This window comes from Lissotriton helveticus, chromosome 8, assembly GCF_964261635.1.
Source record: "Lissotriton helveticus chromosome 8, aLisHel1.1, whole genome shotgun sequence".
NCBI lineage: Eukaryota > Metazoa > Chordata > Amphibia > Caudata > Salamandridae > Lissotriton > Lissotriton helveticus.
The window spans coordinates 1,572,129,203-1,572,417,560 of record NC_136069.1 but is presented as its reverse complement, the minus strand read 5'-3'; the positions used below and the strand labels follow the sequence as shown (position 1 = coordinate 1,572,417,560).

At 45.7% G+C, this 288,358-nt stretch overlaps 2 protein-coding genes, 1 long non-coding RNA gene and 1 other non-coding gene across 4 annotated transcripts; 2 read left to right on the top strand and 2 right to left on the bottom strand.

Moving 5' to 3' along the window:
- Window positions 1-35,595: 35,595 nt before the first annotated feature.
- On the bottom strand, window positions 35,596-42,157 carry LIPT2 (lipoyl(octanoyl) transferase 2). Its single transcript, XM_078658580.1, has 2 exons — window positions 41,684-42,157; window positions 35,596-36,210 (listed from the first exon to the last, which is right to left on the bottom strand). Exons 1-2 carry the CDS (start codon window positions 42,138-42,140, stop codon window positions 35,978-35,980), a joined length of 690 nt encoding a protein of 229 aa, XP_078514706.1. The 5' UTR covers window positions 42,141-42,157; the 3' UTR covers window positions 35,596-35,977.
- Window positions 42,158-97,566: 55,409 nt separating this feature from the next.
- Window positions 97,567-118,409, top strand: LOC144772064 (uncharacterized). Its single transcript, XR_013599627.1, has 3 exons — window positions 97,567-97,719; window positions 109,263-109,377; window positions 118,167-118,409. It is a non-coding gene; the product is annotated as an uncharacterized LOC144772064 (long non-coding RNA).
- Window positions 118,410-159,366: 40,957 nt separating this feature from the next.
- LOC144774659 (small Cajal body-specific RNA 2) lies at window positions 159,367-159,745 on the bottom strand. The gene has a single exon (XR_013600421.1).
- Window positions 159,746-160,259: 514 nt separating this feature from the next.
- On the top strand, window positions 160,260-263,100 carry POLD3 (DNA polymerase delta 3, accessory subunit). Its single transcript, XM_078658579.1, has 12 exons — window positions 160,260-160,457; window positions 171,415-171,470; window positions 172,428-172,530; window positions 181,201-181,240; window positions 181,752-181,884; window positions 184,937-185,186; window positions 191,584-191,656; window positions 201,685-201,895; window positions 218,465-218,568; window positions 230,725-230,822; window positions 253,689-253,767; window positions 262,052-263,100. The coding sequence occupies exons 1-12, from the start codon at window positions 160,401-160,403 to the stop codon at window positions 262,243-262,245; spliced, it is 1,398 nt and encodes a 465-aa protein (XP_078514705.1). The 5' UTR covers window positions 160,260-160,400; the 3' UTR covers window positions 262,246-263,100.
- Window positions 263,101-288,358: the final 25,258 nt, after the last annotated feature.

The window sequence follows — 288,358 nt, the reverse complement described above, 5'->3', positions numbered from 1 at the left end:
TCCTGCTCCTACAGTTATAATAAAAAACATAACATACAGTACAAAAATGGAAACAATATTTTTAAAAGTTAGCAACATATAATAAATATATATAAAACAATGATATACATTACAACTATATTAACCACAATGATACATACTGTAAGACTCTCACTCCTTATGTAACTTACTTTGTTCTACTGTAAAGCGCTCTGACACCTTTGGGTAAAGTTTGCGCTATATAAAAGTGCATTAAATAAATAAATGCATGTTAAAGTGGTAACACCCAGACAGAACCATCCAAACACAAGTTAAACTGCAAGAAATGGGAAATCACAGTGCTAAATTGAATTTACCAAGTGGAATTCCACACAAGATTCAGAATTCCTTAAAACTTAGCACACATTTACCACCTGCTCTGAGCAGGTGCCACACTTTGCAGGTAAGTGGCAAGGTGGTGGAGAGAAAGAAACATACCAGCTGTCACTGAGGAGCATTAGCTGATAAAATTGGGTCCGTTATTTTCACACCGGAGAACCCAGGCTCTAGTACAGTATGCAACCTACATGTACTGTAGAATCTTGTGCCAGTCTCCGTTTTGTATGTAACCTCCCCGCCTATGCTTTAAATGACCAGTATTTGTAAATCACAAACAATTACCCTGAGGTATCAAGGCGTGGGTGCCATCGGGAACATTAAGCGAGCTATTGCCCAGAGTCACATGATGCTGGGCGGGAAACATCCTTTACAATGCAACTTTTACCATGCAGTGCCTTTAGGACGCAACTTTTACAACGCAAACCATTACAACGCATTGCGCTGGGTGGCGCTCTAGGATAGGGAATAGGTTTAATTTACTGTCCAACACCTTCCCTACTATCCACGGGGACTGGAGTTGGAATAGTAAATTAAACTATTCACTATCCAGCGCCCCAAAGCACTATGCGTTGTAATGGTATGCGTTGTAAAAACCGCGTTGTAAAAGCATGCGATGTAAAAGCATGCATTGTAATGTCATACATCCTGCTGGGCTGATCTTCTGCTGGCGCCGAGGTCGAACCCTGAGCCTCCGGGGTCCGGAGTAAGTCGCCCTGGCCGCTGCGCCACACCTCTTCCACAACCCACGCAATCCTTTCGACTGTTTATTGTTGACACCGTGAGGCACACGACAACTGATAAACTGCAGCCCCTGTTCAGGAATATTTTGTTGAAGCTGTACATATGTGTGCAATTCAAAGAGATATGTGTGTACAGCTTGTTTGTCCTTGCACCACTAAAGGCACGCATTGTGTTTAGACAGACTCGGGCACCCGTCACTTCCTGTCTGGACGAATGCTAATTGCACGAGGGTAGCATTGACGTGTTTACCCAGAACTGACCTCATTCTAAATACACTGTACAATAAGTGCTCCAACTACACTAATTGCCACGCCTGATCTCATCTCGTGCTGGTGTATGTCAGAGAATGTCTCTCATTGTTCAAAGATGCTCATTTTTCGTACCACAGGAGCGTCTTATTTCTAATCCTCCTATTGTGCAGAAGTTAAAACCCCGGAAGTATTCTGCACTGACGTGTTTCAGTCAGATGCTCGTGTTTTTAATTAATAGTCCATTGAAATCAAAGCCACAGAAAACAGAGCAGAGGGTTTCCAGATGAACTTTGGCGAGGCGATGCTGCAGGCAGGCAGGGAGGGAAGCCTGCCTGGGTGTGTCTGCATTTCTGCCAGTGTATCTGTGAGCTTGTTTGTGTCTGCAGCGGAGGCAAGGGGTGAGCACTGAAACAATTCCACCTAGAACAATCCAAGTCACATATCATAAGTTTCTTTGACTGAGAAGACATTCTCACGGACGATACCATATGAGAGGTGGGTGTTAAATAAAAGCTTTCTGCTGCTGCCTGCCAAAGGTTCAGCCAACAATCAGAGGCCGTGTGAGGAGGTCTCCAGCAGGTGTGAACCATATATATCTATAGCTTCTCATAATCTGCACGTGCATGGTCTCAAATCCTGCCCACCTTCTACCCCTTGCTCTGCCCTCCCCCTCCTTGATAAGTCAGGCATGCCTGTCCTCTGTTTCTCTAAGGTGGAGGGGATCACCATATCACACATGATATGTAGCATGACATAAATATTGTATCCACTGTATCAGCTACCATAACATTGGCAGGGTAAATAGATGTGGACTCAGCGGCGTAGCGTGGGTCGCCAGCGCCCGGGGCATGGCAAGCCCCTTCCACTTTTCTTTTTAATTTTGCGCCCCTAAGAATTTTTGCGGCCAGGGCAACCGCTTCTGTGGCTCCTCCTATGCTACGCCAATGTGTGGATTTAGAAATTATAAAATGATACTTACCTTGATGATGTAGTAGACAGTGTAGTGAATTTAATATTGTTCACCTCGATATAATGACACCCAACTCTAATCAGGGCCTCATTTGCAATCGTTAACAACCAGGGCCGGATTGGCCATAGCAGGCATCGGTGTTTTCCCGGGAGGCTGGAAGGGTACGGGCTGGTTTTGCAGTTGTGGGTGCGGATGTTTTGTTATTGTGGTCAGGTTTTGCAGCGGTGCTGCAATATTGGCCCCCAGTACCAAAAGGAGCAGTGCTTAACACTGCTACCAGTCAATCCACCCCCCCGTTGTGCCCCCCGCCCCTATCCTTGGGGCTGGCACTACAAAATTGCCTAGGCTGCTTAGGGTTCCCAGTTCGACCCTGTTAAAAAAAAAATCCCTGAAAGGGAAAGTCTACTTCATACATGCACCACTGCCCCAAAGACAGGTAATCTAAATGAAGCACCACTCTTATTCCTCTGATGGAAGATGACCCACGTGTAGGTGTGTCAGTTGTAGAAGCGTAACCTCTTTGGTTTCAATACACCTGGTCTTCAACCTTACTTTGTGCCCAGCTTCATCTGTTTCACTTCATCAGCTAGTTCTGCAGTAACGTGTTTAAGAGGAGAAGGATTGTCACTTCCATCCCGCTGGGCAATGAACGTCCACCTGACTTCTCAAAGTATAGGGTAGTTCAGCAAGGATTGTTGGATAACTGATCACTTGGAAATTCTTCCAATTATTCTTCAGCTGGAACAAGCACCTGGGTTGTATTACCTTAGCAAACAGTACACATATGGGGTCTCCACTCCGTCTTCTAAACACTTTAGGTATGAGGAATGAACAGAATCATCTAAAGGAAAGGTCATTATGAAATTCTGGCCATAGCACTATGATATAAGTATACAGTTCTCTGTTTATTGAAGAATAACAAACTCTAACTAAAACTAATTTCTGCAATGCCTCTAACCGTTAGATATATCTTGGTATGGACAACATTGGCATTGGGTCATATGTGGGTAAACTCTTGCATTTAAACACTAAGGGCCTGATTAAAAAAGGTATCATAAACTTTTGAGTATTTTCATATCTTGGAGTAGGTTTACCATTTTCGATATTCACAAACTGTACAATAAACAGTACTCCTACAAAAGTATAGTGTTAGACCTGTCAGTCTTAGGGTGGTCTTCCCCAAACCTTTTGCCTTATTTCTCCTGATTTTGCTGAATTCGTTTTTACTGGGTACACTACTCCTCTTACGTCCCCTAAGCCAACCTTTGAGGCTTTTTCCCCACTATCCCAACAGGCCATGAAAGAACTTATGAACACTATTAAGTCAGGATCACCTTTGGATCCATGTCCCCCATTCATCCTCAAACCATTATTCAATCTGATTGCCCCGGTGCTCACTAACATCTGTAATGCCATGTTTCGGACAGGGGACTACCCCTCAATTTGTTAAAAAGCCACTGTAAAACCTCTCTTAAAAAAATCGACCCTAAATCCATCAGAGCCTAAAAGCTATCGCCCTATTGCCTCGCTCCCCTATCCATCAAAAATGTTTGAAAAGGCAATGAACTTACAGCTGTCGAACTATATTGATCAGAACGATCTGCTGGATGACACCCAGTTTGGGTTCAGGAAGGGCCACGGGACCGAGACTGCTCTGATAAAGGCAGCAGAGGAGGTCAGGATAATCATGGACCAGGGTGGTGCAGCGGTCCTAATACTGTTGGATTTGTCTGCAGCCTTCGACACGGTCGATCATACCATCTTGATCGATCGTGTCGCTGCAATAGGCATTCAGGGCAAAGCCAAAGCACTCCTGGCATCCTTCCTGGCTGATAGAGAGCAGTCTGTGAAGATGGGGAGTTATTACTCTCCTGATTTCACTTTGCCTTGTGGAGTTCCCCAAGGCTCCTCGCTAAGTCTGACACTTTTTAACATCTACGTGTCGGACTTGGCGAGGGTGATCAAGTCATTTGGTATTGGACTGACCTCATACGCTGATGACACCCAGCTGGTCCTGGCGATCCACAAAAATGGAGGAGCAGTGGCCGTTAACTTCCAGGAGGGTATGAGAGCCATCAGTACCTGGATGGATCAGAATTGTCTAGAGTTAAATTCTGACATGGTATTTGGTGAGCTGACCCCGTCTTGGTCCCCAGTTTGGTGGCCTTCGGAGTTAGGAATCCCTCCATCACCAGTATCCAAAGTTAGGAATCTGGGGGTTCTATTCGACAACAAGCTAGCTTTTGTCAGCCATGCCAACGCAGTGGTCTCAGCCTCCTTTTTTACCCTAAGAATGGTAAAGAAATTGCTTCCATTTCTTCCCCCAAATGCAGGCAAGACCCTAATGACCACTTTGGTATTGTCTAAGGTGAACTATTGTAATGGCCTATTGTTGAACGCGCAGGAGCAAGTTTTGAACAAACTACAGCTTGTTCAAAATGCTGCCGCAAGGATTCTAACCGGCACACTGAAGTATTCATCTATTTCTCCCATCATTCGTCAACTACATTGGTTGCCGGTTAGAAGCCGTACGAAGTTTAAGGCCTTGTGTATCACATATAAGGCATTGAACAACATTGGACCAGAATTTTTAAAAAAGGCTATTTGTGTTTACACGCCTAGTCGAACATTACGTTCATCTGTAGCCCAACAGCTTCAAATCCCACGTACAAAAAAAGCCACATGGGGAGACAAACGCTTTGTGGTTGCCGCTTCTAAACTGTGGAACCTGCTCCCTCCCTACATTAAACTTAGCCCATCACTGCTAACATTCCGAAAGCATCTTAAAACCTGGCTTTTTAATCAGTAAACTCCCAATAGGAACCATTTTGCAATCTGTAAGCTCTAGCGCCGAGACACCGGAAGGTATTTGTGCGCTATAGAAATTTTATAAATAAATACTCTGCAGAATTTACCGTTGTTAACGAGTACTAAACTGCTTGTTCTCTCTCCTTTAAACATGGTGAAATTGGCTTACACCCATTTGGTGCATTTAAATTACTTGTAGTAAAGTGGTACTATGTGTACCCACAGCCTATAGATTAAATGCTTCAAGTGGGCCTGCAGCCCTCAATGTGCCACCCACTTAATTATCCCTTTAAACATGCCTCATGTGTGTGAAGTTTGAAACTGCCATTTCAACCTTACAAAATAAACCTTTTGCCAGGTCTAAACATTCCTTTTTAATACATATAAATCATCCCTAGGGTAGGGCTTATCAGCCTATAGGGCTGGGTGCAGTGTATTGAAAAGGTTGGACATGTACTGTTTTTCAATACTACAAGGCTAACTTTTCACATAGGATAACATGGGGTTTCCTTATTACATTTATTAAGTGGTAACTTTCAATTGGGAGCAAGCAGGATGTTGAGTTTGGTCTCTAAGAATTGTAATTTAAAACCTTCTATATTGGTAGAGTTGGATTTCAAGTCACAATTCTGACAATGTCCCAACCATTTGGTGTCTGCAAACTGTATCCTGGGGCACAAGGCTAGGAGCAGCTGGCAGTTGTGTATTACTCCCAGACAGTGAGACAAAGGGGGAATAGGTGTTGGCAGCATGGGCCTTCTTTACTTGCTAGGGGGATGGAGCTGTTGTGTATTACACTTACACATCACAAAGCCTCTGCCTCAGCACACTCACAAAGGTTTGACACTAGTCTTTTGTGCCCACAAGCAAGCTGGAAACAGGGCAGGGAGACAATACATTCCTAACACCTTTTTAGGTGGAGGACTAGAAAATTCTCCTACATCAAACTGGCATGAAGGATAAATAGGGGACTCATAGACCAACTCTCCAGTACCCCTCTGAACCTGTGGAAGACTCTGAAGATCTGCTTCAAGAAGGACTGCTGCCCTCTCACTCTACCCCCCTGCTGCCTGAGTGAGAACTTTGGACTTGCACCTTCAAACCAGGACCACCAAAGTGACTCCAATGGTTAGTTGGCTGGCGTCCTGATCAAAGCCTCAGAGACAGAAACAACCCCAACTATCTTGAACATAGCACCTGGACTCTGCCTGCTATAAGCCCTGCCCCCCCAAAGTGGTGCCACCCCCTTCCTGAAGATGCTCTTCCAGCTCCTAGAAGAACCAATGCAGCGCAATACATTGCCTTGCGGCTCTGCAGCAAAACTGCCACTGCCCAACGCATCCCCAATGTAGGATCTTGGATCTCCACGGAACCACCACTGTGTGACACATCCTTGATGCAAGAGCTCGCATCACAGCCCTGCAGAACCGCGCCCCTGCATGACGCATCCTAGACACAAGTCCTCGCATCACAGCTCCTCAGAATCACCTCTGCACGACACATCCTCGATGCAAGACCTCACAGCAATTGCTGCGCACCGCACCCTTGACATAGGATCTCGCATTGCTCTGTGACCAGGATTTAAGGTACTTTGTTCAGCAGGTCTAACTTGGTCCCTGTATCTGGCCCACGCTTCGTCACGGTTGGCCTGAATTTGTGACTTTGTCTTGGTCCAGTACAACCAGATAATAACTGTTTTGTTTCCCCAAACTTTCTTTATTTGATCTTATAACTATTATTTGCTGTGATTTCACCTCTGAGGCGGAAGCCGGAGGTACTCTGTGCTCCCTTGCACGCTGGGATATTTTAAAAGGTGATTTAGTAAAGAATCATATTTTTTCTTAAAATTGTGTATAATATTTTAAATAGATCGTTTTTATCCCTGAATCGACCTCGAGACGAGATTACATCGCCGAGGCCCTTTACATCCCTTCAAGCCGCTTTTCCAGGCGCTGGGAACCCCTGACCATCACTTTAGGCGCCATTTTAGATTGGGAAGGCGGGCCGGATTGCTCGGCGCCCCTCCCACTCCCCTTGGATATTTAAGGGTGAGGCATTGCTACTAACAGTGATTTTGCTGTGATTTCACCTCTGAGGCGGAAGCCGGAGGTACTCTGTGCTCCCTTGCACGCTGGGATATTTTAAAAGGTGATTTAGTAAAGAATCATATTTTTTCTTAAAATTGTGTATAATATTTTAAATAGATCGTTTTTATCCCTGAATCGACCTCGAGACGAGATTACATCGCCGAGGCCCTTCACATCCCTTCAAGCCGCTTTTCCAGGCGCTGGGAACCCCTGAGCATCACTTTAGGTGCCATTTTAGATTGGGAAGGCGGGCCGGATTGCTCGGCGCCCCTCCCACTCCCCTTGGATATTTAAGGGCGAGGCATTGCTACTAACAGTGATTTTGCTGTGATTTCACCTCTGAGGCGGAAGCCGGAGGTACTCTGTGCTCCCTTGCACGCTGGGATATTTTAAAAGGTGATTTAGTAAAGAATCATATTTTTTCTTAAAATTGTGTATAATATTTTAAATAGATCGTTTTTATCCCTGAATCGACCTTGAGACGAGATTACATCGCCGAGGCCCTTTACATCCCTTCAAGCCGCTTTTCCAGGCGCTGGGAACCCCTGAGCATCACTTTAGGCGCCATTTTAGATTGGGAAGGCGGGCCGGATTGCTCGGCGCCCCTCCCACCCCCCCACGCCCCCTCCTTTCTCCCATGCCCCATTTACCATGGATATAAGAAAGGGACTTACCCGACCGCGCAGCGGGCGGGCGCAGCGGGCGCGCCAGCGGCGCGCCAAAGGCGCGCCAAAGGCAAGCCCGTCTGCGCCCGTCTGCGCCTGGCCCGGGCCTAGGGCCATCCCCCCTGGCTCTCACCCACTACCACCAGGAGGTTACTACTCCTCCCTCCAGCTTCGACAGCTACGTCCCCCGATCCTTCAGGCGTGCACAATCTCAAACCCCTATTCCTTGCCTTCTAGTGCGGTCTCATGCTGCGGGGGCTGTAAAACACCTATACCTTCCGCCCATAAAATCCCCCTCGGCAACATGAAAAGTAATATGAAAGCGTACAATATTGCCCTCTCTAATGTCCGTTCAGCAGTTAAACATCGTCAGGACATCCATGAGCTGCTCAATGACTACAATATTGACCTACTTTTCATAACCGAAACCTGGATGGACGAAGCGTCCAGTCCTGATGTAGTGATTGCTTTACCTAGCGGGTATGTTATACACAGACTGGACAGACAACTGAAGAAAAAAGGTGGTGGCATAGCTATCATCGCACGGGATACTCTTTCTGTCAGGACTAAAATGATCACCCGATCCTCCTGTGAAGCCCTAGAATTTGCCATTAATCTGTCCCCAACTTATACATTTAAAGGCATCCTTCTATACCGCCCTCCGGGGCCCAGGAATGAATTCATTTCAGATTTTAGATCTCTATTGGAAGTATTTGCCCTCGAAAAATCTCTCACGATCTTAGGCGATTTTAACTTTCATTTTGATTTGCCTGAAAATCCAGATACGGCTACTCTTTTAGCAGATATGACCACTTTCGGCCTTTACCCTCTGGTCATGTCTCCCACGCATGATGGGGGCCACTCCCTGGATGGCATATTCACTAATACAGGGGGTATACAAGTCACCCAAATACTTCCTCTGACATGGACTGACCACCATCTTATTCTGGCTTCACTGTCAGCACAGGACTCTCCCAATGGCAAATTGGGTACCAACCCCCGTCAACCTTATTTGGCATGGGACGACATAGACATCTCTAGGTTACAAGCAAACCTCACTGATACTACCCCGCTATTATCCACTAATCCTAACATCGCAATGTCCCAATACCATGAATGGGTAAGCTCGGCAGCCTCGGAACTGGTTCAGACCAAACAACGATCCCGTAACAGATCTGCCCCGTCAGCGCCATGATACTCTGCTGAGCTGCGCAGCCAGAAGCAACTGTGTAGGAACTGTGAGAGGCACTGGCGGAAAGATTATACTGATGAAGCCAAAACTAAGTATAAAGATGCAATGGCCAAATACAAAATTTTAATCTGTGAGGCAAAGAAAAAATATTACTGTGAAAAAATAGAACTAGCTAAAAATTCCAGTAAACTTTTGTTTGAAACCACCAAACAGTTAGCTGGGTTTTCTTCTGATTTGACCCCTCCCCCTTCCCAATCGCTTTGTAATGACCTTGCAAATTTTTTCTTTACCAAAGTTGAGGACATTTACAGTGTCTTCGCTAATAATGCAATCACTCGCCACACTTTTTCCCCGTCACATAATGGCCCTAACTTTTTGCAGTTCATAGAAGTAGATATTCCTCAGGTACGAAATATCATATCATCCATCAAATCAGGCTCTGCATCGGACCCATGTCCCCTGAAAACCCTACGCCCGATTATTGAAACTGTTCTTCCGTCCATAACCACGATCTGCAATTCTGTGTTCAGCACGGGTATCTACCCAGAGTTTCTAAAAAGGACACTTGTAAAACCCCTCCTCAAAAAACCCAACCTAGACAAGGATGATCCTAAAAGTTATCGTCCTATCGCTAGTTTGCCTCTCCTAGCGAAAGTAGTTGAAAAATTTATGAATTTTCAACTATCCTCCTTTGTCGAGGAAAATAGGTTACTGGACGAATCACAGTTTGGCTTTCGCCAATTCCACGGAACAGAGACGGCCTTGGTTAAAGCAGCGGACGATATTAGATCTATCCGGGATGAAGGAGGCACAGCAGTTCTTATTCTGCTGGCCCTATCTGCAGCATTCGACACGGTCGACCATGTCACCTTGGTCGACCGTGTCGGTGGCTTGGGCATCCAAGGGAACGCCAGAGGACTCATCGCCTCATTTCTAGCGGGGAGGTCTCAGGTGGTTACCATCGGACCGTTCAAATCACCTTCTTTGTCACTGCCATGCGGAGTTCCCCAAGGCTCATCCCTTAGTCCGACTTTATTTAACATTTATGTGTCGGACCTTGCCAGAGTCATCAAGGCACATGGGATGAGCCTTACCTCCTACGCAGATGACACGCAGTTGGTCCTAGCAGTCAAAAACGATGGGCCTAAGATTGCCAGTAATTTCAATCAGGGCATGCAGGCAATTGGGAGCTGGATGGCTGCCAATTGCCTGAAATTAAATTCCGACAAATCGGAAGTTGTCATTTTTGGCAAATTATCCCCGGAATGGCCCTCACCCTGGTGGCCTTTATCCATGGGCCAGCCCCCGGCACCGACCGATAAGGTGAGGAACTTGGGGGTGGTGTTCGACAATCGCCTGAATTTCCTACCTCATGCAAACCAGATCTCCTCCTCTGCTTTTCATAAATTACGGATCATAAAAAAAATCTTACCATTCCTACCTGAAAATGCTGGTAAAACCCTGGTCACGTACCTGGTTCTATCCACCTTGGACTACTGTAACGCTTTGTTCTTGGGCGCCCAAGAGAAGGTGCTTCAAAAAATGCAGATCATTCAGAATGCTGCCGCTAGGTTACTTGGGCGCATTCCAAAATACCAGTCAGTGTCAACCACCATAAGACAGCTGCATTGGCTGCCGGTGAGAAAGAGGATCAAATTCAAGTCCCTATGCCTGGTATATAAAGCATTACACAATATAGGGCCTGCTTTCTTGACCCAAAATCTCATCCCTTACCACCCTGCTAGAACGTTGCGTTCATCTTCTTTACAGGAACTACTGGTACCTCGCACAAAATCGGTAGCGTGGGGTGACAGAAGATTCCTGGTAGCCGCCCCGAAATTGTGGAATACTGTCGACTGACCATTAAAAAGAGTACCTCTCTCTGGATGTTTCGCAAACAGCTCAAGACCTGGCTCTTTAAACAATAATACTTCAGTCTCCTTGGTGGTTATACACTGCAGAAATCTCAGCGCCGAGATGCCCGAGGGCCTTCGTTCGCGCTTTATAAGTGTTTTAATAAATAAATAAATAAATAAATAAATAAATAACTTGATGTACACACTTTCTGATGGCAGTAGATACTAAGCTCATATTATCATATTATACAGACACAGATTTAGCAGGTAAGTAGGCACTATAGATACAGCACCAATCACCACTACAGACTTCAAAGGGTACAGCATACCATTACTGGGCACATGAATGCAGGATGTATAAAGGTTCAAGGGGGCGATAGTCTGGGAGGTAGATCAGTGCACATGCCAAAACCTTCAACAGGTCTAAGTCTTTAGACAGCTTACAGTCAGTTCAAACCAATGTCATCCTTATTTCCTCGGTGGTCGTCTACTCCGTCACATTCTGTATCCAGCCGCGGGTCTCATGCAGCCAGTAAATCACAACTTTGTGCTTTTCTTGCAATAATGTGAGGTGCAGGAATTTCCTCTAAATTCTGTATTTAGTTTTTATGCCATTAATACCCAGTAGGCATGCCAATGAGGTCATTGGTTAGGTTAGTGACATATATTCTAATTGACGGGCCACCACTGCCCACCAATATGCTGCAATTTGTAGCCAGTCCCATACCAGGTGATAACAAGTGACTTCTAGCGCACCACACTTAGGGCATTGGCTAGAAACTTCAGAGTTCAGGTTGTGCAGCATAGCCGGTGTCATGTATGTGCGATGTATGAAGGTGAAGTGAAGACCTGGTATTGCTTGAGACCCCTTTAATAGGCAACAGGGCTTGCCCTGATTGCATACCTATAAATACCTGGTCACAGTCCATTTCACATTTCATGCATGTGTGCAACATGGATTTGCGTTTACCGCACTTGATAGCCAGGTATAGAGTCGTGATAACCCCATGTCTGTGGTCTGCCTGAACCAACAGCTCCCCTAAAGTTCACTCATTACACCTCCTAATGATACTGTATTTCAGGAATTGCCCCTGTGAAAGCTGGAAGTGTGTCTGGGTAGTATCAAAGGTGAGCACTGCGCCTATCTCCCATATGTCTGCCAATGTGCGCCCCCCCCCCCTTTTCCATTCGGTTGTATCCATAATGTTTTCCAGGTGGGCAAACTGCGGAATTTAGCATATGGGCAGGACCGCCGCATATGGAATGGTACCCCCCACCTCCCTTGGTCCCTTCAACACAAGAGTACTGTTTACTGTATCAACTGGGGTGTTCCCCATAGCACTCATGGCAATGCAAGGAGCTTCCCATTGAGGCAGCCATCATCTGCGTAGCTATGTAATAGTGGTCAATCCGCACTATTTGCGGCCTCAAACCAGATAGCTACAAATTGTAACTGCACCGGGAGGTAGTATGCCTCCATGCCCACAGACCCCCTTTTCGTACATGCAGACTAAGGTGGCCATTTTGACCCTGCTTTTTTTCTTATCCCATATGAGCGTGCTAATGAGGAAGCTGAGTTTTAGAATGTATGCCCAAGGTATCGTATAGAGAATACATAGAAAAAAGTAAAGACATCTAGGCAATACTGTCATTTTAGGTCGAGCTTCGATCGACCTTTTATATCCCTTCTGTGAGGTTTGGCAAACTCACAGATTGCCATTGGTTACTATCTGTGGCACTCAGAAATGCTGGCTTCTTATTGGTGCATTTCTCTAAAAGTCCCTCCTTTGTGTGATTAAATCTCTTTCCAGCAAATTCACTGAGAGAACATTTTGGTTGGCCATCACGCTGTACAGCTGTGATGTCCCTTCCTCCTCACTCTCCAATTGGGTGCCTTCCTGTCACATGACATTGTGAAAACCTACCAGCGATGATGTTTGTTGATGTGCATTTCCCCCACTGCACTGTTGGTTATGTTGCATTGAGTACTGCTGCGGTTTGTTGTTTCTTCCCCATCGACTGTTTCTTTCTATTTAAGTGAATTATTAAACAAGCCATATTTTGTATGGAAGTCTTTAATTAGGACACGCCTGAAAGATGCCAGCATCAAGTACTAAGTGCCTTACTTAGCTCTGGTGAGCTTGTCAAGATGGTGCAGTTATACACCAGCACTCTGCCCGGTTGCCACTTGGAATAAAATGAGAAAGGTCAGCTTCAGGGTTCAAGGCAGATCACTTGCATAATGAGTAACTAAGATGCATGTGGGAGCATAATTAATAGGCCCACACTCGTATCCAGCTCTCAAAAGAGGATGGAAGCAGATGGTTCCAAATTTAAAAAAAGACACCCACCACCACGTCTATCACGCATCCACCCTGCAAAAACACAGAAATGAAAAATGGATTATGGTACCACTCCATAGGTACACCATCTTGCTCACCTCCCCATCTCCCCACCTCCTTGTTGGAGCATGCCCAACTTAATCGCCTTCCAGACATCTAGAGCCTTCATGTAAATGGCATCATCTGTCTTTGTTTACCATGGCCTTTTATGCTGCATTTCATTAATGGCTAAGTCAGACAAGGTTCATCGGGAGCCTTTTGACTCCCACCCACATGGACTGCCATGTGACTGGCACTGCTGAGGGATCAGCCCTAGCATTTCTGGCAAAGGCTGGGAGACTGGTGTCAGAACGGTCCAGCAGGCAACCCTCAGCTGTGCTAATTTCAGATGTGTGCTATGTTTTACAATCAGAGAATAAGTAAAAGTGGTCCTTAAGAGCCACAAAACACTAGCTTTTTATGTCTCTCGAGTCTAAACTCCTCACAACTAAATAATTTTATTTAGTGAAACATTTGATATTACCCATACATGAACGGGCTGAGGTTATTAAACTTGTTGTAATCTATGTATTGGGAATTACCTTTCCTCTTTCCCCCTTTCAGTCTCTTCCTTTTACTATACCCTTCCCCCCTTATCCCTCTTGGTACCTACCGCTCTTTAGAACCTTCATGTGGAGCTCACAGTAGAATGTTCTGTGAGCTTCAACAACAGTTGATGCTTGAGGATCTTAGTCTAATAAGTGCAGATCCCCTGTATGTTGGAGTCTTCATTATTTTAACAATTTGGCGACAAGGATGGGCTTGGTTCCCTTCTGTGAGGAACCATTACAGTAAATTATCTCTGTATGGTTCCTTTCCTTCACTGATGGGCTCATCTTTAACTGAAGAACATTTCTTTTGAACGTTGGTTCCCTGCTGTTAGGATCCATTACAGTCATTTGGTCAATTATCTCTGTATGGTGTTTTTCTTTGGGTGATGGCCACAGCTTCAACTGCAGAACATTTGTTTCCTACCATGAGGAACTATTACACCTTGTTATCTCTCATTTGCCATTCTGCAGTTGAATTTGCCTTTATTATATATTTATTTATTTGTTTTTTCTTCTTTTTCTATTCCATTGCTTGCCTTGATTACTATTTTCCAGTTCTTATTCTTATATTTCCATTTTGATCACTCTCATCTCTTTTCTTTTCTTTCTGTATCTATTCTTCCATGTATTTAATATCTTCTCAGTTATCATTTGGACATTATCACTCTTATCCTACATTATAACACATTATACAAAATGGTAATGTGGAGGAATGGATATCTACCTACTAACCATAGGGTACATCAAATTGCCCTATCAATGGTACATTGTCCCATCTAGCTTTTTTAAGTGCACCAAAAACCACATAGCACTATAATTTCCTTGTTGGAATGATTCTTCATTGCATTTTGTAGAAAAAATGTTTACACATATATGTACATACAATCATATGTATATAATTACCTAAACCCCAGTTTTTTAGTATCAGTGTTCGCACCCTCATTAATGGCAATACACTGCAAGGTAATCCTGTGTACACATGAGTTCTCCCTACACATCCTCAAACATTTTATACATGTGCATCTCCACTTAAATACAATTATTAATCTTGATTTTTGGTGGATTCCTCCAAGCGTAAACTGTAAACTGTTGACGCGTTTCAGCCCCTATTCCTTCCGGGCCTCATCAGGGCAACGGGAAAGGAAACAACAGTGCCTCTCACAGGCGTTATGTCTCTGGTGTATGGTCCCTTGTTAAAGGCAGTACTTTCAAGGGGAATGTAACTCACACAAGATGAAGTCCAGTGCACTATGTTATTAAAAATCCGAACCTTCTCATTCTATGATGGGCACCACCACATTTGAAGCAGTTATCTCCTCCACGCACTAGGAATTACATGCCCTCAACGTCTTCCCATGGGTACCGTACAGTTTCTGTAAGCCTGTCCGAAAACCTCCTGTCAGTTCAGTGGCCGAGCCACGCTAACCTAATATTATCCTTCATTATGGCATAGTTTGCAATGTCTCAGCCTCCTTCATTTTTTAATGAAGCAGGGGAGCCACTTATTCCATGGAAAAGATTGGTGAGTCTTTTTGAGTGTTACTTAATTGCAATTGGGGGTGATAGATTTTCCTCTGTACGTAAACAACACACCCTCTTACATAAGTTAGGTAAACATGCTAGATACATTTTTGAAAATCTTCCTGATGCAATAATAGATGGTCAAGAAATTAGTGAGGATGCTCAAGGTGACCTACAACTCAATGTATACCAAAATAACCATAAGAAATTGGAAATTCAGGTTAGGGAAAAGATTAATATGGTGTTAGAATGACATACATTATTTTCCAGATCACTAGGGAGAAAAAAAAAAAGAGTGTATAACTTTATTGTAGTTTTGAGGGGGTTAGCCTCTACTTGTGAATTTTGGTTCTTTGACTGAATCCCTTATTAGGGATCAATTGGTTAGCTGTACCAGTGATAAAAGATTCAAGAAAGTTATTAGCTGATGTTCCAGATTTAAAACAAGCTATAGACATTGCGAAAAGCATCGATCACACTGCATTTTGCATGAACGAAATGAAAGATGCTGTAGATGTTAAGCAGGTTAAGGAAAAAGGAGTGTATAAGGTGTCTGCAAAAGACGATAAGAGCAAATTAGTCACAACAGATATTCTGAAGCAAAAAACAGAAGGTAGTAAATTCAAATGTTTCAATTTGGCTAATAGTATCAAATGTCTCGCCAGAAGTGTAATATGTAGGAAATGTAGCAAGCATGAGCACTTTGCCAAAGTATTCAGAGATGTGAGAAGCAATGTTACACACATGGTTAGTAATGAAGCCATTCAGAATGAAAATATTATCTTTCAAATTACAGATAACAAGGAAATCTCTGGAAACAGTTATCCCAATCACAATATTCTTTTAGATGATGTTCCCTATACAGTGGTAGCCGACTCCTGTTACCCTTATACCTTGATCAATGAGTGTTCTTTTATGGACAATTTGAAGAGCAAGGGCTACACATTACTGACTCCTGATATCAACATGGGCGGTTACAACAATGATCCTATAAACTTGGTTGGCATGGTACTCGGGCATATTGGTTTCAAGGATAGATCCCCTCTGGGGAAAGTTTATATTACATAAAATGGCTCCAATCTGTTAAAGTGGAACACGAAAAGGTTTTAGGAATCAAATTGGATTCTAATGCACCTGAACCTGTATATTTAGTTGAGAGATCTGTTGTTGGTATGGAAGTATGGAAAATGTTCCCAGAGGTGGTCTCCAACAAGTTAGGTATACCAAAAGGTTTCCTTCACAAAATAAAAATTTAAAAACAACACAAACCTGCTGTACATAAAGCCGGATCGATTTCTTTGTTGTTGAGGGACCCCCTTAAAAAAGAGTTGGACAAGCTGGAGGCTAGTGGTGTGATTGAAAGAATTGAGAGTTCTGAATGGTTAGCTCCCATTGTGATAGCATCCAAAGAGGGAGGGAAGAGTACTTGGTTGTGTGTTGACCTTAGAGATCTCAATGCCAACATTTAGGTGGATAGACGTCCCCTCACCAATATCAACGAAATGCTTAGTGTTATACAGGGAGCAAAGTATTTCAGCGTCCTGGACCTTTCATCGGCTTACCACCAAGTAGCTCTCCATTGCGACTTCAAAGCTCTCACCTCCTTCATAACTCCTTTCGGTGCATATCAATTTTGTAGGATTCCGATTGGTTTAGCGTCTGCCACGGCAGTATTCCAGTGAGTTACGCACTCATATTGCAAGGGACTGACAAGGTGTTATGCTTTCAAGACGATATCCTAATGTATGGGAAGTCAAAAGATGAAAACAACAAAGTGCTAGAGAATGTCCTTAAAAAATTAAGCAAGGTTCGATTTACCACACAGAAAGACAGATGTAAAATAGGAGTTCAGTCGGTTGTGTATCTTGGTCACACCATCTCTGGTGAAGGAATAAGCCCAAAAATGAGTTTAGTAGACTCAGTCAAGTTGGCTCCCGCACCTTCTAACAAAGATCTTTTCTGGGCCTGGTAGAATACATGTCTAAATATTTCAAAAACGTTTCTGATCATGTGCAATCACTTAGGGCATTACTGAAAAAGTACCCCTTTTGAATGGAGCTCCCAATGTCAAAATTATTTTACACACATCAAACAAGCAATCACGGAAGCACCTCTTTTAGGTATGTTTGATCCTAATATCAAAACCAACCTAACTACAGATGCCAGTATGAAAGGGTTAGGAGACTCTCTCTCTCATGTAGTTGATGGCCAGGAAAGAGTGATTGCTTTTGCATCCTGGACCTTAAAGGCGCCAGAATGTAACTACTCCACAATGGAAAAAGAGGCACTTGCTTGTTATTGGGCAATAAATCACTTCAAATTCTTTTTGTGGGGGATTACATTTACCTTAAGAACGGATCACAAACCAATACTTCCTATGTTCTCTGCTAAATGCTTTTGAAAAGGCCACTCCCTGAATTTCTACGTATGTGTTAGGATTACAAGGATTTAACTATACTATAATATTTGTACCTGGTAACAAGAATCAAGTTGCAGATTGTCTATCCAGACTTCATATTACTAACGAGGATTCCTAGATTAACCCTCCTGAAGAAGTCATTCTTTCAATTGACAGACCAGCAATTAGTAAAGAAGAATGGGAGAAATGTGTACAAGATGACACGGAACCTGGCAACTCTTAAAGATAGGATCAGTAATGGGGGGGGCCAAGAATCTTAATGATCTACCTGAAAATCTCAGGCCTTACTGGATTGTGAGGGACGTGTTGTCTATCACTGATGATCATATTTATAGATGCAATAGAATTGTTCCACACAAAGGCATGTATGAATGCATCATTGAGATAGCTCATGAGGACCTTCCTGGTAGGAACATGATTAAAACTAAAATAAGAAACGACTATTGGTTTCCTAATATGGACTCCATGTTGGAGAAAATTGTGAAGGATTGTCTAGCATGTGGCTCCAGTGACAAGACCAAAGTCACTCGTAAGGCTGCACTTCTTCCGATATCTGCACCTTCAAAACCCTGGGAGAAGCTGGGTCTTGACATCATATGCCCTTTAAACCTGCTTAATTACTCCCAAAGATTTATGTTTGTGCTAATTGATTACCATTCTCAGTGGATTTCTACTAAATTAGTCACTGCCATCACTACAGCTTCAGTTATTGAGTTTCTTAATGACATGTTTTCTAAAGAAGGCAAACCTAGCACGTTGGTCACTGCTAATGGTGTTCAATTCACTTCCGACGACACAGTTTCTGGGTAAATTGTCAATTACTCATCTCAAATCCCTCCTCTATTGTCCCAAGGCGAATGGGTTGGTAGAAAGAGCCAACAGGAGAGAGAGATTTCGTGTTGGGCTTCCTTTTATAACTGTCAGTCACGGGGTAATGGTCTGCCTCCTCTTCTACCAGTGGCTGATGTTTACTCCTCAGGCTGTATCCTGTCTCTTCCCTGGGGTGTTTATAATGTTCTGACTGTGCCTGATCCACTTTTAGCACTTCCTCTACCACAGCCACCAGATCATCCAGCCTTGTGGGGCCGGTTGATGTACTTTTCCTGCACTATTCTGAGGATTGTGGGTTTATTAGTACTTGTGTGACTCCCCTTTGCCTCTTCCAGTTTTACAGGGTCACACAGCTTAGCAACCGCCTTAGCAGCGTGTGCACAAAATTCAGTTCTAGCAGCCTTTCTATCTCGCCTTGTTCTCACAACAAATCCTTGCCCACTCCCCCTTTCCTTTACTCGATAACCTCTCTGATCGGCTACACCAACAACCACTATCCCATTCTCCAGACAATATTCACAATTTTCTCTTGGTGCACTTATCAGACAAGGAGCCTTACCTCTAAGTGGTATCCTCGCTGCGGCTTTCCTGGCGCCCGAGCACGCCGTGACTGCCACTGCCCACACTCCGCCCGGTAGATGACTGGTCCTCTGATGGGGTATTCCCTTGTCCACCGCCCTTGCTCCCGCCCCTACCAGGCTCATTTGGGACTCTTGTGCCCGTTTCACACTGCTCCACACTGCTCTCGTCGGTGAACTTTACTTTCTCCTGCTGGGTCACGCCGTGTTTCTCCGACCTCCAAGCTTGTGCCATGCGCGTTGGCTCGCCTTCTCCTGACCCCGCCACAGACCTCTAGGCTCTGCCTCTGTACTCGCGGCTCCTCTTCCCGATGCAGTTCGACCAGACCCGATCGTCGCATACGTTTCATTACTCAGTTTCCCGATGTTTTTTATCCAGGTATTAAGATCGTTTTGAGTGCTTCATAGTTTATATTTAGAATCTTGGCATTTCCTGCTCTCTGCGATCTTTATGTTGGAGATTTCAGCTACAAGAGCACGGAGCTCACGCCCGAGATCTTATCCGGCCACCATCTTTTCCCCCATCTCCATAAATGTCCTTTGCCTCAAGCAGTCCCAAAGAGCACGAAAAAAAAAGAAAAGGCACACAACTGTAACCAAAGCACAGGCTCCATTGTCTAGAGCTAGCCATGCGAAGCTGAAGACTCTAGAGTCCACGAAGCAGAAAATAACCCCATCCTTAAGGTCATACTTTACAGTGCAAGAAAAAATGGAGCGCCACCTAGAGAAGGACTCGAATATGGGCCAGCCAGAAACAAGTAGGGTTGACGTGAGGGAAGAAGTGCCAATGGGAAATAACAGTTTTTCTCCCTTGATGGTATCAGATCAACAGGACCAGGCAGATTGTGAAAGCATTCACCCCCATGCCAGTATGGAAAAAATGATGGGCACTCTGATGAGTGAAATGAAGGCGAACTTTGCAATTTCTGAGAAAAACCATAGTAAGATTCAGGAAGCATGCGAGGTACTTGACCAAAAAATAAACATGCTCATGGAAAGAGTCACTTCGGTAGAACAGGAAATAGTGGTGATAAACAAAAAGGTGGATGAAAATAGGAAAGAAATTGATGTGCTTAAAAAAACGGATAATGAGATAAGAGACCGGTTGGAATCCATGGAAAACCAGGCTTGGAAGAACAACTTGAGAATTTTAAACATTCCTGAAAATTTTGAAGGGGAGGATGTTAAAAGCTTTGTGGTAAACTTGCTTGAAGAATCTATTCCCTGGGTGAAATCAGTAGATCTCGCTGAAGACATCCAAAGAGTTCACCGTGACCCCTACGGGAAAAACATAGCCAGAAAAAATCCTAGAAAATCCTCATTAACTTCAAAATGTACACACTCAAAGAGAGGATCTTAAGTAAGGGTTTAAAAGCAGGGTCATTCTCAAAAGGGAACTGGTCATGGAGAATTAGGTCAGACATCTCGAAATCAACGCAAGACAGACAATGGCAGCTTGGTCAATACATGCAACAATTGAAAACACTAGGAGCAACGGTGCAAATGCGTTTCCCAGCAGCACTGAGAATAATGTGGGAAAATAAAATGTATAACATCAGAGACCCAAAGGAGGTAGAGCGTTTCAGAGATCGCATAAAGACTGAACCAGACAAATAAGCAAAAATAAAGATAAATAAGGATGTAGCTAACTTTCTTAAAAAAAAACAAAAAAAAACAGTAGAAGAGTAAGGAGCTCGAATTGAGGGCAAAGAAAATGCCCCAAAGAAAATGGAAGGAGGCTTTTCCCAAGGAGGGAAAAAGGGGAGAAGGCAGCACGAAAAACTTTGTAAAAATAAAAAATAAAAGCACAAGGTGGGGAGCGAAATAGGGAAAAAATAAATAAAAATGTCCCAAGCAAGCAATATGAGGTTAAGGGAAACTGGTCCATACATGTAAGAACTAGAAGAGGGTACAAAAAAGGGAAGTGTGCACAAAAAATACGGAGTAAATGGCAGTTAACATTATGACGTGGAAGGTAAATGGGCTACGGATAAGGAAACGTAAGGCAAAGATTATGGAAAATCTGAAAATAATAGATTGTGAAATAATGATATTGCAGGAGACGCACCTACTGAAGGGTGAATGGGAGAAGATCCTGAAAAGTCAGAGATGAATAGAGTCAAGTGTATGCACGAATCAAGACTGTACGGTGAAAGGGGTGGCAATTCTGTTCAAGAAGTCTCTGGGAGGAAGGGTTGAAGCCATAGAAGTAGACAAGAAAGGAAGGTGGGTTATAGTCAATGTGAGGATAAAAAATAACCTCTACAAAATCGTTGGGTATTATGGTCCAAATCTAGATGACCCAGAGCCACTCCAGAAAGTCTACACGCAACTTTTATCAGCTAGGGAACCCATAATAATGGGAGGGGATTTCAATATTATACTTGACCCCAAGAGGGATAGGTTCCCAACTAAGCACGGCCCAAATCTACCTAAAATGAGGGAGTGGGTAACCCTCTGCATTAAGGACCTAGGACTTATGAATATATGGAGGGAATTAGGCGATGAGACAAATAAATTCACCTTGCAAAACAAAAGATTGGGACACGCTTCAAGAATAGACTATTTTTTTATAGACGCAGGATTATTCAATTCTACGCAGACAGTAGAGCATTTACCAGCACATCTGTCAGACCATTCTGCTGTGGTGCTGCATCTCAAGCTAAATTGCGCTGGCACTAATCCCAGATGGACAGTAAATAGAGCCATATTTCAAGACATGATCTGCATTGGAAAGTTATCAGATGAGAAGGAAGACTTCTTCCGCATGAACAATGAAGGAACCACAAAGCAGATCGCATTGGAGGCCTATAAGGCCGTCATCAGGGGGAAAATAATTAGCCTCTCGGCACACAAAAATAAAGTAAAAAGAATCAAGATTTGTGAGTTAGAAAGAGATATTGCTCTGCTAGAGACAGAGCTAGCCACAAACAACCTTACTCCACAAGTGAAGATTGACATTGAGGAAAAGAGGATGATGAAAAAAATGGAGTTGGCCGATACTCTCGAACAAATAGTTAAGGAAAAATGGGAGGCCAGCAAACTATATCCCACTATGAATATGGTAAAGGTTGTGGGAAGCTGCTAGCGTGGAAATTGAAGACGGATACAACCCGCAACAGGATACTCAGAATACAGAAGGAAGACCAACAGTACACCACAGAGGAGGCAGAAATTAGAAAAGAATTTGAGAAGTGTTTCAATAATTTATATACTGAAGAAACGATGGCCACCAAAGAGCAGATTGAAGCATTCATGGGGGAAGTCCCTATACCAAAACTTTCACAGGAGCAAATGGCGGAATTAAATCAGACTATCAGCAAAGAAGAAGTACTAGAGACCCTGAAGGGACTTAAAAAAAAGCAAGGCAGCAGGCCCAGACGCTCTTCCAAATGAGCTATATATCCATCTACGTGAAGTATTGGCCTTGCCATTGACGGCCCTCCTAAATGAAGTTTTCAAAGAGAAAGGATCCATTCCAGCTTCATGGAATGAAGCAATTATCTGTCTTATACTGTTGTAAATCAATCTAGGACCCTAGTGTAATTTTCCTGATTCATGCCCTTATATAGGTATAGTTTATTCGATCCTTATATAGGCATAGAAATCATCTCCATATTTAGTCTGAGCCTATGCAGCCCAAATACGGCATGGCTACTTCCCCTAGGTTCCAAGAATCTACAACGATTTCTTAGAGAAACCCACCTTCAGCAGCTCGGGACTTCCCCTTGCCTCATGCTAATTTATCTAGGAAATCAAGGGAGATTTCTAGGGATTGAGTCCCTAAATGACGTTATTAAGTCCAATCACACGTCAAACTCGGCACCTTCATAGTATAAATATGCCCAGATTTTCCCAGACAAACACACGGTGGTTTGGAGCAGATCGACTTACTACTGGCCCGACGCCCTGCAGCAGCAAGTGCCGAAGGAAGCCAACCCTCCAGCTGACGCACTGAGAGACGCTGTCTTTTCTCCAGCTGAGAAATCCAGCTCCAGTGTTTCCGGTTTACCCTTGCGGGTTGCTGGGAAATCGAGTTCCGAGAGAGAGATACAAGACCTCCTTCATTCTAAACCAAAGGTACGGAGCTGATTAAACTCTTAGAGAATTCCTTATCAGACTCTTGGCAGAGAATTACTAAACTTAAGCTACTCCTTACTTACTCCCTCCCTCGTACTAGACTTAGGTTAGGTACACCGGGGTAGGCGTATTTTAGAAGCACCTGTTGAGTACTTTTAGCCATCTTTTATCATTGTATGTATTTTATACGTTTTAAGCAACTTATGGCTTAGAAACCATATCATGCTTTTACAGTACTACTTTATAATACTGTTCGTATTATACGCCCTGTACTTTATAACCAGTATTACGATTGTAGCAGTACATTTCTTATGCTTGAGAGATAAGACTGTTCAATAAATACCTTTATTGAAAATGCCCTTCTTTTCCTTTTCTCAGCAACTCTGGTGAAACGAAGCATGCACGAATGAATGAGTGAAATAACTATCTATTGTTTGCACGACTCTAGAGATACGTTTCATTCTGGGGAAACAAAGTTGTCATGTTATATGGTTGTCAGAAACTAATCCCTTCTTGTTTATTCGAGAAAGTTTCTAGTGACCTCTGAGCTAGCTGGCACTCACAATTAAGTTTAATAGACTCGGTAGAGACCTAGTTGACCTCAGTCCTACGTCTAATCTACAGGGTTTATTATTCCAATGCGCAGAGCCTATTGGGAATATAGGAACTACACTACAATACTGAAACCTTGAAAGAGCTCTTCAAGATGCGAATCATATAGGCCAATCTCGCTCCTGCACACAGACTACAAGGTATATTCACAAATCTTAACCAAAAGATTAGGAAAGGTGGTGGGGACCGTAGTGCATACAGATCAAAAATGCTTCATCAAAGGTAGGCACATACAGGAACTTACTCAAGAACTCATTAGCGCAATTGATCTAGCTACACATTTTAAAACACCCTTGTCAATTTTAACTCTGGATGCTGCCTAAGCCTTCGATAGAGTGAGCTAGCCTTTCTTAAATGCAACCCTTGCTAAATTCAATTTAGGGGAGACCTTTTTGAGTGCAATCAAACAAATCTATGCAAGTCCCTCAGCTAAGGTCTTAGGAAATGACTCACTAACAGAAGAAATAATGATACAAAGAGGCACAAGGCAGGGATGCTCCCTATCTCCTCTACTATTCTATCTATATATAGAGCCTCTAGCAGTTACTGAGGGAAGCAAAGGAAATAGTACCATTACGCACCAAGGGTGGGAAAAAAAGGTCGCTTTGTTTGCAGACGATCTGATGGTGTTTACCAGCAATCTTGAGGTATCCCTGCCACCAGTTGAAGAAAAAGTGAGATCATATAGGAGAATATCAGGATATCAAGCGAACCAATCAAAGACAGACATTCTCCAATGGAATACCGTATCCCAAGATCCTAGAGTACAAAACAAAATAAAATATTTGGGTATAGAACTTACAACGGATATAGAGGAGATTACAACCCTAAATTTTGAGAGAATTCATAAAGAAGTAAAACAACTGCTCAAAGCCTGGGGGGGTCTGCCGCTGTCGTTCATGGGAAGATCGAACATAATTAAGATGGCTATTCTTCCAAAATGTACCTATCTTTTTAGTACTATCCCGCTGGAATTCAAAGAGGATAAGCTAAAGAGACTACAGGGAGAACTAAGCAGCTTCATTTAGAACGCGAAGGGAGTCAGGATAGCCTGGAGGAAGATAAGGAAAAATAAGGCAAAAGGGGGTATTGCTAGCCCTGATATACTACAATACTGTAGAGCCTTCCAGTTTAAGTACACCAGGTCAATGCTAGGAGACTTTTAACTACGCTCAGAGCACCTACGAGCGAAAGTTAGCAAGGAAGGAAGTCATTATATGTAAAAGTTCAGACACCCAAAGTACTTCAAGAATATAATATTGAAAACGCTGAAGGCAGCAGCCTTGCTTTGGTATAAAATGAGAAGATCTTTCAAAATCCCATATTACAGCAAATATGCACCAATTTGGGAATTTCGGAGGTTCATGCTGCCATTTTATTGAGGGGCCCTTCTGCTGGGGGCTGCGTGAACGCTCTTCACCCCGACTCCTTTGTGCGGGCTGGGGAGACCCGCTGACGGAGTCACCGCTACAATAAGGTGAGCCTGCCCGCTCCGAGGGTCCGCCAGCTGCGGCCTGGGCGGAGCGCTGCGTCCTGTGAGACTTGCTCACGTCTGGATCCCTGGGCCTGCTGTCAGGAGGCTGGAGTGCCGGGGGCCTGCGCTCGCAGATTACGGAGGCACTGCTTGGGGCACTGAGGTCTGTACGTTGCAAGACTGCCGCCGGTGCTGGGACTGATGACAGGGGAGTAAGTCGGCGCATCTTTGGGGTCTGGTGTGGGCTGTCTGCGAGGGGCTTGCTGTGCAGAGCTCCGCGGCCCTGTCCCGCCGAGAGAGGACGAGACCCCGGACGTCCTGGTGATTGGCTTTGGCAGTACAGATGGGGGCGGCTCCTGGCTGCGATGCGCTTTAGTAATTGATCAGTGTCAGCTTTGCAGATTAGACGCTGGCATTGCGGGCTACAAAACTACTCCTTTCCCCCGTCTTCTACATCACCTACCTCTGATTCCCTCCGAACGGCACGGAGTGGTGGATGCCTGCACTGCGAGGACGTATTTCTTTCTATAGAAGCCCCGTCCTTTTCAGACTGGGGGCGTGTTTTTCTTTCTCCCCTCTTCTCCATTGGCTAGAATGTAAACAACAACAACATTCCAGCCAATGGAGAAGAATGAGAAAGAACGTTAAGAAACACGCCCCTAAATCCAAAAAAGACGGGCTTAGCTGGGAAAAATGACATCACTGAAACTTCTTCTCCAATGGCTGGCTGCCGTTTAGGAAGCCAGCCAATAGAGAAGAGGGGCGGGTTTAACCTCGCTACTAAGAAACATAAAATCTCACCAGCGAGACTGCGCATGCGCGCAGCCCACGCTAGCCGAGACCTAAAAAGGCAAAATCTGCTTAAAAACTGGATCAATTTGCTTTTTCATGTATTGGTTACATCGGGCGAACCAGGCAGCCTTAAAGGTTCCATGAGCCCAAGAGTTCAAAGTGATGTAGGAAGTCTTTTCCACAATGCCTGGAATTCTAGTTGGGACCAGCCAATTCTTCTTGCTACGATGTACAGAGATTGTGGTATATTTTGATGGTAGAAGTGTCCCGGAGTATTTGAAAACAGTTGTCCAAATACTGGAATCCACTGACAGTTGGTGACATGCTGCACCTCCAAAGGGGGCTCCAGGAGTTGTATCCGAGTAAAGAATCTGGCTATCACTGCAAAGGAGAGGCAAGCACAGTAAATTCCTTCCACTCACTGCCAGGACTCACCATGCCAGTTCTGTTACTTCTGGTTGTAGGGATCTTGCAGTAGTTCAATCAGTGGTGGGGTCTCAGCAGTGACTGTCTGGGAAATATATATATTTTTTCTATTAGCGGGGGTGAACTGGGATAGACTAGGAAATCCACTGTGGCACGTAGCTGCTTTATGGCACCTATAGAGACCTAGAATATAGGGGAGGTCAGTAGGCACACAAACACATTAGAATTGCACTGGCGTCCTTCCTGATGAAAGTTAGCAGAGGTTCTCATTCACTGTTGTATCACTCATCCAATCTAAGATAGCAGATTTTCACTTCCAGAATGTGAACAGACAGCATAAGTGGGGATGAATTCTGCTCCTCAGTGCCGGACACCTGTTTGCCTTCTTTGTTACGCTGGTCTTATTTGAGCACATTCTTCCTTGCTTCAGTTTTGGTTTATTTGTGCTCCTTCAGATCCAACCCACCATGGCTTCCCTTACTAAAGAGCTGTTCGATTTCACTTTTGCTGTCTTTATTAGGTCCCACTCACACTATTCGGTACCTAATCAATCAGCATGAATGCGAGGCATCACTTAAGCTTGCATGTAGGGAGTTGCTGGTTTTACTTTCTAGACTATTCAATGACATCTGCATGTCTACATACATATATATCAAACACAAAATGTGATGGGAGTAATGCTTGTTTATAATTTGTCTAACCACTGGAAATCACTCAGGCTGATATCCCAACCAATCGCTATTTTGCTTATCATGCCATCTTTTTAGACCCAGCCATATTCAAATCAGCCTTGACACTGCTCCTCATAAAAATCCTGCCCGAACTGACAGCCCAGGTACTTCCTGAAACGGAATACAAGTAACCTAGGATTGGTTTCGCCCCTAGAAGGGCTCGTCAGCTAAGTATAGCTTGGTTCCAGTGGCACAGTGAGCACGGACCCAGGTCTGGGCATACCCATGCCACTTAGAGCCGTACTTGAAGCACACAAAAGGTGATGGAAGGAATGCTTGCAATTTGTCTAACCCCTGGCAAACGCTCAAGGTAGCACCCCCAACCCATTGTTCTTTTGCCCAGCATGCCACCTGTTTGTACCCAGCCAAATGCAAATCAGCTTTGGCCCTGCTCCTCATGGAACAATCCAGCATGAACTGCCAGGTCAGCCCCTCACTGAACTGGAACACAAGCAACCTAGAATCGGTTTCGCCCTTATAATAACGAATAGGAAAGGGGAGGAATGTTTGCAATTTGTCTATCCAGTGGCAATCGCCCGGGGTAGCATTCTAATCCACTGTTCTTTTGTTCACCATGCCACATCAGTTTGGACCCAGCCATTTGCAAATACGCCTTGACCCTACCCCTGATCGAGTGCAAGTGGTTAGACAAATTACAAGCATTCCTCCCATCACCTTTTGTGTGTTTCATATAAAAATATTACCCGTGAATTGACTTAGGGTGGTGAAAATGGTACCACATAAAGCAGAGATCCAGTGTTCTCCTTCTTTACCGGTTTCCCTTGAGGTTGGTCTAAAGTACTTCCTCTAGCAAGAAGGTAGGTTACTGGCAGACAAACCTTGACTATGACAACTCTCTCTATCCCCTGCAGTCGGTGTTTAGATGCAGGCATGAGACAGAAACCACCCTTTTCAGTTTCTGGGACAGAGGTCTGAGATTTCTGGATAAGCATGCGGGCTGGCTTTTTGTTATGCTGGTTTTGCCCAGAGCCTTCTATATGGCCGACTACACTCTAGTCTGAGAAGATTGGCATTTTTTAGCACAAGGAGATACTGCCACTCTAAAATCGTTCGAGCTAATCTTGCAGGATCAGGCACAGCAAGTTACCCTGGGCCCCTTGCACTCTTGGAAAATCCCCCTCTGTGTGGTGTCCCATGTGCATCCAGCTTTTTTAATGTGTACTTTGCATACCAAATATCCTTCGAGAGGAGGTCAATATTCAATCCTACGTGGACGATACATAAGTATATATCAAATGGTTACAAGGTACAGCCCCTGTGATCAAACTACGGAAACTCTTGAAAGAAGGGGAGGTACTGATGCATGCAGCTGCTTCCAACTTAGCATTGCGAAAACAAATCATTCTATTCAGGACCAAGGGTCTTTCAACCTTAACTTCACTCTCCTTTCTCTCCATCAAAATTAAAAACCTTAGTTTCCATTTTAATGCCATGTCCTTAGATATGAAAATTATTCAAGTGGTAGAAAGCTGCTTCCATAAACTATGCACATTTAGACCTATCTTCTCTTTCTCTTATTAGATAACCACTAAGCTATAGATATTGAACTTGTTGTAAATTCATATATAGATTATTTTACCAAGTGGCGGTCTCGGTGCTGGTCAAATCAAGTACTCCCATCAAGCCATAAATACAGCTGTTTATGTAATCTCAGGTCTTGGGTGAATGAAGCATATAACCCAAGACAGCCGTGTTCTACACTGCCTACCAGAGACAGACATTTATATAAATTAGGCAGCACTGTATCTTCTAATCAAAAACCCAAGGAGCCAGGACCAACAGCTGTTGTGGTTCCTCGGGTAAAGCTTAAAAGCGGGGGACAGAGCCTTTTCAATTTAAGGTCCAATCCTTTGTAAACATAGTCTCATATTCTGTCAGACACTCATAAATCTCTCAAGACATGCCTGGCTTATGTGACAAGATAGCCCATAACAAGAAACCCAGGTAAAGTGCGCATTACAACAGCCATAAGTGATTGATATCTTTGGTTTTCATTACATTTTCTTGATTACCCTATCTTCCTTTCTTACCTAGGAATGGGGAGCAGAGGGTAAGGAAACCTTCCCAAACCTCCTTGCTAAGAGTTGCACCTATGCCCTCGGGTCTCCTATCTCCTTGTTTTCAGATACATTTTTATTATATCAACATGAATAATACATTTATTACTCATTGCTAGTACCATAAACGAAATATGAACTGTCGGTTCCAGCAGAAGCATGAAGTGAAATATGTGATGCATGCGCATACCAGAACCTGCATCAACCAGAGCGGCAGTCTATGGTTTCTCTTCACGGATTTCCTCACCCTGGCCTTTAGGGTCTGGCGCACTGCAGGGCATGTTATGATAAGACCAGGGGCGTAACACAGCCCCCCCCCCCCGTGGTGCGATGGGGGGGGCCTCAGCACAGTGCTTAGGCCTGAGCGCTCCGTATTAAATCCAGAGTGGGGTTCCCTCTGCGTACGTTGCTGGGGGCCCCTTAAACTTTCGTTATGCCACTGGATATGCCAACACTGTAGGCTTAAGTCCTGCGGTGTAAGGGTCTACACACCAATCAGCCTGTCACCTAACCCGTTTCCAACTCATCACAGATAGGAAATGGTGGGATGAAAATAAACAGGCTTAAATCTGCAAGCTCAAGCTTCTTGAGGCAGGAATGAGCTGTGTAGCTGCCTCGAGAGTAAATGGAACACCATTAGCTCAAAAAGGACCTGCGCAGGCAGTGAGCTAAGTAACAAAATGTTTCATATGTGTGCATGTCGCTGCTGGCGTCTAAGAGAAAGCATGTGTGGGAATGTGTCCGCATTTGTGTGTGAAGATGTGAGTGCACAAGTGAATGACAGGGAGGGACTGTGACTATGAGTGTGTCAGAGTGAGAAAGAATGAGTGAGCTAATGTAAGAGTGAGTGCATGTGAGAGCGAGTGACCGTAAGAATGAGTTCAAGAAAGGGTGTGAGAAAATGAGTACAGGTGTGAATGAGATTCAGTGACAATGAATTAGTCAGGGTGAGTGGAAAGTAATTTGACTGCAAGTGACAATGAATGAGTGAGGATAGTGAGAATGGGAGTTAGTGAGTGAATGTGAACGAACATAAAAGTAAGTCTGATTATGCGAATGAGGGAGTATGTTGAAAATTAGTGGGAACCTGGTGTGCTTGAGAGTCAGTCTACCAATGAGCATGGCATACTGAAGGTGGCTTACAAAGACACCAATGGAAAAACAAGGACATTAGCATATTGGATTTAATTCCTAGCAGAACTACATTTGACAAAATTACGGCACTGACATACTAGAGGTAATACTTGGATATGGGACACCCATTTTAAAATTACACCACTGGCATATTGGAGGCCATCCCTGACATATCAGACACCTGTGGCAAAACACTGGCACAACAGAAATAATTCTTGGCATATGGGGCACCCATAAAAAAAATGCTATAGGTAATTCTTGATACGTGGGGCCGCTGTGCAAAAAGCTGGTGCTGGCACTCTGGAAGTAGTGCTTGGAATATGGGAGAGTTAGACATGACAAAATGCTGGTCCTTATATTAGGTAATTTTGTATGAGTGTCATCCATGGTATATGTGAATATGAATAGCAAAACTCTGGTACTGGCATGTTGTTTGTAACTTTTGGAATAAGATGGCACCCACGGCATTTGGGGCCACCAGTCACAAAATGCTTCCCAAGGCACAATGAAGGAAATTTCTGACAGAACTGTGTGCCAATAGCATGTTCTGAACAAGCATTTGCAATGCAATAGGTCTCGCAGTTACACAAGTTTGAGCTATTGACATTGTAAACGACAATGCCTTTTATTTATGTTTTTGTTTTTGAAACAAAATTATAAAAATCATTGTTATTTACAATGCCAATAGCTTAAACTCGCGTGGCAAAAGAAATGCAATAATTTGCTAGAGTTTAAGCTATTGGTATTGTAAATGATACTGCCTTTTATTTATGCTTTAAAACAAACATTTAAATAAAACGCATTGTCATTTACAATGCCAATAGCTGGAACTCTCACAAATGCGAGACCTATTGCATTGCAAAGGACCCACTTGTCCCCAGTTATAAGTATTTACATTTGGCAAAAATAGTAACAGCAGATTTCAGTTAAGGCCCAGTGGTGAAATAAGCTGGTGATGCTTTCACACCTTACCCGATTCACAGGCTCCCTTCTGCGTCTAGAGGATGGCGGGCAGCCCTTGTTGCAGTGCCTTGCGGGTCTCCACCTTCATTTGCCACACCTCTTGGCACTTTGTGCTCTATCTGCGAGCCAATAGCCGCGGGCAGCCTCTTGGCGCTGCATGAGTTAGGGCAGCCTCTTGGCGCTGAGTGAGTTAGGGCAGCCTCTTGGCGCTGCGTGAGTTAGGGCAGCCTCTTGGCACTGCGCGAGTTAGGGCAGCCTCTTGGCGCTGCGCGAGTTAGGGCAGCCTCTTGGCGCTGCGCGAGTTAGGGCAGCCTCTTGGCGCTGCGCGATTTAGGGCAGCCTCTTGGCGCTGCGCGAGTTAGGGCAGCCTCTTGGCGCTGCTCGAGTTAGGGCAGCCTCTTGGCGCTGCGCGAGTTAGGGCAGCCTCTTGGCGCTGCGTGAGTTAGGGCAGCCTCTTGGCGCTGCGTGAGTTAGGGCAGCCTCTTGGCGCTGCGTGAGGTAGGGCAACCTCTTGGTGCTCTCGGAGGTCAGGCAGTCACGACTGCACGCCGCCCTCAGGCCAGTGCAGGCACTGAGGTGTACACCTGACTAGTAGTGACGTCAGAATCTTCTTATATAGTGCCTACTACCTCTTTACACTCGTTTCAAAACACTATGCAGAAACAGCACTAGAGAAGCAGCACTCAAATAAGTAACATCTATACAATTAATACGGGCAAACATGGCCATGTGCAAAGACATAGGAGACACGAAAATGGCCGTTATCCGGTAACAATTTGCTCATGGATGAAAAGTCTATCCAAACGATTCAATAAAAAGGGAGAAGCTTAGCTATTTGCAAATTTATTAACACAGCGTTGACAGTAGTTAGGCTCAACGTTATTTGTCACTAAATCATTATCAGTATGTAGGCAACAACCAGCAAAGAAAGGGTGAAACATGACAAAAACAGACGAGGGTAATCCTGTGGCCTAACGGCTAGAGCGGTCGACCTCGACGCAGGGGACCTGGGCTTGAGTATCGACAGGGACGCTCTATATCCTGGGATTCTGGGCAAATCACTTATTCTACCTGTGCAAACAAAACGATCAAAATGAATGTGTCCGTCTGTAAAGCAAGTGGTGCTCTTGTAAAGCTCTCCGAAACCTTCAGGTCAAATTGCCGCTATTGAAAACAACATTCACACCTTTAAGCATAATTTAGCAAAGTTTCTATATTAGGGCAGCAAGCTGACCTTTCACACCAGTAATGGAAGAGACAAATTAAAAGTGAAAAAATAAAACGTATGACTGTGCAAAAAAGTTGGAAAAAATGCAAGTTTACATGTCAGAGTAAAAACAGCCGTACTGAGGAAGCATTGCTTAATTGAAGAGCTTCCTGGCTAATATGGTTTGACTTAAAACAATACAGAATTTTGAATGGTGTTGAATTACGCGCAGCAACCAATTTCCTTAGGATAAGGGTAAGTAAAGAAAATTATGCATTGTTATGTCGTGGAACAATAAGGATGCCAAGGGGATTTATTTACCTACAAACGAGAGCTGACTGAATATGCTGGGTAAAAACAAACCCAGTGTCGATAAAAATGGAGGAAAAATCTCAAACATGTATTTGTTTCAGGAAAAACGTGACTTCACAATTGAATGGCCATCACTACATTTACGGCCAACCAACGATCTGTTTGTCTAGACACATGTGGAAAATCTGGAAGGATCCACTAGCCCAGAACATATACATTCCCACCTTGTAGGGAGCCCCGGACGTCGCCTATCACACAGACAACATCTCGGACGTCACCACTCGGAGAGGTCTGCGAACACTCCACCACAGACACCCCTCACGGGTGAGACCGCTCCCATGCGAATTCAGTCACAAAGGCGCCCACCTCACACAAATCCCACCTCCCTGCCACAAACATTCTGAGGTTCTGAATACAACACCCATATGCCCGTCTCTCAGACACACAAGCCTCATATATTCCTCCGAACTCTCTGAAGGTTTTGCGAACAGTAAAAAGAAAAACAAGGTGGGTGCTACTAGCGACCTGTAGCTCGACCTAAAAAAACATTATATAGCGCGGACTTTACCTGTGCTCCGACGCTGTGCTCGTCAACAGGGTGACTCAAAACGAAACCGACAGCGAACTGTGAGAGGCCTCTTCTGAACCCCATCGGCTAAGTAAACATGCAGTAAGTCGGGTTTTTAAATGAAATAAACTGCATCTGTTCACTACAGAACACATGCTGGTCTCTTATTTTATTGCTGTGAAGAAGTTAGTCAGCTGTTACCGTGGTCTAGCTACATTGAAAGTTCCACTGCATTGTATACAAAGGCCAGTCCGATAGACTTTGCTCACTTCAGGGAAAGATCAATCTCTAATCGGGGGTTTTCTTGCCAGTGTTTACATGCGTTGCATGTAAGACGAGCTGTCTCAGTGGAGCCGACAGCGGGGGGAGAGGGAGGGAAAGTGAAAGACGCTGGATGTGCGCGCTGGTTAACACCAGCCTCCGGTACAGGAGATGTGCACGCGAACGGAGTGCACATCTCCTGTCCGCGCGTGCCACCTCCTGTCTACCTTCAGCACCAAAGTGGCAACAAGAAAAACATTGGCAGCCGCAAAAAAAAAAAAAGAGCATCGCGCAGGGAGGGAAAGCGGCGGGAGCGAGGGAGGGTTTGTGGGACGTCCAGCAGGAGTGAGAACCAGAGAGACAGGAGATTGGGAACGCGCGCGCGCGGCCGGCTCCGATCGCTTTCCAGAGCGTGCGCGCGCCAGTCTCTGTCTCCTGGGAAGCAGACTCCACAGCTATAGTATCGCGCCTGCGTGATGCATATGGCTTCGCCATATGCGTCGCAGGCGCGAGACCTAAAAAACTAACACACCACGAAAGGGTGTAAGTATAATATTTAATGGCTCCTCTTTCAAAGCCCATGGCTTTTGAGCAAATTTATATGAATATTGTACTTTAAAATGCATTACTTGGCCCCATTTTTTCATTTCTAGCCCTCCACCCCACCATCAAATACATCTCCTACCTACCCAAACCTGATCTTGCGGCCACCCCGACTTCAACAATGCTGATAACTCCTTAGTGCTCCTGCACATCAATAGATGCGACAGTATCACTTGCCCTGTTCAAAATGATCCTGGATGTGGATTGCCTCATTTGCCACAGGCCCAAGAAATCCCATCCATATCCTACTCTTGTGAACGCATCACTGCCTACAACTTACCACACAGACAAATAATTTGAAAATTGATTTACTATTTTCAATGTAATCACTTTCAATACCCCTCTTCTGGAACAAATACAATTCCAAGATGAAGATTGTGAATGGCGGGTTCTTGTGCCACACGAAGAACCTGGAACTTCCATGCCTCTCACATCAGTCTCTCTCTGAATCTCCTTGTTTTGATGAGCTGCAAAACGTGGTTTTTTTTAAAAACCTTTTTCAGCTAACTTTTAATCTTATGTATTGCCTTCCTATCTTTGCTACTTGTCCAGGTCATGTACACCCCTCCACACTTATATTACTACACTTTACCGTTTATCCCATGCTGTCTAATGTTAACTCACATTTACTTATCTGATATAGCTCTAGACTACTAAATTCACTAGCTGGTGAATTCACTTCATTGGCTGCTTCCAATTGTCCAGCACCGCCCTTCTATCCCCACTCTTAACAAAGGCTACTGCTAGTTTCACGAAACAAACAGCTACCATGGAATATGCCTTCCAATGTTATACACATTTCCTCTGGGGTTATTAAATGCTGAGCTACTTGCCAAAACCCCTACTTTAATAATAATGATTACCTGAATTGAAAGTACGTACAAAATCCAAGGCAAAAGTGTTTCCATTATTTCTTCAGGTATTGATGTATACCATAGACAGAACATCAGAGTACACTGCAAGGTATATAGAAAAGTAAGACTGCAAATTCTAAGGATGTCATTACCTAATAGGTTATCCTTGAATCTCTCATGCAACGATTTTAAATTAAATTGTAATTTTTAAGCACAGGTGTAAAATTATCATAGATGTACTTCACCTAAAAAAAAAAAAAAAAACGAAAAAGCACAAACACGGACACTCAAATTGCTAAACTAAAATAACTCACTTTATTTAGTACCATTTAGTGGCATTGTGTCTTCATTTGGTACTAGCTATGTGCATTCAGTTATGAACTGTAACCAGTATTTCAAGCACTCATGTGCAATAATTTGGAGCTGCACTGATACAGTGGATATAGAAATGACATTTATGTTACAATGTGTTTCACCTGTCTTCATTCAATAATGTGAAGATATACCTCAGAAAACTGCTCTGAAAAGTACATAATTAAAACAATAATTTGAAATATTCAATCCAATCATAATGACGATTTTCAGCTGTTTTCAGTTCATTTTCTTCAATCACAGATGGTCTTCTCTGACATATCCCAGATACAACTTGCAATTTCTGAACAAGGTTAAGTGATTCAAGGATTACTGTCTTCTGAGAAAGTCAGAGTGCAGTTTAGCTGTTCTTGAAAGGCTTCCAGGAAGGGGGCGGTGGCCTCCTCTACTGTGACGTCCCGGTGGAGCTCATGGCTCAGAGAGGTGACACCTTTGCCTACAATCCCACAAGGAATGATGTGCTCAAACCATGTCAAGTCGGTTTTGCAGTTCAGGGCCAGTCCATGTGAAGTTATGTATCTCCCACAATGAATACCTGAAAAAGAATAGTATAAATCAGCCCCGATGTCGGATTTAATAAAAAGGCAGGCATACAAGAATGCTACAGGCAGCCACACAGATTACAGAAAGGCACTATACTAAGGCTAATAGAACAATAGCATTGGTTCATAGTTGAAAAATATCAAAGTAAACATGCATGTCTGTAAACACATAAAGCCCAATTCCAATTGCTGAGTCTGGCTCAGACTTCTGTTTGCATGTCTCAGGGAACTAAAGCTTGGGTGCAATCTGTACACACCAGGGTTATGGCCCCGTTGATAGCCTCAAACTGGGAAGGTACATGGGTATACAGCATGGGCTGCAGTCTGTGCCTTCGGTATTCGGGGTGGTGGTGGGATGTGGTTGCACATTTTGTGGCCGGGCGATTGCGGCTAGTACCATAGTGTATACAATGCACCCCGCTGTAGTGGAGTGGGGATTGCAGAAGCTCAAACTCACCCCAAGGAGAAATGGCTATGACAGGGATTAATATATATATATTTTTTTTCAAAACTTTATTCGTGAATGTATATTCAGGGCATATGCGTACATTATTAAGTATTGAACATTTAATACATCATGTTTTTCCAGTTTACTCCCAGTCTGTAAATAAAACGGGCCAGATCACTTGAACCAGGTCGTCCACATCCAGTTACATACACAATATCAGGGTCTTCTGTTATTAACAGGACATATCCCAAACCCACCCATTCCCTCGCCAACTGACCCACCCCCACCCACCCACCAAACCCGGGTGTCAATAAACTCTCAACTGTTCCGTCTCCGCTCCACGGTGATGACCACTCTCATTCCAGAATAATCGATATAAGCCTAACTAAACCCGTCCGTTCCATCCCAGTGTCCATTATACTCAGCCTTCCTCCCTCAGGGTGTAATGTGCTGTCATTCGCTTTGGGGCAGTGGCTGGTCTAATCTGTCTAATCCCAGTATCATAACCTCCCAATCCTGTGCCATGGGAGTTTTCCGCCTCCCATCCTCCTCCTCTTTTCTAAGGGCAATACATTCTGCTCGGCCCCACCTCACTACCTCCGCCTTCCATGTCTCTACCCTGGGCGCTCTTGGGGATTTCCACCTCATCGTAATCGTCCTGATCGCCAAGAGGAGGGCAAAGTCTACAAATCTTAGCTTGGTTTTTAACGGTTTGGGACGTGGGCGAGCTCCCACTAAACAATATAAGGCGCTCTCCTTCACTTGTATCTGTGAAACCTCCCTTATTGTTTGGCATACCTCCTTCCAGTAACTGCCCAGCTGTGGGCATGTCCAAAGCATATGTAGGAGGCCCGCCTCATCCACCCTGCATCGCGGGCAATGATGGGGGGCATCTGGAAACATCCGGTGAATTCTCTCCGGGGTAAGATATGCCCTATGGAGTATCATGGCTTGGATGAATTTAAATTTCACATTCCGGGAGACCCTTTTGGGGTGTTCCAGGACCACCCGCCAAGTTGCGTCTGTGATTTCCTCCCCAGTATCTTGTGACCAGATCTCGCGTAATGTGGTAAGGGACAGTGCCGCATGAGTTCTAATCCCTGTATACAGCCAGCGGACTAAGTGATCCCCTACCCCCATGTAGTGCATCAGATGTAACACGGATTAATATGTTACTGCTGTATTTCATGGACATAAACAGAAACAGACTGAGGTTTGCCTGTTGAAGTCTTCTGTGTGACCTGAGTGCAGGTCTCCAGAGAACTTCAAGCCCCTCAACTAATTACCAACGACAGTTGAGCGCCAACTAGTTGCACACTACTGTCTATTTCACTTCTCTGGTCCCAAGAGGGCAGAACAGGTGGAAGCAACATCTGGTGCCCCTTTTCCTCTATTGGAAGTATTTGTTGATTACAGAAAATGAAACAAGCTATTAAATAGCTCACCTAGTGTGCGCGCTGGGGGTTAAAGCTGAAAGGACAAGCCTTATAGTTCATTTATCACGTTACATCCAGAAAAGCCTAGCATATTTCAATAAGTGCCCACATGAATCGAGATGATAGTTCAGCAAACTGCAGTTCCACTTCCAAGACCACAAAAAGTGTTGCAGACCTGGCCCTCTCAGAAACTCCATGTGGCCCTTCTAGACGCCCTCGCTGTGTCCCATGGGTCCCTACCCCGCCTGATGGTACTGTCCCACTGGCATCTGGAGCTGAGCGGGTTTTCAGGCTGTCCCATGACCGTGCCACAACTCAGGATGGCATCTTCACTCAGCCCATTACCTCCAGCCCTGACATCTACTTTTAAGGATGACCCCTTAATACTTTTGTAATGTACCCTCCTTGATTACAGAGAAGTAAGTAGGACCGAGTACTGGTTCAGGCAACAGCACTCAACAGCTCCCTGCCTACCAAAACATGCATTCTATAGGAAAAGATCAGTAGAGTAGCCCGTTGGGACCGTCTCTACCTTGTTAATGGTGGAGCAGCAATTCGTAAGAAGAGCAGGGCTTTCAGACTTTCCCTACAGAATGCTTTGATGAGCAGGAACCGTTAAACATTGTTCAGTCATAACTTCTCTGAAATCAAGAGGCTGCACTAAAAAAGTATTAATGGGTCGGGGAGTGGGGCATACATGAAAAGCAGATGTCAGAGCTGGAGGTGATGAGCTGAGTGCTGTAAAATACACTGACCACCGCTCTAGAAGAGAACAGTGTAACACCCTGACCATATAATTACCTCACCCCTCTCCCCCCACCCCTGACGTGGTGTTATTTCACCTAACTGGTCTACTTTTTATGAGCTAACCCGTACAAACATGCACAAATGATCTTGCAATCATTAGCACATTACTGAGATGTATTGAATTTATCAATGATGGTTAGTAAGAGGTCTGTTAATAAGTATTGAGAAACAAGGGCCAAGTTTATTCCTATTTATTAAGGTTTTTCAATGCCATTCTGCAACTTTTACAGATTTTCACTGGGCTTTTGCAGGCTGAACAAAGACTAGACTGCTATTGCCACAGATTGTATGCTTTATTTCTGCCACATACAGAGTTAAAGGCGAAACATTTCATTAAGGACTTCACTGAAACCTTTCACTGAGCCATTTTCAAAACTTGGTAATGTTACGAGCCCATTGCTGGTCTTACATTCAGTAATATAAATAAGTGGAACACCTCCAGATAGGGTTGTGATAAGATTCAACAGAAAATCTCACCACATATAGGGCAGCAGACGGTTTATAGGAATGACCTCTTCAGAGATAAAGGTTGCCAAGCCAAGCAGGGATCAAGGTTACCTCGGACAACATGTGGAGCTCGGAATTTCAGTTCTGCTGCTTTCACTATGCTAGGTGTACATATTATTTACAGGTGTTTTTTACTATAATTCTTTACGCTTACGTTAGAGCTTAAACGCAGACCATTCAAGTGAAAATATGCCTAAAGTGGAGCCTTTGCACATGTCCCAGTGAAAGTGTGGGATCGATTGATTATTTTGTTAACCTATTTAATTGTCTTCAAAGGAGTGTTGTAAACGTCCCTAAAACGAGTTGTTAAATGAGGGGAAGCCAGTACTGCCGCCATAAAGAAACAAGTGCCTTCTCTTTCTTTACAACTTGTGCAATGGAAAACATCTCAGAGGAATTTTAATCCATGTACTTTGATGGATTGCATGTATGTGGAACACATATTCATTCCTTTTTGTCCCATTAAACACTAAATTGTCTCATTTGCAAGGAATTATTTTACAGTTTCAGACTTTTTTTACCCATCATGTATGTATTTTCATAATCCCCTTTATTTATTATTCTTTGTGTCGGATTCTCCTGAAAGAATCCGACACAAAGCAGTGCTCTTGGTGTTAAACTGCAGTCAGTGGTACAGGCTAGAGGCTGCATTGCACAATGTATTAACCTGGGCTAAAATCCCAGCTTTCCCACGAGACCAAAAAACGCTCTTCTAGTAATTTATTCTAACCCTGGGTGGTGAACTCCACTCCGCTTGCGGTTTTTGCAGAGTTTTCTGCACTCCGCGTTATGAGTGTGATCGCGGAGTTCCGAAAAACTCTGCTTCGCGTTGCAGTGCAGAGTTTTTTTCCTTGCTCACATTTGTCAACGTCAAGTTGGTGACCATGAGCGAGGAAAATCAACCTCCCGGAGAGTTTTTCCTCGCCCTGACTCTGAACAATGGCCCATGTCAATGACTAGTAATAAGCTCGGAAAGGCAGCAAAACAAAAGATGTCCTTCACAACGCTGCTTTCTTTAGTAACCTGTTTAGCTTTGCAAATGTTAATAGAGAACATCGTAAAACTTGCAGTGCAGACGTTCTGAACGAGCAGGTGGCCGCCTACTTGTACCAGTCAAATAGAATCAATTTAGACATTAGACTCACTGGGAGTCTTACCTGTAGTACGAAGTAGTACGTACAGGGTGCTCCTTTCCTGTAATAAGCCTATTTTGTAGTTCTCACCTAATGGCAAATAAGGTAACAAAGGCATGTGGAGAACGCAATTTACGCAGGATCAAACAATTTGGTCCAGTAGTAGAATCGAGATTACAACGACGCAGACTTCTATTTTCCAAGCCCTGTAATTTCCTCTGTACCACATTTAAGTGAGTAGACAGAGATTTGGCACTAAATGGCACTTAATGCAAGCATGTATCGAACCGGACTGCAATACTTCCAATCTATGCAAAAACTGAAGGAAGGGAGTATATTAAAAATGTTAAAACGTGATCGTCCAAGACCACACCATTTGGTTGCATGGAGCCAGGATTAAAACGTGCATATACTGGTTCAAGATTCCTAACTCGCATACCACACCACTCTTTATTTATAACTAGCATCCACACGTTTTTATGTCATGTCATATACAATTCTTCATGTCATCTGTATCAGAAGCCACGCTTACTTTTCTTCTGATCTCAATCATATTTAATGTTGTGTGAAATTTTGCGGCATCCTTGTGGAACCAAAGGTACTTGATGTTATTATCTGATGTCACCAGTATGCTACTTATTTAATTTGAAAAATAACACGTCCTTTTGGTTAAAGAATGATAGCAAGTCTGCCAACAAAGTTGTAATGGGACAGCATTATGCTCATTCTTCTGACTGGCACATAGCGCTTGCAAGAATAGTGCGTGCCGTTGCTCGTCGAGAAACACCAGTACTTAGCTAAATTATATTACTATGCGGCCCCTAGCCACTTTTGGCACAGTGGGGGTTTGTTTTTCTTAACGGGACATTAAACATAAGACTATTTTAATGCATAATATTTTATCTATATACACACTAGTCTCTATAGGTAATAAGAATTGCGTTCTCTCTGTGATTTCCATTAACGATCAAGGAGAAGTATCAAACCAATTTTGTATGCAAATATACATTTTACGGTTCTGTCCATCATGAGGTTTAAAGACTACTTTCTGTTACAATGCTTCCTAATATTTTTTTTCCAATTAAAATTCCCCCACAAGCATTTCCAGCTTCGTGCTCGTTGCCGCTGCTCTCACCGATGGCGCAGACCTTCTTGTCCCGCACCCAGACGCCGGTGTGCGGGGAGCGCTGCGCCTCGAGGCCCAGTCGACGGCAGAGGTCGATGATTACGCCCTCCAGCTGGGACACGTACCAGCGGAGGCCCCCGCTCCGGCGGAAGCGCCGCAGGTCCAGCACCGGGTAGCACACCAGCTGCCCGGGCCCGTGGAAGGTGATGAGGCCGCCGCGGTCCGTGCGGTGGAAGGCGGCGCCCAGGGAGCGCAGCCGCTGCTCCTCGGAAGGCGGATAGGGAGCCTGCCGGAGGCCCACTGTGTACACGGGCGGGTGCTGGCATAAGAGCAGGGTGTCCGCCGCGCCCTCCTGCTCCCGGTGCCGCTGCACACAGCTCTGCTGCGCCCGCAGGCCCTGCTCATAGCTCAGCAGCCCCAGGCGGAGCACCCGCACCACCGGCCGCACCACCGGCCGCCCCAGCATGGCAGCCAGAGACCGCCATGGACAGAGACGAGGGACTACGAGTTTGACTCATGGACATAGAAAACAGACAAAGTATAACCTGACAATCGTTTGTGATTGCACTTCAATTGAACGACTAGCGGCTGTTTCAACGAACATCTAGAGCGCCAACTTACTTTTCAGTTTTTGCAGTTACTTATGTGCAGTTACTGGGCCCCATGATGCTACTAACTTTACAATCCTACTGTTTGCTAGGCAACAAATAGCTATCCAAGTGAAAGTAAATCAACTAGCATTTATATCATAAAATAGTACTTTAGTGATACGGTTGGTACGGTTCGATAAAAATGGGGAAATAAAAAAGCTGGTATTTTTTACTTTGAAATATATGTTAGCAGGATTTGTATGTAACATCACATGCAAGAAAAACAACTTTAATAGTGATTTTGCGCAGCTTTTGATATATCTTAAGGATTACAAAAACAAACAGTGGCAGAACTGCCAAATTAAAAAAGAATATACAACGTTTTACATAAATAGCTTTGCCAAGCAGAGACGAACTGGCACAGCAGGCAGTCGGGCATTGGCCAATGGCCTGGTGTCTCAGTGCCTAGTGCCGATATCGACAACCACCCGCCCCCGCTTACCAGTAATTGATCACGCTGCACAAAATAATTAGTCCACACTAATTTTGTTGGAAAACAGTTTTGCTGCAGGTTTATTTCATACAAGAAGTATGCCAACGTGGTGGTGAACTTATGGGCGATTCAAGGGCAGGCAGCGGTGACTAACCTAATCTGCCCTGCCCGCCTGATGAGCCGAACTGCACCATGGCCAACCCAATCAGTGCACCTATTTATGTGGGAATTATCCCCTTACATACCATTGACCACGATTCCATAACTTTACTCATGCCTTTCAGGGGCGGAGCATTGCAAGGCCAGCCCCCGGTTGATCAGGCTTACAACTACCCGAAGGACTAGTGGGGCACCAAAGTTTTCTTCCATGGTCCTGCCGTAAAGATTCCTGGTGTTCGGCATAAGGCACCACTCTGTGCTACTGAAAGGGTACCCCTTTGTACCAATCAGGCTCCGGATCGCCCTGTAACTCCGCTTGCAACACAAATTTATACATTAATACTTTCAATTTGTTTGCCCACCGGCACGCAAGGTAAGCACTTGGGAGGGTGACAGCGTGACAAGCAGGGAACAAAGAGGCTGGGCAATGGGTGTGGGCAGGTATAAATACCTGTCCCCAGCCCATGGCGCACCAGAAATGACGGCGCAAGTGTGTCAGACATAGGCGGGACTCCCGTGGGAAGAGGGTCCCCGCAGCTGGTCCGTGGGGCTGTGCCTAATGTGGCACTAAGGGGGCCCGCCCTCTTACAAGGCCCACTGCATGCGTCGCGGGCAGACGCATAGTGCCGATATCTGCAATGCCCCGCTTAGCAGTAATTGGTCACACTGTACAAAATAATCAGTCCCCACAAATTTTGTTGGAAAACAGTTTTGCTGCAGGTTTATTTCACAGAAGAAGTATTCCAACGTGGTGGGTTAACTTACGGACGATAAAAGGGCAGGCAGCGGTGACTAACCCAATCTTTCCTGCCCACCTGATGAGCCAAACTGCAACAAAGCCAACCCAATCGGTGCACCCATTTATGTGGGGATTATCCCCTTACATACTATGGACCACCAGTCCATAACTTTACTTGCGCCTTTTAGGGTGGAGCATTGCAAGCTCAGCCCCTGGTTGCTCAGGCTTACAACCGCTCAAAGTACGAGCGGGGCACCAATGTTTTTATCCAGGGTCCTGCCGTAAAGACTCCTGGGGTTTGGAATAAGGCACCACTCTGTGATGCTCCTGAAAGGGTACCCTTTTGTACCAATCAGCCTCCGGATCGCCCTGTAACTCCGCCAATGATAAGGATGTGGCCACCGTCATATCCGGGGCCCCTCCATGGCCTGCTTCAAAAGCACCTGCAACCTGCTGTTAGTGCTTCTAGGTAGACCATTACCCTATCTACCTCTGACAGGTGTGTCCCGTCCCTATCGTGGTACCATGTGGTATTACACTAAAAAGAGCAAATCCAAAGGGGATGATGGACGGAGTGTTGAACATTGCAAGTACTCACCCCCAGTCAACTGATCTGGGTTTAATCCATCATCATTCTTTAGCTCACTACGCCACCTCAGTTCAGACATGGCCATATGCAAATCAGTCTGACCCTGTGCCTCATGGGAACAGTCCAGCCTGAACTGCCAAGCCATGTCTTCCCTGGACGGGAAACAAGCATCCTGCGACCAGTTTCTGGCTAATCAGCCGTCATCAGCCAGGCTAGCATGATGATGGATTAACCCCTTCGCAGCTGGGGGGATTCCCCCGCTGTGCTGGGGGGTGGGCACCTACAGCGACCCCATGCTCATGACGAGGTCAGCTCGTCATGAGCCACGGCGCTCCGGTGCTCATGAGCTGAGCTCGTCATGACCGCGCCCGTTCCCATGGAACGTTCAGCACAGCAGGGGAATCAGCCCAGCGTGCGAGCATTCCAAGTAACGGGCACGGTCATGACGAGCTGAGCTCGTCATGAGCATCCAAGAGGTTAAACCCAGATCAGTTGACTGGGGGTGAGTGCTTGCAATGTTCAACACTCCGTCCATCATCCTCTTTTGTTTTGCTTTGTTCGCCCTAAGTTGGCATGGTATGCCCAGACGTGGGTCCCTTGCTCATTTTGCCACTGGATGCAGCGAGTGCAAAGTAAATAGTTTTATTTATTTATTTACTTACTTTACTCCTTGCCATCGTATGTCCAACACCACAACCCCCCTCACCCTGCCCCTCCCCTGCCTCGCCCCACTGCCCCGCAGCACTACATCTGCGAGCCACCGCTGACAGGTTGGTTCATCCGGTGATTCAATGTTTGTGTTTATTTATACCTCATAGTTCATTGTAATTTAACTTAGTAATCCTAGTTCTGATAGATAGACAAACACACAAGTACATACAACACTATTCTATATGACTTGCACCAGTCTTCCTGTTCAGAAGCTCACAGTCAGATTTTTTAAAACTGGTAATCCACCAGAATCCAGTGTTGTGTGCTGCAGACAATATTACTAATAGTGTATAGATACAAGGGCAACTAAGTAGTCCAAAGAGATTTAAAAAAAAATGTTGGTACCAAGACTTCACAGGAGCTGTCAAATGATATTTCTTCTTCAATTAATCCAATGAGATGTATACTATCTTTAACATAGGTCCTAGTCAATGGGCCAAAGTCCTTTTGGCAAAAAATCAATAAATTAGCCCAGGAGTACTACAATGAAGACACAATTTGATAGTATGTATCTACTAGGCAAGTGGGTGGTGTCTTCATGGACATTTGACAGTGTGTAGATAACAGCTGTTTCATGTGTTTATTTAATTAAGTACTTGTGTTTATTTAATTAAGTAAACACCACTTATTTTCACTTAAGTAATCCTCTTCTTTAACAGATACAGTTAATGTTTTATTGTCGTTTGAATATCTGTCAAGGGATTGCTATTATGTTAGATAAAGAGTTGTGTGTTACTCTTTTCCGATGTATTTACTAACTGTGAGCCACAGTATACCAGTTCCAATGGGCTTTTATTTTAAGACCCTCCCAAATAGTTTCTGTGAGAGGTTGTTGCAGTACCTGTGGTTCTCCATTTGTGATGTTGGACTTACTCCAGCTCAGAGATGGAGTACATTTATGTCTGTTTTAGTTTTTTTTGGCTGTATTAATTATAGAAGTGCAGTATGCGAATAGCAATCAGATTCGTCTTTCGTGGGTGGGTGCATGTACCTCTCTAAAACCCTCCTTAACTCTCCTTAAACCCCATCATACACCTCCTACACCCCACCCCCCTTTAGGGCCTATTCATGATGTTGGGCAGAGGAGACATTGTCTCGTCAAGGGGTCAACCGACACCCGGTTGGCAGTCCCGACCGGCTAATTAGGATGCGATCGGTCGCACTCCTATACCTATTCCGACTGGAATGCATACTCCCATTGTAAAACTGCGCAGGGCAGTTCATCCCTGCACCCCTTCGCTGGCACTTCAAGGTGCCTGCCATAAAGTGCAGGGATTAACAGGGGTTCACAATGGGTGCCCACTCGGTCTTAAATCGGAGGCCACGCACCAAAGGGGGCCCTTCTGGGGCCCCCCTGAGTTGAGTTCCGATAGCCTTTCTATGTCGGAAAGGCCGGCACAGAAATGCTGCCTCCATCCAACATCGTAATCACTCGGGCGGAAAGAGCCGCCCCTGGGATTACTGAAAGTACCTACTTTAATTTAGAAAATCACTACAGTCGAATAAAATATTAACAGCTTTACCACGGTCAAATGTTAAAATATTTATTATAACGCTGAGTGTTCACATTCCCAGCAAAGTGTTACTTTATCGCCAAAATAGCTGCTGCTGGCCACCAAGTGCCAATAGCTCTCAGACATGCAACCCTGGTAACCTCCCCGCCAGATTCTTTTGCATTCTCTTTGAGCTGCAGACACGGCCAGGAGAGTGATCAGCACTGCGGTCCAAGTGCCCTTACCTATCTGGTGTATGTATGTTCTCACTGTGTCCTTGGTGTCCGCATGTCCCCAGGCTTCCCTTGGGTACAAGGTACCTCCTCCATGATAGGCAGACCGCGATCCAGTGCGGAGAGTTTGCAGTCGGCTTGCCACCCTACACTTGGAGAGACTGATTATTAAGCACAAGGAAGCGTATGACATCACGGAATCCAGACTTTACGGCTACTTCACTCCTGGGTGCCAAGGGCTCCGGCGGGGCACCCCCTGCCTCCCTGCAGTGCCTTGTTGCCAGGTGTACTGGGCTGCACAACGCTGGGAGATGATCGTGCAGATAACACTTTGGAGGCCTCGTTCCCCTTCTGGAGCCATTAAACAGCTGCTTATCCCTCAACACTTCCGCAAACGGTTCGGGAGAAGAACCACAATTGATACGAACTTGAATCAGGACCCCTGATGAAGGGTCGTCACACCAACCCGAAATGCATTGGGTTGCGGATTCAACATGATTGAATGTTTATGGAACTGATTTATCATTCACTGCTATGACTAAGGAATGGAGATCAATAATAAATAATTAATGAAAAGAATTAAGATTTATCATTATTTAACAGGATTTATTGAGTGTTCAACGTCGGATTACAATTTGGAGGAAAGCAACTCTCTGTTGCCAAAGTTGTGCTCCTGCTAGTGAGAAGGTGCTCCTCTCTAAGTCTTGTATATAGTACTGCATCTGGTGTCTAGGGACCTGGATGCACACAATATCAAAATAACTTTCGATTTAATATGTGATTATCTCCCCAATCTGTGAGTGCGCACAGGCAACATTGTTGCATTAACCTTCAACTTTGTCAACCAATGGGCCAAAAACTGCATGCAGTGCCCACCTTGTAACGTGGCACATCACATGGCAAATCTTTTGCGTAGTGCACTTTTGTCAGGTCATTTGTGATGAATATGTTAATTGATACCAAAGTGCAATTCATTCTGTTCTATAATTCACCCGTAGATTTGGGGGCAGTCTTAAAACTGCTTATCTTTCCTACATTAATTGCCCAAAAATATAAATATGGAGTTTTTCAAAAACCACCTGGTAAAGGGTGGAAATCTAACTCTCATCGGGTGTTGTTCTGCAGTGGTGCAAACTAAGGCCTCAGGCCCACCTGTCTTTACACTGCTCAAGGGCAAATACCCAATTAAATCCTCCAGATAATTATCCTTTTAGGGCCCTTCATCCGACATGTATGTTAGTACAATGCACTGCTTTTAAAGCTTTAAATTGTGTGTTTTTAGGATACAGAGACAAGCCCTCAAACTTGCTTTAACCATTTAAGTGCACTGCTCACACTTACTCTGCCATTCATTTCCTTGCTTACATTTATCACTGTATCGCTTCCTGCCTTTCCAGCTGCTGGGACGGGGTTGGCAGCCCATCAGTAGTGCAGACCCCAGAGCGATTCATTCACAAATGATCGTGTTTCAAGTGGAGAGGAGTTGGCCTAACGGCTAGGGCGGTCGACCTCGAATCTGGGGAACTGGGATCGAGTCTCCGCAGGGACGCTCAACATCCTGTGGTTCTGGGCAAATCACTTAATCTCCCTGTGCGTAACAAAAATGAATGTGTCCTCATGTAACGCAACTGGTGCTATGTAAAGCGCTCTGATACCCGATTCAGGTCAAGTTTGCGCTATATAAAACTCTGTAAAAAAAAAAAGTGGCCATATGTTTAGAGACATTATCACGTTGGCAAGTGTTGGAGAAGAGATGAATACTTATTTTGTTCGATCGGCACCAAAGAATGTAACCGAGCTGGTGCGTATGCATCTCCTGGTCAGGGGCGGCCTTAGGCATGTGCAAGCTGTGCACCTGCACAGGGCCTCCAAACCACAGGGGCCACCATGCCAATATATATCCTTAATATAATAATCCTCTGAGGATGGATACATATTTGCGTGGCGGCCCCTGGCAGGGATTTGGCGGCCTCCGGCTCTGTTCCACTTCCAAACACCCTAACCCCCCCCCCCCTTCTTCACTGGCCTCCGCGCTCCGCTCCGCTCTGCCCAGCCAGGACCCCCTCTTCCGGGGCCCCCTACCTACGCTCCATGCCCAGGGCCGCCATGAGCCTAGAGCCGCCCCTGTCCTGGTGTTATGATACATCGGGGGCTCCTGTGCCCAAGTGTGATAGTGGCCTCTTCTCAGGTTCAGTAAAGTATCTCCATTCTCTTACTCCCTCCACTTCCACGTCTTTTTTGTTATTTATGCTTCACTTTCCTTGCATTCCCCTCACTCTAATGTCAATCCATAGCAAATAAGGCTAAAAGGGGCAAAAGGAACATGGACAACCCCAGTGCTTGAAGGAAAGTGGAGCAGCCTGCTGCCGCTGGTTGGCATTTTGTTCCTGAGAGGTGATGCTGTTTGGCAGGACTAAGTGCGTGTGTGAGCACTTCTTGCCCATACCAATGTTTCCAGTTTCACACTGTGCAAATCAGCCACTCTTTAATATATATGACTCTGCTCTTCTCTGTGGTCCTGCATGTTAGCGTGCCGCCAGTAAAAATTATGGAAACCCATCTACCTTAAGTAATCTCTCCCAATCCCGTGCTTACCTCCTTTCATTCCAGGAGTATATTCTACTATTTCTTATAAGCAGAGTTAAACCAGTTGCAAAATGCAGCGTTGAATTACCTCCCCCAACCCCTAATACTACCGTAAGTTAGAGCCTTATGCAACCACTTTTTTTCCGAATGTTCCTTTTTTTGGTTTACCGTGCAGTTATTTACTAAATAATCATTCCACTGCAAACATTTAAAAAAAAATACATTGTCATAAACAATGCCAATGGGTCTAGCTTTCACAAATGCGAGACCGTTTGCACTGCAAATGCTTGCTAACAATTTGCAGTAGTTGCATGTCTTCTTCCTCAGCTTGCTTAGCTGGCAGAATGTTGTTGCAGCGTTGGCTAGGAGTTGATTGTAGTTGAACTTTTTTCTTTCAGCTAAAACAATCATACGCCTAGATTCAGGATGCTGCTACCTCCCTGCCAACATTTTCGGTATTCCCTTTCTTTAAGTCAGGAACATTCTGTTAAAACAGCTGTTGAGCTTGGGTGTAAAGTATTATGTTTCACTAAAGAGACTGAATTGTGATATTCATGTGCTGAATGCAGCCAAGGGCCTTCTGAATCAATGTAAATAATTGCAGTGCATACTACCTAATGTTCTATATGCGATTTGCCTTTAACTAGTAATTTCTATTGGATCATTATGTTCTGCTTCACTCTAATGCCTGTTTAAAACAGGCATTTGCAATGCAGTAGGTCTCGCATTACTGAAAGTTTGAGCTATTGGCAATGCATTATTCTTTGCAACAGCAATAGCTCAAACATTCACTAATGCAAGACTTTTTGCATTGTAAATGCTTGTTTGTTTCAGAAGCGGGGATCATTTGTGGCATCCTTGTAATGGTGCTGCAACATTTTTACTCTTGTTGCATTCAACCACTCAAAGGGCTTATGTTCAGGATCACTGCAATTATGCGGCAGGAGAGGAGCAAATTATGCGACATGATTGGATGAATTATGCGGCAACAAAGCCAAACTATGCGGCATAATGCAGCACATTTTTAACAATATTACTTCATTATTTCATAATTTTTAAACTTGGTAACACTGTCTGGGTATTTGTTGCATCTCATTGGTACCAGGTTACACCCAAATGTAGTATTAAGCAACATAGAGTTGACCAGTCCAGCTTTGCAAATGGCCTTTCACTGAGAGGCAACGTGTTGCTGCATTTTTAGTAACTTTTGAACTGTTTGAGCTAAAAACAATTTTTTGGGGGGTAAAATATGCAGATTATGTGGTAGATGATGGATTATGTGGCAAATGCAGCAAATCTATAGTTATGTGAAAATAGCTGCAGCTGCACAGTTGCAAAATTCAAGTGGCCCTGTTTATGGTCCACAAACCTGATTTTGTGTTCACAGAACTAAATGGACAACAGGAACAAAAGCTTTATTGTCAAAAAGGTGTTGCCTTTTGAAATAAAGCTTGGAAACACATTCTGGAGTGCAAGTGTGTGCTTTCTAAGTGTGGGTAGCATGTACGAGCCTTTGAATAGAAAACGGAACTTGCCCCTGTTGGGTGCACTGGTGATGTGGGTGGAAGTGACCGGCAAGACATGATACCTATGTTACATCAATAAATTAAAATAATAAAAAAGATTTTAACAGGGCGTATGAAGTGCAAAAACGTTTCCAGCAGCGTTTTGTAGCTGCAGGACCCTCTTAAAAATATTGTGATAAAAAATAATAACACAAAAACGGGTGTTCAACATCATGGAGTTGGGGTGGGAGGGAGTAAAAGAGAGCACACACTGGGGGGATTGTGGGTTATTAAAAATAAAGCAAGTGGAGTGAAGAAGGGAGGAGGAAACAACAAGGCAAGCAGGGCTGGGGAAAATTGGAGGGGGAAGCAGCACAAGGAGGATAGAGTAAGAAAACACCTGGGCTCCCATGCAGTGCTTACTAAAAAGAAATAAGTAGTTCCCTGAAGGCAAACAAGGTCAGCCTTGGAAAGATACATGTGAACCAATCACAACACTGCACGAATTAAATGCCCATGGGCACTATATATTCACAAATAGGAAGGAAAGCCATATAAACTGAAGCAGTGAAAGGGAAAGGGGATAGACAACAACCACATCCAATCACAAGCAAGGGGCTGGCCCAAAGCCAACTTTATGTATACTGGAAACAACAGGTCTAGCAAAAGCTGTCTGAAACCAAGACCTAAAAACAGCTGACCCTTTTTTATCTGTGTCACAAGAGTGGAGGCCTGCTGGCCCACTCGTGTGAAGTTCAGCGACTACAGTTGTACCTGTACCATAGAGCCAAGATTATGAGCGCATTGTTGTGTGTATGCTGTACATGATAAATGTGTTGCATACCAAATAATTGTCTGAGTGATTTAGAGTGACAAAGGCCTACAGGTTCCATTTTGGAAGCCTCTTGTTTCTTCATATGCACAAGATGGAGGCGAGGTTACTTTCTCAGACATTGGAAGTGTATTGCTGTTGGGAACATGGCCGGAAATCAGGCTACCTATTAAATGCAGGGAAAACACAGATCATCTGTAATTCTAAAACCCCTTGTGAAGATCCCGAAGGCAGGAGGTAGCAGTTTATCTTGGGATTAAGATCAGCTGCAGTATAGACTCCATTTGGGAAATAAATCTGTCCCCTTGATAAACAAGATCAGTAAGGATCTAAGATATATGGATAGACTCCATCTTTCAGTAATAGGAAGATGCAACGTACTTAAAATGGGGATCCTTCCCAAGATATCACATCTGTTTAGATCTATCCCACTACAAATTGAAGGGAAATTCTCAAAGAAATTAGACTCCATTTGTATCAACTTCATTTGGAGATACAAGAAAATTCATCGATCTCTTAAATTGTTTACGCTCCCACAAGAACGCGGAGGCTGGGCTGCTCCTAATGTAAGATTTTACTATTATGCCACCTTCCTGCAGCAGGTGACGTTATTAGTTTCATTAGGAAATAGAAATATGAATTCCAGGAACCAAGAGGGCAGTATGGACATCCCTTCCATATATGAGTTGGCTATAGAGAAGGCAGCGCAGGGAGTACTCCTTCGGCAAGTAGAGGCCAACTATTATAAGAAGACGAGATTTAAGATAATCATTCTGGAAGATCTGGAGTGAAATGGTCGGACTTATGCAAATACATAAGTATATTGGATACACACCTTTGTGGCGAGCTCCTCTATTCCCTGAAACAATATATGATAATCTGGGTAGGCAATGGGAGGAAAGGGGCATTACAAAGGTAGGGGATCTTTTCTCAACCAATCAGAGGTTTTCATTTATAGATATACGGCAGAGGTATGGAATAATGGTAGGGACTTACTTTAAGTATAAACAGATCACTTGCTTCTTAAACCAAATAGGGAGGGAAAAGATCACTACAAATAGAATCCCCCTAGTGGAGGCTATGTATCACCACCAGACAATAATTAAGCATATATATAAAATATTAATGGACACAGTACCCGATGATCTAGTAAAGGTAGAAACTAAATGAGCCAGTAAATTGGGAAACCCCAATGCCGATCTATACCAGTCAATTGCATTAGGTAAGGGCAAATTTTTTTCAGCAAATTTAAAAGCCCAACACTACTACACCATCTTTGACCTTTACTTTACTCTGGCGAAGCTCTTTTGCAGGAGTTAAAGAGGAGACGATAAATGTCCTCGACGTGTTCAAGGACCGGCGGATACAATACATATGTTTTTTGGGTATGAGAGATTAGGAATCCTAAAGGAGGGAATAGAGAAATTTCTTCTAGTGGCACTGGGGGGCATGGTTCGTATAACTCCATCATTGATGCTATTGGGATATGATGAGAAGGAACAGTGGGATATAAGGTAGAACAAGTTTCTCTTTATTGCAGTCGCTGTAGCTCGGCTCCTTATTGCTACACAATGGAAGGATGCCGACCCTCCTATGTATCATGCTTGGCTGGGTTGTCTGCTGGCCATATATAATCTTGAAAGATCATTGTACAATTGCAAAGGCCGGCGTCCTAGCAAGAGGGGCCGTCAAATCTGGGCTCACATGAACAAATGGCTTACAAGGCATAACGAAGGGAGGGATTGGTTGGCCTAGGTAGGGGGAGGCAAAATAATGGGTAAGAATGGGTCGAATATTAGACTGAGTATTTCACGTATGATAGCGCAGGATGAATTTTTATCTATTTGTATAAATCTTTGTTCCGTGATGTCATGTTTTATTATGTCAGCCATTGCTTTCTAATCTATATTGTACTGTACTGGGTCTTACCCTTCCTTCCTCTGTGTTTCCTTTACCCGTCTCATTGTTTCCCACTTCTTGTTTTGACAGTTGTTTGTCTTATGTGATGTATGTACATGAAATTGTACGAAATTTTGAAAACTGATATCCAAAATGGCTCTATCTGCATTTATGCATGAATATTTTTTTAATACTCCCTCCAAATAAAATAAAAAAATTATAAATAATAAAAAAAGGAAGTGTATTGCTGACATTTCTGACACTGGGTGAAGGGAACGCAGAGACCAAAATTGGGGCAAGAAGAGACTGGCTTCTCCTTAGAAATATGATTAGGTCCTTTATGATACAGAGAAATTCGGATTAGTGATATAGGAACTGGCATTTGGTGAAGGGCAGGGGTGTATGGGTGGGGCTGCAGTGTCTGCTGTCAGGGGTGAAGGTTCTTTTAGAAGGGGGGTTCTCTCTTACTGAGCAATGTTAGACGTGGCTGTTGTTAGTCAGGTGCAGACTGCTCACATAGCTTTCTACTTCTGTTGTGGGTGCTCCAGCCTGGAGACAAACCCACTGTGCAAAGCATCAGTCTAGCGAAAGGCTGAATCTGCAAGCCAGCCTGAGGAGGCCACATGAAGGGAGAACCAACTCAAACCGGTTCTGAAAGTGCACACAGACAATACACATATTCTATTTTCCATCCCGGTATAAAAGTAAGAGCTATTGACCCACTAGTTGTTTCAGTTCCAAGTTTTCTCTGACCAAGGAGGTGGTGCCCAGATGACTACTTTAGAACCAGAGCTGGTGTCTGCCAGACAGCCAGTTTTCCAGAGTGAGAGCTATCTCTTAGATTCTGTTCCACAAGAACGACTATTTTCTCTGCCATGAAACACCTAAAGAATCCTCCCTGGATGAAGGCTTGAGTCCTCTGTGCAATAGGAGTTGACTAGTGGTGTGGAAAAGGATCCCTGTGTTGTGGGTCTGCCAACCAGAAACTCATGATAAGCATGATTGGCATGTTCAGACTCAGAGCTTGTCACAGACGTCAAAGAGGAGACTTTGTGGCACTTCTGAATTGTGCCCAAGCAAATTCCCTCATCGACCCTGCCATTGCAACTGTGGGACTGGCATGTGCCCGAGGGGTCTGCTCTGCTGAAGAAGGGACTGACACTGCCCTGTGGCACTGCTTAAGTAATCTTGTCACTGTAATTGTGGCACTTGCCCATACATGCCAGAGAGGTCTGTGCCAATGAAGAAGAGATCGGCGAAGCTGTGGCGCTCACCCAAGTGTGCCCAATGGACTGAGACTGTGGCTAGTCCCTGGCATTTGTCAACTCCATGCCCATGCAAACCACACAGCTGTAAGTGGAAGCTAATACATCAAGGCACTTGCCAACATGTGCCAAAGACACCTGGGGGCAGATTCACAAGCCCCATGCGCCGCCGGTGCATCACGTTGCGTGACGCACCAGTGGCGCAGCCTGCCAAGAGATATTTACAAGCACAGGTAAAGTCACCCTGCGTGACTTAACCTGTGCTTGTAAATATCGCCCCTGTTCATGCAGCACTTTGCGTGTTAGGGGCGGGACATGGGTGTTGCTGTGGGTGTTCCCACGCAACACCCATGTCCACTGATGCCTTTCCAGATTTACGTGAAATCGTAAACCTGGAAATGTGTCAGTTTGCTGCGCTACTGTAGGGGTGGCGTAGCCAATCAAAACGAGGAGAAAAGTTTTCATTTCTCCTCGTTTTTTCCTCTTTCAATGCGTGCTGCATTCTACAGCACACATTGAAAAAGGAAAATGCCTGCAGACAGTGATTGCTTTTGTGCAGGAAGGGGCCCCTTCCTTCAAAAAAGCTATCTCCCCATGGCGCAGCCATCCGTGCACCATGGTGCAAGGGTGCCTGCGCCGGCGCATGGCAGCTGTTTCTGCGCCAGGAATGCGACATATCATTGTAGATATGTCGCATTCCTGTGCTCTGAAAGTGCTGCAGCGTGGCGCAGCCAAAGGGCTTGCGGTGCCGCACTGCAGCACTTTCTTGTAGATCTGCCCCTGAGTGACTGCCCTAAACGCTAATCTCAAGTGCCACCGCTTTCCAGAAGCCTCTCTAAGCTACATATTCACTCATACTAGACGGACGTGAACCTGAAAGAATCCCAGGAAAGCCCAAGCGACTCACCCCAAGACTCACTCTTCAGGAAGGAGGGGTCACTGCAATGACTGAGGGGACTACCTGAAGCTTACATTGTTAACCTAGATGAGGGTTACAACCTGTAAACAGCTGCATACTGCCACTGCCTCCAAGACCCTGTGAGTGTCTGGAGCCTGCTCGCCAGGAGCAGAACAGCGGCCTGGCCCAACGCTGACTGGTGCACCTCCCGCTCAGTGACGGCGGAACATGGACTGAAGTGCAGGTTATGACCAAGACCTAAACTGCCCCAGAAACAGGGTGAGCGACCGAGTGCTATTCCTGCCTAAAGACTGGTAACAAGTGGTAAAAGCGGTGCGCCTGACTGTTTCCTACATCAGTGTGCCATAGAGTAAGGAGGAGGAGGGAGTTGGGGCAGAGTGAGATGGGAGGATAGCCTTACCTGGAAATATTACCGTCCCACCAGGACCCGGATATTTGATACTTTTGTGCAGTGCACAATGTTGAGTTTTTACTTAGTAATAAACTACTTTCCTTTTATCAAAGAAACTGGGCTGGGCAAACACTAGTCACATCAGGGCCACAGGAAATCTCCCGCCCCCACATTCCCCAAACGTGCAAAATAATACACAGACATCGTATTAGTTTGGGAAAAATTTGCTGCAGGTTTATTACATACAACATATGTAATGAAGGTGGGTAAACATTACGGGCGATCCCGGGCCGGCTGCATTCTCGCCACCTGCCCGCCTGTTGAGCCGAACAGCACAGTGGCGAACCACCCAACTGCTGTACAATTAGAATAAAACTACTGACACGCCCCTTGTGGGGCGTGACTTGGCAAACCCCCGGTTGCACAGGCCCACAACCGCCCGAAGGACTACTGGGGTGCCGACACGAATTCCTGCACCTCCCATGAGGTTACAGGTTAGGCTCTGGCACTCCTATGTGCCCGCTGAAGTACATCGTTTGCACCTCACATCTTCCGGATCGCCCAGTAACTCCGCCACAGCCTGTGCGGTGGTACCCGCTGCCGCACAGGCCCCCCACCATTCCTACTCCTCATTACCTGCAACCTTTGCTCATCAAAGCTTCTTTAAGGTCTAGGAGGAACAGGTCTAAGCCTACTGGCGTGAGATGAACCCCATCAGCTTCAAAGTACCCCTTGACCTTGTCCTGAATCATCTCATGTTTGATGAAACCCAGGCCCCTCCGTTGGGCGAATCTTTTCACGGCCCCCCACCACTTTGCTTTTTAGGGAAACCTTCAACCCTTGCTCAGCAGAGCATATTGACGGTCCAAGGAACAAGACCAAAACGACAGGTGAGCGGTGGAGCCTTTCCACCTTGAAGCGACCTGATCCTGACATAAAATTACATGTCTGAAGTAACCCAGGCCCCTCTGCCCCAATCTGCAGATACCCCGGGTCTTTTCAATGCTTTGCAACCATAGTGTAACCAAACCCGGTTACCTGAAGTCATACTTCCAGGTGAATCACAAAGTGATGAGGAGGGGTCCCTACTACTGAAGGTGCTTCGAATCAAACAATAGGTGTTCCAGCACATACCCGGCAACTCTACCACACCCTTTCACAACAAGCGTCAGCAGGCTATCCCCAGCCAGTTACAACTCCTGCTGTGCGTCGTTCTCCGCATACCATGGAGAAAGTGTGCTTACAATGACGCTTGTGCAGCTAAACTCGAAGGAGCACAGGGGCATAGAGGGATAAATACATATTATACTATATCCCTGGGCGATGACTCTGCATATGCCACTACAGGATTGAACAGGTATTAACCGCAGGCATACCCTGCCCTCTCGGGTTTAGTCTGGAAGCAGCTTAGGCCACGCTACCTGTAGATAGCTTGTCTGTGAGAATGACTGAAGACCACCACCAGGGATTGCTGGGACAGGAACCAAGTGCCCCCGTAAGATCCCGACCTGCAACATGACACGCACGCTGACACCACAAGCCCACTGAATTAGTCAGCAAATACACCAGGGAACGAATCCCTCTACAGCAATAGTGTAGACTAACCCTGGTTCTAGAGGTAGTACCCCTGGAAAGAGCCCAAGCGATAAGGGGACCTCCCCTGCTGATATCATTCCCTGATCAGAACCATAGCAGAACCAGCGCATGACACTGATACCCACCACACACCTTCGCACAAAGCATCAGCAGACTACACCCAGTAATGTACTACTTCTGCTGTAATGCTGAGTACAAAATACAACTGTAAACTGTGCCTAGTGTACGCTTGAGCAACTATCCTCAAGCAAAGTACAGCGGGCTATTTTAAGTGCTCGGTGCAAAATAGTATAGCTTGAGTGGTGGGCTCGCATTTAGGTAAACAGCCGACAACACATAGCCCCAGGAAGCCGGAGACTGCTAGCCCCTAACTGCTTAGACCCGGAGACTGCTTAGACCCTGCTGCCAACAATAAATAGCTTGTCTAAAAAGTTGACTGACAACCCCCGCCAAGGGATGAGTAAGCTGAACCAAGGAGTTCCACCTCTGAACTAAGCAGCATATACCCCCCGGGCAGAATCCCTCTACAGCAATAGTGTAAACTATCACAAGTGCGTGAGGGAGGAGGGCAGGGAACCTATCCCTGCCAAAAGGCCGAAGCTGTTGCCCAAAACATTCTAGCCGGCCAAGGCCACTCACGCTGACATAGGACTGTGTGGATCCTACGCTGAGCACACTCTATTTACATGAGACTGAAGGGGGGGAAAGCTATCCCTTTGAGCTAAGAAGTTGTGCAGCTGAGTTCCATGCGGATCATACTCTGATCCCAGAGAGGAGCTATCAGCACGCCCAGTCATCTAGACATGACTGAGCTATGTATCATAACCTACATCTTACATGTCACTGCCTGCACCAGCATCCCACTTATTCCAAGAAAAATGGCATAGGGAGCCCGAGCTGACAGACCGCCACGAGAGTGGTGGGTGTCCTGTACTGCTGCCCTCGAGGCTCATACACCTAAACAGCCCCAACGCATGCATGATTCCTGTAAACAGAAACTATCGCAGGCCAAGGCCCAGGCACCACTGCTTCAGGGTGAGGCTGACGTGCATTGTGCATTCGTTTAAGCGCTTGTGCTTTTAAACTCATAGAATACAGGCGATTAATGCAGGGAAATACGGAGTATCTGTTCCCTGACTAGTGGGATGTACTTTCCTTAAATGTAACATGACTAAAGGGGAACACAGCAGGCTCCACATGCTCACATGCTTTCCACCTGGGGACAGCTTGGTCGCTGCGAATTCTAAAATCGCATATCTTAGTAACCCTGACACCACCCACATGAGGGATTGCTTAGACTGGTACAGGGTGCCACCAGACTTGGAGGAAACAACACCATGCCAGCTCAAATTGGGAGGAGACTGACCACCAGTACCTGACAAAGGCATGCCCCCGCCTACCGGGCGGTCAACACCTATCCTGCCTTAGTTAGAGGCTCCCAGGACCTGCTGACCTTAGGGGAGATAAGAACCATGCTTGCAGCCGACAAAATTGGCTAGCCCTCCCCCAGCGAGTGTGGCAAGGGCATGCCTGAAATAAGGGGGAGACTGGTAAGTAATAAAGTTGCAGTGCCTATGCTATACCCTGCCCCACATAGCATGTGTGAGAAAGTACAGCAAGGAGCCTGCTAAACACGGGAACCGGCTACTATCTCTTGCAATGAATGCTCCCCGGACTTGCACCCAGTTTGGTTCAGTGGAAACTTACTGACATGTAAAGCATTTAGCCTCTACATGTATATTGAAGCTTATGTAATTACCCATAAGTCCCATGCCCTGCTGTACTGGCAGTAAGCACGAGGTTTGGGTGGTCCCCCAAGGTGATTCCTGCATATGGGACAGACTACCAGACAAAGGTCTGTCCGCCCTCGCATAACTATATGCGTTCACTGTAATGGGACAAGGCCCTCAGAGCCGCACCCTAACAAGGTCAAGTCCGAATGACAGCAACCAGAAGCATGTCAACTCCCTACATTCACAAAGGCGAGGGACAGGTGGAAACTGTATTACTTATTCTGAAGGTGAGTCAAATTGACTGCCGCACTTTCACACTCTAGACAGATAGCTATGGCGCCAACCAGCACTTCAGATAGCCCCCACCCCGCACAGGTAGGGAGGTTCTCCAACGTGGTTCCGCATAAGAAACAGAAGCTCCTGAAAAGGAGGCTGTCCCCTCTTCACCTAACAATACGCGTACACTGTAATGGGCAAGGCCCTCAATGCCGCACATAGCCAAGGGCATGTCTGATTGACAGCGACTAGAAGCAGGTCAACCACCTACATTCACAAATGAGAGGGACAGGATTGCTTAATCTAAAATTAAGTAAGATGACTGCTGCACTGTTACTTTGCTCCAGACTTAAAATGCCCTCGCTATTGATTCTAAGGAGCCACCTAATCTAGAATATATATTCCACTGGCCCAGGAAAGTCCTCTCGGGGAGTTCAGTTGGTATGGAAGTCTGCCACAACAACATGTTGACAACATGCTACCCTCTCTCTGAGCTTGGACCGCTACTGAAACTGCGCCCACCACATCTCTCATAAGACACCCCACTACATGCACCAAGTGGGAACACATCAGAAAATTGCTCGACACCACGGCCCCATATGGTCGACTTAAAACAGTGGGTATCTAACCAATTGTGACTGTACAGAACGCACCGTTAGGCAGTGCCTACCCCCAGCTGTGGTGTAAAGTGCCCCCACACCCTACACTGGTATGAGGAACTATCAAACAGATGAGATACATTTAAGAGAAGGGCCATGGAAAGGTGAGAGGCACTTCTCTGTTGGTTAGAAAGTGAAGGAATCATAGAGGAATCCCAACAAAGGACGACATATCCTGTAGCACAATGAGATCACCCTATGATATGCTTGGAAGCTAAACACTTGAATATCTGCACTGGCCCGGGGGGGCGCAGAGATAAGCCAGCTCCAAGCGCTACCCACACCAGATCCGTTGACCCAGGACCCACCTACATCCTACCAGGCACTGGGGAGAATGCTTCCTATAACCTCGAAGTAACTAATAAGAAGTTTACAGCCCGCACAAAACAAGGTGCAACATAGAAAAGGCCCCGGGACGGGAACCCTGGTCTCCTGCGCCGCCTTAGCAGATACCTCCCTGAACCTAGAGCCACGTAGAATAGCATCAAAACGGGCACCAGGGAAGACAAGTATACCTGAGTGCAGGCAAACCTCAGGACGGATCAGATGAGACTTCCCCGGATCGTAACATCCCGGGAACCGTGCGAGATGCAGACGCTCAGATCCCAGGATGCCCCACGTGCTGGTGCTCGAAATTAAGCCTCACAGAGGCCTGTGACCCTCACGGCCGAATTATTGCCTTTGACTACATCTCTGGCATGCCGGGTGATTAGAGAAAATAGCGGGCCACTAGTGCCACGGGGGTGAGTCATAGAGGCCCGCGTAAGCCGTTTAATTCTCTGAAATGCTCTGCCTCGCATAACAATGACCCCGGTGCACCCTAAGAGAAAGCAGCATTGTGGACATAATTGCCTACTACCACCGATCGGGAACGTGTCAATACACTAATGCGGCTTCACATAGGTACGGCCCGGCCCCCTAACTTCATGTTTGGACGGGCAAATACCGCAAGCAGGACCCATAGCCCAGCCGGGTCGCGAACCCTGAGTTCGTAAGTAAACTGCAATTGCCGCCGAGGCATGTCTCGCAACCTTGGAGTTACGTGACAATGCGAACCCGCCTGGAAACGCTGCAACACTCACCTCGAAGAAGGGGTGGGGGCACCTGGGGAAAACTAACGCGGGGGGCTCGCGGCCGCGAACCCGGGGACCTGGTGATCAAGAGCACGCCCCAGCAGCAGAAGGGTGCCAGGTAGAACCCAGGAGAGGTAAATGCCGGATGAAGCGTACCTCGCGACCCGGCCATCACAGCTAGCCGGGTGCCCAAGTCTGGCAACAGGGAAGTTGTGGTTCCAGGAAGAACGTGCGCGGCCTGGTACCCGATGCGCCAAGGGTAGTTCGGGGGAGCCCGAAAAGAATCAAAGGTCATCAGCAATGCCCTGAAAAATACAGGGAGAAGCTCTGCAACTAACGCTCTCCCAAAGAACGAGCAGCTCTCAGACCATGACCTAGGTACCAGATAGATTATGCCCGGGCAGAAGAACGAGGTCCCAGCGAGCTAAACAAATTGTATTTACAGTTTAATAGCAGGAGCTCGACGCGACTTAGGAATAAGCGCGCTTGGCATAACACCCATTGCATACATGTTGTCTCATACATTTAGTTAGCACGTGGGATGCAAAGAAATGCCCTTAATCACAGTATGTGCTGTGTCTTAAGCTTGATATCGAGGTCGTCCGTTGGGCCACCTCCTCACATAATAAACACCAAGACCCTCGCACTCACAGTACCCGAGACCGGCAGGAGATTCTCCCCTCGAGGGCCCCAGGTAGAAACAACCACGGGTTGTGACACCCACGAGTGGCGTCCCCCCCCCCACAAGGCTCGCCTTGTAGCTCCTGCAGGTTGGCTACTGCCGGACCATGGCTGGAGAGACAGACACATGGCTGCAGGTGGGAGATTATAAATAACCATCTAATGTTCCTAATGGGCAAATGAGCGCAGCAGGAGCGCAATACCACACTTGGATAAATATACTTCATACTGTGCAATTACACAGAGGGTTTTGTTGTAGGTTTTTCTCAAACAGGAGTCCCCCAGGTACGTGCGCCGTGACAGCAGATGAGACAATATCCCAACCGAGGCAAAAGTCAAACCTTAGAGCATACCTTACACACAAGCCCCCGTCCGTATTCAGTAACATCGAAGATATGAACACTGACAGAGCCCATGCGAACAATAACGTTACACATGGTAAGACCTTGCCCCCGCGAAAATGAGGCCTAGTCCCGAACCCGAGACCCCATAGCAACAGTAACTTGCTGGTGCTGCGAGAATATTGCGTGACACCGGCGGGAGGGCGCAAAAGGGGGGGGCTGCAACGCAGATGGAACTAACTATTAGGATAAAGGCCCCCCAGCTAAATCTGTTAACGTCATACACCTTTGAGCAGCGACAATTTCATAATATCACAGATACAAACTGCAAAATTAGGAATCAGACCTAAAGATAACCAAGCCGCTTGGCCGATAACAGATGCGAAGAAAGACCAGGCCCCCCATACGGTCACAGTGCCACGTGGCTCAGCAATTATCTTTTACCCACTTCCGGCAATTCACAACCATTGTTTGCGCATCAAAACTCCTGTGAATGCCGCTGGCAGACTGGACATTAGTGCATTGCATCCTCGCAACATAAAACATTGTACCAGTAATCGCAAATATGCACCGCTGGTCAGCCAGAGTCCATACTAGTATATGGCAGCCTCACGACATTGTAGAAGTAATCGGAAACATGCGCCGCTGGTCAGCCTGCACCTATGCTAGTACATGGCAGCCTCGCAACATTTGCAAAGAATATACTTCATGCGCCGCTGATCAACCTCAACCTATTTAAGTACATGGCCGCCCCACACATACTGAAGCAAACACAAAGGCATGGCGACAGCGGAGCACCGATCGTATCAACGGGAAAACTCTAGCCCCTACAACCTTGTGCTCTGTGAAAACCCGCAGCGTAGCGTGACTAATAGCAAGGCCTTGCGCAGGGCCGCCGTTACCAGAATCGGGAAGAAAACTACTATCCCGCGATTGAGACACAGGGCATGGTGACATACGGCCCGAACAACCACCAAGCACCCACCCGCCCCCGCTATGCACCCACGGGGGGGGGAGCGAGGAACCATGCGCCACCTACAGTCAGCCGAGTAGACGCGCATGGTAGGTGCTGGAAACAATCGCGTTAGGTTAGGCACAAAATTGGGGCATACACAATAAATGCCGCCATGTGAGGGAGATAGAACGGCGGATCAGACAAAGCTCCGGGTAGCATGGCATGGGGACACGTCTCCAACACGGCCGCGATGGCCGTGGCGGGGCCAAAGAATCAGGCCGGCCGCGAAAAACCCCATCCGCCGAATGGGGCAAGGAAACGGAGACCATCTCGGGGAACCGGACGTCCCCCCCCACAGCAGCCCACGCTAATGGGCCGCCTCGCCAGACTCACGACTCCCACAGAGGGAGCAGGCGGCGGAAAAGGGGGGGGAAAATAGGCCAAGGCCAAGGCCTCGCTCACCTCGAGTGTCCCAAAAGAGTGTCCCGACGAGCTCACGACGGCGTCCGGAGCGGCAAAGAGGCCCTCCAACGGGGTACAGGAACTTAAGTACCCATGGAGGCCCCTCCCAGCCGCCCCGGACGTGAATCACCGCAAGCCGCCTCCTCCAACCAGTGAGGAGGTGAAGCTGAACATCCTGCTGGGGGGCGGGACAGCCCTCCGAGACTAGTGGCCCGCCCTCTCTATGGCCACTGCGTGGCCTCGGGCAGGCGCATTTTTGGGAGTCTGTTGAAGCAGGGGCGGCTCTAGGCTCATGGCGGCCCTGTGCAGGGAGCGTAGGTAGGGGGCCCCAAAAGAGGGGGGCCGGGAGGGGCTGAGCCCGCCCGGAGCTCAGGAAAGGGGTCAGGGTGTTTGGAAGTGGAACAGAGCCGGAGGCCGCCAAATCCCTGCCACTGGAGCCGCCACGCAAATATGTATCCATCCTCAGAGCATTATTATATTAAGGATATATATTGGCGTGGCGACCCTGGGGTTTGGCGGCACCGGGCAGGTGCACAGCTTGTACATGCCTAAGGCCGGCATGACCCCCACCACTGTGGCCCAGTAGGCCCCGCTTGCCTGAGTCCCCCTAAATGGGGCCTGAAAACTTGCAATGGGGAGCCCTGGATACAGAAAGCACAACAGTTTAGTAAATGTTACAGACGGATCGCGGGACCACAGTAAGGGCTAAGCACAAACACGGTTGTTAGAGCAAACAAGGCTTTCATTAAAAGCAAGACAGTAAATACTGCAGCAATGTAGAAGTATTTAAAGATTTTCAGGGGAAATTAAGGGGTAAACGTGGGGTTATGTGGTTACTGCCAGCATATTTTTAATTTTTATGGAGAGGGGTTTCACCATCCTTTAGCTTCCAGAATTATTGCCCCAGTCATTGATGTGCAAAAGCAGCATAACAGAGAAAAGGTTGGACATTTTTTACCACTCTTCTGCATTACTGACAGCTTTTAAATTAGCTGACAAAAATATTCACTTTCCCGGTTAAGGAGTGAACTGCCATGTACACCAGTTCGAGACATTGTGCCAGCACAGATGGTGGAAATATGTTTACAACTCAGCCTGTGTGTGTTTTGTAATATATATCAGACCCTGGAGAGTTGAGTGAAGGTCTGCCGGAATGGGAACCGTGACAGCCATCAGAAAATATTTTGGCGCGTGTCTTCGAAACAGGTCACTTTACAATAGGATGAAACTCGTTAGATGCGTCATGAAAGCCGAGTTCTTCGGTAGAGATGACAATATCACATACTTCTTTTGTCCCTTGGATTAAACTATTTGTTTGCAGTCAGTTTGTGGTTAGAAACTGAGATTCCTGTGGCAGTAAATAATCCAAATTAAATTGATTCTTGTACTTTATTGATGCTTATGCCCTACATGGCGTCAATGTCTCAATTTTGAATCTGATTATACAAAATGTCAACTTGGAGCATTATGATATGGGATAAAAACAGAAAGAAAAAAAGCATTCTGTCTGTCCCTCCATTGAGAAAGCAAAAACTAGATGACCGAGAGCAACAAGTGAAACCATTTCCTACTAAGGGTATGTAGGAGGAGAACTACTCCCCCCTGGTAAATGTTTCCCTTGGTGCTTTCCATATTTTAGAATCTATGTAAGTTCTTCAGAGACTTTCCTCTAGAAACCTTGAGTCAACTCAGTTCAAAGTATGTTATTCAAGTCTAATTTGTTTCATGAAAATCAAAACTGCAGAAGCACAACATGTAGGAAACAAGCATTTACAATGCAATAGGTCTCACCTTCGAAAAAGTTAGAGCTATTGGCATTGTAAATGACAAACTTTTTATTTATGGGTGGGTTTTGAAAACAGATAAATAAATGGCATTGTCATTTACAATGCCAATAGCTTAATCTCTCGCAAATGCGAGACCTATTGCATTTGCACACACACACACAGAGCCACACACACACACACAGAGCCACACACACACACCGAGCCACACACACACACACAGAGCCACACACACACACAGAGCCACACACACACACACACATTGAGCCACACACACACACACACACAGAGCCGCACACACAGAGCCATACACACACACAGAGCCCCCTACACACACACACACAGAGCCACACACCGAGCCACACACACACAGAGCCACACACACACACACAGAGCCACACACACACAAAGAGCCACACACAGAGCCCCCCACACACACAGAGCCCCCCACACACACAGAGCCACACACACACACAGCCACACACAGAGCCACACACACAGAGCCACACACACACACAGAGACACACAGAGCCGCACACACACACAAACACACACAGAGCCACACACACACACAGAGCCACACACACACACAGAGCCAGCCAGTGTGCCAAATGCAGATAAGCCCGGTGGTACCAGTGGGGGAGGGCACCTCACTGCGTCTCAATGGCAGCCCCAATCAAGGAAAACCGGTCCCGATTGTAGTCACCGACCAGCGGTGCTGTTGTCCACATCAGCGGGTGTTAGGGGGGTTAGGGGAGGGAAAGCTTCCTAGGTCGGCTTCGGCCCCGGGGCTGAAATAATGACCATGTAATAGCACCTTTAGCAAGCCGATCTTCTTGCGTGTACAGGAGCCCACCTGGCACAGCGCCACGTCCAGCAACCTGCGCCGCTGCCGAGCAGCACCGGGGACATCGCCAGCACTGCGGCCACAGTGCCACGTCCAGCAACCAGCGCCACCATCGAGCAGCACCGGGGACATCGCCAGCCCCGCGGTAGACACCGCACTGCCGAGCAGAAATATTTTGGCTGGCTTTCAGTTCACCAACCATCCGACATACGTGTTCTTTACAGCACTTTACAAATACGTAGCTACGCAAGCAGAACACAAAAGCAATATGCCACAAACAGCCCCAGAAAACAAATAGTACTTTGTGCATCATGAGCTGGTGGCGCCTGCATCCTGTTGTGCTTGGGTGCATCCTCGATTAAAAAGACTTCTACGAATGAATAGCAGATCTAAAGTGGCAGGCCCACAGCAAACTCCGGCATAAACACTCAGTGAATTAAACACTAGCAGCTGACGTCTGCTGCGAGCTGCATGCCACTTATTGGAATCGCGGCATGGCCAATTCGGTCTTTCATCCTTTCGAGGTAGGTAAACGGAGTAATGTTGACACCTATTTGAATAATGCTTTGAAAAACCGTCAATCTAAAAAGCCCTGCAGTTATTATTGATTTATGTTATTGAGTCATTAGGGAGGTGTAAATTGCAAACCGAGTTCCCTTCACTCCATAGGCTTAAAATTCAAACCACATTCAAGAAATTGAAGAAGCAGAAATGCATTGGTAGTCTCAGGGAAGACAGTTCCACTAAACAGCATTCCAAAAAGTACATCTGGATAAAATTACATGCGCAACAAAAGACAACGACTACTATCTACATGGTCTTCGGAACCCTGCATGCTGTGCCAGATTACTTTTCAGTGGATTCGAGCTATTAAAAGTGCAGTATGTTCTGAGTTTAAGTTCCGAACTCCATGTTTTAAAAGCAGCGCAGCACCTACCCCACACAACCACACCTTCCACCCGCCCAGTGCTGAAATAGACTTGTCTGGCCACAATTGTCATAAATAGCCTCCGTAGGTTGAAAAAAAAGTACAATTAACTTTTCGCAAACATCCTACCGGCCGTGGCCATCTGTCATGGTGCCAGAGAGCGGCGCGCGGCGGGTCGGTAGAGGCTCCCGGCAGCCTCAAGCGCACCTCTGCAGCTGAAGCAGGCGAATATTAGTGGACAGGGTGAGTGGGAAAATATAACATTTAGCCCAAATAATTGTTATACCAGATACCACCTGAACATGATGAGGCACCGACTGGCACCGTAGCGGTAGGAGAAGAGAGGCAGCCGAGCACACTCGAGCGGCCGCGAGGCCGGGGCGCCTGACCCAAAAGATAGCGACCTCCAAGCATCTTCTGGAGGCGGCCAGATGACACTGGTGAGCTCCCGGATCCTAGCATCATGGCGGGCACGGCTCACCGCAATCGCCGGCGGAAGACTTGCACACGAGGATGCTAACTACAGGTGGGGGTTCAGGAAGGAGCAGCTCGGGTGTTTGGGCGGGCAGAACAGCAGGAGTAGGCGGGAGCAATTGGGAGCAGCCGGCCACCGGAGGCAAGACACAGAAAGACGTCTAAAAGGACTTCCTGCTGGCGTAAAAGGTTTATTATCTTCTTTATGGGGCCATCTGTTTTGCCCCATAAAGAAGATAACAAACCTTTTACCACACACGTAAGTCAAGCAAGCCAGTCCGAATGGGACGCGAGAAAAGAGTACGTCACTGGGACCTCTTTTCCAATGGCTGGCCACGGTTTAGCAGGAACGGTGACACCAGCCAATGGAAAAGAGGGGCAGGGCTTAACCTCGCTAGTGAAACGTACTCTAACTCATTCAATCTTGCCAGCGAGACTGCGCATGTGCACAGCCTACGCTAGCGGAGACCTAAAAAAGCACTCCTAGGACATAGGGACACATATACCATGCAAGTAAAATGTGTCCAATGTAACAGTGCACACATTTTACATGCACAGTACATAAAGGCTCTGTCATGCCAGGAATAACCTCAATTATGCCAGGAGTGCCCACACAAAGTCAGAGATGGCTACCATTATGTCAGAGCCATTATGCCATTTTTGCCTGGGGACAGGGGCGCAGCTTATACCAAAGCCACTGATATTCCAGGGTACAGGGAAGATCCGAATTTCCCCAACAAACAAAAATAAATGCTCACACTCTTCCATTCTCTCACACACAGGTGCACACTCACAGAAAGTCACATATATATTGACAAGCACACTCAAGACACACACACGTTTCTCACCCCCCCTCAACCCACAACTTACCTTCCACTGATGATGGACTTAACCTCCACTATGTGTAGTCCACAAGCTACGTTCTTCAAGGTACCGTGTTTCTGCTCAGGCCCTGGAGCTGCACAGCAGCAGGGATAGGCAGTAATTGTAATGATGGGCAGTATCATATGCTTATAGTTAGGACTGACAGACAGTCTAAGCAAATCTGCAAAGGGAGGCAACAATGGAGAGGTAAACAGCGTTTACAACGCAACTTTTACCACGCACTACCCTTACCACGCAACTTTTACAATGCAAATCGTTACAACGACTTGCGCTGGGGGGCGCTCTAGGATAGGTAATAGTTTAATTTACTATCCAAAACCTTCCCTACTATCCACGAGGACCGGAGTTGGAATAGTAAATTAAACTATTCACTATCCAGCGCCCCCCAACGCAAGTCGTTGTAACGACTTGCGTTGTAAAAGTTGTGTGGTAAAGGCATGCGTTGTAAAAGTATGCGTGGTAACGACATACATCCCAATGGAGAACATCTATGCCTGTGTGAGGGTTGGTGTGTTCACAGGTGTTGTGATATCTGTTTTTTAATTGTAGTGTTTAACATACGAGAGACAGAGGTTATGCTAAGTTAAGACAGCCCTTTGCTTTTCTTCCATTTTGGAAGTGACATCATAACATCATGTGACACCTGCCAATGTTGTATACTGCTGTAATAAACAATTATAGACTTTGCACTTAAAAGACTGAGGACCTTATTACGAGTATGGCCGTCCTCAGGACAGCCATACTCACGGTGGCGGCCCTACCACCGCCACCACTGCGCATCTGCTCACAGTATTCGGAGTGTGATGGTCAGACCACTACAGGACCGCCACCTCCTCGGGGATCGAGGAGCCTGAGGCGGTTGAGCAGCCGAAGAGACAAAGAATATGCTGCGGTGCCCGCTCTGGCACAGCTGAGAATATTCAGACTTTCATTTCCACCACTCTTTTGATGGCGGAAAAGCCCACCATGAAAAGGGTGGCAGACCTGGAAGTTAGGGCCCCCTGCTGCTTCTGGGTCTGGGGGTGCATGCAGCAATATCCAGCCAAATTGATTTGGTCTCCGCTGTCATGGCAGATATGTTCTCATCCATGCCTTCTAGTCGGCGATCCAGTGCTGATATTTCCTGCAAAATACGCTTAATGTTGTTGTCCTGGGCCATGGTTGCTGGAGGCTGGGGCAAGGCAGTCTCAGGGGGTGTGGCACCTTTTGGGGTGGCCATGGTGTGGGACTTCAGTGAAGAGAGGTTGACATGCAGGTTTGTCAGGAGACATTGGTTTACAGCCGCTGCGGATCACCAGGTACTCCTGTAGATCATGTCTAGCCGAGACTGGGGGTTAAGAGTCGAAGTGGTAGCTGCTGTTCTGTGCCACCCATTTCTAGGCGGCAGGCCGGCGGTACTTGTAGGCCCTCCAGTGGCAGTCGTGCCTGCAGGAGGAAGGGTGAGCACCGCAGGGTGGCCCACTGACTGAGGCGGGTCATGTACGTGCAGGACTCAGCTAACTAGGAAGTCGTGACTACCCAAAGGGGGGATTACAGAGCGAGCGCTGTGGCTCCAGAGGCGACGGTGTGGTCCTGTGGAGAACAATTGATGAGCCCTGCCCCAGGTCAGACAAAGTCGGGGTGTTTCACCTAGGTCTAGGCACGGTGCAGTAGACCCAGGAGCAGCCAGATGGGGCAGGTCAGTGCCCACCGCCTTGCATGCAGGTGGAACGGCTTGAGTGGAGAAGGCTGGAGGCAATGCCAGGGCTTCAGAGAGATTGGGCAGGATCTGTGCCGATAGGTCGTGACTGTATGGCGTTTATGCCCCCGGCAGGCCAGGCCGATGATGGGCCCGGTCGCTGTCAATCGTATGCAGCTGAAGACCTCGAGGTTAATGTACCAGTGCAAGACTTTCTGACAAGGAAGCGAGCAGGGCCGGACTGGGAACCAAAACCGTCCCTGGCAAAGTGCCCCCCGGGGTTGGGGGGTGCGGCGCAGCTGTTTACCAGGGGCGTTTTCGGCCGATTTTGTTACAGGGGCCGACTTTGCAGCTATGCAGCAAAAATGGCCCTGAACAAGAACGGCCCCCACAGGGGACTAAAACCGGCCCACCCTTGCGGCCCACCAGGGGAATGACCGGTGCCCGCTACGGCCAGTCCGGCCCTGGAAGCGAGCCAAGTAGAATTGTGGGGGTACAGTTGTCTCAAAAGCCCCGCAGGCCTGATGCACTGCCCTCTTTGCAAGCAGGGGGAGTAACAGAAAGTCTGAGGAGCAGCAGAGGTCAGGAAAAGAAGGCCAGGAGGCTGCTCACATAAAGGGGGATGGCAAGGATCACAGTAGGTACTACATGATGTCATAGCAAAGGTGCCCCGGGCAGGAGGAATGAGGAGGGGTCGCAGCAGACCTGCGGTCCTGGGCTCTGTGGTCGCTTGAAGGCCCCACCGGTCTCTAAAGGTGAGTGGTGTGGCCAGCAGGCATAGGAGGCTGAGCGAGCTCCGGTGGTAACCGATGAGGCAAACTCACACCAGAGGGGCCCCAATGCGTGCCCAGATTCCTCTTCAGCCCCTAGGTTTAGCAGTTCCTCACAGGTCGGGGCCCGGTATAGATTATAGTGAGTGGGGCTGGTTGATTGTTGGGTCCCCGCTTTACTGCAAACATCACTGTCGCCGCCCAAGGCGGTACCGGGCCTGAGAGACTCGCGCTAGAATGTTGTGGGCCCAGGCTCCTCTTCAGCCCTAGGGTCCTTCGGCAGCAAAGTCAGAACATATAGGGCACCCAGACGCGGATACGGCAGCATGTTCTGGGAATATAGTGGTGGAGGGAGGCCAGGGGCTGATTGTTAGGCCCACGCCTTTCAGTAGTGCACTGCCGCCAACCACGGCTGAGCCGGCGACGCTTGGGCTGGCAGGCCTTGGTGATGTGGGCTGTTTAGGCCCCAGTGGGCCTCCCCTTGCGCACTCCCGGGTCACTGAAGAAACAAACAGGGCCTCAGTCTTCGCCACTGACCGCGGCAGTGGAGGTCAGGACAGAGTTGTGGATCTGCGGGCAGGAACAGTGTGGCAAGCTCCGGTTCCAGCAGGTCACCCTCTGACGTGGATTGGGGCCTCTGGTAGGAAAGGCCTGCCGGCAGCCACAAACTGCTCTAGCGGAAGGGGCGAGGCTGCAGTACTGGGAGCCGAGGCCTCACTCCTGGCTTCAGGCCCAGCAGCCTCGCACGGAGCCTGCGGGATCAGGACAGGCTGGTGGCAGCATCAGCTGCCGAGAAGCCGGAAATGACCATCGGGATTGTGGGCAAGGTAGTGAGACAGTTCAGCAAGACAGCAGGGACCTACTAGCTCAATTTACCATACTCACCTTCTGCCCATACAACATTCGCACTTTGAACTAGCAGTCCTGCCTAAACCGATTACTAAATTTAGTTGCCCTATCAGTTTGCCCAAAGGTTCGATTTAGGGCTTATACCTGTAAACCATGACTTACCAACTTTTGTCACCTTACTATAAGCCCTGTGAATCAAGAGTGTTAGAATAAATAGGCAGTATTTAAACACATTTACGTTTCCTGAAATAACCACAGACTCGGGGAAAGTTTTAAATCCTTTATCTATGAGAGATTTATTTTCTGAGTCAAAATGAAAAGGGCCACAATCTTGTGACCATAAACTTTACAATCAAGAATATAACCAGTAGGACATAAAGTTTGTAAGAAATCACAGTAACACCTTTAGACATTGGTACCTGTGATGGGTGAGAAAGGGAAATAGCACAAGGACATACCACATAGATTATATTTACCTAGAATGGTGCAATGACCAATCCTGGCCACGGGCTGGGACAAAGAAGACCAGGACCAGGCTCCTGACAAAATCAGTTGCCCACGGGACAAGACAGGTGCGAATCAGAACAGGTGACCTTAGCTAAGTGCAACGCCAGCGTCACACCCCTCTCTCTCTCTCTGGGAAAAGCCAATTAATACCCCGATCGGGTAATCGATCCTTCTGACAGAGTGCTTCGCCAGCACCTCTGCTTTCGATCGCCTATTGAGTGCGTTGGGTCAGTGACAGGTCAGCTATTCGGACAATTTCTCTATCTAAACCTACCTTAGTTATACCATTCCCAGGGCAATGTACCACCCCTAAATGTTGCACATCTATTGTTCCCCTTCAGTGGTTGGTTGGAAAGATGAGGAGAGGTCATCACACCATACTAAGATGATGTAATTTCAGTTTGATTCATATTGATTGAATCCCCACCCACAATTTACTTTCCCATGATTTTATTCCGCCCAACAATACTGTTCAACAAGATTGATACAATTTATATAATTTTAGTTCCTCTCAGAGGTCAGAAGGGCAATTTCTCATAGACATTGTGGGTAAGATGCTTCTTGGCTGAGGTTCAATGCCAATGCTTCAGCAATTTCAGGGTCAGAGTACGCATGTGCGGTATCGTTCAAGATGGAAGATGTGACAGTGTTCGGGCCCAAAGTACGAGCTATCAGCAAAGTCAAAGAGAAACATATTAGAATACAAAAATAAATGAATGCAGTGTTTACCACTTATCTCTACTCTAACCCCATTACTTTATTTTAACTTGTGCATTATTAGTTAAGCAGAACGAACAAGCTTAATACAAGCGGCAGCATAAGTATTAGCATATTAGATTTAAAGCAGCCATTTCTGGTACTAGTGCGCAGAAGCAAAGATTTCCCACCAAGCATAGAGGTACGTCATGCCACGTAGATGTGACAGACGCATGCGCAGAAGGTGTCCCGCCTTTTCGGCAGCCATTTTAATACACTTGAGTTATAGTTAGTAAAAGCACATAGGTAAGCTTCCCCTAGATAATAGAAATGTCGTGTAGTGCAAAGGTTAGTGAACAAAACATGTTGGTTAATATATTACAGGTTGTTTAGAGAGGGCTGAGTACAAGCAAGTTTCGGTATATGTGAAACCTTGCTCCATTACCACCGCCATGCAAAAGATGCCCCTGTTGCCGTCCGAGGGCCAATCTCACAGCAGAGCTCCAAACTCAAGCGCCATTCCTGCTCCTGGCCAGACCACGCCCATAGAACTGCATTTGTTAAATTAAAAAGTATGGGCACGTTGTGCCGCAGAGATCCCGCTCACTTCGACCTCTGGTCTTTTGGGGTTGGTAGGCAGACTGTTCCGCCATGAACATCAGAGACAGGGGCAGGAGCCGGAAGTGGCCTGGCTGACTGACCATCCCGTGGTGGTGTCTCAAGCAGCCTGGCAGGCTGTCCATTGGCCCTGTATACTCTGAGACAGCGTTGTTTACAAGGTGATACGACAGGAGACCTGCAAAGCATAAGGTCCCTGCCCAACACAGCTTTGAATATATGTTTTTCCTCGGTGGCGCCCCCTAAGGTTGAATGTGAACACCTGCAGTACAGAGGTCCGTTGCCAACAGGGGCCATCACCAAATGAGGCTGTGGCCCCCCATAGCCTTTAATGAAGCCACCAATTTTGCAGCTGGCAACTAACCACCAACCCCAAAGGTGCAGGACATGTTGCACCCAAGGCGGCTGTGCCACCTGCGCCTTGAAGCCCAGCGACAGAAGGCAGGCGCTCCTGGACAAGCGGCACGCTCTCCTGTCACCCAGAGGTCGGCGGGTACGCGCCCTGGGTCTCAGAAGGTTTGGTTGTCACCGGATTTCCTCTCAGTGATTATGACACACAATTGGTGCTGGACTCCTCTGCCAGCTGCGCATCCCTTTTGGCTCCTGTGGGCTGACGGCCATGGCTGCATCCGGAAAAGAGCCGGAAATAGTTTACTAGAATGAACAAAATTAGCATGGTTTTGTACATTTTTTCTTGAAACATCCTGATGGTTAAATCAGCGGAAGACGATATGTTGAGGAAATTTAGTCATAAAGTACGGAGGAATTTATGAAATGTTCTCAATGGGATGTGATCTTTTTTTTAGGCTAAATTCAGCATAATAGTCGGCCGCATAAGCTGTTGGGCTCAAGATAAATGGCGTGTCCTAGAGGTCTATTTACTCCAAATAAGCCACTCCCATCTACTAGGACCCTGGGGATGCTCGTCCAATCAGCATGCTTAGAATGCTGGCAATAAACACTGCTGTGTGCCAGCATTGCGAGTTCACTGAGAGTGTGAAGCAGGGACTTGAAGTGAGCAGGGACAATCAGTCTGTTTGTCTGCCTGTGCTGGGTGATGCTGGGGGCACGGGTACCAAGGGCGTTATTGACTCGGACCCACAGATGCCATGCAGGCAATTAACCGTGGTTAAAGACCCCCACTTTGAACCATATCTTGAATGGCAACCAATGAGCATGCAGCACCGACTACACCAAGGAGGCTTCCCTGGGGTTCTTCCCACGAAAAAGTTGAAAAAACTGGAGCAAAATAGTGGACTGTAAAGTACGATTTTGAAAGTCTTTTTCCAACAAACTAAATATTTTGCACGCAGTTATGAAAGTGTACTGATGAACTAATGAATAAAAAAATCAAGGACAGCTTACAGTGGAAGGCCTTTCCAAAGAAAATATGAACAAAAGGCAGCAAATTGTGATTTCACAGCACAATTTTCAAATGAATTTCTAAAAAGATTTCAGAAGGCAATTCTGATGAAATATTCAACTGCTTTTAAGATGTGCCACATACAGCTAACCCCCAGTAAAGGTATTAGATAGGGTTGGTCCTAAGGGATTCTTGGTAATAAATGGTGGCAAAAAACATTTTTCAGCCCAGCTTTTCTACAGAATGGCTACAAAGTCTTTTTTTCATGGCTATAAAGTCATACTGTATCGCAGCATTTATATAGTGCTTACTAACCATATGCAGGGTCCACAAGCACTTGCCCACATAAGTAGCATGCTACATGTGGGGTGTGTACTTCGAGGGATATTGTTTTTGTTTCAATCCTAAGTGGAAAGTGTTTCCATGTTGTCCACAGTGGTGGCTGGAATCAACAGGGAGAGGGGCGGGGTCTGGGGTGCATGCGCGCAAAATATTATTTAAAAAATAAATAAAACTTACCTTAAGTCACGTCCTTGCTCCGGACCTCTTCTTCATCCAGGAACTGGAATCGGATGCTGCAACTCCCTTGCCCATTTCTGGCGCTGCTCACATGCAGCATGTGAGCAGCGCCATGATTTATTTATATAGCACAGCTAATACCCTGGGGAGACTAGGCGCTTATCATCAACAGCAGGCCATCACTGAGATTAAATTAAAGGCTAGAGCTTGAAAATTCAGAACTCATGCAGTAAATAATCAAGTCTTCAGGCCCTTCCTAAAAGACATCAAGTCCAACGACTTTTTAAGTTTGTAAGGCAGACGATTCCAAAGTCTAGTTGTGATGTTTAAGAAGCTTTTACCACCCCGGCTTGATAAACGAGGTTTGGGGACCTCCACTAACATGTGTGCGGAGGATCTCAAATTTCTATTCGGGGTATACCAGCGGAAATGGTCAATCAGGTAAGCGGGTCCCTGATTATGCAGTGCCTTAAAGGCGATGCAGCGGGCCTTAAAATTTACCCGCTTTTCCACTGGAAGCCAATGTTGAGCGTTGGGGGCCAGCTTGGCCAAGGAATATTTTGGAATACCAATGATTGGAGGGAGCGCACTGGACACCTGCACCCTGGACCCCTGCACTTACTCTCAACCCAGCTATCTTAAGAGAGCTGGGTTGAGAGGTTTGAAGTGCGCATGTGTGGCTGGTAATTGGCCGTCACAAGATGGCCGGCCAAAAAGACATGCGCACTTTAAACAGTGCAATACCAGCCCACTGTCCTCCCTGCGGCTGCCCTGATGCTCAGCTCAGAACGAGGGATGAAAAATAAAAGGGTAATGAACTACTATTTTATTTTTCATCTCTGGGGCTTTAGGGGGGGTTTTAAGTGGGGCAACGCTCCTCCGCTCCAACAGAGGAGTCATCCCTGGTTGTGCGTGATGGCCACTGAGGTGCCTGACAGGCAGTTTTAAAAAATGGGTGTGCAACCTGGTACGGCAATAAATTATTTTTCAAAATGTCCATAAAGTTTTCCTTCACTTATATCTTTAATTGCTTTTAATTTTCGCACCCTGCCAGTTCCATGTAATTTTCACTCATATATTATGAGTCAGAACTAAATGGAAGGGAACAATTTGGAAGATAAATGTTCGACAGATTTATTACACATGCTCAGTAGACAGCAGAACTCTTCCAGATATTTAGCAAGATCATATTAGTCCAAATAACAGGGACGGCACAGGTTACGGACACCCCACAGTTTCAGGCTGTGGCCTGACACGGTCTTAGTCATCATAAGGTCATAAAAAGGTGTATTTATAAGGATGATGAAATGCCATCTCCCAAGTGGAATAAGTAGTGTGTCATGGACCATAGTGTAAGGAAGGAAATGGCTCCCCTAGCCGCTGATGAAACTTGGAAATACAGTAATGATCAGGGTTAAGTTGGCCCCTCAGACCTCTGGACCCCGGTGACACTGCACCTGCTGCACTAACGAAAGCTACACCCCTGCATCTCGCTTTCTTCAGAATGCTAGTCTCACTGCTCCTTCAACAGCCACAAAACTGCTTGACATGCTTGCACCTTTTCCCTGGGTGAGCATCTTCATTCTCAGATCCTGCCAGCTCTGTAATTGTAATTATGCGAGTTACAGTGAGCAGTGGCATCTCTGGGACCAATCAGACCTCTGAAGGGGCATGCAGCGACCACTGATTGGAGGTGAAAAGGAACACAGTTGGCTTGCTCTGTTGGTGGCCTGTCATGAATATTCCACAGTGCCACTGGGAAGGTTGTAGATTGAAATGTGAAACTGAGGTCAGTGGGAGTGGTACAGTTCAAGTTCAGAAATTTGTATAGCGCACTACTCACCCAGAGGGTCTCAAGGCGCTTGAGGGAGGGGGGGTGCTTTACTTATCGAATATCCAAGTTTTTAGTTGCTTTCTGAAGGAGCTGGCAGTCTGGCGTTACGATACCAAGCAGCAAGTAGAGCAGCAGGGAGCAGCGTGAGGAGCAACCGCTTCTGATGAGATCAGGACGGTCAGTGCATTGTGTAGGGGTGTCTGGAGTTTCTCTTCCAAACCTTGACCTGATGGAGTTGTTGGATGCCACTGTCTCCTGGCTCATCATTCTTCTTGAATTCTCCAATTTTACAAACATGCATTGTTCTGGTAGGAAAGCTTAGTTGGTTAATGCAAACACTTCAGGTGTTTGTGTGGCTAACCTGAGGGTCAATGCTTTGAATCCTATTCGATGCACTCAGAATGAATGACATGAATATAGCACACTGAAGTCACTGCCTGTGACAGAAGCACTGTAAACAATTTTAGTCAATAATGTATTGCTTTGCCAATGTTTTTTAGCAATGCTGCACAGAGTGAACAAGATAAAATGCAGCACGGCCAAAAGTAAACTTGAAAAAAATTAAAAAGACGCAGTGATGCAGACGCAGAGACCACGTCATTTTGTAGGCGCACACAGTTTGATGACCTTCGCACTCACGACTCATTATGCATGTGCACCTACAAAATGATGTCAGCACCATTTTTTAATTTACCAATCCGAGATGGAGCAGTAACTAAAACAAATTAAAAATAAATAGATTGGAAGAGTTTTTTTTATTAAGGGGTTGGGGCTGAAACAAGTAAATAAACCAATACATTAAAAAACAAAAAGGTAGGCCTGGGGGCAAGGGAAGAACTGGTGGGAGGGGGAAATAAGCACACAAGGGAGAACCACACAGGGGCCAGAGGAGAAGCACGCACGAGCGAGAAAGCAACACAGAATGCGGTGGAGGAGGGGAGTTTGGTGGGGGAGAAGCACCCAAGAGAGAGTTTGCAACATGAGGAAAACAACAAAACAGAGTGCCGAGGGGTATTTGACAGGGATGGAGAAGCACTTACAAGACATATTTAAACAAAATGAAAAAAGTTGTTCCTTAAAAGTAATCTGTGGATGGATAGAAGCCGGCCAATCAGAGGCTATGTTCCGGAGAGGGACAGACAGGGGAAAAAGACCGACAAACTGGGACAAAGAAAGCCATTAAATAAGAAGCAATAAAATGAGATTCGCAATAAATACAGACAGTGGTAAGCAATGGGCTCACTACAAACCCCTATAAGTTCTTGGTAAGCCTGCAACATGTCTTTTGCAACCTGATAGCTTACTCTGTCTGGTAGAATCGACCTAAAAATGTATCACACACAGCATTAAATAGGTTCCCCTGAAGCTTTTAGAATTTCTATTTAACCAGATCCACACATTTACATTTCTTTGAAGTGACAGGCACCTCAGATAAAAGGCGTGTTTCTTCTTCAGCTGTCTGTTCATCTTCTCCCTTCCCAGTACAGTTGACCTCCAATTTCCTGGTAAGATGAAGGCAACTCAAGCTCAGCATTAAGTGTTCAGGAATGGTTGTTTTTTTATCAAGAAATATGGGAACTTATTTGGTAAAATTAAAAAGCTTGGGAATGCTGTTCCCAGGAGATCCTGTCCACTCGAACTCTGTGCAGGACCCTCAGATAGAGTCCTGCACAAATAACAGCAGCCTGTGCATTATCCCCCTCAGCACCTTGGCTATGCCTGCTATTGGAACTGAAAGCTCTGACATGTGAGTTACAAATTGAACCATCACATAATCTCTCTATTTGCTCCCTTTTCCACCTCTTCCTCTCTCGCCTTCTCACCCCTTTCTCTATCTGTTATCTCCTCTTTCCTACCCTTGCCATTCGTCTCTGCCTCTATCTCTCCCCCACACGCTTGTTTCACTCTGTTCTCTCTACCTCACGTTCAGTAGCCCCCCTACCTTTTTTATCTTTTCATTGTAGTTTCACCGTCAGCATCTTTCTATAACTCGTTTTCATTCCTTTGTCTGTCCCATCTTCTTCTGTGATCCTTCCTTCTCCTTTTCACCGTCTGTTCTCTGTTATTCTCTCATTGGCTAACCCTCACCTGCTTTCCTCTTCTCTCACTATTCACTTTAATGTTCCCAGTTTCTGTCTCTTCTTCTCTGTATATATCACTCTCGCATCTTTTCTCCCCATAATTGCTCTCCATTTCACACTCTCTTGCTTCTCCCTGTCTTCTGCTTCCTCACTCGCTTTCCTTTTCCTCTGTTTCTCACACTCTCTTTCTGTGTCCTTCCTGCACTTTCATTCCTTTCTGTTTGTCCTAGGATGCTTTACATCCCCGCTTCGAGGTGCTAGGAGTAGCAGGCCCAGATTCTGGTGATGGTAAAGTGCCATGAGGACCCTCGTCTGATTTTACACATAACGTCAGGGCTTTAAGTGAGCCGGGTCCTGCCGGCACTCAACACCGTCAGTTCTAAAAAACAAGTGCTGAGACGGGGCCCTATCGGGCTCTCCAATTTTGCCCTTATCCTCAGGAAGAAAAACAAAATCTTAGCTCTGCAGCAGTTCCACCCTTCACTACCTTTAATGTATCTTCAAAGAGAGTCGTTACAGTTCTTTCACCGTCTCATCATGTCAGAACTGAAGCATTTTCAATGGTGTATAGAACAAAGCCATAGTTGTTGCTTATTTATCTTATGCAACTAACCATCATTGGCTTGGTGTAGGTGTAATGTTACTGGTTGTATTATGTATCTGTATGCAGAGACAAAAGCAGCAAAATACCATTCAGGCAGCAAACTATGCTAAGCACAGATTTTTAGCTTACTTTTTAAGCCACGCGGCTGGAAAAAATAGACCCTCTTTGCAGTAAACACTGAATTTCAGCCTCTGTCTCCCAAGCAGGCTGGGGGTAATTGTGGGTTGGAGGGCCAAGGCTTCTAAGTTTCCCAGCACACCCACAAGTACACTCTGAAATCTCCACTCTCACAGGCAACATCCTCCCACACACGGTGGCAGTGAAAGACAATCTGGGGGAGAGTGCTGCAAAAGTTGTGTCATGTGTTGAGCACTTACACACTCAATGCTGTCACATCCAGTGCTCTCTCCTTGTGAGGGCTCTTTCAGCAAAGCTTTGTTTGGCATTCAACACTTTCAAAACATTAGAGCATTCAGAAACAATGCACTCTTGTCGCAGCCTCGCTCTCCTGTGTGCAGACTTCTTTGCACTCAACATTTTCACACCATCGCTCTCAACATAATTTCTCTCACCATTTCACACTCTCTTCCTTGTCCCTGTCTTCTGCTCCCTCACTCTCTTTCTCTCTCCTCTGTTTCTCACACTCTCTTTCTGTGTCCTTCCTGCACTTTCATTCCTTTCTGTTTGTCCTAGGATGCTTTACATCCCCGCTTCGAGGTGCTAGGAGTAGCAGGCCCAGATTCTGGTGATGTTACAGTGCCCCAAACGCCCTCTTCTCCATCAGCCCCTCACCTCTCACTGTTCTCTGCGCACATCCACTTCTGGACATAACCTCATGTCGACTGGGAGAACAATCACAACTTAAGACAGGGGAACCCTACTCACAAGGAACCAGGGTGCTAGTTATATACAAGGAAAACAGCGGTTCCAGTGGATAATAAGGAAAAAGTATTCAAGCAATGAATATGCACAATTGCAATGGGCTTGTGAAGGATCTAATAATATCCGAGAACAAAATAAACTTTCTACACAGTTTGCTCTATGATGTTTATATAGACACACAGTAAATAGTATAAACACTTGCTTAGATTCAGAAAGCGGAATACTTTGTGCATTGTGTCCCCAAGTGAAATGGAACCAAAAAAGTGACTATATACAATGAACAGTTTATAAAAGGTTTCCATAAATTCCAAGAAACGACCCATCAATATACATTTTTACAGCCTAGATATACAGTGACACTAGCTGGGTGATCGTCTGTTCTATAAACTTGTCGACAGCGTTTCGACCCTTCTGTGAATGTGGGGTCTCTTCAGGACTCCTAGTGTAGGGACATCTGGATGGTAAAAGGGGCGCAGCCTGTGTGAACGTGATTAGCCCCGTGGAAATTGAAGGAAAAAGCTCACGTGAGGACCCAGCCGGGTTCTCAGGATGAGGAAGACTGGCTCCTAAAGATAAGGTCAGCGGGCTCCTTTGATGCCCTGCTACAGCAGTAGCATATTTTTCAGTAAATGTAATCTTTTCCAGCCCCAGAAGAATCCGTGTAGTAATTGTAGGGTGCTGGTATGCGAACCGATCTTCGTGCCTAGCAAGGCTAGCGAGTGAATCTGCTGCTGTCCGGTCTGTTGACTGCGGTGTGATGGGAGAACAAGGCACTCTTTAGAACTCCCTGGCTCGCAACTTCTCTTGGGAACACAGAACTTGTTAATTCTGCCAACTCTGAGAAAAAGTTTACGTCCAGAAAGAAACATTAATCTAAGAGCGCTACTGCCTGTGACCCCTAATTCCTCGTTCAGAAACCAGGCGTTTCTTCTTGCACGATCTTTCATGGTACATGGTTGGAATTGTGACAGCTATCCCTGATGCAGATTGTAATTTGTGCTTGGAGTATTGGAGTACATATGTTTGCTTGTTTCTTCCAACTTTAAATACGCCAAGCTCTATGTGAATGCTTGCTCAATATTGCTATATGTTGTACGGGCCAAAGAACAGAAACCTGCGGAGATCAGAATTGCAAAAAACACAGTTGATGGACAGAATGTAGAACAATGTCATACATTCACCCCAGTAGAAGGATCTGGGCCTAAATCCATCGTTTTTTTGCACTCCACACCACCCTGGGTTAGATACTGGCTATATGCAAATCAGATCTGACCTTGTGCCTCATGGGAACAGTCCAGTCTGAACTACCAAGCCATGTCTTTCCCAGACCGGAATCAAGCATCCAAGGACCGGTTTCTGGCTATCAGCCTTCATCAGCCTGGATAGCTTGACTCCAGTGGTGTGGAGAGCCTGGGACTCACGTCTGAGCATCCCCAGCACACTCGGGGTGAAAATTGCAAAAAACACAGTTGATGGACAGAATGTAGAACAATGTCATACATTCACCCCAGTACAAGGATCTGGGCCTAAATCCATCGTTTTTTTGCACTCCACACCACCCTGGGTTAGATACTGGCTATATGCAAATCAGCTCTGACCCTGTGCCTCATGGGAACAGTCCAGTCTGAACTACCAAGCCATGTCTTTCCCAGACCGGAATCAAGCATCCAAGGACCGGTTTCTGGCTATCAGCCTTCATCAGCATGGATAGCTTGACTCCAGTGGTGTGGAGAGCCTGGGACTCCACACTCGGGGTGAAAATTGCAAAAAACACAGTTGATGGACAGAATGTAGAACAATGTCATACATTCACCACAGTACAAGGATCTGGGCCTAAATCCATCGTTTTTTTGCACTCCACACCACCCTGGGTTAGATACTGGCTATATGCAAATCAGCTCTGACCCTGTGCCTCATGGGAACACTCCAGTCTGAACTACCAAGCCATGTCTTTCCCAGACCGGAATCAAGCATCCAAGGACCGGTTTCTGGCTATCAGCCTTCATCAGCCTGGATAGCTTGACTCCAGTGGTGTGGAGAGCCTGGGACTCACGTCTGAGCACCCCCAGCACACTCGGGGTGAAAATTGCAAAAAACACAGTTGATGGACAGAATGTAGAACAATGTCATACATTCACCCCAGTACAAGGATCTGGGCCTAAATCCATCGTTTTTTTGCACTCCACACCACCCTGGGTTAGATACTGGCTATATGCAAATCAGCTCTGACCCTGTGCCTCATGGGAACAGTCCAGTCTGAACTACCAAGCCATGTCTTTCCCAGACCGGAATCAAGCATCCAAGGACCGGTTTCTGGCTATCAGCCTTCATCACCCTGGATAGCTTGACTCCAGTGGTGTGGAGAGCCTGGGACTCACGTCTGAGCATCCCCAGCACACTCGGGGTGAAAATTGCAAAAAACACAGTTGATGGACAGAATGTAGAACAATGTCATACATTCACCCCAGTACAAGGATCTGGGCCTAAATCCATCGTTTTTTTGCACTCCACACCACCCTGGGTTAGATACTGGCTATATGCAAATCAGCTCTGACCCTGTGCCTCATGGGAACAGTCCAGTCTGAACTACCAAGCCATGTCTTTCCCAGACCGGAATCAAGCATCCAAGGACCGGTTTCTGGCTATCAGCCTCGGATGCTTGATTCCGTTCTGGGAAGGACATGGCTTTTGTAGTTCGGACTGGACTGTTCCCATGGGGCACAGGGTCAGCGCTGATTTGCATATCGCCATTGTCTAACCCAGGGTGGTGTGGAGTGGAAAAACGATGGATTTGGGCCCAGATCTTTGGACTGGGGTGAATGTGTGACATTGATCCACATTCTGTCCATCACTGTTGTGTTTGCAATTACCGCTCTAAGTGTACTGGGGATGCTCAGACGTGAGTCCCAGGCACTCCACACCACTGGAGTCAAGCTAGCCGGGCTGATGAGAGGTGTTACCTCGAAACCGGGCCGGTCCTCGGATGCTTGATTCCGTTCTGGGAAGGACATGGCTTTTGTAGTTCGGACTGGACTGTTCCCATGGGGCACAGGGTCAGCACTGATTTGCATATCGCCATTGTCTAACCCAGGGTGGTGTGGAGTGGAAAAACGATGGATTTGGGCCCAGATCTTTGGACTGGGGTGAATGTGTGACATTGATCCACATTCTGTCCATCACTGTTGTGTTTGCAATTACCGCTCTAAGTGTACTGGGGATGCTCAGACGTGAGTCCCAGGCACTTCTCTTGGGAACACAGAACTTGTTAATTCTGCCAACTCGGAGAAAAAGTTTACGTCCAGAAAGAAACATTAATCTAAGAGCGCTACTGCCTGTGACCCCTAATTCCTCGTTCAGAAACATTCACCCCAGTACAAGGATCTGGGCCTAAATCCATCGTATCAAGCATCCAAGGACCGGTTTCTGGCTATCAGCCTCGGATGCTTGATTCCGTTCTGGGAAGGACATGGCTTTTGTAGTTCGGACTGGACTGTTCCCATGGGGCACAGGGTCAGCGCTGATTTGCATATCGCCATTGTCTAACCCAGGGTGGTGTGGAGTGGAAAAACGATGGATTTGGGCCCAGATCTTTGGACTGGGGTGAATGTGTGACATTGATCCACATTCTGTCCATCACTGTTGTGTTTGCAATTACCGCTCTAAGTGTACTGGGGATGCTCAGACGTGAGTCCCAGGCACTCCACACCACTGGAGTCAAGCTAGCCGGGCTGATGAGAGGTGTTACCTCGAAACCGGGTCGGTCCTCGGATGCTTGATTCCGTTCTGGGAAGGACATGGCTTTTGTAGTTCGGACTGGACTGTTCCCATGGGGCACAGGGTCAGCACTGATTTGCATTTCGCCATTGTCTAACCCAGGGTGGTGTGGAGTGGAAAAACGATGGATTTGGGCCCAGATCTTTGGACTGGGGTGAATGTGTGACATTGATCCACATTCTGTCCATCACTGTTGTGTTTGCAATTACCGCTCTAAGTGTACTTGGGATGCTCAGACGTGAGTCCCAGGCACTCCACACCACTGGAGTCAAGCTAGCCGGGCTGATGAGAGGTGTTACCTCGAAACCGGGCCGGTCCTCGGATGCTTGATTCCGTTCTGGGAAGGACATGGCTTTTGTAGTTCGGACTGGACTGTTCCCATGGGGCACAGGGTCAGCGCTGATTTGCATATCGCCATTGTCTAACCCAGGGTGGTGTGGAGTGGGAAAACGATGGATTTGGGCCCAGATCTTTGGACTGGGGTGAATGTGTGACATTGATCCACATTCTGTCCATCACTGTTGTGTTTGCAATTACGGCTCTAAGTGTACTGGGGATGCTCAGACGTGAGTCCCAGGCACTCCACACCACTGGAGTCAAGCTAGCCGGGCTGATGAGAGGTGTTACCTCGAAACCGGGCCGGTCCTCGGATGCTTGATTCCGTTCTGGGAAGGACATGGCTTTTGTAGTTCGGACTGGACTGTTCCCATGGGGCACAGGGTCAGCGCTGATTTGCATATCGCCATTGTCTAACCCAGGGTGGTGTGGAGTGGAAAAACGATGGATTTGGGCCCAGATCTTTGGACTGGGGTGAATGTGTGACATTGATCCACATTCTGTCCATCACTGTTGTGTTTGCAATTAGAGATCAGAATTCAGGCCTCCGTGATCCAAACGTTTGACTTCCAAGAACATCCAAGTGAGGCAAAGAACATCAAAGGGAGTCAGCCCTTTTTAATTGAATTTGTGAACCAATAAATCTCTGCTAAAAACAGCAACACAGAATAAAGACCTCTTGAATTGTGATTTGGTCTAAATAAACAAACAACATGGGAATATGAGGAAAAAAATGAAAATAGATAACTGCATGTCATATGCAGAAACAGCAAAGATGTTGCAAGCCCCGCCTTTCCAACAACAGAAGAAACCCTTTAAAAATCTACTGGTCTTCAAGCAAGTGGCTCAAAAATGACTGAAGCCCCCGAAACATATTTCAACCATTTTTAGTGTGGTTTAAGGACTATGATTCCGTCATGTGAAAGAAAGATTTCTGCATTCTCCAAAGTGGGGATAAAAGCAATCCTTCTCTAGTGTATTAAGTGTGTGAATGATTGAGAGGTGTGTATGATATGCATATCGCCCATGAATTGTGGTTTTTAATAGGCCTGGGCGGTAAATTCCGTTCCGCTCGTGGAATTTGGGTAATTTCGCGTTCCGCGGAATAGCCAAAAAGTACGCGATCCGCCGCTTTGCAAAATGTTTTGCTTGTTTGCGCTTTCAAAATGCGTGCTCGCAAGATATTTCTCCCTGAGCATGCAAACAGCGTTCGTGAACAGGAAAAAAGCATCGCAAATGGGCGGAACAAGCAATTCAGCATGTTCGCAGAACTTTTTGCGTGCTCGCGGAGATGTTTTACTATTTCGCAAAGCTCTGCGTAGCGCGACTATGCAAATTCCACCCACCGCTAGTTTTTAATACTGGTGTATTTGTGACATTGTAATGTACATACTTATTTTGCAATAAATTGAGAAATGAAATCTATATGTGTTATTCAATAGTTCAATAAAGGAAAGTATTTTAAATATACAAGTGTCGATAGGGGTCATTGCTGAATGAATATCTGGTTAGAAGCTATTCAGGTTGGATATGGAGGGCTTGCCAGAGGTCAGTGTGCAACAATTCTCAAAAATAAATGAATGGACAGCCCGGGACATTAATGCCCCCAGTGCTTCATTTGTAAAAACAAAATAGGTGCCAGGACCCTCGTCAATAGAACACTGCTGCTTGTACCATCCATTGTCCTTGCCAGCGCTGCCAATGACAGTACCAGCATGACTACTAACCATTACACCCTAACATTTGTGACAACACTATTCCAGGCCACGAAAGCTATAAGAATTGCTTGGGTGGCATGTATTTTTCATTGCTAATGTATTTTGAAGGAATAAACAGATTTTGTTATGCTCATACCTAAATTAGGCAGACGGCGCCACCATGTGGCAGACTGTCATGAGCACGGGTGCTGACAATTAGGTGCTGGTGCCGCGCACCAGAAACTACCGGCTCAAATTAAGCACTAATCCCCCTCCCCCCTTTGATGTTTTGGCAGAATCGTTATGGAAAGCAGACTTTCAGGGTTAACCAGAGGAGGACGAGGGCTCTTCTTAAGTAGTTTTGCTAGAGTGCTGTTTCAAGAGTAAAATGCATGCATTGTTATGAACTACACAGAGCGGCTTCACCTGGAGTGGAAGTGTTATAGTACTTATGATGGAAAAGCAAAACACACCCGGAATTCCAACAGCACTCTCACACCCCTCATACGCTAATGGAAGCATTCTTATGATACTCACATCTTACACATGCCCTATAGAGTCGGCTCACACACCCTTCAGAGTAGCAGTCACGCACTACGTGAAGACTTCCCACAACCCACAGAGGCTAGTAGTCACACACTTTCCTAAGCACTCCTCAGAGTAGCAAGCAAACACTACTTTGCACCCCACCAAACACACAATTGCAATCTTACACAAACAATAAAATCTTCACAGACTGGAAGTTACACACTGCTGAAAGCACTCCCCTAATATAGTAGCAGGGTCACACCACTCTCTCATGTCCCTCACAGCAGTGCTTGCACAAGGGAATGTCATCCCTTTCAACTGAAACGGTCCATAGCTCCCTCGGTGGGGGCTTTACACATGAGGGAGAGGGATTGAAGCTTGCGGCTTCAGCTAATGACAGGCAGGAGCATTCAAGGGTAGCCGTGCCCCCCACTTCAGGTGGTCACATTGTGCTAATGATTAACAACTTGCTAATCTTGAATTTTGAAAAAATTCGTTTTAATGTTATATTACTTTACAGGTATTTTTGTAGCGCATGCCTGCAATTGGAATGTGGGGCACGTATATTCAAGGGGTGCCACCCATTTAGCTATAATTGGTCCCTCTTCATTATCAGCTGGCTCTGTCTCACAGACTGGCAGTCACATAATACACATAATACTGGAAGCACTCTCACACCACTCACAAAAAAACCAGCAACACTAATAGGACAGCCTGATAACTGGGATTGTGCGAGAGAGTGTATATGTGTGTGTGAGTGCGTGTGTGTGTGCGCATGTATGTAAGTGACTAAGAGTATGGACAGATGGATGAGTGATTGCCTGAGTGACTGCTTGGAATGTGGCCCACATATATTCAATGGGGCCAGGGCACTGATTTATAATATGCCCCTCGTTATCTTCAGCTGGCTCTACTTCACAGACCAGCAATCCACACTACCTGAAGCACTCTCACACCTCTCGCAGACTAGCAGTCAGGGCCGGACTAGGAATCGAAACGGGCCCTGGCAAACTGATCGGCTGCCCTGCCCCCCATCCGGGTGTTGGAGGGGCTGCCGCGCTGTTTGCTAGGGCTGGTTTTGGCCGATTTTGTTATAGAGGGCCGATATTGCAGGACCCCCGTAACAAAAACGGTCCTCCAGGGGGCCCAAAACCGACCTCCACCGTGGTGGCCCACAGAGGAAATAGGGCGGTGCTGCTGCTAGCAGTCTTGCAATACTAAAAGCTCTCTCCAGGGTCAGTTTGGTAAGAAAGGCACGCAGGCAATGGGTGATGGGCAGGTTTCTTATTTGCAGCTGTGGGCCGCTTTTTTGGCCAGCGTGGGGGACGATTTATGCAGTGTCTGTGATGTTAAGATGCCACCAGTGGCCCAGTGGGGGCCTAAGCGGCCTTTCTGGGGACAGATGGGCCTCTATTACCTTCCTTTTACTAGAGGGGGCAGAGGTGTCTTTCCCTGTCTCTCGCAGGGGGATCCATTAATGTATGCAGATTGAGCAGGGCAAACGGCCTGAGCAGAAGTGGCCTCACTTATATTCAGGTGTGGTTCACCATTGTGAACTAAACCGTGCACAAACAGTCCTGGCAAGTGTTGCATTTTTTAAATCTCCATGAAGTTAAGAAAACATGCCTCTTTTAACACCTTCAATGCTAAGGCAATTCCCCCCCGGTGCTGATGTCTCGTGGATCCTATTGTTCATGACAAGGTCAGCTCGTCATAAGCACACGACCAGTGTACTGCATGACGAGCTGAGCTCGTCATGAGCATGTAAGGGGTTAACGCCCCCATTCCCCCTTCTTTTGATAATACTTAAAACACTAAAGCAGTGTTTTGCAAAAAGGCGCAATCCGCAAATGTAGCCCACTTTTGTTTAAGGTGCCCGGGCCTATTTTGTATCCCAATCCAACCCTGGCTCTCCCATACCTCTTGCAAACAAGCATCAACGCCAGTAGGACCGCTCAATACCTGAAAGTGCGTCTTCACTGACCAGGGGTTTGTGTGCGCTATTGTGAATGGACAAGTGGGAACAAGCAACAATGGTTTAATGGGTGGACTAAGAGATGGGTGAGTGCAAGGATGAGTGACTAAGCGTATGGATGACGTCTGAATGTATGGAAGTATGGAGTAACTGCATGGATGGAAGCATCCAAACCTATAGCCAACCTATTGGCTTTGCCAATGCTTGTAAACCATTGTTATGCTTTAGTTTTGGCCAAGATGCCCTGGCATGCTGACTGGTGATGATTTCTTGAGTCCCAGCTACTCTCGTTGCTGACGCAAAACCCGAGTGAAAACATGAGTTTTACCGGATGCTCAATATTTTGATAAGATTTGTTTAACTCGGATGCAAAAAAAGCCAAGGTCTGTGGATGATAATGGCCACAAATACTTGTGACTCTGACATCAGCAGCGTGATGTGCAAGACGCAAGAGGAGAGGACCAAACGGAAGAAAACACAGCTGAGGGACAGAAGTCCTCAGATATTTACCAAGAACAGGAAGTCGTGGAGGTACCGGGCTCAAAACAGGAAGCGCCACGCGTAGGCGCGAGGATGGGGAGAAAGGATGAGCGAAGGCTGTTTTCTGGCGATGAGGAACATTTCAAGACAGAGAATTCCTTGAGTCAACCGAGGGAACAGCGGCATTCCTCAACGCAGGAAATGCTAAAGCACGACATATAAACAGCGGTCGGAAACGGAAGCCAACCTGCGCATCCAGGGGCCCTTAATGAGCAACGCGACATTGTTGTGACCACGAGGGAGAGGGGATTGTCATCATTCTCCCGCTCATCTGCGTCACGGGCATTATGTCTGAGCGGCTGCCATAAAGCGTGCCGTTTCCTTGAAGAGGTCAAGGAGTCCGCGCCTTTCCCGCCCTTGAGTCCAGGGGCGCACCTGGGCGCCCTTGCCACGAGCTGTCATGAGAACTTGTGTATAACTAACTTCCCGCCACAGGCTACTACCGGTCTGAAGGGAACTAGCCAGAAAAAAAGAAATAGCCACCCTCCACGTGATCGGTTTGCACGAAGTGAGCATAGCAAGTGACCCCCAAACTTTCAGGGTTTCTTTTTTAATTTCTGCATGATTCTTCTTTCTCTCAGATGTATTTTCTTATTTGCCCCAATTCTATTTTCTTTCCATCTTTCGTTCCTTTTTTCCATTCCTCTCTTTTTTCTTCCAATCTTTATTTCTCTCCTTTGTTTCATTATTTGTTTCCATGTATTTCTTTTTACATCTTTCTTTCCCTTTCTTCTTTCCTTTCATAACACTCTCTGTTTTCTTCCATCTTTTTTCCTGCTGGTTTTTGCAGCTTTCATTTTTACCTTACTTTTTGCTTCCTTCATTTCCTGTTCCTTCTATTTTCTTTTTTGTTATTCCATCCTTCTGTCATTCCTTTTTCGTTCCATCCATTTCTCCTCCATTCCAAATTTCTTATAATTGTCATTATTTATTACGTTCCTTCTTTTCTCTATTTCTTTCCTTCTCATTCTCTCACTATCTATTTTTTCCCCTTCTAACTTTAGCCTTTCTTTCCTAATGTCATTATTTCTGCACTCTCTCTCATGGCCACTGTGTTTGTATTCTTGCAAACTTTTGGCCCCATCCCTCCGCCCTGCCATGCTGATTCATTTCAGGCTATATTTGAGCTTCTCTGCAGTGATCTTTGAGTCTCCCAAAGCCATAAATAGCAATTCAATTAATTAATTAATATGACAGACCAAATGGCCAGAGCAGAACCCCTTCCCTTACTGCAGCTCTCGAAGGAGGTGCTTCACGGCTCTCTTGCTAGTCTACCATTCACATGTTTATGCTGGGAGGTAGTATGGTCATTGCAGGGCTGGTTTTCAGTGTTTCACCAGCTGAAAATATCATTTTCATTCTGTTGCTTAGTTGTCTCTGCATAATGCCCAGAAGTGATAATTACACTGCCAGTCAATCTTACCTCCATATTTAGTGCCTTGAGCAACTGAATGACAGATACCTCGTGCTTAGTTTCCACCAAATGCTTTCAAGTGAAGACCATGACAATAATTCCATAATGTTGTGGGTTATTAGATCATTAGTCTAAATCCGTAATTATGCTAAAATATGTCACAATAAAGAGAACAGAGCTTTTTGTACTCCCACGCCACTCCTAATGATGCACGTCTTGAGCACAGCAACGAGAGGAAAAGGCATAATTATAAGTTTAATTACACCTATTAAGAGTGAGTTATAGATACAAATGAAGGGACTGGAAACGTTGGTAAAAACAAAAATAGAACTGCATTAGAGAAAGATAGAATGACAATGATTGATGTAGCAAGTGCGCTTTTCTTCAAAGGCACTTCACATTTTCTTGCCTATTTTTGTTGGCTTGAGGACTCTGTACATTTTACCACTGCCAAAAAGTAGTAGCGTGTCTGTGCTTCTCTTCTGAACATGTGCTGTACATTGAAGCTCCCTATTTGGCCTATTTAACTACCCCATACAGCCACTGAAAATGATGTCTAAAGTGCACCTATGGCATGGAAAGTTAAATTTGATATGTGGGCTGCAGTGTGTATTTACACCATCCACATATGGGATAAAACATATTTCTGCCAGGAGAACCACTGTGCTCTGGATAGGCTATGGTTTCAATGCACTGCACTGACACATGGCAGGAGAAATTGCCTTTGCCATGTAGGAAATGTCTATTTTTACATATTCATCAATTGCCTCTGAAGTGTGCCTCGAAAGTTCACATGGCAGGGTTAATATATAATAACTGAGCACACTACATACATTTAATTTATTTTAAACATTTATAGAGTGCAACTGTCACCCTACAAAGTATCCTGGCATTACACATTGGGAATAGTGTTCACACACAGTAAATACAAATTCCCAATTCTATTTTGCTGTATAGGCTTGGCTAGCCGTTTACCTCATAGGCTTAGGTGGGATTAAAATCTTTACTTTACACCTCTGCTAGAGGGAGGGGCTACACATATGCTTCAATGTTATTTTCTGATTTGTTTTTAAAACCTGATTTAATTGCAATATCATATTTTTGATAACTTAATCAAAAAACAAAGTTTGTAAAAATGTACTTTAGGCTGCCTAATCTGTTTTAAAGCCCATTCTGCCACCTGTCACACCTCCAGGGCTTGAATACACATCCTTGGATGAGAGAGTTAATGACTCTGTCTGGCTGAGAGGATGGTGAATTGGTTCTGGGCCCAGGAAAGGACAATGAGCCATATGTATCAAGATACCCATTTGCGATTCTCAAATAGCGATTTTTAAGAATTTGCAAATAGGTATGTAGGCAAATAGGTGTGTATGTACAAAATCGCATTTTTTTGCGATTTCTTAAAATTCCTTAATTGCAATTAGCAAATTGCGAATCGCAATTAAGGAATACTTTCCCATTCATTTCTATGGGCCAGGAGGCCCATAGGAATGAATGGGAAGTTATTCTCAATTTGCGATTTGCAATTTGCTAATCGCAAATTGAGAATAATTTAAAGGGTGCACGGGTGTCCAAAGGACACCCTGTTGCACCCCTGAAATATGCATGGGTGCACATGTGGCGCACATACATGCCCTAAGGGCATGTATGTGCATCACATGGCACTTTGAAAAATGCAAAAATGTGCATTTTTCAAGGAATACGCAATTTACCACCAACTAGAAGTTGGTGGTAATTTGCGATTCCTTAAGGACATTTTGCAAATTTTTTTTGCTTCATACATTGCATTTAAGGAATCGCAAAATTTGCGATTCCTTAAATGCAATTGCAAAATAAGGAATCGCAAATTTTGCGATTGCTTATTCTGCACCAGATTTTGCTTAATACGTACCATGTAGCGAATTCGCATTCGCAAAGGCCGAAATTCTGCGAATTTCGGCCTTTGCGAATGCGAATTTGCTTGATACATATGGCCCAATGACTGTTAACTACTGACCACTTAGCAGGGAATAGCTATCTGGGAGTGGCCAAGAACAATTGGCAGCTTTACTCTAGGACTCCTGGATACTACTAGCACTAGATGAAGCTTTCCCAACAGTTGGAGACTAAAGCTGAAGGTAAAACCTTTGACCACAACATCCCGCTTTGTGTGTCTGTTAAATCGCGCTCAGTCATGGTCAGAAATTACACCTATATCCTGTTCTACCACGAACTTCTAGTTTTCCATAGTGCTTGACTTTTCCTAGGCTCCATATGCTTTACATCTTTAAAAAGTCATATCTCTGTTACCTATATAAAAAAATCATTCTCTGCCAGATGTTATACATACTTCAAAACCTTCCCCTTGAGATACAAATATGAATCTTTTAAAGAATCAAAACTTACTACAGGGCTTTCTTTTGGACGGGCAGACAACCTAGGATATCCTATGTCAAATGCAGATTCAACTTATACAAAGAGGGGCTGGCTGGAACGTATACGTATACTCTTCTGTATTATTGGGCAGCATATCTGACAGTAATCAACTAATGCTTCTTCGGAGACTTGAGAGACTCAGCTTACCAGCTGTAACTAGAACTGTTTGGAAACAATTAGGGCCTAGCAGTTTGTGTATCCCCCAAGGATTCCACCTTCTCTCCCTTATGCCACTAAACTGACACTGCAAACTTGGCAGAGGCACTTAAACACATTTAATGGCACTAAACTCCCATGCAGGAGATGCCGCTGTTAGCAGGAGATTTGCTGGCAAGCACGGACAAGGCCCAAGAGTTTGTGGGATGGGACTGCATAGGGATCTCAAAACCAGTAGATGTTTGTTCAGGCAGGTACATGAAGTCCTACAAAGATCTCAAAAGAGAATTCACCATACACAAATCATAGTTTTCTCAGTTTCTGCAGCTTAGACGTATGTTGGACCCCTTGTTGGCCATCCCTGAAGCTCTTCTGGATTTCAGCCCCCTGGAAGTAAAGCTGGCATTGGAATTTCTGAGGGCTCGAGGTATCTCAAAACTCTTGCACTCCCTTATTACAAATACACCCGAACACTAGATCCTGTACATAATAAATGGCAGGAGGAGGTGGTGGCCCTAGAAGACAATGAATGGAGCGAGGCGAGGATGCCTGGGGTTGCCTCCAACTTAAATATTTACATAAGGTCTACTATACTACCAAAAGCTTTGGAAGCTAGGCAGCAGACCTGATCCCAGATGTACTGGCTGCTCAGAGGAGGCAGGCACTTTCTTTCATGTGGTATGGGAATGCCTGGTCATCTGGCAGTTCTGGTCTCAGTGGAATGAGCTCGTGGGGCCTCATTGAGGAGACTGTTCCACTTGACTCCTAAAGTGGCCATCTTGGGTGTATTGGAGGAGGAGGGTGAGCCTAGGAGTCGCCGCTTATTCTCACGGACGGCGTGTTCTAGTCGCCAAAAGAGATATAGCTCGTAGGTGGAGCTCTTTAGAGACATCGACCCTCCAGGAATGGAGGAGGGGGATGGATTATTATGCAGTCATGAAGACCAAAATTTACTAGGCTAGAAGGAGTCTGCAGAAACATGCAAAGATATGGAGGCCCTGGCAAGAATACTCACAATTAAGGAACCCATGAGCTTACACAGTCTTGGGTTGTTTGACGTATCCGTAGGTTTGTATCTGCAATGATAAATATTTTTGTCTACATATTTTATGCAGAGAGTCTTTCGGAACTGTGTTTTGACGTAACCAGAGTGGGTTTATTGAGTTGGTAGACGTTCACCCTTCCTAACCTAATAACTCAATATCTGACAATTGGCCGCCAAAAGCTACAGTTCTTCATATTCAACTACCGTCTAATCACAGACAACGAAGGACTCCACTAGCATCCCTGGCCACCAACCATACAGACCACTAACCATACAGAAGCTGAACTCATTAAACCATGCCTGTCGATTCACCAAAATGCCATGGGTACTGGAAGTGCCCACATGTGACATCACAGGCCTGAGTCTGTGTCCCACTCTGAGACTTTCAACAGCCTCTCATTTGTCGCCGATTGGGTACGGGGGTGAAACCTACAGAAAGTGACAGGCCACCAGGTTAAAATGTGAAAATATAGACTACAAAAAAATCTTTAAAATCATTTTGACTCCACAATTCAAATTACCAAAATCCTTACCGTACATTAATGTCTCACTACAAATATACAGACCTGAACTGAACCCCATTATCAAATATGGTGTCCAAATATGCTAGGCCTGGAGGTAAAGTAGTAAGTCAGCACTGCTGTAAAATATGTGGCAAGTGAATTTGGCCGAACTTAAAAAATTATACACAGGGTAAAATGTTTGTAGTTTGATATTTACGTAAGGTTGAGGTTTGGACAGTCAAGTTTATGCAGTCTAGGTTTATGCAAAAGATGCTTCTAGTCTATATTTTCGCCTGCAATTTGAGCTCTGGTTACCTCTTAATCCAGACACTGCCTTTGTGACACCTGAGACAAGGCCAGAAAGGCAGTGCCAGGGGTACCAGCTGCTGCCCCTCGCTACCCCTGATTCATGGGCATCCGCAGAATTCTTTCCGGGGGAAGGGGTAGTGGGCGGGGGGGGGGGGGGGAGGGGGGGGTTGATTTTTAAAAAATAAAGATCAAGCTGCTAGTATTATACCGGCAGCTTTTTCAAAGAGCAAGTGAAAAATCCAGGATCCAGGGATGGGCCAAGCGCCCCCTTATCTCCTGTTGATACCCTGATTGCCTTCAGTGCAAGAAATCTGATACTTCCATAAACACCCAAGGCACATGGGCACTGTCACTACCATGCAGCAACATTTTACACACTAATGTCTAATGAAATTCTCTATGAAGTGCTTCGATGCCCAGATTCTGATTGTGGGCGCCACCAAGCAAATTTGGATATTAATGAAGTTCGAGGAAATGTGTGAATTTGTACTGGGTTCCACTCATGCATTATTTCTGTGCCAAGACATATATGCATGGGCCTGTGCACGTATGTCAAATGCTTTGCAAATTGCATGTTTCAGGCATATACAGCAATAAATGACCTGCTAAGTATTCTTTGAAATATTACTTGGAGGGTATAATCTATGACACTACTTAGGTGCACAAGTGGCGTGCACGTATTCACTCACACATCATGTGTAAATGCTTGGGCATTTGAGTTCTTCTCAGAAAACTGCGACTGTTGCAGTTTCCAAGCAGTTCCTCTGGAATTCTTGAGAAACTTAAATAAAACCGTAATCCACAAATAGGGTCTACATTTACAGGAGCAGGTCAGTAATTTTTGGAAAATCTGGCCAGCGTGTATTATTTTTAGTTAAAAGAACCAAAAAATGCATTATGTGCAACAGAAAGAAATATTTTTGTCCTTTAAAAAATGTTTTCCTTCCGCGCATAATTCCCCCACAGATAGAAATCCCAGGAAAAATGAACTTTACGCATTATTTGCTGAATTATTTTCTGATTTTAAAAGTATTTTTGAGGTTTTATGTTCTTGTTCGGTTTAGGGTGTTTATCTCCAGGTGGATTTTTTTAAGGTGTGGCCATATTTCCTTGTTCACTTCAGTTACATATTTTGTTATGAAACTTAGATTGGATGTTGCTTAACCTTACTTCACCTGGGGACCACTCACAAAAGAAGCGACAAAATACAACAGCCCTGTGAGTATCGTGAGCAAATTCTGGTAGCTCTGGCATTCATATTTGCACCAACGTTTTGCACTACAGTGGGGAGGAGGGTGCATAACTAATAGACAAAAAAAAATTGAATCGAAGAAGTTCACTGCTTCTTAGATATTCCCTTGAATTTCAGCCTTTGATCCAATTCCTGCACCAGACCTACCCTTAAAATATTCAGTTGCTGTTCTAGACCAACGAGACTGACAATAGCCCCCTTGTACCCCTGGTCAGCAGGTCCCACCATGCCCCCTTCCGCGTGGCCTTCATTAATGAGAGTCACCCATCTCCAGTCAGATGCAACAAATTTCCTTCAGTACTAATTTGAGAAGCCTGGCCACCAAGATCTAATTAAAACTCCACGAGGAAGATAAGGCCTCTCAGTGTGTCAGTAATTGTGTCGTCCTCTCAGTCATTATCAGAAGTACCCATTTGCCCCTTCCTAAGAGGAGTCATAAATAGTTCCTCGTGGATGCAAAGAACAGTCCAGTGATCCTTGCCTTGAAGATGCAGGACTTGTGTCCCTGAGTGCTGTGCAAGGACAGTTGGGGCTTCCAGACATCATGATCGGTCAGGCTTTGGTGGTGCTCGTGCTGGTGGCCATGGCTGTGAGCGGCAGTGAGTATACAAACCGTTTTTGGACAGAGTTTATTTTTTCACTATAGTAAAATGTACAATGTAAGACAAGCAGTGCAGGAAATGAGGGGAGGCAGGCAGCTATTATTGTGCCGGATCCGTCTCAGGCCTAATGAAATATGCTGAATTTGTCCCAGTGTAATTTGCTGACACATCCTTTCTGTTCTCAATGGCAGCATGTAGTGGCTGAGGGAGGTTTCTTATTTTAACTTCCAGCTCGGCCCAGTACAAAGACCTCACTTATAGGGCCATCAGCCCTCCTTTTATTGGAGTCTCAGCCTGACTGGGAGCCATCTACACCTAACACATAGAAGCTAATGCAATGGAGGAACACAAACGCACTTTCTCATTTCACAAGCCCTTAAGAAAACTGTGATTGGGAAATAGGTTTCTGACTTTGTTCAACTCCTGAGTGTCTGAGATATGCGTGCACTGTAAGATTATCTGCTGTATCTGTCAGTAGGAGTAATTACAGTAATATTGATTTAAATAGCACTTACTAATTTTGTGAGAACACTTTACATCATACAGAGACAATGAATGATACTAGTTTGTAATCAATGTACAGGAAATGTTATATAAGACAATGATTGCTTACAAGGTGTAGGAGTCACAATTCATCGATACCAGTAGGCATTATATATTATGAGTGCTGAGCCTGGGGAAACACAAAGTCAGTAGTTTTAATGCAACATATTGGTTGGGATTGCCTGTACTAATAAGACTTAAATACTGTCCAAAGGAAGCCTTTTTAGCAATCTTATAACGAAAGATCGAGGAAAAAAGAATAAGGTTATAAATCCATGCCTTGCTGTGTGCACGTAGCTCCTTGATGACAGTTCAAAGCTCACTGTGCTGTTAGGAGGATTGTACCCTATGAACTGCAAGTAACATAAGGGTCTCTGTGACTAAAGCAATAACCCACAGAGCTATCTACATAAGACACACATCTGTGATATGTATTTTACACAATAACTCTCTATGCTACTTTATGAGTCAAAACTGCTACTGGTCATAACACAGAACTCTCCAACAATTGCATTGGCCATCTCACCGTTATTATTAACCCATGAAAATTGTCAGACACGCAAAGATCTGCCTTAACTCCGTATGATATGTTAAATAAAGTGTGTTTTGGCCATTAAGTAAGGCATAACAACAAAAATATTGCCAGGTTTGGAAAATAAATGTATAACTTCGTTCCTCATGACTCCAACCTCTTTGTACTGCCACACATTATACGATAATGTGTGGGGTGTCGGAGTAAATTATTTCCACTGCCAGCAAACGATACAGTGGCTTAGCGCTATGGTTACTTTATAACTGCACAGTCTGCACTTTTATGTCACCATTCATATTTTATTTCAACATATTGTTTGTTTCGAATATCTGTCTTTCTTTGGAATATAAAAATCCTTCAGGCCTTCGCATTAATTGTTTTTGTACAGACTGTGTTTCTGACAGCCTACTTCATATCTATCCCATTTGAAACAACAGCTTCTGTTTGCAAGCTATCAGCCATGTTTCTGGTGGGTTAGTGGGGCCTGTGGTGGGGTGTGGGGTTGTTGATCTGCAGGGCTGGTGGGCAAGAAAAACTCACTTTGGTTTCTGATCCAATGAGCTAAAAACAGTATTTGATGCCCCCTACTGGTCTTGTCATGTTAGTTGCAGCAGGAGGGAGCAGGCAGGCTTCTATCTCACTAGTTGATGCATTCAACAGGAGAGCACAATGCCTGGGGGCTGAGGCAAAAAGCCCCCGCAGCCACCCCTTGAGACGGCCCTGGTGGAAGATGCCAGACACTTCATCTTACAACCAACAAGTAAACTTGAAAACTCCTCTGACGTTTGCAGAAGTGTTTGATTTTATTTTGACTGGATTATAATGTGATGCAGTTTTACTGCGCCAAAAATCAGATGTCGGTTAACGTTCTAGTCTCTCTTTTCTGCTGAAACCTCTGTGTGTCTTTGGCAAGATTCTCTTGAAAGGTCCAGAAATACAACAAGCATTTACAATGCAATGGTTTCGCCTTTGGAAAAGTTAGAGCTATTGGCATTGTAAATGGCAAATGTATTTATGTGTTGGTTTTGAAAACAGATAAATAAATGGCATTGTCATTTACATTGCCATTAGCCTAATCTCTCGCAAATGTGAGACCTATTGTACCCTACGGACGAGCTCAGCAGACCGCAATTACTACCACACACACACACACCCAGAGCCACACACACACACTCAGAGCCACACACACACACACCCAGAGCCAGCCACACTCACCCAGAGCCACACACACACACACCCAGAGCCACACACACACACACACACACCAAGAGCCACACACACACACACACCCAGAGCCACACACACACACCCAGAGCCACACACACACACACACACACAGAGCCACACACACACACACACACCCAGAGCCACACACACACACACGCCCAGAGCAACACACACACAGAGCCCCCCCCCACACACACACACCCAGAGCCACACACACACAGAGCCACACACACACCCAGAGCCACACACACACCCAGAGCCACCCACACACCCAGAGCCACACACACACACCCAGAGCCACACACACACCCAGAGCCACAAACACCCACCCAGAGCCACACACACCCACCCAGAGCCACACACACCCACTTTGCTCTTCTGAAATGTTGGCATGTATGGTAGTGAGCTGTGTGTGGTGAGCTGTGTGTGGTGAGTGTGTCTCGTGAGCAGTGTGTGGTGAGCTGTGTGTGATGAGCTGTGTCTCGTGATCCATCAGTGTGTTGTGAGCTGTGTGGGGTGAGCTGTATGTGGTGTGTGGGGATCAGTGTCTGTCCCCCGTGCTGCGCTGGTTTTGCCCCCCGGTCGGATCCTGCGCTGTGTGCATGCGCAGTGCCGGCTGCCGCTGCCCCTCGGAGGCTCTTTCATTGTCTTGCATCTCTCCCCAGCTCCCCCTTTCATCCACCGGACCTCAGCCCAGTCACCGGAGACAACTGGACCGTCATGGCGGGGACGGACCCTGCAGAGATGAGGTGCCCTGTGCGGCTCTGCCACCCCCCGGGGGCGGCGGGGCTCTTCCTTTCACCCACGGACCCGCTCTGCCTTTCATGTGGGCCCGGGGACGGATCCTGCGGGGATGAGGGGCCCTGTGCAGCTCTGCCATTTCCCGGGGGAGGGGAATTGTGCTCCTGCTTTCACCTTAGGACCCGCTCTGCCTTTCAGCCGTGCCCGACGTCACTGCCAACACTGGGTGGTTTAAGGCGCTTCCTGCTGTTTCTTGACAATGATAGTTGTGAACCTCAGCGCTGCCGCTTCTCGGCGCTCCAGAGATCCGTGCAGTGACCAGGTCCATGTGGAACACAAGACTGACACCCGAGGACCCGGGCTCAGCTGAACAATTAACATAAGGAGCATGAGTCAGACACTGAACAACTGTGGGAAAGCAGAATCGTGGCTGCGAGGAATGATGTAAACTCCCCGAGGCTGGACAATACCGACAGTTGAGCTGAAAGGAGCCATAACAAGTGGGGCCGGAGACAGCGGGAGGGGGTGCGGGGGCGGGAACGGGCACACGGACAGCGGGAGGGGGGGCGGGAATGGGCACACGGACAGCGGGAGGAGGGGCGGGAACGGGATAAAAAAGTAGTAAAAAATGCCGCCTACCTGCAAATCAAGGAAAGTGAAATCGCGCAGCCCACCCCTGCAAAGCACACGTTGGAAATGAAACAAACATGCCGAGACAAAAAAAAAAAAAAAAACGCCCACCGCCGCATGACGTACTAAAAGGGCTGGGATGAGTAAAAATCGCCGGAACGCCCATGAATCTGCTCGGGCAATGACTGACAGATCTCTCTTCCAATGGCTAGCCTCCATTTATGGAGCTAGCCAATGGAACAGAGAGGCGGGACAAAGCCCCATACTGCTTCTCAAAAGATTTCACCTGCGCGAACGCTGCTGCGCAGCGAACGCCAGGCGAAACCTAAAAAGGAGAGAAACAGATCATGTGTGGAGGGGGACTATGGTGCATTCTAAACAGAGACTATCTGAAATGTGCGTGCTTCTATTTGTGAACCTACGTAATAATGCTCAAAGCGAAACTACAAGTCCCAAAACGTGCAATAGTGTTTCCTAAGAGGTGACAGCGGCTCTGGCGGAGGAATTTGTAAAAAAAAACAACAAAAAAAAACCAACAAGAAGCTCTTATTGTCAATCACTTGCATAAGTAACTTGAGGTTACAATGCTTAAAACTGTGCCTTTTAACTTTGGCTATTCCATTTTTGTACTTTCTTGAATTTACTTTACAACAAGCATATTGTAGATTCTGACTGTCCAGTGGTCCCATTTTAAATCTGATTTATCAGTAAATTCGAATAGCAAACGTCTTGGAAAAACTCAGTGCCAACTGTTCAATCATTGAACCTATCGATGGAGGAAGGTGGCACTGTGCAGGCCACCAGCACTCAACTCGAGCCATGGTTTATATTGGTTCAAATCATTAACCCCTTCCGTGCTCCCGTCGGCCGTTGGCCGTTGCGAGCACTATCTCCCTGGTGCTGCGAACGGCCAACGGCCGACGCAGCCCCGCCCAATCCGTGGAACGCCCGCACTGCGGCAAAATATTTGCCACGGTAAACGGGTTAAAAGAGTGTTCTAATTAGTTTGAGTCAGTCAAGCCACTGTCATTTGGCCCACGAAATTTACAGTGTAAAGGAAATATGGACAGATATACCAAGCCTTTTTGCATTTGTAGATGTCCCGATCTGCAGAATCGGGCAGTTTGCAACCCCAAAATAGCATTTTGGTATGTAAGAAACCCAAATTGCCATTGGGTAATATGTTATCGAATTAGCAATTTTGTGATGCAACTTCATACAGATTCTGTATTTGGAAGGGGCATGTTTACTGCATCCCTTCCAAATATGAATTGCAGCGGGCTGTATTAATGTTTTGTGACCAAAATCCGGTCGCAAAACATTAATGTTTTACTGACTACTGGGTAATGCATTTGCAAATAGGAAGGGCTTCTCAATGGATCCTTTCCCCTTTGTCAATGTTGTAAAAATATTTTTAAGAGGCGGACACTGCCTACTCCTACTAATATGTTACATAAACTGTTCAGTTTTTAAAAGCATAATTAAAAAAAAAAAATGATTGTATTATTTAAAAGCAATCACAAACATGGTGACAACTTTCACCGACTCCATTCTTTGTACATCTGGCCCTACATTTTAAAACCCACTGCACCAATATCAAATATCACAGACAGATATAAATCATAAGTCAGATTTTGACTGGTATATATATATATATATATATATATCAAAAACAATTATAGCTTGAGGATTGTGATTATATTTTTCTTACATTTTAATGTGCATTTTTGTGCCATGGGTTAAAATATAAATTTTCTTTTATGAGGCAAATGTCTCTGACTGCCCATTCAGAATTATTTACTTTGTAAAGGGGTTTATCTCAATTACAGAATCCATATTAATTGAATTCCCATCTATGGCAAAACGACAGGAACTGTATTACAGAAAAAAGCACAAATCGAAATTGCACTATTTTGTTGGTCAGTTAATAGGGAATGGAGCAAACAAATGTGCCGCTCCTTTTACTACTTATATAATTACAAGCCTTGACAAAGCCTGTGGGTTTGGCTGTTGTAAAGACACACAAAGACAGACAACATGTGCACAAATATACTCAGATAGAGCATTGGAACACTGTGTGATGTGCACCATGGGAACACTGGGTGATGTTACTCTGAGAAGGACTGAGTGATGTGTATCATGGATGCACTGTGTGATGTGCACCATGGGAGCACTGGGGGATTTTCTTCATGGGAGCACTTTGTGAGGTGCACCATGGGCGCACTAGTGATGTCACTGGGTGATGTGCACCATGGGCGCACTGGGGGATATGCATGGATGGAGCACTGTCTGAGGTGCACCATGGGCGCACTGGGTGATATGCATGGATGGAGCACTTTGTGAGGTGCACCATGGGCGCACTGGGAGATATGCATGGACGGAGCACTGTGTGATGTGCACCATGGGCATACTGGGGGATATGCATGGATGGAGCACTGTCTGAGGTGCACCATGGGCGCACTGGGTGATATGCATGGATGGAGCACTTTGTGAGGTGCACCATGGGCGCACTGGGAGATATGCATGGACGGAGCACTGTGTGAGGTGCACCATGGGCGCACTGGGAGAAATGCATGGACGGAGCACTGTGTGAGGTGCACCATGGGCGCACTAGTGATATCACTGGGTGATGTGCACCATGGGAGCACTGGGTGATATGCATGGATGGAGCACTGTGTGAGGTGCACAATGGGTGCACTGGGAGATATGCATGGACGGAGCACTGTGTGAGGTGCACCATGGGCGTACTGGGGGATATGCATGGATGGAGCACTTTGTGAGGTGCACCATGGGCGCACTAGTGATGTCACTGGGTGATGTGCACCATGGGAGTACTGGGTGATATGCATGGATGGAGCACTGTGTTCAGTGCACCATGGGCGCACTGGGGGATATGCAAGGATGAAGCACTGTGTGAGGTGCACCGTGGGCGCACTGGGGGATATGCATGGATGGAGCACAGTGTGAGGTGCACCATGGGCGCACTGGGTGATATGCATGGATGGAGCACTGTGTGATGTGCACCGTGGGCGCACTGGGGGATATGCATGGATGGAGCACTGTGTGAGGTGCACCATGGGCGCACTGGGTGATATGCATGGATGGAGCACTGTGTGATGTGCACCATGGGCATACTGGGGGATATGCATGGATGGGGCACTTTGTGAGGTGCAACATGGGCATACTGGGGGATATGCATGGATGGAGCACTTTGTGAGGTGCACCATGGGCGCACTAGTGATGTCACTGGGTGATGTGCACCATGGGAGTACTGGGTGATATGCATGGATGGAGCACTGTGTTCAGTGCACCATGGGCGCACTGGGGGATATGCAAGGATGAAGCACTGTGTGAGGTGCACCGTGGGCGCACTGGGGGATATGCATGGATGGAGCACAGTGTGAGGTGCACCATGGGCGCACTGGGTGATATGCATGGATGGAGCACTGTGTGATGTGCACCGTGGGCGCACTGGGGGATATGCATGGATGGAGCACTGTGTGAGGTGCACCATGGGCGCACTGGGTGATATGCATGGATGGAGCACTGTGTGATGTGCACCATGGGCATACTGGGGGATATGCATGGATGGGGCACTTTGTGAGGTGCAACATGGGCGCACTGGGTGATGCATGGATGGAGCACTGTGTGAGGTGCACCATGGGCGCACTAGTGATATGCATGGATGGAGCACTGTGTGAGGTGCACCATGGGTGCACTGGGTGATATGCATGGATGGAGCACTGTGTGATGTGCACCATGGGCATACTGGGGGATATGCATGGATGGGGCACTTTGTGAGGTGCAACATGGGCGCACTGGGTGATGCATGGATGGAGCACTGTGTGATGTGCACCATGGGCACACTGGGTGATATGCATGGATGGAGCACTGTGTGAGGTGCACCATGGGCGCACTGGGTGATATGCATGGATGGAGCACTGTGTGATGTGCACCATGGGTGTACTGGGGGATAAGCATGGATGGAGCACTTTGTGAGGTGCACCATGGGCGCACTAGTGATGTCACTGGGTGATGTGCACCATGGGAGTACTGGGTGATATGCATGGATGGAGCACTGTGTGAGGTGCATCACGGGCGCACTGGGTTATATGCATTAATGGTGCACTTTGTGAGGTGCACCATGGACGCACTAGTGATGTCACTTGGTGATGTGCACCATGGGAGCACTGGGTGATATGCATGGATGGAGCACTAAGTGATGTGCCTCAAGATATCACTCAGTGATGTGCACCATGGGAGCAACAAGTGATGTCACTGAGGACTGGGTAATGTGCCACACAGAAGCACTGTGTGATGTGCTCCATGGGAGAGCTGGGCGATGTGCCTCACAGTAGTGTGCAGCAGGGGAGCACTAGAAGTTGGGCATCAGTGGAGCACTCACTGTGGTACAGTTCAGCATACCGCTGTGCGAACCATGAGGGCAGAGGGTGAGGTATAATTGCTGCACAATATAATATGCCAAAGGGCAAAGCAAGTCAATGTGCCATTGTTGCATGTATTACGAATAGATATAACCTGCGCACCTGTTTGATGAATAACCAAGGTGTGGTGAACAGATTAGGCTATTTTTGTCAACGTGTGCTACCTTGTTGTCCTGACCTGCTCCTGTCAGGCGTAATAATCAAAAGTTGATGTGTGCTACGGCGGGCTATAAGGCTATAGTAATGAGGACACGTGAAGCCAATCGTGCTGTGAATTAAGTTTTGTTTGTCCAAAGTTAATGACGCCGCCAATTGGCCGTGCTACTCTTCGTCGTTCACCAACATGCGTGGAACATGATGTAAAAATGAATTGTATGATAAATGCTACATCAACTAAACGTTGATTGAAAAAGACACATTGTTTATTTTGTTATGCAGCCTCAGTGTTTACTTGGTGGTTGATTTGCTATCTAAACTGTGGTTTTAATTAAATATATATTAGGCTGAAAATATTATAATCAGTTGTATAATTTTGTTCTAACAAGAGAAGTCTTCATCAAACAATAGCACCGTAAGGGCTTGAGTAGTGCACCTTGCTACATGTGACAGGATCTGTACACATCAACTTTACATTGTCGCATGTGACATCTTCAGGCAGGTCCTGCGTTTTTGCCAAGCACTCTTTTTGCTTGTTAGTGTTTTTAAGCCGATTTATAACAGTAAATGTGAATACAAGTCAAAGAATGCAATGTCCTGTTGACTAAAAAGATCGAATGTGGCTGACGGTGTTGCAAACAAAACATGTTATTTAAAATTTAAGACCAGAAATGGACAGAAAATAGTAAAGCAAACACTTCCTCTTTATTATCTTTTAATCCCTCCCATGCTCATGACGAGGTCAGCTCGTCATGAGCCACGGTGGCCGTGTGCTCATGACGAGGTCAGCTCGTCATAACGGCTGCAACGCTCGCACGCGGAGCTAATTCACCCACTGTGCTGAGCGTTCTAAAGAAACGGCTGTGGCCGTGACGAGCTGAGCTCGTCATGAGCTCAGCGCCACCGTGCTGCATGACGAGCACCGGGGTGCTGTTTGCCCCCCCCCCGCCCCCCACCACAGCGGGGGAATTAGCCCTGCAGGCAAGGGGTTAAAGGATTTCTTTAGCTATGCTATCACGCCCAGGTAGCATCAATGCAAGCTTCTCTCACACAGAACAGGTGCAGCACCTGCAGCAACAGTGCAGTGCCCCTCTGACGCTGAATAGGTACAAAAAGGCAGCAACAACTCAAGCCTTCCTACCACACAGAGAATGACAGGTATAGCAAAAGCAGCAGCAGTGCAAGCTTCCTGACATGCAGAAAACAGGTGCAGCATAGGGCACCTGAAGTGTAGGGTCCCCACCCCACCACAGTGTCATTGCACTGTGTAGCACATTGCTAAACCTTGTGTGGTGTTTCAGCGCTGTTCATAGGAAGCATGTGGTTATGTATGTGTATGTGCATAGGTGCAGTGTGTGCGGGCCAGATAAATGCTTGATGTTGTGTGTGGTGTATATGAATATCTGTAGGTGCAGTGTGTGCGGGCCAGATAAGTGCTTGATGGTGTGTGTGGTGTATATCTGTAGGTGCAGTGTGTGTGGGCCAGATAAGTGCTTGATGATGTGTGTGGTGTATATGTATATCTGTAGGTGCAGGGTGTGTAGGCCAGAGAAGGGCTTAATGGTGTCCGTGGTATATATATATATCTGTAAGTACAGTCTGTGTAGGCTAGAGAAGTTCTTGATGTGGTTGTGGTGTATATGTACATCCATATGTGCAGGGTGTGTAGGCCAGAGAAGGGCTTGATGGTGTGCATCGTGTATATGTATATCTGTAGGTGCAGTCTGTGTAGACTAGAGAAGTTCTTGATGTGGTTGTGGTGTATATGTATATCCGTACGTGCAGAGTGTGGCGACCAGATAAGTGCTCAATGGTGTGTGTGGATATGCATGTGTATATCCGTGGGTGCAAGGTGTGCGGGCTAGATACGTCTTGATGGTGTGTGCGGTAAATATGTATATCTGTAGGTGCAGCGTGTGGAGGCCAGATAAGTGCTTGATTGTGTGTGTGTGTGGTTGTGTATGTGTATATCCGTAGGTGCAGTGTGTGCGGGCCAGATGATGATGATGATGAAAGCAATTGTTATCGCGCACAGCTACTCCAAGAGTGTCCTGGTGCACTGCAAAGGTCAAGAGAGGTAAAACAGTGTGCATTTAGTCCTGCACAAAACAGTCAGGTTTTGAGCTTTTTTTTAACCCCATTGCTGCTGGCGACGTTCAACGGACGTCGCGTGCACAACCTCGGTAGTGCTGTGCACGTCCGTTGGACGATGCGGCCCCGCCTGCGCAATAGAACGTTCCGCACTAGCGCTGAACGTTCAGCGCAGGTAACGGGTTAAACATTACAACATTACTCGCTTCACGCAACTCCAGGGGTACTGATCCCAGGTGTGTGAAAGACTTTCCTCCCACTCTAGCTGTTGAATTCTGAGAGTCACTGCTAATAATTTATTAGCAGACCTCAGGTTTCCTAGGGGAGCATAGATCCTGAATCTGGTTCTAAGACAAAGAGCCCCAGTTGGGTAAAGAGCTCATGCACTAGAACAAAAGCCTTGAACATGATTCTTTTCCTAATGGGAAGCCAGTGAAGAGCACTTAGATAAGGTGAAATCCGCATTCTAACTGGCAAGTTCAGCAGAAGGCGAGCTGCCGCATTTTGGCCAGACAAATGCTTGATGGTGTATGGTTGTATATGTGTATACAAGGAGGTGCACTGTGCGCGGGCCACAGCAGTGCTCAGTCCATGATGAAGCGAGTGAGACGTGACAGCTAGAGTGGGCAGGGGAGTGGTATGTAGAAGCACTGAACATAGCTGAAAGAGTCCTTATTATATTTGAAGCAAGAAATGCTAGTCAGACAGAAGTGGCTCATTGCCTCCTTCATAGAGGCTTGGCTTGAAGGGGCCCTCCAGTGCAGAGACCAAAGCAATGCTTTCCACAGTCCTGTATCTCTAACAATCACCACCAAGAGGCGCTCCAGAATGTTGCCTTGTTTGATGACGTCTGCTTGGGTTGTGAGATGTATTTTGACGTCCTTCACTGGAAGGTTCATTTTAGATGTCAAGTTTGGTACCAGATCCTCCAATAAAACCTTCATCAGGGGAAATGTCTTGAGCCGTGGAAGGTATCTGAGTTTTTGGGTCTGTTGGTGGGGCTCCATGGCTGGGAACCTGATAAATAAATAAATAACAGGCACTATATGGCCAATCCTAGGATGCCGAATTGAGAATCTTATCTGAAAGGGTAAAGTTGGGAGGTTTGTGAAAAGGATGCTGTCTCTCTTACTTTGAGGGTGGGCTGGTTTTGATTTATATTTTTCTCTTCTCAGGTGAGGGGATGTCATTTGCAGTCTGGGGCTGCGCGGATTACAGAGGATACTGCCGAGCCGCCTGCTTCGCTTTTGAATATTCCTTGGGACCGAAGGGGTGTACAGAGGGTTACATGTATGTACACCTTTCTATTGCATCAAATGGTTTATACAAAATACAATCTTTAAATGTGAATACAGAATGTATTAACAGCACAAGATTAGCCGCTGACAAGAAAGGCCCTTGTTTATCCATACACCAGCACTTCTTGTTTCTCTTGACTTGACCCTCTCGTAGGGATCTTTGGTTGTCCCCCAGTTAGTGGGTTATCCACTCCTGTTCTTTTCATCTCCCTTTCATTACTTGTAGTTTTGCTTCTTTTATTATAAGAACAGGACCACACAAACCATAATACTAAAAGAGCCATGCATTGGCAAAGCCAAATGGATTTGCCTTTGGGACATATTGGCTTTGTCACTGTTTTTTAGCTATGCTGTACAGCATTCCCAGTTCTGTGCAGCATGGCCAAATTAAAAATAAAGCCTATCCTGTCATTTTGTAGACACGCACACCACATGAGTGTGCCTACAAAATGATGCAGGCACTTTCATTTCTATTTGCCGATCTGATTAGGCAAAAAGTAAAAATAAGAGGAAGCATTTTTTTGGGGAAAGGGAGTGAGGGAAAGTGAGTGGGGTCATGTGAGTGGTTTGGAAACAACATGGGCGAGACACAAAGGCAACATGGGGTAAAGCAGATGGGGGAACAACACGGAGAAGGAGTGTGGAATCAACATCGGGGGCCAATGGGGGCTGATGTAACGTAGAGAAGAGAAGCACACAATAGAGACAGCTGCAAAACACATGCACTCTACAACAGTGCTTAAAATAAAATAAACAAGTAGTCCTTGATTAGGCCTAAAGTATAAAGGCACAGTAATACATCCATGCTCCATGGGAGGAACAAACACAATAACAGGACGGAAAGTCCACACACACCAACGAGTAAGAAGCAAGCAAAAGAGAGTGACAATGAAGCTAACCATTGATAAGCAAAGGGTTCCCTTTAAGCCCACTATAAGCTAACAATACGTCTCACAACAGACAGTTCATGAGATGTCTAGTAGGTGAGAATAGAGGTTACTAAAAGAGCCTCTCTGTACCATCGAAGGAATGCCAGTAGTCAGGAATCCATTAGTATTAAAATAGACTTTATCGAGTCTAAGTAACGGACCCACAGCAGAGCAGGCTAGCGCAGTGAAGGACAGCAGAAGAGAATGAATTAGAAAGGGAATTCTAGAGTGGAAGGGATAGAAATAAAAGAAATACCAAAGAAGAAGAGAACAGAACATTACACATCTTCCCCTTTTTGGAGAAACTTAAAATGAAACTTTTTTTTTTTTTTTTACAACAAATCACATTATAAAACATAATAAAATACAACCCTAGAGGAGGTAGAAGAATTGAGATAAAACAAAATCCTTAAAATGAATAGGTAACTTACAAATTCTTTTTGAAGGTCACATGGGAGGTAAAACAGAAACCGAAACAGGAGCATCAACAACATTTTCAGAAGATGAAAGGGAGACCACATTTCCATGTGAGATAGGAGAAGTGGATGTGACAACATTATTATGCAAATTAGATGATACAACATTTGAAGAAGAACCAGAACCTTGGAATCCAATGGACATGTGTCCGCGTGGGTTCGTGCCCCACTCCTGGTACCAATATATGTACCAACGAAGGAATGCCAGTAGTCAGTAGTCAGTAGTCAGCAATCCATTGGTATTAAAATAGACTTTATTGAGTCTACGTAACGGACCCACAGCAGAGCAGGCTAGCGCAGTGAAGGACAGCAGAAGAGAATAAATTACAAAGGGAATTCTAGAATGGAAGGGACAGATAGAACAGGGATAGAAATAAAAGAAATACCAAAGAAGAAGAGAACAGAACATTACACTCTCAAACCAGACTTTGGGTAACTCAAGAGCCCCTAGATTGTGCTTTAGTATTACAGATAGCAGCAGCACAACACTCCCGCCCTTTCATACTGTGAGAAAAACATGAAGTTTAAAAAGGAAAAATCATGTTTTTATCATGTTATCCATGACGTTACTACTTCTCATACAAGAACTTTACACTAATTCAAGTCTTGTAGAATACCAGTCCATATAGTTAAGCACTTCAGCTACTTTTCAGCCAATCACAACTCTGCAATGGCAGCATTTTGATTGGTCGAGAAGCCAACCAGCCAGGCATCTATGAGGAGGCCATTTTCACCATGTAGACTGCATGCAGCCAATATGGAGAAAAGGAAGAGTCTGCATGACTGGTTTGGGTGGCCCCAGAGGGCCGACCAAACAGTCAGCGTCCTCAGCAGTGCGCTCGCCACTCCTCCCCTGCCCTAGAGCAGGATAGACCACCCGCCCGCCCCCACCCAAACCCTTCTGCTATTATAAATACCATTCTATGTTTCTGCTTCTCGCACTGCGAGAAAGCAGTGGGGTGACGCTCCTTCGCCCACATGGAGGAGCCACCCCTGGAGATGAACAGCAGGGGCCCTTGGTAATAGTGCCTTTGTGAGGGCATTCATGCTCCCCGTAAGTAATACAAGGTCAATGGGCAAGAAAAGGAGAAGCTGAACTGTAATGCTCAGTCAAGACCATTAAGAAAACCTGAACAACAAGGCTTTTCCAGTTCTCAATATTTGTACATTTATTCAAATAATGATTTCATTACGGAAAGCAAATATTAATTATTCAAAGAATTAGCATAAACTAAAATCATTTTTAATGCAAAAATGCAATGTGTCTTTAAGAAATTAAGTAATCCACTGCACATTTGTCAAGTAATCACAATAATAATAGCCAACATGACACAGGATCACATGCACCTAGTCCTCTCTAAGCAACATGTACAGCACGAAAAGAACAGAATGAAAATAGACTCTTGCTGTTCCCCAAATACCACGTCTTTTATAATGTACTGAATAAGAAAAGCACACAATTCCATAGCATGATTTTACATAGGAAGACGGCACTATAAGTGTTATTTGCACATTAACCAATCATCGATATATTTTAAAATAACACATACTTACACTTTATTTTCAATGGGTGTCAGACACATAATGTGTTGCACTGAAGAAACTGCATGTATTATTAATACAAAAATGAGAGGAAATGACCTTTTTCTTCCCCATTAATAACATCAACATGTTTATGGAGGTTAAGTTAATGACCTTGCAATGGTAAACACGAACATTCTTTGGTCTGGAGAAGCTAGAGAAAAGTTCAATTTGTACACAGAGTCAGAGACAATGTTTTGCAGCTGAATTTCGATGATTTTCTGAAAGCAAAATGAAAAATAAACATGCACAGCTCGTTCACAGCAAATAAACATGGATTTGTTTTTAATGTGGCACACACTCCTGTCAATGCAGCCTAGTTATGATAAATGGACCAACCCACGTTAGGCATTACATAAAAATATATCTTCTAAATAGCAAGCCAATGTAGGACAATCATACAACCCCAATGTTTGTTATTCCTGATCCTTACTTACAGGAGTCACGTGATTAAACCAAACAGCAGTGACAAACATGGTTATTCCTGTATTATCCCATTTCCCATGAACACTTTCTGCAGAGAGGCGCCCATTCTCTAGAGTCCTCTTAGCATCCATGCCTCCCAATCTCCATGTCTGCTAAACGTCCACAGTCTCTGTGTGTAGCCATGAATTCCAATAACTACAGTGTCTATGTATCCAGCTGTCTCCCAATGTCCACAGTGCCTGTGTTTTCATGCCTCCCAGTGTGTTATATCTTAGTTATGTACTCCCTCGTGCCCTGTCATCTCTCCTGCGCGAGAGCTCCCATTGTCTCCTCACCCTCTCCCATTGGTTCCCCAACGTTCCACCTTTCCCACTGTCCCAAGGAACTGCCTAACTGTCACATATTTGATAAGCTTCTTGACCACGCACCGCTCCTGGTGTGGGGCTGTTATGATTAAACCAATTTGTTATTCTAACTACATGTTTCCTGAGACTTGCTTTCAACAAGTGGCGACAAGGAAGAAAATTCAGAGTACTCAGACTCAGATAGCATCAACTACGTGTTCTCCATTGAGTATGATGTATTGGAGCTTACACCCACTAAAAAAAGAAACCCATGTGTGATGTGAAATTGGGTGGGGTAACTGTGAACTTAATGGCAGATTCTGGCTCCCCTTTCACAATCATCAATGAGAATTTATGGAAACAATTGCTCACTGACAAAATTGGAACATCGCTTGAGAAGTCAAACATCATTGCTAGAAGTTACACTGGCAACAACATTGAATTTCTAGGAACACGTGAATTAGAATTCGAATTCAAAAACAGGAAAGCTTGTTGTAAACTCTTTATTGCAAAAAAAGGACCTTCTGTACTTGGCTGGAGCGATCAAGCCGATCTGGGAATAATCCTCAACCCAAACAGCGCTGACCCTGTTTTGTCTGTTGATGAGTCATGCAAGAATACCATTCACAATGATTTTCCTGAAGTGTTCTCCGGTAAAGTGGGTCTTCTTAACAGTTTTGAACATAAAATTGAACTGAAAGACTCAGCCGTTCCATGTATTCACAAGGTAAGACACTTACCAGTGTCGGTAAGGAACGATGTTCAAATTGAATTGAATAGACTGGTCAAAGATGGAAAAATTGAAGAGGTGGAATCCGCGGAGTGGGTTTCTCCCTTGGTTGTGGTCAAACGTCCCAATGGGAAAATTAGACTGTGCATTGACCTTAGGGATCTAAACAAAAACATTATTGTTGACCAGTATCCCCTACCACATATTTGTGAAATGTTCAATGCCACTAATGATATGTGTATTTTCTCCATTATAGATTTAAAATCCGCGTATCGCCAGATACCCCTACACGTGGACAGCAAGAAATACACCACATTCATTACCCCATTTGGTTGTTACCGTTTCATCAGGGTACCGTTTGGGTTAGCCTCTGCCGCAGCGTTCTTCCAAAGGGTCATGACTTCCATCTTTGAGGGCGTTGTCGGCATCAGGTTCTTCCAAGACAATATCTTGGTCATGGGCAGCAATCAACTGGAACATGACACACGCTTAAAGCAAGTTTTCAACAAACTTAAAATGCATGGTCTTACTGTTGAATTAGACAAATGTAAAATTTCTCAGGACAAAGTGGTTTATTTGGGTCACACTATTAGCCACGAGGGTATCAAACCAAAACAGGGTTTAGTAGATGCCATTCTCAATGCTCCCTGCCCATCCAGCATAGAGGATATTAGAGCCTTTCTCAGATTAACTGAGTATTACTCCAAATTCATAAGACATTTTTCAGAAAAAATGTACAGTCTAAGACAATTACTGAAAAATAAATCAAAATTTGAATGGTCCCCAGAATGTCAGCACACCTTTGAAACAATCAAAAAAGAAATTGGCGACGCACCTTTCCTCAAAGGATTTGATCCCAAAGCTGAAATCTATGTTACAACTGACGCTAGCAACAAAGGATTAGGTGCTGTATTAGCGCAGGAGGATAATTCAAACCAAGAATGGGTTGTGGCTTTCGCCTCCAGATCACTCACCTCTGCTGAGGAGAAGTACTCTGTAATAGAACGTGAAATGCTAGCCTGTTCATGGGCGCTCAATTACTTCAGAGCATACATTTGGGGATACAATATACATCTTCGCACGGACCACAAGCCCTTGATCAAAATATTATCTGCTTCTGGTCTGCAAAATGCTTCACCACGACTAAGTAAAATGTCTATAAAATTATTGGACTACAACTACATAGCAGAATATTGGCCAGGTATCAAGAACAAAGTTGCTGATTTCCTCAGCAGACTACCCCTGCCACATATAGGAAATATGGATGCACTAGAGGATGACGAAAGAGTGGCTCTACTCTTTAACACAGATTTCGAAGGAATCTCTACTGGAGAATGGGAGAATCACATGTCTCAGGATTTAACACTCAAAGATGTATGCAAACTTGTCAACACTTCTTGGCCAGAGAAACGCCATCTCCAGGACAACGTCAGAGTGTATTGGGAAATAAGAAATTAACTTATATATGAAAAAGGTGTGTTATATAGAATCGGAAAGGCCATAGCCCACATCACACTCAGAGACAAAATCCTAAAACTTTGCTACATAGGTCACCTTGGCATCACCAAGACAAAGCAAAGAGTCAGAACCTGTTATTGGTGGCCCGGCATTGACAAGCAAGTTGAAATCCTCATAAGAAACTGTGTTGAATGCAGTGACTCTGATAAAACTCTTAAAACATCCAAAGTGTCCCTTTCTCCACTTCTTCCCACCCTAATGGCTTGGGAAAAATTAGGCCTGGACATTGCTGGACCAATTGAAGGACACGATGGAGGAATCAAGTACATCATAGTGGTCATTGATCACTTCTCCAAATGGCCGGAAATAGAAATTGTTTCTGAAATAGACAGCTCAATAATCATATCCTTCCTGGATAAATTGTTCTTAAGTGAAGGTCTACCCAAATATATTCTCACAGACAATGGTCCACAATTTTGCTCAATGGCGTTCAAATCATTCCTTGAAAGGAATTGTATCACCCACCACACTACCTCATTATACCATCCAGAAGGTAATGGCCTGACCGAACGTTTCAACCGTGTCCTGAAGGGACACATACAATTGTCAAGAAATGCTAACCTTAACTGGGAAGAAGAAGTGTTCAAACTCATCTGGGCTTTCAGAATTTCTCCTTGTACCAGTACCCGCAATGCACCTTTTGTTCTCATGAGAAGCAGACAGCCTCTGAGTATTGACCTAGGATGGATGCCTCTTTCAAAACAACTTGAGTGGTCACCAGATGTCATTAGGAACAACATAATCAAGGCGCAAAAATACTACAAAGAATGGTATGACTCAAAACATGGTGCAAAAGAACACTCATTTAAGGTAGGGAATCTTGTGAAAGTTTGTTTAGAAACAAAAGTAAGGAAAGGAGAAAGCAGATTCACCTCTCCTCTTCGCATTAACGAACTTTATAACAACGCCGCTAGGCTCAGCGATGGGAAAGTGTGGCACATGAGTAGATTGGCAAAATGTCATCTTGAAGGAAAAGCACCAAGTCAAATGCAACCTAATGTGTATTGCAAAGATTTGTGGGTTGATTATGATATGACTAGTTCTGAACATATTTGCATGCCCAACATTGAGACTTCACATGATCTCCCACCTGTCACTGACTTTGCTGATTGTCACACATCAGACCAGTCTGTTGATGTCAGTCCCCACACTCCGACACCTAGGCGGGGTTGTCATGGCGACTTACACTCTGACTCTGAAGTCATGTCTGACAGTCATAGCTTCAGTGGTAGGTCAGGCAGAACCAGTATTGATCCTCACTCCGACACCGAAAGTGTTCCTGATCCTCACCTTGTCACGGGGAGGTTTGGTAGAACCATTCGTAAGCCGAAACGTTATGAAGACTTTGTGTATGACTAACAGTTCATAGTTCAACCCACATGACTGTTTGTTTCACTGCAGATTGTTGTTACCAGTCAAAACTCTCAAGAGAGGAAGATGTGTTATATCTTAGTTATGTACTCCCTCGTGCCCTGTCATCTCTCCTGCGCAAGAGCTCCCATTGTCTCCTCACCCCCTCCCATTGGTTCCCCAACGTTCCACCTTTCCCACTGTCCCAAGGAACTGCCTAACTGTCACATAATTGATAAGCTTCTTGACCACGCACCGCTTCTGGTGTGGGGCTGTTATGATTAAACCAATTCGTTATTCTAACTACATGTTTCCTGAGACTTGCTTTCAACACAGTGTGCCTCTCCTTAATGTTCACAGTGTATGTGTGTCCCATGCCTCCCAGGCCCACAGTGTGTGTCCCCATGCCTTCCACTGTCCATAGTTGCTGTGTGTCTCCACGCCTCCTAATGTCCACAGTGTTTCTGTGTAACCCATAACATCCAATGGCCATGTCTTGTCTAAGTCCACAGTATTTCCACCTGATTCAACAATGTAAAGTCTATGTGTGTCCCCGTGCCTACCAATGTCCACAGTGTCTTGTCTGTGTCTCTCCATGCCTCCTAATGTCCACATTGTCTGTGTCCCTGTTAGAAATTGGGTGCCTGCTTGACTGGGGTGAAGCACTGGTCAAACAGTAACCACAACCCTCATCAGGGTATATCACAAACACACCATAAATTGACCTGTGCTCACCCTCTGGTAGCTTGGCACAGAGACGTCAGGCTTAACTTAAGAGACAATGTGTAAAGTATTTGTGCAACACTTCAACAGTAAAACAGAGAAAACACCATAAAAATACCCCATACCAGGTTAGCAACATAGAGCTTAATTATATGAACAAAACAAGATGCAAACAACAAAAATCCAATAAGTAGAACCGTAGTTATGATTTTTTAAAGAGTCAACTGATATATAGTACCTAAGAGCATAAAGCACCAACTGGGGATATCTGGCCACACTAGACCGGGGCAAATCCAAAAGTTCTGGCCAAACGCAATGGAGCACGGGTCAGATACCATTTCAGGTAAGTCCAGCTGAGGTTTTACCTTCTCAAGAATTGTGCCAAGAGTCCCTTTCGCGAGGGCGAAGTTCACCGGGAGCAAGGAAACCCACAGCTGCAATGTGTGGCCAGTGTCTCCCCAGTGTCTCTGAAGTGTCTGCCCAGTATCTCTGAAACATCCGCAGAGTGACTCTAAAGTGCGCCTGGTGTCATGCCATTGTTACCCAAGTGTCTTCACGTAAAATGTTGACTACCTGTTGGAAGACATTATCAAATGTTCACAAGACAATGCAGAATGCTCACAAGCTGCCCCAGAAAGTTATTAATAACTGATATGTCTGAATCATTTTAATTAACACATTTTCCTTTTGTTGTTTTTTCACAGATGTTGTGTGCCAAGCACCTTTAAATTCATTTAATCGAAGAAGCCCCTGAGAAGAGTCAAAGTGAATGGAATCTGTTTATCTGGCCCAGCGAGGAAGTAAAAGACATGCAAGACACCTTTACTGATACAAATCCTCTAGTTTCTAATTAAGCATCATTTCTTCAAAGGCAACCAATCAGGTGTCAAGTCTAATGTAATTCAATGTTTACCAATGCAAAATAAAATATGAATTATCAATATTGACCAACTGTCACAATGACTTGTAATTTTGTGGGTCTTCGAGGTCTATCCTTTTCATTCCTCCGTGTGCCTCGCAACCACTGATTCCATTTATTCAAGAAGTTAGGTCATGTTTGCTTCTAAACTTGCCAAAACAAATGCCATTTTGAAGGCCTGTAATGAATGCACTTGCGACACAGAGTGGGCCGATTATGTAAAAACATTACTAAATTGACCCGTCCAATAACAGTAGTAATAACCGAGGCACCATGGGGCTGTGTTACGCCAGTGGTATCAAGAGTACAGAAATTAATGGCAGAAGTAGTGCAGGGTATAGATTCTGAGATTACGCTGTGAGGGTTTATCCCCTTTCTTTCACAAACGAGAGTGAAAGAAGAGGCGTCCTAGTTGCGTTCTCCCAGACATAATCACAACTACATTTTAGAAACTAGGCTGAATTTTCCTAAAAAGAAGGTTCTGGAGGAAATCCAAAGATTTTGGAGTAGACGTCTCACCCATTTAATAGTGGCATGCTTCATCATCGTCACCTAACCACACCCTGGATGGGGTCCCTGGGGGGTGAGAATGCTCAGCGAAGGGGACCGCACAACTGCCCTCCCCTGTTAAATAACATGCAGCCCCGGGTGATGAGGTCCCGGGGACCTATAAAGACTCAGGGAGGGGGGACACCTGGCTCCCTCCCCTTTATAATTGCTTTTGACCCCAGGAATGGAGTGCCCAGTGCCTAATATGACCTGGAGAGGGGGCTGCATGCCCACGTCCCTTAAATTTCAGCCCCGGGGATGGGGGTCCCTGGGACCTAATAAAGCTCCTAAAAAGAGGCCGAGCGGCCGGCACTCTTTTTTTGTTCAATTTGGCCCTGAGGATGGGGTCCCCAGGGCCTTATAAGATTCAGGGAGGGGAGATGTGCAGCGGGAGGTTGGCTTTGCATATGGTAACAAAATATTACTTTACGTAAAAAAACAAAAACCTAGAAGTTCAAAGAAAAAAACATAGGTTAAAGTGTCGTTATAAATAGGAATTGTTATTATATTTTACTTTACATTAAAAAGCCATGAAAATAGACTCAATTTTTTTTAATAGTGATTTATAGTTAGGTGAATGTTAGTACCAGCATAACGTTTTGAACTAAAAAACACACAGGAATTGACCCGTTTTAGTTAGCAAAGCTAACTATTACATGCATTCCTGCCATGAACTGTCTATGACCTCACATATTACATCTCTAATGAAGTTCTATGACATCATTTATGAAATCATTGACGATATTTCAAATTCCATTAATGCCAATATCTCATATGACATCATTGATTACATCTCTGATGACATCACTGCTGATATAATTCAAGCTTCTTTTGGGTACATTTCTCTGTAAATAAGTATGGCATTAGAGGTCTGAAAGTAAGTACAATATAGCTCCGAATAATGTGAAGCATCATTAATGCCATCACACATACAATTCCTTTAGGTGTAGTAAACATGTGTTATGTTCAACTTTGACCCTATAACATACACTTCATGGTTAGCTGAGTTCAGATTAACAATCAACCACAGATAGATGGGTAACCCCTACTGCACACGCTGTTCAATCTGTATACAACTATTCAGAGAAAACTAAGTACCTCCAGACACTCATCTTCTGTTACATAACTAATGCTCTTCTACAGACAGCCTTTACCTGTATCAAACCCCTCACAGTCACTAAACATACAGTAAGAAATGAAGTGGATATGTGTAGAAAGGTGGGTAATGTAAATAGAGTTTACTCTATGCAGAGAATTTACTCTGTACCACCTTGTTTGCAAACAATGAAACTCTCATGACTTGAGAAATAGACCACAGAGTATTAAAAAGAATGTACTAAGACAGTGTTCTCTGTATGCCAAACTTGTTAAAGAGACAACATTAATTAAAAACTCTCATGGTCTGATGGTGCTAAGGGACATACTACCTGCAGCCTTCGTACTGTGGTGAAAACTTTACAGATAGCCAATTTTCTGAAGCTAATCAAGCACATCTACATAGGATTTTACTGGTGCACACTATCTACTATTTTATGTAGAAATTGTCATGCTGAGATGATTCTGTTTAAATGCTCAAGGCTGCTTACAATATGTAATCTCTACTACATAGAATCTTTGGCTTTTTGGAAATTTTTTCTTCAGTTCCAAAACAATTGTGCGGAACATACTGGACACAAGTTATCAATTGTCACTTGCACACAGAGTTGCTCCTGAATACAAAGATGTATAACATGTTCACTACCTCTACACACCTATGATACTTTAGGAGCACATGTGTTTTGTAAACACTTATATCCGTTAGCTGGACACACGTTGAACAACATTAGGTAGACAAGTAATATGGTGGTTACCTGCCAGTATGTAAAGTATAAAACAAGCTAACACACTCACTGATGATGTCAATATGAACATTTCTAAAATAGTCAAAAAGTAATTTGCCAGCCTAATACCCTAAAGACTATTTCTATGCACTATACAATGAGAGCATGGAGTAGCTTAGCTTGCATCTAGAGTTTCTTAGGATTCTGAGCATTGCATGACTGTTTACAGCAAAAAGCTGTAATTATCAGTCGCTGGGAGTGCTTCAATATTTACTAGTATAAACTAATCTGGTAAAACTTGTCAATTCAAACTACATTGTTTAAGTTATTATTTTACTTATCTGACCTTGAACTATAGATAACAAGGCACTTTTCCCAGACAATGTCACATTAAGTGTCTTACCAATGTCATTGTCAGATGATTTGACATTTTTACAGGTTCTTTGAGAGATAAGGACAGATGGCATTTATGTCAAAGGTAGAAATGTGGGAGTGGGCGGCCAACTCCACTCTGCCGGCGGAGTTAGCGAAGTTATTGTCCCTCCGTGCTCCGTTTGGAGCGCGGATTTTGGCCATAAACTCCGCTCCGCTGCATGGCGGAGTTTACTGACACCGTGAGTGAGTCTGCCAGTGCTTCTGTATCCAGGCCTACGCCATGTGCCTCGCCTCCCCCACAAACAACAATTAGCTAAACACACAAATGGAAATAAGGCCAGTCAATCGGAATGGGCTGCTCAGCAACCAATTGCTAACAGGTTGGACTTAGCATCACACGAATCAGTGGTCTCCATATAGTAAGCTGCAGCTCACAGAGCGGAGTCGCAGAGCTCAGCTGACATCATGAGCAAGTTCTAATCATCACTCAGTCAGTTCAAGAAAAGGCGCCAAGTGGAAGGGGAGTGCAGGGGGCACCGTGAGGCAGTACAGGAGTTGACTGAAGGTAAGAGCGCTTCCAAGTTTTCCTTAGGCTACCTAAAGAGCCTGCGAACATTTTACAGTATTGCCATTAGGGGAGGGGAGGGAGGCGGAAGCTTACAGTGAGCCGGACAGTGCTTGGCGCCATTACATTTTCTGCCTCCTCATGCCAGCTCTGTTGAGACTTGTTTGCCTCAGGGCAGGCTCCTGGGCTTCCTCCTGTTTAGTGGCCCGTTTGGGCACCTCAGAGAGTGCTGCCCGTGGAAGAGAGTGTATTGGCCACATGTTGGACTTAGGAGGCGCTGGTGTGGGCATTCCGTCACAGGCACGACATTTGGAAGGTGAGGGTGACCGCACTGACTGCCAGGCATCGCATCACGCGTGCCCAGCACTGCAGTCCACCATCACACTGTGCCTGCAGGGTTGGCTTGGCTGTCCTCATTTTATTTTACCACGTTTTGGACAACTTGGCCCTGCTAGCTCAGCTCTCAAGGTCCACTGACTAAAGCTGCAGTATCCTAAATGGTAAAATCTTTTGTGGAATATCACTAGCCGACGTACTCCGTCCACATGTGGAACTTCGCAGAATCTGGCAGAGCTCTCCGGTCACTCCATGTAATTCTGCGGAGTGGGACTCTGCCCAGGCCTATAGAAATGCTGATGATCAGGCAGAAAAAGGAGTCTTGGCCTGCTTAAAATGGAGTCTGGCCTTAGGGTCGTTACGTCACCCTTCATGATTCCATCCTCTTCTGTTCCTTTTTTTGTCATTATCATCAACCTTTCCCTCCATCACAAGTGGTTTCTTTTCAAGGACACTTTAGGCTGGACGTGTTTCTAGCTTCAGTCTGTAAGGCGGCTGCCCAAAAGGATTCGCCCATTCTTCGGAATGAAGATCACACAGATTAAGGTATGTCTGCAGAGACCAGCCATTGACATGAATTATGCTGCAAGAAAAGGCAAAGAATGCAGCACATTAAGTGTTTACTCACTATTCTGTCATTTTAAGACACATTGACAGAGTGTGATATTTTGAAGATAACAGGCTCAAGACTTAAGTTATATTTGATAGAAGTTTATTCTTAACAGAAGATCCCATCCAGCCAGGTTACCAGTTCAACTGCCTCTACACAGCTTGAGTACCTTCACACTATCACCTATATACATTTTAACCAATGATTCAAGAAGAACCATAGAAATGTTGGCAGGAGGAGAGGAGACAATTATCAGTAACCACAGAGATGAGGATATCACACAGAGTTGATTCAGTGCTGTTAAAAACAAAAAAGTATCAAAGAAAGAAATGTGTATGCATTCAACAGAATCAACTGACAATGAGATTTGCCAAGAAAAAAAGATTTTGGACCTCATGACGAGTAGGGCGGTCCTGAGGACTGCCATACTCGCGGTGGCAGTCCCATCATTGCCACCACTGGTGGCGTGCCTGCAGTATTTTGAGTGTGGCGGTTGGACTGCCACACGGACGCCCCCCTCCACTGGGACCCAAGATTCCGTGGTGGTGGTGCAGCGGAAAAGGGCAGCAATATGCTGGCGGTGCTGCTGTGGCACTGCCAATCATATTACGAGGTGCCTCTCCACGACTCATTTCATGGTGGTGAGCCCGCCATGAAAAGAGTGGTGTAAAGGCTCCTGGGCCTTGGGGTGCATGCAGAGGAGGCACATTTTGTGCCCCCTGGAATTGCACCCCCGTTCCTGCAAAGGACTCCCTTGCTCACTTTGCCACTGGATTCAAGCAAGCAGGGCTGAAGACGGCTGTAATGCCAGAAACCGGTCCTCGGAAGCTTGTTTCCGGTCCAGGGAAGGCATGGCTTGGCAGTTCGGGCTGGACAGTTCCCATGAGGCACATGGTCAGACTGATTTGCATATAGCCATGTCTGAACTGGGGTGGCAGAGTGGGCTAAAGAACGGTGATGGATCAAACCCAGATCTTTTGACTGGGTGTGAGTGTTTGATTGGTTCGATGCTCCGTCCATCACCACCCTCTTTTTTTCATATCAAGCAACTTGTTTGTGGACGGTGAGTCCTAGGATTTGGAGATGTTCACTGACGAGAAGAGTTGTCAGCTTCTTTTTGAATCAAAGAAAGGGTTAACCAGGCCTGATGTTTGGGGCAGCTTATTCCAGATCCTGGGAGAGAAGATGATGGTTTGTCTCCCACTCCTCTTTTTTCTTTGCATTTTTTTTATTTACATTTTCACAATTTCCTGGCTTCTAGTGTGAAGCTGGCCTCTCAAACTGTCAATTACCTAGCAAGTTTTGTGATGTCACTGTTTTGAAATAAAATAAATGCATTACACTGATAAAACTGAACTTATGCTAACTTAGAGAGCATAGGTCCTTAGACTCCATCTTGTCTGTGAAGCCTATTGCCAATGTGTATAACCCATAGGTACATTTGTATTTTCATCTCTCAATAGAATAATGTGGGATTATCTTTCCCTTGCAAGACAATGATTTTCTCAAGGAAGTTAATTTGTTGTTTAGGCAAAATTGTATGTGTCCAAGGTATAACTTAGTTGTCTTGCTAGAATTATGTAAAAATGTAACCTTATTTGTTCGCATACAGGTAGAGTTCAGGAGAAATCCATGTTATAGAATTATGGGAGACTTTTGGTATGCATTCCTCTGCAACTATTTCACGTTGTTTAATTCTGATTGGCCCATGCAGTGGGAACCATGTACAACTGTGTTGAATGAGTGAAATCCTTTGTTCAGAACCTTATAAAAGAGCAGACTTTTGGAGGGGGAGAGGGCTCTTTTCTCCGTTGCCCTAGGAGGTGAATCCCTGCAGATTTGCTCTCCCATTTTATACTCTGTATTTTGCTGACCTGAACTTTACTAAGCCCTCCGATTGATTTTGTATTCTGACCGAACTATGCACTCTGATCTATTGATTTATTGAGTTTTATATAACGGGAACTGGACCCGAAGGTATCAGAGCACTTTGCCTGAGCACTAGTTGCATTACAGACCATCATTCATTTTGTTAGGCACAGGGAGATTAAGTGATTTGTGCAGAATCACAGGATGTTGAGCGTCGCTGCTGAGACTGGAACCCGGTTTCCCAGCTTCGAGGTCGACTGCTCTAGCTGTTAGGCCACTTTGATGTGACTTTACTGCCTGTTATATTGTAGGACTAAAACTCTGAAAATAAACCTTTAAGGTTTAAGCTTACTCCATCTGTCATTTTTCTGGGTCCAACTGGTTTCCACATGTAAATTTGAACAGCAATTTAAAATGCCAAACCAGAACCAGGTTTAGTCAGGAGCACCAAAATCTTACAGGGATTAACACCGCTCCCGGTCAATCAGCCGCACACACAGAACCAGGTAGAACGCGCCAACATATATGCTGGGGCACAAGTAAAAGATGCAGTTGGGCTAATGATGCTGTAGAATTGGAGTGTGGGTCTGTGTGACTGCATCATGGCTGAGGTGATATTGTGGAACCTCTGTGTGACATTAATGAGATGCCTGCAGCATGTGGGATTCTTTATTGGGTCAATGTGGGTCGGGGGACACAGGCTTTTCAGGAGGGCGCGTTCACTTTCTTCCGGAGAGAGTTTGTACCATGCCGGGTTTGTTTCCTTGGAATGTGCTGTGCAAAGGAGAGCAGTGAGCTTGGTAACCTGGTGGAACTCAAGCCCATTTGCCTTTGATGTCAGGGGATGAATCTGTCCCCAGTCTTTTTGGCAAGCCAAGTTTGAATGTGTTATTTCCATTGGCCAACTGGAGGAATTCTATCTTGGGTTGCATGAGATTTCGGCAGGCAGTAGACATCCACAGCGAACTGGTTTAACGCAGGTTTAGGCGCCGTGAATAGGAGGATATCGCGTAACGGCCATAGTTGCTGACTTTGGAGCTGGGGAACCAGGTTCGAGTATTGGCGCCGGCTCAACATCCTGTGATTCTGGGCAAATTACTTAATCTCCCAGTGCCGACCAAAAATGAATGTGTCCTTGTGTAATGTAACTTGTGCTCTCGTGAAGCGCTCCAATGCCTTCGGGTCGAGTTTGCGCTATATACAGTTGTAAAAAGAAAGAAAACATTGATAGAGGTAGAGATTTGTAGTTGGAATGGCTTTTTGTCTACGCATGGGTGAAGCTTGGCGTTATCTGTACATTTCCACAGGGTTTCTTTCGAGCTATAATAATCTGGCACTGGTGCAATCTCCAGTAACTGTGTTCACAAAACTACGTGCACGGTAAAACAAACCTGCGTTTTACAATGTATAGGTGTTTCACCCTCCTTTTGTGATGCAGGATTGCGTGAACGAGTGGAGGCAGATAGTCCGTAGAGGCGGTGATTGCTCATGGGTGTGACTGTTGATTTATCTGCCTCTAAACCCACTCTTCTGTCCCTTTGGAGGGTTTGCATTTGTTGAGCAGGCTGGTAGGGTGACCGACCGTCTGTAAATTTCACGGACAGTCCCTAATTCGGACCATATGTACATGAGAATCCCTTTTACAGACGCCTTTTGTTCGTAATTTTGGGCTTTGCAGGGAACAGAGCTGTTCCCTTGTGAGAGGCCTCAGCTCCCTGATGGGGCAGCCTCACACTCTTCCTCGGAGCACAAGAGCAGCCCCACCCGCCCGTTGTCATTCTGTCTGCGGCTGATTGTCACATACAGAATGCCAATGGGCCAGTTTGAGCTGCTACAGCATGTGGTGGTCTCCTTCTGCCGCAGTCTAGGGCAGGGCATTCTGTTAGGGTTAGATTGAAAAAATGTACAAAACAAATGTCGAAAAATGCCCATGCTGCTATGTGCCAGTTCATGAAAAGAAGCTGGCGAAAGAAGTTAAAAAAAAGAGGTTATAGTTCTTACACAGTCTCATCATTTCAGGGCTGAAGCATTTTCAATATTATCAAAGCCATAGTTGCTGCTTTTTTATTTATTTTATGCAACTAACATCCATCGATAAAGCCAATGGTCATGGCTTTTGTAGGGCTAATGTTACTGGATGCAATGATGGAAACAGCAAAATACCAGTCGGACGGCACATTATGCTCAGCACATATTTTTAGCTTACGTGTTTTAAGCCACACCCTTAATTGCATCAGACACGCCCCTTGGCGAGACCCCCAGTTCTTTCATCCCACTTAAAGCTGTGGAAACCACACCATGTCACAGTAACCTCATGTCCTGGAACTGTGCATCATGCATGACTCATGACATCCACATTTTTCAGATCGCCTATGTGCAGGGGCATAGTGAACCATCCCCCACCCCACCCCTTGCTTAAGGAGCTACAGCAAGGGTGAAGTTCTTTATGGGCCTCTTCTCTCTGCAACTCAGTAGACAAAGGCTCGGCTCATAATTAATGTGAAAAGGTGGGTTAGTGAATAAGTAAAGGAATGGGTAAATGGCTGGATGGATTAGAGACAGTATGAATGGATGAGTGAAAGGATAAATGGATGGATAATGAAAGGATGGATGGATGCGTGAGTGGAAGGATGGAGGATAGAGTAAATAGATGATGTATGGGTGGACAGGTAGATGGATGGGTAAAAGGGTCGCTGGATCAGTAAAAGGATGGATGAGTGAAAGGGTGGATGATAGGCGAGTGAATGGGTGGATGGATGAGAGAAATGGATGGATTGTTGAATTGATAAGTGAAAGGGTGAATGAATGGATGGATAGATGAGTGAAAGGATGGACGAGTGAGTGAAAAGGATGGTAGAGGGACAAAAGGATGGATAGATGAGTGAAAGGGTGAATGGATGGATGAATGAAAGGATGGATGAGTGATAGGGTCAATGGATGGATTTGTGAGTGGATGAGTAAATGGATGAGTGGGTGGATGGGTGAAGGGTTGATAGAAGGATGGGTGGCTAAGTGAAAGGGGAATAGAGAGAGAAAGGGAGTATGAATGGATGGATGGATGAGTGAAAGCATGGATGGAAGATTGGCAGACTGGATGGGCGAATGGGTGCCTGGATGAGTGAAAAGAAGAATGTAAAGATGGATGAGTGAAATAATACATGCATGAGTGAGGGGGAGGGTGCAGAGCTGAAAGAAAGGATAGATGGATGGATGAATGGTTGAATGGGTGGACGGATGAGCGACTTGGTGGATGGATGAGTAAGTGAAAGGATGGCTGAAAGGGTAAATGAATGGCTGGATGGGTGGTAGAGTGGATGGATGAGTGAAAGGATGGTTTGGGTCAAAGGGTAAATGGTTGGATGAATGAGTGAATGGAAGGATGCATGAAAGGGTGGATGGATGAGTGAAAGGATGGATTGGGTGATAGGGTGGAGGGATGATTGATGGATGATGAGTGAAAGTGTGGATGGAGTGATGGATGGATGAGTGAAATGATGGATGGAAGGATAGATGATGGATAGGTCTGCAAATGGTTGGAAAGGTTTGGATATGGATGGGCACACAGATGGAAGGACGTAATGAATGGTGAAAAACTGAATGATGGATGAAAGAATTAATAGATGACAGAATGTAAATTTGGAATGGTGGATATCAGGGGTTTGATGGAAGGATGAATGGCTCGATCCTTGGACAAGTGAGCTCTTCTGGGAAGGGTTGTGATTACTTACATTGCTTTCTTGCTGCCATAAGAGCTTTAGTTCAACGTGGGAGGTATTTAAATGTTCTGGCTACTCCCTTGCCTATGTGTTACTATTCTGTATTTGCTGTGTGCTTATGTGTGTGATCTATACATCAAGCATAGGACATTTTGAGTGACACCCAACTACTAATTGAATGTTACACTAGTAATTGTAAATGTTTGCATGTTTTGTTTTAGGTGTAAGGTTTTAGAGAGAACCGCATAGTGCCATGAGCAGTTGTTGAGATGTATATTGTGTTTGTAGCACTAGGCAAGGTGTCAAAAATAAACTATGGAATAGTGTATCTACAGTGCCTTCTTTAAGAAAGCTGCAGGGAAAAGCACCTTTGTGACTTCCGTCCGCTAGTGAAGTCCCCATAAGCAAAGACAGATTCCACATTTTAAGTTCCACTTGCTGAAATATCCATAATGTGTTCCATATAGTGGGTTCATCATAGCAATCCTCCTTTTAGTTCACCTATGCATGCTGCTTTACATCTCACAATGGCACTCAGATATGCGATACTAGTAACAAAGTCTATCCGTGCAGCTCTTCCTGAGCACTTCTCCCACCAAACATGCCTGCTCAGGACCATGAGTCGTGAACAAAATATCAGACTGGACAACGCAGGGCAGTAACCATATAAATAGATTATTATCATGTGAAATACCTCAAAAAGATCTGCACAGTTGCTCAAAGCTACGTGCATACCGAAAAAACATGAAGGGCACGATTGCCTCAACCTAATATGAACTTATTTTGACTTGTACTTAAGTGGTTGTCTTTTTACTTACTTTTTTACTATTGTGCAACTTCCTCTGATGTGACTGTAAAACTTTTTGTACCGAAGTTTTGCCCTGAATGTTGACCCTTTGTCCTTTATTTTTACACTTACCGTCCTGAGTTTGAACCCGTGCCAGTTAGTCACCCTACAGGCTGGACCGTCTCTATGTGAAAGATGTTCTTTTCCGGCCCAAATCAAAGGATTTGTGAGGATAAAAGTGACATCTCCACAGGGTTGTATGTTATGACTATTGGTCTTTAAATCAGTAATTACCAAAACCGCAGCGATAATGTCCCCCGGGAGTATCTCTGTGCTTCACACTGGTTATCATGGATAGCATTGCCATCGCTGGGCTATGAAGAGGAGGGGAACCCAGGAGACAAATCTTCCCAAGTGCACTGCTTAGAAACAGCCGAGTCCACATCCAAGACTCTACTGCCACCTGCTGGGCACACCGAGTCATATATTTTAAGAAAACACTGAACATTCGCGCCATTGAATGCCAATGATACTGCACTGTGCAAAGCTCACAACGAGCTAACACTGGCATCGTATTTTAAAAATATCCGTTGCTTCTTTGCTGTCCAGACGAGAAAGCTTATCGTATCCTCTCGTTTTCTCCGTTCACACACGCATTTTCCCCCCTCATAGGTTTTACACCGACAGGGTGGCAAGTCAGGAAAGGAGCTCTGACCTGACGTGGTTCAGGCAGGGATTTAAGTGTGATAAAAAATACTGGTGAGGTGAGGGGGGTCTCTAAGGGGCGTGGCATATGTAATTAATGGCGTGGCTTCAAAACACCTAAACTAAAAACCTATCCTTAGCATAGTGTGCCGCCAGACTGGTATTTTGCTCTTTCTGTCATTGTCTCAGATATATAATCCAACAAGTAACATTACACCTACAAGCCAGGACTATTGGCTTTGCCAATGGTTGTTAGTTGCATACGATAAATAAGCAACAACAATGGTATCTTTGTATACATAATTAAAATGATTCAGTTTTGAAATGACGAGACTGTGAAAGACCTACACGAGTCTCTTTGACCTTGCATCAAAGGCAGTGGAGGGTGGTACTGCTGTAGAGTTAAGGTTTTTTTTCACCCTGAGGGTAAGGGCAAATGTAGAGGGTCAAATAGGGAGCCGTCTCAGCACCTGCTTTTTAGAACTGTCGATGATGAGCACCAGCAGGACCCGGCCCAATTAAAGCCCTGACTTTAGGGTAATTAAAAAAGGCCTAGCAGTGCTTTAGGGGGTCAGCCGTGTTCCAACCTTGAAGCAGCACATACATTTGGGACATACAGTGCAGCACTGATGTTGGGTGTTTTTTTCCTTGTTTTGGACTCCCCACTAGTGTCCAGGCCTTCTCAGACAATGTCTGACACCGGTCCACACCGTGAGAAATCTAGGGATCACTTCTGATGAAAAGCGTTCACTCTCCACAAATACTGAGAAAATGCCTGGCTTCTGCTAGCTAAAAAAATAATTAAAGAAACTTCACCCCTCCATTCCAAACTCAGCGCTTTCTGCTATTATACAAGCATAGGTGGGCGCTAGATTGGACCCTGGCACGCCCTCTTGTTTGGCCTTCTAAAATACAAACCAAACAGCAGGGCCGGCGCTAGGCATGGGCAGTGTGCTCCCGCACTCAGCTCACCAACATGCAGGCGTGGCAGGTGCAGGTAAGAGCGGTGGGGGGGAGTCGACAGGCAATGTAGTAGGGAAAACAAAATAAAAAATAAATAAAACCACTTACCATGCGCTCACCGCATCGCCAAGTCATCGATGCGGCTAGCACAAGGTAAGTGGTTTTATTTATTTATTTATTTTCCCTATTCCATGTCTGCCGACTCCCCCACCCTGCCCTGCCACGCCCCACGACTCTTACCTGCACCGGCCGCGACTGGCAACATGGGGCCCCACACCTGTGTGCCACAGCCAAGCCACGGGCCCTAGGGATGCCACCGTTCAAAGAGAAAAATAACGGCCATTTGTTTTGTTTCAATACTCTACATAGGCCCAGATGTAATACCAAACAGGACTTTGAACAAAATCGTATGTATTCATGTGTAACAACTTTTCTATTTTTGTTTACTTTAATTCACAGTCAGGGATCATTAACGTAGCTCCAGGAAACATTTTAAAGTGCTTTTGCTATTTAAAGTATGTATGAATAATAAATAAAAATAATGGTTTTAGGTGATTTTGCCTATTAGGTACCACAGGTGCCAGTAGGAAACCGGCCATGTGGCATCCCTAGCTAGGCTCACCAGTCCTCTTATGCCCCTTGCTCATCTAATTGAAAGCAAGGTGTAATCTACCAGGTATTCTCGGGATCGAGGAAGGACAGGAGGAAACACGACAATAAGGCTCCACCACAGGTTGCTTTCTCAATAGGGATTTATTGGGTTGAAGGCAAGCGGAAAGATACGGTAAACAAGAAATCAACAGCCCCGCTGCTTCGTGGTAACCCCACGACCAATTGTTCACTAAGAAAGAAACAATAAAGTAAATGCAACGATACCCATTAGCAGCCCTGGTCCACTGGTAGGGCTTTTGCTCCAACCGTCCTCCGCATGAATACCTGTCCTGGTATTCCCCGACGGAGGGCACCGTGCAAAGCAACGGCCGAAAATGCAGTTCGAATGTGGCTAATGGGTCTTAACTCTATGGCCTGTGTACAGGCTACAGCGCTTGTGGATGAGGCTCCAGCGCTGTTGATACGAACTCGGGAATGCCCAGCCGGGCACTCTACCGCTATGTTCGTGCTGGCGTCTAAGGGAGCAGCCGCTTGGGGGGTTCCTGACACAAGGTGTCTCGTTGCAGTTGTGCCCAGGCCTCACTGCTATGATGTAGCAAGGCGGGGCCGGGGGGAGGCTCCTATGGTCTCAGATGAAGGAGACACATTCTGGAGGTTCGTCCTGCAATCAGATCTCCTGCCCTGATGCCCACACAGAGGCGCCACAGGATGTCATTGTCCAGCAGTTTAGCTTCTCCACAGGTTTAACCCTCTCAGATGCCCTTAGAGCTGCAAAAGAGGCGCTTGTATGTGGCTGAGAGGGAAGGGCTGAAACACGTGAGACGTCTGCACCAAGCAGCTTCTGGAGCAGGGTCATCTATTGAGATGCTAACAGCCCCGAATGTGGTGGACCGCGGGGGAAGCAGTCACAGACTAGTCATCCCCCGGGGTCTTTCGCGCAGGAGGGCCAGGCTGGGGTCAGAGGGTGGGGTTTGGGCAGTTGGGTATAAAAATGCAGGGGATGAATGTGACTTCCTCTTCCTGCATTCTGGCACCATCGGGAGGGTCAGGTTTAGGAAAGGTTTAGTAAGGGTTTGGCCTGGTGAGTTAGTGTCTAGGGTGTAGGCAAACGACGGTTTCGGCGGAGCCACTGGTCAGTGGTGTCGGCGAGTGGGCGAGAGCGAGCGGTACGTCGCGCGATCGCAGCCGTGTCTGCTGAGCAGGTGAGAGAGACCCTGCGGTTACTGGGCCGCGCCGGGCGGGAAGATCTCCTTCGGCCCGGCGTATTGGGCGAAGCGTGGATGGGGCTGTCTCGGGCCCCGCGCGCGGCCTCTGCTGGGGTGGCGGCAGCCATGGTGGCTTGCATAAAGGAGCCACCACTGACCGGGAAGGGTGTGCCTGGGAGGGGACGGGTGGGATTAAAAAGGAGCCTGCGGCGCGCGGGGCCCGGCGCAAGAGCCAATTGTTCTTCTGTGGCGTATCTGCTTAGATTCCCCAAACAGAGAATGATCAGCAGGGGGTGGGGCTTGTCTTTCAAGCAGCAACCCTCTGGAATTCTATACCTTTAAAATTATGATGCCAAACTGACCTATCAAGTTGTTTGAAACCCTTCAAGTTTACATCATAGATGGAATCAATCTATAAACTACTCTAGCAGTGCCAGGACACACTGGTGCAATCATGTGCTTTAGAAACAAATAAATAAATACAGTAATTTGCTTATGATGCAGCATGCAAGAGTGTGCTGCTATTTTAAATAGTCATCGGCAAAGACATTTGGTCTGGTTTTTCATTAGATCTAGCGCTTGCATTGGCAAGTCTGTACATCTGGTTGTATGGGTGGATGGATGAATGAATGAATAATTGACAGAGTGCATCACATGGTTGATGTTCAGAGCTTGTGTCTGATGGAGTTTTGGGACAAAAGGCTGCAGTTTTGAATTCTCATTGCACCCACCGTGCTCTTCATCTTTCCGAAGCCACTGAGCCCCATAAATATGGGCGATAGTAACACATTTTATTTACAGTGTTACAACCAATCACTGGCAAAGCCAATAGGTCTTCCAATTTTATAAATCCAAGTAATACTTCCGTGGTGAGTTTCATTGTGTGGATCGGTGGGTGAGTAGGTGAACATGATCATGAGACCACGATTGGATGGATGAGTGAGTGTACAGCTGTAGTGAGTGATTGGGTGCATGAATAATTAATAGGCGAATGGGTGCAATTGCACAGAAATACAAGGGACAAGGAAGAGGCACAATGAAGTACAACTTCAACACCAACAAAGCAGAAGTAACCATCGAAAAGTGTTAGCAACATTATCTTATAGGGTCGGATTGCTTGTGCCACGAATACAGCGGCAAGATTATGGGTGCCCTAGCATCTACCTACTTTTGGTGAACATACTAGTGTAACAGCAGCAGGTTGCACGACCTGCACAGCCATGAAAAACAATGGATCACCGTGCAGTGGGACTGGAGACTCTGAGAATGTGAGCCGCCACCAACACCGCCAGGCGAGTTCTCAGTGTCCTTTGGTGGGAGATTGACCAACTGCAGGATCTGGGCATGCCGGCTGCAAGGCATCCAAGATGCAGTGGGGCTGGAACACTTTTCAGACTGAGGGCAGCTATCAAGTTAACATCACATAAGTCATAGGATTGTGAACAAGCATTTGCAATGCCATAGGTCTCGCATTTTAGAAACTTTGACCTATTGGTATTGTAAATTACAATATATTTTATTTATGTGTTGTTTTTTTAAACACATAAATGACAGGCATTGTCGTTTGCAATGCCAATACCTCCAAATCTTGCAATTGCGAGACCTATTGCTTAGCAAATGCTTGTTGGTTAGTAGCTTTCAGGACAACACAGCTGTCCAGCAGTCATACCACTACCACAACAAATGTCCCCTGTACAAGCAATAGGAGTGTGATTGCTGAGGGGTGCTACATTATGTAAGTAAATTCCAGTTTGACATCTTTTAGAAAAGGGATTTGAGTAACATAATTTTGAGATGTGCACACAGTTTAGGGAGTTTCATTTCTCAGCCCTGTTGTCAGAAATGCAGAGAACCTAACACTATGTGCATATGTCACAAGTAAAAGTACAACATATCTCAACCCCATGATACTCCGTGAAAGGGGTCCCCCTTGAGGCAACATCAGAAAGTGGTCTCCCAAAAAATCTGAATATGTCAATTTACCAAAACTGCACATCAGCTTCCTGCACACCAGCTCGTCTGAAACTCTCAGAGATAACTGCCTAAGTGTTTCATGCAAACACTATTTGCACATAGAATGTGAAATAATCTGAATGGCTTCCTCATTTAAACAGAGAATCAATCAATCAATCAAGCATTTATATAGCGCACTACTCACCCGGAGGGTCTCAAGGCGCTAGGGGAGGGGGGGTCCGCTACTGCTCGAACAGCCAGGTCTTGAGCTGCTTCCTGAAGGCGAGGTGGTCCTGGGTCAGGGGGAGGTGGGTCGGGAGGGAGTTCCAGGTCTTGGCGGCCAGGTAGGAGAAGGACCTTCCCCCTCTGGTGGCTCTTCGGAAGCGGGGGACGGTGGCGAGGGCGTGGCCGGTCGATCGAAGCTGGCGTGTGGGAGCGTAGAAGTTGAGGCGGCTGTTGAGGTATCCTGGGCCTTGGTTGTGTAGGGCTTTGTGTGCGTGGGTGAGGAGACGGAAGGTGATCCTCTTGTTGACCGGGAGCCAGTGCAGGTCTCTCAGGTGTCCGGAGATGTGGCTGCGACGGGGGATGTCCAGGATGAGTCGTGCTGAGGCGTTCTGGATCCGCTGGAGTGTCTTCTGGAGTTTGGCGGTGGTACCGGCGTAGAGGGAGTTGCCGTAGTCCAGACGGCTGGTGACGAGGGCCTGGGTGACCGTCTTCCTGGTCTCGGTGGGGATCCACCGGAAGATCTTACGTAGCATGCGCATGACGAGGAGACGGCATTGATTTGTCTGGTCATGGAGAGGGAGGAGTCCAGGATGAAGCCCAGGTTGCGTGCGTGGTCTGTTGGTTTGGGAGCGCTGCCCAGGGCGGGGGGCCACCAGGAGTCGTCCCAGGCGGAGGGTGAGGATCCCAGGATGAGGACTTCCGTCTTGTCCGAGTTCAGTTTCAGGCGGCTGTTCATCATCCACTTGGCTACGTCTGTGATCCCTTCGTGTAGGTTGGCTCTGGCGGCAGCGGGGTCGTTGGTGAGGGAGAGGATCAGCTGGGTGTCGTCGGCGTAGGAGATGATGTTGAGGTTGTGTTGGCGTGCGATGGCTGCGAGGGGCCTCATGTAGACGTTGAAGAGGGTTGGGCTGAGCGAGGAGCCTTGAGGGACGCCGCAGATGACTTCGGTGGCTTCTGACCTGAACGGGGGGAGGCGGACTCTCTGTGTCCTTCCGGCGAGGAAGGAGATGATCCACTCCAGTGCCTTCTCCTGGATTCCGACGTTGTTGAGGCGCTGCACTAGGGTGCGGTGGCAGACAGTATCGAAAGCCGCGGAGAGGTCTAGGAGGATGAGGGCCGCTGTTTCTCCGTTGTCGAGCAGGGCTTGGATGTCATCGGTGGCTGCGATCAGGGCAGTCTCGGAGCTGTGGTTGGCCCGGAATCCAGACTGCGAGAGGTCGAGGGATCCGTTCGTCTCGAGGAAGGCGGCCAGCTGCTTGTTGACGGTCTTCTCGATGACTTTTGCAGGAAACGGGAGCAGCGAGATGGGGCGGTAGTTCTTGAGGTCGGTGGGGTCGGCTGATGGCTTCTTAAGTAGAGCGCTGAGTTCGGCGTGCTTCCAGCTCTCCGGGACGGTAGCGGTGTCGAAGTAGGTGTTGATGATGTCCCGCAGGTGGGGTGCGATGACAGCGTCGGCCTTGTTGAAGACGTGGTGAGGGCAGGGGTCGGTCGGAGATCCGGAGTGGATGGAGTTCATCGTGCGGACGGTGTCTTCGGTGCTGATCGGGGTCCAGGCGCGGAGGGCGGTGGTGGGGGGTGGTGGTTCGGTCGTGGCGTGCGTCGGTTGAGTGCTGAAGCTGTTGTGTATGTCCGCGATCTTGTTGTAGAAGTAGGAGGCGAGGGAGTTGCAGAGGTCTTGTGAAGGGGTGATGTCGTTGTTTCTGGCGTTGGGGTTGGAGAGCTCTTTGACGATGTTGAAGAGTTCCTTGCTGTTGTGTGCGTTGTTGTCCAGTCGTTCCTTGAATGCAGTTTTCTTGGTGGCGTGAATCAGTTGGTGGTGTTTTGGGGTGGCGAGCTTGAGGGCAGTCATGTTGTCCGGTGTTGGGTCTCTGCGCCAGGCTTTCTCGAGGGCTCGGCAGTTCCTCTTGGATCTCTTGAGTTCGTCGGTGAACCATGGGGCTTTCTTGCTGCCGGGTCTGCTAGGCGGGGTCCTCAGAGGGGCGAGGTCGTCTGCGCAGTTGCTGATCCACTTTGTGAGGTTGGTGGCCGCCTGGCTGGGGTTCGTTGCGCCGGCGGGAGGGTTCTTGCCCAGGGAAGTCGCGAGCTGGTCGGCTGTGATCTTGTTCCAGCTTCTGCGTGCAACCTGTTGCTGGTGGTGGTGGATCGTGGTCCTTCTGAAGCTGAAGTGGACGCAGCTGTGGTCCGTCCAGTGGAGTCCAGTGGCGTGGCTGAAGGTGATGTCCTTGCTGGATGAGAACACGGGGTCGAGTGTGTGTCCGGCGTAGTGGGTGGGGGTGGTCACCAGCTGCTTGAGTCCGAGGTTTGCGAGGTTGTCCAGCAGGGTGGTGGAGTTGCGGTCGTTGTTGTTCTCCAGGTGGAAGTTGAGGTCCCCGAGGAGGATGTAGTCAGCGGAGGGGAGGGCGTGCGGGCTGATGAAGTCGGCGATGTCTTCGCTGAATTGTGTGCATGGTCCCGGGGGTCTGTAGATGAGGGTGCCTCTGAGGGTGGTCTTGGGGTTGGTGTGGATCTGGAAGTGCAGGTGTTCGGCGGGTGCGAGGGTGTCGTCGGTGTTAGTCGTGATGCGGATGGTGTTCCTGTGGATGATGGCGATGCCTCCTCCTGTCTGGTTGACGCGGTCCCTCCGGATGATCTTGTAGCCGTCCGGGATGGCGATGGCGATGTCGGGCGCTGAGGAGGCGTTCATCCAGGTTTCCGTGAGGAAGGCGACGTCAGGGGCTGAGGTGTCGAGCAGGTTCCAGAGTTCGACGGCGTGTCTGTGGACGGAGCGGGTGTTGAGCAGGATGCACTTCAGGTGGCTGCTGCTGGTGCTCGTCTTGGTCGGTGCTGGTGTAGTGCAGGTCCGGATGCAGGTGAACTTGCAGGAGTGGCAGCAGAAAGGTCCGTGGGTGCGCCTCGGGGTGGCTCGGTAGCATCCAGGGATCCAGCCGGCGTTGAGTGCGTTGAGCTCGGTGGCGTCGTAGGTCCGGCGGGTGGGCTGGTGTCTGTGGGGGCCAGGGGTCCTGGCACTGGGCGCGGTCCAGGCGCGGACGGGCTTACCTTTGGCGCACCTTCGGCGCTCAATCGGTGCTCCCGCTGCGCGCGGTCGCTCTGGGGGCGTCATAAGAGAGGAGCCGGGAGGGCGGGTCAGCTGGGTGGCGGGAGCGGGGCGGCCAATGGGCAGGAGGGGGGCGGAGACGCCGGAGGGCAGTGGCGGGAAGGGAGGACCGGGGGCGGCTCAGCGGAGGCTGGGTCGTCCGGCGGCTGAGCAGGGGGCACATAGGGGGGTACAGAAGGCAAAAGGAGGGGAGAGGGGAACACAAAAGTCAGGCACACAGGGCAACAGAAACAGGCTAAACAAACGGCGGAGTGCAGAGGGGGAGGCAAAAGTTAGGACAACAGGCGAGCGGCAACGGGGGAAACAGGCGGCGAGCTGCAGGGCAGAGGAAGGCAGCAGCAGGAGTGCGCAGCCAGCAGGGCAGGATGCTGGCAGGTAGCGGGCAGGAGCAGCGGTGTGGGGGCGACCTCGCCTGGAACAGGTTCAGCGGTGGTTGTGTCTCTCATGATACTCCCAGTTGTTCGCCTGTTTGGGGGTGATTAAAGCTGCAGCGGCTTGCCGTGCTGAATGGCTTGCCCGTGAAGTTGCCTCTCTGGTAAGCTGTTATTCTAACCATAAAAGGTAAACAGAATGCAATTTTAAGAATTGCATTCAGCTACAGCAAGCCTGAGGTAGAGAGGCTGCCGAAGAAAGACAGAAATGTAGCAGGGTGGTACTTCTCCTTGTGCACGCGCTCCATGCACTCTGGGGTGGTAGGTTTCAGATCCTTGTAAAACAAAAAAAAGTTCAAAAGTCCGGGAAGTGTTTATAATGTTGCATCTTCCATAGTTGTGCTTGTAGCTTGGTGGTCCTGGTAACTAATAATGGGGTTGGTGTTGGTGAGGGAGGGGGGTGGTAGCACTAATGGAACAGAAAATCAAGTCAGGCCTGGTGGGAGTGAAAAGTTAGTGGAAAATATTTTCTTTCAAAGGTGAAAGCGAGAATGAAAAGAATGACAACGGATCGGTGCGGGACCCAAGACAAGAACATTAAGCAGGGGAATAGCACAACATGTCATTGTGTTTTGGTTTCTTAGTTTAGTTGTGTAAACTACCATCATGCGTTTCATTCTAGCAGCAGTTTTTGACCAACGAGCATCTTCCTTCCGTTTGGAAAAGAGGCTTTTTGAAACCAAAAATGTTCACACTTTGTGTGTACCCCTGAAAAAAGTAACTATTACTCCAAGGCAAGAGGATGGCAAATACTGTGTGCCCAAAAATCATCCAGGGGCTGTTCCCAAACGTAGGCACAAAATTGTGCAAAGTACATTTTACAAGTGTTCCATTTGAGTGTTCTAGTTTGTGCTTGGGTTGTGATATGTACAGCGGGGAGAAAGGGGCTCCATCAAGTGTCTTGTACATGGGTGGGTCGATATCATTTGTTGTGAAAGAAAGGATACACCAAGCCTCAGTTGACCACATGCTAATGTGTATTGCCTCCTACACCCCTTACCTGGCCTCACTGCTACAAACGGCTAGCCATCTGTGCTAACAATACCATTGGGTCCATAGGACCAAACCAACAGGAAGCCATTCCATGGGCTTTTAATCAGTGCGTACAGTTCTTACAGCATATGCTCTGTACATCGTAGCTTATAAGAAAATGTGTTTGTCATACTCCTTTTCCAAAAGGAAACCTATAAAAACAAGACGTCGATAGTAATCACCAAGAAATAAACTGACAGGATTACTATTTCAGGAATGTGCACGACCCTTTGTGCATTTTGTTCACAGTTCCATTTATTAGTATGTAGTACGTTACAAATAGATGGCATCACACACTGAACTTCTCTCTGCTGTGCCCAAGGTCCAAAACTCTACTAAACAAATAAAAATAACCTTTGCTGTTATGTTCCCAAACTGACAACTCTTGTTTTTTAAGAAGAAAACTTGCTGTTGACAGTCTGAAATTCGTGAACATTGTTGCACGAATCGCCCTCCAGCTTCTTCCGCAGTAATGGAATTGTCTCGAAGCACTTAATAATCATGTCAGAAGAGCTACACAAATGCTGGTGACATAAACCAATATAACATGAAGAAAAATGCACGTCATGATCATTGTGTGAAATACTTGAACACAATTTATCAGCTTTGCCAGGATTTGAAGAACGTGACCTGCAGGTCACACCGGACGTCGGCAGCAATGCTTAACTCAATAAGCCATACGTATGATAATGTTTTGCCTTTGCACTTCCGCTAATGGAAACACCTAAAAAAAGATATTTGCAATGTCCGAGACCTATTGCATTGCAAACAAGCTGCCCCTATTGTCCTGGCTCAATAAAGAAAAAGTACATGTACCGTGTAACAATCAAGTAAAGGGGCCAGTAGCCATGGGAGGATACAAATGACGACATGGCTGTACTAAGGAGGGACTAACAAGACTATTAAGGAATCAAACGCCAGAATTTATGAAGGACAAAGACACAAGCCAATGAAAAATATGGGTGTGGATTCTCCTCCGTACTCTACCTATAACAGATCACCAGAGCAGCGCTTGCGCGCTGGCTCAGGCTCGACCTTGTCACAAAGAACAAGTGTAGCAAACGAGCCACACCTATTCAGCAGAAGAGTGGTAAGGATGTGCATTCTGGAGCACACTGTTGCAAATATATTACGAAAGCATTAAAAAAACAGATGGAAACAGAGGCTCTTTATTGTGAAGGAACTTGTAGCCTTCTAGAATGTAAGGCTAAGAACGCTCCAGGGAAGGCAGTCGACCCTGCCTCCTCGGAGTAGATTAACGCCAGGTCGTGTGCTCCATTAAATTTCAGTAGGAAATCCTACTATCGTCCAGTGTTTCTCTTGAGGTGGGCTTACAACAATTTGGCAATGATTAAACTCATTGGGATGAGGATGTAACACACAACCTGGTGATGTCTGTACGTGAAGTGTATTTTGAGGAACTGAGCTGCTTCAATGCCCTCTCACTCATTGAAGGAGCCCCAGGTGGTGTGTCCATGTCAAGAAGCTTCAAGGTAGTGTTTTTGTTATGTAAACGGAGTTGAGGCACTTACCGTACATTCAGTATGCACTCTCAAGCACCAGCGCATGGGCATGCTTAGGTGCATGTGCAGCTGTAACTGGGACCGCGAAGGAGGCCTGGTCACAGCCTTATGGAAGCGACAAAGCTTCTTTGACGTTTACTGTGCAGTCTGGTAAGATTACGTGACAGTCACTAAACCGATACCTGGTTGACAGAACGTGGCAGCATCTTGGATGTGGTGAAACAAACCCATCCAACCTAGCTCTTCGAGTGGGCATGACAAACGTGACACACAAGTATGTCACTTGTACGTGTCGCCATTTTCAGTGAGGAGACAGATTTTCTTTGTGGTAGCAGTTGGTGCAGTTCCTCTCATGGTGATCTGCACACCACAGCACATATTCAGGAGCAGTTGGCGCGTATCATCGGTATTATGTTTCCAGGTAACAGCAAGTGCAGTTCTGCCTTTCGATGATCTGTACACCTCTATCTTAAAGGGAAGACACTACTACATTCCCCTGTTATTTGCAGTTTCCTTCACAGTGATCTGCACAGTACAGTAGATTTCTAGGAGTATTTGCGTAGTATGTGTGGGTAACAGGGGGTGTAGTTTCTTATTTTGGTGATATGCACACCTTTATTTTAAGCAATATCACACAGCGAATCGGTGAGTCACACACCAGTGACAATAACTTATAAGGTGTGCAGGGTGGTTTTACATATTTAAAGTGAATTTAGATCTGCTCCACAGTGCAATTGGTGATTCTTTTATTTTCATATCTTATCTTACTGTCACACAGTGGTAGAAGGTTGTTCAAAATATATTTTCACCTACATCTTACCATGGCTATGCAGTCCAATATAATTATGCAAGCAGTTTTTTTTTTACCGCAACCTGGCACACCAGCTATTTCTTGGGAGGCTGGGCACTGATGCTGGAAAATTACATTACAACGCTTGATGGTAAAAATGTTTCTCCTGCGAGGAAATGTGTGGTATCGATGCCATGTGCCTTTCTCACTAACCTGTCTTGCTGCTCAGCCTATGTGGATGAATGGTGGAATGTTGGAGTGTGTGAGGTAATATAGAATGTGTGGGATGCCTGGTGGATGGATGACAGTTGTAAGAGAGGGCTGAGCAGCAAGAGAGCTGCTCCTGGTGGGGCGTTAATGATTATATGATTTAACCTGATAATTCTTAAATAAACCATCTTTATTCAGCACAACTCGGCTACAGTCTATCATATTACAAAATGGACTTGCTTTTAAGTGCGTTAGATAGTGAAGGGCGTCGCATTTTTAAGTACTTGCCGGTGGCAGTTGGACCCAATGGTCAACCTATGGACAATGTTTATAAAGAAGCACTTTAGTGATTGGAAACAAGATTTGCAAAAGAAGTTAATTTGGTGATGGCGAGATATACATTTTATGCCCAACCACAAGCTGAACCCGAATGCATAGATGAATTTATGGCAAAACTGCATGAACTTTTTGTCAAGTGCCGCTTTGGCACAATGATCGAGGAACTGATCCAGGACCAACTGAGAGTGCAGTGTTGGGAGAAAAAGATCCAAGAAATGCTATGGGCTGCAAAAGAGCCATCTCTTAAGGAGGCGGTAGACATTGCTTAAGTCATTGAAAAATCTCGGTAGTGTATGAAAGAATTTGGCAAAAGAGAGAAGGGCTCGGGTGAAGTTCCCAGCTTAGAGAATGGTTTGCATGAGGAAGAAGGCAAGGTTTGTGTGGTGTCCAAAAAATGTTAAGGGGGCCCTAGGTACACCTTCAAGAAGGAAGCTGGAAGAATGTGCACGTTGTTGGAGTACATATCATCTGCCAGTATTTTGCAGTTAATCAAGAAGACTGTATGAAATGTGGTCGCAAGGGTCACTATACGCATATGTGCAGACAGGGGAGTAACGTGGGCAAAGATAGGGGCAAATCGAGGGTTAACATCGTTCAAGGGGGAGAAGAACATATGTGCAGAGATAGGATACTGGTGGTATGTGCAACCATGGAAGGGGAGAATGGGTCAAGGAGGATGAGGATAGGTATGGCAACATTTGAAGTGGGTGGCGTCGAGCTCATGATTGACTTGGGATCTATGTACACTACAATCCCAGAAGTTGTATTTATAAAACTGTAGAAAGATATCTCATTGCGCCCTAAAGATATTCACCCTGATTAACCCTGTTGGATACCAAGGTGAATCCATAGATGCTTTGGGATACATGGAGAGGTCCATGCTGTGTGGGACAAAGTGCGTTGAAAGAAAGGTATATGTTTCGACTGATGGTCCCTCATACTGGGATGGATGCAGCAATATGATCTCAATATCATAATCAACCCGAGATCACCCTGCCAAGTCATGGTGGTGGAAGTTGTCCATTTGAAAGATATTTTACATGATGCACGCAAAGTTTTTGAAGATAAACTTGGACGCTTAAAGGGATATGTACACAAGATTATGCTGAAAGAGAATGCCAAACTTAGGAGAGTGCCAATTCCGATGAGAGATGGAGTGAAAGAACTTTTGAGTGACATGTTAAAAGGAGGGGTGATAGAACTCGTAGATGCTTCACCCTGGATTTCTCCAGTTATTTTTACTCAAAAAGGTGATTGGCTCCTGACGTTCTGTGTTGACTTGAGATCCTTAAATCATGATATTGTAACCAACACATTTCCTCTCCTTAATATCAGTGAATTGTTGTTATTTGTTGTAGATGGTAAGTACTTCTCCAAGCTAGACTTTCGGATAGATGAAGGTCACAATGTCTTACAGGATGGTGTGGAATATTCAAGAAATTGTGAAGAGGCTAGAGTTTGCAGGCCTCTCCCCTACTTGGAAGATTATGTGAGAACGTAAATACTCTCCAGGTCACCTATTCAGGCACCTTATTCTGAAGTTGTTGTTATGTTCTTACTGATCTGTATATTTTTAATTCTTGTCTTTTCTTTTTAATTTTCTTTTGCAGATTAGATGTTTTAATCTTCTCTAGGTATTCTTTACATATACTAGTGTTTTATTTTATTGATAAGTAAGGGAGGGAGATGTGTTGTGAAGGAACGTGTTACCTTTTAGAATTTAAGGCTGAGACCACTCCAGTCAAGGGATGTGACCCTAGTCCTCGAAATTGATTGATGCCAAATTGTGTGCTCCATTTAAGCTTCAGTTGGAAATCCTACCAGTATCCAATGATTCTAACCGGGATGGGCTTACAACACTCTTCAAGAGTTGGACACAACCTCATATATAGCTTCAGGATCAGTCCCTCAGGCCTGCATAGAAATACAAAGAAAAGACTCAATTTTGTCCAAAAAACATGTAGTACAAAAACTTTATACAGCATGGTAGTCTAGAGTGATACAAAATGCATTCTGTACACTTCACAGAAGTTTCAATGTAACTTATAGCTATAAGTATTACCAGTATCAAGCTTCAAAAGGATTCCCTGTTTAATATGTGCACTTGCATGCAGCTATAAAGTAGTCATCCTTTTTGCAATGGGGTTCCCCACAGTTGACACCTGAATCCGTGTCTTTGTGTCTCCTCTCACATAACCGGTGTGTAGGTTTTTGGGATTAATACAAAAACACAGGTCTTAAGGAGGACTCACCAGTGCTATACTTGCAGTAATGATACATGGTGTAGAGCATGCAACTGTGGTTTGGCCCTGAAGAAGCAGCTTGTTTGTAATGAAACATGTGTTGGGCTGTCATGTTGATTTAATTTTTGTAGAATAATTTAACAAAATATAATCTTCACCACAACTCAGTAATCAATTTTCATTGACTGTATGACCTCAAAATCGAGTCTTTTTTTATATTACTAAAGCATGTCGTGGTAGCGCACTGTTATTTAAGACAGCACAATTTGCACTACGTTTGCACAGATACACAGTTTCACTGATAAGACTTTACAGCACAGAAATGATGTGAAGAAAACAATTTTCAACATATATTTATAATTTGCCCGTCACCAAGTAAAGTGGCTTGATTTGTTTGGATCCTATTGAAATCTTTGACTCCATCACACTTCACTCTCCCTGTACCCCAGCAACACTGTCCACGTAGATCACTGTGCAAACTCCTCTCACTTTGCAGTCCGGGAAAGAAAAGTAAAACCAAAATCCCGTTTGAAAGGATGAGCATCAATTTGTCAGAAAACATAGCCGGACATTTGACCTCTAACTTTAAACGCATAGCAAATGGTTCTTCAAAGCAATCTTTATTGCTTGTTCACCTTTAAGAACTACAACATGGCTATTTTAGGGGGTGCTGCAGCACCCCCACCCCTTCATCTTCCAGCGCCATGCACTGATGTGGGACTGTGCAGAGCACACAGCGCGCGCAGATCAATGGCAGAGACATGGATGGTTGGAGGTAACTCAACTCTGTCCCTGGAAATGTAACATACCATTTGGAACATGCCTCAATGAGGCATGAAATCAAGATGGACATGCAAACCATGGAGAGGATTGTGATACGAGTAGGAAGGTGCATTTGCTGGAACCTGTTACTTGGTCTGCATCAATAAGCAGGGCATGAGCAGGATTGCTGCAGCACCAGGTGAAGTGCCATACTGCCATCTGCACAGCCCACTGCCTGTAAAGGCAAATGGCTCCATCTGCTAGAGGCTCCCTGAGCAGGTGAGTGGCTGTTGGGTGTCTGGGGAGCATATGATACCAAAATGCTGCAGAGGGAAAGAAGACTGGTCTTCAAGATGCCTATGGCCAATGGAAGTCAGGTGTGCTGCATAAGCGTGGAAATGCCTATGAACTGAGACATCAGTTCCATCTGTGCAAGAACAGTGGAAATGTTTGGAGGATCCACGTCACCAAAAACATATATGTTGGAGAACATGAGAAAAAGTGTCACTGTCACCATGCTGCCAACACAAAGCTGTGGTGCTACTTCAATAACCCTCTCTTAATACTTGTTCCCTGTAAAAACAAATGTTCTGCCAAATAAAAAGTTCTACAAAACTGCACCGAATACGGTTTTCAAATCAGAAAGAAGTAAAATCTGGAACTAGTCCACATTTTCAGCTGTTCACTAGTCCTCAACAGTTCTGTGCATAAGGCAAATGAAGGAATGGTGCATTTGTTTAGTACACGACCTCAGGAAGAGACTTCTAGGTGCTTAAAAGCAACATTACCCACAACAGAGGTAGGAGAGTAGCAAGATGATTATTTGTTAAAAAATTTGATTTTACCCCCTTTTTGAAGCTTGTGTAGTTGGATTGGGACAGGAGGGGAAATAGACGTCAGAACAGTGATCAGCCTTTCTTGTCTGTTTATTTTTAAGCTTTGGTGTTTTGATCAATCGTTGAGATTTTGTTCACATGAGACGTGAAGGGAAATACCAAGAAAACACAGTGGTCCTGTAGGAACCTGATGGCGTGTGATGACGCGAGATAGCTAAATATTTTTAAAATTAATAAAACGACACAGAAACTGAAATAAGTAATGTGACAGCACCATAAAAGCGTGCTTGAAATGAGTAGAAACATAAAAAATAAATGGAAAACAACTATAATGCTTATTAATAAGTTGCAATAACAAGATTACATATGAATATAATGTTTTATTATACATTTACTGGTCAAATAATACAAATCTAATTAAATGGTTTAGCATTTCTATTGCCTTCCAATGTAACACATCATGGAAAGATAGTCATGCAATTTTCTAACAGAAATAGGTATATAGCTGAGACTTTTAATAATGATGGGAGAAATCAATGATTATAGAAACCTGAAAACAAATTTTGTAAAATGATTTTTAAGACTAATTTACATGTATGGATGTAGAAAAAATTGGAAAAGTATGCCATTTTTAACGTTAGTCATTTTCATGTAATAATCCATTGGTGAAACATTACTATTATTTCTTAATATGAAATGTTTGAGTTAATGAATTATATTTGAATATACTTTGAAGTCTATTTCATTCAAACTTGACATTTGAACAATTAAGGCTTTTAAACATGTTCTTTTCTAAATTGCATTATTTCATAGCTTAATACAATCGACGTTTCATATTTTCCCTGAATGCAGCTTTGTTTGTTCTACACATGTAGCATCTTGCATTCCTTAATGACATTCTTTTAACGTTCACTGTGAAATGGATGGGTAAGAAAATGAATATTGAACATTTGCCTGATACCATGGATGGGTGCATTGTAAATTCCCATTGTCGACAAACCTGAGAGGCCCGGAAAGTCAGTTGTTTCCCATGACCAACATAACAAAATTGTATTTGGAATTTGACCAAGTAATCAACCATGTGATAACATGACCATAGTGGAGTGATAGTACATCATAAGAAACATCATAAGGACTATAAATGATGAATCAAGCAAAGGAGGAGCGGAGCACTTTTTGACTTTTTCTCTCAACCTGCCCAGAGCCCATTTGAGCTCAAAGCCCCGCTTGCTCTTTTCCTCTACGAGAGGACCAAATGTTTTTGCTAGAATTTTATAGAAACATCCTCTTGGTTCTTATCTTATGGACTACCTTTGCAAATGCTGCTGTGTTTAACAAACGGACTGAAATCCTTCTTTGCCGAACTATCAATTTTTCTATTCCCCATGTTTTAGCCTTTTGCAAAAGATTTTGCTTACTGAACTTTTAGGACTGCCTGGTGAGCAATCACATTTTGTCCCATTTTCATGGACTTGCCCCTAGTGGACTTGAATGTGACTCCATTTTACCCCTTTTGCTTTAGAATTGTGAATGCTGTTAGAGAATTGAATCATCCTTCTGCCTTTGACGGTGGTAGAAATCTGTAACCTGAAATTCATGAGAGTCTACGACCCATCCTCTGCCTTTAATGGTGGTAGGAATCTGTAACCTATAATTGATGTGAATCCGATAACCATCCTTCTGCCTTTATTGGTAGTTGGAATCCTGTAACTGTGATTCTCTGATAACCATCCTTAGGAGAAACTTTGACTAAATGTGTTGTATTATACTACATGCTGTAAGATTTTTGACTTAGATGCTTAAAATGTTACTTATATGCATTGATTTTAGATCATTAATACAATAATCACATTGCTTATTTTGCCTAGGTCTATTATTGTGTCCTGTGTTCTTTCATTGAACTGTGCTATTTAAATTCACGGTTAGCTACCAATTAATGGTCCTCATTGGGTGGCTAACTTGGTTCTGGACACCCTAACTCCTACCCCTCCTAACAGCAGCGAAAGATCGATTAGAGGACCATCGCCTCTGTGGTAAAAGGTAATGCTGCGATTTGTCTAATCGTCAAAGGGGCCAGTAAGGTTAGAGTGAAGGGAAGAAAGTATGAGGAGATAAGTACTCATTTTTAGAACGCTTTTGCTGTATCACATGCAGTGCAATGTTTTATGGCAGAGACAGCGCTTTAACCCCTTGGCCGCGGCGGTAATTCAGCCGCGGCGCTGGGGGGGGCAGGGGGGCCCGCGCGGCACCGACATGCTGGTGACGGAACCACTCCGTCACCAGCCACGGGTGGGCTGTGCTAATAACGGAGTGGTTCCGTCACGGCCCCGCCCGCCTAATAGAACGCGCCGTCATTAGCACAGCCCACCCGTGGCTGGTGACGGAGTGGTTCCGTCACCAGCATAGAAGGTGTTAAAGAGACTTCTCTGGGCAATGGATAGAGTGTGCAGCTGTCTTGGGTGGGTGGAAATGGGTACACTTCTTTTTGGTCCTAAGATGGTCTCTGATGCAGCACTTAGCACTAACTGCATTTTGTGTCACAGTAGGTAGGTTAGCCAACCAATAATTAATTGCAACAATCCAGCCTTGACATTATAAGGGCTAGACCAGATCTTTCCTTGATGATGTTGGAAGGAAAGTATGGGTCATCCTGATGGCTGCTAGAAGATGAAAATTAGAGCAAGTGAGGAAGTGGATATGTTTTTCAAAGTTACATTTGCAATCAACCAGGACTCCTAGGTTTCAAGTTTGGCAGGGGACTGTAAAATATATAAGGAAGTGAGCCACATGGCACTTGTCCATATGCTTTGCTCTTCAAAAATATGGACTTCAGTTTTAACACCTTTAAGTACCATACAGTTGTTTCTCTTCCAGTAATCCACTTTTCCAAGGCATGATAAAAATTATTGGGATGTAACTTTAGTATTTCCATCCAGCCTTAAGATCAACTGAGTGTCGTCAGCATAGGCATAGAAGTTAAAGCCGAAGGAATCAATTGATCGGGCCAAGGGGATCATGTACAAATTTAAAAGTGTCGGACTGAGGGCAGAGCCCTAAGGGACATCAGTTCAAATTGGCTTACCTGGGGATTGGAAATTGGCTATTCAGAGACCTCGAGTATGGTCTTTTAAAACTAGGCAAATAAACTCTGAACAGTGTGTATGTGATGCCGATAGCTGTGAATCGTTTCAACAGTATTTCGTGCGAGATGATTTTGAAAGTGACCAATAGTTCCAACAAGACCATGGATGCCACATCTCAAACCATTCTGAAGACTCGAATGAACCAGGTAAACGATCAAGTAAATTTCCAAGAACCCCATCAGATGACAATTCACCATGGAGTCTGTGATTTTAGAGAACAGAGAAAGAAGAGAGATAGGACAATAATTTAACAGCGCAGTAGGATTAAGGGTAGATTTTTAAATAACTCGGTTACAGTAGTTTTTTTCCACAAAGTAGGAACAATACCCCCCCCCCCCTCAATAGGGAAGAATTGCAGAGATTAATCAGAGTGGGAATGACTGGCCCAGTACTTTTTTTAAGAGTTTCATATAGCACGAGCTAGACCCAAGACATCAGGAGAGCTTTACATGAGCACTAGTTTCATTACATGCATGAGAACACATTCATTTGTGTTAGGCACGGGAGATTAAGTGATTTACCCAGAATCACAGGATGTTGAGCGCTGTTGCCGAGACTCGAAGTCGGTTCCCCAGCTTCGAGGTCGCGGCTCTAGCCATAGGCTTACATCCTCTCCCCAAGATGGAGTAGATGGCACAGATCATTGGGGGAAGAAAGGGTGAACGAATTAAAAACATTGGTCTGGTTCGTCGTGGCCAGCTCAAAAAGGGCCCACACACCTTACTTGTGGTTGTTTGTGATCATTAGTTTGTCCTAGATGTTAAGTCAGCTTTACAATTGTATCATGGAAAAAATTGGATAGGGTTTTGCACAGGTCTTGTGGTGCAGGAGGGTCACAATTTGCCACAGTGAAGGATGTGCCATTGTTTTATAGAATTTAAATGGTTAAATTCTAATGCGATTGTTTTTAACTTACAATATGGTTGTAATAGGTCTGTGCTTTGGATAGTTTGTGTTTTGTACTGTTGTAAGAGGTTTTTCTATATACTTCTCATGTCAGGGTTTCCCGACTTCCCCCACAATCTCTCACTACTCTAACATTTTCGTTTGACTTCTTTTAAGCCTTCTGTATCCGCAGGCTTTTTGGCCAATTTGTTCTGTGACTGGAGGAGTTTCTGTGGAATAATATTGCCCAGAGATGTGGATAGCCACTTATTTATAAGATTTGAATTCACATCCGGGTCCAATGCTGGGAGAGGGGTAGGTAACACTCAATTGCACGCTCCTAGTCTCACAGCCAAGCTTCTACCTGGCTCGCCCCATCATTGCAGACAGGAGGGGTGTAAATATAATGTTACCTTTCCAAAGCAAATGAAATAAAATGTACTTATTGTCCTACCATATCACCCACTTCAGGGTGCCAAGTTGGATGATGGATGACGGATGACAGAAAACCTGATCCAATTAATGACCAGGTGAGTGAGTAGAGCTGGGAGTCAGGAGTTGCAAATCTATGGCACCACAGGATTTCTAACTTTTAATTTGCATTATCCATGTGCACATTGAAGTCACCAAGAGCTAATCATTGATCAGTGTTCAGTAGGCATGCAGTTATAATTTCAAGGAGGGAGTTAAAGACCTGGTCCTGGTGGTCTCTATATGAATATTAATGTACACACAGTTATGTGATATCGTAATACTAAATGTAAGGTATTCTGCATCATCAATAGGGAGGGTTATGTAGGAGTTAATTTTTAAACTCCCTTTATTAATGCAGATCACCCGTCATCCTCGTCAGTCAGGCCAGTCTAGGTGATTGATATGATACTCTTCAGGGATGGGTGTTTGGGTTTCTGGTGCAGAATTCGCCTGGAGGCATGTATCAATAGAGAATAAACAGCTCAAAACATTGTCCTTGATGCGTTCATTTATTGCCAAGCAATGCTTGATTAAAGAACAGGTATTAATAAACGCTCACTTGATCCTGGCCGTAGGGCTCGCTGTCTATCTAGAATGTTTATCAAATATCAGTCTGTGTATTTATGACTGGCTTTCTGTCAAAGATATACTTCGAAAATGTTGTTAAGATGCTCCAAGAGAAAGCAGCTTCTGAGGTTAAATGACAGGATAAAAGAAAGTCTCTACTGGCCTTCGGGTTCAACCGGAAGCATGCTTGGCTCTGGGGTCAGCCAAGGTGCAGACAGACTTGCTTTAGAATATCGTCGGTGCACCAGCGTTGCGTCTGCTGCAAAAAATGCACATACATAATGGCTTTTTGTCGACATCTGGAGCTCTAATGTCTCCTCCCAAAATAGTGCTTGTGCTGAACATAAAAGAGGGACTAATGGATAAATGTAAGGAGAAATTGAGAGACAAATATTAGCTGACCAGCTCTCAGATTTTAACAAGGTACTAACAAAGTGCAAGGTGTACCGAACAGGTCGGTAGCTCTAAGTGCAAACAGAGAACAATTAAAAAAATACTACATCAAATGAAATTACAACACAGGTCCTGCAGAGTGAATTACCAGGGGAGGTGGTTTAGGGGCTAATAATGCTCTGCACTGACGCTTAAATAGTGGCTTCTTGTCAACATCTAAAGAGCTAAGGACTGCACACTTAATCCCATGAAGAGTGGACTGATTAATCACCCATAAATGTTGAGCTTATATAATTTTTGTCTCAATAGGTAGAAAATCCACCACACCCAAGAGTTCTAACCTCTGTGAAGGACCTACTTGATGGAGGAAAATTCATTCATGGAATTTCCTTATTTAGGACTTCCTTTAGAAATTAGAAGATTTTACACTACTGCCTAACTCTAAATTAGCAAACCCAACAAGATGATAGATGGAGTCCTGACACTTTTCAACCACTCACCCCCAGTCACAGATCTGGGTTTAATCCATGATTCTTTTGCTCATTCATGGTGTCTCAAATCAAATTAGCTTGCTACTTGCCCCCTTCTAAACACTACCATGAGGTCTGGGGACTTCCCGTCAGCATGGAAGAAAGCGTGTGTCAGACCCATCCGAAAGAAGCCCTCCTTGGACCCATGTGATGTTTCAAGCTACCTACCATTCTCTTGCCTGCGTCTGGCGGCAAAGGTTCTGAAGAAAGCTATAAACTCTGAACTAGATCTTTTCCTGCACTCTAATAATTAGCTTAACACCTCACAACAAGGCTTACGCTCTGGCCACTCCACTGAATCTGCATTGGTCATGGCCACGGATGAAATCCAATGGCAAATTGATATGGGTGGCAGGACAGTCCTGATCCTACTGGACCTATCTGCCGCGTTTGACACGAATAATCATGTAATTCTCATGCAACGGCTGAAGGCAAGTGGGATCCGAAACAGTGCGCTGGCCCTCCTCGCCTCGTTTGTGACAGGCAGAGAACACCATTTCTGCTGGGATAACCTTAAGTCAGACTCATTTCACCTCCCTTGCGGAGTCCCACAGGTGTCAGCGCTTTTGCTCACATTGCTTAACGTATATGTGACTCCACTGGAAAAACTAGTCAGACCACAGCTTTTCGCTTGTATCATACGCTGGCGATACACAAATCATAATTTCCATTTCTTCCATAGAAGGCGCGCCGTCGGCTAGGTTCCACAACTGTTTGACCAGATCATACAATGGATGCACCTTAACTTTCTGAAATTAAATACTCAGAAGACTGAGGTTATGGCGTTCAGCACTGGTCCTCCCATTTGGAACTCTGCTTGGTGGCCAGCAGTGGCTGGAGTCTGTCCGTCACCAGTGGCCAAAATGAGAAATCTGGGAGTTGTCTGTGACACTCAGCTCAGATTCTCGGGACAGGTTAACCAAGTTACCTCAACCTGCTACTTATCGCTAAAGATACTGCAGAAGATTCTTCAGTTTCTCCCAATGGAACTGAGGAAAACTGTAGTGGTAGCACTCGTATTATCTCAGATTGACTACTGCAACGCCCTTTACCTAGGGGTGATAAATGGCAGTTAACCAAATTAAGATTTCTGCAGAACCCAGCAGCACGAACCCTACTCAACAGCCCTAAATAAATCATATATCTGGGAATCTCCACTGGCTCCCAGTCAAGGATCGGACTGAATTCAAGGCAGTATGTCCGTTTCATAAAACCTTGTATGGCAGTGAACCAACGGAGTATGGCAAACTATTCCAATGGTACACCCCTGGACGCGCACTGAGATCAGCTAATCAGGCGCTGGTCAAGGTTCCAATAATCAGGAAGTCAAAACGGGGAGATAGATGCCTCTCCTATCTAGCCTCCAAGCTCTGGAACAAGTTGCCACTGTACATTAGATCTCAAACTGGACAAAATTCCGGGGTTTACTGAAAACATGGCTCTTTCTCACACAGTAATGACCTGGTCTTTCTGGGTTCCACCTCACATCTTTGTCTCCCCAGCACCAAGACGCCTCGGCAATCGAGCACTTTATACATTTCATTTTTACTTACTTACTATGCCACTCCAGTTTGGACCCAGCCACATGCAAATCAGTCTTGACCCTGCTCCCCATGGGAACAGTCCAGACCGATATGCCAGGCCAGGTCCTCCTTGGACCGGAAATAAGCATTTTGGGACCGGTTTCAGGGTTCCACCCCATATCAGCCAGGCTAGCTTGAATCCAGTGGCACAGCGAGCAAGGGACCTGTGTATCGTATATTGAGACATTTGCTTTCTTCTAAACAGTTTTTTTTATTTTAAATGTAATTTATTTTATGGCCACCTTGTTCTCCTCCCTCCCTTCCTTCCATGTGTTTATTGGTTACTTACTGTAAACCATGAATGCGTGCCCTGAAGAAGTTGGATGGACGGCTTCTCACCAGCACCGAAACACGCATCGGCAAAAGCACTAGAGCCTTGGGCACACCAAAGATTAAAACTTATATGAACTTTATACTATATATAATGAGATAAAAGCGAACTTACATTATATTTAACACACCATTACAGATTAATTACTGATGCACTTTTGGATTTGATCATCCTGGTCAGTTTGTTTCCATGACCCTCGTTTAGGATGATTTATTTAATGATGTTCGCTGCTAAGGCTCTATATATGCTTTGTTTTTTTATAGTATGAATGGTTGAGTAGTAGTTTGGTATGAATTGTGTGTGTAAATTCTGAGTGATAGTGAGATATGTATTTTGATTGTTGGGAGGTTTAAGAGTTTGTTGAAAACGGGTTTGATTAAGCACACGTAGAATGTCCATATAAATAGGAAAAAATAAAAATTTGAAATACAAACATTATTGATAGTATTTTGTGTTTTTGATGGGTGCCTATGTCCAATGGAATAGATACATGGTTCCATCACTGGCACAAACCTGGTATGAATCGCTGCCAAGAGGCAGTCGTATTGGCATTAGGAAACCTATTACAGAAGCGTAGAATGCTCAAGCAGAAGACAATGTTCGGGCCAGTGACTTACAAACATGGGGACTAGTGAGGGGCCGGTACAAAGCAGGAGAGGAAGCAAGCATCTAGAATGCCCCTCAATGTAATCTGGTGGGTAGTGTTACACCTGCCAATTGTGGGGTACACTAGAAGCACTCCTGAGAAAAGTACAATTAAAGAGCTTGGCTACCCTGGTTGGAGAACATTGTGACACATGGATACTTAATAGACAAAGAGGAGACAGGCACGGTGACATATGGATCAAATGCTGCGCAACAAGAGTGATGTTTTTCAACAGGCTTGTTTGACATACGGCTCCTGTGCCATAACATGCAACACTTCCATCCTAGTGCACTGCCCAAAGACCACACAAAATAGTGAAGTGATTAGCAAAGGAAATATTAAAGAGCCACAGCCCATTATGGAATCGCAATATCCTAGCAGGTTGTTTAACCCCTTCGGCGCTCATGACACGGTCAGCTCGTCATGGGCGTTACCTGCGCTACGCGCATGACGAGCTGACCTTGTCATGTAACGCGCGATTTTCAAAATCGCAGCGGGAAAACCGCTAGCGCGCATGCAGTTAAAAACCTCGACAAGAGATAATCATGGACTAAGTGTGAGAGAAGAAAAGGCACACCTTGTCTGGGAGGATGAGTAGGAGGGTATCAGACGCACAGGCTACATGAGGTGTTCAAGAGAGTAATCGCCATGAAAGGAGTCTAGGTTTGCACATTCTAAAAAAAAATATTTTACATAAAGAAGTTCTAAAGAAATTGTTTTGTATACAAAAAAAGAACAGGGGTAGTGGATAGGCAGTAGCAGTTGTTTGCAGCAAAATATGATGCATTGTTTTAATTCATGGACCACGTACCAGGCAGGAGCAAAACAATATTGTAATTATCCACTACTCTCCCTTACTTGCAGGCTACATGTCAAGAGGTCACAGAAGGTATATTGGCCACCCAAAATGTTTAGTCTTCTGAAATCATCCCAGCAGTATAAAGTTGTTCATGTGTTTTAGTAATGTGTTATGACCCACAGCATTGTGAATGGGGCCAACAGTGACTCATCACTTATAGATTACACTTCATGTACAGACAACTATGCAAATATATGAAGATCCCTTGATATAGGGGGGCAGGGGCAGAAGATTTACCTTTTCTACTGCGGATGCTACGTAATTTCTTTTGATTTTTGCTGCTCATTGGAACTTAGAATGATTTCTAGGATTCTGTATAACTTGCATTTGATCCTTAATGTCAATTTAGTCTGTATCGCTGAACTTCTTGAAATTTGTAACAAAACCTATTAATTTTCCCTCTGGACAGGAACTCTGTTTTTGAGTGGTAAAAATTGATTTTAATTGCAACTCTGATAAACAGACGTTGGGGGGGTCCCTTTTTGTGCAAATTATTCCGTGGGAGAGTCTGAGGTAAATTCAGGGGGACTTTTTTTTGTCCCACAAAGCCATGTAAAAGAATCTCCTCCCTAAAAGGACCATATCTTCTAAGCATGTTTCCCCAACCAAAGAAAGGGGAGCATTGCTTCTGAACACAAGACATGCAGTAATAACCTCAAGAAACAAATAAGGGAAACATGAAACGAGTATGCCTCAAATCAACATATAACCTTAAGAAACAAATAAGGGAAACACATGAAACGAGTATGCCTAAAATCAACCTATCTTGTTGCTGAATAATGAAACCAAAATACAGGCAACAAGACTACGGACAGTGGCGACTGCCTCATACACCAAGGTTTATACCTCAGCAATCAAGTAGACTAACCTCTGGAGGCTACATTGTCTTGATGAGAAAAATGTAGAAGTCTCCAGAGCGTAATATCCTGAGACTTGCTTGTTTCTAACACTGAGACACTTTGGCCCAAGCTTTATCGAACAGGTCACCCTAGTATACAAGGCACCAAGAGCAGTGGTTACAATTAATGAGTTACGTCTACACTAGAACATGGCACAAGGCAAATGTGACCACTGTCCCCACTACTATTAGCACTGTGTAAAGAATCACTAGCCTGCTGGGTCAGTTCATGTGATTGGGTGAGGTGTTTTTGTCAATAGATGGAGGCGCAGTAAGAGATTACTGTATGCGGACAACATCCTCCTTCACGGAGTGGACTCTGTTGTATAAATCTTAATGACATTTTCACTGTTAAGCGACTTGAGAAACTACACCAGCATTAAAAACTGTGGAAAATCAGTATTATACAAGATCAATAGATGGAACATGGTGCACAATAAATCGAAGCGATAAAGCAAAAACATGAAAAATGCTATTTGTTGCAAAGTCTAAAATGAATTATGACTGCATGGCAAGCAGACACGTGGAGATGGTGCTCACTGTCATTCAGGATAGCAATGTTTGAGATGATCACACTACCAAATTAATTTAGGCCTTGCTAAATACTCCATTCACGTTACTGGAGTCCTTTTTAACGTGGCTGGGCAGAGAACAATGTCCATTGTTATTAATTGTTCGTAGACCCGGAAAAGCGCTTGAGACATTAAGTAAGTCAATATAATTGCTACATATAAGGGTTTATTATTTGACATCCAAACAGCAGGTCAAAAACAACTGAGCATATCCACAGAGATGACAGGTCTTTGAGGGTGGAAAAAGAACAAATGCATACATACAAAGGTCTCTTGCTGCTAACTCTGATTGTGCTCAGTGCCAGCCAGACAGGGCAACAAAAAGATTGGGCTTGGGATGTTGGGGGTAACAGGCATGGCAGGTTACACCCCACTTGTCACTAGAGTAACCAGGAACTGAACAGTGATCTTATTAAAACACATGACTCCAATTAACTAAGCACTACTACCTCCAGAAGCGGTGAGCAACAGATGAGGTACCTGGGCCATCTGGTAGACATGTTGGGCTTTATCACAGCTAAGAGACGTAGCCACAGAATAAGTCAGTAAACTGGTACCAACAAAGGATAATTTGGATGGGCAGATGTATGAGGCTAATAGGAAGCAGCAGCTGAGAAATTCCAAAAACATCTGGGGTTGGTGAAAAAGCTACTGTGGTCTAGGTGAGGAAACAAGGACTTCTCTGTGGGACAGCACTGAAGCAGACATGAACCTGAATGAGTAATCATGGAAGGTGTGAGCTCAGTGAACTAAATGCACTTTGGATGCAAATGGGTTAAAGTACGTGTACAATAGAGGGAGGGGGGTTAAGAATAAAACTACAGTAAATGAATGAACTGTGTACAGACTCAGTTGTATGGACTTGAGTTTTATAGAGCTAGAACTCAATCTGGAGGTTTGGAGAGCTTTACATGAGCACCAGTTACACATTCATTAAATCTTTTTAATGGCACATGGAGATTAAGTGATCTGCCCAGAAACACGGGATGCTGGATTGATGCAGAGACTTGAACCTGGTTCCTCAGTTCCAAAGTCTGCAGCTATGGCAGTAATGCCAAATCCTAGCTCCTGTGGGAATGGCACATAGCTGTGATTACTGATCATAGGTAGACAAAATGTAATCAACGGAAAAGATCACAGTAGGAGTAAATCGGAGATGAGGTGGTTTAATTCAAGAATAAAAATATATTTTTTAAAAACACACTAGCGGTTTCTGAACAAGGTGTAACCAAGAAAGGGTTACTAGCAAGGATGTGTTTTTAGTTTAGTACAGCAGATGGGCGCATCCAACAGCTATCTTAACCAACTGAACTTAAATGCCTGTCTATGGCTATCAAAAAGAACAAAGTACATGTAAACAGGATTCTATTTCGTGTGCTTGTAAAAGATGTAAGAAAGCAGAGAAACTGCAGTTAGTTTGGAAAAGTGGCAACAGCGCTGCTATATACGAGGCATAAGAACCAGAAAAGAACAGAGATTGGCACTTGTCACAGGGGTTTCACTCCCATATAAGACTGCCGAAATCACACACACACACACACACCCCAGATATACAAGTCGAAGAGGGCGGCGATCTTCTGGCCTAATGTGAAGAAGGATGGTGGTGGGGTCAAGTCGGGAGAAAGAGAGAGACTCGTCAAGCAGCTGACAAACATTTACCAGCAGACCAGTAAAGAAAACGACAAAAACTGGGAACTCAATTAAACGTAGGTGGGGGGCGGTAAAGAATATGGGACAAATGACCGAGATATGCAGAAAAGAAAAAAAATCATCCGATTGGGATGCAGCACTATCTAAAAGGGTACCTACTGTACAGTACCGCCTTTTCGGTCCCATTACAGGAGAACAGTCCGAAGACTCAAAAACGATACAACTAATAAGAGAACAAAGCAGCCACTAACATCGATTGCTTAAATGGTGGACATAATCTGCCAGCCATGAGCAGGTGTTCCATCGGCAGAGTAACTATTCCCGATGCGATATTCAAAGGTATGGTGGTAGGAGGAAGACGACGAAACAACTCCCTAACAATGCAAGGATTATAAAGTAACGGTAGAAACAGACACGGTATTTTTACACAAGTACGTTGACAACATTAATGAAGAACAGAGGTTACAAAACACAAGAATGTTCACGCAATAAAAAGATTTTTTTTTCCAGTATCTCCTGTTGTAATGTAAGGGTCGAGAGTCACTGTGTAAACATCTATCACACTGCAGTCTCACTAAACCTCGACCTGCGCCAACGCAAAGCTGCACGCGGTTAAAACAAAGACAAGCACACTGCCCTTGCACAAATACTCATTACAGTGGAAGTGCAAAGAATCCGAAAAACATGGGCTGTTTATTCAAAGACCCATAGACGATAGGCCCTGGTACCTTGCTGGTCTTATTATGCACAACTCCTTTTCAGACACTTTTTTTGTTCGAGTAAGCCACCCTATCACCTTCTTCGCGATTCTACCGCCCATGACCCACAGGCCTCCGCTCATCGAAGACTTCCTCACGACTTAGCCCCTTCGGAACTCAGTAGGTAAACTACTACAGGCGGGAGCTCAGATCAGGATCGCTGGATACTCATGGGCGGGTTCGGTGCTCTGGCCGAAGCCTCGCACCCCCGCCTAGTATATCTGATCGAATCATCATTTCTGAGCCCCGAAGGACGGGATCCGCTGCCTGATTCCGAAAGCCTCTGCGCACAGGGCCCAACAACGGGGCTAGCGTCTGAGGAAGTCTTCTCATCCCAGCCCGAGGCCGGCAGCGGAGAACCCCGGGCCGGTCAAATAAGATCAATGTGTATAAAGGGCCGAGGGGAGAGCAAGCAAACATCACGCGTATCAATTAATTTTAAATAAAACACTCAAACTACAACCACCGCACACGGAGTCACGCGCTACACAACCTCTCACACAAACATCTCTCCCACTCAGCAGGTTTTTTCTTCTGCGTAGACCAATTTAAATGATTCACGCCCGTTGCATCCTGGGACAGAAGCTGAGACGTAAATCCGTGAATGAAACGGCCATCTTAGAAGAATGTCGTCTATATACCTACGCTAACATTTCAAGACAAAAAACGTTTAAAGTGTACAGGACATTATATGATTAAAATTTTTTAGAAATGCAGGAGAAAATATTATATAAACAGCAAAATGAGTGCTAGAAAAATAAGATTAAGAAAGCAGTTTTAGGTGACTGAAAAAAACTATATTTTATGTTTGTGTTTCAGATAGCCCCTTCCATAAAAGTTTATGCTTTCTACCAGTGTTGCAAAACAAGTCGAAAGTACGTTGAAACTGTGTTGGGATTGTTGTCCGTTCTTTTCGGTCCTGTCTTGCGTCGCGGTACTTTGACGTCGTGTTGGATCTGGATTGGCTCTTCCAAGAAATATGTTTATGTTTCAAGCACGCGCAAAAGCAACCGACATGGTGGCGTCCTCTGGTTGCTCATGGAAACGAACTCTCACCCGCGTGACGTTGGAGTGACGGTTCCCGCCAGTCCAGGACGTCTGGTGGTGGAGAAGGAACGTGAAAGGATTGAGTGACAAGAGGATCTTTAACCGAAGCAGAAGCTGTGCAGGGGCGGCCAGCATGGACGAGCTGTATCTGGAGAACATCGACGAATATGTGACGGATCAGAACAAGATAGTGAGCGCTTCATATGCTTGCATTGTGATCGGGAACACCCCTTGTACTAAAAGTCATGTTTTCTGGGGGAATATGCACACCTGTCTGTTATAAACCACTTGTCTAATTTATGCATCCTCCCCATTGTTGTGTTCTGCCTTGCTGCTCAGTCATTGGTGATGTCATTTGGAATGCTGAGAATGTTTGTGCTTGAGTGAGATCAGTTGGTGTGAGAGGGTGGAGCAGCAAGGAGGCTGCTCCTGGTGGGGCATATATTATGGATGTTACCATCATCCTGAAAGCTGTAATTGATGAAGCAACTTAATGAATAAACCTGTTACCTATTTCTACATGACCTGACTACGAGGTTTACTTAATTTTAACAATGTGTTGGATCTCACATGTGCTTCTCTCGGGTGTACTCTTTAGTTGGCAAATCTGCCTTATAATCGTTGAAGGGCATATGTACTACTGTCGTTCTGCTGGTAAGACAGACTTGGCACTAATAGCACCAGAGAGCCATATACACACCTCCATGTAATTGCATTTATATAGTGCTTACTAACCCTGACAAGGCGTCAAAGCTCTTTTCGTCCAGTAGCACACTACTCCATAGCTGCCAAGGTTTGAGATTGCTTATGTGTGACATTTTCATAGTTTCAGTGTACTTATGAGTGACATTCAATGACCAATGTGTGACACTTAAGAATGACACTTTCTCGCGAGTAAAATCAAGCAATGAAGTCCATGGAGACAGATAAATATCAGAAGTTACACCCATATGAGCAGTGAGAAACTGTTACAAAGCACCTGAAATGGAATGGCACTAATCGCTCTCTTTCCTGGTTTTCATTTATTTTATAGCACTCCTCTTACTGGGGTATCAGAGCACTTTACATCATGCACACATTATAGACAAACAATCATATGTGTGTAAATCAGTCTTAATGATATGTTACATAAAACAGTGAGGATGACAAGTTGTAGAATCACATTTCATCCATACTAGTAAGCAGCATATTTTAAGAGTGTTTAGTCTGGAAAAGCACAAACTCATGATTTAAAAGGTACCACAGTGGTTGGTTTTACTTAAAACAATATATTTCTACCCGAACTAAACCTTTTACCAACATTAGGATAATGAAATCCTGAGGGGAAAAATTAGCACTCAGCTCTAACCCATAACACGCAGTTTGAATACAGACCCTTCGGTGCAGTTCATAAGTAATTGTGCTATATTAGGATGGTAATTTAGGATTGTAACCTATGAAGTGTGATTAAGAAAAGGATCTCTGTGAAAAAATCAGTAACCCACTGAGCTACCTACATAAAATGCACTTTAGTGATCTGCATGTACACATTCTTTGCAGCAGGCACATTAACCCTCTGTGCTGCTTCAGGAAGGGGAAAACTGCCACTATACAAAACACCGATCTTCCTCCAGCAGGAACATTATTCACAGAGTTATGTTGGCATGATTTGAATTGTTGCCCGAAAACTCCTGGACACACAAGAATCAGCATAAAGTGTTTTTTATTGAACACAGCACCTGAGGAGAGAGGCAGCCCCACAGCACCTGAGGAGAGAGGCAGCCCCACTTCGTCGTAGTTAAAAGGACCGATTCCCATGTCATACTCACGAGCAGGCGGAACCAGCAAATCAAAAGTAAGCGGTCCTAGCACTGGCTTTAACTGCTTATAAATACACAGAACACACGGGCCTCTGCACTACATGACATAAAGTAAAAGCCAACTGAAAACACATTCATTAGAGGGAAACCTGGCCTATAATGCAAGGCACTGGCCCCTGCACCACAACAGTTGTAACAAACAGTACTCTATTATTTTCTTTTTTTTTTAACTGTTCCTACCTTAGAAGTTGAAACAACATAAACACTATGGGAAACGGTCGACCCTGCACTTTGAGGAAAGCCTGCAGTAACCTTCACAGAAAGCCAGGCCCTACAACTCTGTGCTGCAAAGAGCGTGGCTGCACTGAAGTGTACCTCTGTGGAGATCAGGGAGGACAGTTCAAACACCCTACTGGTAGCAGCTGTTCCTGGGGGCCCAGGTCTTGGCAGAAAAAGAACCCAAATCATGCTGCTGCAGCCTGCGACGAGTCCGGACCCTGCTGCGTTGTCAGACAGAGTCTGTTCACGCTGAACAGTGAATCACCTGACAGGCGCTATCGGCCCCATTCTTGCGGAGTACGCCAATTTGACATAGAAAGTCTGCCCATTGTGATCCTCTGCACATTAGGCGTCAGGGATGGGTGTTGTTTTCCGACCGCGCGCCCACCTTAACCAGCAGTGATGCCTTCCTGACTAGATAGCAAAACAGGGCGTGCTAGTCACGCGCGCCAACAACCTGTAAAGGCTTCTTTACATTAGCACACAGAGTGCGTGCATTTCCAATAATTACGTGTCACGGACATGGACCTAAGAAGGAAAGCCTCACACACACTCAATCTGCAACGAAATAAAAATAAATAAACGTGAGTATAATTTACCCGCCACTCATTAATTGGCTATACTCCCAACACTGATAGTGCGCAGGGGAGCCAATTGCCGGAAATCCAAAACCACGCACAGCGCTGCCTCCCGACTCATTCAGTGCAGGCCTGCTGCAGGGTGTCTGAGCCTGTGCTGGTAGAGAGGCCGCGCCAGCCCAGAGACATTCGCCGGCTGTGGGTTCGTGCTGCACATGATGCGGCCGACGGTCAGGACCCCCCTGCGGCTAGCTCCGGCCGGCCTGGTGCCAACAGCCATGATGGATGAGAGGCTGTGAGTGTGAGCAACTGAGGCAGCCTGCACGCTCACTCCAGATTTTCCCCCGCCGACTAACTTCCTGTGTTCCTGGCGGCCGGACGTGACGCAGTACTCGATACATTGTAGCGCCGGCTAAGAGCTGCGCAGGGAGTCTGTGCTGTTAACTGTTTGGGACACAGGCAGCACCTCGAGCAGCAGAGAGAGCCACAGTGACTGACGGGCACAGTGACAGGCGCCGTTGGCTCGCCTGGCAGCACGATGCGTGACATTTCGTTTCAGTGCGGTGATGCGGATCACCGCACTGAAATGCGTGGGCGTCACACGTGTTGCGTGACGCTTGGCAGGACTGCTACTCTGGAACCCAAAAAGGATTAGTGGTGAGTAAGTTTAGGGAAATATGAAATTAATTTGAGCGGTGGACTTCTGAGTTTAGTTGGATAGTTGAGTGATAGAAGAGGGAAGGGTTTGCATGTATATAGAGCTTGCTACCTACCCCTGATGAGGTGTTGAAGCGCTTTTTGGCAGGTAGCAAGCTACTCCGAAACCCAAACCAGATTAGTGGGCAATTAGTATAGGGAAATATTAAATTTATTTGAGAGCAGAGGATATGTGAGTTTGTTAGTTGGGTTACAAAAGGCTAGTGAAGGGATAGAAGAGGAAACTTTTTTATTTTCGAAGATCATAGCAGTAGGAGGAGGTTTTGGGATGAGTAAAAGGTAGGTGGAGGGAGTAAGAGTCAGAGGGAAGGGTTTAGAAAGGCTTGTTTGGGAGATCTGACTAGTAAAAGGTGTTTGAGATGATGCATGGAAGGAAGAGTCTAGAAAGGGTTATTTCGGGGATCATTGTAGTAGAGTGGAAGATGTGAATACTAAAAGAGGTTTGAGATGATGCAAGGAGGGGTGAAGGAAGGAAGAGTCTAGAAAGGGTTATTTTGGGGATCATAGTAGTAGAATGGAGTTTAGGATGAGTCAGATAGTGGAGGTAGGGGATATATTGAGATGCACAGGGTGAGAAATAGGGTAATGCATTGGAGAGAGAAGTAGAATGAGGGTTTGGATGAGTTAGACAGTGGAGGTAGAGGATATATTGAGAGAGGTAAATCCAGAGATCCAGAGGTGTTTATTTAATATACCCCAAGGACACGTACGTCTGTTGCACACACTGCTCGCACCGACCTGCAGTTGAACCTCTGGTGTCCCATCTATCTGTTGTTACATCCTCGGGTGTGCGTGTACCTCTCTGTATTGTCCTCTGGGTTTATATGTCAGTTACACCTCCAGAGGCACCTGAACCCTTCAACCCTAACCTAAGGAGTTTGTAGGTCACTTAAATCCTCAGGGACGCACTGATTGATGTTGATCACCTGTTGTAATGTATAGGCTCCGGAAAGCCACGCTGGACACGGTAGGATTAGATGAAGTTAAGGCATTAATGTTTAAGTAGGAGCCAAAATCTTGTGGTGCACAGCAATTCCCTGGAGAAAGTGTCTATTATACACCCTGACATTTCCTAGGGGAACACATTACATCACCCGCCAGACCATGAGCCTAACAGAGAGTAAATTGCCGGGATATATAATACCCACGGTATAACAGCACCTACTTGTTATAGTTCAGAGGGAATCGGGTCCTCACCTTGCACCAGTCTGTCATACCCTGGGGAAAGGGGTACCCCTGCAGTTAAGCAGCCAAGGACACTAACATCTGCATTTTAAACACACTGGGACATGCCTGACACTTATGCACAAAAGGCTGCATGCACATCTGTCACTAATAGTGGGGGCGCAGGAATATCTCGTATCATATGCTACTGTGACATTTATTTATTAGGCCGTCCGCTGCACAAGTCTGCTGTGCCTTCCTAAATATACCAGTAAAGCCCAAGCCGACGAACATGTGAATCCTATATACTGGATGATTCACCTGGCAGTTATACCCCAAGAGCACATATTTATCTACCAGGATAATATGCTGCTTTACATTTTTCCCATGGTCACATCTGTCCCTTAAACACCCAAGGGACTGTGCAGATTTCCTTATATGCCAGAAACACATTGGAAGATCTTTGACATCTTGGTCACTGGAGTGAATAATATGTAGTTGGGTTCTTTGCCCGGAGTGATGGGTTTACGGTTTACTTAGGGTTTATGAAATTCCCAGTCTGCAAGGGGGAGTCCCTAAGTCTGGTGGGGAACTGTGGGGTAGAAGAATTGAAAGGAAGTAGGAGGAGACTTGGACTTGAGTTGTGTGTGGAAGGGGTCAACACATTTGAAAGCAGCGTTTTACCTGATTCCCCCATCTTTTTGTGTGGAGAAGATGTTTATGCTAACGCAAAGATTTTGGGAGAGAAGGGTCATTGTAATACAGATGGGCTTACAGAAGCTGTTGTGGACAAAAGTTCTCGATACTTAATCAGGTTACCGTAGATCATGGTAGAGAGAAATCAATTTTTGTAATGAAAGTAGGATCTATATAGTATCTCGCCTTATTTGTGGGGAGACTGTCCTAATCGGATATGGATTTGGGTCAGTTGAACATGAGTCAAAGACGGAGCTGTTTCAATTTGTTGAAATCGAGGAGGGTATAGTTGGGGTGGCAAAGTGGCTGTACACGGAGGTGCTAAGGCATGATTCATTGATGAGTAGCTGATTCAGAAAAGTAAATGAGAGATTGCTGAGCAATTGTATTGAAATGGTTGTAGTCAACTGTATCCTTGGCCATGAATTGACTTTTATGTTTAGGCCCTTGCTTCAGTGGGGAGGGACATGATGTTGATGCAGAAGAAAAGTTCCTGGTTACTTAAAAGTAGTATTCATTACGCCGAGTTCAAATCTTTTTCATCACAGTCTCTACTGGCGAGACTTCATTTCTAACAACAGAAATGGTTTCCATACCATAGATAAATTAAGATACTCCCAATATGGTTGATTTCCTGTTCCTGCATTCTGTGCATAAAGATGACATAATCCTATTCTACATCATTGTCATACCAAGCATAAAAACTGCAGAATATAATATACACCTTTTAATCTATTTCTGGTTGCACCCCACCTGATCGGGAGGGTAACTTAAACTATGACGAGGAAGTCCTAAACTCAGAGTAATGAAGATTACTGGTTAGTTACCAGGACATTGCATTGTCCGTCTTCCTAGTCCAAGTACTAACTGGGTGAGAGTATACCCAAACCATAAGCGCAACCAGAAATGCTTGAGCGAACTAAAGTTACTGCAGCAAAAACATTACTGTATCAATGAAGAATTTTTAAGGAGTCATGCAGCTCAGCATCCAGCAGTTTCACCCAAAACAGAAGACACCCCCCAAACCTGAAGATAGTAGTTTTGGTAGTGTAAGGGGAAGACCAGCTTACTACCATACAATGTCTTTTGTTGAGGCACCCTTTAACTTTACCACAGATGCAGACATTCTTCTTGTCTGTCTACCATACTGTGAACCGGGCAAGGATTGGTACTGATTCTCCCAATCCAGGACAAGCCAAGGCTGGTCTGTTTCAGCCAACTACTCAACGTAGCTTAAGAACGTTGAGAACCTGCACCTGATAGACCAACAGTTACTAAAAGAGGTTGAACCTTCCTAAAGCTCACAGTTCTTGATTAATACATCTCTGTGAAGATCCAGTGTGTGAAGTCTCTTCTCCTCTACAGAGAAAGGGCACTGAAAAGAAGAAGAACTCGGGCCTTGAGACAAAACATTGGGCAAAAATAAAGTACTTGATCTCAGAAATACATTTTTCTGGAAGAAAAATGAAGAAAAGGGTAACCATAAAGATTAGCCCCTAATTCCCCATACCTTCTCCCAGAACAGATGGACACAAGAAATCGAACCGTATAATATAGGAATTTCAAATCAACCGACTAACACTCAGAAGTGGAACACCGAAGAGCCTTCATAACTGAAGGCAAGTCCCAAAATGGAATCGGTGAATGAACCACAGGTCTTTTCAAGAAGAAACTCCTTAAAAATCTGGATACTAAGGCATCTAAAGTCTGCACCTCTGACTTCCTGGTAGCTTATATTCAAACACCAAAGATCTGGCACTGCCAGGCACCCTCATAAAGTTTTATATATAGGATTTGTATGGGGTGATATTCTTATCTTCACCCAAACTCAGATGCTCATTTACACAGCCTGACCTAATCCTCTGTGCCCACTTGATTAATATTTTTAAAAACACAAAAAAATAACGAAAAAGAAAGGAGTCCGTCAAGTCACTCAACATACAACATACCCACTCTAATTAAGTGTATGCTTACCACAAAGAAAAAACGTGTAGAGAAATGAGAAAGTATCTTACATGCGCACCACCAGAGGAGCAACTGGCAGGTTCTCACCAGCTTGCCCACGTTCTTTTCATCATCGATAGCTTTCTTATATAGAAAAAAGTGTGTTTCCAGTGAAAGAAAGGTGAAGAGACAAAACATGAAATACCAAAGACCCAGTGAAAAACGAGACAAGAGAAGTCTCTAATAAAATTGAGCTAAACTCACACACATACTTGTAACTTTTTAATCCGAAATGTGAGTTTGGCCAGCATTAAAAACACAACATATTGTGAACCACTTCAAGGACGGCCAACATGTTTCATTGCCTGTTATATATTAGCGGCAAATTCGTCAGGGGAACTAACAATAAATCCAAAATGACGCGTGAGAGCCATGGGCCCACGTACCAGCTCCCACTTAGTCGTAAGGGTGTATATCGTTTATACTTTTGATCCCGTTCAAACAGCACATTCATTGCTTACAGGTTCATCGCTATCCAGAAACCTTCACGCGGTAACTCAACCCGATAGATTGCACAAGCCCATCCCTCATACAATCCAAGATCTCCATAGGGTCAAATGAAGATGGATTCAAATTTTCCCCCAGTTGGATGAAAAGGATTTCCCAGTGCCTAGCAAAAATACGAAGAGTAGCTTAATGTCTAGATTGTTGAACGGAGGAAGCAACTTCCTCTGAAAAACAAAACTCCTGAAGGTTTAACCTTTCATTTCCAGACCCGCAGCCGAAGACTGCTTAACGCTGACTTGCAGGGGACTGGAGGGGCTAAGGTAGCTGGATCTAGTGGAAGAACCCAATGCAGAGCCACAGATTTTTAGAAGAAGCATCATACAATTCCATCTGGACCCTAAGGGAACCACAAAGAGCACTTTCACATGGTCTGATTGGATCTTCTGTAGTAACATGGGAATAAGCGGAATTGGTGGCAAAGTGTAGGGTTGGCATTGTTACCGAATACAGATCCACCCGTCAGATGATCCACAAGTAAATCATCCCTCCCCGGAAGATATACTGCCAATAGACTGACGAGATGAGATTGAGCTCAAATCCATATCTCATGAGTCAAAGTTGCTAGAGTGAACAATAGACTGACGAGATGAGATTGAGCTCAAATCCATATCTCATGAGTCAAAGTTGCTAGAGTGAACAAAACCTCCTTCCCTCCCCCATGATGATCTATATAAGCCCTCACCCCCTGATTGTCCACACTACAACTGATTAATTGCCTGCGAATGGGACGGATTGAAAAATAACTAATTGAAAGCCTTCTGCTCTTTCCAATTGGATGTAGTTTGAGTGAATTGGGTATCCCACCTGCCTTGCACTTGTCTGTCCCCGAAGGTTGCCCTCATCCTCTCCCACGGGAACCTGTCATGATCACATTCTAAAAGGGAGGGAAAAAGGACAATCCGCTGCACGGGGATTTCAAAAGCATCCACCCTACAGATCCTGATCAGTCTGATGGTAAATGGTAACTGGGTGGCTGAAGTCCTGAGAAGTAATGGTTCATTGCTTTATTAGGTGATAAGCGACCTGGCATAAGTGAACAAGTGTTCAATAAACAATTGAAATGGGGATAGCCATGCTCCTGTGTACTATCAACCATTCTCTGACTGGTGCCTGAGACGTCGCCAAGAGATTTGCCAAGTGAAACTGCAATATGCTTCTTCTGTGGTCATCAAAAATATCTTTCCAACGGAGGTGCTGAACTTGATTCTGATGAACTAGATTGTTATTGATGGAATGGAACTGGATTTTTCTGCACTCAGGACAAAACCAAATCTGGTCAGAATTCTAGAAATGGTCAGGAAATCCTTTGCTCCCTTAGAGAAAGGAGGAACAGTCAGCCAATCATCAAGGTAAGAAAACCTCTAATACCTTCTTCATTAATTTTACTTGCACATACAGCCAGCAACTTGTGAAGGTTTTTGAAGCTGAAGAGAGACCAAATGGGAGGACCTGGAACTGAAAGTATCTGTTCTTTAGCTGGATTCGGTGAAGCCTCAGAGAATTTTTGTGGCTAGGGATGTGTAGGTTCCCTACAAGTCTTTGGATGTGAGATAATCTTCTCCCTCCCCCACCCCCCTTCAGGAGCGGCAGTGTTTTGTCCAATGTCAGCATCTTGAACCTCCGGTAAGTAGCATATTTGTTTACCTCCTGAAGGTCTAAGAGAGGTCTGTAGGCTCTGGAGCTCTTCTGCACTGGGAGCATTTTGAGCCTCCGATAGGGACAAATTTGTTTACCACTTTGATGTCTAAAAAAGCTTCCAGGCTTCAGATCTCTTCTGCACCAAGAACACAATTGAATAGAACCATTTTCCTCTTTCTAATTTTGGTACTAGGATGACCACTGCTTTCTTGATTAGGCCATGAGCCCCCTCCAAGAGAGCATCCAGAAGAACCAGACCATTTGGAAAAGGAATTCGGTGAAAAACATCTAGGGGTAGACTGAAAACCGTGATAACCTTGGAGCACCTCCTCCGTAGCACGATTGCCCTATATCAGTTGGTGCCAGATTGCAGAAAGTAACTTTAATAAACCTCTCCCTTGTCTGGGAACTTGAGATGGCTAGTCATGCTTTTGAGGTTATGGTGTGGCTGCAGGTGGCTGGAACTGGTCGCTTCCAGAGGCCACTTTGCCACGACCCCTGCTCGGATTGGGCTGTCCAGTTCTCATTGTTGAGGCAGGAGAAAAGACTCTTCTACAGCCAAGCCCCCTCCTCTTCCATATGAGCAAACAGGAGCAAAGAACTTCCTATCTTCCGCCGACCACTTCACCATGTCTTCCAGATGATGTCCAGAAAGTTTGGACCCAGAAAAAAAGGTAAATGCGCGAGCATGCTTTTCTGTGAAACCTCCATCCTACAGGAGCTCATCATAGATATCTTTTTGCTGAGATTGCTGCTCTTGATGATGCTGCTCCTGCCCCAGTTAATCCAAAGGACATTTGGACAAGAAATCTTGCTTGCCACTCAGTCATTGACTAGCCTCTCTGTTGCATGGAGTACTCTTTTAATGGAGGTGAGATGGCTGTTCAGGCACCTAATTGAACTCTCCACAAATAGCTTTGTGAATCAGGAAAGGTCTATTTTTACCCCCATCCTTTCCTTTATCTGTATGGTACATTGCAGCATATCTTGACAAGATGTTTAAGGCAATCCGATTTTTCTGCTCCGGCCAGACGTGATCATGTAAAATCTTACAGATAATCTGACAATCAACCTATGGGTACCTATTTTAAGGAATTTCTTGCTCCAATTTTGTGGTCTGGCTCCTGCAATAGAAATGTGATCCAGGTTGCATGACTCAACGTTTTGTTAACTTGCAAGCAGCGTTTTAATGAAGTGCCTACTTACTGCCAAATAGTATTTAATGTTATAGATGGATTGAGCTAGGAGGCTGATTCCTTAGGATTCTCTCCTTTTCCACAGAGGCAGCTTGCTGACCAAGCTGGTCATGCTGTATAAAGGGCATCATACTTGGACATTCACAACTTTGGATCAGGACCTCTTTTTTTTTCTCCATTTGACTCCTAGCCAGCTGTCCAACATTTATTGCGGTATGCTACCCAGGCAGTCCAGCACCACCTTTATACAGCGGTCACCTTGAATTCAAGCCAGGTCTGTGTGTTGTTGGTCTTCAGCTAACACCGCAGACAACAGGCTAGGATCACCTGGATCATTGGGAACATAGTGGCATATGAAATATATGGAGATGTAAGAAGAACCCAGTGGCACTCTGCAGTGAATAAACTGTTGGGGAGATGATGTTTGTGCACTCAATTCTTGTATTTCTCTCAATCAGAACTTTTTCAGTTTTTCAGGGACAGCGACCTACGTATAGTTTGTGTCTTGCATGAATGCACATTTCATTTGTTGTACCTGTTTCCTCAACACTTGTTTCTCTTCATTTCAGGTGACATACAAATGGCTCAGCTATACTCTGGGTGTGCATGTAAACCAAGCTAAACAGTGAGTATTCACCACCTCTGCACCTTTTTGTTGGTACATTGTTTTACATTTTGTTTCCAAACAGCTGAAAATCATATTTCTATTTTTATTCTATATATTTGTTCCACTGATAAACCACATACGTTTGTACTTTTCAGTGCTGTCATTCCTAACTATGAGTTTTTTTTACTGCAGAATCTCTTTATTTCTGTTGACTGTCCTATGTGGGTGTGAATTTATTGAGGAACAGCCTTTTACAGTTTTGTATTAGTTTCCTGATTGTTAACTTTATTTTTGGATCGCTTAAATCGTGATGAAGCTAGGGTGCTTGTAACTCCATTGCCCACTTCTGGTCCAATTAAATAATCTCATCATTTGTAAGTACACCTACAATGGGTTACTTTAGGTTTTTCATTTCTTAATATAGTTTTCATATGCTGTTTAGTTAAGTTGCGAAGAAACTCCATATTACATATCCAGTTTTCTTTTGTTATTTTAATTGCGATTATTGACAGCGTTTTTGTACATTTAGGTATCCTTTGATCTATTTTTGCAAATGTCTAGGCCCTCTGGGATTACCATATTCACTTGTTATTGTATTAAAAAATAGAGTCATTTTAGTAAATGCAACGCTGCTTTAATGAACCATAATGTGTTGGATAAAGGAGTAAATGCAGACTTTCTTAGTAAGGACATTACTATAGGGCTTCCATGTCCTTGATCTCTCCTGAATTGACACACTGGATGCATTAAACAACTGGAAGCAGAATTAAATGTTAAAGACACTTTTTTCTCTCTTCCTTAAGACTCATCCACTTCAACAATCTAGTCCAAATTGTCAGTAAATTTAACATATATGTTCCCACTTTGATGTTAGCTCTTCTGTGATTTGACTAATGCCCCAGAGGAGAAAGGTGTATGACTTTGTTTCTTTGTCGGGGTTGAAATTTGTAACCTTCTTGTTCCTACTCTCCTCAGGATGTTGTACGATTATGTGGAAAGAAAACGAAAGGAGAACTCCGGAGTTCAGCTGCATGTAACCTACCTGGTTACTGGGAAGCATGTTCAAAATGGGTACCCAGTGAGTGTTTCTCACCTTCCTTCAGCTCTAACTGGTTTGCACTTTTAAGATATGTTATATTTATTTATTTGTTTGTTTTGTAAAGTTCTGGCTCGTGACTGGACCAGCTACGTAGTACTACTTGGGGCGATCTTGGCTAAATCTAGGCTAAATCAATCCCCTTCCTAACGGTGGTTGGATACATGTTTGTGAAGGGACAGGGATCTCATGTGAGTTATTTAGGGCCAATGTTTGTCGTTCACCTTTCTGTACTCACTGGTACTTGGCCCTTTCAACGGTGGGGTGGTTCCAGTCTTTTCAAGGTAGAATGGGGAAGTCCGCTTAACAGATAGGTTTTCAAGTTCTTCATAAATACTGCCAGACATATAAGGAGGCTGAGAACCAGAATAATCCTTTGTTTGGGTATAGCCCCTTCCTTTAATCCCTGTATCACCACATCTTTATCTTTAGGGGTCACGGATGTATGGATCAATATCCTAGTAGATGCTTTGATAGGTGAGGGAGCCTGAGTGATGATTGGGGTATGTGTAACAGGGGGAGGTAACAAAACCGCTGTGCTTGTCCCCTCTGGGTGCAGAATGTTAATCTCTCCTCTAATTGGGCTCCGTGCATTGGCAATAAGGCCCAAAGAGGACCTCTTGGCGTGTTCCAAGTCCAGTGAAACCCTTCTTTCCATCAGTAAGATCCCCTCATCAATCAATGTGTTAGTTCTGACAATAAAATCATCCAGGGTACCTCGTAATTTCTTCACCCCTGCTGCTACCATACTTCTGGTTTCACGCATCTCCATGGTATAATTAGGGACAGTTATTTATTGAGCCGTCAAACAGAGTCCCAGCCAAATAATGGGGCAACTATGCTGTAAAAGGATATGAAAGCGTCTTACCACAGTATAACCAGAAACGATGTAGGAAGCAAAGCACAGCAATGTATTTGGGCAGGGTGAATGGCCCGGCCCAGCCTCCTCTGGCCTTTGAGGGCCGTAGAGGGCCCGCCCTTTGCCCGGGCTTAGCCCCGGGCGCTCCCGCGACGCGGGGGTGACGCTGGTCTTATGCGCCGGGTGGCGCGAAGTGCTGGTCGTCCCCGCCGCACAGCCTGGCGGGAGTTGTAGTTCCAGGCCCCCCTCCGCTCGGCGGCCGCTTCTTGCTGTAAATTGCGGCGGCAGGAGGGGGACGCGAACTAGCAGGTACCGTGTCTCTCTGGTATCAGGGTCGGCGTTTTCCGCTCTCTCGCCCTCTCTCGCTATCAGAAGGGCTCCCAGGTCAGTTGCAATGCGTCACACATTCCTTGCTAGCTTGCCAGTCAAGTCTTCATCCTGCAGTTAGTTCTTTCAGCCGTCTGTCCAACTGACTATATATTGTGTGAGTAAGCAAGCGTCTGTGTGCATGGTTACCTATACATATCTTGGTTTGTGTGCTGTAATTGTTGTCTATCTCATAGTTGTGTGTAGGTGTCTGCGGAACTTTGAGAAGAGGCGTCTATAGATCTGTTGAATATGCATATGTGCATGTATGTGTAATCTGTCAACTTGTTCATGGAGGTTTCTGTTTGCACACAATATACAAAGACCAAAACTTGTGGCATTGCGAGTGATAGTTTTTTTACTGCTTCTCTTCATGCTCTGTTAATTTGCTTTTTACAGAGTGCGACCTTTCAGCCCTAAGTAGTGCCACGTCTGTGGCATTGTGTTACATTCTGGAGGTCTCATCTTCAGGATGTGTGGTACAGTTCCGGAAACAAGTGACCACCAAATGTTCAGTGACAAGGGGGGACAAACATGTGTATTTTAGTGTCAGGGGGACTTGAAGGATCCATTCCTCTATTTTGTATAAGTGGGAGAGGACTTTTCCATCTTACAAGTATTCTATTTAGAAGTTCTCTAAAGTGCTTCACATCTCCTTGGGCTCTTCAGATCATTAGTACATAAAAGATATAACAATGAGTGGTACTAGGTCCACAAAAGATAGTCAGCCTGATGTGTATGGTTGATCACAAATAAAATGTTTTTTGGTGGCTCCGATAAGGATCTTGGACTTGTTGAAACCCTGGTTGAAAGGTGTGACTTTTAAGAGGAGAGATACCTAGGTTATAAGGCTAGTTGACAGAAGTGACTCTGAGTTGATCCCTCCCACTATTTAGAGCTGTTAAAAAAAAAACTTCCCTTCCACAGTTACGTGCTAGTATAATTTTCCTTCCAGTTCCTGAGATAAATATATATCTAGGTATCATTCGCATACATTTGTAATTTTACCTGATAGTAGCGTAGTACTTGTACTGGGGGCAGCTAACTGAAGAGTAAGCCAGAAAAGGGAATGATCATGTGGAAGTCCACATTGCACTTTGTGAGCATGTCACAGGTCCTGTTCACAATTGTTGGTTCCAATTGTGAAGAAATTATTAAATCGGCTCAAGCTGTCCCTGGCACTCCCACAAATGCCTGGATTCTTTTTTAGTGGAATAGTGTGGTTGACCATATCGTAGGCAGCTGATAGGTCAAGGAGGATTAAGTCTACATACTGGCCTTAGTTATGGATGTAATGGAGATTTTTCCAAGTATCTGTTAACTTCTCTTTCCAAAATTGTGCTTGGGTATGCGATGTTTGAGATTGGATGTTAATTGTATAATGCTTGAGGGTCTTCCCTTGGTTTCTTCAGGAGATGAGTGGTGATTCTTACCAATGAACAAAAGCTATGCCATTTAAAGACATGAATTGACAATGCTCATGAAGTGGCATCCCCTTCAGATCGTTCTTCATGAATGCCTTGGGGTATGGACTTACTAGAAGATTTAAGGTTTTGACTTTCATGGCCAGCTTCCTCTCTTCTAGCAAGGAGGCAAAGATATATCATAGAGGGTATTTCACAAGGTGACTGTGCAATCTGTTATTGTAAATGGCTTTCTAGATGTTTGAGATCTTACCCTCGAAAAAAAGTCCAGCAAATGTTTCCAGTGGTACTCGGAGGTGGAAGGTGAGTTTGACAACACTTAAGGATTGGATATTTATTGAAAGGTGTTAATAAATTTCAGTTGGTTGAGGGCTTTGTTTATGCGCTTGGTGAAGTACAAATCTTTCACGTCCTTAATTGCCTGGTGATATCCCCGTCTCTGGCTCTAGCAAATGATTTTATCTGATGGTGATGATGAAGTGCACCATTTGCATTCCAGATGCCAACATTTTATTTTAATTTCCACCCTCTGATGTCATACAAATTGTTAGTGGAATTGACAGGACACTTTTATTTTCTTGTTCACTTTTTAGGTCGAGCATTCAAGACCTCTTGTATATACTTTAGTATATACTTGTATATTAGTATATTCTTATATGTGTATGTACTTTGTGGACTCTAGAGATCAGCCCTAGGACTTGTCTGCTTCCGCTTAGGGACTTTTTTCCTATTCAACTGCCTCTATTTAACTGTCTTGAAAGAAAACGACCAGTAAAGGTCAGTAAAATACCAGAATTGCTTCCTGCTGAGGGACTTTCTTTTTAAAAAAATTCTGCCAACTGCCTCTATTTAACTTTCTGATAGAAAATGACCAGCAGAGGTCCGTAAAATAACAGAATCACTTTAGCATTCTTTAGATTCCAGTCCATAGAAATTGTCTTCCATGAGCACCGTAGACCATAATATTTTTTCAAATCTTGTATTTTCATTGACATGACCACCAAAGGCCCTGATTTTATGTTAAAAACAAAGATTTGGGCTATACAATTTCCAGTTGAAAGGCAATATTTCTCTCCATGTGTTCCCATACCTGGCTTGTCGCACAGTTTGGTGCTAGTTTTCCCTTCATGTTAAAGAACAGTAGATGTTTCAGCACCCAGGCTAATGTGCTAAATAGCTAAATACATATAAGGTCCCAAAGGCGGGACCGATTGCATTGCAAATGCTTGTTTGCGAATTGGTCCCGACAGTGCATTTATTATCATAGAGACTGGTAAGTAATGACTCAGAACCACAGTAGATAGGGGGCTTTGTAGTGCTGACTTCTACTTTCCTTGAATTATTTAAATGGCTGGTTGGGAGTGGCATCCCTGGTTTGGTGCAAGATCATGGCATATACTTCAGGTTGGTTATGTGAAGCGTGATACAGTACTAGGTTGACCAACATTGAGGCTGGACAGCTAGTAATTCTGTTTCAGAGTTAATGAAGACAGTGAGGTCCAGAGCATGACCCATAGCTCAATTAAGCTGACACATCTCTTGCATGAAGCAGACCGGATTCATGTTTTCAGTTGGCTCTGAGGATATTTTTCTATTAGGCTTGTCAACCCACTAGTTAAACTCCCCAACGATAATGTTTTTCTGGGTACTAGATTGGGCATGTGGTGAAAATTCTGTTATCTTGTCCAGAAATAGGTGGTTGAATCCCAGTCGTCTGTACATGACTAGGGGGTAAAAGAGCTGCTTGCAGTGCAACAATTAAAAACAGGTTAAAAGACTTCTGTGCAGGTCAAGGGTGAGGTGTAAAGCACTAACTTATGCTGCCACCCAGCTAGGCATAACTGCTTTTATTGATGATTTTATATCCAGGTGGCACCAGTATGGCTCAGAGGTGACTGAGTGGTCCTTCATCCATGTGTGTTCATCAGTCCAAGTATATGATCTTGTAGTTAGATAAGGAGGTCCTCTATGTCTACGGCATTTTACATACATATTAATGAGCTCTTGATTATGGAAAGAGTCGGTTGCAAGTTGAGAAATAGAATAAGCTATGGGCTGATTATTCTTATTGCTTGATTTGTTCAGATCCTGTATTCTTGAAAGAAGGCTGGGTGGAATAACTTTGGTACTAATGTGAATGCAGTTGTTTGATCTGTCTGGCACTGTTGGGCGTGAGGTTGAGCTGAGCTCTGAATGACCTGGAATGAGAGGATGGTGGCCTTGTCAAAATCGGTCACTAAGCTCTCATATTTAGCTATTATCTTTTGGTAGTGATGATTTACAGGAGTTGTGCGACAATGAGTTGCAATATACCCTTTTTGGAGGCCTAAGTGTGGGATGAGTTCTTGAGATAGGGACCTGTTACTTTACATGGGTGCGGTGAACTCATGTTGCTTTTTTTGAGACATGAATGTACCATTGGAATCAATGTTAATGTTGTACTTTCTATGATGGAATGCATTTCCTGTAATATCTACTTTACAGCTGCTTTGGGTATCTAGGTTTTTAAAGGTGGTGAGATTCGAGGTGAAAGTGTCCCGCGGTTTTCCATGTTGCGAAAAATAAGAAATCTGTAACTGTAAATCTAGTTTTCGTGCAAGTATATTGATCTATGATCAGGGTCTGCCGGGTTTTGTTAATCACAAGCATATTTGAAATTGTTCTTAGCCTTCTTAGAGATGGTGGATTTTCAGGTGCTTGATTGCAGATATCCCTGAACCTCATTTGCAGAGGATGCTGTCAATTCCCATAGATCGTTGTATGAGAGTGGCCATGGGAGTTTAGGTAGCTGCTAAAAAGTATAGACTGCATAGAGCCTAAATATGTCCCACTGATCGACCTGTCAAGTGGCACCGCATGTCCGGCCCGTGGGTAGCTTTCCGTCACACTATGAATGGGTTGGGTGCGATGTGGGTCCGATCAATTAATACTAACATTACAAGAAGCTGTGGCATGATTACCTTTCATTTGAAACCATGGCTGGACTTGAGAAGGCGATAGTCTCTCCTTGGGACGAGCCTGAGCAGAATCACATAGACCATTAACTGTGGTAAAACTCAAGAAAGGCAGAATGCATCCTTCTAGATAGTTGTATAAACATCCTGGTCATAAGCAATAACTAAGAAGGGCCAATATATGTTTGCTCAGCAAGGGAGTGCTCGAAGTGGCCTAGCAGGAATAGGTGTTCTAGATATAGTTGATTGATCTTAGAGTCTGTTATGGTTAATCAAACTTAACATAGTGTATCAAGACCAAGGCACTGTGAAAACAGACTGCAAACGTGTGAATGTATTTATATAAGTGTCGGTGCAAGTGGGAACTGGTTGTAGAGGAGGAGACGTTGAGGGAAAGAGGGGCATTTACAGTGCCATTGTAGCATTATGGCATCTTCTGATTAATAGGATGTGAACATATGCGCAAAAACAGGAACAGGGAAAAACCTCTGGAATGATTGGTGCAACATGATGTGCTTGGAATAAGAATCTGTTTATGGGCAACAGATAGTGATGTCATTTTTCTGTGTGCATGTCGGAGCAGAGGACCTGTGATCCAACAAACAACTTCTGGGAGAAATAGGTATTTTTAATTTTGGATTATGATAATGATCTTCCTTTTTAGAATACGTTCATATGTATTTTTGTAGACTAATGCAAGGAGATTGTCTAAGCAGCTTGACGTGCTCTTTTCGTTATTTTTACCGTACTGATTCAGCACCAGCATTTCTGGGCGTAGAGTATGCAACAAGCTCGTTTTTAGATATTGTTCAGGCTGAGACACCTGTTCTTGTAGTTGAGTCTTGAGATACAAAAGCACCTCACCAAATATCACAGATTAACATTTGGCATGATGTGCATTAAAGTAAGTATCTTGAGCAATCTAAACTCTGGAAGATGCAGAGTGAGAAACAGTTGGTTTGAGTGGTCTTGTTTTTAGGGAGGATTAACAAGTGCCCTCCGATTAAGCTGCCTTGGCCACCCGTGGTCCCAGGTTCAGAGCGCAGACCAGTCGAGAGCAGGAGCATCACTTTGACAGAGACATCCAATATCACCCTACAGCAAGGAGAAATGCTGATTGGATGCAATCACTCCCATCCTCCCCAGTAGTTCCAGTTCTTCATGACAGATGACGTTGTGTAACGAGGAAGGTGAGGATATCTTGGAGCGAGCCTTGTAGCCAGCGGGTCATCAGTGGTGCAGATGGGGAAAAAGGGTCATTGCTTTTGGCAGCTGCTTCCCCATTGGTGTCAGAGGTCCCCATGCAGCTATGAACTACTACCATGTTGTTACCAGCACATTGCTCCTAGGAACCCATGGATGGTAATTCAAACTAGAACTCATGAAACTAGAAGTGACTATATGAGACTGGTAGGTCAATAGTATTAGACAATGCCTGGCTTCATGAAAGGGTGGTGAATGTGTAGAATAGACATCCTGCAGGGTAGGAAATGTCTGTGATAGACACAGGAGCACTCTGAGAAATTGGACAATATGTATTACTCCTCTGAGTTTGAATAGAGAGAGAAGGGCAGACTGGAGGCCTTTCCCTGTCACCAGGTTCTCTGTGTCTACAGCTCGGTCTGCACCTTCCTCAGAGTGACCTAAACAAGCAAAATAAAAACAAACGCACACACATCTATCTCCATCCACACACACTCACACATCCCCACCCACACATCCCCACCCACACACACCACACACACATACCCCACACACACCTTGCTTACTCCTGCTTTCTCTCGTCTGCTTTCTCTCGTCTGCTTTCTCTCACCTACTTTCTCTCACCTACTTTCTCTCTCTCCTGCTCACTCTCTCCCCTGCTCACTCTCTCTCTCTCGCCTGCTCATTCTCTCTCCCTCTCTCTCTTTCCATATCTCTCTCTCTCTCTCTCTCTCTCTCTCTCTCTTGCTCTCTCTCTTGCTCTCTCTCTTGCTCTCTCTCTCTCTTGCTCTCTCTCTTGCTCCCTTACTATCTTGCTCTCTCTCTCTCTCCTGCCCTGTCTCTCTCTTGTCCTGTCTCTCTCTCTCTCCTGCTCACTCTCTCTCTCTCCTGCTCATTCTCTCTCCCCCTCTCTCTCTCTTTCCATCTCTCTCTCTTGCTCTCTCTCTTGCTCTCACTCTCTTGCTCTCTCTTGCTCTCTCTCTCTTGCTCCCTTACTATCCTGCTCTCTCTCTCTCTCTTGCCCTGTCTCTCTCTTGCCCTGTCTCTCTCTCTTGCCCTGTCTCTCTCTCTTGCCCTGTCTCTCCCTCTCTCCTGCTCACTCTCTCTCTCCTGCTCATTCTCTCTCCCTCTCTCTCTCTTTCCATATCTCTCTCTCTCTCTCTCTCTCTCTCTCTCTCCCTCTTGCTCTCTCTCTTGCTCTCTCTTGCTCTCTCTTTCTCTCTCTCTTGCTCTCTCTTGCTCTCTCTTGCTCCCTTACTTTCTTGCTCTCTTACTATCTTGCTCTCTCTCTCCTGCCCTGTCTCTCTCTTGCCCTGTCAGTCTCTCTCTCTCTCTCTCTCTCCTGCCTGCTCCCTCTTCTCGCTACTTTGATGTCACTTGGCTTGCTATCTTTTTCTTCTGTTTTCTAGTGCCTGCTTTTGTCTTGTGCTTACTTTAATTGAATCCTTCATATTTTTGTAGCATTTATAACGTTTCTCTCAGTCAAACTTTTTCTTTATGACTTTCTGTTCATCCCTTCGAATTTTCTCCAGCTACTTTTTGTCATGTCATTTCTGTCTACTCTTGCTGAAGTGTTCATTTAAAATGCCTACAATTTTCTCACTAAACATTTGATATTCTTCTCCGGCATCTGTGCAAATTCATGTTTCTGTGCAGTTTAGAATTGCTAACTTGCCTTCAATATGAATAAGTAGCACACATATATAAAACAAGTACCTGCAATAGTTGCTTACTATTCAGATGTATGGGGATGCGCATTAGGATTAGTTTAGAACCCAGTATATACCTGATAGATTTCGAACTTATTGATTATGGTTTCTTACACTGGCATGTTGTTTTTTTGCAGTATCACAAGGTGGCTGTAGTAAAGGAAGAGAAGTTGGAAGGTAAGCTACAGTTACAATTAAAATTTGAGACCCATGAGTGCTAAGAAATGGCATTATCCAGCTTTTAGAAATGTATTGTCCCTTTGATTTTGGACTTGGAGTTTCTATGTTAGACAGGCTGCCCTAGGGTCATTGTCTCTTGACACCCACCCACCTCCCGATCACTGCCGAGCTCACCGCAGGCCACTGCCAGCGTTAGCCAAGGGCCAATGACACCCGACCAGTAGACCAGTGAGCGTCACCCCCCACCCGAAAGGCCAATGACCTCCTCCACCCGCCTTGAGGGTCAGTGACCACTTCAAAATGTATTTCACCTAATCTAACAATGTTTTCTAGGTACATCACAGAAAGCATGTTGTAGCCCACCTGGGTAAGTGTTTGCATCTTTGAAGAGAGTTAGTGGGCCTTCATCTTAAATGTATTTGTTCATCTTTGGTTTGATGTTCAGCAGGGACCTTTTTAATCACCTGAAAGCTTACATAAGCATTGGTTGGTATTCTTTTTCTTGCAGCTGTGAAGTCCAAGCTTGCAGTGATCAGCAGTGTGCATGTCTACAGCATACAGAAGGCGGTTCTGAAAGACAGTGGGCCCCTCTTCAACACAGATTATGATATTATCAAAGCAAACCTTGAGATATGCAACAAGTGAGTACAACAGCGAAGTCTTTGCAACTTTGGAGTGCTGCGACTTCCCACCACAAGGGTCTATTCAGTGATGATAGAAACCCACCACCACTAGTGCACAGGAATAGGATTATTCATGATTCTGGCAAATAGTCAAGTGATTCGGTTATCCGAGTGGCCACCTGATTCCTGGCATCTGTTCCGGCAGACTGCACTTAGTAAAACTGTTCCATTGCAGTTTCCTTCCGTCTAATGACTCAGTGCATTACATTGCATGATTTTCTTCCTCTGCTCGCACAATCGACACTCTTTAAGCACTGCCGTATTTGTTGGCAACCCTCAAGTACTGTATCACCAGATGCTGCATGATTGCTTATTGACCAGGGAGGTGAACCATGTTTGTAATGGATTCCCTAATTTCAGATGGGCTGCTCCATTATGGTCACTCGGAGGAAATTATCGGCCTCACATGCGTCCATGACACAGGAGTTCCGCAAGGTTGTTGGGGTCTTTACCCACCATATTTACTATCCACCTGCACTTGCTACTGAGAGCACCATGGGCGGGAGAAAAATCTGGATCTGCTGTGTCAACATTTAACAATGGGATTTGACAACTGGATCTGCTTGAGAATCCATTCTAACCTAGCAATTTTACTTCGGAAATGAGTCTTCATATCAGACGTTAGCAAATTGAGTCATATTGTGAAATTCATAGGACAAATTTCCATTAGTCCTTTGATTTGCTGTGCCAAGTGTTTGTGTATTGGCTCTGTACCCCAGTTCCTCTAGTTGATAGTAGTTATTTATCACATCCTCATATGTGAATGGCTCATTCCTCCCCTGAGAGTGTTTGAAGGAATGCTAGCGTGCCATGTTTAGTCTGGAAAGCTTCCAGAGTTCTGAAAGGGAGGAGAAAGGGTCACAGGGTGTTGTCATACACTGACTTCCTCGCTCTCTCTCTCCAACCCTCTTATTCGCCTCCTGTCCTTGAATTAAGGGTAATATTTTTCTACCCTGAACAAGAGGAGAAAGGGTCCCAGTCGGGGAGCTGTTGGCATCCTCCATCTTCCTACCTGTTGGCTGTGGTTAACACCCGCCCTTAAAGCAGGCTCCACCCCATCTTCCTCCCGCTGTGTTCTGGTATGACAGCCCTCCGTTACAGTGAGGAAGGATCTCAATGGCGACTGCTCTGCCTTGTACCCCTGAGGAGCAGGGGTTCGTGTATAACTATAAGCCTGAAATCACTCTGATCCCCGGAGCCACCAAAGAATGTTAAGATTCATCAATAGGATCCTTCCTGAAAAGATGGCAACTCCCTTTCCGGGCTGGTCTCACCATCTTATCTGCCATCGGAAACACCGTTGCTGAGGTCAATGTATAGGTAAAGGACATGTCTGTACATTAGTCTAACAGCAAGTTGGGGGTGATCTCTCTGTCTTACCTCAAAGGCCCTTAGACTAAGCAATCCTTAATGTTTTATCTTTATTGACAGGACATAAATCTTGGTAGTAGGTGTAAATGTTACTTTGCCATCTGATGCCCTATGTAGTATAATTATTTGCAGAGGCATCTACATCCTTAAATGCATCTTCCCCTATCCTGCAGTGACGGATACATACTGGTTAGAAAACCGTAACACTTTCAATGCCATTATCTCTACAAAACTCGTTAATAAAAAACCTTTTTCCGAATGCACATGTCTGTGATTGAGAAAAGAGTTACTTGACAGGTAAATAGCCCAGTGTCCAGAAAAGACTGCATTAGTACCCCATGAAGGAACAGGCAATTGAAAAATCAACATCAGTATACAAGGCAGTAAATGACTAAAGACCACAGTATTGGCATTGAAGAATTTGCAATACTTGATAACTAAGACAGTAATGCGCCAAACCTGCAAAAATGCTTGCAATACAGTGCTGTAGATATTCTTCATTAATGAAATTCTCATGTTGTAATTGGGGGCTGTTGTGGAATGACCGTTCCACAATGAAGATTACATTTGCTCACCACTAAAAGTTCTTTTAAGAACAATTATGTTTATTTTCAATCCCTCTACACTATACCTCTCGCCTACTTTCTCAGTGGGTAGCCTAATGTTCAGAGCAAAAGCCTGCTAAGGGTCCCAACTTCTACCTTCCATAAATTGAAGGAATTATCCCCACAGATCCTAACTATAATGTGAAGAACACATTAGCAAGAGTCTTTAAAATGAGTCTTTAAAATGACAGTGGCAGTGTTCCTCTTACATCGTGGTGCTTTTCTATCCTTCGCGCTTGTGTTCTCTTCTAGTTATAGCTGAGACCAGGAACTGCCTCACTTTAATCTGTTCATTCCTTCTTTGTTGTTTTCTGAAGTGAGGCTCTTTCTCTAATGAAATGAACACTTCAGCTATATTGCAACCAGTAGCAGCTGCTACCAGACGGAAGTGGTGTGGCGAGGAGGGGAGGTGGAATGAAAAAGATAAAAAAACACACTTACCTGGCTACAGCCGGCCAACCGGCCTCTGCTTTCATCTGTCCTCTTCATCTCCAGTCGGCTGCTGCCTTAACTCCGTTACCGTCATTTCCAGCAGGCTGCCGCCTTTCCTCCATTCTCTTCATCTTGAGTCTGGCAGCAGCAAGCAACCGGACTCTCAGGCTCCCCACAGCCAATCAGCGTTGTGATTGGTCTAATCGCTGTGGCAGACAGGCAGTGGGAGCCTTTGCATGTTCTCCACCCAGGCTGCAATTCAGCCTGGGTGCAGAACATGCCAAGTGTGCATGAGGCATTGGCCAGCCCGAGACGGCCGGCCAAAGCATCATGTGCGCTTACAGAGTGTGCCCACCACGCCTCCCCCTGCAGTGCTATGGCGTCGCGGAGTCCAGCTCTGCCCACACATAACCAACTGAGCCACTGCAGTAGAAAAAATCTAATTCATTCACACAAATGCTATTGTTTGGGTATGGAACATTGACCCCTTTCCTAACAGTCCTTCTAGAATAGTGTTGATGTACCTTTTGGATACATTTGTATTGGCTAATGCTGATATTTGTGTGGAGTATCCTTGACAATCTACAATGTTTTCCCTGCAGATTTAGTGCCATTCAGTGCTCGTTTGCAGTACGCAGGGCTCCAGCAGAGATCGCAAAGTCTCAGAAGAGTTCCCAGCCATCGAATGAGCAGCAGGTGACCAGAGCACCAATAACCAATGGCCATGACCCACCACCTTCCAAGGCCGCTTCACAGCCACCTAAAGGGATTATGGGCATGTTTGCTGCAAAAGGAAACTCGAAATCTCAGACAGCCGGCAAGGACTCCAAGCCTGAAGTGAAAGAAGCCCCAGTAAGCGGCTTTTATTTCTTATTCTTGCATGCAAGAGACCCTGTTCCTCTTCCTCATAAGGGTGTGGTCCTCTAGTAAACTATCTATCATCTCTATTTTAAGCTACAACCCCCTTTTTCCTTCATCACAATGCCATTGACGCAAACTAACCATTTTATCCACCAAAACTGGCCTTATCAGCAACAAATAACCATCTAGAAACAACACCTTAATGTTACTAGCAGTCCCTAACCACAATGTAATCTGCTGTGATGGCTACTTATTTCTACTCGAAACACTGCCTTTGGCGTACGCAAACCACTACCCAATCATCAGCAGATTAGTAAGGCAATCAACCTCTTTATTTTCAGGAACACCGCCTCTTCAGTCAGCCATTCAGCCCTTCTAATCGTTATACACCCAGATGACTAATGTTATCACTCAGAATTATGTTCTGAAAAGAGAATCCTCTAGGAAGGGTACCATGATGTTTTATTAGAAGGTTGACTTTGTTTTTCTGGCATAGCGCAAATTCAGACTGTACACTGCTTATTTCTGGCTTTAACCATGCCTAATCCCGCCACCACCCGGCTCTCCAAAATCACCTAAAGTCTAATAAAAGCAAAGGTGCTCCAACGTTATATGTCTAGTTATCAACCAAATAAATGTATGCTGTACCGATCTGCACCTCTGTCACATGAGCCATCAATGGATACCTCCTGGTAGTAAGTGTGGCTTCCAGTACCACAATTGCATCAAAATTCTGTAACCTAACAATAGTGGCTTTGCATGCTTTGGAAAGCAAAATCTCCAATATGCAAAGTAGAAATAATGTGGCCAGCAAGTCAGTGATATAGGGATCATTTGTGCCTTGCATGTAAATTTAATGAACCGCGGCCAGCTGCTTCCATGAAGTGAGCTGACGCGTTCTTAAGATGCGCAGCCGAGGCAGCCCAGAAAAAAGACCCAAATATGTATACATGGGCAAATGTAGAGCACTTGACGCACAGCCCAGAAGAAAGCATGGTGGGAAGCCTGCGAAAGGAATTTCCTTTTGGACTTAGGCTTACAGACTCTGTGTACAGGGCGCCCTTTTGGTACTGAATGAGATGCTCCTCGAAATTGTGTGCTTTTAGTTCTTGCCTGAAGTGCAGGGTGACTGGGCAAGCCTGATATGCTGTGGGGAGCTATTACAAATCCTTGGCGTTGGTAGTTTGTTTGCTAGTCCTTTCTTTCTTCATTCATCGGCTACTAAGTTGGCAATGTTTTGGCTTTCTGTAATGTTGTCCACCAGAAATACATTGTTTTGTAAAGAGGGTGTGTTGTGCATTGTCGCGGCTTTCTGGGCGATACAACAGGGAGATGGTACATGTTTCATAGCTTGCTAACCTTATGCATTTCAGGGTGAGTCTGATGCTTTAATGGGTTAATGCGTCCACTGTAGGGGCCTTTGTTCGATCTCATGGTTACAGGTTCAAATCCCGGTGGGTCCACTCAGCCCTTCATCCTTCTGAGGTCGGTAAAATGAGTACCACTGAGGTGGGTAAAATAAACATCTGTTATTCAGCACCAAGATACCTTCTGGGTGAATGTGCACTTTACAAATACACATACACATCTTATGGGTAATCATGTGATAATAGTTATTTGATTCCATGCAGTGACAGGCAGTGGCTTGCATAAATAAGGGGCTAGAAGGAAAGACGAGATCCATTTCCTACCCCTGTCTGTTGGGCTAGGAATGTGCAAGTAGCCATCCCTGAGAAACAACACTGCTTTCTGGTTACCGGAAAGTCCATGTATGTTGCCAGGAGTTTGCTGCATTTGCAATAAAACTCAGACTAAAGTGTGAAGACCCTAGGACCCGATGAGGGAGCTCCTTCCTTATGGCACAAAGGAAAACGTTATTAAAACTCATTAGGAATTAAAAATGGGCATGAGAGATACCACAGGTTGGTGCTGTTATCTTTATAAAACATTGTGGTCCGAAGCTCCACTTTATTAATCAGTGCAACAGAATCACTTAAAAATGGATCATTTATTCCCTGAACAATTTTGAATCCTGGCACTAACACTTTTCTGAACACTCCTACCACAAGATCTAATCTTTCCATTCAATTTCAGGTTTTGTTATTAATTGGTTGCTATTTGTCGTTGGTTACCGTCCATCCTTTCATCCTTGCTATAACAATCGCTGTAAATATGTATCTTTTCATACAATTTGTTATTTCCATTTAATTGCTAAAAATACCCGCCACCCTGTATTTTAATTCTCATTTCTTAAAGATTGTCATTGATTCTTCATTTGTCATTGTGATCATAGCCCACATGTGCCACTGTTGCCTGAAGGAACGTCACCAACTTGATGTACTTCCATATGTGACGTTATGTCTTATTGAGCTCGGAGGGCTTTTGCTGTATTACCATGCATTGTATTCCTAGGCAATTCTGATGGAAACATTTAATGTAAATGCGATTTTTATGCCTTGCATTTCTCTCAGTCCTTATAAATACCAAATGTGTTGTCCATTTTCTGACCTTTTGTGTAACATGAGGATTTAATGTATTGACTTGTAGCCTCGGATTGTACATTGAAGATAACTGGCCATGTGGCCTGGAGTTGTGTGAGCCGCTGTGTTTTTCTTGTCCGATTTTGGTTGACTCCTGCGTAGAATCTGGCCTTCCATTCATCTTGCCGTCACTGTAGGCAGCCCACCTTGATCATCTGTTCTCTTCCATCCAGCGCAACCCGCTGCAACACTGCAGTATAAAAGGCTGCCACTACACCTGCCTGGCAAGTACCCAACAGCCCTGGCCCAACGAACGTACTATCTTTCACGATTCAATCTCCTTACACACACTGCGGTCATGCCAAGAGCTTGACAAATTTCACATGCACTCCGTACTTTCTCCCATTCCACCTACCTGTGTGTGTTGAGTTCACCAAACCCCTTTCTTGTGATATTCGAAGCTTTTTTTTTTTACACTTTATTTTTCAAATAAAGGATGAAATTCACATTGCATTGCACATAGTAGCTCCACAACTCAAACAGATCGTGCCTGACAGTTTGTGGTACATTAATGAACAGTATGTTGACCAGTACAGTGGCAACATCCAGCGACCATCAGTTCCCAACCCTCCCACCCGCCCTCAGCCATGGTCCCTCTCCGAGCAATAACGCAAGTTAGATAATGTATTGCTAACTCTCAGAGCAGTGGCCGCACAATGGGACCGCAGTACCCAGTGTCGCACAGCCGTGCGGCCAGCACCCTCCCCTCAACCCCACTCCCTCCAGCACTATTCCGTTATCTGCCTGGGTGTTGGAAGTTTGCTTAGCTGCGCCCAGGTGTGCCCGCAATGGGCCCCATATGTCTTTGGGGCGTGATGTCTGTGGCATAAGACTGGCATATAGCTCTGCGTTGGTGTTGCAAAATACTAAGCTATGCAGCCAATCTCGTAGTTTGGGAGTTGTCCTCCTGCCCAAATGAATGACCACCTCCCTCTTTGCCAGCAGTAGCCCCAGGGATGCCAGCATCCTCACTTTCTTGGGAATCTGAACTGTGTAACCCATAAGGGCAATTTCAGGAAGGGGGTCAAGTGGGATCCCTATTATTTTCCCCAGTGTCTCTTGCACCGCTGCCCAGTAGGTCTGCAAACGAGGACAGGACCAGGCCAGATGCAGAAAGCCAGCATGTGCGCATTTAAACAATTATGTGGCTTAGTAGCATTAATCTTGTGGGCCATGGCTGGTGTGAAATAGACACGACAGAGAAACTTGAAATGTAGTGACTTATGGCGGCTGTTAAGCGAGACGTCCCTGGTGACCCTGCAACACTCCTCCCATTGGTCGTCTGTGATCGCCCCGTCTGTATCTGCCTCCCAGGCCTGTGATCTTGGAGTCCTCCACAGGTAGCATTGAGGTGCAGGACTTGTACATTTTGGAAATGAGCCGTGCACCACTAGTGCTCCCCAGGACCAGACCCAGCGGTGGAAAGGACTCTGGTTCAATCGGGTATGATGGGAACTCCGCGCGCAATGCAGATTTCATTCTGCTCATTAGGAAGCGTGTCATAAAGCTGCAGTCAGAGAACCTGTCGTCTTCGTCTATGGAAAGAATATGACCTGCCAATGTGCTCTGTACTATTCCTTCCCCAGTGAGTGGGAACCATCTAGCATTGGGTAGTGGTAGGTCTGGGGAGTATAGAGATGTAGCACCCATGCGCTTTCTCAGCTTGTCCTAGGCCCAAGTAGTGGTTGAGACTGTCTGGATATCTCGCCTGTCACGTGGGAAACCACTCGGCAGTATCTCAGTCAATTTGTCCGGAAGGACTAGGTCTGCCTCTGGTCTCAAAAATGGAATACGGGCGTCAGGGTGAAACCAAGCGTGTGCATAGCGACATTGTGCTACCAAGTAGTATAATTGGAAGTCTGGCACGCTAAAACCACCTCTTTCATAAGGTAAGGTGAGTATGGACCATCTCACGTGTGGCCGTTCTCCACCCCACACCAGTCGGGCCAGAAGTGTCCGCAAAGTGCGAGAGAAACCGTCCGCCAAGGGCACAGGAATGTTATTAAAGAGATATAAGAATTTAGGGAGGACCACCATTTTTAATATGTCCACCCTGCCTGCTAGTGTCTGGGGTAGCCTCAGCCATCTCTCCACCTGCTCTTCTAATTTAGAAAAGGCCTGTCCATAATTTAAACGGATGATCTGAGTGGTGTCCAGGTGGATGTGGATGCCAAGATATTTCACTGAGTCCCGGCTCCATTCCAGCGGGAACTCACAGTCCCATTGGACGGTACCTACCGTTAGCGGGAATATGATGGACTTATGCCAATTGATGCCTAGTCCTGAAAATCTAACAAAACGGATAATTTCACTAATCAGAGGAGCGAGGTTTATGTGGGGTTCTCGGACATACAAGATGGTATCGTCCGCGTATAGCGAAGCTAAAAGAGGGCCCGTTTTGAATTGTAGCCCTCTATGTAGATGGCGTTCTTGAAAGTGCCTGATTAGCGGGTCCATTGTTAGGATAAACAATAGAGGGGACAGGGGGCATCCCTGCCTGGTCCCGCGGTGTAATCGAAATGGCCTTGACAGAGTGCCATTCAGTCGTGCCGAGTGGCCGCTGTATAGCAATGAAACGGTTGGGATAAAGCCATAAGGTATGCCCATTCGCTGCATCACCTCCACCACAAACGGCCACTCCAAAAAGTCAAACGCCTGTCAGAGATTCAACGACGTGGAACGATTGGGGACGATGCAACACTGCATTGGTGAAATAATAAATTCCATCAGCTAGGAAAGTTTGTCAGCCAGCACTTTCGCCAGGATTTTGTAGTCTGAGTTCAATAAAGGCTGCGGCCGGTAAGAGCCTCACTGCTTGTGGTCTTTGCCCAGTTTTGGTAAGAGAATAATCACAGCTTCACGCATTTGGGGGGGGGGATTTGTTTTTCCAATGTCTCCCCATACACCTCAATTAGCTGGGGGGCTAATATGTCCTTAAATTCTTTATAGAAATCCCCGGTAAAGCCATCTAATCCCGGGGCCGCAGATCCCCGCAAGGTGTCGATGGCAAGAAGAACATCCGCGACGGATATTGGTTCCGCCATAAAGTCCAACATGTAATTCTCCAAGAATACCAATGCGATTTCATCTAGGTATGCAGTCTGGGCCATACCGTCAGGGTTTCTCCTAGATGTGTAAAGAGTGGTATAAAAATCTAAGAATTCATCACGGATAGCCACCGTAGAGGTGAGAGTGGTGCCGGCCGCGGAGTACAACTCAGTGATATACTTTTTACTACAGGGTGGCCTAAGCATTTGCTCCATGTACTCTGCCAGGTCGTTCGCCTTCCCCTTATCGTCTCGCGGCGTGGTATTTGCCCATATACAAAATCTCGCGCACCGCCGTATCTCTATATTCAGTCAGCAGGGCCAGTCTCGTAGCCTCAGCCTTTTTATCCGGGAGAATCGCCAATTGGGAGTCAATCACAGCTATATCGCACTCAATGCGGGTCATTGTCTGTCTAAGATCTTTAAGTACCCCCGCCTGTTTGGAGATGCACACTCCCCTAATAACGGCCTTGAATCCCTCCCACAGAACCGCCACTGTGTCCTCCAAGCCGGTGTTAAGCTCAAAATATTCCTCTATCGCCTCCCGGACCTCAGCTTTGAACAGGTCGTCATTGAGGGCTCTCCCGGGGAAGCGCCACTGTCTTTCGTACCCTTCTGGTCCGGGGAGCATTAGATGTGTGATATTCCAAGCTTGCCATCAGAAAGGCGTAACTGTTTTGTCTGTTAATGATAGTTGTTGACAAGTTTGTTGTGATGCTGAGCACAAGAGATCTTTGTATTAGTGTATTCTGCAGCTTCTTGCTTGGACTCTTACATCTTTGTTCTTCTGATCACTGGCAGGCATCCACTGTAAGCAGCAAGTCAACAGCAAAGTCAAACGCAGTGAACAACTTCTTTGGCAAAGCTTCTATGAGTAAGTATCATATTGCTGTGTTCTGGTTCTAGTGGACCAAAAAAGTTCATTGATAGTATGTCATCAGGACTTGACTGCCTCTGAGTTTCAAACAATTATTTGTAGGTCATCAGGGTGGCTCTGTTAGATAAGTACTTGTAGCTTAAACATGTGGTGATCTGCAGGTTATGCGTACGAATACCAACAGTGCTCATTCAGACTTCCATCCTTTCAGTGTCCGTGAATCAGTACAATTACATTGAGTAATTAAAATGGCAGATGCGCAATATGAAGCTCTAAGTAAAAAGGAAGTTATTACTGTCAGCTTCTAGAAAAAAAAGGATAGAATTGCTGTCATCCAGAACACCAGGCGAAGGTCATTCAATCAAAGAAGTACATAAAAAAATGAGTATTTGGGTCTTTAGTGGAAAATAGACAAAGCAGTGGAAAGATTAAAAGGATTGTGTGCCATAGCGAAGAGATTTTACAGGTCTGCCTTTTCAAGCACCTGATTGGACCAGCTTACCAGTTTGAGCTGAGAAGATGGATAGGCTGTGACTCAAGCATCTCTGACTACTGACCTGGAGATAATTCGTAACCAATCCTGTCAGACTGCCAGCAATCCATTAAAATACTAGTGTGTACTGGATTACCTTTTGCCAAAAGATGGACATACATCAACAAACCGCACTGTATATTTTAAAAGGGTTTATTAAATACTAAGGTTTAGTTTAAGTGCAGAGTAAATGAATACGCATTATTGCAAATATAAAAATTGTTAAAGTAGTAAATACAATACACAAAAAACTATATAATTCAATATGTTTGATAGCAATCATTAAATCAAACCAAGGATAGAATCAAGCTTTGTTGTTGTCCACACTCCTAGCTGATATCTACACTAGTATCAAATGTCCTAATAATAGATGACCTTTAGTATGCATAGCTTTTGCTCATAGCTAGAATATATTTTCTCAAGTCTGCAGCCTCGCTTGCAATAGGCGAGGCCAGTCTCTGGCTGCTGTGCTGTACTACTGAGAAGTAGAAAAGATAGCACCAGCCTGTGCCAGTGCGTGACATTCAAGTAGCCTGTTTGTGACTTTGATGCTCGCTTGAAATGCTGAAGCTTTTCTCTCCACTAAAGGTCATGTGCATCAACATTATATACTGATTCCCAAGATTTTATTCGAAAAATTGCCTCATCACCTTTGATATATGGTGTAAAAAGAAATTTTTGAATTCTCCTGCATATTTGCCTAATCCTATTGGTTTTTTTTCTTTTCTTAAAATCATACTAGTGTAATATATATATATATATATATATATATATATATATCTCAATCTCATTTTAACTGTTGTTGCACTATTAACTTTTACTGAAGAACCATTATACTATGAATACATGTAAATGAAACTGCAAACAAAACCACACACTTTGCAGTATATGTGTAAATGATAATGAATACACATATTAATAAGTGCAGTTGATGGGTCAGAAAAGCAGGAAAAAGGCAAAGAACATTACAAAACTGTCTGAGAAACTCTTGTCAGTTCTTGAGAAACAAGCTGAAGAGACTAGAAGGTCCTTTAATGCTATAAACGTAAGCTAGTGTTTTGAAACTTTGTCCTGCACGTCCCCTCCTTCAATAGAATTTTTGTGTAAAACACCATTTAGCTTTCATTGTTCTGAGAGTCCCAATGCTGAACAGTAGCTGTGTTTTGTAGGCAGTGTCAGTCTTATTCCTGAAGTATGATTTATTGAAAAACACAAGATGAATTCACACATTTTGTTTCACATTGCACATCAAAAGCCACAAGACCCCATTTTCACATAAAAATTGTGTTACTGAGGCATAGTGAGCTTGTAAGACCTTTCAGAAGTGCAGCGGACTACTTTTACTGTAGAAGCTGTGTACCGATCGAAAGGTTCCAAAGCTTTGTTGAGTGCTTCAGAGGGAGAATTTGGAGCATATTGTACATCACATGCAGTTTCTGGCATTTCATCTCATACTGGATGCGACCGCTGAGCCTTCACCAGGCGAGGTCGCCCCCACTCCTGCCCGCTGCCTGCCTGAGCCCTGCTCTGCAGCCTCGCTGCTGCCTCGTTGCTGCCTTCTGTGTCTTTCCCCCCTCCTGCTGCCTCGTTGTTGCCTTCGTCGTTTTCCTTCTCCCCTCTGCTGCTACACTCGTCTTTCCCTTCTATTCTGCCTGTTTGCCCTCTGTGTATCCCTTTCCCCCCTCTGCTTTACTTGTGTCTCCTCCCGTCCGCCGGACGACCCAGCCGCCGCTGAGCCGCCCTCAGACCTCCTTCCCGCCACAGCCCTCCGCCGACTCCGCCCCCCTCCTGCCCATTGGCCGTCCCGCTCCCACCACCCAGCTGACCCGCCCTCCCGGCTCCTCACTTATGACGCCCCCAGAGCGACCGCGCAGCGGAAGCGCCGAAGGTGCGCCAAAGGTAAGCCCGTTTGCGCCCCTCCGCGCCTGGACCGCGCCCAGTGCCAGGACCCCCTGCCCCGCAGACACCAGCCCACCAGCCGGACCTACGACGCCACCGAGCTCAACGCACTCAACGCCGGCCGGATCCCGAAGTGCTACCGAGCCTCTCCGAGACGCCGAACGGACCCTTCTGCTGCCACTCCTGCAAGTTCACCTGCATCCGGACCTGCACTACACCAGCACCGACCAAGACGAGCACCAGCAGCAGCCACCTGAAGTGCATCCTGCTCAACACCCGCTCCGTCCACAGACACGCCGTCGTGCTCGATACCTCAGCCCCTGACGTCGCCTTCCTCACGGAAACCTGGATGAACGCCTCCTCAGCGCCCGACATCGCCATCGCCGTCCCGGACGGATACAAGATCACCCGAAGGGACCGCGTCAACCAGACAGGAGGAGGCATCGCCATCATCCACAAGAACACCATCCGCATCACGACCAACACCGACGACACCCTCGCACCCGCCGAACACCTGCACTTCCAGATCCACATCAACTCCAAGACCACCCTCAGAGGCACCCTCATCTACAGGCCCCCGGGACCACGCACACAATTTAGCGAAGACATCGCCGACTTCATCAGCCGCACGCCCTCCCCTCCGCTGACTACATCCTCCTCGGGGACCTCAACTTCCACCTGTTGAATAACAACGACCGCAACACCACCACCCTGCTGGACAACCTCGCAAACCTCAGACTTAAGCAGCTGGTGACCACCCCCACCCACTACGCCGGACACACACTCGACCCCGTGTTCTCATCCAGCAAGGACATCACCTTCAGCCACGCCACCGGACTCCACTGGACGGACCACAGCTGCGTCCACTTCAGCTTCAGAAGGACCACGGTCCACCACCACCAGCAACAGGTTGCACGCAGAAGCTGGAACAAGATCACTGCCGACCAGCTCGCGACCTCCCTGAGCAAGAACCCCCCCCCCACCGGCGCATCAAACCCCAGCCAGGGGGCCACCAACCTCACAAAGTGGATCAGCAACTGCGCAGACGACCTCGCCCCTCTGAGGACCCCGCCTAGCAGACCCAGCAGCAAGAAAGCCCCATGGTTCACCGACGAACTCAAGAGCTCCAAGAAGAACTGCCGAGCCCTCGAGAAAGCCTGGCGCAGAGACCCAACGCAGGACAACATGACTGCCCTCAAGCTCGCCACCCGAAAACACCACCAACTGATTCACGCCACCAAGAAAACTGCATTCAAGGAACGACTGGACAAGAACGCACACAACAGCAAGGAACTCTTCAACATCGTTAAAGAGCTCTCCAACCCCAACGCCGGAATCAACGACACCACCCCCTCACAAGACCTCTGCAACTCCCTCGCCGCCTACTATTACAACAAGATCGCGGACATACACAACAGTTTCAGCACTCAACCAACGCACGCCACGACCGAACCACCGCCCCCCACCACCACCCTCCGCGCCTGGAACCCGATCAGCACCGAAGACACCGTCCGCACGATGAACTCCATCCACTCTGGATCTCCGACCGACCCCTGCCCTCACCACGTCTTCAACAAAGCCGACGCTGTCATCGCACCCCACCTGCGGGACATCATCAACACCTCCTTCGACACCGCTACCTTCCCGGAGAGCTGGAAGCACGCCGAACTCAGCACCCTACTCAAGAAGCCATCAGCCGACCCCACCGACCTCAAGAACTACCGCCCCATCTCGCTGCTCCCGTTTCCTGCAAAAGTCATCGAGAAGACCGTCAACAAACAGCTGGCCGCCTTCCTCGAGACGAACGGATCCCTCGACCTCTCGCAGTCTGGATTCCGGGCCAACCACAGCACCGAGACCGCCCTGATCGCAGCCACCGATGACATCCGAGCTCTGCTCGACAACAGAGAAACAGCGGCCCTCATCCTCCTAGACCTCTCCGCGGCTTTCGACACTGTCTACCACCGTACCCTAGTGCAGCACCTCAGCAATGTCGGAATCCAGGAGAAGGCACTGGAGTGGATCATCTCCTTCCTCGCCGGAAGGACACAGAGAGTCCGCCTCCCCCCGTTCAGATCAGAAGCCACCGAAGTCATCTGCGGCGTCCCTCAAGGCTCCTCGCTCAGCCCAACCCTCTTCAACGTCTCGCAGCCATCGCACGCCAACGCAACCTCAACATCATCTCCTACGCTGACGATACCCAGCTGATCCTCTCCCTCACCAACGACCCCGCCACCGCCAGAGCCAACCTACACGAAGGGATGACAGACGTAGCCAAGTGGATGATGAACAGCCGCCTGAAACTGAACTCGGACAAGACGGTAGTCCTCATCCTGGGATCTTCACCCTCCGCCTGGGACGACTCCTGGTGGCCCCCCGCCCTGGGCAGCGCACCCAAACCAACAGTCACGCACGCAACCTGGCCTTCATCCTGGACTCCTCCCTCTCCATGACCAGACAAATCAACGCCGTCTCCTCGTCATGCTTCAACATCCTGCGCATGCTACGTAAGATCTTCCGGTGGATCCCCACCAAAACCAGGAAGACGGTCACCCAGGCCCTCGTCACCAGCCGTCTGGACTACGGCAACTCCCTCTACGCCGGTACCACCACCAAACTCCAGAAGAGGCTCCAGCGGATCCAGAACGCCTCAGCACGTCTTATCCTGGACATCCCCCGCCGCAGTCACATATCCGGACACCTGCGAGACCTTCACTGGCTCCCGGTCAACAAAAGAATCACCTTCCGTTTCCTCACCCACGCACACAAAGCCCTACACAACCAAGGACCAGGATACCTCAACAGCCGCCTCAACTTCTACGCTCCCACACGCCAGCTTCGATCGACCGACCACGCCCTCGCCGCCGTCCCCCGCTTCCGAAGAGCCACCAGAGGAGGAAGGTCCTTCTCCTACCTGGCCGCCAAGACTTGGAACTCCCTCCCGACCCACCTCCGCCTGACCCAGGACCACCTCGCCTTCAGGAAGCAGCTCAAGACCTGGCTGTTCGAGCAGTAGCGAACCCCCCTCCCCTAGCGCCTTGAGACCCTCCGGGTGAGTAGTGCGCTTTATAAATGCTTTGATTGATTGATTGATTGAAGTCTGTCTTCTGAAATATCCTTTCTAGGCTGGTTTAAAAAACAATTTATACTAAGATTGTAACATAGTAAAAGGGCAGCATGGCCATTGACTGGTCTCTTTATTAATAGCTATTATTTACTTCTCTTCAGATCCCTCTGATTTCTATGCACAGTCCTACCACATACTGCATGCTGCAAACTTTCAGTAATATACGTACAATAAAAATGATGCTAATACTTTACACATTCTATAGTGAATATGGCCATAACCTGGTGGTTTTAGATGGTTTCTCTTAGTGTTCATACTATTCATGTATCCCCAAATGTACATGATACCAGAAAGTTTGTATTGTTTGGCTGTGAAACCAACAAAACTCAGATGGTGAACTGAAAGTTGACTGTTGAGTTAGAGGGTGTTGAGTTCAAAGTATAAAAGGCTCTGTTTTAAAATGCAGCTCCTCATAAAGTTTTTTTGACCTGATCTTTAGTCACTTCACTTTGTTTTCTATAATAACAAAAGCAAATCGCTTGTTATTTAGCTTGCCTCGATATCGAAGTAAGTTCCACTCCTGACTCTTACTGCTCCGTTAAACGAGGCCATGGGTTACTCCCTTTGAGTCCCATGAGAAGGTCACTTTATCCAGTCTGTAGGGGAAGTAAAAATATGATAGCACATTGCATATTGTGGCACAGACTCTTTCGTCTGTGGTTAACAATGAAGATATTGTTAACCATAGGTGGCTTTGTTTTAAAAGGATACATCATAAGAGTAAAGATCCTGTTCGGAACACCTAGGCCTGCTTTACGTCCTGGTGAATGTGCTTGATCCGTAAGGGCTTATTAGATATGAATCGCTGTTAAATTCTTTGTCCAGTTGCTTTTTAATTTTGAGATTGATAGAACATATTAGTGATGTTCTAACTTCGTGCAATTTTAACTTGACATTAGGTCAGATACGTATCACTGACATAATAAACAGGGCCGACTGCCCTTGTAGTATAGTTACTTACATCAACAAGGGAGGGCAATACAGCCTTAAGAGAGAGACTCCGCTGAATATTACTGCGTAGTATTGCAGACTGATGGACCCAATGAGGACGCGTGCCTCTTACTGTGGATAAGAGTTTGTCAGGCTTTTAATTTAAGAATGGGTGGTTTAACTGAAATCAAGTACATCACTAGTTAGTGAACCGCCAGTGCTATAGCTTGTAAGACCATGCAATTTTTGCTTTTATTAGCACCATGTGGTAGTTGTGTAGTATGGCCTTCTCATAATACTTTCCCCTCACTCCCTCTTTTGTTGTAACAATTTCTAGAGGTTACTCCAGCAGTCACTTCAATCATGCTGTATACTGTCTTTTGTACTCCAAATAAAAAACGAGCACTGCATTACGTAAGAAGGTGGAACATTTTCTTTAGGATGAGGGAAGCCCATGGACAGTGAATGATGACGCACCTTGGTGGTCATCGTGCATGGCATGAACATAATTTACACACTGACTAAAAGCAAAAACAACTGTCTTCTACCACACATGAACATGTACTATGCAGCTGGTGTGGACAAGCACTTCAACGCCGAACATAGGGATAGTAAGTGCTATAAAAACACTTTAATGCCATACAATACTACATCCCATCAAAATGGCCCCAAGCTTAATTAGTCTACAATTGGGATTAGGCAATTATTCCCTATTGTAGAGGACTATGTGCAAGCACATTGTTCTTAATTCAGAAGGCCTTCCTTTCCTAAAAGGGTCTGGGTGAGCAGTTCAGTCTACCTAACATGACTGAAGTAGCCCTGTGTTTGCTCGTTTTGCTGTCTGGAGTGGAGTTGGCCTGCCAGATTGGGTTGGCTTGAACAGGACCAAGTCTTATTCGGTTATGGCTGGACTTTGTCTTGAGTGGCACAATGGGCAAACAAAAATACAGTTAACTGGATTGAAGCTCCAAAGAACCAGCAGTGGCTAATATGAATGAAGCATGTCACTGTTTATCTAGGGGAGAAACCCAGAGTGCAATGATTATTACCAGACATGGGTCCTATGCACACTGTGCCATAGTACTGCTATGCTGCAACTCACTGATTTGGCCAGAAAGTATGAAAAGGGTCTGGAGTTGCTTGGGTTTTCATCTGGAGAGGGCCTTGCATTTTGGACCTCCACCATTCCTTTTAGAGCATGACCAAGTCTGATTTTCTGACTTGTCTACATCAACATAGTGAACAAAAAAACATGATGGCCTTTAAAGCCAGCCCCGAGTTTATTGCAGTGACTAAAACTAATTCAGACATTCCACCCATCCTGTTTTAATTTTCCTAAGTAACATATTGGGTCAGCAGAAGCATCGCAAAGTTTTGCTTGGCTATTTCATGATTTTCCATTAAACTGTCTTGCAAAAATCATGATTTGTCAGAAATTATAGATTCATATGCATGTCAAGTGTATATTGGCGGGGTTTTACACCACAGCCCTGAAAGTGATAAGGTAATCTTCCCCTTTGAAACCCAACTGATAAGGAAATTGAAGCTTTAAGAAGCTTCAGGAAATAAACTCACTCTGTGCAACCCGGGGAAAGGTTGGTATTTAGTTTTTTTGACTCGCACTTGTAAAAAAATATATATACTTTAGAATACAGCATATTAAGAAGGGGGAAAGAGTTTAAAATGACTTTAGCTGAAAACCAATTCAAAAATATTTTCTTAGCTCAGTTAAATGCCCTCGAAAGCTAGTGTTTATTAGGTTTATAAAATCTTGGGCATTATGGCAGAAAACCCATTGGGAATGCTTTCTCAGTTAAAGTTGGAGACTTGTTCTATTTTTGCTTGGGTCTTCTATTCTGAAGTTCTAGATCTCTGGTTGGAATTGAGCTACCCTGGCCTAAATTATCATGAAATTGATTGGTTACTTATCATTGGAGTTAAATTAACCTATATTTAGACCAAGACAGCTGGCGAAGTAAATTAGTTTAAGCTGGCGAATAAATTAGTTTAAGCTCCTTGCATTGCTCCTATGTTGAGTCCTTACAAATCTAATCTGGATTCCCTTTGCCTGGGCCTGCACTGGACATCTCTGACATAGGCCGTTGCCATTACAACCAAGGGCCATATTATGTAATGGGCGCACTGGCATGATCTGCACTGCAGTGCACCTTTCAACGGGTGCGCTGAACACAGACTTGCTTATTCTACATTTCCTGTGGTGATACGAAGCCAGCAGCGAATTTGCGCCTGCCCTGGAGGACAGCACATTAGTGAAAAGCAGCCCGCCGGTTTGAAGCAGCCAGTTGGTCTTTCTTTCACAGTGCAGGTGGCAACAAGGCCTGCTTTTCAAAGGAGGGGCAAAGATCCGCTGGGAGACCGGTGCAATGTGTGACTGCACCCACCAGTAGGGGGAATGTCTGCAGAAAGTTCATGAGATCCCCTTTGTCTCTTTTCAAGGGGCACCCTCATGGAGCTCACGAACTGTGCACCTTCTCATCTTCGCACTCAGTCAGTGTGCACCTTGCCAGCCTCTTTGCCTCTGTGCCCACACCATATTATAGACGTGGGTGTAGAGGCAAAGTGTTCCCTCATTTACACAGCGCTTTTCCCTGTGCAGATGAGTGAACGTCCCCATAGGATCTCGCCGCTGCTGAGAGTGTGCCTGTGCGATCTGGATTACCGTGGGGTCAGCACAGGCTTCAGCAGCCGCTTTTGTAACATACAAAGCTGCCTCAAAGGTGCAGAAAGCAGGCTCACGCTTAGGTTGCACTCATCTCTGGAAAACTGCTATGCTAATAGAATGCAATGAAAGTCAGCTTGGTAGTCTCTTAAAATATGCCAAGCATTAGGGGAGGCCATCACTCCTTGCTTCTAACCCTGTCATAAAACGGAAAGCTGTCTATAACCCAGTATCCAAAAGTAATCAGTTGATTCATTTTAGTTCACGATCGACCGCATCTTCTCAAAACGTATCGCGTTCTCCATGTCTTCTGCTTGATGTTCACTTGTTGGCACTTCATTTTAGGCATGTAAGTCTGTAGGCGATTCAGTTGTGGGGGATGATAAATTACTCACCTCTGCAATCCTGTAAAGCACATGTGCTAACTTATGCAAAGAGGATATACTTATCTGTAACAGTAATGTAGTCTCTGTAAAATCAGTGGATACTTATGCATGGGTACATCAAGCTGTATCATGCAGTGATGGGCTGAGCCTCTGGGCACTTTAAATTAAAATATGGTTTTGTTCATGTTCTTGTGATCAAAGTAAGTTTCTCCAACATCAAACCCTAAAAAGCCCTTCTTACTACTACTTTAGTATAAGCACGCACACTCACTGGATGTTTTCTGTTTACTGTATTTGATGGTGAATGTTTATTGTGATTTTCTGTTAAATCGCATGTTAGTGTGTATAAGTAAAGTGATTAGAATTACTTAGTAAAACAGAAATGTTCATACATTCTCCATTTTTCTGTCCATGCCTTGTTTTTATGCTGTCATTTGCATAAGGATCCTAGTTTTCCTTATTTATTCACAGAGAAAAAAGCTAGCTCAGATTTGGAGCAAATGGTGAAAGAAGAGAAATCCACGCCTCAGCTCGTGAGTCCTGAGCCAGAAACGGAGGTGTGTATGTCTTCGACTCTGGACAGACCTGTGGAGAAGGTAGAGGAAGAACCTGCCGAACAGCCAGTGGAAAGCCCTTTATCCAGAGCAGCTCCAGCAATGCAGCAAAAGAAAGGAAAGAAAAGGTAGAGCAAAAGTTTAAAAATATGCTTTGTCTTATCACCTGTTTTTTTCCTTGGGTACTAAATGTACTAGAATTGAATGCAAGACTTGAAAGATTGAGTGGACACACTAAAACTCATTCCAAAGGGGCAATAATCAATGTCCGGTTTTATTGAACTTGGCATGACTGTGCCGTTCCAAAAAAATGAAAATGCAACAACAAAGTAATAGTAAAAAAAATACATAAAATGAAGACTGCTTTTGGGAAGTACAGTAAGTATAAAACCTTTTTGGCAAAACCCCTTAGGGGAGCAAAAAACATTGACATTGCAGAAGGAAATAGGGAGGTTTAACCCTTTGTCTGCCCTACTGATGTATTTCCACGCCTCACAAAATGGTGTCCCAAGTTAGGCTTGGGACATATATATTATATACATGTGTGCACAGTATATGAAATAGTTGACTTTTGCGAGAGGCCAAGACTCACAAGAGGCAAATATCTGAGTGGGTCATGATGCCACTCCCCTCAACAATGGTATTAAATAGCATATTATACTCTGCACATATGATTTATGCAATGGCATTTTCCTGCACATTTGTTTAAAAAAAAAAAAGGGATTTAAACAAAACCACAACTTAAGGGGTTAAATTAGGACTGTAAGGTAAAATCACTTTGAAGAAGTCCTGTTACTATTAGGAGAGTTGCGTCCATGATTAAAGTATTTATTACTTTAAGTGTTTTCTGTTGGCAGTTTACCTCCGCTCTTGAATAAACTCGAATTTGACTTTGTGCTGTAGTAATAAATGTATGTATATGCATTGTTTAGTACATGTTCGCTTGATAACGTGTTATTGAGCCAGAATTGTTTTTAGAGGCATAAAATATATACACCCACGCACATCCTTACCCCCCCCCCCCACCTCACCCCCCCCAAAAAAAATTACTGTAGGCTCTGTATTCTTAAGGGGGCATTCTCTTGTTGGTAGTGGTGTGAAGGAGTCGGCTGGGGCCCAACAAGCTCCTGAATGAAGTTGGGATGAGCAGTCAGATTACCTCTTCCATCTTCACATTCATGTCTAATGGACTGAAGAGGATTTTCCACCCCCTTTTAGGCCATTCATAAGTGTGGAGATTGTGGGGTGGGGCTATGGGAGGTGCTTCGGCCAGCTATGACTGCCCCCCGCCCCCCCTTAGCAACGCCCTCCAAAGTGATCCCACTTTTTATGTATCTGGATACGGAGGGTTGAAGAAGCCTAGCTCCAACTACCATCCCCATCTAAATCCATCAAACTTCATCAACAGAAGACAAAACAGGAGGTGTACACTAAAATGAGGAGAACTAGGACTGTTTGCTCACCCTCCCTTCAAACCCCACTTCCTGGTTCATTTGTCTGTAATTCTGGATAGTTCCTTTCTCCCACAATGCTCCTCGGAACATAACCAAGTCTAACTGGCATAAGGCTAAGTCTAATATGAGATGCCATGTTGGGCAAAACAATGATGGCCTGGGATGTGGCACAAAGTAATTACGAGTAGCTTAGATTAATTGAAGCTTTCGCTTGCGAGACATTTTGTTAAGGTACATGGGACTTCGAGCCCGCCCATTGCTTACCATTGGTTGACTTCATCATCATTTTCATTTCCTTGTTTCTCTTTGGTCAGTGCTTGCCAGCTTCACTTCTCTTCATGTGTTAGTCTGTTCCCTGGAACATTTTCCCAGGAACTGCTTACTTTCAGCATCCTTTCTTCCACAGCCCCCCCCACCCCTTTTGTTTGTTGCCCCTTTGTCCTTGTGGCTCCCTCGTTGCTTCATTGTTGTTCTGTCCCCAGCACCCAAAATTGTTATTATTTCTGTCTCCTGCCCCCTCGCTTACTCTTCCGCATTCTTGCTTATCCAGTCGCCTTCCTAACCTAATCTGTTATGGCACGGTGGTAAAAAAAGAATAGACTGAGATGTGGGCCAAGTAATTATATCAGTGGCTAAGATTAATTCATGCAATCCATTCACCACTTTTTGTAATCTTCATTGTGATGCCTTGCGTATGGTGAAAATGCCCTAGATGTGGGTCCTGTGCTCATTGTGCCACTGGAATTAAGTTGCATCCAACAGAAGAGGCCCACATAGACCTAGACTAGTATTGGGGTGCTTGTGTACCTGTTCAGAGAAGACCTTGCTTGGCAGTTCAGGCTGGACTGTTCCTACGGGAGCGCATATAATGTGCTAAAAAGTAACAGATACTGTAGAAATGTACTCTCTGGAAATGTAATGCAAATACGTTGGAGAAAGAACAAATATGTAAAATGTCTGTGGAATGAAGATGTGGTCATTTGAAAAATAGCACAAGATCTAGATAGAAAACCAACTAATGAGGCTTCTGACAAACATAAAGTATCATTTTCTGGAATAAACACATAAGAATGTATCTGGGTATAGACATGCCACACCACTATTGGCAGAAAGAGAACGTCTGTATTGTGCAGTGTTAATGGTATAATACCAAGTGAAAAATAAGGGAACTTTTCCAACAAACCCCATGAACAAAGTTTGTGGTAGAGACTGAATGACTAACTTAGAATTGCCCTTTGATTTTTACTTTATCTGATTTTATAGAACTCAATAGGAGTAAACACACAGGTTTTGTGTGTGGAGTCAAAGGTTTAAAAGACTGATCTGCATAAAACAATCAGTACCAATTTTGACAAGTGCAGGAAGGCGTAAAACAATCAGTACCAATTTTGACAAGTGCAGGAAGGCGTAAAACAATCTGTACCAATTTTGACAAGTGCAGGAAGGCGTATCTGTCTCATTCCATACACCTTACTGCTTGGAACATGCTGATCAAATAACCAATGCATACCTCAAAGGAGTTCCTAACTTGCAATGTTTGCCATCAGTTTAGTGAGAGAAAGACAAAACGCCTCGACGATAGGGAGCACAGGTCATGAGGAGCAAACACGTCTACCACATAATCCATAATAATTATTGTTTCATTGTTCGACTTGCACAATACCAGTATAACATGAAGGATGTGTATCGTGGCTGATCTGTAACAGGATCATAATTTCAAATTCAAACTACCACATACCTTAATTGTTAATAGTTCTTATTTAACTGACGAGTTTTTATTATAGGATCCTGATTTGATTCAGAATAAATGTCTGCCTCTCTTCAAAAATATTGTGGTGTGGTTTATTAACCCACAGGGTTTGAGTTCAAGTGAGGTCAAACCGGTGGGCTAATAAAATGGGTTTTCTGCCAATAGCATCCCAAACTTGAATTGTGATTAATCTTTAAATTTGAAAACATTTACATATAGATGCAGTTTGCCACACACACTAAATACACAAAGCAATGTTTTTGCTTAGCAGCAACAGGAAACTTGATCTATAATATATTCTCCCAGAAACCTTTGAGAGTCGCTAGTGAATAGAAGTTCATATTTTTCCTTTCTCAATAAAATACTCATCGCCTCGTAAACGTTTGTGACTTGCATTTGCTGTAAAAGGGGACCAAAGCCCATCAGAGCAAGGTATTTTGTGTTGGGTTATAACTTACATTGCTTAGTTCCATGATAAAATGGATATAAAAATGCTATGCACACTGAACTCCACGCAGTGATCAGTGTCGTCCATGCAGAGATCTCTCACAATATTCGCATTATAATATCGACCTTTGCCAACATCTATTTCACAGTATCGCTGACCAAAATATGAAGGTAAGTAGATGTAGAGTTAAATATATTACTCTCTAATTCTCGATATATGCTTACCATCACAATAGATTTGTAGTTTAGATAGATAGATATCGGGGCCAAGAAAAAAGGTGGGGTCTCAAAGCACAACATCCCCATGCATTTTCCATGGACTTCTTTAAGAAGCTCTACTGCTAAAACTGCTGAACGGAATTACACCAAATTTGGCAAGAAGCTAGATCTTGGTCAGTAGAGTGCGCTTTTTGGGATTTGGTGTAAATCCATTCAGTAGTTTTTGAAATATTAAGGTTAAAAAACATTGTATTTCTGGACGGTAAGGTTAAAGGGACTCTTGCAAGAGTTCCTCAAACCCAGTTAAAAAAAACTAGAGCCTTCTGATTGGCCCAGGGAGCTTTTTTCCCCCCTTGGGACAGTTCACTCCCATGGGAGAAAATATGTTGCTGGCAGCCATTACAGGACTATGGGACTCAGTCCTCTGCACTAACTGCTTCTCCCCACTTGCTTCTCCTCGGCTTATGCATTTTGGTCCCATGGTTAGGGTCTCCAAGGCCAAATAAGGCTAGAGGAGAGGGGCTGCATGGCATTTTTTTTTATTTTACTGTGTATGGTCCCAGGTACAGGGTCCCTGTGGCCTAATAAGACTTTGGGAGGGGGCCTGCGCAACCCCTTCACTTTATTACATTCGCCCCCGGGAGATTGGGGGGGGGGCGGGTCACCTGGGGCTATTAAGGCTCTGAGATGGGGTCTTTATGCCCCCTCACCAAATAGTAAGGTATTTGTCCCCGGGGAATGGGGTCTATGAGGCCTCTTAAGGCTCTGGAAGGGGGTACCACGCTCCCTTATAATTAAAATAGGGTCAGGGGTGATGGGGTCTAAGGCTTTTTAAGACTCAGGATGATGGCCACACACCCTCCTCCCCTATAATACAAATTTGGCCCTAGGTTTAGGGTCCTCTGGCCTATTTGGGTTTTTGGGGGTGGCCATGCGCCCCCTAACCTAATGTAAAAGTATTTGGCCCTGGGGAATGGGATCCCCGAAGCGTCTTGAGGCTTGGGGAAAGGGCCATACGCCCCCCTCGCCTATAATTTAAGTATGGCCCTGGGGGATGAAATCCCCTCAACCCATTTTCCCACCTTCCCATAATGTTAATGTATTTGACCCTGGGTATGGGGACGCCAGAACCAGTAGTGACTTGGGGAGGGTGATGTACGACCCCCTCCCTCGGCTAAGCATTGGCTGCTTGCGGGGGAGACTGGATGTGGGGCCTGGCCGCAGGCCAGGTTCTATGGTCAACCGCAAGCCATGCACGGTCGATGGCCGTGCACAGGTCAAGGTTGCTTGACTACGAGGGATTGTCCACAGGATCTGACATCAGGCCATACCGTGCAACCAGTATTTATTATGGTAATAAAAATATTAATTCACGTTAAAATTATAGTTAGCTCTGCTAAATAGATCTGTTGAATTTGTGTTTTTTTTAGTTCAAACTGTTGTTGTCACTAACCTATTCATGTAAATAAAACGTCACTTTAAACCATGTATTTTTTCTGTGAATATGTATGTATATGCACACGCAAATCCACACTCGCAGGTCGGTATTATTCACCTTGATATTGTGACATAGGTCCTGCCATGCTAAGTATTGTCCATATTAAGTGTATGAAGGATGATTGTAACACATGTTCTTACTTAGATGAAGCAGTGTGGAAAAAAAGTTATGATTGTGCCGGGTAGGTCTTCAAATACTTTTTTCCAGTAGGGTAGGCCTCACTCCCACCTCTTTATTGTTAATCCTATTCAAATCATATGGATTTTTGAAGTCATCAAAGCTTGAAGGACTGGGCTATTTAAGGCCCAGCGGTGCCAGGGAACAACACCTAAAACCTTCGTGGGATACCTGTTCTGGCGCACTAAAGACAGAGACACGGGAGACTTCCTTCGGCGTCAAAGATCAGTGTTTATTACTGCAGGGATGCAAAAGTCATGAGAAGTACAACAGAGTGTAGGTTCCAAGAGTCTGCTTCGAATTGCATTTGTGTGTCGCTCTCTTTTATACAAGATCTTGTCATTGCACAATATGTAAGCAAAAGGTTACAGCTCAGTTCCCACAGTAAAATTCAAAGGATCGCTTTCATGTATTCAGAGCTCCGGAACATAATTACATTAACATCACCAGTTCCAACTGTAAAAGCACATCTTCCCACCATTAGGTACATTCCACTTGAGTTGTAAATAAGCAAGAGAAAGAGACAAGAACAGCTGCAGGGAAAATCAGACCACAGGGAGGAGAGAGTGTGAGGATAATATTGGATGCGTAATCGTGGCTTAAAAGGGCTTGATCCCAGCACGTGCAAGGCTGAAACAATAGACCGGCACACCAGGATCACCTCCGGGCGGAGGCAACTGCTTTAGCAGTGTCCTCCCCCTACTCATAAAAGACGCATGAAAGGAATATACTTCCACCGTAAAGCTTGGGAACAGAGGGTCACGATGCGGGCAGTTGCCTGTTCGCTGACTACGTGAGGGCAAGAAACAAAATGGTTGCCGTATCTAAAATGGAACCCGAGGGCTCATTGGTAAAAACCTGTAAATCTGATGAATTCTTCTGAGTAGCATGGCGATACCGCGTACACTTACTAAACTCGTCATTTACGGTTCATAGATACCACACTCGTCCATATTCGGCGATGCCCAAAACGTCGTGACGATTTTCACGGAACCTCAGACGCTCCTTTTGCCCTCATGTAGGCAAGAACTAGTCGAAGTCGGAGTCAATCTCGATTCTCATTAGATCATTCAGATGTTGTTGGAACATAATTCTATCCATTAATGTCTCTTTGGTAACAGATGGCCTTCTTATACACGTTGTAGCACAAAGGCCACATAAGGCAGGACCACACTGTACGCAAAGACAACACGTGAACAGAAACGTCACAACAACCCCTATAACCATCAGAATCTTCCAACCCCAAGTCGACATTAGACCCCAGAACCATCCTAGAAGCGTCCAATCTCCCTCGTACACGTGTATGGACTCCGAGATTTTGTGCAACTTGGAGATGGCTTGATAAACCGTTGGAGCGTTATCCGGTATGAATATACAGCAGCTCGAATGGATGACCTTGCACACACCACCTCTATCTGCTAGAACAATGTCTAGAACCATACGGTTCTGTAACGTCATAAGCCTATCCGCTTGAAGCTCTGCTGTCAGATTACCAAGGGCGCTTGCAGTTATGTTAGCGGTTGACTCTACTACACGAGTTAACTGTCTCAGGTTTCTGCTATTGACCATAGGGCCCCAAAACGGTAGAAAACCCTTGAAGAAGTCTCCTGCTTCTTGACCGGAAGTATCCTCTTTACTAATGACACCTCTCACAACTCTGGTTTTGTGATAGTCGGCAGCAACAGTGAAAGTCGGGGGCAAGAGATTTGCAATATAGCAGGTACCTGAGAAGTCATGAGGTAACCACGTATATGCTCGGTCATAACATACAAAATAGGTACCCTTGGCAGTCAGAAAGACAGGGGAAAAGAGCATCGGTAGAACGTAAGTATCCACACAAGCACTCTTCCCAAGCTGGGCTCTTGGATTTCGGCCACGACCTTGCAGACAAAAGTGGCCTAGGTGAGGTACAATCCAGATCGGAGATGAGCTTTTAAGCTGCCTATCACCTACTGATATACTATACTCAGCCTCACTAAGGTACTTATAGGCCTGCACTTCCTCCTCTGGGATGAGCGAAGCATCAAAAATGTCTCTATCTAGATCAGCCATCGCTATCGCCAGAGACTTATGGTACGGGCCAGGACCAAAGCTTGCTGAGCGTGGCTCTCGATGGGGGTAGGAATCTAGTGCACTACGGAACATGATTTGGAATGCCCGAGCTGACCCTTGGGGGCTGTACGGAAGAACCAAATATGGGATACCCCTGACCATGGTATGTGGCATTAGCCCACACACCCAACAATTTGTAGTATTTACCACCAACTGATGCTGATGCAAAAGTTGTACAAAGGAATTGTTTCTAAATTCCGCACGTCTGACTTGCTCATGTTGGGGCAGTAGGTGAAAAGAATGTGGAGAAACAGTAGAGACGAAATTTAGATCGTGAGAAGGAGAGGTAGGTAAGGCAGAAGGCAGTAATGATTGAAAACCAAAATATACTCCACCCACCAGCAGCATAGAAACAGTTAGGAACAACATGAAAACCTGTAATAAAAAACATTTTGTACGAAATGTGCTGTACAATTTAGATCTTTGCGCCGCCTTTTCCTCTAGCTTCGACAGCTTGGAGAACTCCATCCTCTAACAACCGTCCGCAACGTTCTTGACGCACTTCGTTCTGAGTAGCGATTGCCAATTCCCAGGAGTTCCCAGAAATCGACAAAAGAAACCGACCTAGTGTCGATAGCTGCTAAACAGAAGGAAGTACCCGCACGGCCCTACGGCCAACCCAGATGATAGGTTAAATGAATTAGAATCAATTCAATAATAGTCTCTTAGCTGCATGAAAAGAAAAGGTAAACACAATATAAAATGTCCACAATGTTCATGACAACGGTAAGGGGTACTGTAAATTTCAAAAAGGGAATAAAAAACAGAACTCTTTTATTTGTCCTTAACGCGCGGTCGAAGAAAGTATCGACTTCTCCCGGGTTGAGTCTGATCTTCAAACAGTGGATTGGATGGCGAACAAGTGTTCGATGGTCCAGGCAATTGTTCAGTACTTGTATTTCCCAATGTTGAAGGAAGGGAAATTGTTTGAGGGGAATCAACAGGGGTGTCAGATAACACTGAAGTGTTCCCTATGGTCTGAGCTTCGCTAAATGGGACAAAGCGTTGGGGAACGTCAGTTTCAGACGAGGAAAACCCTTTACGCATCCATGTGTCTGCCGGCAGAGGAAGCGGAACCTTCTTGGTGTGGGTGGCATGCACCCAGTGTTTCCGTCCCTCCAGCCGAACCGCCGTCCTCGTGGCCAGTAGCACCTGGAAGGGTCCCACAAATCTCGGCTCAAGGTGACGTTTTCATCCGAAATTACGGGTGAGGACCCAGTCCCCTGGTTGGAGCCGATGACCAGGACCCTCTGTTTGTGACGGCAGAGCCTCAAAGACCTGTTGATGAATCAAACTCAATTTAGCAGTCAGATCATATAGATAATCGATTAACATCGGATATTCAAGTCTGTTCAATTCTTTAGGCCTTGGAACCCCCCAAATGTTCGCAGGACGGCCGAACACAATCTCATATGGGCTAAGCCCTACTCGAGAGTGTACAGTATCCCTGGTCGATAAGAGAGCTAGAGGCAAAGCGTCGGGCCATGATAAACCAGTCGTTGCCTGGATTTTAGCAAGCTTCAATTTCAGGGTGCCATTATATCCTTCCACCAAACCTGCTGACTGAGGATGATTAGCACTATGAAATTTTTGGGATATTCCTAAACCACGACACACACTCTTCATCACACTTCCCACAAACTCACTTCCGTTGTCCGACCATACAATCCGAGGCATGCCGTACCTGGGGAAATACTCTTTGAGCAGAATTTTAACTGTGGATAGAGCAGTATTATCCTTAAGAGGGTAAGCTTCAATCCACCTGGAGAATGCGCATACTACGACCAACACATACTTCAAATTGTTGCATCTCTCCATATGGATGAAGTCCAATTGGATAACTTCGAAGGGACATGTAGGAGGGGCAAAATGACCAGGTGGAGTGGGGGTGCCCTTACCGGGATTATGCATCAAACATACCATGCAGTTCTTAACCACTCTCTCTGTACATTTAGTAATCCCATCATTCTTCCATACAGGAGACAATAACTTGCATATGCCCTTCGAGCTAATATGTGCTGTGCCATGGGCCATTGTAACAACAGCAAGCACATATGCATCCGGTAACATCCATCTCTGTTTCTCTGACAAGTCAACCCAACATCCATTCTCGTCTAACTTTTCCGTGCTTTCTTTCCACTTAGTCTTTTCCATTTCAGTGGCCTCATTCTGTATTTCCTTCACACTCTCCACTGTGTCCTCACACATGCTAGTTTCTGCTGGCCATCTTACTGAATTCGCAACGTACATTCGATTTGTCAGATCTCTAGCTGTCTCTTTAGCAGTTTCGTCTGCAAACGCATTACCACGACCAACATCATCCGTCACTTTTCGATGCGCACTACATTTAATTATGGCCACCTGCTTAGGCAATGTGAGTGCACCTAAAAGGTCATTCACAAGCTGTCCATGCTGAATCTTCGTGCCATGCGACGTTAAGAATCCTCTTTCTTTCCACAATCGCCCAAAACTGTGTGCCACACCAAAAGCATACTGACTGTCTGTAAACACATTCACCCGCTTTCCTCTGGACAACACACACGCTCTTGTCAAGGCGACCAACTCAGCTGCCTGGGCCGAGTTCTGACTCAATCTCGCAGTTTCCACAATCGTACTCAACGTCACTACAGCATACGCAGTCGTCACATCACCATTCGGTAACTTAAAACTGGAACCGTCAACATACAAAGTACCATCGGGATCTACCAATGGAGTATCTTTTAGGTCGATACGACCCTTCGTTTCTTCCTCAGTTCTTAGATAACAGTCATGTGATGCTACATCACTTGACTCCGTGTTGATCGGCAATAATGTTGCTGGATTCAACACATTACACCTTTTTATCCGTATATGACTAGCCAGTAACGTCAGCTCATACCCAGACAACCTTGCGCTCGTCAAATGTTGAGTTTTCGTTCGGTTCAAGAGAGTGTCAACTGCATGCGGAACCATCACCGTGAGCATATTATCCATGACCAGGCCTGCGGACTGTCGAATGGACGCCGCAGCTGCCGCTGTTGCTCTTAAACAACTCGGCAAAGCTCTAGCTACTGGGTCTAAGGTCGAAGAAAAATATGCGCAGGGACGCTGTTTGTCACCAAATTGTTGCGCCAGAACACTCAACGCACAACCATCCCTCTCGTGAACGTACAGTGTAAACGGCTTACTGTAATCAGGAGTACCTAACACAGGAGCCGAACACAACGCATCACGTAATTCAGAAAAACCTTTTTGACACCCTTCAGTCCATGGCAAAGGAGTCGGAACATCCTTGCAGGTGAGAGCTAACAATGGTTTCGCCAATAGTGAAAAATTTGGGATCCATTGTCTGCAGTATGACGTGATACCTAGAAAGGCACGTACATCTCTCTGAGCTTTTGGCACAGTCATTCGGGTAATCGCTGCAATTCTCTCTGGGGTCAACCTTCTCCCTTCTTTTGACAATAAGTGACCTAAGTAGGTTACTTCTTGGCAACAATATTGCAGCTTGGAAGGTGACACCTTGTGATGTAAGTCACATAAGTGCCGCAACAACGATACTGTAGCAGTTCTGCAAATATTTTCGGTATCAGCAGCTACCAACAGGTCGTCAACGTACTGAATCAAGGCTGCGCCTGCCGGTAATACAAATGAATCAAGTTGACTTTTAAGGGCTTGACTGTAGATAGACGGACTCTCACAATAGCCCTGTGGTGCACGTTTCAGTCTAAAACTGCGACCACCTAATGAGAATCTGAATAGGTCTCTGCTTTCCTCAGCAATCGGGATACTAAAGAAAGCATTCTTTAGGTCGATCACCGTGAACCAGGAGGCAGATGCTGGAATCAGGGTCAACAAAGTTGTGATATCAGGGACCACGGGGAACTGTGGAATCACGATTTTATTTACTTCTCTCAAATCGATTATGAAACGGTACACAGGAGGTTTAGATGGATCAGTTCGTTTTAAAATGGGTAACACAGGACTATTACAAACATTTCCCCGAGTTTCTTCAACGACGTCCTTTTCGATCAGATCGTGCACAATCGTTAATAGCGCCCGTTCTCCCTCAATGGAGATACGATACTGAGGTATACGTGGCAATCGCACATTGGGTTTCATATAAGGTGGGATGTCCAAGAGTCCCACGTCATTGGGACCTGTGGCCCATAGAGACGCAGGAAGGGAGCTCAATTCCGGCGGGAGTTTATCGATCGACAAGTACATAGGAGGGATTACTCTTCGACCTAATGTAAGCTCCACTCCTTCAGGAGAGCAATACAATGTCGCATATAACCGTTTTAACAAATCCAAGCCCAGAAGATTCTCACCACAACCAGTAGATAGAATCAATGGAGCCTCCAGCTCACGAGGGCCAATTGTAAGGGGTAAAGGGCTAGAGACAGGATTGCTAACAGGGGCGCCAGAGAATCCAACGGAAACATTTGTTAAGCCGGACAAAGGTGCGCCAGGGAGTTTCGAATGCATGATGGAACTTTTCGTCGCACCAGTGTCTAACAGAAAAGGCTCAACTACGCCAGATGTAGCAACTGCGACGTAAGGCCCACTCTGATCAACCGGAACTGATACTACTCCCTCTCTCTGTCGGTGGCTGTCCTAGTAATGATCGTTTGCAACAGTCTCATGTTCAACGTAGTAATCGTCCACATGATATTGTGTAGATCTAACTGACCCCGCATTTCGCTGGTCAAAACAATTATTCGTATCTGATGAATTCTGAGGGCGATCATTCTGATTGTGAATGGTACCACGGCCTCTACCTCGAGATGCCTGCTGAGGACCACCACGGCTTCCTCGTGACGATACACCATTAAGACGGTCACGCAAAGCGGGACAGTCGTATTTTATGTGACCCTCCCTTCTACAATACGCACACTGGTTATACCCAAGCGTAGATCTGAAGTCAGAGGAGTCAGGACGTGACTGTATTCTGGAGGATTGCGATTGTGGTCTATATTGCTGTTGCGAATCATTTTGATTTGAACGTGGAGGATATGCTTGCTGCAACAAAACCTTCGTTTTGAGCTCCTTCGTTTTCTTATCTACACGATCACTTTCTTCTTTTTCCCTATTCTCATAATATTGAGCCGTTGCTAATATCTGTGCAGTGATTGAAACAGCCCATGCACTTTCTGAATTCTTCAATTTGTTGCATAGTTCAGGTAACAAATTTAACACGAACTTATCAACGAATAACCGCTGACCTCCCTCAGTGCTCATATCCTGACCACTATGATCGACAAATGCTTCCTCGAACCTAGTAAAGAAGTCCGAGACACTCTCGTCTTTCTTTTGCTTACAAGCTGATAATTTATCCCAGTTCACCCTCATTGCTGGCATGAGAGTTTTCATAAGTGTAATTATTCTCTGAGGTAGATCCGTAATTAACTGCTCAGGCTTAGCCCCACCAACTTGTCGGCCATCAGCTGCTATTAGTGCAGCCCAATCACCGCCTAACTCATTTGCATGATTTTCCTGACGAATTTTCGCCCAAACCGGTTGTGGCACAACATTACCGAACAGCATGTCGATGTCGGCAAGGTTCATAGTAGTAGCATCTACCAATTGGGACAACTCCTTATAGTAACCCGCCGGATTCTTGCGTGGATCAGGCAAGGACTGTTTGACCTGTAAGACTTCTGATCGCTTCCATGGGAGGTGTATCCAAACTCTTTGAAAATGTGGCAAAACTGGGGGAGCAGCACCAGGATCACCTGGCATCCACACTGGCGGGACCTCTCTCATAGGGTACTGACCAGGAGCCGCTTTCCAATTCTCAGAGTCGTCATCAAACGACACTCGAGAAGGCATTGTCGACCTATGGGCTAACAGTCGCTCTAAGGCACGTCGTACATCTCCACCTACAATCATACCGCTCAAAAATTGACTCTGAAGTTCAATCATATCGGGCGGTACGTTATCTAAATTGTTATTATACCATTCTTCCCTCAAAAAGTTACACATTTCTTCGAACACGAATCTCTGTGTAGGCTCATTAAACTGAGAAAACGTCTCAAAAACCATGCGTGGAGGGTAGTAGGCAGGATGTCTTATCCACCTATGTGCCATTGTCACTAACGTCTCTTTTTCCCTTCCACTAGGGATCTGACTCCGTCTTTGGGGAGTTTCAGAAGTATCGGATGGAAATAACTGACCAGAAAGCGGTGAATAAAGGGTAGCAACAGTGTTAGGGATACGATTACGAACAGAAGGAGAGCAGGAGCCACAACGTTTGAAGTGACGGCCGACACAGCAGAAGCAGGCAAGGTAGTCGGGGTGGCAGGGACAAGAGGCTGAGAAGGTACAGGCAAAGGAGCAGTAGGAATAGAGACAGGTGGTGAGACAAACGTAGGACCAACACCGGGCTGACCCGCAGCCGCCGGAACAACAGGAGGGACAACAGGAGGAACAACAGGCGGAACTACAGGAGGAACTACAGGGGCTGTAGCACCCTGTGCATAAGGAGGTGGCGATTTCATCAAATACGCTAACAAGGAATCCTCCTTTAAATCCTCTTCTTTCTTATCCTGACTAGCTGGTAAAACCGGATAACATTTGTCTATCCTCATGTGATGCAGTCTAGTGGAAACTTCTATTTCTCTTTCTTCTTTATCTCGCTGACATTGTTGTACAACTTGCATTATCGGAACGATCCCTTCTCTTCGATCCTTTTTAAGCTGTTTGATTTCTTTCTGCTTGGCCTCTTTACGCCACAACCGAAAGGAATCAAACATAGCTGGCCTAGCTTTCTTTCTAAACAATTTAGCTTCAAGATTATCTAAAATCGCAAGTTCAAAACTTCCGTGCGGTGGCCAACTAAGGACACCATCTTTTTTCGTGTAACGGACCCAATATTTATTATATATAATAGGGCCCACACCATGTCGACTATAGAGCTCATATATCGGAGTTCCAACTGGAGGTATCGGACACGAGTCCTCCAACCGGGAATCATTGTTGCAACATTTAAAGAAACCAAGAATACCACTATGGCTAGGCATCGTGCACACTAACCTAGTATCAAACTTCAAGGGTTACCGAAGTACTGAATCTTCGTGAAAGACAAAACCCTCGGTTTTTGGCAATTGCAACTGTCAAATAACAACTAAGAACCAACAACTAAGAACCACAAATGCAATGGAACCATGCAAACAACAAAGCTTCAACAAGCTGAAACAACAACTAAGGACTGGGAGCGACCCACAAATACTTAACTGAGAGCTTCAATGGCATCACCAGGAAGGCCCGTCTATCGTCTCGCTGTACGAAAGGTCTACGCCAGGCGTCGAAAACAGGTCGACAGTCAGGGCATCGGTCCGTCGCAGCCGTCAGGAGGCGGGAATCTTCGCGGGAAAAATCTTCGGACCACTTATTTCAACAACAGGATCGATGAAGCGGGGTGCACCTTTTCCTCGGAGATTTCACACGAAGTTCCTCACAATCGTCAGGCTTTGGACCGGTACCGCCGATGTCGCCCCGCGTTGGGCGCCAACTGAAGGACTGGGCTATTTAAGGCCCAGCGGTGCCAGGGAACAACACCTAAAACCTTCGTGGGATACCTGTTCTGGCGCACTAAAGACAGAGACACGGGAGACTTCCTTCGGCGTCAAAGATCAGTGTTTATTACTGCAGGGATGCAAAAGTCATGAGAAGTACAACAGAGTGTAGGTTCCAAGAGTCTGCTTCGAATTGCATTTGTGTGTCGCTCTCTTTTATACAAGATCTTGTCATTGCACAATATGTAAGCAAAAGGTTACAGCTCAGTTCCCACAGTAAAATTCAAAGGATCGCTTTCATGTATTCAGAGCTCCGGAACATAATTACATTAACATCACCAGTTCCAACTGTAAAAGCACATCTTCCCACCATTAGGTACATTCCACTTGAGTTGTAAATAAGCAAGAGAAAGAGACAAGAACAGCTGCAGGGAAAATCAGACAACAGGGAGGAGAGAGTGTGAGGATAATATTGGATGCGTAATCGTGGCTTAAAAGGGCTTGATCCCAGCACGTGCAAGGCTGAAACAATAGACCGGCACACCAGGATCACCTCCGGGCGGAGGCAACTGCTTTAGCAGTGTCCTCCCCCTACTCATAAAAGACGCATGAAAGGAATATACTTCCACCGTAAAGCTTGGGAACAGAGGGTCACGATGCGGGCAGTTGCCTGTTCGCTGACTACGTGAGGGCAAGAAACAAAATGGATACCGTATCTAAAATGGAACCCGAGGGCTCATTGGTAAAAACCTGTAAATCTGATGAATTCTTCTGAGTAGCATGGCGATACCGCGTACACTTACTAAACTCGTCATTTACGGTTCATAGATACCACACTCGTCCATATTCGGCGATGCCCAAAACGTCGTGACGATTTTCACGGAACCTCAAGCTGGAGAGCAAAACATTGTTTCTGGAAGTACAGTTGTCCAGTGTTTATATCCTGGATTCACATTACTCATCCTTGTGAGGCTGTGTATGTGTTAAAAGAAGCGCTAAAGGTGGTCCTTTTCTCCACTTTGACTGCCTTTTGGACAGAAAACACAATAGGTGGGCGAATATGTTAAATGTGTTTTTAGTATAGGTGTATTAAACGTACTGAAGATTTTAAGTCTGGTTACAGGGAGTAATTCAAAAGCAAGTGAATCTCTTACAGATGCCAATGCAAGAGAACTGTAATTACTAAAAAAACAAATTCTTTATGTTCTCATGTGTTGACATGCTACGGTACAGCCGGGGTTTGGGAGTCTGAGTTTGTCTAATGTTTTTCCCTGTATTGTCGCCTCTGCTGTCCTTGTGATTTTGATTAAATGGCGCTTATGAGCAGGGGTACTATACTAAGTGATATGTAATGTGTATTTGTATAGCGCACTATCACCAGCGAGGTTGTCCTGGCGCTGCATCCAAGTCCCACTTGAATTGTTTCTTTAAGCATACCTGTACTAAGAATTTGAATGAGGTCAACTTTAATACTGAAATTTGTTGCAACCTTCATCACAAAGTCTGTTTTTTTTTTTTCTTTTCTGTTTAACATTTGTGGACAGTAAAGTGAAACGTTCTGATGTATCAGACAGTGATGATGAGAAAACTACAAAAAAGAAGAGGAGAAGAATAAAAAAGCCAGTATCGGAGAGCAGTGAGGATGAAGGTAAGCACCGGCACTTAATTGTCGGTACCAGCACTTAATTATCGTGCACTTATGACAGCTGCCACATGGGCACTGTTTGTATACTTTAGAGATGAGCAGAACGGCAGTTGTTTATGCATTCAAAACAACTAATGTCTGCTGCCAGGAATAGACTGATTTGTCCCTTGTAGCAGTGTGCTGAAATGTAGTTGTGTAGGTTTTGTAACACTCCTTGTTCCCCACAATAATTCCCAGCTGGGCTATACAAGAGGAGGTTATATTTTGAAGTTTATCAATACACAGAGTGATCGTGTGAAGAGGTGGGTATTGCATTACTTTAGTGCTTGCAATCAGATGATGGAGTTCAGGTATCTACATTTAGATAAACCATTTCTCACACACAAACACTTTCTCAAACTCCTCTCAGTCAAGCTCACTTATTCATCCTTTTTCAGGCTTACGTTTGCCCGCTTGCTCTCTTTCTCACTTTTCTTTTTGTCTCTGTCCCTCTCCAAGTGCACACAGTCTTGGAGGAGTGTTTCATGGCCTTTTGGGTGCTTGATGCTTTCTAGGTAAGCTAACCTTGAATCTGGAGAAAATATTATGGGAGGGTCGAATGAATGAGGTAGAGCTGACCTTTTCGATAGCCTAGGGTCAAGGAAATCTCCTTGTTCCCATCATTGTATGTATATATGTAACTTGTATAACCAGGGCCACTGGAATTATGCAATAGTGCGGCCGCTGCGATTTCCGCATAATTACAGATTTGCAGCATTTGCCAAATAATCCATCATCTCTCACGTAATCTGCAAATTTTAACAAAAGAATAACTTTGGATCTGAAAGAGACGGTTAGTCAAAGATTCCTTACCTTAGAATTACCCCCAGGCGTCAGACTGGATCCAGAGAATTTTTTCTGAGCAGTACCCCTGCGCGTTGGTGGGTGTTGACTCCGCGTCCGTCGTCAGATTCGTGGTCGCCGGGATGACATTGCAGTGTCTACTTAGATGCCGCCCCTGCGCGTTAATGTCGGTTCTTTCTTTTTCCGCGCCAGCCTAGTGCAGATCCAGAGAGAGCTACCCCCTTCAGACACTTTTTGACTAAACTTTTTCGACCTTTTGTTGATTGCTTTTTCGAGTTTTTGACTCCTGGTGCGCGAGGGATGTCTGACCAGGGTCAAGCGTTGTCTTGGCTGATGTCTGTGACAGACCCGCACCTTGTGTGCCTTTGGTGTCTGGAGCGTGACCACGACCCAAAGTTGTGCTCCATCTGCTGGGCCATGAATCCAAAGTGTTTGCAGGAACGGTCCCGAAAGCTCTTGGTGGCCCCGAGGTCGGCTCTGTGTTGCTCCCAGTCTCGCTCGAGAGAAAGGTCTTTAGGCCTCTTGCAGAGCCCTCACACCTCTTTGCACTCACTCTTCAAAATCTTTGGGTAAGTCGAAGCACAAGAAGAAGGCGAAGAAGCACCAGCGCTCTTCCCCTTCTACCCACCGGTAGGCTTACCCGACGTGGGACTTGGAGCGTCGACGCTCTAAGGCTCCATCTCCGGTGCCTCCTTCAAGGAGAACTCCACTCCTCTCATTTCCAGGGGCCGGAGCATCCCCTGCCTAACTTTTTAAGTTCTACGAGGCCCTCCACCTCATCTTAGGGCAGCCCGACTCAGCCGGCGCACCCTTGGGCCCCACAGAACTAGTCGGGGTCCTGGGCCTTCGATGCCAGTGCCGGAGGACCCCTGCGGATCCATGCCTGGGTCCGGACTGACGCCGGTCGATCGTACCCAACTTTCTCCGGCATCGATCCTGGTGACGGCGCCCTCGTGCTGACCATGCCCCCAGTCGACCCGTTCCCATCCTCACTCCCGAGATAGACCCGAAGCTGGACCAACATTGGTCGACATCGGATCCGACGCTGGAGGGTACTTTTGTTCCCCTGTTCATCCCTGGTGTTCTCTATCACCCAGAAGGTGGTGTAGAGGACTGGGAGGGGTCGCTGGACCCTTTAACAGACCAGCTAGTAGAGCCGGACTGGAAAGAGGACCTGGGTGATGCCAGTGGTTTGGACACTTTTCTAGACTTTGGCAGGCTTTCGCCCCCTATCGTGGCAATGGATTAGGGTGCGTCCTACGCTGTGGTGGTGAGAAGGGCAGCCGAGGTCTTGGGCCTTGAGCTTTCTTCATTGGCGGTCAGGACTAACCTCCTGACAGAGATGCTTCAATCTGCGGTTTTAAAAGTTACTAAAAATGCAATGACAGGTGTTGCCGCACAGTGGAAGGCCCGTTGCAAATCTGGACTGGTCACCTTTCTGATGCTTTTTGCCATATATGTATGTAAACTGGTACTAATTAGGTGCAGCTAATGCCATCAGAGTGTTACTAAGTTTAGAAATGATGAAACAATGAAGTAATAATATTACAAAATGTGCCGTATTATGCAGCATAATTAGCATTTTCTTGCTGCATATTTCTGCTCAACCATGCCGCATAATTTAGCCCTCTCCTGCCACATAATTCCAGTGGCTCCGTGTATAACGCGACCCTAGTCACAAGGCAAGGGTGTTGTACAAAGATAAGCAAACTGCACACGAGGAGCCATTGTCACATTAGGGAGAGAGGAGACAGGAGATAACGTTAAGGAGATGACCTTTGAATGGATACACAATAGCAAGGATGTCATAAGAATTTAGTGTATCTTCAGGAGAGAGGAGGCTACCATCAGCGTTTAGAAAACCTTAAAACAAAGGCAACGTCCTTTAATGGGCAATGTGTAATCTTGATAGTGAGCTCTCAGGACCTTTGTTTATTCCTCATTTGAAGGTAATCTGTTCTAAATGTTTGCCATCTCTATCTACGGTCTCACATCTTTCTCTGGCAAGTTATTGAAGTGGCTTGACGTAGAACAATGCAGCTTGTTTAGATGTCTATTTAATTTTCCAAGATAACCCCGCAAGGTTTGAATTTTGCTTTACCCTTCGGCCCATAGCTTTAAGACTGAGCGCTTTCCGCACCTGGCCTTCCTACCATTAAAGATGCTGAGGAGAAATCCATAATAGCGTCACTCTAGCAGGAGCTTTCGGGGGATACAGGAGGCTGTCGCTTCTAATGTTTCTGCTTTTTAACAGACCCTTGGAATGTACTGGCTGTGGAGTCATTCACATCACTCATATTAAAAATAAATTAAAGGAAAATGTTATAAAAAACGATATATGTTTAAGAATCATTCAAGATCATCAGGGCAGGACTGTGGAGAACAGAGCCGGAAATATTAGCCCCCCACCTTGCCCCCCCAGAAATGATGGAGCCCTCGGCCAGAGCCCACTTTGCCCCTGCCTTAAAATGTCTCTGAACCCTAGAGAAAGGGCTCAAGAGACACTCATGTCTTCCTCGAGTATATTTTGTTCTGACAAACGTTTGGAAGACCAGTGCAGCTCAGACCACTAGATGGCACTGTGATGCCATCATTGAGATAAAGATGCAAAAGCATCTTATTTGTAAGTGGTATTGTAGATCCTTGACCGCGCATTTGTCTACAAGATATATTTCTTACACGATGTATAGAATGGGCTTCAGTCAGCTCCCTTCAACCATCAACTTATTTGAATTGACCTCTTTCTGCCATTGACTTGACATTGTCACTTTATTTCAGCCCAGAGGAGTATTTTGCTCACCTCCTGATGTCATCTATTTATTTTATTATTCGGCCTGACCATAACATGGCCTTCTAGGTCTCAGCTACCGGACAGTGCACTCCATCCGTTGCAAAAAGACCTCTTGTCCTCTTATCAGGGGGCTCAGAGCCTGCCCATTGCTTACCATTGGGTGACTTTATAGTCACTTTGATTTGCTGGCTTTTTATATAGTAACTTGTGGGGGCTTTCCTTCCTCTTCTTGTGTTTGTTGTTTGGAGCATGGCTTCATTACTTGTTTCCTTCAACTACTTACTTTCAAGCACATGTTTTTATCTTTTGGGTTAAACACTCCATGAGAGTGCATGCGTTTTCAGTCTGTCTCCTAAATGCACTGTTCATTCGCCGTCACCATCTCTGTGTTGCTCTCTCTCTCATGTTACTTTCCCACTTGGCCATGTGCTTCTTCCCCCCCTCCACTCTGTGGCAGCACACACCCTCACGTGCTTCTCCCCCACTATGTTGTTTTCACGTCTGTGTGCCTCTCCTCCCTCCTAGCGCCCCCATTGCTCTCTGTTACCCATTGCTTCTCTCCCCCAAATGTTCCACATTGTGCATTCTCCATATTATGTACTTCTCTCCCCATCCATGCCCTCCTTGTTGCTTCCCCACCCGCTTTCAATTGTTCTTTCTCTCACACCTATTTGCCTTATCGTTTGCAACTGTTTCCTTTTTTTCTCTGTGCCTTTTTGCGCTTTTTCGCTCCTTTTGCCCTGCTCTTCTCACTGTCTGCTTTCACTCTCTCACACCCTTTGCCCACTTTTTCTTTCTTTTCTCTGACTTTTAGTGCTTTAGTGCACTAGTTTGCCCTGTTCTTCTCATGCTGCCTGCTCTTGCACTCTTTCACTCACACTTTTGAACTCTCTTATGCCTCTCTTTTTTCCACTTTTTCTTCTGTTCCTTCTTTGCCCCGCGTTTGCCTCCTTTGGTTATTGTTTTTTGCTTTCACGCCTTGTTACCACCCTATGCTGCGTTTTCACCTTATCCTTCCCACTACCACCTCCTGTTTGTCTCCCCTGGTCCCTCATCTAATATACCAGGTTGACGACTTCCCACATTTTCTTAGTGGCGACTGCAGCATGGTCTCGCAGGCAAGCACAAATGCGCCTAGTCCACTCCCGGTGCCAGGACCTCTAGTCCTCTGCCACCCTACCACAGCACAAGATGTTACCCCACTGAATTGCTTCACGCCCTGAAGAATGCCTATCCCTGCTGTGCTGTCGGACTTATCCGACCAACACCAAAGGAGTGTTGTCCAGCGCCAGCTGCCACTTCTCCTGTGACGCCGCCTGCACTCCCTCCAATCGCACGACACTTGCATTCGTGTACCCAGAAATATATATGCCCCACCTCACCTCGGCCAGCACCCTACTTGAACACCCACTCCCTCATCAAACATTCCCATCGAAATCTGGGTCCTCCTTCACGACTTTTCCCCAGACTTACTCTTCCTCATAGAGACCTGGCTCAAACCTACAGCAGCCCCAATATGGCGAATATGATTCCGCTAGGATACAATATCACCAGACAGGACAGGCCCAGGAAACCCCAAGAAGGAACCTCAATCGTCTGCAAGGAACACATTTGTTACGTTCTCACCGAAGCCGACGCCGCCAACTAGCTTGAATAGATGGCTTTCAAACCCAGCATTTCTAATAATACTACCCTCGGGGAGCCCTGCTCTACAGATCACGAGGGCCAAGTGCCAAGTTCGGAAACCTGTCACAGACATTGCCTCCTTCGTACTCCACTCCAACTTCTTCATCCTGCTAGACAACATCAATTTTCAGCTAGAGGACCTCACCAACCTGAACACCACTGACCTCCTGGGCTACCTGAACACATCCACACCCTCACAACTGGTGAAAGATACCACATATGTCGCCAGCCACCTGCTTGACCCCATCTTTACCAACATCAGGGACATCTCAGTTAACCAAGCCATCTTTCTCACCTGGACCTACCATTCTCTCATCAGCTTTGACCTTTATTTCAACCACCATAGGGGAACACCCGCTGCAACTAGAATACTGTCTCTGAAGAAATCTGGTCAGGAGAATTACAAAACCACCTCCTGTCGCACCAAGACGACTTTGCACGCTCTACTGGCAACTTTGGTCTCTGGATCACAATCTGTGCAGACGCCCTGGCACATCTCAAAATCAAGACCATTGCCAGGACCAACCAAACTGGCTGGTACTAGGATGACCTTCGATGCACCAAACGCTACTGCAAGCAGATCGAGCGTCATTGGTGTCTGGCCTACAACAGCAGCAATAAACAAACCTACAAATCAGCCCTTTAATATTACCTCCAACAATTGAAAGCCATCCAATGCTCAACCTTGTTGGAGGGGATAGAAAACAACAGCACAAAGAAACTCTTCTCCATTGTAAGGAAATTCACCATGCCCGCTGCCAGCTCCACCACAAGCTCCATTACCACCTCTAAGGAGCTCTGCTTCCAGGTTGATTTTTTTTCTTTCACAACAAGGTAAGCCTTGTCTATGACACGTTCCCACTCCAGTTGAACCCTTCCATCCCTGCAGTCCTCCTCTGAGACAACTACTTTTCAGTGACCACCATGATGTGGTGATCATCACCCTCATGGAAACTGCCAGTGTCATGCAATCCATCCATTCGGGAGCCCTCTTGTACCCTTTCCCACACTTCACAAGTGAGCTCATGTCCATCTGCACCACACTCACTCTGATCCTCGATGACTCTTAGCACGGCTACCTTCCCGAACTCCTGGAAACAAGCCACCATCTTGCCACTACTGAAAACACCCACTACATGCTCATCCTCGCCAGCCAGCTACAGACCCATCTCACTGTTTCGCTACCCATCAAACATTTTGGAGATATTAACCGCATGCGTGCGGGCGGAATTCCGCTCGTACGCTGACTTTTTTAAAAGCGCACTTTACGTGACGAGCTGGGCTCGTCATGAGCGTGCGAGGAGGCTACCTCATGACGAGCCCAGCTCGTCATCAGCGTCGAAGGGGTTAAAGGGATGATGGGATACCCACCAAAGACTGATCCCTCTATCATTAACATAACATAACGTACCATAATTTTGGATCTTCAACCAGCAGAAATGGCAACATTATCTAAGGTGGACTTGGGAATAATAACCAGCATGCTATCGGTGGCAGAACAACTCCTCGCACTGAGCTGGAGGAATCAGACTGTTCCCTCTATATAGAAATGGACAGGCAAACTATGAGTACTGATAGCCATGGAGAAAATGCAAAGGAGCCTCGCCAATATGGACCACAAATTTGACACCCAGTGACAACCCCTGATGGACTACCTCTCTGGAAAAGACCCATTATATGACTGTCCCAGATCCTTTTTTTTTTAAATATATTTTTATTGCAGAATAGTGCAGTATACATCTAGTACGATCCACAATCCAGACATTGGCATGCATAACGCACCCGCCATTACAATGTAGCACACGGCCATTCAGCCCACAACCCGAAGGTCGGGCGGCGTAAATCAGATGACTGTCCCAGATCCTTGTGTTCACTTCGTTTAATGGCCTAGGAGGAGAATCTCCTTCTTGTCGTTATACGAGTCACAATGGTTTATACTTATTTTGTAATGCTTTGTCATGCCAATCCCAGTCTCCATCCGCCTGCGAAGCTGTTACATGCTACTTTGTCGGCAAATGAGTGCACCAATGTCACAGGCATGTAAGAAGGTATTTAAAGCCACAGAGAAATCCCTTACTGCTTTCGAAAAGGGGGAAGCTCCAATGATATCGGCACAATTTACTACCTGATACTATTCACAGGAGCAATGGTGAGGCTCATGGGATTACGTAACCCAGACAGGACCCGTGTTCTGGAAGAAGTAGGACTCCTGTGAGGTGGCAACACCCGTAATGGCCACCTGCTAATTGGGAAAGTAGCTCAGGAAAGACCGGCCATGCCTAAGAAGTTTATGATTTTTTAAGGAATAAATGTCCAAAAATTTCTAAAGAATTCTTCCTATCTTTAATTGTTTGTTATTGGGAGCATCAGGGTTAGAGCTTGATGTAACATGAAACAGCAGACCAAGTGGCTGGCATGCCTAGGGCTTTCTCAAGGCTGGATGTCAAAAAGGAACAGCGTTCCAGTCGTAGCAGTAATCTCAAAAGAAAGTCTCTGCAGTTACTCTTTTTCTTTCATTTATTCCTTTAAAAAATCATAATCGTTTTAGGCACGGCCTGTGTTTCCTGAATTACTTTTCCAATTTCCTATCAGGCCTGGCTTCCACTGGACATGAGTGGCATTATCTCTGTGGCTTCACTGCTTTACTTTCTGTAAAGTGGCACATCCAAAACAACTTTGCCTTGCGGCTACTGTTTTTGCTCCCTCCATGCAGTAGAGAGTGTCATCGGGTTGTGGGTGGTGACACATGCCTCCTGGCACGTGGGCCCAACTTCTTGCGTTGTGCGGTCCTCAGTCGGCGTTTCCTCACTTTTACCTTTATTGCTAGTTGAGGGGAATGCAGCTTGACTGTCGCACGTGGAGTGGCCTGCGAAGTGGCAAAATGGGGGCCAGCCTGGTGGTATAAGAGCTCGGGGATAGAATTTCCCAGCACACTATTATCGTCACATATCCAATACTCATAGGGCAAACTTATTAGCACTGCCAATGGGTGGGTGTTCTGGTCCACATTTAAACATAACAAGACAGATGCAGAAGAAAGATGAATTTCGACCACCAGTCAACAGTGAAAGGAAATCATTTGTCTTTCGAAAGAAATGTTAGTGTTGCGTGCATTTTTATAGGCCTGCGTTTACTTTGACAGTGCTTTAATACATGGAAGAATACTTTGAAGAGCTATGTGCTAGGATAACGTTACAGTTGGACAGTTTTTCTGCTGCACGTAACCACCGGATGCAGTTGTCTTGGTTTCAACCCATGCAAACATTTAACCAGCCTCTTCAATAAAGATGAAGTGATTTGTTAGTTATGTTATGTTAGGTTATATTTTATTTATTCAGCGCACGTACGCCCATGGGCTTCATGGCGCTATCGAAGTTTTTTTTTGGAACACAGCATAACGCTAAAGGTACATTTCGCAAGGGTACTTTTCACACTTATTTAAGGATAGGCCTGTTAAAAAGCCATGTTTTAAAGGCCTGTCTGAAGGTAAGAAGACCGTCACACTGTCTTAAAGGCAGTGGCAAGGAGTTCCATAAGGAGGCTGCAAGGTAGTGGAAACAACTACCGCCCTGACGTTTTTTCTTAAATAAGGGTACCATTAGCAGATCTTGGTGGGCCGAGCGAAGGTTACGTGAAGGGATGTATTTGCATACCAAATTCCTTATGAATTTGGGACCCTTGCCCTGCAATGCTTTAAAAATAATGCAGCCGGCTTTGAATGCAACTCTGGGCTACCGGCAGCCAGTGAAGATTTTCTAATCCTGGCCTAATGTATTGCCATTTAGGTTGCTTACAAATGAGCCTGGGTGCCTGGTTCTGGACATACTGTAATCTCTTTAGCTGACCTGCTGGAAGACCTAGGTACAGACTATTTGAAAAGTCAAGCCGAGATAAAACTAAGGCGATAGTTACTTGAATCAAAGCGGAATTAGTTAAAAGGTGGGCAATTTTCTTTATCTTTCTCAATTGAAAGAAACTGAATGAAACTACCGTCCCTATATGACCTTTAAGCGATAGATCCTCACTGAGAGTCACCCCTAAGCTCTTAACTGTGTGGGATTTGGTAGGTGGAATTCCCATGTCAGATGGCCAGAAATGGGGTCCCCAACTAATTTCACTTTTCCCGGGCAAGACAAGTTCTGTCTTGCCCGGGTTAAGTTTGAGGTGGTTCAGATTCATCCATCTCTGGATATGGGTCATAGTTTCCTGAAATTCTGTCACAGCGTCAGGGGAGTTCAATGAAAAAACAAGTTGCAAGTCATCTGCATAGTTAAAAATCGTAACTTTGTGATTTTTCAAAGAGTGCAGTAAAGGGCGTAAATACAAATTAAATAATAACTGGGACAAAGATGATCCCTGAGGGACTCCACAGGTAGAAACGGTTTTTGGGGCTGTAAATGTCCCCAATCTAACAGATTGAGTACGTTCGGAGATGAAAGACTTCAGCCAGCTGAAAGCATGGCCCCTGAGGCCGGCTTGCTCGACACGGTTGACAAGAATAGAATAGTCCACCGTGTCGAACGCGGCCGACAAATCAAGGAGCACCAATGCCTGATGAATGTCTCTATCTGCGTTAGATCTCAGGGTATTCTGGAACACAAGTATCACTGTCTCAGTCGAGTGGCATGGACGAAAGCCTGCCTGATTCGGTTCCAGATATTCAGTTGATTCAATGAAATTTGAGAGACAGTTAGAGACATGAGCTTCCAGAATTTTTGATAGATAGGGTAAGAGGGAAATCGGCCTGTAATTCGTAAGGTCATGTGGGTCAATGCCAGATTTTTTAGTTAAGGGGATCAGCAGAGCACGCTTGAACCTACTAGGTACCTTGCCCTGTGCAAGTGATTCATTTAATAAAGGAAGAATACTTTGAGGAATGGCAAGTCCTATTTCTTTAAAAATGTGGGGCGGGCAGATATCATCAGGCGATCCAGATTTTACACGCACAAGGAGTTCAGAAAAGGTTTTAGGATCGATAGAAGAGAAGGTATCTAGTGTAAGGGGATTATAAAATATATCATCTAGTGGAGTTGGAGTGGGAGAGCTGATTATATTCTGTTTTATGGTGACGATTTTTTCCCTAAAAACCTCATTCAAAGAGTCACATAATTTTTGTGTAGGAATTATAGGGGGAGCTGTCCTATCATCATTACAAAGATCGTTCACTATATCGAATATCTCCTTTGATTTATTCAAAGAGTTCAAAATCTTTGCCGAAAAATAATCAGTTTTGTGTTGTAGAAGAAGTTTTTGATATGTTTTCCTAGCGGAGCAATAGATCTTTTTATCCTGTGATAAATAGTTAGCTCTCCATTTCCTTGTGTGTTGCGGCTGGCAGTCTGTCCCTTGGAGCCAATGTAAAAGTGATTCTGATTTTTAAAATACATTTTAAAGCAGCATCTTTAATGCATCGACTAGCCCAGATGTATTAGTATTTGTAATACTGTGACTTTGTTTAATTTATATCCCCCTTGCCACAGACTGGCAATACTGAATAACGTGGCTGTTACCCAAGTCACCTACCTCATTCACTTACCAGCATCTCAGCGCGCACATTTATTTGGTAAACCAGCAGAGCTTAACACTGAGTCCAACAGTCCCTGGGTCTGCAGAAAGGGGAAACACCCGTCTCCCCCCATTAGTGATGAGGGTGACTTCTCTCCCCTTTTACCAGGCTATGAGCTCAACCGCAGGAATGGCATCGGATTGTTTGGCACCACTCATTCCGTACAGATGGTGTTTTCCTTGAGAAGCAGGAAAGGTGACACAGCTTTCATACAAATACTACTAGTCTGGGGATACTGATTAACAAACATTTCTGTAGGGAAAGATTGACAGCCCATCAGGATTGTCTTTTCTCATTTTTATTTACGAAAAATCTCTGATCATAAGAATCCATGTAAAAACCTGCCAATGCATTTTAGCCTCCTGTCCTCGCATTTGCGGTAACTGTTACAGAAGAGAACTTCCTCTGTACGGTTGTGTTGTTTATGCTTACGCTTGGATGTGCTCAGTTCACAATGCAGGCAGCACGATCTTACCCCTTTACTCACCGGTTCCTAACCTGTTTGCATATGTGGTCTCCCGCTGAATCACTAACGAAAGCCGGGGACCCTGGCCTAAGAAATTTCTACAGTTCAAACCTCAACACAATATTAAAAAATACAGAAACAAGCATGTTTCAAACAAATGCATAAATTAACAAATGTTTAGTTCACAAAAAAACTATACAGAAATCACAATTTTTATTTAAAAAGAAAGGTTGAAGCTTTTCAAAATGTGGTATTATTTCTAAAAACGAAGCAGTATGCCACAGGATAAGTCCTGCTGTTGTACCTAATATGCGTACTGTGATTTTTGGTGTATGTTGTACAAGTAACCACCACTAATGGCCAAAATATAACAATGTTCGTTTTTTTGATTACACAATTTTGAACAATTGGATAAATATCATAATAACAGTAGACAGGTCAGAAAGCCCGACATGGAAAGCCGGTCTGAAACCGACATCATAATCCCAATGGCGTAAACACAGCCCTAAAGGGATTATGAGCGACCTCCGACTGGCCAACGGGCTCTTTGGGCCTGGCAGAATCCAGCCGGAAAGACTGGCCAGTTTAAACTCCGACCACATTCTTTGTAATTAGGCGGTCAAAGTTTAAACAAAGGATGTCTACCTGTGGTTGGAGGATTTCTTACTGGCATCCTAATCAGCCCCTCTGTGTCTCTCTGCAATCATCTGTTTGCTCAATTGTTGAGCTACACTGTCATCTTAATCTGAATCATCTTTAATCTGGCTCAGGTAATTACATGTTCAACCTTTCCCTGTTTTGTGGTAGATGCTCCCGCTTCACCCGTAGCCATGGAAGAACAACTCCAGCCTCCATCACCGCCGGAGCCTTCAGTGAAGGTGGAGCCAGAGTCCCAGCCTGCTGAGGTAAGAGATCACACTGCAGGCTGTTTGTTGCAGATTCGCTGACACCACTTGCAATCATCTAGAAGAGAGATGTAGAGGAAACCAGGGAGAATTTATTTTCTCCATTAACTTTTAAGACTTGGAGGAGGTTTTAAATAGAAAAAAGCTTTAAAAAAAAGAAAAGATTTAAAAAAGCATTATTTTTTAGATAAAAAACCCCTACAATGTCCCATCTAAATTAGGAATATAGGCATGAACTCTGTGTGAGAACCTATTGCACATATCTTTACATTACAATTGGTTGTCTCACAGGCCTCAAAGCAAAAGATATGACATCATAAAAATATTACCACACCTGCAGGTCTAGTGACTTGAATAATCTACTCGACCTAACTGTAATGTAGTTGACCTGTAATATAATTTCAAATTGTTGGTTCCTGGCAAATATTTTGTTTTACAGAGCTGGCTTTTTCTTCCTTATCACGTTTGAAAGCACCTTAAAACATGCAAGTTCAGTGTTTGTGCTGTATAAAAAACTCTTTTGTTTGATTTTACAGACTAAACTTTTGCTCCATGTATAATAAGAATCTAGTCCGTAAATGGGGTACTCATGACCCCTGACTTGCCCCTTAGGTAGGTTTGGGCGATCTATTAGGCTCTGCCGGCGAAGTTGGCGGAATTTTGGCCACTCTGCGTTACACTTGTAACGTGGAGTTCGGGTGAAATTCCGCCAACTGCTGCATGCCAGAGTTTTTTCTCAGGCGCAGCTCGCTAATGGGAAGTTTACGAGCGACATTTGGTATCCTGTTGTGTTCTTTTCAGGTGGTGAGAGTTTTCAAACGCTGGCAGTCATGGGATATAGCGACGTTCGCGTTCAGCAAGCTGCTGCTCGAGTAGAAAATCTACTCAAACGACAACAAAATCAACTTGATAAGCTGTGTCCTCTGGCCGTTCGCTCTGATTTTTCAGTTCAGAACGAGCTCCCGGCACTAAACCACAGTGCCAGCAGCACGGTCTGCCTATTTCCGCCCATACACAGAATTCCAAGGGTTCCGCCCAGGCCTACTCTTAGGTCACTGGGCAGGGCAGGAATGTTTCTCTGTTTGATTAAAAACTCACTAGTAATAAATGTATTACTAAAGCATGATGTGGTAGCGGATTATGATTTACAAACCGCACATTTTCAATTGAAATGGCCACAAACTTTCCCACTAATAGGCAGTTGTACGTATAAAACTATATAGCGTATAGACAATGTGTGGAAATAGGGGTTCAGCGAAAATATTTATCATTTACACATCACTAAGTAAAGTGATTTGTTTTCAGCCTATTACAAAAAATGTTATCAATGTTACAAAAATGTGCTTTCATAGCTACTGAAATGTAGTTTGAAATGTTTGTTTAGTCCATTTACAAGTTATTTAAATGTGCGTTATAAAAAAAAAAAAGCCTTTCATTTCACTGTTCGTACAGCACAATGGTCAGGCAGTTCATGTTACAAAATCATTTACCTTTTCAATCAGAGTAAGAAAAGTAAACATCATCTCCAGGATAAAATAAGCAGCAAATTGTAAAGAGACATAAGCTGACATTTGACCTCGTTTTCTGAATTCAGAGCAAATATGACCAGTTAAAAACAAGATTTAAAGGCATCTTTATTGCTCAATCGCTTTCTGAGTGAACAGAACACTAGTTCTTTGTCGGCTCGCCAGAACGACCAATAGGCCCTAAAAATAGCTCACCTTGATAAAATCTAACTCACCATAGCGAGTGGGCAAGTAGATTTCTTGAGGCCTGATGCAAAATCTTCATCCCTAATCAAATTGGAAGTTTAAATCCTATTAAAGAGACAGGGGCAATAATTGTAACTTGACATCTTCTCTGCAGCTCCTTTAATAGCAAATAATAAATGGCAGAAAATATTTGAAAATGGATGAGAAAAAGCCCCAAATTAAAACTCCACAGACTTTCTAAGTTTCCCTGATTGATGAGGTCAAACGCAGCTCCTCAAATGTGAAGCAGGCCTTTTGTGATAATCCCTTGCTCGACAACATTCATCCTCCTCTTCTTTATGGAGAAAACACAGAAGATCGCAGAACAATATAATGATTATACAAACGGTAAAACATCTAAACCAACCATGAACATTATGGTGCCAAGAACTGAATCCACAGACTTTGTCCCCTAGGATCACCCTACAAAAGAAAAACAAATCCAAAAGTGAGAGGCCAGAAACAAAATAATATTAACCTCCTCAATTATGATCGAACTCTAAGACTCTTCTCACAGTAGTGAGGCAGATTTTAAGTTCTTTAGCAAGATCCGAGTCTCGTTATGACTAGTTCAAAACCTGTCCATTACTTACTGTGATGCGTGAGGCATCGACTTGTCAATAAAGTAGTAAAAGTAGATTCATAAAACCAGTCTGCCGTCATGATAACATTTCCTTACCTCCCAGAATATAAAAAAGCCCTCTGATGCCATAGAATTCTTCTCGAATGAGCTCCTACGGTTTATATATCAATTCTTTGCCACTCCCTTTAAGACCCTAATCCCATCTTGCCAAGGTGGGTGACAAAACTTGGGTAAAAGGCTTCTTGAAAGCAATCAAAAGCTGAGTATCCAAAGGAAGTCTGAAAGCACACATCTGTGCTTCCTAACATTAGAAACATGTAACCCTCCATAATGTGGCATCATTAGTAAATCTTGCATACAATGAAGCGGTCAAAAAATATTTTGTATATCTGATGAGATAGAAATGTACTTCATAGGGAAGAAAACTCTGCCTACATCTAAAGCCTTTGTATCTGAAACCATTTAAAAGGACAACAGACATAAAAGAATAGAATGGTTCACCTTTAACTAAAGTATGACCAGCTTGAGTAGCATACCTATAACTGTTAAAATGGTAAGTCTTAGTCCCATAAAGTGAAACTCAAAGGTTAACTACCTCTCCTGTAGAAGCACCATCCATAAATGAGTCATTCCACACACCCAGATTGAGCATTAGTGTAAATAGATGGAACCCAGAAATATACATGGGACTAGAGAGATTCATGCAAAGATTAGGGACATCCTAGGAACCCCTGGAAACTCACTGAACTATCAGCGGTAGGTGACCCTCAAGTACCAGCTCATGAGAGGAGATCTCTAGGTCCAGTACCAGCTGTGGAAAAGTTAGACTAAACCTGAGAAAATGCATCTATTTCCAAACTGAGGAACCCATACTACACAGGCCAGCATTTAGACATTAGTGCGACCACTGCGCTCTGTCCTTCCTGACATGGATTAGACATCGAAGAATCATGAAGAATGGGGAAACGCATACACCGGATTGTCTACCTACGGTAGGAAAAAAGCAAGAGTGCCCACTCCTAGACCCATGGGCAATTGAAGAATCTGGGAAGTGTTTGATATCGACGCAAGGCAATGAGATGACCATTGGCAGCTCCCACAATTTTTTCAGGCATTAGAAGACAGTCTGATCCAAATCACAATGACAGGTCCTAAAGAGTCCTGTTTTGATACCCCTAGAAGATATTAACCCTGTGCAATTAAACCGCTTTCTAAACAGAAATGCCTCAAATCCCTGGTTAAATCCCCAGGGACTCTTTGATCATGCATCAACAACTTTTTTATGTATCTGACTGTCTAAATGTTTTCTATTCATAATACACAAATGGCTTTTCCGCGAACCAGATGTTTCACTGAGAAGGAACGAAAAAGCTGTTATATTCAATTTGTTTCAGTCTGTCGTCTGTTGCCCATTTTACTCCTGTAACCACTTGCCCATATCTGGGCCCTTTCCTAGCTTGCAATTGTGTGACTTCAACATGGTATTTGGATTTTTTTTTTCATTCCAAGTTTCCATTTGAGAGACACACCAACCCACTCCTTAATTGCATCTGGAAAAAGAGAAAGTAGTGCCAAGTAAGGAAGGTTTTTTCTCAACTGAAGTGCTTTGAATCGCTGAAAGGCCCTGCAATGCTGGGATTGGAATTGAATTGTTGCCGAAAATAGCCACTTCTCTTCCAGGGGATCCTCATCAATAGTCATAAGCATTAGAATATTCCCGCCCATGCGCGGGACCCCGGAAACACTATATCATATGTGCCCCACATATATATACTCATATATATATAAATACATATATATATATATATATATATATATATATATATATATATAAAACATGCAATAGCAGCCAAATAAAATCAGAGCTGAAATATGCTGTGTAGAATTTCCACCATACATGAATAATAAGCATTAGAAACATGAGAAACAACAACAAAGTTTGTTTAGAAACTGTTTTAATGCTCAGAAAGCAGTAGAAATTCTCATAACTCACTGGAAGCGTAGAAAGCTCCCAGGCTGCATTGCAAACACACAGTCTAAAAAGACTGAAAAGCTAACCTGTAACTGCATAGCAATAAACTGACACCGTGCCTTTAAGGCACCCATGACCCCCAGTATCCCATCATGCCTCAGGGGTGACAGTTAGGTCAGTTGTTCTTTCCGGCTCCTTCAGGAAGGATCCTGGTTACACAGCTCCACTAGTTTTCTGTTTTCTGACAGAAAAATACTTCACTTTTGTCTATTTTTACACTTACTTTGACATTTAACAGCTAGTCAAGTAAGATACTGTCTCTTTTAGTCAGTTTAGTGAACATTTTCTTCTGAGAATGCCTTCACTCTTTGACAAATGTCCATCTTGTGGCAACAAGAAGGCAAAATCAGACAATCATGACGTCTGTATCTTGTGTCTGCCTGAAGATCATGATCCAGACACCTGTCCTCACTGTGAACACCTGTCAGGAAGAACTCTTAAAGACAGGGAGAGGATTCGCATTTATGGCCTGGCTCACAGGTCATCCAGAGGAAGATCTCCGGTGAAGATCCTTCAACATCAGCGTCTGGCTCGGCGCTGAGAAACAAAGCCAACAGAGGTAGAGGAGGTCACCAACAATCCTCTAACGCCACGAGAGGAGGAAAGGCCTGAGCAGTGGCTTCCTCTGGCGCCGTTGCCCACTCCAGTGGGAGGAAGTGCTTCACAACACCTGGCAGAGTGGGTCAGCATCACAAAGGATCAGTGGGTGCTGAATATACTGCGCAATGGATACAAGCTTCGTTTCCGTGCGTTTCCAAAGAGCGTTCCTCCAAATAACTCTTTTCCTCATTCCAAACGGCAGGCTGAGAATGCGTCCTCTGCAACAAGCTCTAGAGGACCAGTGGGACCAAGCGACAGAACATTGGGAAGATCGTATTACTCTTTCCCAAGCGACGAAGGATGCAATCAAATGGTGGACTCGGAGAAAGAATGTGCGGGTCGGAGTACTTTTTCACCAACCTCTTCCATCCCAGTCTATAGTGACGGATGCCTCTCTGCAAGGCTGGGGAGCGCACATGGGTCCACTTCAAATACAAGGCCAGTGGTCTGCGCAGGAGCAGACATACCACATCAACATGCTGGAGCTCAGAGCGGTTTTTCTAGCTCTCAAAGCTTTCTTTCCAGCGATCGAGTCCAACTCAGTCCTAGTTCAGACGGACAATACAACCACCATGTTCTATCTGAACAAACAAGGAGGCACACGATCTCGCCCGCTCTCCCGAGAGGCTCAAACAATCTGTCACTGGCTCCTCTCTCTCGAGGCCTCACAGTAGTGGCGGTGCACCTTCCAGGCGAGTTGAACGTAAAAGCAGACGCACTCAGCAGGCACTTCGAAGATCAGCCTGACTGGGTGCTAAACGACGAGGTGGTAGAAGAGCTTTTTCGTTGCTGGGGTCGTCCAGCCATAGACTTGTTTGCAGACGACGAAAACGCCAAATGCCACGCCTTCGCGTCCAGGTTCCACCGACCAGGGACGCAGGGGAATGCTCTTCTGATGGATTGGTCAGGAACATTCGCTTACGCGTTTCCTCCCCTGGCTCTGATTCCGAAGGTAGTGTCCAAGCTCCTCAGGTCGGACATGGAGATGATCTTAATAGCTCTGGATTGGCCACGGCGGTGGTACCCGGACCTTCTACATTTCTCTGTGTGTCCACACAGACGACTTCCTTGCAGGCTGGACCCGTTGAGCAAGATGGACGGGAGGATACTGCATCCCAACCTCCCATCGCTGAACCTAACAGCATGGCACCTGAGGTCCTGCAATATGGACATCTGAACTTGCCTCCCGAATGCATGAACATTTTAAAGGAGGCTAAGAGGCCTTCCACGAGAGCGTCTTATGCGTTCAAGTGGAAGAGGTTTTACTTATGGTGTAGGGATCATCATCTGGATCCTACTAAAGGGCAGGAGGAGGTAACCCTGCCATACCTCCTTTCCTTGGCAACTTCTGGATTGAAATATGTTTCCATTAGAGTGCATCTGTCAGCCATAGTGGCGTACAGGAAATCGCCTCATCAGATTTCTTTCTTTCAGGTTCCGGTGGTTAAAGACTTCCTCCAGGGGTTGAAGAAAGTCTATCCCCCTGTGCGAAATCCTTCTCCTCCTTGGGAATTGAACCTGGTTCTGTCCAGGTTAATGTCACCTCCTTTCGAACCTAGCCACAAGGCTTCTTTGCAACATCTATCTTGGAAAGCAGCCTTTTTAGTGGCCCACTTGTCTCTCAGTGTACTGTCGGGTCTGGTAGATTATTCAGTAATTTACTATAAGTGAGTGATGTTGCCCTGTCCGGCATGTAATCTGTGAGGAGACGATCTTCCAGGGGAGACGCTTCTGGAAGTGATGTGTCACGTGGAATGGCTGTTAATAGAGCGTGTCGCACTTGCACATAGCGATACAATTCCGTTTGTCGCAACTCATATCGCTGTCTCAGCTGGTCAAAGGGGATTACCGTGTCTTTTTCCCACAGATCTCCTATTGTGGATATTCCAATGGTATCCCAGCGCGTGAACCCCTTACTGTGTCTGATTGCCTAGCGCCCTCACGTCCCATAGTGGGGTGAGTCTAGTGAGTTTCCCCCTCCACCCTAGTCTCGATTGTGCCGTGTGCCATATTGATACGGTAAGTTTCGTTGGTCCAGTGAGCGTGCCTATTTTCCGCCTTTCGTAAAGAGGCGCTAGCATGGTGTTTGTACCCAGTTGCGCCCTGTCCGCCCTGTAAGCCGGGTCGTCCTGCGGTACATGAAGCCATTGATTAATGGGCTTCAGTTGGGCGGCCCAGTAGTACAACTGCAGGTTCGGTAGTGCTATTCCACCATCGTACCATCCCCTGTGCAGTTTCGCTTGTGCGATGCGCGCCGATGGATTGTTCCACATAAGGCCGGTCATCCGCGCAGCTACTTGCTTAAAATATCCCGGCGCTACTGGGTACGGCGCATTCTCAAGGATATACAAAAACCGGGGCAAGGACATCATCTTATAAAGTGCTGCCCTACCTAACAGTGTCAGCGGCAGCGCTGCCCAAAATTTAACATCCTGTTTCAGTCGGTCCAGTGGTAGTGTCAGGTTCTTCTGGAAAAACTCATTTGCATCTTTAGTGACATGGACCCCCAGGTATCGAAAGGAGGACCCTGCCATCCTGAGGGGGCAATCCTCGCATAGTGTGGGGGGCGGGCCGTGTAGGACATATATCTCTGATTTCGCCCAGTTGAGAGTGTACCCAGATATTCTACCCTGGTCATCACACAGCGCCAACAGCGCTGGTATGCTGCTCTCTGGTTCCGACAGGTACACTAGCATATCGTCCGCGTAGAGGGACAGGCGGTCTTACCATCCTTCTTCCCAGGCGATTCCTTTCAATAACGGAGTGGAGCGTATTAGAGTCGCCAATGGTTCCAATGCTATCGCAAAGATCAGTGGCGACAGCGGACAACCCTGTCGGGTCCCTCGCTTTAGCTCGAATGGTCGAGAAAGATGTCCATTTGCCACCACCTGCGCTAGGGGTTTAGTGTACAGAAGCCGGACCCATGCGATGAATTTTGGGCCAAATCCCATATGTGTCAGGACCTCGAATAGGTATTGCCACTCCACCATATCGAACGCCTTTTTCGCGTCAAGGGCCAGTATGACCACCGGGTCTTGCAAGGATGCAGCCCTAGCTAACACGCCATGCGTCCTACGGAGGTTGAGGGCAGTATTCCTGTGTGGCATAAAACCCGATTGATCGGGGTGTATAAGGTGCGGAAGGTGTGTTATCAGTCGGGTGGCAAGAAGCTTAGCCAAGATTTTAACCTCGGCGTTCAGCAGTGAGATAGGGCGATATGATGTGCATTCCTCCAGTGGTTTCCCGGGCTTAGGGATCGCAGCAATAGTTGCTGTCCGCTGATCTAACGGGAGTTCAGTCCTTTCCAGACTGTCAGCATACATGGCCAGTAAGGGTCCACTAAGCCTCTCCGACGTGGCCTGGTACCATTCTATCGGGATGCCATTTGGTCCAGTTGCCTTACCCGGTTTCAGTGCGTGTATTGCTCTTTGTATTTCCTCCTCTGTGAGGTCTACTTCCAGTTCCGCGGTCGCTTCCGGTGTTAGCGTCCGAATGGGGATGTGACCCAGGGATGCTCGTGCCTTCTCTGCCGTCACTTCAGTAGTAGGAGTGTACACCCCCTGGAAATATTCTGCTAAGATTTCGACTATCTCCTCGGGGCTTGTGTGTTCTGCCCCTCGCCCGTCACAGATCCGCTGTATACCCTTGGTGCTACCTCCCCTCTTATCTAGCCAGGCCAACATTTTCCCTGCCTTGTCGCCTATGTCGTAGATTCTGTGTGTCGTCTCTGTTATCTGATTGACTGAGTGCATCCGCATGTGTTCCCTATACTGTTGTTGCCGCAGGGTCATGTCGTGGGCGGTGTCAGGTGTAGGGTTTGTTTCGTGTGTCTCCGTTGGTACATGCAGTGCCAATTCTAACTCTGCCAGTTCGTTCTGTCGCTCCCTCTTGTGACCCGTTATGGATGCTATCGCTTGTCCCCGCAACACCGCCTTATATGCTTCCCACAAGAGAGCAGAGGACTGCACTGACTCAGAGTTCTCCTCGAAGTAATGTGTAGTTGCCGTTTTAAGTGCTTTTCTCACCTTAGGAATTTTAAGGTATGTTGCGTGTATTGGGTAAATTCTTTTGCGTGACTTTCCTTGCATGGAGAGCATAAGCGTGACTGTTGAGTGATCTGATATTCCCCTGGGGTGTATGTCGACGGTGTCTACGTGTTGTAGCCCTCCACCTAGCGCCAGGAAGTAGTCTATCCGCGATAAGCTACTGTGCACCGTGGAGTGATATGTGTATTGCCTCGTGGCAGGATGTGTATGTCTCCAAATGTCTATTAAGCCCATCGCATTTAGGAATGCCTGAAATCGGGAGGTACCCCCCCTTCTGAGGCCTCTCCGGGAACCTATCCAACCTGGTGTCTATTGTAGCATTGAAATCCCCACCCAACGGTATGTCCCCCTCGGGTAGTTCCAATAAAAACTCCCCAAGCGCCGGCAACATTACCGAGTGCAGCGCCGGGGGAATGTATACTGACACCACATTCAGGAGCCTCCCTTCCCATTGTCCCTGAAGAGCTGCAAAGCAACCCCGTGCATCTATTTTAGTGCTAAGTATAATAAACTGTGCAGATTTCTTGACTAATATTCCCGTGCCCCTTGAACCTGTGTTAAACTCCGAATGCACTGCCATTTTGTATCCTTTTCTGTCTAAGGCCTTAGTCGCCCCCCCCACCCCCGTGAGGTGTGTCTCCTGGAGAAGCACCAAGGTCGGTCCCTGCCTTTTTACTGCGTGTAACACCAATCCCCTCTTTATCTTATCTCCCAAGCCCCTTACATTCCACGTCATCAGCCGTAGAGAGCCCACCCGCGAGCTCCCAAATCTCCCTTCAGGTGTACTGGTAGTACAGTCGTGTATCGTCGAACCGGTGTCGAAAGTAACGAAAACTGGGTCCCAATCTCGGGGTGTACCTGCCTTCAGTGTGGACCATGTAGTATAACGTCAACAGTTCAAAATTCGACCTCACATGTGTATCTTCAAAAACTTTCAAACAAACTCCCCCCCCCCCCCCTTCCCCCCTCCCTGCCTCCCTGCTGATCGGGCTTTTAACCGCCCGCCTCCCCAACATAGCAGAGTGCTTGACCCAACCCCTCAACAGTTTACTTGCACGCTGGGGTGGAGTGTCCTCCGGAGTGGGCGGCCACCCTGCACTCCTCCGTGCTTCCCAGGCCAGTGTCCAAGAGCGCCCAATCAGCAGTGGTTCTGCAGTGGATAAATCTTCTAATGACACCGGGAACTTAGGATTCTACACCTCCTTCCGCTCCCATGGAGCCCTGCGTTGGTGACCTAGGCAGTCCGCTACTTTCTGACCTTTGCGATCTCGTCTGGCTGCCCTCCCGGTGATCTTGTGTGTTGTCGCGTGGGCGGCGGGAGTGACCTGTAGTTCTCCAGCCCTCCAGCCAGTCTTGTGCCGCATCCGGTGTGTCAAAGAACCAGACCTTGTTTTCCGCCACCACCCGAAGTCGCGCCGGGAATAGCATAGAGTAGGACAGTTCCTTGGTTCGTAGCGCCCTCTTAACCTCCAGGAAAGTTTTCCTCCGTCGCGCTACGTCTGCCGTGTAGTCCGGGAAGAAGGCAAACGTGGAATTTTGGATTTGGACGGCAGGGGACACCCTCGCCGCCTGCAGAATTGCGTCACAATCGCGGAAATTTAAGAGTCTCGCAAGGAACGGTCTAGGTGGGGCTCCTGGTTTTGGTTGTCCTCCGGGTACTCTGTGTGCCCGTTCCACCGAGAAGAAGTGTGAAAGTCCCTTGGGCTTGAGGTGTGTCTTAATCAGGTCTTCCACATAGAGGTCCATGGCACCTTTACCTTCTGAATCCGGAACCCCCAATATTCGAACGTTGTTCCTCCTCGAGCGTCCTTCCTGATCGTCCATCTTTTCTCTTAAGGACTGTTTTTTTTTTTTTTCCCCCAAGACCTTTATTGCTCATTCAATCACTTTACACAGCTTTTGGCCTACAACCCCGGGGCCGGCCGCCATCGTATTAGTATGCATGTTGTTCGACTCGATACACAGCCGTTTAGCCGCCATCCCTGGGGCGCGGCGGCAGGTCACTGTCACCCCTATGGGCGTGTCTGCATCGCAATACGAATCATAGAGGTCTAGTTTTTCTTTTATTATTGTATAACCTAGAACATTCAAACCAACTAGTAGTTACCACTTTCGGTCCCCAATAATTCCAACATTTTGCGCTGCGCCCCTGTGTATTCCTGGTTGATCTTCCTCGTATCAGTTATCGCAGACCCAGTGTTTGTAGTCCACCCTGAGCCCAGCCTTTGTGGTCGGTGTTCCCCCCTGTGCCACCGCTGCCATGTGTGCCTCCCCACTCCTCCCCCGCTCTACGGTTAACTTCCCTCCTGAGTTAGGAGCCACGGACCCCCTTCCTTCTACTCTAGCAATTCTTCCTCGTCCGATGTCAACGGTTCTTCCTCTTCCAGTGGTTCACATAGGTCCCCCCTGAAAGTGTTCCATGGGAGCCATATCTTGTTCCACTTACGCGGGCATGCCCTAACTGTGTACACTGTTCTTTCTACAAGCATAACCCCGTCCATGTTCGTGCACCACTGCGTTAGCGTCGGGGTGTTCTCCGCCCCCCATTTCTGTGCTACGTCTCTTTTGGCAATCACCATACCTAAGGTGGCCCATTGCCGCCCGTGTCTGGTGAGGTCTGTGGGGTCCCATATGTTGAGTAGGCATTTCCGAGGTTCGGGAGTCAGTGACGTCTCCAAAGTTTGTGATATAGTTCTCATGACCTGTCTCCAATACTCTTGAATGTGGGAGCAGTCCCATAAAGTGTGGAACAGTGTCCCCTCCTCCCCGCACCCTCGCAGGCAAAATGGGTTTTGTGTTCTGTGGATAGTGTAGAGCAACGTTCGTGTATAATACACTCTATGCAAGATCTTGAGTTGCACAAGGCGGAATCTCGCCGATATGCCTACTTCTTTGGGTGCCGCCAACGCCTCGTTCCATTCCGACTCGTCTATATCCCCCACCTCCTCCACCCATTTAGCTTTCAGCGCTATGGTCGGGTCCACCAGGTTATTTACTAGTTTGCGGTATGTGAGGGAGGTTGCTCGCTCCTGCATGAAGTCTGTAAGTAACCTGTCTTCCATGGGTGATGCTTCTGGGATTGTCATACCGTCGGGGATGGCAGCCAGCAAAGCATGTCTCACTTGCATATATCGATACTGTTCCGTGGGCCCCATCCCATATTGCTGTCGCAGTTGGTCGAAAGGGATTACAGTGTCTCTGTCCCACAAGTCTCCTACCGTGGACAGACCTATGTTGTCCCATGATGCGAATCCCTTACTGCTCCTCAAATTACCCAGGGCCCTTGCGTCCCATAGAGGGGTTAGTTTCGTGATCGTCCCTTTCCATCCCAGTTTCGCCTGTGCCTTATGCCACAACGTCACAGCGAGCTTCGTGGGCCCGACGAGTGTACGCACCTTCCTCATGTCATATAGTGGGGCTAGGATGGTGCTGGTACCCAACTGCAGTCTGTCCGCCCGGTATGCCGGGTCGGCCTGAGGCACATGCAGCCACTGGTTTATGGATTTCAATTGGGCGGCCCAATAATAGAGTTGCAGGTTTGGTAGCGCTATTCCTCCCTCGTACCACCCCCTATGCAGTTTAGCCTGGGCTATCCTTGCCGGGCGGTTATTCCACAGTAAACCAGCGACTACAGCGGATACCCTCCCAAAGTATCTATTGTGGACCGGGTAAGGGGTATTCTCTAGGACGTACAGGAACCGGGGCAGCGACATCATCTTGTAGAGTGCCGCTCTACCCAACAGTGTCAGTGGTAGCGCCGCCCAGAATTTAACATCCTGCTTAAGGCGTTCCAGTGGTGGCGACAGGTTTTTGTGGTAGAATTCCGCTGGGTCCCTCGTGACATGGATCCCCAGGTATCGGAATGAAGATCCCGCCGTCGTGAGAGGGCACGTGTCACCCAACTCGGGGGACGGGCCTTGCAGTACATAGAGTTCCGACTTGCTCCAGTTCAAAGTATACCCCGACACCCTCCCCTGCTCGTCACAAAGCTTCAGCAGTGCCGGTATCCCCCGTTCCGGTTCCGATAGGTACACCAGCATGTCATCTGCGTACAGCGACAGTCGGTCTTCCCATCCCTCAGTCCAGACAATCCCCTTCAGCAATGGGGTGGATCGTATCTGGGACGCTAGGGGTTCCAATGCAATTGCAAAAAGTAATGGTGAGAGCGGGCAGCCTTGACGGGTGCCTCGCCCTAAGCGGAACGTCCGGGAGATATGGCCGTTTGCAACCACGTGGGCCAATGGCTTGGTATACAGCAAACGAATCCAGGCCACGAATTTCGGGCCGAAACCCATACGTTCTAGGACTTCAAACCGGTATCCCCACTCCACCATATTGAATGCCATTTTAGCGTCCAACGCCAGGATCACCGCCTTCTCGGTCAGCGTATCAGCCTTTGCCAGTACGTTATGTACCCTTCGCAGGTTGAGGGCGGTATTCCTGTGAGGCATGAAACCTGACTGGTCTGGGTGTATCAGGTGGGGTAGGAAGGCCATCATCCGAGTGGCGAGGAGTTTAGCCAAGATTTTAAGCTCGGCGTTGAGCAGGGAGATAGGGCGATATGACCCGCACTCCTCCGGCTCTTTACCGGGTTTGGGGATTGCGACTATAGATGCCACCCTCTGATCCTTCGGAAGGATGGCCCTTTCCAGGCTATCATTATACATTGCCAACAGAGGTCCACTTAGCCTGTCCGCTGCAGACTGAAACCACTCTATCGGGACACCATTGGGCCCGGCCGCTTTGCCCGGCTTGACTGCGTGAATCGCCCTTTGGATCTCTTCCATCGTGATATCTGCCTCCAGTTCAGCCCCCTCCTCTGGGGAGAGTGTGGGCATGGGGATATTCTCTAGAGCTGCTCTCGCCATTGCCGTTGTCACTGCATATTCTGGTAAGGACTGGTTTTCAGCTACCATCTTCTCCATCGCCACCTGCAGATCCGATACGTCTTCCACCAGGGATTTCGTTACCACTTCCACTTGCTTCACTCGTTCATTCATTTTCTGAAAGTCTGCTCTAATCAGCGTGACCTCCGTGGCCGTGGTCCCCACCGTAGCTTGAACTTGAGCCAGCGCACGCATAACGTCTTCCAGCGTCGCTCTTTTCGATCCTTCTCCCTCTGGCGTTTTCCCCGGTGTAGTTTGAGTTTCCGTTCGGGGAGGATTGTGTCTGTCGTAAGCAAACTTGTCAAGCTTGGCCTGCGTGGAGTTATGTTTGTCTGCCCGTCATGGTTCCTCCTGGGCCTGCCTCACTCTTATGCTGTGTGTCTATCGTTTCCCGAGGGTTCTCACGCGGCCCACCTATTCTCCTCTCTGACCGCAACCTCCGGGTCGTCTGATGTCCCCCTGTATCCAGCGCTAGACTCGGAGCGTTCAAGCTCTGTGCGACGTTGTCCGTCTACACAGGGATTTGCCTGCAGGACGAGGTGCGTGCGTGTGGTTTCGGCACATAGTCCACGTTACCCCCCTGTCGGAGTCTCGTGTGGGTAAAAGATTCAGGGGTGAAGGGGGAGGGATGTGTCACCAGGGTCCTCAAAGTCTCGCAGGGCAGGGCGACCAAGCTTAGTCCCCCGTTTCGGCGTTGCCTACGGCCTCGGGTGTCCCGCTCAATGCCTCCTCCACCTTTGGCGTGCCTCTCACCTCCTCACAGCGTCGGCGCAGGTATGGACGGGCGTTCGCCGGGCCGGAAGTCCACTGTGCTGGCTCTCGATAGTTCCGAGTCAGTGCCACCCCAGTTGCCGCTCCGTTGTCGGGGTGCGAGAGTGTGCCTCCTCAGCCGCCTCTCCCCAGGGGACAGGGGTTGGTGTTAGGATTTTACCCCCCCTGTGTTGGCAAGTTGGGCGCGTGACGCCCCCTCTGATGTTGCCGGTACCTCGTGGGCCGCCGTTTCCCTCTGGCCACCTCTACCAGTGCACCGCCGGCCTCCTCGTGTTTCACTTCACGGCCGGCTTCTAGGGGGATCAGGCGGGAGGGAGCATCAGCTTCATCGCTCTCCCCTACTGTGGTCCAGATTCGTCCGGCGCTCGTCGCGCAGCTTCACTCCCGCGACCCCCGCGTCTTCTCACCGCTTCGCCGTCTCTGTGCCATCAATCGGACCCCCTCCTGCGTCTGTCACCACCTGCGGGTAGTTACTCGGCTGCGCAATAGTGCTACCGCCTTCGGAGACCGGGGCAGCAAGCGGTTTCACTTTCGCGTCAACTTCCGGCTCCGTCAGGCCGCCATGCCGCTACTTCCGCCCGGTCTGCCCTTGTGCTAGAGTCCGGTGTCTGCGGCTTTAGGTAGGCCTTTTCTCGCCGAGCTCCACTTTTGTTGTTCCCGATGTCGTGCAGCTCCCAAACTTTCACTGTTGAGCCACGCTCGGTCCTCGACCCGGGTCGCCCGGTCAGAGTTGATTTTCGCCGGATATTTTAGCAGGATTTATGTGGGACGCCGCCTCACTCCTGGAGCTCCTCCGTTAAGCGGCCGCCATGCTCGGCTGCTAGCCACGCCCCCCCCCCCCGGTGTCAGTTTATTGCTATGCAGCTACAGGTTAGCTTTTCAGTCTTTTTAGACTGTGTGTTTGCAATGCAGCCTGGGAGCTTTCTATGCTTCCAGTGAGCTATGAGAATTTCTACTGCTTTCTGAGCATTAAAACAGTTTCTAAACAAACTTTGTTGTTGTTTCTCATGTTTCTAATGCTTATTATTCATGTATGGTGGAAATTCTACACAGCATATTTCAGCTCTGATTTTATTTGGCTGCTATTGCATGTTTTATATATATATATATATATGTATTTATATATATATATATGAGTATATATATGTGGGGCACATATGATATAGTGTTTCCGGGGTCCCGCGCATGGGCGGGAATATTCTAATGCTTATGACTTTGATGAGGATACCCCTGGAAGAGAACTAGGATTACAGGTAAGTAACTAATCCATTCTGGCTAATCTCCTCTGGGGCAGATGATTAAACTTCAACACCCCACAAATCTTCATTTTTATACTCTAGATACTCTAGCTATTTCATCTCAGAAGAAAATGGTATGCATTTGTTGATCCACCAAGAAGCAGATTAACTGAATCTTTGGAGATGGAACTAGAATCCACTTCTTGTGACTGATGACAAACTCCAGCTACTGAGGAACTGACATAGGCATCTGCATTTTACCCATTGGCCTCAGCCTGTCTGTGGCATGAACAGAATGCCAGCCTTGTCCACTATCAAGTAAATCCACTTTCATCTCAACAGACCCACTATCAGTTTGAGGAGCTTGGTGTCGATCACCATGTTGCTACAGATCGACGTATGGAAGAGTGATGACTTGGAACTTTTCTTGACCCCAAACAAGCTGAAGGAGCTTCAATGTGTAGGCCATATTGAAGGCTAAATATAAGCATACTCTTGGTTCAACGTGATCGCTCAATCTACTTCTAATAAGGAACCCCCAAGTAATGAATGCCTGTCATCTTGAACCATCTGCTTAAGACAAACGTATTCAACAACCTGAGATTGATGACGGGATGTCTCTTTCTCAAATTAAAAAAAGACTGCTGATAAACCCAAGGAATTGTAGAGGCACCCTCTCTGTAGCCTTTTGATAAATGTTGACACACTAGGATATGGGCTGTTTAAGATGAAACAAAGGCCTTTGATGAACCAACCGCCATTGCTGAAAATACATTTATGTTCTGTAACTCTGCACAGCTTCAAGTACCTGTTACTGAGATGTTAGAAGTTCCCTTTGATGGAGAAAGTGGGTATGTTTGTTCTCTAAGAAAGTTGGGTAGGAAATATTGATTTGAATAGGACCTGCTTTTAGCAGCACAAGATCTTCTTGACCCCACTGGTATCTGCTCTTCCACTGAGTGCCTCGATGGTGTAGGCAAATCGGCTCCTGCAGGGCAGTACTGGGTAGACCTCAACATGCTCCGAATGAAGAAATATAAACCTCCTAAGGGGTTCACTGATACACCTGGTTCTTTTAACCAACAAAGAAGAAATTGGCACAGAAGCTGTAATATAAAGATAACAGTTTATTAACCTCAGATGAGGGAGATTGCGTCACACACAGTATCCTCAGGCCACTGTAGGAGGCATTCTAAGGAGTACAAAGAATACGGGCCTTATATATGCATAGGTTACATTAGTCAGCATAAAACCAAGGGGAAGTCCTGGCACATACCAGCATGCAAAATGACTAATATGAATATACAAAATGTGCTTGCTCAACAAAGTGGGAGGAGAGACATTTCTCCTTACATCTGCAAGAATAAACTGACAGTTACATACTAGGAGCAGGTGCATTCTACCAGCTAGGCCTTTCTTAGCATTTGCAAGGCTCTGGAAGAGGGGGAAAGCACATGGCAAGCACATGACTAACTAAGATGTCTGCCAAGTACAATGTCTTTCAGCTCATGCTAACAGCAATTCTGCAATCTTTAACACTATATAAGGGGCCAGAGGAGCGGGCTCCATATCAGGAGCACTCTGGTAAAAACATAGGGCTAAAACTTTCTCTTACGAATCTCTTTGTTTTATCCAGCCATGTAAACATTTGCGGGTAGGTGGAAATGTCTTTAATAAATTCCCACCAAACAGTTCGTTGGCATCAGACCACAAGCATACACACAGCTTTCTTGATCCAACCAAGAATTGCGGGCAAAATTCAAGACTGGCCGGATCTATCCACTGATTCTGCTTCATAACCCAAGTTAAAAGCCAAGCAATATCTAGAAACGTATTCTGACATATTTAAATGGCATGTTTATCCCTTTTATTAGTATCCTACCCTTCTGCGCCAAAGAAGTTACCATACCCAGATCTAAAACCAGTATCTCTGCTAGCTTTGTGGGTGAAATTGTACGAGGAGACGCTGACCTTAATGTGCTTCTTTTAGCCTTGTCGGTTGAAGATTGAACCCAATGGCTGATCATTCAGTGGGAGTCCATTCCACCTCTAAAAGAGGCTGGATAGTGTTTGAGTCAAAGGTAGGTGTACCTGGAGTGTCCAGAGTAATGTTCGCATTGGGACCTATCCTAGGAATTGTTGCTAAAATATCTTGGCCACAACAGAAGCCATGTTTATACAAAAGTGGACAATCCACATTTTAAAGTGAACCAGGAATGGATGACAACTCATCATGTGACTGCTCTTACACTTAGCACATCAGGCGTGTCCTCCCTGATATCTTTGACTAGAAAAAGGTCTGTGTCAAATGACTAAGTCGCCTAAGTCCTGTGCTTTTTGTGCCTCACATTTCTTGCCGCTCGGGACAACCGAGGAATGCTCACCCGACTGCTGTCTGAAATGTTCAATATCTTGAACTTCAAGTCCTTCTCAAGTACAAGGAAGCAAAAGAGCATTTAACTCGGCAATCATTCATTGCCTTCATTGCCCCATTAATAGCTGATTGTAGTACAGAATGCAATGTACCTTGAACATCATTGGAATCAGTAGTAAGTTGCTGCACCGCATCCTCCACCTCCCCAAGAAAGTCTTGGGAGGAACAGGCCCAGCCCACCCTCTTACCTTCCAAACTCTGCTAGTGCAGAACTCTTACCTGTGCCTTTCACAAGCCACACTGGAGATAGAAAACCAATAGTAAATTAACCCAAATTACAATAAGATTGCCTAAACGTTCCCAAGTGACAGCAGCCCACAGCCAGCCTGTAGAAACATTACTCTGAACTATCCTAAAATAATATATTTTCCTTTGTTTTTGTTTTTTAATAATTTTGTAAATATGCACAAAAATCACCACTGTACTCCCCAAAAATGCCAGATCATTTCTGTGCTCACAAATACAAATGAAAGAGCCTGTCCAGATATTAAAATGGGGATCCCCTTAATAGGGGCAGCTCATCCCTTGAAAAGGAGAGAACCGTGCTCTCAGAGTTAGTTATGCCCATGAACCCCAGTGAAGCAGCAGTGGGCGAATCAAAACTCTACAGCAAATATCGGAGGCCAGCACCAAAAAAGTAACTGTTGGCAGCAGCACAATAAGGTGACTCTCTTCTCTGTTCAACTCTGAAATGCACATGTAATGAAAAAGTGAAACCGCAAAGCAAATATATAGCAAAAAAGACTCTGGCCAGTCACATGAATGTGTTGCCTTCCAAACTATCCTGTGCCTCCCCCTTGCACTCACTGCCCCATTCCAATCCCTGTCATGGGCGATATCATGACATGCTGAGGTCGGCCACAGCCCCCAGTAGCTCAAGTTGCACTGCAGATATCGCAACCCTAAAAAAGAAGCATACAGTGTAAGAAAGTGGCTCTGTATATACTGGACCAAAGTAAGGTACAGTGTGCACAGAGTCCACAGCCCCCAGAGGTTTGACAGAGGCTAAAGTTAGATATAACTTAAATTGGTAGCTTGGTCGAGCAGTAAGGCAGTATTAGAGGACAGTGTAAAGCATTTGTTGTACACACTCAGTCAGCAAATGGTGTCACACGCTCAAGAACTGAACTCTAGGCAAATTGTTTTGTATCAAAAGATATAGTTTTATTTTAGAACAAACAAGGTATCAAAATATACTTTCTCAAAATGAGTTACTGTAGTTAAATACTTTTCAAATAGGCAATATACTTTTTGATTAGAATAGTTAGTTTGTTGCAATAGGCAACACAATTTCAAACACAATGCAACATTGAGCTCAATGGGAATTTCTAATTAAATGCAATTAATTACTTTGTAGATTACTTTTCTAACTACAGCACTGTATCCTAGATTCAGTCTTGGGACATGTCCTGTAAACAGTTAAGTAAAAGCGTTTTGGTTACAGTAGTGATTTTTAAGGAATATTATTGTATTTTAAAAGTTGACACTTAGAAACTTTTTCACATAAAATCACCAATGTTATCATATGGGAGGAAATTCACTTAGCAGGTAAGTAGTGTTCTGATTCCTTTTTTCTTACTCCGTGGTGGATCCTGGATCCAGCACTGGTGCATCTCATGTGAAAAGTTGAAAGAATGTTTAAGTCAAACAGGCGAATTTTAAGGAATATTTGCAGTTTCTGAAAATGAACACTTTGACACTTTTCTGATGAAAACCAGACAATGGGTTCCTATGGAAGGAAATTCAAGTTACTGGTAAGTATGGTTAAAATTACTTTTCAGGGTCAGTGCTGGGCTTAAAGATGCAGCACTGGGTTCTCTCCTGATAACAGGTGAGTAAATCGGAGTTCGTTGTTCAGCTGGTTTTAGGTGAATATTTCAATATTCCAAAACTCCACACTTAGAAGAATTTCCAAGTCAGTCAATGTTAGCCTATGGAAGAAAAGTGAGTTATCGGCTTTTAAGTAAGTACTCAACTGGTAGAGTTAAGGTTCTGGGCATAAACTCAGGGGTCCCCCAGGGTCGGGTAGGTACAGTTGGTACACCCTCATCGGCACAGGGGCAGCCGGGTGCAGAGTTAGTTAGGTCCAGTGTTATCCAATGAGAGGCAGGGGGCCTTCGGTTGGTGTCTGCTAGCAGGCAGGCCACGCGGCTGTGGGAGCTGGGCTCCTGGTCACTTGCTCAGGGCAAATGGAGAAGTAGGTTAGGACCAAGGTTGCACTGCCAGGGGCACTCGGGCAGCTGGGTGCAGGGTGCTTTTGAGCCGGGCGCTCAATTTTATTCAATGGAGATCTTGGAAAGGGAACAAAGGCTGCAGCCTCGGGGACGGAGATTCTTCAGGATCGGCCAACACTTCGAGGGATAAGTTGGGATCTTGGAGGATGGGTAGGCACCCCAGAGTTGGGCACAGGGGGCCGGAGGGCGCCGGGTGCAGGGGTGTCTTTTGACGTCGGGAAATTTTACCCTCTGCTGGTCGTGGTTGGAGGGGTCCCTGGTTCTGAGGCTGCAGGCGTCGTCGGGGTCGTCGAGCAGGGTCCTTGGGCACTGGATTCCAGGTCAGAATCGCTGGGGGGACGTCCTCATGGTCTTTGTCCACTCGGGCACAGGCCGGGCTCGGCGGGTGCAGAGTGTGCTGGATTCGCAGTTCCTGGCTGGCACCAGGGGTATTACTGTTTGAGCAGAACCACTGCTCATGTAAGTCCCAGTCTCTAAGAGGTTCAAGGCAGGCAGGTCCTCAGGGGTTCTGGAGGTTGCTGTATGCAGGAGACGCCGGGATTTAGCAGGAGCAGGTGCAAGGATCAACAGGCCTGTAGGGCTCAGGCCAAGCCAGTTGGTGTTGTCCTCTTGTTAGCCGCTGCACAGCAAGTCTTCTTCTTCTTGGTCTTGTTTCGAAATCGGGATCTGAGGAAGGAAGGTTTAGGGTGCCGCTAAATACTAAACTTAGGGGCGTTACAGGTAGGGAAATGGCAGGGACCAATTGGTCCCTGTCCTGGGGTGAGTACACCCCCTATCCTGCTCCTCTCCTGTGGGAGGGGGACAGGAGCCTATCTCTGATTGGGCATCCTCAAGATGGCCGGAGCCCGGAGTTGTGCTTCACCTCGCCTCTCCCACCTGAGGGGTGCAGTTGGCACAGGCTGGCACAACCCCTTTCCTCACGTAGGGTTCCCCCCAGTCTTCCCGTCGGAGTGGGGATCAGAACCGGTGGGGGCCAGTTGCTGAGTACAGCAAGTGGCCTGGAGAAGCACACAAAGACGGTATGCCTTTGAAGCTTCCCCCTGCCCATCCTGGGGGAGGAGACCTACCCCATCGCCCAGTATGTGCATTGTTGCAGGCCCAGGAGAGCGGGAGGCTCTCCACCCAGGGGGTCCAGCAACATGTCTGCTGTGGGGCAGCCTAGGCAGCCTCTCAGACAAGACGTGAATTGTAGGTTAGGTTTCAGGGGGCATCTCTAAGATGCTCTCTGTAGTGCATTTTACATTAAATCCCACACTGGCATCAGTGTGGGTTTAATGTGCTGAGAAGTTTGATATCAAACTTGTCAGTCTTCAGTGTAGCCATTATGGTGCTGTGGAGTTCGTAATGAAGACCTCGCAGCACTATATACTCTTAATGGCAACACTGCACTTACAGTGCCCAGGAATGGCCCTGGGTACTGTAGGGGCACAGGGCTCATAGTGCACCCAGCTAGAGGGATGACTGAGGTATGCCAGGGCAGTGCGTTTGTGGGCATGGCACACAGGGAGGTGTGTCATGTCGATTCTCTGTTTAGTTCTGCACCAAGTCACTCAGCCTGCAAAGGCAGGGTGTGTATGTCAAGGTACAGGGCCACTAACGGTGGCACAATGAGTGCTGCAGCCCTTAGGGGTCTTCTCTGGTCACAGTGCCCTGGGTACCTAGCGTACCATTTACCAGGGGCGGACATGTGGCCAGAGATGCCAATTGGGTTTTAGTTTCAACACAGTTTTAGGAAAGGAACACAAGCCCTGGGCACCTGATTGGCAGGAGCCCGGGGCACACTCAGTCAAAGCACATCAGCAATTCTGCAAAAAGTGGGGGCATACCATGCAAGAAAGATGGCACTTTCTCACACACAGGACATAACTCCAATGTACCATAAAATACCAATACACCAAACATGCGTACACTTATAATGGAAAATGTTGCTACTATTTGAATAACAAAATGAGGAAGAAATTGTATACTCATCTTGTGGAAAGTAGCAACCGTCGACAGAAATGGCGGGTGCCAAGTCCTATGAAGTGAGCTCTGCTTCAGCACTGGAGTGTTTGTCGTCATCATCATCATCATCACACACTGCTTTCAGAAATTTGTGATTATTGATTCTACCATTAATTGCTATTAGTTCATGTACCGAGGACGTGAACAGCTTCATTGGAAAGCGCTTCCTCCTCAATATTGAGGGAGTAGGACTATTGTCTGCATTCACTTACTTCTGGTTTTTGTGTATCTAAATGCTGAATTTAAACTGTTTCTAAAAGCTGTTGTCTTTGAAATAAACACTCCAGGCACATACTACTGGGAAGAAGAGAAAGCGGAGGCGGGTGCTCAAGTCGCACACTTTCATGGACGAGGAAGGATGCATTGGTGAGGAAATGTATATATTTATTTTAACGCTCACGCATTGCATTTGGGTATTTGAGTTACCATTGATATGATTTTAATTTTGTTTGAATAAATCATGCAGTAAAAGTATCCTGAAATTAAAACTAAACAATCAAAAACCTTTGTGCAGTTCTGAATGTGACAATTACAGAGTTCCCATTCCATTCTGGATGATGGTTAAAAGACAAACTGAGGGGAATAGCACACAGCAAACCAACTTAAAGAGGCACTGTTGGAGCATTAGAAATGAGAATTGATCTCTTTGATCTCACTTTGTTTGAGTATGGTCTAGTTGCATTACTTTTCCAATGGTTGAGCTAATCTCAGACAATGTGGAAAAATGAGCAAGCGCCATTGTTGGTGAAAAAATGCTAGTTGGGGAAAGGATGTACTAAAGGTCTGTACAGACAGATCACCCAAACTCTAGCATACAAGGTTCGTCTGCCATGAACATGTGTTAATGAAGTAAGTCCTATCACAGTGTGGTTTCAAGCCTTTTTATACATACCAATGTCTCTTGTCACCCCTATTCCAAAGCCCCGAATTAATTCAGTGTGCCAAGATTTCTGCCTGCCATTCCCCTGAGCTCCCACCGACCTCCAAACAATCTGAAGAGGCAGTTTTAGAAAGGGCAGAAATTGCCATTGCTCAATCTATTCTGAGCTCTTGGACGGGATAAATGAGGTGTAAGTCACAGGAGAAATTTAAAGTGCTTCCTATCAGTACGAGTCACCACCTCACTACCAGTGAGAGTGCAGGAAGGGATCCTCTTCTGCACAACCCAAGTTGACTCTGTTATTTCCATGTTTGCGTTGTCGGCTCTGTGCTGCGGACGATAGCATTATTATTTATAGTATGCTTTGGCTGATCGTCTCTTATGTGCTGGTGATCATGTTACCTGCAGCGGAATGGTGAGTCGGCCAAAAAGGTAGGTTCTCGAAGCTGGCCTGAATGTTCTTAATTATCTTCAGCCAAACAATGTTTTGCTGACAAATCATTCAACAGCTAAATAATCCAGTCAAAGATGCACTTTGCACAAAATTTCTGTCTCCCCTTCCTCCTTGAAGCAGGTATCAGATAGGAGCCTGCATTCTACACCATTGGAGGCCTGACTTTAAGTCCAGGCTGTTCATGCTGGGGCACCAAAATAGAAAGTGAAACAGTAATTCTGTACCTTTTATCGGTAAAGCAATTACCTTTAAGGACCTTAGCCAGACCAGCGTTATCCAAAAATATAAATCCCCACAGCAAGTAACGTAACCATTTCAGTATTGCCAAGCTTGAAATTCACCCTATCCGTGTTAGTTTTGAGATGCTAATTTAAACTCACAGTCAAACTAGTTTGCCATTATCTCAGTACATTAAGCTCTGTAGCCAAGCCAGCATTTCTCCAATGGATTAATATACCACAGCCTCCGAAGCATTACATTTAGGTTGGTTCCACTCCAGCATTTTTTTATTTTTATTTATTTTGAAAGTTTTATATAGCGCGAACAAGATCTTTGCAGATAACAGAGCGCTTTACAAAGGCAAGGGGTAAGTGAGTGGTAGGGTGGGTACACGAGGGAGCATAGTTAGGAAGGTAGGTCATCAATGCAAGTAGTACAAATAAGAGGGAGCATGAACAATCAAGTAGGTCGATAATACAAGTAAAACACATGTGCAAAGGGATCAAACAAGTAGTACAGATCGACGCAGAGTCTTAAAAGATCAAAAGTAGTAGTTCAAGTGTATTTAGCCATGAGGATAGCTTTAACTTCTTTCTTAAAAAGAAGAGTGGAGGAGATGAGCCTGGTTTCAGGAGGGAGTGAGTTCCAGATCCTAGGCGCTATTCCTGAGAAGGAGCGTTTGTAAGTTTTTTCCTTCCGGAATCTTCGAGGCTTCAGCAGAAGATTGTTTGTACTTCTGGTGGTTCTGGACCCGCCGGAAATTGTCAACTTCTGAGTGAGGTAGCCGGGTGATTTCAGGTGTATAGCCTTGTGCGTCATGCAGGCAATTTTCAGATGTATTCTGGCTTCAAAAGGCAGCCAGTTCAGGGATTTAAAGTCAGGGGAGATATGTGAGTGTTTTTTAGATCCAGTGATGAGTCTCGCTGCCGCGTTTAGTGAAGCTCTTAGGGGTGCAGTTGTAGTTAGGGGGAGACCGCAGAGGGCGATGCTGCCGTAGTCTATGCGAGGGATGACTAGTGCTTGTACTGTAGTTTGGAAGTCTTTGGCTGGGAGGAAGGGTTTAAGTTTCCTCAAGGTATTTATTTGGAAGTTCGCTCCCTTAGTTGCCTTGCTGATATGCTGCTGCATGTTGAGATTGGCGTCAAGTGTTATGCCTAAAGATTTTGCTGAATCCACGATGGTCGGTTGGACATTGAGTGCAGTTAGGTGCTTAAGCCAGGTTTGAGTGGTAGAGATTTTCGCGATGTCAGAAGGAACTCCGTTTTCATAGCATTGAGTTTGAGGTGGTTATCGGCCAGCCAGGATTGGGTGCTTCTGATCGTTGAGTTCAGACGCATAATGTCTTTGGGGGATTGTAGTTTGTGATATAGTTGAGTGTCATCGGCGTACATGTGAAAGTGTACATTGGATGCTTGTAGCAAGGTGGTGAGAGGTTCCATAACTAGGTTGAACAAAGTAGGGGATAGGCAGGATCCTTGGGGGACACCTAATGATACAGGTACTGGAGAGGACATCAAGTTGTTGCTCTTGAATTTCTGAGACCGGTTGTGTAGAAAGGAGGTGAACCACTGAAGAACAGTCCCAGAGAGACCCATTCTTGTGTTTAAGAGTTCGAGTAAGTTCTCATGTTTCACAGTGTCGAATGCTGAAGAGCGATCAAGAAGGATGAGGAGGCAGGTATCATTTTGATCTAAAATTTGGAGGGCGTCGTCAATTATGTGAGTCATAGCAGTTTCGGTACTGTGCCCTGCTCGGAAGCCTGATTGATGAGGGTTGAGGAGATCAAACTGTTCTATGTGCATTGTCAATTGTAGTTGAACGCATTTTTCCAACAGTTTGGCGAGAGTGGGAATGTTGGTAATCGGACGGTAGTTGTTTAGATCAGTGGGGTCGGCTGTTGGTTTCTTTAGTAAAGGTGTAACTTGTCCAACTTTGAGGGAGTCAGGGATGGTTCCTTGTTGAAGTGAGCTATTGATAATTTTAGTCCAGAGTGGGAGGAGCAAAGGGGGGAAGTCTTTTACAGCGTTAGCAGGAAGAGGGTCAGTGAGGTGATTGGATGGTTTCAGGGTGCTGAGTAGTCTGTCAATTTCTTCTTCAGAGTAAGTGCCAAAGGATGACCATGTTGCATTGTTTTTCGGTTCATTGGGTGTTATGCAGTGGGGTTTGGAGTAAAGGCTTGCGTCAATGAGGAAATCGCTCCTTATGTTGTCAGTTTTTTGGTTAAAGAAAGCAGAGAAATCTTCACAGGAAGGTGCATTGCCCATAGTGTCGACTGCTTGGGGTTGTTCCTTGGATTGTGATCGGATTAGCTCGAACAGTTTTCTTGGACGGTTTTTTGCTTGGTCGAGCTGGAGTCTGAAGAAATCTGATTTTGAGCGTTTTATTTTCCTGAAGTATGGGTTTCTCTTTTTCTTCAGAATTTTTAGGTGCAGTGCCGAGGGAACAGATCTCCAGGTGCGCGCTCTGCCATTCGCATGGCCCGTCTGTCTTCATTGAGACTCCCGTCGTACCAAGGGTTGGAGATCTTGGTGGAGACTCTTTTCAGTTGCAACGGTGCAGCCTCATTGATTATTGAGGTCATAGCGTTGAGATAGTGGTCAGATAAATACTGAACGTCAGTAACGCCGGTAGGGGGGAGTAGGAGATTGCAGCTGTTAGGGGGTAAAGAGTTTGGATTGAGTTTCTTCAGGTCTCTTTTCCAAACTTTGGGCTTGGAGGATTGGACCGGGATACGTTTAACTTTTTCCTTGATGAAGAATGTGACAATATGGTGATCTGACCAGTCACAGGGTTGGATTGAATCAAGTTGAATGGTGCCTTCTTTGGAGATGATAAGGTCGAAGATACAGCCTTTGCCATGGGTCGGGCTGTTGCAAATTTGGGTGAGGTCAGAAGCGTTAAGGAAATTTTTGAGGCTATTAACCACTGCGTCACTGCAATCATTCCAGTGAAGATTGTAATCGCCAAGGTAAATTTGTGTGTTTTGCCGTCCTGAGTTGATTGAGATTGTGTCCATGAGTTGTTGGGAGAAGATGAGGTTGTCCCCAGGTGGGTGGTAGATGATGTGTAGTGAACGTACAGGTTTGTTTTCACTGATGACATCAAGGCAGAAGTATTCACAGGAGGTAGGAGAAGGGGCGATGACTTTATTAATTGAGAGGTTGCTCTTGTAAATGCATGCGATTCCACCGCCTGTCTTGCTGGACCTGTCAAGTCTAATGATGCAGTAGTTGGGGGGGACTAGGATATCCATGATAGGAGTAGAAGATTCAGTTAACCATGTTTCAATTAGGATGGCTAGGTCAAGGTTCAAAGAAATGATGAGATCAGCGACCTCCGAGGAGTGTCTTTGGGCCGATCTACAGTTGAGAAGTGTGCATTTGAGTCTTGGGGTGCAGAGGGAGGAGGAGGGATCTAGAGTGAGAGGGACTTTTGTGAGGTTGTTGGGGACGGAGCCTCTGTTGTTATGCGTGGGGTGTCTGAGAGGGTTGGAGAGAATCGTAGGAATGGACAGGTGTGTGGTGGCTAAGAGGTTTTGGCGAGCCGGGACATATGTGCGGAGTAGGGTGTGTTGTCGAGGTCCGAAAGAGTCTTGATAGTGCGTTGGGGGCGGTTGGAGGTATTGCGAGAGGGGATAGAGGTCCAATGTAGGGGTGAGTAGGATGTGAGGGGGATATGTTAGGTTGAGAAGTGGTGGTGGGAGGGGGGTGTCTGGGGTGTGTGAGGAGTAACTCTTTGAGGGTGTGGAGTTCTTCTCTCACTTGGAGGAGGGTGGCCATGATCGTGTCCAGCGTGGGGTTGGGGGAGGGCACTGAAGGAGAGCAAGTGTCTAGGTTACTGGAGTAGGGGGGAGAGGGGTGGGGGTGTTAGTGAAGTGATTGGAGTTGGAGGTGTTAGTGAGTGTGTTGGTGTTCGGGTAGGTAGGGAGGTTGGGGGGGGATAGTGAAAGGATTAGTGATGGTGTTGGTGTTATTGGACAGGGAATCAATGATAGGGGGGGTGAGGCAATTGCGGGACGTGTGGAGGCTGGGCGTTGCGGGGGTGTCAGTGTGGTAGAAGGGAGTGAGAGTGGGGGGGGAGAGGTTGAGGGAGGAGTGAGGGCCAGGAGTGGCGGGAGTGCAAAGAGTGGGGGGGGGGAGGTTGAGGGAGGAGTGAGGGCTAGGAGTGGCGGGAGTGCAAAGAGTGGGGGGGAGATGGGTTGGGAGAGAGTCATGTTGTGTGGGGTGCGGTCAGGTGAGGTGGGTTGTTCTGAGAAGCTAGTCGGAAGTGTGGGGTTCTGGTTATGTGGGAGTGGGGTAGAGGGGGTGGGGGTGGGGGTGTTGGTGGCGGAGGGGAGATCCGCGTCTGGGATTGAGGAGTGTGAAGTGTATGTATCCGGGGGGTGATAGAGTAGAGTACTGGGGGGAGGGAGGAGGTGCGTGTTAGTGGTAGGAGGTGCTGTGGGGTCGAGGATGTTGGGATTGGAGGCCGGATGGTGTGGGATCTGAGTGTTGGAAATGTATTCTTTGAAAGTGGGGAACAGGTTGTCAAATAGGTCAAGGTTTCTGTCTGTGGATTGAATTAAGATAGTACCGATATTGTAGATAGTGATAGATGCTCTAGCTGGGTAGAGTTGGGATGGTGTGGTGGAAAGTGTTATGCCATGGGCAGTTTTCCTGGAGGTCGAGATGGTGAGTAGGGTGAGGAATGCTTTTCTGCATTGTGCTCTGCGTACAGTGTAAAGAATGATATCGGTGCTCTTATGTGGTCCATAGGCAAGCTATTTCCACATTACCCAATTGGAGAAAGCAACATAGACAGTCCGTATTGCCTCTGTAGGTTAAAGTTCTTCACCAGGCCCGGTCCATATTAACCCTTATATGCACCATAGCAAGACCAGCATTGTAGTTCTACTACTGTGCTGCTGTGTCCTCCCTTCCTGCTCCTCCAGTTGCTATAGTCCTCCTTGATCATATGTACCTGCTCACCTCTCACACATTGGTGTTGGGACTGGGCCACAAAGAGAAGAGCGAGCTACTAAACCATCCCCCCGTGTCCATGGTGTACACTGTGCACAGACTCTACCTGCAGCCTTAGTTCCAATCAGTATATTCTCGGCCCCGTCCACTGTGTAGTCCGCTAAATACATGTACAATGATTTGCTGTATATCTGCCCGTGCATTGATTACAAGCCATTTAGCCATTTGGGGGTACCAGGAAATCCACCAGTGCTCAAAGCAGCCCACCTCAAGCCCATCACCATTGTGGTTTTCTTTTCTTGGGCACGGTTGTGATCTGCAGTCTTTTCCTAAGACTCCTCTGGTATGCGTTCACCCCCCTTTAGGTCATAAATGTTATTGCTCTTGCACTGTTCAACTTACCCAGGTCCAACCCTGCTCCTACTCCATATAATGCAGCATGGACTCACGGTCTACTACCCAAAATAGAGACCAGCTGCATCCCCTATTCTATATAGTTATCCATGACCTAGCAACTCGTATTTGTCGTGCATCATTTGGTCACAACACTCTGACCTCCAGCACATCCTCCCCACCCTGCACTGGAATCGCATGCTACTGGATCTAGGAGTACCCTGTACCTCCCAGCTTACAAGCAGGTCTTCAAAGCCCATTGTATTGTGTTGTCAGATTTATAGTTATTGGAAAATTAGGCATTGCAGATCTCGTAAAGCTTCAAAGCACTCATACAGCAGACAAAGAAAAAAGGTTCCAAAAGCATAAATAGCATATAAATCACACAATGAAGTAATTAGCTGATAAACTAGAATATTACATTCAAAATATAATACTTGAAAGCAACGGATGCTTCATGGCCAAGGGAACGCCACTATCAGCCACCCTGTCCTTTTGGAAGTCTTTTCCTTCCCACCACTCCAAACTCCGATTCTCTCTTCGCACCTCCTGCCTTACTCATGTGTGCTGTTTGCTAATAAACCACATTTTTTGTCAAGTTACAAAATAAATGCAAATATTGCTCTGCCCATAAACCAGTGATCATGGTTTTTCTTTTGGTGTATGAAATCTGCTCTCCTCTGTTCTTTCCTTGCAGAGTGGACAATGCACAATATGTCTGTGCTTGTTGCTGTGTTTGTTAAAGCTGCACTCTCATATCTGCTGTTGGTTCCATGTAGCTTGCTGTTTCCTGGACTATTCCTAGACTACTCATCAGCCAGTTCTGCTGCTGGTGCTCTTCAGAAGTTCTCTTTGCTCCACCTTCTGATGTAGCTGTGGCTCTGCCCCCAGTCCCACCGTCTGTGCCCTGACTCCTCATTATCATTCAGGCTCTATTCTCCACCTCCCCAAAACCGAAACAACTCAGGTTGAGGAGGACATGATGGAGTTGAAGAACAGGGTGATTGTCGGGGAAGAAGGTGTGCAGATAAAAACTGGATGTCACAGGTGATCGATCCTGATGAGAGAATGCACACGCCTGAATTTTAAAGAATAGATGCCTAAATTAAAATAAAATGAATGAAACAAAAATATGAACAATACATTATAAAGATGTAAAATGAGTAAGAAATGCATCCAAAATTCGAAAACAAAATTCATTTAAAGAAAACAAATTTAACATTGGGAGCCGGGGCTGTGGCTTACAGCACTGTTAAGAATATATTATGCATGCGGTACCAAGACCACTGCTGGTTATCACCGTGATTCCTGTCCTGATTGTGCAAGACAGTAATTAACTAAGGGCCTGAATTAGAAGTCGGCGGAGGGGAGCACTCCTTCACAAATGTGACGGATTTCCCGTCAACCGGATTCCGATCACATTCTGTCCTATGGGGATCGTAATACGCGGATGGGATATCCGTCACATTTGTGACTGAGTATTCCCTCCGCCAACTTCCAAAGGCGGCCCCAAGTCATTTGTTTTGAAGGAATTGAAAACTTTAATAGAGAGTGTGTTCTCACTTCCATGACTGCAATGTTCAGGTCTTTCCAGTATTTCCACCTCCAGGGGTTACCCATTTCACCTGGAGAGTGGGCGGCTGGATACATTAGCAAGCTTCATTGGTTCAGTGGAAAGGTGATTTACTTAGACATCTGTCCATGAAGTCGCCTTGAGCGATTAACATGTCTTTATTTTACTTTTAGTCACTGAAAAGAGGTATGAAACGGAGTCCTGCACAGACAGTGAAAGTGAATCAGCAAAGCCGAAGCCTGCAGCACCTAAACAGTCTGCTCCTCCTGCTGCCAAGCCGGAGCCCAAAGCTTCCAAGAAGGCTGCTGCGGCTCCCAGCAGAGGAGTGAAGCAGTCCTCCATCATGGGCTTTTTTCAGAAGAAATGAGCCTGACCATCTATTACTGCCCGTTGGATCATCTTGAGAAGATGCTGCTTCCTTGCCATCAGCCTGAGCGAGGGTACGAGTCCCAGAGGAGAGCAATGATGACGGTGTTGGATATCTTGCTTACCGTGTAAGCAAGCACTCACATATATGGACAATTTTTTCATGCAATCAATGTTTTTATTCTTCTGAGTTTGTTTCGTAATCTTCTTTTGTGTTTTTTCATGATATGAAAAGATCATCAGTTGGAGTAAATGTATTTCTGGCTATCAGCTTGCAGGGAAGACTTCTAGTTACTCTCTAGCAGTGTTCTGATGAATGTCATTGCTGTCTGCGTTCCACTGAAAGATATGCTCATGGATACTGAAGCTAATTTGTTATAAAGCAGGCCGCCTGTTCTTGCTGGGAGTTATTCCGTTCTATGCGAGTGTTTGTGCACTCCACTGCTCGTCCGGACAAAGCTATGCCACAGCAATGGCATCCCACTCTCCGTAAACCAATCACATGGAGATGCTGACCCGTTCATTTCTGATAGACCTCAGATTCAATGTTATCGCATTATGTAAAGTTGTTCAAATGGATTTAAAACTAACTTCGCAATGTGTTTATAAGGGAGGGGAAGGGCTGGGGAGTATATGTACAGTATGAATTGTGTTTGCTGGATGAGATTCCATTCACTTTAACACAGAGTAAACCATTCTCTAGTCTAGCCCCTCCGGAAATTAAGCTATTACACTGACAAAAGCGAAGGAAACTATTTTTCATTACAAATGTTGCTCCAAGATTGTTTAAAGGAAACACAGACTTCAATATATCACAAAAAGCTATAAATAAACATTTTCTTTATTGTAGAAAAAAGTGTGAATTGTATATTATTGTGGTTGTGATAAGCTTTACTGTTGTCTCGCCAGATCACCTGCACCCCCTCTGCTATGAAATATTGTTGCAGGTCAGCAAAATCCCTGATTTGGATCACTCTACGCCCGTCTACGCCCTTCCGCGCCTGGATCGCGCCCAGCGCCAGACCCCCTGGCCCCCGCAAAACCCACTCCAACCGCATAACATACGACGCCGCAACCCTCTCAGCCCTTAACCCCGGCCGTCTCCCAAATTGCTACCAAGCCGCCCCAGGACACACCCATGGACCCTTCACCTGCCACTCCTGCAAGTTCGACTGCACCATGACCCACACCAAATCCACAAACTCCAAACAGAGCTCCGATACTAACCACCTAAAGTGCATCCTGCTCAACACCCGCTCGGTCCACAGACACTCCATTGAACTCTGGAACCTGCTTGACACTACATCGCCGGACGTCGCCTTCCTTACAGAAACATGGATGAACGCCTCATCAGCGCCCGACATCGCCATAGCCATCCCGGACGCATACAAGATCATCTGAAAAGATCGTACCAACCAAACAGGAGGAGGCATCGCCATTGTCCATAAGAACACCATCCGCATCACGACTAGTTCCGACGATAACCTCGCTACCGCCGAACACCTTCACTTCCAGATTCACACCGACCCCAAAACCACACTCAGAGGCACCCTCATCTACAGACCACCAGGACCCCGCACACAATTCAACTAAGACATCACTGACTTCATCAGCCCACATGCCCTCCCCTCCGAGAACTACATTCTACTGGGAGACCTCAACTTCCACCTGGAAAAGAAAAACGACAGCAACACCACCACCCTTCTAGACAACCTGGCCAATCTCGGACTCAAACAATTCGTTAACACCCCCACCCACTTTGCCGGACACACGCTTGACCCTATCTTCACCTCCAGCAAGCACGTCTCCTTCGACCAAACCACAGCTCTCCAATGGACGGACCACAGCTGCGTTCACTTCAACTACAAAAAGACCACGACCCACAACCCCCCACAACCCATTCCTCGAAGAAATTGTAACAAAATCACCACCGACCAGCTCTTCACATCGCTTCACCAAAACCCCCCTGCCAAATCATCGGACCCAAACCAAGCAGCCACCAACCTCACACAATGGATCACCCACAGCGCCGACGAACTAGCACCCTTGAAAAACCATCTAATCAAGCAAGGTAGCAAAAAAGCCCCCTGGTTCAACGAGGACCTTAAGAAATCCAAGAAGTTCTGTCGTACTCTCGAGAAAACCTGGAGAAAAAACCCAACCACTGACAACCTAGCCACCTTCAAGAACGCCACCCGCAAACCCCACCAACTGATCCGATCCACCAAGAAATCAGCATTCAAGGATCGACTTGACAACAATGCTCAAAACAGCAAGGAACTATTCAACATCGTCAAAGAATTTACTAACCCCACCGCCGGCACCAACGACATCACCCCCTCCCAAGACCTCTGCGACTCTCTATCTTCATTCTTCCACAACAAAATCGCCGAAATACACAACAGCTTTGAAAACCAGTCCGAAGACCAGTCCACTCCACCCACCTCCGAACCAAAACCGCACTCTAACAACCTTTGCACCTGGAACCCAATCAACACCGAAGACACCATCCGCCTGATAAACTCCATCCACTCAGGATCGCCAACCGACCCATGTCCCCACCTCATTTTCAACAAAGCAGACTCCATCATCGCACCCCATCTCCGCGATGTCATCAACTGTTCCTTCAACTCCGCTACCTTCCCGTAAAACTGGAAACATGCCGAACTCAGCGCCCTTCTGAAGAAACCCACAGCAGACCCCACCAAACTTAAGAACTACCGCCCCATCTCGCCCCTCCCATTCCCTGCCAAAGTCATTGAGAAAGCCGTCAACAGTCAGCTCGCCGCCTTCTTCGAATCCAACAAATCCCTCGACCCTTCACAGTCCAGCTTCCGAGCCAAGCCAAACACAGCACCTAAACCGCCCTCATCGCAGCAACAGACGACATCCAAACTCTACTGGACAACGGAGAAACAGTTGCTCTCATCTTACTTGACCTCTCCGCAGCCTTTGACACAGTCTGTCATAGCACCCTCATACAACGCTTCAGCAACGTCGGAATACAAGGAAAAGCATTGGACTGGATCATCTCGTTCCTCACCGGAAGAACCCAGAGAGTCCGCCTCCCCCCTTTCAAATCAGAGGCCACCGAAGTCATCTGCGGCGTACCACAAGGATCATCACTCAGTCCCACCCTCTTCAACGTATACATGAGTCCCCACGCATCCATCGCACGACAACTCAACCTCAGCATCATCTCCTACGCAGACGACACCCAGCTGATACTCTCCCTCACCAAAGACCCAAACACCGCCAAAACCAACTTACACGAAGGAATGAAAGAAGTAGCTGAGTGGATGAATAACAGCCGATTAAAACTAAACTCGGACAAAACGGAAGTCCTCATCTTAGGGTCATCCCCCTCTGCCTGGGACGACTCATGGTGGCCACCGGCCCTGGGTACCGCACCCACACCTACGGACCACGCACGTAACCTAGGCTTCATCCAGGACTCCTCCCTCTCGATGAACAGACAAGTCAATGCCGTCTCATCATCATGCTTCAACATCCTACGCATGCTCAAATAAATCTTCCGTTGGATCCCCACCGAAACAAGAAAGACAGTCACCCACGCACTGGTCACAAGCCGACTGGACTACGGAAATACCCTGTACGCCGGAACCACAGTCAAACTACAGAAAAAACTCCAACGCATCCAAAACGCCTCAGCCAGACTCATATTGGACATTCCTCGGCAAACCCACATCTCCGGCCACCTGAAAAACCTCCATTGGCTCCCTGTCAACAAGAGAATAACGTCCGTCTCCTCACCCACGCACACAAAGCCCTCTACGACCTAGCACCCGAATGCCTCAACACGCGACTATCCTTCTAAACTCCCCCCCCGCCAACTACGATCGTCCAATCAAGCCCTCGCCGCAATCCCGCACATCCACAGATCCACCATGGGGGGAAGATCCTTCTCCTACTTAGCGGCCAAAACCTGGAATTCTCTCCCCACCCACCTACGACTTACACAGAATCACCTCTCCTTCAGAAAGCAACTAAAAACTTGGATATTCGATAAGTAAAGCACCTCCCCCCTCAAGCGCCTTGAGACCCTCTGGGTGAGTAGCGCGCTATACAAATTTTTGAACTTGAACTTGAACTCTTGTATTAAAGTTATTCCTCAAGTTCTCAGAATGGATTTAAGTAATTCGAACACAACAGGAATTATATGCCTTAACCAGGGAAGATATCATATACAATAGCAGTTGTAATGCAAAGTAAACAATGTAACACAAAAGAAAACTTAATCTTAAGTCATTATGATCAGGCCTGGGCGGACAATTACGATACGCTCGCGTAGTTTGCGCTACTTCGCACTACGCGAATTGCACGTAGCACAGTGGAAACAAGTAACGTAGTGCAGCAGTCATTTTTTGCTTGCTCGCGGTCCTCAACATCAAGTTGACGACCGCGAGCAAGCAAAATGACATCCCGGCGAGACTTTTTCCTCGTTTGCGATCAGCAACATCAAGTTGCCGATCGCGAGCGTGGAAAATAATCCTCCCGGCGAGATTCTCAACGTGGTGAGGTCAGGTTTCTCATTGCGAGTGGTCGTGTATGCTCGCAACCGCTCGCGATGAGAAACTACCAGTCCACGTTGCGAAAGCTGCTGCTCGAGTAAAAATCTACTCGAGCGGCAGAAAACGACAGCTTGCACTGTGCGAGATGCCGTTTTCAATGATTGCACAGTGCGGACAAGCATCAACACTTTGCAATCATCCCCGAACATGCTACTACGCAGTTCGCGTAGTGCTACGCATAGCTCGCGTAGTGCGAAGTGCACTTCACGTAGCTTCGTGCAGCGCTACTTCGCAAACTACGCCCAGGGTTAATTATGATGTCCCTTGCATGAAGGTCCAACAGAACAAATTAACTTATCCATACAAATAAAAGACAAACATTATCCAAGCCAATAAAGTCTTGGCTTACTGTGCGAATGCATGCAGCTTAGCACATTTGAGCAAGAAGCACAGGAGAGAGCCTGCAGGAGCACACACAGACGCCTATCATAAATAGGTCCTTCAGGCCGTTCAATGCAAGTACTTGAGTGGAGGCGGAAGGATACATCCAAACAACCAATAGTATTAGGTGAGAGATAATTACTCCACTTGGTAAAGTAAGACGTCATTGGCATAGTCTCAAGTCAGTTGCTGAAAGAGGATGATTGAAAAAAACCAGTGGTTGATGGGAATGGATAAATCTATATTAGCAACAGGCCTGTTTGCCAGCTGTGCTGTCAAAAGCCATACCTTAAAAAAAGATCAATTAATTGGCAAACTAGAATCTCATGGTTGTCACCAGTGGAGCTCATAGATAATTTAAAAAGCTATCAAACTCGCATCGATTTTATTGGCTCTTTTGATGGCTCCTTATAGCACCCAGGCATATCACTCTCACGACACAGACCGCCCAAAAGACCGGACGTAGATTAAGGAAGGTTATAGCAGATATTTGAAGCGTGGAATATATGAATTAGTTACCAGAAACAATTATTGATCTTGATAACTTCTAGCTCACAGGGTTCAGAACCCTGTGATGCCGCAAGTGTGACCAGAGTGTCCTACTTCAGCTCACCAGGTCATTATTTCCTAATATGAAGTTATGTCGCTTGCAGGTGTTTCTGACAAAAATCCCCCAAATTGTGTATGATCATATTGTTAACATATGTAAGAATGTACATCTACCCCAAAGTTCTCTCATTGTTTCAGTCCTTATTATAGCACCTTGTTCAGTGTAAGAGAGATCCTTCTCAACTATTTGGTTACCTATAACGTGCGCTTACACCATTTAGGTTACGCTGTGCTACATAAGAATGTAAATAAATAAGGGTCGGGCACAGTTATGATTGGGCCCTACAGCCTCAAATGCTGAGGTATGAAAATGAGTGCACAGGCACAGCCACAAATGTCCAGGCCCAGTTACAACTTGTGCAACCAATATATACAAAGGTATAGCCTCATTATGCTGGGGTGTAGTCTGAACGGAGTAACCAGCCCCTTACTGTACGGGGTTATCCTTAGGTATTTAGTGCAGCCGTCCCATGTGTAGGGTAAGTATCAACAATTCCATGTTGACTCCCCATGTGCAGATTTAGCCTCCAATTAATTGTGCAGTCTCTACATAAGCAAACATGGCCAGTGAGGTATCCATATGCACTGATCTAGCCTCAGCTGCCTAGTGCAGTGTCCCTCAAGCACAAATATACTCTCCAGTGAAATGAGCAGCTCCCCCCTGGAGATGTATAGCCCCAAATGCATATCGCATTGTACCTGTGGGCAGATTCAGACATCAAGTACCGAGTACAGCCTCTTCATGGGCATGTTGTCTTAGGCACACATTACACGTGTAATGGTATAGCATCTGATACATATTAATGCCACTCACATTCAGGGCTGCCAAGATTTGAAAGAGCTATGACGTCAGTATGCTAAGAATTGGTGGCATATGCTCAGTGAACGTCCATAAATCCCAAAATTAGTATAAAATACAGTGTAGGTTTCTCAAGCGCATGTTTAGCCTCAAATACGAAGTTCAACAACCCCTTGCATGTACTGTGCAAACTCTTATGCACCGGTGTAGCTCAAATGCCTCTCCCTATGCACAATTAGGGCCTCAATGCCCAGTACATTGACACCATATCCAGATATTCCCTCAAATGACCAATGCACCCTCTATGTGCAGGTTTACCATCAAATGTGAAATGCAGCTTTGCTACATGCATGTTAGTCTCAGGTGCCTAGAAGCCCTTTCGCTTGTGCCAGATTTGCCTCAAGTGAAAGATGTGGGTTACCTTTCAGCATCAAATGCCCTGTGCATCTTCTCTTGTGCAGGCTTATCTTCAAATTCGGTCTTAAAAGCGCAGTGCAGCGCCTCGTTTAGGTTTAGCCCCAAATGATTAGTGCATATTACCTATATGCAGATTCAGTCTCAAATGCCCAGTGACCCCCACTGCCAAGGCAGGTTTAATCTTAAATGCACAATGGAGGCTCCCTATACGCAACTTCCCCATATGCAGGAGCCTCAAATGCCTGGAACATCATCACTTAATACCTTGCGGCATTCTATTAACTGAGGTTCCCAAGGAACTGACTGTTCCAGTAGCTCTAGCTCTGACCATCAAGCGAGGGACCAAAAGTTTACAAGCAATGAGGAGTCGGACATATGGACTTCTAGTCCCAGCACCTATGGGTTCAGGTGAAACTGGGTTGTTGAGATGCAGTTAACATGGGGCCAACACTGAAGAATGCAAATTATCCAGGGGGGGCGAGGGAAGAAGTGTATGGTTCAAAGTGCAGATTCACAGTTGAGCTAGAGCCCAATACCTATAGCCAAAAAGGTACATTACAACATGCCATAATGGGAGTAAAGAATAAATTAGGTTTTACTGTGCACATTCAATCCATGGTGCAACAAGTTGAGAAAATAAATATGAAACATCCTGTTTGATCACTCACACCCACAAACACCTCACACTCTCCGAAACCGTGGAATACATGAGGAATGGAAGTCCGAAGAAAATCCCTGCTAAATGGATTTCAGGGAATGGGAAACTTCTTTTTATATGGCTCATAGTTTGCCTTACTTCAGCTAAATGTTTGGTAATCTGTAAGTTGGTCATCTTTGCTTAAATTGCTGTTAAATATATTATATATATATATATATATATATATATATATATATTTATTATTTTTTTTTTTTTAAATAAAAAGACAAATGCTTAAAAAACAAGCTTCTGAATGTACTAGCTGTCATATTAGCCAAGGTGTTCTGTACTGGAATCTAAGCCCCAGTTTTTATTTTATACGGACAGGGGAGGGACTAGGTTGTCTTGCCGTCTTCCAGGGTGAGTTTTAGGTCTGGCTTGACGGCGCCGCGGCCGACATGTTACCGATAGAAGTATCTCATTTCATGCTATTTGCTGTTTGGAGTATCCACCTTCTAGAAAGTGCTTTCATTGGAATGCATAAGGGACTATTTTACATCTGAAAATTATGGTTGATCATAACATAGACTGTCACATTCAAATGTATCTCCTATATGCATTGTATACAGAAAGCAGTTCTTTTTTGCTACTTTCTTCCCCGCATTGGCAACGTTAAAATGGAACACTTTAGTTTTAATAAGCTTCATTTGTGCATAAAATGCAGGTAAACAAAATTTGTGAAAAAGCCTGTACATATGCGCACTGGTACATTAAAGCTAGACCCATTTGTTACTATATACATGCCTTAAGAAATGTAACCTATATACCCTGACATAATGAACAATTTGCAGGTTGAAGGCAAGTGCTTGGGAAAACTTCTTGATATTGACCCCAACCACACACTTCCCCTGTGGACTGCACACTGTGCGCAAACTTAGCGTAAAGATAAAAGCCACTGGCAGGCTAACCTTAACCGAAGACCCAATACTTAATTGGCTGGTGCAGGAAATGATGGAAGACCACACCTACTGCCGAGTTATGTAGTATAGGGGAATATCCTGATTAGTTAACAGGAACCTGGGGTATGTGAATTGGATAGACAAGAGCTCTTAAAGCAAAGCGAACTCATGAACGATTGTACCACAACAATCCATTTTTAATCAATTAAAAAACTTTATGAACCATTACATATTTATTAATGCAAGAATACATTATTGGAGAAAAAACTTTAAAATGGTGAGAAAAGCTGAAGGTGCAGGAAAAGGCGATCTGTGCTTAAGCGAATCAGACAAACGTGTACAATAATGACAAGTGAAAATAAGTGTTTATAACTACACAATCAAAAAAGAAAATAGAAATGCGTGAGTTGTATTGTCAAATGAATACACTTTTGTAATACTGCGGGAGGTTCATATGGAGGTAGTCCACAATGTTTTGATCTTGAAAGATAGGATGGCCATCATCAGGAGCGAGATTTGAAGGCTACAGTAGAGGATTGACATGAAGGGCTGCAATTATATGGTCCAGTATAAGAAGTTGGCCAAAAAATTGAAGCACAGCCTCCTAAATTAACCTGAATGATGCTGTGCTGAACCTATAAAGTGAAAATCGAGCACCTCGACTGCAGCGATGTAACGGAAGAGACAAATGGAGCCCAGCCAAAAATGTAACCAAAAATTGACATGGACAAATAAGAGCATGATTTTTTCACATTATTGAGGGTGGCTGGAGCAAACAAACCAGTGCAAGGAACAACAAAAGTCATGGTCCTTCTAGGCCACTATGAACAGCATAGAAGACCAGCTCGCACTATGAGTATATGTGGAGAGATTGTGACAACACTGCAAAATATGGCAGCTGCAGAAATGCATCCCAAAGCATGGATGCAGAATCAGACAGAACATTTGCTGCAGGCAAAGACGGACACGAAAAAGGAGGGAGCACAGTGTCCCAGTAAGAACACAGTGACCTAGTAAGAACAGTCAGACACCCAAGATACCTGGCAGGAGGGGACTCCAAAACAAGGGTGCACAAATGCAGCAAGGACAAACTGTAGAAATCTTTGACGAAGAGCCATTACCAATGATTGAGATACTGCTCCTCCTTGTCGCGGAGTCGTGCACTTGTCTAACTTATGTTAGCAGTATTTCATTTAACACAATCAGTCACTATAAATCAGATGACTCAATGCATTTACCACTTTTTCAGGCAGGTGTTCTTTTTCCATCCATTCTCTGAGTTTCCTCTGCCTTCCACCCACCCCTATGATCTTCCACTTAACAGGATTCTTAAGATGGCCAGTTGATTGGTGGTCTCATCGCCCCTAGCACTAAAATATAAAACATATTCGTGACCTGTTCATGAGAAAAAAGATATTGCATTGTGTTAACAAAATCTCTGTGCAGTTCACTATTCAATTTGCCAAAATTCAGAAACGTTCTCCGGTTATGATTGTTATTATTGCGTCTCACGAATTTGCAAGATATTGCATATTCTTTCAATTAACCGTTTGTCCAAGTTTTTATTGAACACTTGAAGGAAAAAACCTCCTGCAAAAAATAATTTGATTTTCAGCCAAACAAGACAAAAACTCTCATGAAGATTCACAAAGCGTGGAGAACCAAACTGTCGCAAATTAGTGCAATCCTAATCGTAGACAACAAGCCGCTTGTTCGGCCTTGAATCTCCTTTCTGAAGTATTTTATGATATTTTTCCCGTGGTTAAGAGTTGTTTAGTTCTAGGCAAATTATCTCATCACATTACTTCACTGTCTCGTGGCCAGCCTCCCAGAGAGTGGAGAGACTGGAGGACAGTGTGCTGCACATCCAGTAGCCGTAAAAGGGTCCAGGTGCTGAGAGTGGGGTGAGCTCATAATCTCTAGTGTTGATGAGCCATATAGCATGGTAGTCATCGCCCTGCAATTAGTAAATAAGGTGAGGGACCCAAAGACATATTTAGATTGATAAAAGCCTGCTTTCATCGAGGTGGAACAGGGTGTTCAAATATAGACATTCTCGGCATTTGGCCATATAAACTGATAAAATCCTAAACAGAAACAAACAAATACTCATTATCTATCTGATCTCAACCACCCATCTCCTTAGGGTTAGGAACATGCCTGCTCTGTCATTGTTAGGCCAAACTAACTCTTTAATACTTTCTAAGCTCTCTTTTCCTGTGATTTTAGGACCCGGGACCTCCCCCTCCTCCCAAAGCCCAATCCTCCCCCTACATTGCTGGGTAGTCTGCATTCACTTTAACATCTCTATTTTCAAACCAAATATATTTCTTAAATTTACATTACAGTTAAAAAATACTAAATGTATCCTCCTTTTGTAGTTCTTTCCAAACTTGACTCCACAATGTCACGAAATTCTTCACAATCCTTTTAACTCTGTCCTGTCCTCATGTTCCTCTTATTACATCCCCCCAATCCACAAACTAAAGGGGCGGGTGACATGGATTGTCTGCTTTCAGACGGAGAGGATGTCTACAAGTGCAGTGCCCCTCACTTTTTTAACTGCACACCTTTGTAGAGTGCCACCCGGACCCTACCTACGAAATAGTTGAGTAAACCTCTCGGGCCGTGCACAGACAGTAAGAGTACGTGTGTCGACTTTATTATACTCTGAGCCGGGCCTGCTGACCTTCCAGACCACATCTCCCTACTCTAGCGACTAGGAAGTTCATTGTGACCTCTGCACGGCGTGAACCCCTCCCATCTCAGCTGAGCGCAAAAAAGGCCTCTCCACTGCATCTCCAGGCAGCCAGCCAACCAACTAGTTCATGAAGTTCCCACACTGCTATCTGCCTGCTCTGGCGCAGCCCCAGTACACAGGCTTGGCTGATGCAGGCACAGCCCAGCTCATCCCTGTGAATCTGTGAATGCTGGCACCTACTTGCAGGTCCCAGAACCAGAGGAAGTGGAGTGGCTGCAGGCTGTTCACCCTCCAGGGTCTGTAGCATCGGGGGCACTGTATCGCACCCCGCCTGTTGGACTCTATTCACAACCGGCAATGGAACCGTTTTCTGGATGGAGCCAGATGATTGAACACAGAAGACAAAGCTGTCACTCAACTATAGCATGGCCGCCACGATCTTAGCTACACCATGAATGGACTTCTCCTGAGAGGCCTTCGCATCATGGTCCCAAGGACACTTTGGTTGTGAGTGGCCGACTTGGGGCACCAGGGCAAGGCTAAGACCAATGCCAGGCTAAAGAGGAAAGTTTGGTTCCTGGGGAAGGATGAGCTAGTAGACGAGGTGGTCCTCAAGTGTGTTCTCACCAGTCGCACCAGCGCAAGCCCCAGTGGCAACAGAGAACAGTGCTCTACGCCTATGGGCCTACCTCAGCATTAACTTGGGGAGTTTCCCAGAAGTGAATTTCTTTACTATCGTCATTATGGGCGACCATTCCAAATACCCAGTGGTGGAGATGACTCAATCCCCATCATTCAAAGCAGTGCTCCTGGTGCTCAAGAAAACAGTTGTACAAAAGGTATCAACTTGGGTGATTTCTGAGAACATTCTTAATTGATCCTGTCTTCGTTGGAGGGCAATAGATGTCTCTTCCACCCCCCCCAAGTTTAAGGAGGATACAGTTGATCTTCTCCAGAAAAAAGTTGCCTGACATGTTACATCTTGTGTCTGGATTCATTAGATTACTCACCAGATTGAACAACTCTTTGGATGAGTTTGCAGCATTGTCAATCTTTGCGGCAAAGTAGTTAACTCTTGCTTCCCTGATGGCGTAATGATATTTCTATGACTGCCTTCTTATTACTGATGTCTTCATGGGTTTTTCTCCTGATGCCTCTGGCACCACCCCAGCTCATGTATTGCACAGATACTGGGTGCTATCCCTGCAGTTGGTGATGCAAATGGCTCCATCTATGAGGCCGCCAGCACCACGTCCCCATCTTCTCTTACCCCCCTGGCAAGAAGCTCTGTGTTGCCGGTGCCAATCGCTCCTAGAATAGGAGCCTTTGTGGTCCTCCGATCTAAAAGGAATACCCAGAGACTGTTAAAGGAGAAACTGAACGAGGAGAAAAGACAGAGAAGGAGAAAAAGTGACTGTATCTTATGGTCATGCTTTAAATGACTCCTTTCGAGAAGATGCTGACCTACTGGACCTTTATGAAACTGTAGAGAGGAGGGACCAAGGTCCTATTGACCTAACTGTGGAGTTTGCTAGTCTTTCTTCAGTCAGTGGCATGGGTACCTCGTCGGAGTCTTAGATTGCATCAGCCCTCCACCAGAAGTTTCATTATTTCACTCTGTGATGAGTAAAGCAGTAGATGTTTTGGAGCTTCCCTTGCCATCCATCGAGTCAAAGACTAATGTTTTCATGGAAGTGCTGCAGCTCTCCATACCTTCTTCTCAGCTGTTGCTCCCCTTCAATGATGTTTTGCTGGATCCAGTACTTGCTGCATGGGGGTAACCCACTTCTGCTACAATGCTGAGTAGGTTGGTGGCAAGACATTATCACTGCTCCTGGCAATCTATCCTACTTGTCTGCACACCCTTCTCCAGAAAGCCTACTGATCCAAGCTTCTTGTTATTCTGTCGGGAGGCTTTCCAAACCACCCCATCAGACAGGAGCCTTAGCTATTATCCTACAGATAGTGGAAAGGGAGTATACGGTACCCTTCCAACAGGACTCCATTCCATCCCTCTAACCCTTTTCCCTGTCCAAAGATCACCTGTCCATTTTTCAAAATGAAGTGGCAAAACTGCTTTTGAAAAGAAAAATTAAGTTGGTGCCAGAGCAGGAAATTAGGAAAGGATGCCACTCTCCATATTTTCTTCTTCACAAGTAGGATAGTGGTCAGCGCCTAATCCTAGACCTCAGTGTCCTGAATGTTTTCATCAGGGATGAAACGTTTAAGATGCGGACTCTGCTTTGGAAGCAATAAACTGGTTGGTCTCACTTGATTTGCAGGATGTGTACTTGTATATTCTGATCCTGCTGCCATAATGGAAGTACTTGCTGTTTGTGATGGGTTCGACCCATTACCGATACACAGTAATTCTGTTTAAATTAATGTCGGCACTTCAGGTCGTCACAAAGGTATTTGCAGTGGCACATCTCAGATAGACAAGTAATCCCAGTATTACCATACTTGGATGACTGGCTGATCAAAGCTGAGGTGCCAGAGTTGCCGACATGCCATCTGCATTAAATGGTAGCTCTGCTGTCTGAGCTGGGCTTTTCGATCGGTCGGCCAACATTTCACCTGAAGCTCTTGCAACATCTGCTGTTCATAGGGGCATTACCCTTCTGCACACCTTTCCTACTCTTCAGAGGATCCAAGACATCCAGCAATGCTCCCATCCTTTCAGGAAGTTGTGCAAGTTCCAGTTCTGATGGTCTTGCACCTCCTCAGTTTGCTGGCATGCTATATTCTCCTGGTCACGAAAGCATATTGGCACATGAGGTCTACGCAGTGCTGACATCTTAGGCAGTGGTTCAAGCATACAGTATATTCGTCTGATATCATAATAGTCTACTGGAATGCTAAGGTGTATGTGGTGTGGTGGAGGACAGAGGAGGACCTTCTCCAAGGAATGTCTTGCCTCCTTTGGCCGTGACAGCAGTGTTGATGGGTGCCTCCACTCTCAGATGGGGATCAGGGGTCTCTGGTCTCCAGAAGTGCAGATGCTTCATGTCAACCTTTTGAGCTGCACGCAATTTGGCTGGCGCTCAAGATCTTCCACTCATCTATTTGTGGCTGCTCCATCCAGATGTTGACAAATAATAAAACCACAATGGGGTATACGAACAAGCAAGGAGGAGTAGCTTCTCGACGGGTTTGTCAAGAGGTGTTCAGGCTGTTTTCTTGAGCACATAGTCAAGGGATTTAGATAACAGACAATCACCTGATGCAGTCTCTGAATGTCGGAGTTTACATCCTGTGCTGGTGTTATGTTGCAATCACCTGTAGCACCATCTACTGGAGATACTCCTTGACATCTTCACTCTGTAAAGCACTTCTAAGATGGACTAGTTCACCTCTTCTGAAAATGCTCAGATCTGCTCCCTCTTTTTAGGGGAAGCTTGGGGGATGCGTTTCACTTGAGGTGGAACTTTCCGCTTCGCTGCTCATTTCCCCCATAGCCTTGATTCCTTGAGTTCTGAGGAATGTTTTCCAGGACCGGGCCAAAGTCATTCTTATTGCCCCAGACTTGCTGAGAAGGTTTGGCACACAGACCTCCTCCTGTTTCCCTCCCTTCAACTGTCTCTCAGGGAGGATCTCCTCTCCTAGGTCTTGCACCCTAATCTTCAGTTTCCACCTTCATGCCTGGAGATTGACTGGGACACCTCATGATCCTTTCAGCTATTGCCTGAGGAGGTGAACGTCATCCTGTCCGCTCGCCTCCCTTTCGCAAAATCTGTAAGTTCTAAGTGTTGGAATACTTTGTCTCTTGGTGCACGGGTCCCTTGCAAGCTCAATTGTCAGAAGTCTTCCAGCGCAGTGTGCATTTGGAACCCTCTGGTTACTTGGTGACAATGTCTGTGTTCCTGTGTCTCTCAGACCAACATTCCCTGTTCGAGTTCCCTATTGTGATCAGGTTCCTCAAGGCGATGACTAATTTGTACTCCCCTCGAATCCTTTTGTTATGCTGCAGTGGGACTAAATCTTATTCTTAACTTTTTTGATGGAAGCTTCTACATAGTTGTTAGTTGCAGTTGTTAACTATAAAGATAGTCTTTTTGGTTGCCATTACTTTGATGAGACAAGTCAGTGAGGTGCAATCACTGAGTGTCCATCCGCCATACACAACCTTTTTCTCTCACAAGCTGGTGTTGCATATCAGAGCTGCCTTCCTTCCCAGGGGTTATTAATCTCTTTCACCTTGGTCAGTCCATCACCATTTTATCTTTCTACTAGCAGCCCATCCCGACCTTGTCCGGGTGCAACAGGCTTCCCCGACCCCCGCCCGCCCCGACATTGTGCAGCAGCCCGGGCCCCCGCCCGGCCTGTCCCCCGCCTGCCCTGACCCCCGCCTGCCCTGACCCCCGCCTGCGCTGACCCCCGCCTGCCCCGACATGGGTCCCCTTACCTGAGCCGCCGCTCCTCCCGCCTGTCCGCTGCTCGCACCGCCGCTGGCCTGTCCGCTGGTCCTCACGTCACCGCGCCATGTCTGCCGCTCCTCGTCGCGCTCCTGGATGCCGCTCCTACCCGCGCTCCTGACGTGAGCACGCACGTCGCGGCCGGCGCTACTTCGGAGGGACTATTTTTGTTTTACTTAAAAAATTTTAAATAACGTTTTTTTAAAAATGTATATAGCCTATAGCCATCTACACACCCTGACGATTCCAACGGTGTATCGGGTGTGTGGATTGGCGCTGTGGTTCCCGAGTTTACCCGCCTCAAAGGCTGAAAGTTCTCACTTTATTATAGTAGTATAGATAGCCCACCCCATTCCATGAAGGGAAAAGGGGCAGTTGCATCGCCTCCTTCCTTGGTGGGTTGTTAGTTTTGACCGCACTAGGGACTTCAGATCGGACGACCAGTGCTTTGTTGGCTACTGTGGCAGTAGGAAAGCCAAATCAGTTCAGAAGTGGATGTTGTCCCGCTGGATCATCCTCTGTATTAAAACGTGCTATGCCTTTGCTGAAAAGGAACCGCATGGGGGTATCAGGGCTCATTCCACTAGGGCCAAATCATTGTCTTCCACCCTTGCAAGAGATATTCACATCGCAAAGATATGTAAGGCGTCAACAGGTTTAACAAACCGCACAATTTGGAGTCAGAGGTGCACAAGGACAGGCACTTTTCCAGATCTGTGCTCGAAGATTGTCTCATCTAACCATCCATCACTCTGCTTCCTGGGAAAGTATTGCTTGGGAATCTGTTCAACAGATGAGGAATCTGCAGACAGAAGTATCCATCAGAAGAAAAAAATATTTACCTTTGTTAACACTCTATCTGCAGATGCTCTCAGATCTTTCCACATCTTCTAATTAGAGTTTTGCACTACACTGTATCTAATCAATGCTGCTTCATCTCCTAGCCTCCAAGAGGTGAACAAAAGCAGAATGAAACGTACGTTTTTGCCCCAGGGTGGGCAGTATACAGCTTCAGTAACATGACCAGGCATCACTTCCAGCACAAACAGGGAACCAGCTCCACCTACCATTATTAAAGAGCTTTGAAGTTTCCAGATCCAGTCTGATGCCTGGGATTATTCAACAGATGAGGAATCTACAGTTAGTCTACTAACCAGAAAGATCATTACAGAGGGTAAGTAACTTTTAGTCTACTAACCAGAAAGATCATTACAGAGGGTAAGTAACTTTTAGTCTACTAACCAGAAAGATCATTACAGAGGGTAAGTAACTTTTCTCTGTGCTCAGTACCTGTTTCCATTGTTAACTCGACACCCCCATATTAGAGTATGAAGTGAAAGGCACAATTAAACAATTGAAGGTGGGCGAAGCGCTGGGCTTGGGCGGCTACAAAAGTGCATTTTATAAAACCTTCCTCCACAAGATACTCCCTTGACCAACATCAACGTTTAATAAATTAGCTTCTGCGGGCTCAGTGACACCTTCCATGACAGAAGCTGATGTATCACCCGTTCTAAAGCCTGGTAAAGACCCCTGAAGCTGTGGCTCTTATAGGCTGATTGCCTTACTAAATATAGGCTTTAAATTATATACCGAAATTGTAGTTAATAAATTGGACAAACTACTCCTGGGACTTATACACCCTGACCAGTCGGGCTTTGTTAGTGACTGACAAGCCCATGACCACCTGTAAATGAATCAATTTAATTCAAAAGTAGGGTCGTCCTGGTCACAATAGATTAAAAAAAGGCCCTTAACTGCGAGGACTGGGATTTTATGAGTTAGGTTTTGCAGGCAGTAGGTATTGGGACCCACTTCATCTCAATGATAATGGTCAACTATACAGTCCCCACAGAAAGAATAGCTTTCAGTAGCTAGGTCTGCTAACCCTTTAAACTGAGGAGAGGTACGATACAGGATGGCTTCCTGTCCCTCCCCTTGCTTGGTTTTAGTATGGAGCCATTAGCTGCCCACATTAGAGTATCCAAGACCAATAGGGGGCTTAGCTAGAACAGGCATCCTCTGTACCTTAAGACCAATGAAACATTATCAGGATATAAAATACATGTCTAAGACTGATGTACTTAATATCAACCCCCTGAAGAAAAAGGGGATGTTTTAAAGGTTGGATGTCTGCTTTGGTGGACTTCTAGATGGGATAAGTACTTGGGGATCCATCTCACACCCAAATGCCTGGATCTGTATCAAGCTAATTACCTCTTGTTACTCAATGAGATAATCTATGTGGGTGGGGACCTCTTTTCTTATCCTGAATGGGCTTAATCGATGTCATAAATCAGATTCCTATATCTGTTTTAGCCTCTCCGGATGATGGTAGAGGATTTGTTCTTCACTTCCCTTTAAGCAGCTATAAATAGGTTTGTTTGGAAGAACTCTGGGTCATGTGTCCTATTGCTGCAGCTGCAACAGAGAAAGAGCCTGGGGTGGGGCAAGCCTTACCGTATTTCAAATGATATTAGTTTGCAGCACAACTCGGAGTTATTGTGGAATTGTCCAAAGAAGAGTTGGACATATGGTGGCCCGGTATGGGGGTGGCTGTCATTACATAACTGCTGCGAGATCCCATAGAACCTGTGTCGGAACCGCCAGTGTCTTGTTGGCTGAAGGGATGTCCCCAGCCAGGCAAAACCTACTGCTCTCGTCAAGGGCAGGTGATTACACTCACTGTACAACCCATGCTCACTCTGGTGTAGCTTGACACTGAGCAGTCAGGCTTATATTGGAGGCAATATGTAAAACAAAAGCACAGCCGTCATTCACAATAAATACACCGAGCATCACAAAAGAGACTTCACACAGGAAGTATGTAAAAACGTTTATATTCGACACACATATTAAGTCATTATAACATGAACAGCATATACATTTTGGGCATAAAACACATTTGTAAATATTACTAGCAATATTAGGCCCGCTCGTATTGTTATGATATCAATACAATGCACACTGTGGGCAATTCCTAATCGAACCCTTCCCCCAATTAAGATAGAGCACCCTTATGCAGTGCATTATATCAACAATATGTAAATACATGAAGGTAAAACACTTTTAAGCAGCACGAGACATGCGGGTTAACCGGATGTCAAATGTATTGTGCTTTTGGCATACAATCAACGTATGAAGTGGCATCGCCGGTGAGTGTTATGAATCACAAGCGGTCCGCGCTCAATCACTCCCACTCACACACTCACTCTGCACCGCTAAGTAGTGCAGCAGGTATCAACCCATCCGACAGGAACGCTCTTACACGCGTATGCCCTCAGCACCCTAATGCGGTGCTACTGGTCCCCAGCTGATCAATGGTTCACCATCTGCATACTCCGTTGCCCAACCTTCCTCCACCCTCTAGTTCACCCCAATTGTCCTATACTCCCGGATGGAAGATAACCAAGCCCGCCTCCTGGACGATGTGCTGCACACGGCCGAAGTCACACTTAGTCTGGGTCCTTGGGAAGCAGGTGGTAATATGTAGCAGTTTTAATTACGAGGTAGATGTAAAAATAGGAAGTATAGCAGCCACTCTGGAAGTTCTCCAATGAGGCACAACGTCCGGTGCATGATGATACAGGATGCACCAGACCAGTCCGGTTGCACACACACAGGTGCAAGTTCAGCAGAGCCATATGAGGTAGAATAAGGCACTGCTATGGGTACACCCCCACCTATGAGGGTCACACCCTGTGAATCGCACACTACACGCAATGAGCATGCAGTCGGCGTGTCGTACAAGAGAGATGCGGCATGATTGATGAAACGGGCGACACTGGGTCCCACAACCATGGAATCTGCTTACCACCTACTAGACGCTTATGAGTGTCAGGGTCCCATCAGTACAGGAACCACAAGCCTTAGATGCAGGCAAGATTTCTGGGGCTCTGCACTAGACAATCTGGTCTCCAGACACAAGTCTTAGTTCCATGCTCACACCACGCTACCGGTCGGGATTCAGTACTCGATGTGGGCACTTCAGAGGGCACCACTCTCCAGATGTCAACGGTAGATGGTGTAGGTCCCTTGCCTAAGATCTCCGGGAGAACAGGAGGCCCGCAGTTGGGCCCTTGGAGAGCACACTACAGGATGCCACACTTCAGGAGGTCCTTGACCTAGGCCAGCCAATATTCAAACAGTTATCCTCTATGTGCACAATAGAGTAAACTGACAATGTGCACCACACAGTCCGGGTTCTCCGGTCCAATGTACCCGAAAGCGGATCTTACCCTTTGATGAAGAATGGCACTTGTAGTTATACTATTGTGTGTCTTTGACGTGTGGGGTTGTTTAAAGGGTTTCCCTTTGAACCACATATGGCTCCCTTAAATTGTACGCCTGTCTGCCATGGGGCCATGAAATGCAGATCTTAATATGTATTGGGGCCATGATATGGCCCCTATAGGCTGCGTGTGAAAACCTCTCTCCCCAGACTATCCCAATCGTCCCTCAAATGGCAGAGGACTGCTGTTCTCGTGGGATGCCCATGGTTTATGGCTGCCACTTGGGAAATGCACAGATGTGCTCCCCAACCCTGGTGTCCACTGGAGCCAGGTACCTCATCACACAAGATTCTCAAAGCATAGAAATGCCTGTATTCCAACCGTGACATTTCTAAGCGAGTTATGCCAAAACCCCCTTTACCAATGGAAACGATTTGGCGTGGCAAAACTATTCATAGGAAACATCATGAGGCTGCTCCACTAAGCAGCCTGAAGTAATGTCACCCACTTCCCCATGTTAACGTATGAGAAGAGCAGGCCCCATGGGTAATGAAAACACACGTAGGTATTCCTCACTACCTGGGCGTATGTGTGCTATTGGGCACACAGACCTGCATTGGCAGGTTGGACATATACTCCCCAGCACCAGGGGTGCAAGTGCACCGGCCGAGTCCGCACAGCAGACTGGACATGGATTTAACTAATATGTGTGTCTGTGATAACGCACAAGCCTGCGATGGAAGGCGGCACACTCATTCATGGGCACCATAGGTGCGGGTGCGCACATACAGCAGCCTGCAGCGGCAAGCTGCTTATGAGTTTACTCACAATAGATGCCAGTTCGCACCCACTGGTCTGCGATGGTAGACCAGGCCATGGGCTTAACCTGGCCCTAGCACCTTAGGTGCAAGAACGTGCTCACCAATATACCCGGGCCAGCTGGACGGGACTGACCCTTTACGGGTGTGATTGCGTACACCCAGCCAGTGACGGTGGGCCGGGTATTTGCCACTAACACTATAGGTGCAAGCATGTGGACACAGGTCTACATCGGCAGACCTGGCGCGTGTGTTAGAACACCGGGGATGTAGGTATACACTCATCGGCCCGCATTGGCAGACCGGGCACCCATCCACTACACCACAGGTGAAAGGGGGCATCCTCTAGCCTGCCACGGCAGGGTAAACACATATTCTAAACAGCGTAAGGTCCAGGGTGCACCCAGGCGCATATATAATACTCTCAGGTACAAGTTCGTACTCCCTGGTCTGCGTTGGCAGACCGGCTCATGTTTCAGCACCTCTTCCTATCCTGTGTAGGAAGGTGCACGACAGTGAGGATGTGCTCAAGACCCTGAGGCCACACGAGAGATGGGCCCCTAGGGTAAGAGCCGAACTCCAAAGCAAGGAAATCTCCATATGTTTTTTTTTCCATACCTGGACAAGGAACATCCCAATTTACCTGCCCGGCCTTCAGCCTACCACAACCGTACCTGTCAGGGCTTATCTGGGGAGAGCCCTCTTGGTATGGGAAAATCTAATCAGGGTTGGCTGAGGCGTAAGTGATGCCAACCTAGGCAGGGGCTCAATGGCGTCCCACAGACCTGCAATGACAGGCCTATTGCAGGGTTGATGTCTATCCGGTGGGTGGCACACTCAGTGCTGCATCCCACTCCTAGCCAGTGACGAACCTGCGTACCTGTACCTATTTACTGGGTGCACAGAGGTAAGGCACCTAAACATCTTGCATGCTCACCCCCTGCCCAATGCGGGAGAGGGGGGCACGCGCACCTTCCCTCTGCAGTACAGTGGGAAGGTGCCCAGATTCCCCAGGTTGTGTAGAGAGAGTCAGCAAAGACCAGGAGGAAAAAGCTAAATGTTTTGGGGTAAATTCCATTAACAAGGCAATGTCCAACACCCCATAATGCCTATCTTAGTATGCCAGTCGGCACAACCTTTCAGATATGGGATGCAGTAAATAGCAAGGAAACTTTGGCTACATATCCCTCCCCATACACACCAATATACAGTAACCCAGAATTTACTCCAGCACTAGAAAAGGGCGCCTTCGCTAGATGGCAACAAGGCGGTTGTAGATAAATAACTGGCATGTTCCACCAAGGTGAAGTAAAATCATTCTCACAATGTAACCTAGGTTTCAATCTGCCTGTAAGTGAAAACTGCGAGATGCGCAATTTCAACATTCGATTTCGCATCCAATTAATGAACAAGTGGCAACGCGAGACAATACATCATCTGAAAACTTATTGGCCTCTCTTACAACTCCAAGAGGGCTCATATTTAAATTGTACGATACTCATAGAGATAGTACTACACCCCCATCTTGGGCTTAAGGTAAATGGACAGAATGTTGACTAGAGAGATTACAGATAAAGAGAGGACTAGACTGTGGTCAGATCTACACAAATACTTTGTTTCCATTAAGACTAAAGAGATACATTATTAATTGATCTATATCTGGCATCTTCAACTCTCAAGACTCCACAAAATGTTTCCGAGTTCCAGCCCCTTATGCTGAAAACAGTGTAGTAGAAGGTGGACTTTTAAGCATATTTGGGGGAATTCCCGCAATTCCGACCCTTTTTGATGGAAGTGTCTGAAGGTCTGCACACAATCTTAGTCCCCCCCTTGCTTTTCATGCCAGTCTTCTTCTTGTTGGGGACTGACACCCTTGGAATTTAAACATGTAACTTTTAATGGAAAGGTGATAATCTGGAACTTCCTGGGAGCGGTAAAATTAGCCACAGCATTGTGGAGGAAAAAGAAAGACCCCATCTATGTGCCAATGGTATGGGAGGCTATGGGATTTAATAGCAATGGAACTCTTGACTAGCAACATTAAGAAAGTGCACTTCACAATGGAGGCGCTCTGGGCCCCAATGGTTGACTATCTCTCTAAGGGCCTTCCCAACGACCTTATGCTGACCACACTTATGAGTCTTGGACATGTTTCAACACAAAACAGACAGCTCTATTCAGACCGGTGCTACATGACATTGGCCATAGTTGACTTTTGAAGATAACGTTTCTTTGTCTATTTTTCGGATGGGTAGGGGTGGGAAGGTGGCATGATTAGGCTGGGGGGATCAGTTTTCTCCCGATTGGGAGCAAGTTCTGTTTATATTTTGTAATTGTATCTTCAAGCACAGAAAAGTTCTCATGGTGGCTCCTAAATGAACATGCTGTTTATTCTCAAGTGGCTAAATGTGTATGACCCGATGTGAACAACAATTGAGGTTTTTTTTTTAAAGTAAGAAAGGGGTAGTAAATTAGAGACAGTCTGTATCAAGGATTGTGCAGGAGTTTGAAGGCAATGTTCTAGTGTTTCTTCTTGCTCAAACGGTAGAATTGTTGACGTGTATTCCTTTACAATAAACTTCATGGTATACTTGCGAGGTAAGAGGGGGACAGTGTGTTTACTCTCCTCGGCTTCTACTTGTTGCAAGTATCATTCACATTTTAAATCAATCCACATGATAGCCATTGGAAGGTGGGCATACAAGTGTTTCCTATTCTATGGGAGAAATCCACAAATGAAAGGAGTTTATCTCCAGGATCACAGACAATTAATGGTATAGCACGCCTGAATCCAAGTTGGCCTGATGCCACCTCCTGTGTTTTGGAACTATAACAGAGGGCCTGCTGTAGTCTACGTGATAAGACTAGAGGTCTGCGGACAGAAGACCTACCAAATCAGCACAACTAAATATAAGTATAAGTTTAAAGTGTTTGGAAAAAAAGGAGTGCCTGGAACACTACCATAGTTACCTCCTCCCTCACCTCAGGTACACGTGCAGTTCTGCACAAAATCACTGCCGCCTTCTGGCAGCGTATTGGTTGCAGCTGGCCCCTCCCCCAATACTGACATGCTCCCTGATCCATTCCTGTTCCATTTCTTGGCTAGTAACTGACCGCTGCTGGACTCCATTTGTGCTCCTTCGCACTTTGCACGCTCTTGTGGCAGATGGTGTTTCTGTTCCAGTCTGAGCTAGCAGACTGCAAGGCTGACCTATGTGTAACCATTGACGTCAGACCGCGCTCAGCTCCAGCACCCCTGCCCTTTTCACATCAGGTGAGGTGTCTAACCTGAGTTATTCTAGAGCACAACTATTAGATCTGAGGCTGGTTGATAAGACTATCGACAGTGTGTGCCTCGCGCTGAATTTGAGACCCCCCCTCCTCCCTTATCACTTGCCCCAATTGTAACTGTTCCCTACCCAGACTGGTATACCAGACTGTTAAACACATTAACAACAAAATCTTAACAAGCATTTGAAATGCAATAGGTCTCGCATTAGGAAAGTTTGAGCTATTGGTATTGTAAATGACAAATTTTTTAGTTATGTTTTGGTTTTGAAAATAGCGAAATTAATAGCTTTGTCATTTACAATGCCAATAGTTTTAACTTTTGCAAACGTGACACCTATAGCATTTGTAATGCAATATGTGTTGTATTTACATGACTTAGATGTATTAATATTACAAATAACAATGGCGTTTTTTTAAATAATTAATACTTAAATAAAAGTTATTGTAATTTATAATGGCAATAGCTTAAACTGTTGTAAATAACTTTTGGGAAGATTATGTTCAGTGTATTTTATTGTGATGAAAATCCAAGAACAGAAGTGAAATATTAACATTTTTTTTGTGATATTTGTAATAAAGCTTGAAACATTGAGAGAACATATTAGAACCAGTTGTTGTTGAATGGTTGCACAGAGTGATGCTGTGGCTTTCAGTGTGGGGCCCTCAGTGGTGCCGAGTGATGCTGTGGCCTTCAGTGGTGCCGAGTGATGCTGTGGCCTTCAGTGGTGCCGAGTGATGCTGTGGCCTTCAGTGGTGCCGAGTGACGCTGTGGCCTTCAGTGGTGCCGAGTGATGCTGTGGCCTTCAGTGGTGCCGAGTGATGCTGTGGCCTTCAGTGGTGCCGAGTGATGCTGTGGCCTTCAGTGGTGCCGAGTGATGCTGTGGCCTTCAGTGGCGCCGAGTGATGCTGTGGCCTTCAGTGGTGCCGAGTGATGCTGTGGCATTCAGTGGTGCTGAGTGATGCTGTGGCGTTGAGTGGTGCTGTGGCGTTGAGTGATGCTGTGGTGCTGAGTGATGCTCTAGCGCTGAGTGATGCTGTGGCGCTGAGTGGCGCTGTGGCGCTGTGGCGCTGAGTGGTGCTGTGGTGCTGAGTGGTGCTGTGGCGCTGAGTGGTGCTGTGGCGCTGAGGCGCTGAGTGGTGCGCTGTGCCATTCTGTGGCGTTGAGGGGTGCTGTGGCGTTGAGGGGTGCTGTGGCATTGAGGGGTGCTGTGGCATGCTGTTGCGCTGAGGGATGCTGAGGCGCTGAGGGATGCTGTGGCGCTGAGGGATGCTGTGGCGCTGAGGGGTGCTGTGACGCTGAGGGGCGCTATGGCATTCTGTGGCACTGAGAGATGCTGTTGCACTGAGTGATGCTGTGGCGTTTGAGGGGTGCTGTGGCATTTGAGGGGTGCTGTGGCGTTTGAGGGGTGCTGTGGCGTTGAGGTGTGCTGTGTGATTCTGTGGCGTTGAGTGATTCTGTGGCGTTGAGGGGTGCTGTGGCGTTGAGGGGTGCTGTGGCCTTGAAGGCATTCCAGCAGCTACTGCGCTCTTCCAGACACAACGTCCCATTACTGTAGGAATTGTAATTAAACTTTTAGGCGTGATGGCTTCCTGCATATCAATAGTGCCCTATGCCAGGCTACCTGTGTGTCCTTCACGGGATTGTTTGGCAAGACAGTGGGCACAAGTGGAAGGCCATTGAGGGACTCCAGCAATGGTAACAACAAGGGCCCAGCATTCCCTCCACTGGTGGAACACCAACAACCTCTGAATGGGCAGAGACTTTCTAGACCCCCTTCCGCAAGTGACCATTACCACAGATGCCTCTCGAACAGGGTGGGGCGCCACCTTCATCACATGACAGTCCAGGACACTTGGCCTGTTCGCTGCCATGGGCCACCACGTGAACTACCTGAAACTGCTAGCCGTCAAGAGAGTCCTCAGTGCTTTTCACCGAGTGCTCACAAGACTGTGGTCATAATAACAGACAAGATGGCTGTGTTCTAAAATCGGAAGCAAAGAGGGGCACCCCCGAGCTCTCACAGTTGGCACAGGAGGTTTGGCACTGGCCAGTACTTCACGACATTCACCTCTTGGCCCGGAGACAAAGCACATTCCGGGAGTTGGCAAAGACTTTGCAGACCTGCTTGGCTGGACATGTATGACACATGTTAATGTACAGCGTAATCAATCCACAAGACACAATGTTGTCCAAGTTTTACCAGCGCAGTCAAGTGCCATTTAATTCTGATGGAACCGGCACTGCCAACACATGTTTCCTTTT

Bases quoted from the DNA above. Each gene is read 5' to 3' on its own strand.
- LIPT2 (XM_078658580.1), bottom strand. From the start codon at position 42,140: ATGCTGGGGCGGCCGGTGGTGCGGCCGGTGGTGCGGGTGCTCCGCCTG. The intron at 36,211-41,683 runs GTGAGAGCAGCG...ATTCTTTTTCAG, and splicing joins CAAGAAGGTCTGCGCCATCG to GTATTCATTGTGGGAGATAC.
- POLD3 (XM_078658579.1), top strand. From the start codon at position 160,401: ATGGACGAGCTGTATCTGGAGAACATCGACGAATATGTGACGGATCAG. The intron at 185,187-191,583 runs GTAAGCGGCTTT...GATCACTGGCAG, and splicing joins CTGAAGTGAAAGAAGCCCCA to GCATCCACTGTAAGCAGCAA. The intron at 201,896-218,464 runs GTAGAGCAAAAG...ATTTGTGGACAG, and splicing joins CAAAAGAAAGGAAAGAAAAG to TAAAGTGAAACGTTCTGATG.